Raw genomic sequence first — 285426 nt, 5'->3', positions numbered from 1 at the left:
ATCTCACCGCCCCAGCGAGGACAGGATTTCAGCATCAACACTTGCTGCGCTCCAGTGCTCTGAGGGGTCGAGGCATTTGTTTACTGGAGCATTAGGCTTGAAAAATGTAAGAGACAGAAAGAGCAAGACACCAACGCACAGTCCCCTTGCTGCCAGGCTTGCATGTGATAACTTCTTAATCTTTTATTTTCAACACGAATTTCAGGTGGTTTTAATCAGCGGCCAGCTAGAATTTCAAACTGGATGTGTACTAGAGCCTTTGAGGTGTTCCCACAGTTAAAGGGAGGGAACTCAAACTGAAACAAATCCGAACCGTTTCTCCCACTAAAAGCGGGCGAGGGCACATGCAGTCAGATTTAAGCCCAGAGCCTGCAGGTGTTTGGATGTGTCTCTCCAAGTTTCCCCCTGTAGCGCTCCAATAACCTAAAATCCAGCCCCCACAGAGGCTCTGGATTCCCTCTGGATTTTGTCTGGGTAACTAACTTTCATCTTGAGGTGGTGGGGCCTGTATTTCTCCTGTAGATGCTTGGTAGATGTTGTCAGTAGCAGCCCAGTGTACTTAACCCAAATTCTCTGCTCTCTAAGGAGATGTGAGACATCTGATTTGAGAACAGTGTGGCTGAAATCCATTATTTCCAGTCATCTTCCTCTTACTATTAAACTGATGCTCATTGTTACCATGATAGGGCTAAAACCAGAGGATTATTTCCTAGCCATGTCTTTGGAGATTACAGTTTAAACAATTCTCAACACATTTTACAGTCTTGCTATTATTCAGGCTATACCTTATCCTGTTAGCCAAGGAAGAAGTAGGCAGATGTGAATGCACAGTATGTGAAGTTCACCTGTGGGCTTTTCCTCATTGAATTTTTTAATTATTATTATTTCACTTGTGAATTAATTTAAAAGTAAAAAGAAAGAGGCAGCTGTTGGGGGGGGAAAAAAACAGCCAGCTCTACCATACGGTTCCTTCTCAGGGGATCTGTCTACAAAAGTAGATTTGCTAAGATAGGAAGGCTGTTTGATGGCTTTGCTCCGTTCCTCCAAGCACAGGGATGCAGCACACAACGTGATGCAGGGTCCTGGACCAGGGAAGGCTCCAGAGCGAATAAGCAAAGCAGCTGCAAGTCAGGTTTGAAGTGCGTTAATGGAAACCTTGCACAGCGTGTGAGCGGGCAGTCTCACATCGTAAGCTGTGCAGAGGTTTAAAAAAAGACAAATAATGGAAGACCTGTGAAAGAAAGGGCAGTGGTGATGTGGAGAGTGACGTGCAGAGGTCTTGCTGGTCGGAGATCTGGAGCCCTGGTCTTTCACAGTGGATTCAAGCTTGGTTTAGAGCAGGTTTTTGCATCTCTTTGCATTCATTTTCGGTCTTTAAATTAAGCAGAGCAATGATGCACTTGCTCGAGCTGGCAAATCACTTGTAATAAATCACTCAACATATTTCACTCCTCTTCCTGTTTGGCAAACAGTCTAAAGCAAATTGGGATTATTTTTTTTTGGAAGCCATTAGTTCTCCAAGAGGTTTTATTTGTTGAATGATTGAAAGCCAGTCCCAGAACAGAGCAATTGTAACCATTTATAGACTCAGAGCACAGTGCGAGCTATGGTTCTGCTGGGATCATTGCAGGAGAATGCTCCTCCTTGGACTGGAACAAGCTTCTCAGGATGAATATCTGAGTGTATTAATTTAACATCTCTGATTTTGAAATAGTTCCTTTGTATTTCCTTTGAATTTTTAAGTTTTTATGGGCATTCCTGAGCGAAACTAGCCCATGTGTGAACAACCAGGTTTCCTTATAATAATAATAATAAAAAAGTTAACTGTTCAAACAACACTCAGCATATTTGATTCTCATTCGTATTACTTAGCTTGTACCCCTTAAGCTCCACAACAACTGTAAGAAGTAATTACTGATATTCTTCTAGTAATTACAGATTGCTCAGTGGCACATGCTGATAAGCAGGGATAGCAGTAAGTGAGATGTTCTGCAGCGTGTCACTGTGTGTCAGCATGCTCAGCACAGCCAGGCACTGCACATCTCGCTTCGTGCCACCAAGACATAAGCTCTGTGTGGCCTCTGATACTTAATTCCTTACAACAGGACTATTTCCCAGCTTTGTTTATCACTATCCTTGCAGCTGCTGAAATCAACCTGCGAATCTGTTGTATCTTCATTGCCAAGCTTGCCTGTTACTGCTGTCAGTTAGGGATGTCTGGTTTGAATATAGAGGCATCAGCATGGGATCTGGTAGCAGGATTAACTCCATTATAGCCACATTGTTTAGGTCTAGTTGACACTTAAACTGGCAAACAGCCTCTAAAACACACTGCAGCCAGTTTTAGGATTTTTTTCCACATAAATTAAACACCTCTTAAAGCCATCCCCATAAAAGTGGATTTATATTTTTATGCCGCTTTGGAGGAGGTTTTAAAAGCTACTCCTTGTGGCAGCATCAGATAAGAGAGCTCCAAGGGAAGGCAGAATGTTTCCCCTCTTCACTTGTGAGTTGGTACCTGTGGGTTTGGCTACTTCACAGCCTTGCTGCTGGCTCTGGGGCCAGCTTCCCCCGAAACAGGAGCCCATGGAGTGTCCCATCCCACCGCCTGCAGCCCTGCATGCCGTTAGCATCATACACTCTCAACCTTGCTTTTCAAAAAGGTCTGAATTTAATTGTTATTTGCATGGCCAGATGGCTGCGCAAATCGATTTTTGTTCATTGCTTCCTACTGTCTTACCTTCATACCTTCCTTCTGGAGCGGTCCTTAGTGGACGTGGGGAAAGGGGGGAAGCTGAATGAAATACCTACAGTCCTGGTGCACCATCAGTCCCAGCACAGAGTCAGGCAACTCCTTTGAGCTAAAATCCCAGGATTTTAACTGAGCCTGGACCAGGCACACGTGCGAGGGGAGCCTGAGTGTGGGCAGCTCTCTGGCACCCCATAATTCATGGGAGAGAGAGAGAAATGTGTTTTCCCACTGGTATGACACAGTCTGTGCTTGGATGGCTCTGCTGAAAATGTCCCCTAAGTTATGGCAAGTGCCTGGGTAGATAGTGTCTGACACATGCTAATGTTTTATTTGCATGGACAGCTGGTGTGAACCCATTTATTAAAACACATGGCAGCAGGCCCTGCGCCTCCATAAACTATCACAGCTCCATCAGCTCCAAGTTGCTCATTTGGTAGGACAACTTCTTGGAAAGCACATTGGGAACTTCTCTGGACCTCCTCATGGATTTGGGTGGGCAGCTGCTGCAGCTCTGCTCTGCATCAGCCCACCCTCGCGTGGCAGCAGCTTGCCTCACCCTCCATCCCTCCCTTGTTTATTATGTTTTTGAAGCCTGCTCATAGTTCAGATGATTTGTAGAGTAAATAACCCTGCACATGAAACAACCGCTTGCCCAAAGAGGTCCTCTGCTTTATTTCTTCCTGCATTTCTTCTTGCGATGCCTTTGAAGGAATGTGCCGAGGAGCCTCAGGACTGAAGGGGATGGGAAGGAAGGACCAGGTGCTGGAGCTGGGAGGCACAAGGTGCAGCCTGGCCTCTCAGCATCCATTAACGCACTCTCTACACACTCTTCCAAGGACATCTACTCAATTCCCATTTGTCTGAGAGGCCCACGAAGTTATTAATTTCATGAATGATGTTGCAAATGCATTTTCCTCCAGCGAGGAGCACCTCGGCGGGGTGGAGTGATGAGCTCTCTGCCACAATGGCGCACGGTCAGTGAGGTGGGCAGCAGGGCTCTGCCTGCTGGCGGATCTGTGGTGCCATGTAAATAAGCATGACAAGCATTTCTCTGTAGTACGTGAAAACAGCAAGCCATAAAACCAAATGGCTGAATTCTGTCTGGGTTTGCTGGCAAATCATGTCCAGGATTAGGCAATGGCTTAAGCTAAGGAATCCTGCGCTGATACTGATGGTGACAAGAGGAATTGATGTTGGTTGCTTTTCCTTAGGTTGCAGCCAAATTCTTACTATGGCTTTTAATAACAGTACTGCTGTAAACCGCTCACAGCAGCTCCGTGCAGTGATAATCCCGCCCATTGGGCCTGGATGGCAAAACTGTTCTGGCTACACGTGCAGGATCTGTGCCCACCAGAGAAGCCCACACCTGGGTGCCGCCAACTCCTCTGGCGGCACAACAGATGGGCACCTTCGTAGCAGGACTGTGTCCCATCCCGTCACAGTGCCACCAGCCCATCAGGTAGAGAAAAAAAAAATGAAGATATTGCTGCTTAAATTTTTCTGGATCCATCACCACAGTGATGGAGAGAGACACCCGCCCCAGTGGGGATGCCCATCTGTGGTGGTGTGAACATCCCTAAAAAGCTGCCTTTTTTCCATGGACTACACAGGGAACACAGGGCTCTAATTCAGCATATGCACAACAGCCCAGCCTGCCTAATCCCAGCCTGTTTACACTGTGGTCCATCTTGCAGCTTGCTCTAAATTAAATAAGCTCTTGTGTTCATTGCTTTACATAACCACTTGGCCTGCTGTGTTTTGCCAGTTCTTACATAATTTCTTCTTTTTTTTCCCCCCAATTGATTTTAATTCACTTGATTTCTTTTTCCCTCCCCCTTTCTGAGATGTCAGCTGGAGGAATAATAAAAGAATGAGGAAATGTGGCCGATCAATTTAGCTCTTAGGTTTTCCTCTTAATAGCAGTATGAAAAAGCAGAAGAGATGAAGGTAATCTAGCAGTTCCTCTTCCCAGAGAAAAAAAGAAAAAAAAACCAACAAAACCTGCAGCTGCCTTTAATCTTCTTCCAGATCATTTAAAACAGCTATTTAATTGTCTTCTCCCTACTTCCTCCCTCCTTTCCCTTAAAGGCTTTTACTATCGTCTCTGTGCAGCATCTGCTTGAGACTCACAGATGGCACTTCTGCTTCCTGACGTTTCGAAACACTTCTGTGCCCTGCCTGCGGCACGCGTGACAGGCAGCATCCCACCACAGGGCACATGGGTGCCCGGGCAGGGGGCACAGCAGGCTGTGGGCTTCGGCAGTGTCACCATCGTCTTTTCTCTCCTGTGAAATTACCCTTTGCTGAGGGGCAGAGACAGCGGGTGAGCAAAGGCACCCGGAGAGGCTGAGCGGTGTGGTAGGGTCCAGGGGCTGCCAGGGTGGGAAAGTCTGAGCGTTGTGGCCATCTAGCACTAAAGCAGATATTACCAGATGCCAAAAACAGCAGTGCTGGTGCTGACATCACTCCTGTCCCTCACATTAAGCAGATGAAGCTGGTTTATTACATTCCCAATCTGCTCTCTGGTATAAGCCACTCGTGCCACGTGAAGCTGCAGATGCTTACAGGGCCCATCCTCCTCTTATCTCCATAGCCCACATCCCTCTCGCAGGTGTCAGCACCTTCAGTCTGCCATGGCAGAGAAAGGTGGACTGTAAATTCTGACTTTTCCCTACTTCTGTATGCACATGAGCACCCTGCAATCGCTTTTCTGGTGTGACACCTGAGACCAGTCCAGTCTCAGCTGCTGGCCCCCATCACCCTCTGTAAGGACACGTCTGAGCAGGGTATGGGGCCAAGCCAGTCTCCTGGTTTCATGAAGAGCTGCCTTTCTGCAAGTGATAATGTTTTGCTGCCTTTGTTCTGGAGTTTGAGTTGATGTTTTTAAAATTCCCTTACCAAATGGTAAGTGTCCTCACTAGTCCCAGACCTCTTTGAAATGCAAGCCAAGAGCAATTTGCATCGTAATTAATGTTGGTCTGGCATCACATGGCGGGTGGTCCGGCAGCTCCCCTCCCCACGGAGGGCAGAGGGAGCATGGAGCTCCTCGAGCACAGCTGGGCATCACTTCCACCTCCCTTCCCAGGGTGCAGATGGCACCCAGCACAGGGGCTGCTCCTCAGCGGCGCGTTAGGGATGAATCCTGCAGAGCTTCAGCCTGGAGGGTGGCAGGACATGCCTTGGGGGACAAGGGAGTGAACAACCACCCTTGCATGAGCCCTGCCATGGAAAGCGACCTGAGCAAGACACAGGCACAAGGCTGTGGGCTGCTCACCTGCCTGGCTGCAGGCACCCAGCACCCGTGCCATCCCTGCCCAGGCTGGGAGAATAGCTCCCTTCTGTAATTTTGTGTGAGGGTGGGATCTCTTGGAAAGATGTAGGGTTTTTTTTCCTTAAATGAAACTCTCAGGGAGAGGGCCAGCTAACTCATCATGCTCCAGTAACATCAGCCCCCATATTTTGCCTCCCATAGATGCCATTTCTTCTATCCAATTTCAAAGCATCTTAGGTGTGGGATTAAAAATAAAAAGCTGATGATAAATCAGTTGAGCTGATGAGTTATTCAGGAAACAAGTGCTTGGGGCTGGTTTAGTGAAGATGGTGATAAGGGAGTACTAACCCTGACTGGGTAGCAACAATTTCTGAGCTGCCGGTTCATTGCCAGTATTTTTCTGCATTCAAAGTATCAATCATTAAGTTTTCCATGGATGGGAGGGAAACAACAGTGAGACAGTTTTATATCCCTATACCCAAGTGCCTTCCTGGCACATCGGTGTGTGGAGGTCCATCCTCTTCCTCCCTCCCTGGTGTACCAGAAACCTGTCATCACCCCTGCTCCTGCCGGGGCAGAGGGTGCTGTGGGAGTGTTGCTTTTGGCCTTGGCATTTGGAGAAGATGTGTCCGGCAGGCTGGAGGAGCTGGTCACCCGCAGGTGGTTCAAGCATGTGAGATTCACTTCTCATCTCCTGCAGCTTCTTCACTTCAGTAATTCTCCACGCAGTGAATGCACTGCCGGGCACTGCTTCATGGGGGCTTTTTTTCTCCCATGGAAAAAAAAAATAGAATGAGAAATGTCTTTTTAGCTGAATTTTTTTTTGAGAGAGAGAATGTTCAGTGAGGTTTCTTTGAAGCTTTTCAGTTCTCAGGAACTAGAGACAATTGCCAGCTGAAGACAGAAATCAGAGAGAAGATTTTCCTAGTGGAAATGAGAAAAAAAAAAAAAAAGAAGAAAAAACATAAACTTTCAGTCTTCAGTATCCAAAAGGGGGAAAAAAGCGTCTCTCTATGCAGAGCGCTCATGAAAAAGGTGGGAGTACCTCTAAAACCACGCACAGTGAAAAGCATATTCAATATCAGCAAATTGGAGGTGTCAGTGACAGCTAAGCTGGGGACATACCCTGGGTTTGGTGGCATCGCTCATGGCCTTGTTGCTGGCTCCGGCGGAGCAGCCCCTGGCCGTGTACACCTCCCCTGGCGCTGAACCCTCTGCAGTACATCGCCCTTTATAAAACCTGCCAGGTGTCTCTGCCAGGCGAATTCCTCAATACATAAAAGAGTGTCACACAGCCTAGACAGGACTGGGTGTATGGCCTGATTTCAGCGTTTCCCCTTCTGTTTGAAGATGCCTTCTGGTACTTTCCTGCCAATTATTACCCCCTCTGGATAATAAAGAATAAATTTAGCACCTCCGCTGTTACAGCCAACTTGTACTCTTGCAGCAAATGGTTTACCTTGCTTCAAGAGATTTGTTCCTTCTCCAGAGGAAATGAAGGAGATTAGCAAACACTCCCTTAGCACATGGTATGGCCATCAAGAGCCTCCTGGGATCCTGGAAGGTGTCTGAGGACCTTCATGTCAGGGACTCAGGGTGGATCCAGTCCAATCTTTCCATGCTTTCCCACTTGCTGAATGACCCCAGGAGAGATCACACATCAGTGCAACAAGCCCTGCCTCCTGGCAACAGTTGGTGTTTGGAACTGTCATATGGTAAAATATCATAAGATGTCCAGGTACTTTTTTTTTTGGGGGGGGGGCAATGCAAACCTGCTGCCGCTTTGCCTGGAGCACTTGCCTGACTTTTGGAGCCTGCAGGATGGTTTCCATTATGAGCTATGGGCTAACACAAGGTTGTCTTCTCTGATAGACTCTGGCTTACAGAGACAATGCACAGACCGCTGTTTTCTGAGCAGGCAGTGGGACTCCAGGAGAAAGTTACAGTCAGTTTGCTCAGGTTTCTGCCATGCAATGGATGTGCTGGTTGTCCTCCTGAGCAACTCAGCCCAGCTGACAGGTCCTGTCTTGCCCTTGCTGGCTCAGCCTGATGGATGCTCATGCACTGCCCTGGCTCTGCTGCTCAAGGCTTTGCGTGGTGTCCAGCAGCAGGAGGAGCAATCTCATCCCTTAACTACCTCATTCTCTTCCTCCTTTAACCATGAAGAAAGGGGCCTACCCACCCATCACCTTCTGCCAGACCTGTGGAGCAAAGACATGCTGTGTATCAGCTATGAATGTTTTGAAGCAGGATGGCTCAGCAGACCCCTATTTTTGATCAGGACTCCAAGCAGAAAATTAATACAGTCACTGCAATACGACATCCTATTAATTGCAACATAATCAAGAACAATGCAGGTCTGCAGTGCTGAACCAAATAAATATGATCTCAGTACTTAGTAGGACTGTCATATCACCTTGCTCCCTTGGAAGACGTTTTTAATTATTTGAGTATGTTCAATACCATATTAATGTTCTTTTTCCTCCTATTCTATGATTTTTTTTCAAAACCGTCTTATAGAAATGCAACTCTCACAGCCCCTAGGAAAGTTTAGCTCATTGCTTGCATTACTATTGATTCCTCCTGCAAACACCTTATATTTTATCCTCACAGGGACAAATTACACATTTTAATATACTCGTTTCATTCAGAGGAGAGACTCACAGGACTGAGCTCTCCTTCCCAAAGCCCACGTTTCGTTTTTTATCACTGTCAGTCATGGATTTATGACCCTGTCATACTTAGTTGTTCCTTAACTCCGAGTGTGTGAAATGTGATAGTGCACTGTAGGAGGAAGAGGAAATATAGGTTCAGACTAATAAATAAATATTTGACCTCAAGTTACAATGATGGGGTGATGTATATGCCGCAAACTTCATAGGCTGCAGTCACTAAGCCGAGGGACAAACTCTACCCCACGCTTGGTTTCCTTCACTCCGCTTTGGCAGCTCGTGGGTGTTTCCTGGCCAGGAAAGCTGTGGGATGGAAAATCCCTTGAAAGGGAAAAAAAAATAGTATGCAGGAGTATGGTCAGAAAGCATATCACAGTGCAGCAGCCCAGCAGAGTGGGGCACGTGGCCAGCCTGGCAGACCTGGTCCAGCCTGGAGACCAAACCATTCCAGGAAACAAATCCTGTCATACCTGAGGCTCCAAGAGGCAGAGAGGAGCTGCGGCAGAGGAAAGACCCTGGGGAAAAGCAGCAATAAAGTAACCGAGAAGTTCACTGCCCCTTTGGGATATGCCTTTTTTTTCTCCCCTGAAAATCTAATTGAATTTTCTTTGCTCCCATCCTCAGCAGTACAGGAGGAGGTACAGGCACAGCCTCGTGCCTGCCCGGTTGTCCTGAAGAAAATCCCTAAGCAGAGTGTGGGGAGAGGCAGAGGAAAGCAAAGGACGGGGATCTGTGCTTTTATAGCAGGTTGCTTAAAAATGAGCTAGCAGGGTCTGAAAGCTGCTCAGGGGGTTAGACATGGATTAGTGGGCAGGAGAGCACAGGAGTGTGGTGTGCCGTTGCATCGATTGTGTGCCTTCCTCCAAGTGTTTGTGGTTTAATTTGTGTCCTGGCGTGGAAGGTCATTTCACAACCGTGCTGCCATGCTGCCCTCTGCCACAGGTACCACAACTGTTCCTGGCAGCTGTTACCGAGTCTGAAGCAAACCAGAACAACCCCAAACCCTTCTCTCATCTGTGCTGTGCTCGAGATGGTTGTTCCCACCTTGCCCTCCTCCAGCCCAGGGTCCAAATCAGGTGACATCCTCCTGCACCACGGAGCAAGGGGGCCAGCACAACTCCCATGTCTTAATAGTTTTCAAATTGTCTGACTCCAAAAATGACAGTGCTGGCAGCTGTGCTGCTGCAGCGAGGTTTGCAGGCAGCACGACATTTTGCAGGGCGATGGGTATGTGTTTCCCAGGACTGAAGCCCCAACTCCCATCACCCAGATCTCCTGAAATTGGGCTGCTGACTGCCGAGGGGTCAGGGGGAAAGCAGGTGTAGTTTGTGCTGCAGGAGCCAAGCCCCTGTCCCCATGCCACCAGCCGCACTGCCCTCGCTGCTCCTCGGAGCTCAGCTGCCCACAGCACGTACCGGGGAGAGCCCCAAAGTTCTTCCCCAAAGGGCTTCTGCTGCAGGAGTCACCGTGCTGCCGCTGGAACACTCCCGGTTTACTCCAGGGATTTGAATTTTCATCATCAAAAGCTTCAGCTCTTGGACGTTTATGCAGTTGAACCCAGCTCTCACTTCATATACTCTGAGGCCAGGAGCAGTTTTCTTCAGTTATTTGCCTAAAATATGTTATGAATTCATCTCAGTGCAATTTAGCACAAACGTTTTCTTTCCTTACAGCCAGAAGAGCAAGGCTGACTGTGTTGCTATAATTAAGATGTTTATGTATCAAATGAAAAGACCGATGCACTTGAGGTATTTTGCTGAACATCATCTCCAGCAAACCTATACTTTATTCTGCCCAAGCCACAGTGTCCACAATACAGCCAGCAATGCTAGAGTTTGGGCTGACACTATAAACCCTGCTAAGGGGGTTCATTGCCCCCCAAAATGAGCTTCTCAGGGCACCGGTGACAGAACTTGTTACTACCATTTCCTCCAGCAGCTCAGGCAGCCGACCAACTCTCTGTGGTCCAGTGTTCACAGCTCTCATGCCTGAGCCTGCAGTCAACAGCAGGACAGTGTTTGACTTAAATATGGCCTTTAATTTATTTATAGCTTCATATCCAGCACTCAGTATCATATTTAATGCAAATAACATTCAAGTGAAATCCCCACTGAGAGGCACGTTATGAAGATTAACAGCCTGGCTTTTCTATTACTCCAGTTTATATGGTGCTGATTTGTGCTTGGTGCTTTATAGGCAAGTGGTAAGGATGTTTGAATCAAGAGATCTGTATCTAAGACTGCCATTTCACAAAAGTCCGTGCCTGAAAGCTTGCTTGTGGTTCCATGGCCAAGGGAAAAGGCTGGAGGCATAAAAATGTCAGGGAAATGCTGATGTGCAGGTAGATGAGAACCTCAAAAGGTAATCTCTTCTGGTCATGCATTAAGCCATCTGTGAGGGTTTTATTTCTTTTAATTATATAGCCCACTTTCCTTCCAATCAAGCTTTCAGGAAAATTAATCTCACCAAGTTTAAGAGGGCATTGAACATATTCTCATGCCCTGCAATTATCTGGAGCTGGTTTATTCCTTTGTATCGCCATGTGACAAGTTTGTCAGGTGTGATGCTGTGGGCACAGCCCCTCCTTACGGGCTTTATTAACAAGTTTGTTTCTGATCATCTGTCTGGGTCCTTCTCTGTCCCTCCCTCCCTCTGGCAACTTGGATGCCCAGGTCACTGCCCAAGTTCACCTTTCACAGAGGAGAAATGTGACCCATTAGCTACCAGGACAGAAATCAGTTTTGGTTTTCTTTTCACCATGGATCAGGCTTCTACTCCAGCTCCGCAGGGAAGCTGCTTCAGGCTCCACCACACTGAATAATGCAAAAGGCCTTTTGCAGGACGTTGCCTCCATGACTTGTGTCGAGACTTGTCTTGGCATCTGCTCTGCAGGTTGCCATCAAGCTGCAGTTCTGAGATGCATAAAGGAAAGAGACAAAACTCAGGGTCTTACCTGCTCCTTGGCTACTGCAGCTGAACGGCTGGGTATATTTGGACCCCAGCTCTCTTACACTTGGTCTTGCACAAACAACATTAAAGGATGGTACATGGAGGTATTTAAAAGACATGTAGACGTGGTTCTCTTGTTGCAAAGGGGCAGGAAAACCTCTCCTCCCTTTTCTCTAAGGGGGAGTCATGCAGCAGTGAGACCCCCTAAGGGCATCTATTCATCAAGGGAAGCATTGAGATATCAGAAGGGAATAACCAGCCCAGCTTTAACTGGAGACAGGTCAGCACGATGGCAGCATGGCCAGAAACACTGCCTGTTCTGCTGGTTGTTTTCCAAGAGCGTCCTGGAGCCAGGCAAATATTATTCATTCTTTAGCGTCTACTGAGAAAGGAGTTTTGTTTGAAGATATAGCACTAGCAGCTACAATAGCTGTTTTTCTGAGGTCAAAGAAAATGGCAGAAGCCTACTAGACTGTCTAGCTCACTGCTAAACACAGTCTACTCAGGAGCAGCAAAAAGCTCGGAGGATTTCAAATAGCTCCATAGGGATGCATTTTCCCTCGGTTTGTCACCAAGCCAGAGTACGAGGGTCTCACTGACAACATGTCTCAGGGCAGCACTGCCAGTGAAAGCAGAACCGTTGTTAGCCAAAGAAACTGACTTTTAAAGGGGGACAGGGCAGAAAGGTGGCAATAGTAACGAGCACAAAGAGGCTGTGGCTCCCAGCACGCAGCTGTCCAAGCTCAGCTCCCAGCCGCACACCCACCCCATCTGCCTGCACCCTTCCCACTCCTCCCAAATCCCATCGGGTCCTGGCGGCGCTTCCCATGGTCTTGCCCTGTTTTACCACAGTTTCAGCTTGGTGCAATCCCTTAGCAAGCTGCTCGTTAAATTCCCCCTCCAGTGCTGCTCCCCACTGCACTGGGGGAGGGCTAGGGGCTCAGGGGTGCTGGAAGCAAGAGGAGTATTGCAGCTTACAGGCACGGGTCGGGCTCCAGGGCAGAGCAGCTGAGCTGTGTCGGAGGGAGCCACCCTGCTCCCGTGTAAGAAAGAACAGTCATCTAGTTCACTAGAGATATTAATGCTAGGGGTCCACAAGGAGAAGAGAAGGAAGATGAAGCATGGCAGGAGCTCTTTCCTTTGACACTGAGATGCCAGGTGCATTACTGCTTGCCAGCTCTGTCTCTTCCAGCAGATGAGGTCTCCCACCCCTGTCGCTCCCAGCCTAGCATGAGTTCCTGTAAAAAGGGTCACAGAGATGTGATCTGCAGGGAATGGCTGTATCACAGGGAGAAATACAGAAGGCCGCTTGCTTTCCTGAATGCTTTTTCCCCTTCCCCCCCCGCTTTTCTCAATGGAGATGGTTCAGGAAAGACTACCACATATATAAAGATGTTATTGCCAGAAATAAAGCTGGCTTGTGTCTTCATTACTTTGAAACAAGTGTGTTTGGGAAAGAGAAAATTGCAGGGCATACTCTAGAGGTTTTCCCATATTGTGTAGTGCTGTGCTAAATTTCATGCCTTAAATATTGCCCCAGAAAAAGTTGTTTTTAAGGGCCCTCAGGGGCTGCCCCCCTCATTGTGGGGTTATGTCTCCTTGCTCTTGCACAAAGCAAGTTCAAATAATGTTTCTGTTTTCTGCTCTGAAGGTCAATGCTTTCTCCCCCCAGAAATAACAGAAAAATTTGTTAAAGTCATCAACTATTTAGAGAAAAAGGTAATTTACTCAGTTTCAATTAAAAAAAGAAACCCTAAAGCAATAAAAAACCCACTGGCAGCCTCTAAAACCTCAAAGCAAAGAGAGAAGGGCAGAAACGGGGCAAGAAATGACAGTTTTGTATACCTCCTGCTGGATGCTGATAGAAGAGGTCTTTGTGCCTGTGAAACAAAAGCAGTTTTCTGTTAAAGCAACTATTGACTCGGATCCTACAACCGCAGCTGTAGCTGTAGCTTTGCACAGACCGACTGCCTCGCGTCTGCTCGCCCCCGTGCAGCCGCTGCCCCTGCCTCCCCACTGGGTTCAGCTCCAAGGGACCACTATCCCTTGGTGCCATAAATCATAGCTGTGCCTTCAAATTTGGAGGGGAAAAAAAAAAAAAACCAAAAAACCCGTTTCAGGTGATTTTTCAGTAGAAGTTGGTTTGGGTTATTTGCATGGCTGTTCGTGTTTCCCATGACAGTGGCGTGTGGCTTTTGCTCAGGCTGTGTCTGGCAGGGTGCAATCCCTGATTTTTCATGCGGATTTGCACTAGCGCCTTTCCTGAGCCACCCTCCTGACAACAGAGAGCAGCTTGTTTTTAAGGCCATATTGATCCAGCTGTAGAGATTTGACTTGTGGTCTGTGGGGACGGTTGAGAGAAAATTGAAGCGCAGCTGAAAATCTTCTGGGCATTAATTCCTTTTCAGCAACGGGACTCTTTGGGAGGCTGGTCTGCATCCCAGTGCCTCACACTAAAGGAAAACCATAATAGCAGATTCCCCTCTCTTTCTGCCCTGCAAATCTCACCCCAGCACTTTTGCAAAACCTGCTTGTGCGTGGAGCCGTTGCCTCAACCTTGTCAGACCCAGCATCCCCACAGGAGCGGTGCTGCTCTTCTGCTAAGAGCCAGCCCGTGTCTGGGGCCTTTCAGATCAGTGTCTCGGCAGCGGTGAAACCACTCAGGTGGAGAATGGGTCTTTCTGCCTGGCTGCCTCCACTTATGAACAGTCACCGGTCCCAAGCACAGGGTTGGTGGTGTGGTGGGGCAAAGCTGTTTTCCTTCCCTGCAGCTGGGTGAGCCCAATGCTTCCAGCATCAACCCTGTATCAGCTTGCCAAGCTGCTTTTATTGTGCACATTGTGCATATGTGTTACACCAACATACCTGTTGGCATAAATCATGGACAAGTGGGGAATCAAGGGAGAGATTCCTGGGAATTGCCCAGGAACGGGGTTGTCAATCAAAGACCTGTTCACCAGTAGTGATGGGCTGTGCTCAGTGTCCCAGGAGGCTGATGGGGAGAAAATACCCCAGCCCTTTCTGGGAATGAACCTGATGAAAATTATTACTAGCAAACATTAAGGAAGAAGCCATGAAAAGTGACTTTCCAGGCTGAGATAGTGGTTATTTTGTCAGAGTCTTTATATCTTCAATTTGATACTCCATTGAAGCTTTGCTGGAGATAAGCGACGTCATGGAAAACAGGGCTTTTGTGTCCAGTCACAAAGAATGGATTGCAAAGACTGCTGAGGAAAGCAGCGTTTATTATCCAGGGAGACAAGAAATTCAGCTGAAAATAAGCATGGCTTTTCCACTTATAATTCTAGCTGCAACTTGTCAGAAACCTGGCTCCAGCCAAGCTGATTGAGCTGGAAATGGGGCAAACCAGCAATGAGATGTGCACCGGTCACCCCTAAGCAACCAGCTTGTTCCAAGGCTTACAAAATGCTTCCAGCTTTTCCTTCTGCTCACAGCTTCGCATTCAACAAAAATGGGATGGTTTTTTAGGAGCACATGGCTATGGCAGTGCCGTGGGTATGGAGTGAGGCTGCTGCCCTGCCAGCTTCTCCCTGCTGGTGGGTAAAGTTTTGTGTTTAAATTGTTTTAAGGTGCATGAGACAAGCTTGCATGGAGCTCCAGCATCAATCCCAAAGCAAAACCGGACTGATTAAATAAACAGAGATTTCCCCATTTTTAGTGCTGTTTAGATAACTTTGAAATGCTTATTATTCAAAGCAAATGAATTACATAACCTTTCCCCCTATTTTTGGCTCAAGGAGTCAGTGAATTTCCTTTTTCAGAGCAGAACATTTGTGCTTTTGACCATGATTCAGGGAACAGTTCTGTACTTTAAAACCGGTGCGCGGCTGATTCACGGTGACACATTTTGTGATGGCAGCGGCCTCGTCTCAGGAGCCAGGATACACCGCGTGGTCCAGGCAGCACCTCTCCCAACGCGGGCGTGCAGCTGCCGTGCGCCTGGGCACCGCCGGGACGGGGCTGACCCCGGCACCGCTGGGGTGCAAGTCAGCATCAGAGCTGGCTGGGGCAGGCTTTTGTAGTTAAGAGTACATCCTTACATTTGTGAAAACTTTCATGGGTCAATTCCAGGTTTTCCTTCCTTCTTTTTATTTCTTTCTTTCTTTTTTTCTTTCTTTCTTCTTTCCTTTCTTTCTTCCTTCCTTCCTTCCTTCCTTTGTTTCTTTCTTTCTTTCTTCCTTTCTTTCTGTCTTCCTTTCTTCCTTCCTTTCTCTTTCTTTCTTTCTTCCTTCTTTCCTTTCTTTCTTTCCTTCTTTCTCTTTCCTTTGTTTTCTTTTCTTTTCTTTTCTTTTCTTTTTCTTTTCTTTTCTTTTTCCTTTCTTTTCTTTTCTTTTCTTTTCTTTTCTTTTCTTTTCTTTTCTTTTCTTTTCTTTTCTTTTCTTTTCTTTTCTTTTCTTTTCTTTTCTTTTCTTTTCTTTTCTTTTCTTTTCTTCTCTTCTCTTTTCTTCTCTTTCTCCTTTCCTTTCCTTTCCTTTCCTTTCCTTTCCTTTCCTTTCCTTTCCTTTCCTTTCCTTTCCTTTCCTTTCCTTTCCTTTCCTTTCCTTTCCTTTCCTTTCCTTTCCTTTCCTTTCCTTTCCTTTCCTCTTTCCTTTCATTTTCTCTTATTTTATTTTATTTAATTCTTTTTCTTTTTCTTTTCTTTTTCTTCTTTTTCCTGCTTCATACATGCAGTAACTTCATTGCTTTGCCCTGGGCAGTGATGGGGGTGACCATCTTTGAGCTGTGGCTGCCTGCTGTGGCTCTCTCTTCCTCCCCGTTCCCTAGCCAGGGACACGAGCCACACTGGTGGCAATATGACCCAGCTGTCATCCCCATGGCTCCTTGTCAGGTGTGTTCCTATACACCCAGATTTGCATCATGGTGTACATGGTCTCCCCCTTGGTTAACACTTTGTGGGCATCCTCCAGCTTGGAGCTGTGGGGCTTCCTTTTTCTTCTTCTCTAATGCAAGACAGGTGACATGGCAGGAGGGGTTGGCTTGTGGGCTGGCTCTGCTCCCCAGCAGCCTGCCCTTGCCGCACTGAAAGGAAAGTCATTTCCCACCCCAGCTGACCCTGGTTTCTGTCACTGTATGTGAGAAGAGACAGAGCGGTGCAAAAAGTGTTGTGGCAACTGTGCTGTTTAACTCTCCATTTAGTGTGTTATCTATCGAAGTAAGGGCATGTGGCTCGAGAACCTCAGACTGCTGCAGCAGTATCATTCCCCTGCAGCTCCTCTAATCAAAACATTATTGTTTTATCCATGTTAGTTTGCATTTTAAACAAGGAGATAGGGACAGAGCGGCTGATTGGTGACTTATTCTCTGCGTGGGTAAAGATTAGCATTAATCACCCTCTCATACTCCTGCTTTCTTTTTCCTTATGCACCTCAGACATCAAATTGTGAAAAAAGGGGGGAAGGAGCCTGGATCTCAGTGACACTTGATTTACTTCTTCCATTGGGTCTCATGGAGGGACAGTGCCATCCCCTTGCTGGCTGTTGTGGGGTGGTCGCTGGCTGCACATGAGCTGCATTTTGAGGAACAAGGAAACTTTCACCCCAAAACAAAACTGTGCTTTAATGTTTAATGGGCTTCCATCTCCTGTTGCCTTTAATTTTAATGTTATGTTTTATCGCTGCCACGTGCCTGCCTCTTTGGTGTGTCAAGGCAGGGGAGGGGGGAGAGCAAGACTGGGCGTGTATGCAAACATCCCCATTAGAAACATAGTCTGAATCTTCACCATAAATAATGTCGTGTGGCTCAGCAGCCCCTCAGAGCCACAATTTGCTCCTGAAACAGCCGGCATGCAGCAGGCACACATCCACACCACCCTTGGGAAGCTCCGCAGCCTCAGACTCCATCAGCTTTCCCCGTTCCTGGGACACAAGGCACATCAGCCACAGCAGAGGGTGGTCGGTGGAGATCTGGGCATGTTAACTGGGAGCAGGGGTGCAGTACTCAAGACAGCTGGGGTTTGAGGTGGGGAGCTGGAACCTGAGCATTTAAAATCTCCCCTGCTGCAAGTGTTTCTGTAGCCCTGGAGCACGTGTGCTTCTGTAGGGTATTTTTAGCAAACCTAAGTTTACCGAAGGTCACAGAGAAGTAGAGCATCAGCATCTGGAAGAGCTGTCATTCTGCTTCCAGTCTAGCAGGAGTAACACATTGACTTATTTATGAGAGCAGTCAGCTCCCTTCTCCCCGTGTGTAACAATCTGCTTTACCTCTCCCAGCACAGAGAAATAATTTTATTGTCAACAAATCTGTGTCCTTAATAAAACCTTAAAGCAAGTTAAGGAAGATTTGAGGGAAACGGAAATGTTCCTAGGTACTTTTTTTTTCTGTGCTTTCCAAAATATCCCACTCTTTCACTGTCTAAACCTGCAAACAGCTATCACTGCTCTGGCCAAAAGGAGGGGGAGGAATTATTTTTCAAAGCATGAAGACTACTGGGTAAACCCTTTGCCCCAGCAGTTCCCAGTGGCTGTGCAAGCCTCTGGGTGTTAATGCCATGCTCACGTTCGTTGATTTTCTCCTGTTTTGGATCTAGCTCCATTTTCCACCTTGGGAGAGGGACTGAAAGCATCTCACCAACACCAGAAATTGGCAGTTAACTTGCATTCCGTCTCTTCTGAGCCACACCAACAGCCCTTCCTTGCAGGCATAAAGGAGCTTGAGTGCACAGCAAACTTCAAGCAATTAATTAAATCTTGCAGGGCAACCTCCAAATACTTTGCGCCCAGTAGGAGAAGCTTAATCTGTTAGCTGGATGATGCCCGTGTTAAGAATGACTAATCTGAGCCCAGATGCTACCTGGGAAATGAATATATTTGATGTTCCCTGCAGAGAAAGATCCATCAAAGTGGCAGGAGCTGCTCAACAAGCATGAAGAGGGAGAGTGCAAGGCATGACAGCACTGTCTGGCTTATTGATGTCACTGTGTTATGTCATTGTGTGTTGATGCTATTGGGAGAGATCTAGAAGAGGACATGAGGAGAAGTGTCCCTGGCCAGGCTGCCCTGGGAGCATCACAGGCTCCCACCTGCATCCTCCAGCCCTGCGGGACCTTCCCTGGAGCTGTGATTGTAGCAGCTCCACATGTTTTATTCCAGGCCCAAAACAGAGCTTGTGAGGCCAAGGATGAAAAATCAGAAGCAATGGGCAGGGGGAGGCTGAAAAAGAAGCTAATGAGAGAAGAAATCAGGGCTGCCCATGCTGCGGCTCCCTGTCCCCTGCAGCCACTGGGGTGATTCCTGCCTGGTGCTGATCTCCGCCCTGAGCAGATCCTAAGTCTGAGCAGACCTCAGTGTGGCCTTGCATAGCCAGTGAATGAGGGTTCACCAGAACCTCTTGAGGTCCCACGCAGCCTCTTAATTTTTACCTTTTCTCCTGACCGTCCTTGATGAGTTTTGGCCATCAGAGGGTTTTTTTCCAAGGCAAAACCAATATCCTTCCAATATCCTTCAGACCGGTATCCTCACATCTTCAGCAGCCAGAAGGGTTGGTTCTTGCATGACACAAATCAGAGACTGTGCCATGGCTACTGTGAGCCTTGCCTTCCCTCAGAGGAGGGAGAGCCTGATCTGTGTGGGACAGCAAGGTCATAAAATGATAAGCATCAGAGATGCTAATGACCAAGCATTCGTAAACTTTTTCTAATAACCTTAATAATTTCCTAAGTCTTCTCTGATCCGGGTGGCAAGTGGCTGTGGCTGGAGAGATGCTAAGAAAGGAGGATTGCAGCAAAAGGTTGGGTCGATGCCTCTTCCCATCTTACAAGTGCGTTGAAATTGTAGGCACTGTGGTCTGGTCCTGGTCTTTTGCATGTGGCTGGTACAGTGTTTAGCATACTCAGCCAACATCAAGATGGATTATCGGCTTGAAAAAACCTGGTATTGCTGTGCTGAGATCAGTCCATGTGCCTGTGGTGCGGCACAGTCTGTACATGTTGGAGATCTATTCAAAATGCACCTCAGCTCAGAAATAATGAATCCTCCGTGCACGTATCACATCCTTCCCTGCCTTACAGACAAGGCAGCTGGTCCAGGGAGCTGGGAGGTGTTTGCTTGAGGCTGTGCCTTGCTCATGACAGAGCAAGCCCAGACCAGCCCGCTCTTCCATGTACCACGGGCTTGTGACTCCTGGCTGCCCTTGTGACTGCTTTCCTTACTCATCACCTCTGTTTTGAGGCTATTTCCTCAACTTTGGAAGCCAGGCAGTCATCTGCCAGAGGTAACTGGTGCTTTTCCAGCAGCTGGCTAGAAAGAAACCGTTTGCACACTAATCTTCCAATGGCCTTTACTTTTGGGGGGCTGCTGGTGAGTGTCAGTAACTCAGCAAAGAATAAAAATGCCTGAGTGAAGCTCCGTTGCTACTTCCTGGCATAAAGATGAGACATAATCTCCTCTGGTTTGATGAACTTGCTGTATCCTCACTTAAATAGGTCTCTGCTCTTTATTTCATGTTCTGATGTACCCACTTCACTTAGAAATTGGGGGTTCTCTGTGCTTTTATCATTCATGGTTTGGCAGTCTGCAAACTGCATGTTGCGCCATTAATTACGAATTACAAATACTTTGTGTTAGATGAAGGGACTAAGGGGAAAGGGCAGCGAGTGAGTATGTTCGGAGGTACAGGGACTGTCCATCCAGGTACAGCACAGACCAGTCCTGAAAGCTGCTGTGAACTGTTTGTGTGCAGGTATCCTACTCTCGCCTGCTCATTTCTCATCAGCACCAAATTAGATTAAATTCCCCAATAAATTATAATGTAGAAAATGTTTTGTAATGAGCTGTAAAATGTTAATAAATCATCAGGAAATGCTAAAGTAACATGTTATGAGATCTTTTAAAGTAGCATACAAATAATGTGTCAGCATAATGATCCTTAGTTTTATTGTGCATAAACTATGAGGCTACAGTCAAGGCTCTTTAGGGCCCCTCACCAAGACAAACTGTTTCCTCCTCCTTTGTTTCAGTCCAGATGAACTTTCTTCCTTCCAATACTAGATTTTTATTCTTTTTTTTGTGCGGTCAAAATATTCTGAAGGCACTGTTGGTTCACGTTTGAAAACAAGGTTGTCTTCTTGTCGCAGCCTCTGCACCCAAATGCTGAGCCTCACAAAAATACAGATGTTTTGGGAGAAATCTTGACCTTCTGTATGATGTCAGGAGCCTGGAGAGATGTGGGATAAGCAGGCTCCAGAATGAGATCAGAGCAAGTGGATGACCGTCAATAGCATGTTGCATGGAAAGAAGGCACGAAAAGCTGGAGTGGGGTGAATGTACAGGGCCATGAAGAGCTGTGACATTTGCCCGCAACATCCAGTGAAGTTCTGAACCCTGATGGTGGGGGTTCTGCCTGAGGTGGGCACTGTATTTGTGTTTATGGGGATGCCAGACCATCAGTGCCATCGATTATATTTTGATGGTCCATCAAACAATGCTTGCCATGAGTATGAGTGGTCCAGAGCTGGTTACTCAGGGTACAGTAGTCAGGGCTGTCAACCGTCGAGATGAGCTTGGCTGAAAAGCCAGAGACTCTAAGCTAAAATGTCCTTGTGCTTCACCAGTATAATTATTTTCATGAAAAATGCCAGTTCTTATTAAACAATTGCCTGTCATAATTGTCTCTAAAGCTGTCATTATCAAGGAGTCAGCTGTCACTTGCATAGATGTGCTTCTGGAGATGTTTCTGCCTAATTCTAAAGAAATTGCCCAGCAGAGCACTGCTACAGAGCCCTGGGGTGCAGGGCAGGGTCGAGACCTTTGCCCTGATGCACACACGGGTGCTGGTGTGGTCTCTCTGGGCTGCAGTGGCAGGAGAAGCTGATCTTCCCCACTGATCTTACTAATTCCTTAGTGCTTATCAGAGGAAAACTGGGGTGGAAGACTGTGGAGGTTCATCTGCCCATGGCAAGAGCTGCATTCCTGCTTCCAGTGCTCATGAGCTGGAGCCACTGCTTCTCCTTCATCCTCTCTTTCCGCCAGAGACGTTTCTCCTGCACTTGGGAGAACAAGGGAGTTTGTAGTTTCCTCATGAAATAATTAATTTCAAAAGGAAAAAATATGTTTGGGTCAAACCAAGAAGAATGAATTAAGAAATTTGTCAGAGATGAGATAAACAAAGCAATTCATTTGGGGCTGACCTACAGCACTTTGCAAATAAAACATCTAGTTTGAGCTGCGGTAAATCGCCTTGCTTCATTTTTGGCTTATAATCATCTTTTTCTTCTTTCTTTTTTAGCTTAGGACAATTCTGAAATAAAACAGAAGTTCAATATGTTTTTTTATTTAGTGTTTTGAAATAAAATGTGTTAGTGTTTCCAGAGAGAAAACACGTATTTATTTGAAAACACTGAAATAGTTCAAGATTTCCCCCCGCTTTACGTTTTGTCAATACTCTCTATTGAATTATAACACGAATCTTCAAGTAGCTTTTGGTTTCCTTCCAAAACTTCATTTCTCATCAAATTGACCATTCTCAGAAAATTAGTTATCTATCACCGCTGTGTACTTAGGCAAGGGCAGGATCCCAGACCTCCAGGCTTGTAACCCCCCGTCCCACGGTGTCAGCCTTCACCTGGGTGACTCATGCGAGTTGCTGAAGCCTGAACCAGGGACCTCCAGAAGTAAGAGCACAGCGTGTCACCACTTGCTTTAGAGGCTTCCTTCTGTAGGACGTGTCCTAAACAACACCGCTTTTGCAGCACAGGTGCCTATAGCAGCTACTCACAGGTGGCAACACAGGGATAACAGACTGCAAGGGGCACGAGATTTGCTCTTCACTCAGTCATGGCAATTAGTTAGGATTGCTCCAATTATTAGAAACTCCTTACAGGATGACAACATTTTTCAGTTGTTTTTATAACTTGTATTCTTCCTAGTACTCAGTCCCTGGACTTTTCATTACCTTATGACAGCGTGTCATATAACCTTAAATGCACAAAGCTTTGAAATTATCTGAACAGTTCTTCCCGGTTTTATTGCCCGTACAGCTTTCACTGTCTCACTGCAGTGACTCAAAGCCTGTCTGGTTTGGTTTCATCAAACCCTGAGCCAGGTTCCACTTCTTTTAAGAATTTTAATTAATGCATAATAAATAAGTAAACATATACATAAAGTGTCCTGTAAAAGTTAGGCATATTCTTGGCATTCTCTCTTGATTAATTTTGTTTAAAGTATCTGTCTTCCAGTGTGTCTTTTTTTTTAGTGTGCTTTTGCTCCTTCACTGCTAAAGATCAAATGTTTGTCCTTGTCTGTGCCAGGAATATGCTGGAGAGATCCTGGAGGAAGAGTTTTTAATAAGATCTGTAATAGTCTCTAAATACAATAATCCAAATAGCACTCAAATGGCTGGTGCCTCTCCCGCTTTATGTTTGCTTCAGGCTCTTTATTTTTTATTCTCAGGCTTAAGATGGACTGTATCATTAAAGATGAGACAAATTCCCTTTTTTTATCTATATGATCCCTGCTTTACCAACAGCTGTGCAGCAGAGCGGAACTTCTGAATGCCTTTTTGACAAGCCCCAGACAGGTCCTCTCACCTGTGAAACATTTTGATGCACTCAAATTAGGTTTGAACTCTGACTTTAGAATTAAAGCTGGTCCTGGGATCCCATCCATGCATTTATACAAAAAGCCATTTCTTCATGTAAAAAGAGGAAAGATCAGAGAAGACGGTTTCACAATTACCCTGAAAGAGCTTTTGCAAAGCCAACGGGCATGTCTGCTGGTAGCAGCTGCAGGGACCTGGATGTACCTGGCACCCCACGGGCTTGGGGTGAGCGAGTAGTGACCCACACTTCTCATCTCCCCCGTGTCAGCTGCAAACCCAATAAAGCGGTCAAAGTTGGCATAACCCTGTCGTTGTAACTATGCTTTTCCAAATTAAGCAGTGCAGGAAATAGAGGGTAAAACGAATAGGAGCGGTAAATAATGGAGAAAAGAGGTATTTCCAAAACCAGGCTGGGTACCCTCAGAGGGGGATTGCCATGCGATTGGGGCTGGGGATGGAAAGCTGCTGTATGAACAAATAAAAAAAGAGAGTATCAAATAGAACTGGATCTGATGAGAGAGAAATAAAGGTAACTGGCAGCAAACCTCATAAGATTCAGATGGTCAAGGAAGACAATGAGAGAAGGCAGGAGAAACGCATCTTGGCGTGGAGCTGTCTGGATCTGAGCGACCCAGCTGTGGCACCTTGGCTGTGTAAGCAAGGAGAAGCAGCACATCTAAAACATCCCCAAAGGAAAACATTGGCAGCAGTGATCAAGTGACGCACAGCAAATCCTCTGGGCTGGCTGAGATCTGGCTTTGGCGATTGTCTTCTTCTCAAGCGCTCACATGTTGATTGTAAACAACAGCCCAGCAGGGAGTTGAGCCTTGAGAATGTTTAATTTCTGTCTTAAAACAAAATCAAGTGATGCCTCCCTGAGCTGGTAATTCAATACAAGCTAAATGGAGGGAATGACTCACATCGGTGCTTCCCATTCCCACCAGCTTTACCTGCAGCGCTTTACCTTTACCAGCTCCATTTAACTGCATCAGACATGAAGGAAGCAACATTTGCATCCTTGCTTACACCTATTTTTGGAACCACTTAAAAGATAAGAGACAATCAGAAGGAAATGTGCTAGCACTTTTCTTGCTTTGCCCATGATGCTGCCCTTGCTGAGCCTCACATGCCCAAGACGTTATGACCCATTGCTTGATGAGAGACATCAGAGTCTGGTGTAAAACATGCACTTACTTTCGTTCTTGCACGCTGCTTTAATATTCCCCCTCCTCCTTCAGTGCTTTCAGTGCCAGTGGAATAATTGGGGACGTGGATATTTTCATTTCCATGACTTGGCCTCAGAGTTAGCAGCACATAGCAGTTAGAAGAGTCACTTCTCCAAGGTACCACAAATTCCTTTAAATCACCACAAACATTGCTAGCAGACCAGATTCTCTCTGCATTGGTGAAAAGGCATGCTTTTTTCCTGAAATCTAAATCTTGCATTATTCATTTGTAATATCTGTGTACTCAGTCTGCCAGCCTGGCATTTAATCTCCCCTGTGGATGTTTTTATTGCCTTTAGTCAAAGCAATATTACACAGGAGTTAGATGGAGGTATGGAAAGTCAGACTTCCCAGGGTCACTTGTAGGCTTCATTTAAAAATGTACCTTGCTAGAAAACAGAAAGTCATTGTGAGAACGCTTGCAAAGAAGATATTTAGATCAGATCTAGTTATTTTCTGCCTCCACTTATTTACCTGAAGAACAGGAATAATGAAATCTTTCTTGTACCCAGAAGGGAATGGACAGTTTTGCTTAATGAATCACTTAATGTCTTTGTCCATAAAATGCTGAATAAATTCAACATATTTCAGCATTTCAGCACTTTGTATGCTGTTCTGTCTCCATGAAAATTCAGTGCAGTACCTGAATACTGAGCACTAATGAGAATTCTCTGCACTTAAAGGACTGAAATTAAAATATCGCAATTGCTGATGTATCTTCCATTAGATGGAATTATCTATCAGAACTTGCCACTTAGAAGACTCTCATTTTTTACTGAATATGAAAACAAGAAGTTTCAGTCTGTTGGCATATTGGTTTTCTACCAGAGTGACACAGGAGCATCTCTTCCTACATTGCAATGTGTTATTTGGGAGAGCAGAGTCCAAGATTTCTTATGTGTCATCTCTAACCACTGAGGTTCAAGTGGAGTTTCTCAAAACAATTTAGAGCTGAAGAGCTGCATCTTCACCAGTTCTGATGCTCATCCTTCTTATGACTGGTCTTTCATGGAAAGTGAATCTAGAAGGACTTCAATTTATTGTCCTGGCATTTGATTTAGTCCTAGGTGTTGACCTTAAGGAACATCAGCCCACCAAATAATTACATTTTTCAGTATTTTTGGCAGATACAGACCTGGAGTTGGCATCCCAGATCTTTTATGCCCCTTCTCACATCTTCAAAACTTGGAGAGTTCATTTTCTAGGGCCACAGTCCCATCGCAGCTGAATAGGCCACCCCTCTAATACTTTGGGGCTTCAGTGCAAGCAGTCTCTTTTGCCTGGAAGAGGTAGATAATACTAGAAGTTCATCTGTCATCCATTGTGAGGCGTGCTGTTGTAGGCAGAGAAAATACCTTTTATTGAAATAGTGAACTGAACTGAAAAACAAGTAAGCAAACAAAAGATCTGGGTGAGTTCCTGGGCAAGCAGGTCCTCCTTTGATCTCACCTAGGTGCAGCCACCACAGTCACGCATCCAAAAATCGATCTGCATGTAACTTGCCTGTTAACAGGCTAGCAAGCGGGGGTCACCTTGGTCCCTGTGGTGCAAAGATGCTGACACAAGAAGGTAAAGACAGTAAGGATACTGACACCCATGGGTGCCTGGCGGCAGGAGAGGTGCATATAGTCCCTGGGTGGGGGTGAGCCGGGGGTGCCCTAGTGTGCCATAAAAGCAGTGTGCGGTGCATTGCGTCTCGTGTCAGTTAAAGCATCGGCAGTGGCTCGTCTCAGAAGTAGGTGCTTATGCTTAAAATACATTCCTTGGTTTAAGGGTAGGAGGGGGCACTGTGAATCTTGGGGGTTCATTAGCCTTTGCAAATAGAAATGTTTTATGAGAAATGAATAGTAATACTGCTGGTTCTCTGTCCCTGCCTTATTGTTGAAGGGAGAAAAAAGATTGGAGAAGTTAATTGCATTTGAAAGGTATCAGACATAAAAAAAATTGAAGTCGTCAGTCACTGAAGTGAGGAGGATGTTTCATTAGGAAGCCAAATTGCCCTTTATTGAGACTGACATCTGCAGGTACTTGCCTGGCAGTATCCATCAGCATTCAGCTGCGAGGCTCTGAGTAGAGCCAGCCCTCTCCTCGACGTATGGCCTGATCCTGTCCCTCTTCCCGTTCCACACCAACCCATTGTCTCACAAAATTCTGGAGACAAATGGAGTATCTTTAAATATTTGGAGACAGAAATCAGCCACCAGAGAGACCCTCACCAGCAAGGGCAGGGGTCGGAGCACCTCACCTCTGCTGATTCTCGCCTGGGTTTCTGCCAGCAGCCGAACCTCTGCACAGGGAAGATGAGTGGGGTTTGGCGCATCACCCCTGGGGGGCTGCCAGTCCCCCCGGGAAGGAAGGCAGCTTTCTCCTTGGTCACCGAAATGGTGCCAAAGAGACTGAATGAATGGGGTGGCTGGAGAAGAGCAGCAAGAACACACCGTGCCTGCCGGTACTGCCGGGGGGCACAGGGATGCTCCCTCAGCCGCAGCCTGCCGGGGTATCTGTGGGCAGTGTGCTCAGGCTGACACACACCCTGGGCAGGGAAGGGTCGGTACATACAAGTGATCTTGCAGGGTAAAAGCCAGGAAGCACCAAAAAAGCCCTTTTTCACGAATCCCTGGGCATCTCTTTTCAGCAGGCATCTCGCCCGTGCCAAGCTGGGGGTTGTGCTCACAGGGACAGCATTCAGGGCAAGTCAGGCATCTTCTATTTGTGTAACTGTGAAAGCCTAAATGCTCTGCCTGCCCGAGAGGAGAGCCCAGGCACAGCTATGCTGGATGCTGGCTATGGCACGTGGCAGCGGTCCGTGCCGGCAGCTGCCAACTGCCTGGAGACCTGCTTTTGTGGTTTGTACTGACCTCTCCTCGTTTCATGCAGTAGTGGACGTGGCACATGCTAAGACAATGGCAACACTGTCCAATAACTTCTATGTAAAAGTAGCTTTTGGCAAACAGGCTTCAGGAAAGCAAACGAAGGATGATTTCACCATCAAATTCTCTTCGACAGCATGCACCAAACAGAAACGTAATGTGTCAGTTCACTGTTGGGTAGCAAAGCCAGATGCTCCCTGTGCTCTGAATAAAAGGTGCTTCAATTTCTGTCTGCTTGTTCTGAAACCAGGTTTTAGTAGGGATTTAAAAATTTAAAAAAAAAAATAATTAAAGGCTAAATACTCGATTCTTGGCTATGAATATTTATGACAATATTGGACTTGCAAATCTAAGGTAATTTAAATGTCAAAACTGGTGTAAAGTCTTTCCTTTGCAGGATAAGTCAGAGAAAATTAATCTTGATTACAAATCATAACATTGGGAAATTAACATCTTAGGGCATCAATGATAAACACTTTTGTACATCCTCTTTTTAAGTCATGTATTTTACAAAGATGAGAATTAATTTTAATAAAAAAATAGCCCCTTAATTAACCAGTTAGGTAATTAACAGGGAAATCCTGGTTGCATTCATGACACTGTGATTATTTCATGTTGTTAAATCACCTGCTTTTCTGCAAGGACTCTTGCCTCTGTAACTCTTTGGAGAGGAACGGTTTCTGCCTGAGACTGAGTCTTGTGTCTGCAAAGCCTGCCTTAGGGATAAAAGCAATTTTCCAACTGAAATTCTTGCGCTTAAAAAGGAAATTTTAGTTAATCCCTAGCAAAGGCCAGTGTGCCAGCAACATCAGCTGCAAATGTCTCTGTGAGCAGAAGCTGATGTTGCCTTGAACAGGACCAGGAGTTACTGGGTACCTGCAGAGATTTAGCTCCTGACTCCTGCGTTGCAGAACTCAGGGTGTTGGAAGCTGATTTCTGCTCCGGCTTTTAGGTCAACACTTTCAGCCATTCATTCCTCCATGGACCCTTATGGTTTTGAGAAAGGTAAATCTGAAAAACAACTCTAGTGTTAACAGGCTGCAAATTTGAACTGCCACGGGGAAACAGCGGTTTTTCTAAACCTGCAATCAGAATCTTAATTTAAGGAACAGCAATTTATATCTTTGCAGGCAGCCGTGGTTCCATATAGAATCCAAGGAGTTAATTAACTCAGCACCTCAAGACTTGCCTCATCCATCAGACTTTTAGCCAATCTCAAATGCTGGCCAGATTCTTTGGGGTAAGGTCCAAAGGAAATTATAACAAAAGAAGCCCCACCACAGGCAAAACATCTTCCTCCTGCCAGTCATCTGGTGGCTGGATTATGCCTTACAGCAAAGTAGGTTACATAAAGACTGTATTCGGTAATGACTCCTCAGCAGCTACACCAGAAACAAATCTGACATTTGGCCTATTAGTCTCATTTTCAGTCTTATCCGATAGCATTAGTCCCGCATGTTCATTTTGCACTTTACCAAAAAAAAAAAAAAAAAAAAAAAAGAAAAGAAAATCAGTTAGTTTTGAGAAATGGAAATGCAATCAGGACTAGCCTTTGGCAGTAAAGCCCCATGACCTTGTATGTTTTGCCTTGGGATCATGCTCTGGCAGATAGTGCAGATTTGCAGTGAGGGTGGTCTTCTAGCCGCCCAGGTAGGCTTGGGACCTGCTGCTCAGTGGGACTTGAGCTGCTCAATGAATGCAGCAGCGCTTAATTAGCTGACAGAGACATTGTCACCATGGAAGGTGGGCTCTGATACCTGCTTCCCTCTCTACATCTACACTAGGATTTCTCTCTGCTATCAACTTTCCTAGCTCATCCCTTGAGCCAACGTGTACTTCCACACTGTCCCTGCTATATGTGTAACTCACCTGCTGATTTACCTTCATGGCTTTGTGAGGCAGCAGGTCAGCAGCCTGAAACCGGTAGATCCTCTGAGCTCCCTGGAGATGCCAGGTCTCTCTGCAGCCCCTCTGTTTGTCCATCTCCCTGGCAAAATAGCTTTTCTCCAAAAAGTGCCCACCCACACACACACACCCCTGCCACACACACCCCCCTCCTCAGGTTGACACCTGTAATTCTACAGTAAGAGCAGCAGAGTGCATAGTATTACTGTAAAAATATTGAATAGTCCTTTTTAAGTAGTCTGGAAGTCTGTGCATGAATAATCACCCTGGTTCCTCTTAGGGAGCTCATGGTTTCCCACACGGTAGTGTTTCAAGACCCAAGGTGATGTCTCCACAGCAGCCCTGAGTGCCCACTGCAGCACAGGTAGAGCCATCTCTGCCAGCTTTAATACCCCTGCTTCTGAAGGTGGTATTGGCTGTGGATGGAGATGTCCAAGACGACTGTGTCTACCTGGGAACCTCTTGCAGCAGCTACTGTTTTCTTTGGAAGCCCCACTAGCTCACCAATGGTCCCTCATGCCCTGCTGCAGCTCCAGTTCCCGGCTGGGCCAAGCCTGGTGTCCACCTTGCATGAAGAGAGTGACCTGTCTCAAAGCTGCAGGCGTGGAGATTGCTCACTCAAATGCAAATGCACAATTGCACCCAGTTCTCAAGCTCTTGAAAAAAATAGCTCCGAGCATCTCTAGTTATCATGCTTTCATTTTTGTCCCTTTCTGCGTTTATCTGAGCCATTTGTATTTCATCCTTACAACACAGAAAGGAAATACACACGTTGACTGATAATGAATGGGCTTTTTTTTCCACCCTCTGGAGAGATTTATTCCCTTTCCTCCTCCAGCTCTTCACATACTCAGCTTTCCACCTCTCCCTTGCTGTACACACCCTTAGCAATGGATTGAGTCAGCGAATGTACCGAGGAGCATGCAGTGCTGTGGAGAAACCAACAGCCACCCTCAGATCACATAGGCTGGGCTAAGAAAGCACCTAAAAATTATGGAGATTATTAAAGGTCCTTCCCGGAACGAGAGGCTGGTGAGGATGGAGGCTGTTCCACATGCAGCCAAGACTCCTTTGCAGCTGAGGATGCTGGGGATGCTGGGGCCAGGAGCAGGACCACACAGCAGCCACCATCCTGAGTAGGAGCCCTGAGAGGTCAAGGGGACACAGCTTCCTTCTGACCCCAGGAACGGTCCCTGGATTTGAGCACGGTGGCTGTGATGCACACAAATTCTCTGCTGGTCTATTTTTTTTCGATAATAGCCACTGAAGGTACCCTACAGGAAAATTATGTTATTCCAGCAGGAAGAGACCTGAAAAACCAGACTGTAATATAACAATGTAATGAGAGGTTTGGTGATTAAAGCTGCCCGACATGGGCAGACATACCGATGCACTCCCATTCATGCTGGGAACACGAGAGGACAAAGTTGTTCCCAGTTCACACTGTATTCCTACTTTTGTCCCGCTGGCATTCAGCTTGCAAACCAGGCGATGAAATGTGATTAATGGGGGCCCACAGCTCTTGTGGGAGGAAGGAAGGAAGACAAATCTGGGTTTGTGTTAGATTTATATCTTGCCCACAGCAAGAGTGAAAAAAGAACAGGATCTGGCCAGTGTAGAAGAGGTGCTTCATGAAATACAAATGTGCTTTCCTCCTTCAAAAATAGTAAACTGCAGGGAAGTGACTAAAATTTCTCAGGTTTAGTAAGATCATAAAGAACCTGAGACCTCCATGAATAGTCCCCTGATGATAAATCAGTAAAACAAGTCTATAAACAAAAATGTGCTGCTTGATTTGCCTTGGTCACGCTGCTGAAGCGCAGCAGAGGGAGATAATTTTAGTCTTCCTCATGACACTACCTAGTCAACGCTTCTCCTTGGTAGCTCATCCAATCATCCTGATTAAGAGATGTGCAGTTGGGTTTCTCAGAGTAGCAGGAGAGTGATTCAGAAGAGGTGAGCACACACTCGGCACTACTTGACCTTGCTTGTTTTTGAGAGGTCAGCTACATTTCCGAAGCAGAACATCTCGAAGGAGAGATGGAGATCTCTCCAGCCCACTTCAAAGCCTGATGAGAAGAGGGACAGGTACTACCTCCTGGGAAGGACTGCCTTGGAAATAGGGACTTCAAGAGGGTCTTACAACATTGACTTACTTGAGAGAAAGCTAAAACTTCACACGGCTAAACGTCACCGCTGTACCAAGGGGTTGATGTCCATCAGTTGTTAGACATAGGGTAGGTGCTGGGTGCTGCCCCTGGCTGTGGGGCATTGCTTTAGGCTGCAATTAATTTGTGTAAACTGGAAAAAAATAAAGACAAAAGATCTGCACTGCTACAGCTTGATAACGCGACTTGGGGAGGAACTGTAGTGTTTTCTCTGTAAGTTGAGGAATGTTCCAAACTTAAGCTTTAAAGTTCAGACCCCCAGAGAGATTGTTAGATTTTAATTGCTACCTTAATCAACACTTATTAGTGCTAACCAAATCTCCTCATGGAATTAAAATTCAACCCATTTGTCAACTATTAATTATTTTAAGCAGACAAGCTGTTATTTTACCAGCTATATTAATGTGACTTTTCAGCATATGTGAAATATTACAAATAACTTCAGAAAATTTGAAACATAATTCAACAGATAAATCATTCTTTGACGTGATCTCACCTGTCTCTCAGACACCTATAGCACCTCTTACCCACATCTGCCTCCACCTCATTTGGCAGAATGTGGAAAACAAGAATAGGGTCCAATGTTTTTTTATTCAATAAGAGAATAATTTGCTCTTTCCATATTTTATTTTTTTTAAATTAACTCTCCTTTGAATCCTTCTGTAGCGTGTGTGCCTCATGCATCAGGCTGAAGGCTCAGTTTATAGCAAAGTGTCTATCTTAAATCTTCAGTTTTATCCTGGGGGGATGGAGCTGATTTATTAATTACCCTGCACTCTCGCTCAAATGAGCATGTGCTTGCCTGCCACCCAGCTGCTGGTTGCATGCCCATTTTTTCCCCATGAAGAGCAGGAGAGGGGAGTCACTGCAGCTTTGCACACCCACGCTCTGGCCGCAGCCTGGGACTCCCCGTGCCTGGACCGAGCTCGGTTGCCAGCAGAAGACGGGAGCCCAGCACCCCTCTCCCGCTCAGCCCCCCTTGCCTGTGGTATTGCCACATGCCGAGTGTAAAACTGAATTTTGGTAGGCACCAGGTGAGCAGAGCAGACCCACATTTTTCTCTGTGGTGAGCCATCTACCAAGAGTGTAGGAAGCAAGCCGGCAAGCACCACTTGATTTAACTGTTTACTGCACTTTGCAGTTAGAAATCTTTGCTTGTTATACTCCCATGCTTGTGCTTCTGTTTTATTTTACTCCTGAAACATCGACTAGAAATCCCCACACTGGCCTGCTGCTTGTGACTTCATACCCATGCAGGCAGAACCCATCCATTTCAATTATCAAGGGTTAAATGACTCAGTATTACCAGAACAAGAAAAGCTGGGGGGTAACTGACTGTCACCGTGCTTTGATTCTTTTTTGATATCGTCTGCAAGAGAATATCCAAGTATAACAACCTCATTCATTACAACCACCATCCCAAACACGAACCAATGAAGTATGGAATAACAGGCAGATGTTAGAGAAGCAAGGATCCAGGGACTGGCTTGTAAAATCAGCTGCTGTGGTTTATTCGCATGATGACACAGCCCTAAGACACACGTGTAGCCTGCGCTGTCACCAAGGCTGCGGTGGCTGCTGCTCTTGCCCCCATCCCAGGCTGCAAAACCTGCACCGTGGGAGCAGCATCACGTGTGCCCAGCACTTGCAGCTGTGGCTAAGTGCACAGGGAAGAGGATGATTTTCTCAGTTTTGACAAGGACTTCATTAGCTACCCTTAACAGAGAGTGTCAGCGGCCATCAGGGGAAGCACCAAGCCATGGGGACACTTTCTCTGGATGAATGTCCACTGCCTGAGCCCCCACGGCTTGTGCAATGCCCATTGGAAAAGAAGAGAGGCAAAAGGATAGACACCAAAAAACTGCAAAATCTGGATTAGGATTACTCAGATGTCAGGAGCATTAGGCATTGTATGAACATTTATTAAATTATTTAGAGGACTGACAAGCAGCAGAACCGGGGAAAGCTAAATATATTGTGATAGGCGATGGGCAACATCCCTCTGGCGAAAACAAGTAGGAACCAAAATACCAGCAGATAGTGAGAACTGAAATCCAACTGCACTGGTAAATTATTTAAAGCATATTTCCAACCTGTCATTTGAAGCTGAAGTATTATTTCTTCTTCAGTAGAATATAGCTGCTGGGGAGGGCGAGGGGAAAATAGTAACAAAGACCTGCATGTTCAAAGGGAAAATCAGGAACATTATTCACTGAGTTTTTGTTCAACCAAAAATATTGCCCTAAATAGTGCTGTGGGTAACTAGATCTGAGGAGCAAAGCTGAGGCCAGTAAACTGACAGCATACAAATTGACTTCATCCTTGTTTGCAAGCAAAATTAGGTAAATTTAATCAATTTACCTTGTAGCTCAATGCACCCAATCGCAGGAAGCTAAGAAGGAGGATTTCCTGAAGGAGGAAGGGGGAAAGATTTGAAGCTTTCAGGTTAATGATGACGTGATGGAGGATCATCCCTGTCGCTCTGTCACTTCTTCCCTCTCCCTCAGCGGGTACGGGCAGGCAGCAATCCTCCCAGACCCAACCCCTTCCATTTCGGCTTCCACACATCCCTCTTGAATCAGTGGCAGGAGGCCCTGGATTAGCTGAAGTGAGATGTACAAGACTCCAAATCCATCATTTTCATCAAGTGCAATCCTAGTGAGGATATCGGGGGGAGGTGTGGTGGTGGAGGTGTGTGGGGGGGTGGGGGGGGCAGGGGTGGGGTTTTTTTGGCAGTTTATTTACTCTTCTGTTTTTCTAAATAAACATTCTTTTATCCTTCAGTTTTATCAAGTGATAAAGCTGAATATCCATGACATACAAGGAATTCTGCTACACACAGTGGTGAACCTTAAACCCTTCCCATTTGCCCATTCTCCAGTCCATTATTTCCAGGATTTCTTGCATTTCACAGCTTTTCTTTCCTTTTGGGAGCTGGAATCAGAAAAAGTATTTAGGTTAGAGACTGATGTCCAAAGATCAGGAAAAGAGGACATTTTATCTTGTGAATTGTTACAATGAAGAAGGTTCTCTGGCATTTAGCAAGGTAATGAGGAGGCTCTGAGGTCCCCGGGGAGTTTGATTCTTAGGTATTACCTTGTGTACAATTAGGAATTATAAGCTTTATATCAAATACTTATGGATGAATCATACCTTTTTGCTACTACTTACGATAAATCTGAAAATACTTCAGGCCACGGGATTGTAACTATGCATAGAAATGAGGTGAAATTATTTCTTCAGGTATCCAGTCAGGCTCAGAAATGCCACCATTATTCAGTGCCCTGACATCTTTGCCAATGCATCATGAGCAAGAGACCCATTTGAGGTGTTCTGCATCAGATGTTCTTTTTTATGAACAAATGTTTTCTCCATGGAGGGAGATTTATGAATGGCAAATTTGGTGGAATGTTTTTACCATAGAGATATGATGGATTTTTTTGTCAGTACGCAATTTATTTCCATCTGTTCTGTACATGATTAACTCCTGCAGAGATGTGATTAACTTAACTTCTTGAGATCATTAGCTGCTCTGCATTCCCATTATAGTTCATCAGTGTGGGACCACACACAGGCTTGAAAATGTTACACACTGGTTGCTCTTACTATCTTAATCTACACTGACCGGTCATTCTCTCATGATGGCCATGGATCTGAAAAGAGAAGGCATGTTACCAGGAAAACATAACTACTCTGGAGCAAATGCAAAATGCTAATGAAAACAGAGTTGAAGCAGATCCTCCTTCTGATCTCAACATTAGAGCTAAATTAAGCCTTTTGGAAGAGTTCATGCCTGGTGTTATCCAGCTGGACACAACATCAGACGCATCCAGCCAGCACAGAGAGGAGCACCGCTGGCCTGTGAGTGGGTCCTGTGCATTACCCTGTTGTACTGAACAAGTCCTGTTTTGCAGTAGGTTGCAGGTACTTGCACCTTGTAGATCTCGAAGTGCAGCACAGCCTGCAAACAGCGCATGCTGTCACCGTATGCGCTGTAGTAACATGAATTTTCTTCTGATATAAATATCTACCAACACAAACCCTGAAGCATCTTAATAGAAGTAAGCAGCCAGAGCTCATGCACAAGTCTTTTGCATTGTCCTCTGAGTTGTCTTTCCAGGGATTTTCCTTTAGCAAATAAGGCCAGTAAATGGATGTGTCGGTAAGAGATGCTCACATGCCCCTTGCCATATAATTAATTGAGTACCAGTCCCACTGACATCAATGGCTGCAGGGCAGTAGCATCATGGGGACAGGACCTAGTCTGGGCGCTTGGGACCAACCATCAGCTCCATCTGATAGCTTATATTTAGACTTGTCTGCTCTCTTTCTTCACCTAAGCAGCAGTACATGCTGTCCCCTATTCCCAGACCCCATCCAAAACAAGAAAACTGGGATTCCTGCAGAGGTCTGAGATACTCAGGTTTGACCAAGTGAAGCTCCTGTGGCTGATTCCAGCTGAGGTCAGCAAAACCTGCTGAGTTATTTTATCAGAGATGGGTTGGGCAGGCTGTGCTTGCATTTGAGGCTTTTCTTTGTTCTCTTTCCCCCCAAATGACATGCATTTGATGTCCTGCTCATCTCCGTGTTTAGATCAGGCTCGTACCCACATCACCGCCCCAACTCCCAGGGTTTCGCCAGCCCCATCCCCCCCCAGCTGTGTCCTGGCTTCAGGGTTCGCCTCCATAATTCATAGCTGATCGTAACATGTTGGCGTCAGATACGTGTGCCTGTGAGCAATATTTCACATCATTGTAACCTTTATTTGAAATATCTGGGTTTGATATTTAACACTTTTGAAAGGGCCTCGCTGGGGCAGAGTGAAGGGGCTCCTCAATCTCTTGGTCTGCACGTGGAGCTCCCAGAGCTGAGCAGGGGAGCTCTTTGGGGGGATCAGAGCAACTCACATGATCACACACTGTTACCTTGGATAAGATGTATGGAATCCATACTCACCTATAGGTGGGTAGAAGAGGTACAGGTGTGATAAAAACCAGAGGCTTTTGTGACTATTTCTCAGAATTTTATAAAGAGGAAAGTAGTTGGGTTTTGATAGCTTTGATTATCCGTTAAGCTAATGATGGGATGTAATCTCCCATCACCTGGATCTACATCAGATATTTACATACTGTTCATGGTTGCGAGGCAGGGGGAGGGTCACCCCTCTGAATGGGAAGGCAGTGTGGTTTGTGTCGTGCTGCCTGGTGGTGCAAGGGGACCCTGCAGGGATGCAGAATCCGACCGTACCCACATGCAGCCACCAAATGAGCCTGCACAGGGCACCCAGTGCTACCCACCCACGCCACCAGACAGCCTCCATCCAAGGGTGACAGCTGTGTCACACCCTGCCACACTTGTCATGGTAGCTTGAGGCAGCAGCCACCAGAAATAAAACGTGGCAGGCAAACCTGCGTGAGTGAAAACTGGCGATACATAAAGATCAAACTCCTGCTCAAGTGTGCTGTTAGACCTCCAGATCTACATACAGGCTTCAGCACTCGTCCCTATTCATATTCATCCAGGATTTGTGTTCCCACACCAGGATGCCCTTATCCAAGGTAAGGACGGGTACCTATATCCTGCAGTACAGGTTCCCACTAGTTTTGGGTACCCACTCACATGTTTCAGAACCCGTAGTTTATTCTCCCACTTCCATGCTCTTCTACACTTCGTCCTTGAATCTGCAGACTTAATTTAGATATCTATTAAATGAATGATCAGAGAAAGGAAAGATTGGAAAGAATTTCTACTAAAATCTAGTGTTAATACACTCTGAAATAAATAGAATTCCTCAAAAATTTCCTGAAGGACTGAGTTCCCTCCCTAGGTTGCAGTTTTTCAGCATCCACACTCTTCCCTGTACCAGGTACTGGCTACAAAAGCAGTTGTTATTTTCTTCCATGACTCACAAATGCAGACCTCTCTTGTCCTGCTGTATCTAAGGAATGGCATTTAGCTGATAACGGTGAGATACTTGGCATGGCAATCTGGAATGCAATGCAAAGACAGGGCTTAATTAGATGGTGATTTATTTACTAGGGGGAAAAAATACCCTTTGGATTTTTGATCAGATACATCCTGTGAGCATCAAACGTGGGTGCCATTGCCAAATGCTGCCCTTGGCATGCCAGCGCCGTGTGCCTTTCCCTTTCCTGCTTTGTCTTCCACAGATTGCTGTATCCAGGAGCGTGGCACTGTGCTTATTAAAGGCTGAAAATGATCCACCGAGTGGTTAAAAAAATGCTAATTCTGGACGCTGAATGAGATAACTGGTAATTTTGTAAAGTACATTTAGTCAAATAAGATTTTTTGGCAGCCGAATGTTGATGTAGCAGAATGTGTGCTTTTCTGATTGACATATGCTAACAATACTGCCTCCACAGTCAGGGGGAGGATAATTTACTTTTCATTTCCATTGGAAATGAGGTGAACCAGAATGTGGTAGATAGTTAAATCCCAGCTATGTGATTTAATTGATTTGCTTAAAACCACAAATCAAACGATGCCCTGCATCCTCAGTCCTCTCCATCATCAGTTCCAGGAAACCGGCAAAGACAAATCTCTGAAGGTAGTTTTTGGGTTTCTCAACCATTTCCCCAGGCACGTCCTCAAGGAGTGGCTGCACCAGAGGAGAATCTCTGCACTGGGAATCCTCCCCAGCAGAAAAGGGAAAGGCTGACAGCCATTTCGTAGCATTTCCTAGCCGGCAAGCAGGTGTGCTGGTGGGAAATGAAGTATGAGAGAAGCTTAGTCAGTCCAGGTGAGGTTTTACCAGCTCACCATCGTCCACACATCTGTTTCAATTGTCACATCCTTGAAGAAGAAGGAGGAAAAATTGCTGTGAGCATCCCAGCTCACTGCTGGAAGGCGCCATGTCTCCGGAGACATGGCGCTGAGGGAGACCAAGAAATCAGCTCTGCTGTCACCTCGTTTATCAGGCAACAGGGAACATCTCCAGTCTCTGCCACAAAATTGCTGTCATAACTCAGGGCTAAAATTATCCCAAAATCTTAGCTGCCCTCCATGTCTGCTCTGGGGGTCTTGCTCCTGCTGGCAGGGGATCCTGGCTGCTGCTTGGCGGGATGCACCCGTGGGTGCACCACATGCTGCTGCTGCTGTGACCGGCATTTCACACTTCATGGGCTTTGTGGGACTTTTATTTACTTATTCAGAAAAAATGCCTGAGGGAAAACACAAGATGCATGTTCAAAAATCATTTACTATCTCGGTAACGGAATTTTTTCTCATCAAAACTCTTTCAACAAAAATATTATGAGTAGTTCTGGTCTTGGCTTTTTTTTATTATAAATACTTCAGTGAAGATGTTTGACTTGCTACTGTATCTCCAGGAAGAGCCTTTAGCTTAATTTTTCACTTTTAACCACTTAAGTGCTCCAAGACCTCATAAAGCATCTACAAACACTCGTTAGCAGTTCTGTACCCCTTCAAAGCCATGTGCTGATGGACCATGAGGACAGCCAGCTGTAGGTGGCTCAGGTGACAGAGCTTTGCTGGGAGCCAAGGTGACCTGTAAACGCCTGTGACAGATGTAGCATTTCCCCTCCTCCTCTTCAGACACATACAAGACAAAAGTCTGGGCTTGTAGGAGGGATGGAAAAAACATCTTCTTCCAAAGTGGCCTTTGAATCTGTGTTCCTCCAGAGCACAAAAGAATAAACCTTTGTAAAACTTCTGATTTATAGGACTCATGTAAACACTCTGGGGAGTCCCTATGTGAAGTTACGTGCTCGTCTGCTCCATCCCCGTTGCAAGCAAGCTGATGTCTGCTTGCGGTGGGAACCCAGGGAACCCACGGGAGCCAAATAATTTGGGGGACAACTTGGGGTCAGCATGAAGCTCAACAGAGCCAGGGCAGCAGTTTTCCATGCAAAAGATGTAGGAAGAGTCACAAACCCAAGAACTGGCTTCTGCTTTTGTGTCACTTGATTTTTCTGGTCCCTTCCCCCGTGTCTCTCCCACGCTTCTGTTTGGAAGGAAGCAAACTCACAGCGTGCTGAATTCTCTAGTCTCGCGCAAAGTCTGATTTTTGTTGAGCTGACTGAGAGGCTGATAGCTGCATTTTTTTTCCCTTCCAGAAGTGTGATTTCATTTCCATAAATTTCCATTTGCTTTTTCAGGAGCTTATGAAGCCCCATCCCCAGGTTTGCTCTGTCTTCTGTGTCTTGCAAAACCCTGTGTAATTCTAATGCTTCATGTTTTGGCTGGAATTAAAGTCACCTTTGACAATAGAGGGCTAAGAAAATACTGGAATGAAAAATACATCATCGTTAGAGAGCCAGGGAGGCTCAGCGCCTGGACAAGGCAGGACCCCCCGACCACCAAGATGGGGCTGTGAAGGTCAGTGTCACCACCCTGGGGGCCGTGAAGGTGGTGTACCTCCGAGGACAGGGTGTCACGATGGGTGTCTCTGCATGTCTTTGCATCCACCAAGTGCCCAGATAACTCCAGCATGTCTTCATGGGCACAGGGTCTAGGCAGAGCCAGGAGCTCACCCTCAGGTGGCATCCAGGTCGTCACCATCCTGCGCAGTGCAGCTGGAGAAGGGCAATCTGTGTCTCTGAGTGCCACTGCTCAGGCGGTGCTGGAAGGGCAGGTTGTTGTTCTGTATGAGGCAAAACAGGATTTGGTCCTGAGGACTAATCCCATCCCACAGATGCTGCCAGCCTGGTGCTTGGATGGCGTTTAGGACTGCAGTGATTACAGGAGCAGCGAGCAGCACATGGAAGTGGGTTAGTGTTTCATTCTCTCGTACCAGTGACAAACATTGTAGTATTGGATTTTCCTTTTTTTTTTCATGAGGATTTAGCACACAGGCACAGGATTTGTGGTGTTGGGTTTTTTTTACACTAGAGAGCAGGCAGTGCTAAGCCTTTCCATGCACAGCTTTGTGGCCCTGCACCGTGCTCATTCTGCACGTCTTTGTCCACCGTGGTGCTGAGCAGAGACCTCGCATCTGGTGGGTTTACACTGATGCAAACACATCAGTTTTAAAGGAGAGGAGAATCAGACTGAACTGTGCTTGGTGACAGCAGAGCTGAGGCTAAACCACTCCGCTCATGCATCCAAACAACCCTGAATACAGAATTAGTTTAGATCTGCTGTCACACAAGCTGTCCTGTCCGTGGTGAGCCAACATAAAGCCTGAGGCTTTCAGGTCAGAAATGAACCTGGACACTGTCTAAATCCTCCTTCCCAGGGCCAGCATGATCTGTAAAGGTGTATAAGGACCTAAAGGCTCCCATAGATGTTCACTGACAGCCGGAGCCACTTTAGTCCCACTGCTATTAGGAGTTGCAGTGCTGTAAAAAAATCCCATTAAACACTTCTACAAGTCTTCCTGCTCCTGAAGACCTTTGAATATGTAGTCCTGGGATCCCTGGGATCCTGGGATCCCAGACCAGCTCCTCTTGAAGCTGGTGGGAAACTTTCCACCGGCTCTGAAGAGGTGTTTGAGGCATCAGCTCCAGCAGTGTGTAAAGTCACCTGGAAATGAAGTGTTACTGCCCTGAGGTGCAGTGTGCCGGGCTGCAGAGCCAGCAAGCAGCTTGCCAGGAGAAACACTGAGTACAGGGGGGCTTGCAGCAGGGGGGAATAGCTTTTCTAGCCTTTATGCTTCTTGAGAGTTTGTGTTTGCAAATAATTCTTGCCACAAATTAAAAGCTTCTGCTTCTGGGGAAAATATTGATTTTTATTTTTTTTTAAACTATATGAGAGTTTCAGTATAAATCAAGACATGGAAAAAAATCTTTAAATATAGCCTTTCACAGAAAGCATGCAATTTTTGCACTCTTACCATAACTATTTATAAAAAGGAAAATCAATGCTATTCTAGACAATTTCCAAAGCTCTTTAAAGACTTTACTATACAATTATGGAATGAATCAAGGCTTTAAAGAAAGCTCAGAAAATACTTTTTGAGTTCTGCGTCATTATATTAGGCAAGACTGATTTATAGCTAGGGCAAAGGTTTTGAATGAAAGCAAATAAACTCTGAAGCTCAGGTGACAGTGTGAAGCATTTCCAGAGTTAAGTGTTTCTGATGTTGTGCAAGCATCGTTCAGCAGTGGGAAAGCAGCGCAGTCAGCCCTAAAGCCACAGAAATGGGGGTGGGGGGTGGGTGAGGATCTACAGGGCTGGTTTCTTAATCTGACCTGGTAAATCTGAGCAAGTCATTTCACCCCTGTGTCTGTAGGTTCAGCCCAGCTGCATCGTGAGGTTAAATAAATGAAGTAGGTTCTTTACAAACACAGATTAGTCTCTCAGTGAAACTGTGTCATTTTGTACTAGCTGAGAATTTGGTCCCTGCTGCTTAATGATCTTTCTTAGCATCTGGAGGAAACTTCAAAAGATAACTCTTCTTTACGTGAAGGAGGCTGTGAGATCCTTTAGAAGCTTAGAAAACTGCTACGTATTTAACAAAATGGCTTGTAATGGCAGGATATATCTAGGAATTTCCTCAGTCCACGGAGGAGCTCTATTATTATTATTACCAGCATCAACCAGAGATGATGTTCTCACCATGTGGATTGCGAGAGACGAAACCCAGCTGGTACTTTAGCTAAACACATTGAGCTCTGAAGTGCAAAGCTGTATTGAGACTTGATCCATCTAAAGAAAACTTTGGCAACACCACCACTGCCTGTCTTCACCAAAAGAGGAGTTGTATCTTCCTCAATTTTATGAACAAAGAAACTTAAGTGCTTCTGATTGCCAGTGCACCTGCTCCCCATATGCTTATGGGCTTCTTATTTCTTTCTTTTATGGATCCCCTGTAGCATCTTGGGGGTGTGGGTGGATTCTTTCTCCGCCTTTCCATTCATCTCTGGCATTTCTGACCCCTCCCAGAGCAAAAAGAGCACACGTACTGGGTGTACAGCAAAGGCTTGGACACTGAGGCGATGGTCCTGCGTGGGGGGTGGGGGGAGAGGGGATGTCTCCATCCGAGCAGACGCAGCACCCATTTGTCAGCGAGGCTTCCCTGGTTTTGCAGCCTGCAGAGGGACGTGGGGTTGGCTTCTGTGTTTTAGAGCACTGAGGTGCAAGACATCTGGCTGTCTGGGGAAGAAGTTAGAAGTACACCACAGGGCAAAGTTCCCTACTGGGTTTAGTAATTTAATCTTTTCAGCATTTTATCGCTTTTAAAAAAACTGCTTCCGCAGTGATTTGCTGTGCACAGTTTAATCCTTGTTAATATTTTGAAATTTGAAAAACGTAAGGGGCTTTTGATTTGTCCCACGCTCATCAGAGTGATGTGCTGAGCCACCTCCTCAGCTGCAGAGCGGAGGGGACAAGCCCCACAGGCACCCAGCCCCTCCGTGCTAGCATGGCAGCTCACCATCCCACCTTTTTCTAGCAGCCTTGCTGCAGACATGCAGGAAAATCCCACACATGCCTCTATTTCCCTGGGCTGCTGTTAAGCTCAGCTCCGGCGGGGTTTCTAGACAGCCCATAAAGCTCTCACAAAGCCTTCCTGCATTTATTTGACACAAACAGTGACTTCCACTTGATTCAATCACTGCTTAATTTGATCCTCCATTTAATTTTATCAAAACTGTAGTAATCAAATAATTTGGACTAAAAACGTTACAACTTCCACTTGTTTATTCCGATCAATTTTAATCCTTTAAGGCACAGGGTTTATTGGATAATTTCGCTATGAGATAACAAAACGCTGTCATTAAATCTGCAAGGAAAGGACAGAATACAAAAAAGAAAGTTAAAAAGATCCCAAGGAGTGCTCATAGTAATGAAAGAAATACAATAACATACTGTTATTTAGAAGTTACGCTATGCACAACGAAAGCTAAGAAGCATCCTGCCGTTTGCGAGATGGAAAGATCAATGGCATGTTTCAGTCGAGACATTTCTGGCAATGAATTGCACTGAAAGGGGGAAGATAACATAACTGGATGTGTATTCATTTTCTGTTTTTGAGTGTTGACCACATGAAGGAATGTATGCCAGTGGTGGTTGAGTTTTCCCTCTGTGCAATAAGCCTTCAAAAGCCAAAGCCAGCAGAGTAAGAGGAGGGGAAAGCTTTCCACTGCAGGCTGTTTCTCTGTTGCTTTGAGAAATAAAACACAATCTCCTGCTCCACTGATTGTTCTCACCCCTTGACTGTGCCGCGTCTCTCCCCTGCAGGCCAACACTTTCATCTCCTTCGTGTTCCCCATGGTCGTCATTTCTGTGCTCAACACCATCATCGCCAACCAGCTGATGGTGATGTTCAAGCAAGCTGCCCAGGAAAACCAGGTCTGCACCATCGGCGGGCAGCAGACAATGCTCAGCATGTCCATGGAGCCCAGCCGCGTGCAAGCCTTGAAGCACGGCGTCAGGGTCCTACGTAAGTACTGACATACTTTGGCGTGGAACTGGCTAGAGGTGTCTAAGTAAATGTTATTTGAAGAGTAATAGGTTGAAACTGGTAAATATTTTCACCCAAAACATATTTTAAATGAAAATTAGGTCTTTTTACAAATCCAGATTGCCCCTAAACACTTTGATGTTTATCAAAAGTCCCCAGTTCTTGTCTCAAAGCCCCAGACTGCAGAAAATAAATGTGTTTGTTCTCTCAGTCTCTTTCATTCTTCATCTTTTTCTGGCTGAGTTATGAAGAGTTTTCTAGGGAATTCTATCCTCTATTTTCCACTATTTTCTTTTTCTCCCAGAGTCACTTTTCTGAGTCCTAACCTCCCCTTAAAGGATTTTTTGTAATAACCATATAGAGCAAGGAAGGTAGAATTATTATTTAATTAATTGTGCTCAATGAGGGAGAAGTTGAGAAAAAAAATAAAATTTAAATATATTTCATGTTCTGTGAAACAGAAACAACTTGATAACATCAAGCTTTCCTGTTTCTTCTGTTCCTGGCCAGCTCCAGCCTGAACACCTCTCTTTCAGCTGCGGTGGGATTTAGGCTTGATGTAGTTTTAAACCCAAACTTATCTGATGGGTTGAAGAGGTCAGCTAGAGTGAGCACAGAGCACAAGGTCTGCAGCCCCACTGGCGTTGCCCATGGTAAATCAGATGTGCAAATTCCTCTCAGATGTTAGAGACTTTGGAAACCATGGTGGTGCTTTCCTTCCCCTGCTCCCATGGCAGAAGCAGGAGCTGCTCTGAAGGTGCTCTCTGCTCCATCAGAGCTGTGTGGAAAATCAGTTTTCCTCTAAAGATACACATATAGGAGAAAAGTTTGTCACTATCAATCACAGCTTTAAGTCAGATTTCAATTTTCCTCCCTCTCTTAAAAAAAAAAAAAAGCAACAGCCGAATGACTCAGATGAAAAAAATACCTATTTCTTGTAAATTCAGACTCTTCCTAGTGTATCCTCAGCAAAACTGAGTTGATAGCAAACCCTTCCTCACGTAGTCCCATACACCCGATGCTCTATATCTCGCTGCACAGGTGAAAGGCTGAAGCGAAAGTTGCAGGGCGGCCGCCGTGCTGCCTGCAGGAACCAGTGCCCTCGGCTCTGGGCAAGGGGGCTCCAGTCTGTTGCCTTTCCTGGGGGCCAGGTACCTCACGATGAGCTCAGCATCGCTCCCAAGGACCGTGCATCCTTCCATGACTTGCACTTTACCTTGTCCCACCAGCTATTGCACCCCATGTTTTGCAGACTGTGACCCACCTAATCACAATATCCAAAGAGACGTTTGTCCCAAACCAAATAAGTATGCAGCAGAATTTTTTTTAAAAAATACGCTGCTTATTATATGATATTTAACCAAGTTCTGCAGCCCTTTGCAGGCTGGCTATCTAAACATATTTCAGATAAATTCCCAAGCCCTGTTCTGGAAAATACCATCATCTATATTTCACACATATTCGCTCATGCAGTGTCTCAAACAACTTTGATAGCTGGGAGCACAACTGGCCATTTATGAACTGCTCAGGATAAATATTTGTAACTTCATGGAAAAACTAGACAGAACTGTGATCTCCGTGGATGAAGACAGAGGCGCATTTTTTTATTATTCTTCCAAACAATCACAGTCAGAGTAATCACAAATAATCCTTTCCCTTTGCCTTAGCTTGTTGAGATGTAAAGCTAAAGAACAGACCTGCTCACACACAGAGACTCACTGAAAAAGCAAAACTAGCCCAGCATTTTAATGATTTAGTCAACAGCAAGTTAAGCCTTGCATATATTGTTTTATTCCTTTTCTTTTTCTGCAAAGCTTTAGTTCAGACAAAGGTTGAATAAAAGATCCTGCACCCAGGCATTGAGCTGTACTGCAAAATACTGGATGGCTTAATTAAATAAGCTGAGGAAAAGACCAAAGAATCTGGTAGCTTAAACTGACAGATGATAAAGCAAAAGGTCTTCAAAAATAGTACCCAGAATAATCTAACAAAGGCTGCTGGTGCTGATTTTAAACTGTGAGGGTCCTTGTGCACATTAGATGGTGAGAATTTGTTAGCAGAAAGCTTTCTGACCGGTGCTTTTCATGGCAAAGCTTAGCTGATGGCTGAAGGGCTTTGGCCAAGGCCACATTTTCAATAGGAACAGAAATCCCTAGAGAAGGCACCAAGAACCTCCGTGAGATTTTTCCAGCCGTTTTCCACGCGGGATACATCCCGGCAGCACGTTATGCCCACGCCATAGCCAAGCTGCCACGTGTACCCCAGCTTGGAACACCACGCTGGGAAATGCCTACTGAGGGAAAGGAGAGAAAAACCCAGAAGACATGAAATTCCCTGTAAGATCTTGTTGGGCCATGTCTGTGTGCTGTGCCTGCACCCCGAATAGCCATCACCCACAGGGGGGTGAGCGAGCGTTGCTCCCGTGCCGAGCCTGCGAGGACCTGTGCCAGTCACTCGGTTCCTTGCTGTCCTTCTGTTTCTTAACGCTTCTGCCTTCTGCCATGAAGTGAGAAGCGCCTTTTCTCACTTGTGCTACAACATCTCACACCTCTCTCTCTCCTTTTAGTATTAGATTCTCTTTTAACATCAAGAAGAAGGAACCCTCCTTGAATAATAAGAGACCTAAATTTCCACCTGCCATTCCACGGGCATTGCTTGGTGGTGGTGGGAGAGCACCCCTCACCCACAGGTCCATCTTTCTTCCCAGGCACTGAGAAGCAGCCCCTCTTCCTCTGAACAATAAGCTTAATTTTCTTCTTCTTCTCCAGCAAATTTTTGCTTTTGTTATGTACTGCAAAAGCTGAGAAAAAGTTAGCAAAAGTGAGGGCTTCAGTCTGGAGCCTGCAGTGGTGCAGGAGGGGATCAGACGTGGCGCCCCACAGGCAGCGATGCACAGATATTACAGCTCAGGCTGAAAGCACTGCTTGGCCAAAATATCTTCTCAAAAGGGGACGGTTTTGTGACATGGACTAGCCGTCCCCATCAATACACCAGCCTGCAGCCCGTTATTAGCGCACCTCTCCGGTGCCACCCCAGCAGCAGGACTGAGCTCCCTTCCCTGCTGGGAAGGCAATGAGAGAGCGGCCGCTTGCTCCTTTTCTGGACTGGGGAAGACCCAGCAAATAAGAAATCCACCATCAGTATTGGCTGTGATTCACCACATCATACAGAAAGGCTTTTTTTTTCTGGCAAGTGTGTGAAATCCTGCTTCTTTTCATTTTTTTCAGATGCACTTGATTACTGGAGGTGCTTGACTCGCATTTACTTTTGTCACCTGTTCCTCACAACTTTTTTTTTTTTAATAACCCAGGCCTCTGAGCTGTCTGGAAAGTAGTAAAAATACACAAGGATGCACATGATTTATCCTGGAATCCATGGCGGCCAAAACCATGTGCACAGTCTAGACTAGTTTATGGAGGAGGATGGGGAAAGAAAAATGATGCTTGTCCACGCTAATAAAACTGTTGGCACAAAATCCGAGCTTCATGGGGGTCAAAGTATTTTCCATTTCCAAAAATGAACTTCAGCCCGTGCAGAAGTGCAGAGAGCTTGATTTTTTTTTAAGGGTGAAATGTTTCAGAATTTGTAAAACTAGTGCTCAGAAAAAACATTTTTGCAGTTCACGGTGTGCAGAGCTGTTGGATGAGATCGGAGCAGCAGATACCTTCCTTCCTTCCTCCAGATCTGCTGAGATTACAGATTTGTTTACACTGAAATAGGAGCTAAAAGTGGTCAGGCTAACAGCTTCATTCAAAACATCCACAAGATCATTTACCTCCTCTTTAGTATCATATACGTGTTTTCCTGGCTCTCTCTGACTTTGGTCATGTACAGAATAATTAGGGAGATGAGGATCAAGGAACGTGTCAGCCCTGCTGCCCTGGAGACACCTTGTTAATTCATTAAGCATGTGATTGCTGATTGTAATTCCCTTTCTGCTGTCAGCGTTCACCAGGTGTGAGGATCCAAACTGAGAGAGCTCGAGCCGCTGGCAGCTTCCCAGCTCTTTTGTGAGGAAAATGTCTGCACCAGTGCTGCTGCTAAAAATACCTCCTGCCAAGAGGTTTTGTACCCTCTTTCATCCATCCAGTATTCCTCCCATTTCTCCAATTACGAACCACTTCCAGTTTTTGTTGTTACTCCTTGGCTGTGTTGTGCTGGGAAGCTGAGTCTTGAGTGCCATGTGATGCTTCACGGAAGGGTGAATATTCTCCAGTCGCATTGCCTGATACACCAAACATTTGATGGCATCCTAAGGAAGTCTGAGACACACACGTGCACACACACACCCTTCAGAATAAGCAGTTTTCAGCAGGTCAGACCTGCCAGACACTGCACAGACCACTGCGCACAGCATCCAGGCATGGAGCGGCTGTATAAATCCTCCCCATCTCAGTCTCACATTCCCAAAGAGCTGCTCAAAAATCGAGGTGTATTTGACCTTGGCTCAGGCTGAAAGCACTGTTTGGCCAAAATTTCTTCTCGAAAGGGGACGTTTTTGTGACATGGACTAATTGTCCCCATCAGTACACCAGCCTGCAGCCCGTTCTCCCCCCAGCAGCCCCCAACAGCTCCCGGCTGCCTGTCAGATCGGCTCCACCGTGGGTGGAAGGAAGGAGTTACTGAATGGCACAGCTGAGCTCTGGTAGCAATGGTGAGGCAAATTGATGGACATCAAGAGGAGGCTTTGCACGTCCCTGGGTGGACGTTGCCTAAGCCTATTAAAATGTAATCAGTTCCAGGTAGCATTTGCTCCATTACAGAAGCTGCTTAGTGAAAGCAATTATAAAGCACTTAGAGAGGTTTAACCAATTAAAAGAATATCCTTCGGTCTCCCACAGCTGGCTGGGTGATGCCTCGCTATGATGCTTTTTAGGAGATGAAGTCAAACCATATTTTTTAGTGAACATCTAAGAATTTGTAGATTATGATTTTGGGGTCTCTGCATTTCTTCAAGTGATACAAGACAAAGGCCAACTATTCATGAAGTATCCGTGTGGCGTGTATTTCATTGATTTGTGTATTAATAATTCCCCTTCTGAACAAATCTTTTGATGAGTTCATTCGTTTCTCCTCACCAGTGTTCCACATCTGAGCTTTCCTTTTCAGGAGGAGAATATTGCTGTGAGATTTAGTGTAACTGTCCCGCAAACAGGAATAACAAATAGCTAATACTTTGCAGCTGCAATACACAGAAAAGCACCAGCTTGAAAGTCTGCTCCTTAAACAGTTGTATTTCATAATTCCTCTGTTTTAAGGAAAACAGATTTGTCCATGTATCGTTTCTTTTGCAAGAAAGGAACTAAATTTATGGCAGATTGTATCCCTGATAAAAAATCTGAGCGACTCCAAGTGGACTTCACCGAAACCCCTATGACATTAAGCGTGAGTGGAAGCTGAGTTTAACAGCTGAAGTGTCACACTGCAATTCAGAAGGATAAATTAGCTATATAACAGTTGTATACATTTCCCAGAGATGTTTGTACATGGAGGTTTACTTTACAGCAGGCCAAGTGACATGAAGCGAGCGGTGTCGAAGCCCTCTGTAAACACCATCCGAGGAGCAGAGGGACAATGGCTGCACCTCTGGGGACAGGGAGGCTCTTTTTTCTCCTCTCCCAAGACATGTTCCTTTGCTGGCACTGCAGCTCAGGCTGGCGAGACGTTCCTACTGAGATTCAGGCTCTTGTGGCTGCATCTCCGAAGACAACTCTAGGGCTGCTCATGACCAGCAAGCAGATTTTCCAGGTGTTAAACCCTGTCAATATGAGTGTTTAAAAAGCTAACTGATCAGGTTTTAAACATAAAGTCTGGCCAGAGCCTTCGTCACGGCAGAAGTATGCAGTAAATACAGCCCCAGGGTCCCCTCGTGAGGAAAAGCTGTTCTGGGAGGAACAAAGAGCAAGTGAAACTCAAAAGTGGAGGGGAAAGAGGAAAGGGGCTGCAGAGGATGCCAGTTTGGGTTATACCTGACCTTGCCAAACAGAAAGAGCCTTGAACCTGGTGAAGAAAAGACAGGAGCCCTTATCTATCCTTCAAAAGGGCAGTTTTCTTTCTTTCTTCTTCTTCCTTCTCCTCCAAATACCCAGACATCCCTGGGCGGAATGGCAGAAATGAAGTTTAAATGGAGTCAAGCAACTACTTCTTTAATTAAAAAAAAAAAAAAATTACCTTAGAAGGAAACTGGGGAAGACACGCCAGTTTTCACTGGGTCAGCAGTGACGTGCTGCTTGTTGGAGCCTGTTCTCGGATTAGATTTAACCTTGGTTTTCTGCCTTGCTCCATATAGATGAAACTGGTGTCAGTGGACAATTTAATCACCAACATGAGCAGGGGCAGGAATTCACATCTATTTTCAAATCTGCTAGCTGAAGCCATTGAAAATCAGGACTGGAGAATACAGCCTGAGTAAAATATGTTGGTTTTGCATGCCAAAAGGCTTTTCTATTCTCTCTGCTGTCTTGCTGCTGCTAACAAAGAAGTATTTAGGGGAACATGGCTCCTTTCAAGCACAACAGCATCTTCTACCCCTTAATCCAAAAAAGAGACCATCCTCCTTGCAGTAGGGAAAAAAGAAGGAAAATTATACAGAAAGATAAAAAGCAGATCTCTGGACCTGCTGGGAATGGAAATTAAGGAGTCAAATCTAATGTTTACACTGCTCAGTAATATGTGCAAGAGCACAGGGGGATTGTATCCAGCAAATGCTGTGTGTTTTCAGTGGTGTCTAAAGCAGCTGAGTGCTCCCCAGACCCATTGTTATTCCCAGTTTCTTCTTTGCTCTCCAGAGTACTACTGGTGCATACTGGTGGCCCACAATCTCCCTTGGCTGTTACTGACTTTTATGGCAATCCTTTCTTCTGCAGCCTTGTGACCCAAATACCAGCATAAGCAGTTTTAACTTTACTAGGCTCATACCCACCCTTGCAGCTCCCGCAATCCCTAGTTTGGGGCCCGCTGGTATAAATATTGCCTATGACCTGTCAGGTAGTGAATCATGTTAATATAAACAGTGCCTGGAGGTTTAACTAGGCAGTGCCAGCTACATCTACGCTTGGCCCAGCTTTTACCATCTCTCATATCAAACGGCACGGTGACACTTGCTCCCCTTCGTGAGAGATTCTCTTGTAATGGCATCAACTAAAGAAGTGTATAAAACCTAGGAGCTCTGAATACATAAGGACTGCTTCTCCAGCCATCCCCATTAATATGAATCCCTGACATGAGCCCCACATCACTGTCAGATACATTATTAGTACAGCTGGAGCGTGCATTCCTTGGGCAGCGTTGGAGGCACACGGCCACCGATGAGCTGAAATGAGGCTTGGGGGTGTTGTTTGGTTGGCTCGGTACGTACCCGAACAGCTCCTGCCTTTGCTCAGAAATTACAACACGCTGTTCCCCAGCCATATGTGTTTCAGCTCCCCTTGAAATGCAGAGAAAAAGAAATAAATTGGCCAAAATAATCTGAACAAAACTATCAAGGAAGGATGGATCTGAGCTTGTCTGGAGGCCTTAGCAACAGCAGAGGTGGTTTAAAGAGGGAGCAGCGTTTCTCTTCTCCATCTCCTGGAAGGAAAGGAGAAGGAGACAGGGGGATACCCTCACCGAGGGCCACCCCAGAGCCACAGGGCTGTGACTCAGCATGACCCCGGAGGGGATGGAGGAGCTAAAGCAAGGAGGAAAACACCAGCCAAGTGCTTTGTGCTGCAGCAGATCCCTGGGGTCCCATGTGAGTCGGCAGCAGTGGCGTGTTTCCCATCACTGTGCCAGTGCTCTGAGTCACACCGAGCCTCAGGTGGTCCCAGAAGAGGGAAGAAGGGCTGAAAATCCCTCCTGAGCATGGCTCCTGTGCTCAGCCAAACCAGTCACCGCACACTCACCGTGGTCTTTTTACGTGTGATACATTGCTCCACACCCATCTAACTCAACGTGAGTTTTTCAAGACGTTGGCCCTGGGCAAAGGCTGTCTCCCAGACTCAGCCACAGGATACACACAAGGTAAAATAAAATACTCAGTGTGATCTAATATAATTTAACTTCCAGGATTGCTTCCACATCCAGTTTAGTCTGAAAATCAAGACTGGCACTGTTTAAATCTTCTTTTGCACAATGAAAAAGATGTCACTCAAAATTTATGTTTCCCTCCGCAGGATTTCCTGCGTGATAAACAAACAAGGGCTCATCCTCCGCCGCTCCTCCTTCCCTGGGATGAGGTTCAAATAGGCAGAGAATGGAGCCCTTGTGAGACAAAATAGAAAGCCACAGGATGCAATAATTCAGGTTTTAATACTCATTTAAATTGGTGGTTTGATTTAGAAGGGACATAAAGATGCAGCTTGGAGGAAGGATCATTCCCCAGCACCCTTGGCACCCCAGGGCCAGCTCGCTCCAGTCCCCTTTCCACTCCCCAGCCGTGGGCTGATCCACAGGTTGGCACCTCAAGTGATATGGGAAATATCAGAAGTTCACGAAGCAGCCTTGCTTCTATTAAAATTTCATTGAATGAATTAGAAATGAGGGATGGGTCTTGTTTATTTTTAGTTCAAAAAATAGAGGCCAGAAATCTCCAGCCTCACAAACACCATCCTGGACAGTCACCCCACCACACACGCTGGGTCATATCCTTCCACTGCTCAGCTCCAGCTGGCTGACCTGTTCCATCTTACTACTCCAAAGAAACCCGTGTGTCAAGCCTTTGATGGTGGAGAACATGTCCTAGGAGCTGATAACAATAAGAAAAAAACATTTTGGCAGCCACTTTGCCCAGCTTTTGTTTTGATAAGCATGTGCTCAGGGAGGCACAAGGCAGCAGCAAAAGGGACCAGGTATCTGGGAGAGAAGGATACTTCCATTTTGCATTAGACAAAAGTTAACGCATTCCCATGCTTCATATCCATCCCTGGGGAGGGGACCCAACAGGGCAGGATTGCCTCCCTAAATCTGCTTGATCCCTTGTATGATAAAATTGAAACCTATGGATTAAGGGTGATAAATACAGGTCACCATCTCCTAATCTGCGTGGCAGAGGCTGGTGGCACAGAACCGCACAGCATGCTACCCAGCTGGGATTTCCAAATCAGACCATAAGTGTCTCCAATGCACTTAGCTATGTGTTTAATAGAGTTTTAATTGCAGAGTGATTGCATGTGATATTACAGAATTACCACAGATTACTTAATTGACTATTTGTTTGCTGAGGTTAAGCAGATATTTTTCTCAATGTGTATTTTTGCTGCTATAGATCCCTGCCTTCATATTATTTGGCACAGCATTGTCTGAGCAACAGAAACAGAGATCCTTCATGAGGAGAAAACCACTTTCGTTTAACATGTTGGTAACAGGCAGATGCGTGAGACTCAAAATTGGCTGTAGAAACAGTCCAGGTCCTGCTGTTCTTAAAGAGCAGCGTGCAGGGGTAAGCAGCTGGGAAGTGCTGGCACATGGAGGTTTCTGCAAAAATTATGATGTGCGTGAACAAATTTGTGTTGGGAGCCATTTGGGAAGCTGCTTTCACAGCCTGAAAATCCAGGTAATCCTGCCCAGGCACTGGGAAAGCAGAAGGACTGGAGCTGTGATGTTGGCTTGTTCCCGCTGGCCTGAGGCTGATGGATAGAAGGGGAGAGGCTGGAGTACACTGCTTCTCCTGGGCAGTCACAGGTGGATTGCTCCATCCAGGGCAAACCAAAGGTCCATCCGACAGAGAAATTAATTTCTGAAGGTGGTCAAATGCAGGTGCTCAGAAATGTGAAAGAGCAAAGCAGGCAGCCAGCACTCCCTCTGAGCTTCCCAGTGGATGTCCCCACTTTTGTGCCACATGTCATCTAGGAGCTGTCCGCATCAAAGTCCCACCAAAGCTCCTCAGAGCAGGAGCAGATGCAGGTCAGGTTCATTCACCTGATGGCGTTTGAAGAGCTGCAGGCCATCTAGAGATGAATTACATCTGTGATCACAATGACCATATAGCAGCCAAAAATATTCAGATTGAAATAATGAATTCACTTAGACAAGAGAATAAAACCAGACCCTCCAGCCTTCTTTCCAAAATGTGTCCCTTCACATGCCTAAAACTTTACTGAATAAATGGCTTTTCCAGTATTCCTGGAAGATGCTCTCGTATGTACATGGCCAACGGCCAGCAGAACATGAGCCAGCAGAACATGAGCCCCCAGTGTGCCCAGGTGGCCAAGGCGGCCAGCAGCAGCCCGGCTCGTGTCCCAGACGGTGTGGCCAGCAGGGCCAGGGCGGCGACCGTCCCCCTGGGCTCGGCCCTGCTGAGGCCACTCGAACCCTGTGCCCAGCTCGGGCCCCTCCTGCAGGACAGACCCTGAGGGGCTGGAGCGTGTCCAGGGCCGGGAACGGGGCTGGGGAAGGGGCTGGGGCACAAGGCTGGTGGGGAGCGGCTGGGGGCACTGGGGGGCTCAGCCTGGGCAGCAGGAGGCTGAGCGGGGCTGAGGGCTCTCTCCAGCTGCCTGACAGCAGGGGGTGGGCAGGGGGGGTCGGTCTCTCCCCCAGGTAACAAGCGGCAGGACGAGAGCAAACGGCCTCCAGTTGCGCCAGGGGAGGTTTAGGTTGGATATTAGGGAAAATTCCTTCCCCAGAGGGTGGCCCAGCACTGGGACAGGCTGCCCAGGGAGGTGGTGGAGTCACCAGCCCTGGGGGGGTTAAAGGACACGTAGATGTGGCGCTCAGGGACGTGGGTTAGTGGTGGGCTTGGCAGCGTTGGGTAAATGGATGGGCTCGATGATCTTAAAGGTCTTTTCCCACCTAAAGGATTCTGTGATTCTAGGCTAGGATTCTGGGATTTAGCAGGCTGATGCTAAAAGCATGTGTTTAATAAGAGAGATAGTACATGGAGTTGAAGTAAGGCTGTGAGTATGGAGCTGGACACCAGGAATTATTTAATTTCTGTACAAATTAGGTAGTGACTCTGCTAGTGATGACACCCACAAAAATAGGGCACAGATGCTTCCCTCCCCATTCTGCTACTGAAGCCTCCCCTGTGCCTCTTGGCTGAGTAATGGTGATGGGGAGATGCAACCACAGCCAGACTTGCTCCTCCTGGACAGCATTTTTCAAGGGAAACACATCTGCATATCTCCTGTATGAGCTGTGGTAAAGTCCTTGTGAGGACAGCGTCTGGGTTTGGGACATATCCACATAAATATTTTCAATCCCAAAGCAGAAGGAACAGCAGCCTTTGCCTCCACGTGCCAAATCTGCATTGCACTGGTGGTGCACAGCTCTGTAAGAGAGCTTTGCTGCTTCCTAGCACTTTACATACAGGTCACATAAAGGACAAGAGTGATGTGGTCCTTATTCTCTGTAGAGCAAATTTGGGATAAAAAATTAACATAATTATTTTATTTAGCCTTGATTTTCTTCTTGTCTTTTATTGTGTTATGTTTTAACTGAGATTTCTTTATTTCCTGCTAGGATCCTGCCAGAATCCTGTCATTTCATACAGAGGTTGAAATGCACATTACAAAAGGAAACAAATCTTTCCCTTGCTTGCTTGATACATCTGCATTTTAATCTGGATTGACAAATGCACTCTAATCAACAGTACTTCTACCCTTCAGAGTTGTTGCATTTTATTTTCCATTTTTCTGATGTCCTTGGCTAGAATCTGGAAAGTAAAAAAAAAAAAAACATTATCTTTATCCGCTTACCCTTTAATTAGTCTTTTTTATTATGGCAATGTCCAGACCCAAATATCTTGTAATCACTGTCTCAGGTATTGCACAAACGTAGAACAAAAGGACGAGCCTTGCCACCAGAAAGGAGCTCCCGATGCTGTTTAATGATCCCCAGCACCGTGGGGACGGCGGCCAGTGGCTCCACGTAACAAACTAATGGGATTACAGTGTCCCTGGCTCCCTGTCTACCTGGATGAAAAACATACACTAACTGTCTCTGCATGTACTTTCTACAAAATACCCGGTGCCACAAGGGCATGAAACACAAGGACAGATGCAAATGCAGTTTCATTTAAGCCAATGTCTGAACTAGGCACCAGCAGTCGTTTATCTGTACCTTCCTTTGTTCATAACGGCACTGCCCCCGTGCTTACTGCTATTTTCTATTATTTCTGTTATGCTTGTTTTTGCAGACATTTACGGGCTGGCTGTCCCTCCGGGTTATTAATTCTTTGCACAACAGCACTAGAAGAACAAAGTGGGGCTTTAGGAAAACTGTTTGCAGTGATAAACAGCACAGAGGCAGGTCTCTTTTTCACCCACGATGAAGAACTGCTCACAAAAAGTAATGGGCTTTTTCCCTGCCTTGCAGGTGCTGTGGTGATTGCCTTTGTGGTCTGTTGGCTCCCGTATCACATACGGCGTCTCATGTTTTGCTATGTCCCCTCCAGTCACTGGACAGAGTGAGTCACAACACAGGGGACAAGCTCCCCCCATGCCAGGATGGGGTGTGGGGTCAGGGAGAACTGGGGCTCCTGGGGCACCAGTAGGCTTGGGGTGGAGGGGGGGGATCTGGGAGCAAAGGCATTTCTAAAGCAAGGGCTTTAATGCCTCAACCTCCTAGTTGGTTTGGGGTTTGTTTATTGGTTTTTTTTCTTTTGGATTTCTTACTAGGTTTGCCAGCCAAATTAAGAGTCATAGTTTAATTATCTCAGTCACCCAGATGTGGGTGAATGAAGCATTAGCTTGAGCTGAAATGCATTCTCAGCCCCTCCTTCTTCCATGGCTGCGACCACAGACGTGCCCCCATTAACAACGGCGATGGATGTTCACCTCTGACAGTCCTTGATGAAATGACATTTGGACGGGGGGGTTATATATTCGAAGTGGATTGCTGTCTCCATGGTGGAGATATCGATCACTGGCCTAAGATGGAGCAGCTCCTGTCAACACACAATTTAGCTTCAGAATGCCACATTTCCTTAGTGACAGGAAAGATTGCACAGGCGGGGAAACAACTGTGCTGCCGGCTGAGTCTGGAATGGGTTATTTACTGGGGTTTGCAGCGAGTGGATCAAAATTAAATACTAGCAGTTGCCACTGATTAGTAAATGCCCAGATTCTCAGAGAATTTAGGATGATTGCATGCCTGTGCTGCACTCGTGTGCACTGTTCGCAGGTGTGCAAGGGCATACAGGCAGCTTCGTGCAGCCTTTCTGCTGCGTCAGACCCGGTTCCTCAGCAAAGCACCCACAGAACTGATTATTCATTTTAAATATCCAATTAAGCGCTAATGCTGTCTGGGTTTACACTCCCAGGTAGCCTGAGAGATGCTATGAGATGCACTCAGTGAAACGTGTCTTTCCTCCCATTGGTGTTACACCTCTGTTCCCCCTGGGACCAGAAAAAAAAAAATCTAATACCAAAAAGCAGAGCAACTATGAGACATTAAAATTTCATAAACTCCAAACACAACAAAAAAAAGTAATTTATGATATAGCAGTCTACTGAATGGAATTGTACATCCATCCGTAGTAAAAACAAAAACCTATCTTCAATCATGAAAACAGCTTTAGGCACGCACTGGCACAAACTGTTGTTTCTTGTTTGCTTTCCTATATGAAAAGCACTTAAAGCAGCAATCAATTATGTAATGACTGCATTTTCTTTGAACAAGAGGGGTAGAGAAGTCTGTCTGCAGTTAGTGTGAATTTATGCAGTGTGGTTGCATTCCCTTTTTTTTTTTCCTTCTTCTTCTTTTAAAAGCCATGAGCGATTTTAGGAAAACATTGCATTTTACAGGCATATTATGAATGGCGAACTATCAGTCTGGAAGCTGATCAAAAGCTTGCAGCAGCTTGACATGTTCATTTATAAACGTATGTGCCCACCCCTGAGGAAGAGACATTTTTGCTATATATATTCTTCACAACTACATAGAGAAACTCTGCTTGTAAGAGCTGGATGGGCCACGCAGTACTTGGCAGTGCTGAGGGGGTGTGGAGGGACTGGTGATGTACTCCAGCACGCATCTATTCATCTTTTGTTAGACGGTGCTCAGACTAACAAAAAGGTCTGCAATTTTCACTGAGATAAATGATCCTGGGGAACATCTTCCTGAAAATGAGACCCGCGTTGTTTATAAATGCTTTACCAGCTCCAAGCTGCTGATCTTGGTTGTCCCAAGGAACAATATTTCCAAAAGAAAAAAAACACAAAAAACCCCAAGCTAAGCATTCTCAACAAACTCTAGTTGAAAACATTATATTGTGATGGTCAGGATATGTTTCAAAAGTGTGCTATCATCAACTTGCCCCAGAACAGAGGATGCTATCCCAGATTACAGCCCAGGGACCTGCTGAATGAGCTGTGGGGGGAGGACAGCGCTGCATCTGTTCCAGGATCTTGGCTCTTCTGCAGGTTCTGTAGACCAGAACTGCAGCCAGAAAAGTCAGCCTAATGTATATGTATGACAGAGGAACAAATTTCCATCTGGCTCCTCAGTTTCCAGAATATCTATTTTCAAAGACAAAATGAACACAAGGTAAATACCACATCCAAACCCAGGGCATAAATAAGTTTCTAACTGCTAGTAAGACCTTTGTAGAGGCGTTTGACCTACGTTTGGCCAGTACCAGTTGAAAATACATATGTTTTCCTGGTGGATCATGCACCATTGGTAAAGCTTCCATCTCCAACCAAGAAAGGTTAGATGAAAAATCAGCTCATGTGTTTCTCACTCTTGTGACTGAATTATTTCAGTTCTCCACACTCTACTTAGATTTTTATCTTTCATCTGTTCTTCCAGTTTCCTTTTCAACTTCTACCACTACTTCTACATGCTGACAAACGTCCTCTTCTACGTCAGTTCGGCAATCAACCCCATCCTCTACAACCTGGTGTCTGCGAACTTCCGACAGATCTTCCTCTCTACACTCACACTCGTGTGCCTGCCGTGGAGGAAGAAGAAGAAACGACTGGCCTTCACCAGGAAATCCAACAGCATCTCCAGCAACCACACATTTTCCAGCCAGGTCACAAGGGAAACTACATACTGAAGCCAAAGGAGGAAGGGAAATGCATTTCATCATGGAGTCAAAACTTGAGAGAGGCCTCTGTGAGTTTCGTGCATGGTCTCCAAATTCACGTAACACAAATGTGTTTAGAAAAGTAATTTTTCTTGGAAAAATAGGCTTCATCCTGCCAATAACTTTGAAGTTATTTTAAAGCATTGGCCTTGCCTCTTGTGAGTAATGTCTACACGTTTTGTAACTTCAGTCTGGCATAAATCCAGATGCGGTGTTAACTGGGAAGCCAAAATATGTTAAACTTAGGCAAATTGTTACTGCATTCCATCCTTTTCTCAATGCAGGGATGCCATGTTCACATCCAAGGGTTTGAGATCATGTCTCCTGGTGGCACCAAGCAGAGAGTCTGATGAGGAGAAAGCCATTTTGAACAGAAAGGGATGTTTTTGGAGAACGAACATGCTCATCTATGGGATGTTCAATGAACAACGAGTGAAAACTCAGGGAGCCAGGTGGTTATTTTAGAAATATATCTACATTATGACATAATACTATGACCTAGGTGCTCAAGGGACCTGTTCTGGCTCCTTGAAATCAAGTAACAACAGATGATGCCTTACCTAGGTTGGGGTGGCTGTGGCCAGGGGGAGTGGGGGCCATCTCTCGATTTAGGGCATATATAATGCCTGGCACAGTGAACCCCCTGGTATTGGTACTGCAACACCAATAAATAACAAAGTGTCTGGCAAAGTCAAGGATGCAGAAACTGTGCCCAGATGGAGCGCTGAAAATGAACAGAAATGGAAAACCTTACTTTTGCCATACAGCCAAATCCCATTTTTTACTAGGGAGAACAGTTAGCTGGCCTGCATTAAGAGGTGAGAAAACTCCAGGCTCATGAGGGCTCCAGGCTGCTGAGATAAGAGCAACCTGCCCCCATTCTGTGGGACCTTCAGATTTTTCCCATTCTTATTCCAGTTTTACTTGTTTCCTCACCATTTTCAGAAGGCTGGTGTTTCATAGGTTATATCAGTTGTAGGCAGCAGGGCCTCTTGTTCTACCTTTTATTTCTTTTTGCTGCCAGAGCTGTTGGCACACTGGTCTGCGCACATAAATCTTCAGGTAGTGCAAATGGAGAACATAAGAAGGTCTAAACTGGGGAGTCTTAGCTCTAAAAGAACTTTCTTTTAACAAGCCAGAGGAATGGAAACAGGACCTGAAAATTCCCTTTGAAATTTCTCAGCTGGTCAGGATAGGTGGCATGGGCTTTTCTCCCACATGGTTCCACCTCTAACAGCCCACTATGTGATACAGCAAATTGCTCCAGAGCCTTTAACACCAGAAATCACAGGGCTATGGGACAAGCTACAGAGCTTTCCCCAATGTCACACCTCCGGATGGTGACCTGCATGAGCCTGGAACCAACCAATCATCCTGGGCAACCCCTGCTGTGATTTTGCTGGTGGTGACCTTGTGTCCCTGTCCACACCACACTTCATTAGGAGAGAAGGGCTTGCCTCTTTACAATGACAAACTAGAAGAGTCACTTGGCTCAATTCTGCTTTCTGGGCTTTGTCCATGCCATGTCACTCCAACGAACAAGCACCTTTAGTACATAACAGAAGTCTCAGTGCTGGAGATGTCGATCTGGCCTCAGTGAACCATCACACAATGATGGAGACCAGTTACTGATCCACTGGGTACCAGTGACTTCTCCTGCTACAGATGTGGTATCACAGAACCGTAGAATATCTCAAGTTGGAAGGGACTCATAAAGATGATCAAGTGCAGCTCCCTGGACTTGTGGATTAGGACTCCGGACATAGAGAAAACACCCGTGGGGCATTTGCTGTGAGTTGTTAGTGACGACTATCTACTTCTGAGGCGTTCATAACCTGGTGGATGTACAGAGCTAGCTACCATGGTAGACCTGGCTACCATCAGCCAGGACTTCCAACCGCACCTACCAGGGATGGGAGAATATTTTAATGCCTGGCACAGAACCACTCAAAAAGAAAGGGCTCAAAATAGACATCAGTAGGGCTTTAGTTTCTTCTGATTCAGCCAAACCGCAAGCTCTGTTTTGTCATGCCTTCTTGTAATTTCTTGCCCTGGTTGTACCAAACAGAGGGCAGAGATTATACCTGACAAAGCACTTTTGTTGCTCATGCACAGTTGACTCCTCTTTGGTGAGAAAACCAGGTAATGGCACACACAGAAAAAGAAAGAAAAAAAAGGAGACTGGTCTCTTTAGAAGGAAATATGTGATAAAACAGCAAATGTTATCTCTGTGTGTGTTAGAAATACTTGGGCAGGTTGGAAGAAGAAGCTCTAGAAGACCTGTACATATGGCCTTGTGGGAAAGTCCAGGCACAATGAACAGAGGAAGAGGAGTCTTAATGTCACACACTTAACATTGGCCTTCGAGGCAAGGCACTTCCAATGTTTCTGGAGAGGACCCAAATTTTTTTAACGTCACCTCTAAATAGAGTCAACAGCTGGGAGATGGTTTCTGAAACCTCCCAGAGAAGCTGTAACTGTGTGTTGCTTTGACTTTCATTAGGATTTAACATCCTGCATGTCTCAGTTGCTTTTGAAATGTTAAACATTGTTAATATACTTATTCAACACCAACCTGCTGAAACGTGCTTGATTATCTTAGAAGACACTGTACAAGAATTGTTGTTTCACATAAAATGCTTGGCTTAGATTTTCACTACTGAGATACACTGGCAGCTTACAGAACATATGATCACAGCTTAGAGAAACCGGTAGGTTTATTTTTGGTTTGACGTAAAAATGAGAACAAGATGGAGTCAAAGTGAACTTACCATAAACCCTTTCCACAATGTTTGTTGGGCCACTCGAGTCCTGAAGAGCTCACTGTTTGGAGGGGTTTATCCAAGCAGTTTGCTGGCTTCCACAGCAATGTTCCTGCAGTTTAACACAGGAGCAGACCTGAGCCTATGGCCTTAATCAGAGATTGCAGCTCAAAGCTACCTCTTTCACTGGCCAAATCTGACAACCTTGAGCCAAGAAGTGTAAGTTACAGCTGATTTCATCCCCTCTCCCCTCCTCATCTGGTTTTGCTATAATCAACCTAGAGAATTACTTCACTTGAGCAAAAAGAAGTGAGGATAACTCACTACAAGACCACAAGGTTTTGTAAAGGGAAGCATGATACCGTGGAGAAGAAAAAGGTACAAACTGCCCAGAAAAATGGTTCTTTCCATGCCTTTTAACAATGGTTGAATTCCCAACCCAACAAGGTTTAGCTTTAAACCTAATCGAATATAAGTGGCTTTTGCCATTAGACAAAACATGTGCTCCCATCCTTTGTATTCCTGTCTTGTCGGAACTCTCTGCTGGGGCAGAGGTGAGCCTTGGTGCAGCATGCTGTTAATCTATGCAAATTCCCTCTAAGTGTTTTGAACTGTTTGTTTCGACTAAAATAAAAATCTGTTGAACCCACAGATGTGAAGTGCTGCCAGATGGATTCTGAGAAATTCCCATCTGAAGAGAGTCTATCAAGTGACCTCTTCAAATATTATTTTGAGGTTTTGTTTCTCTTCGCAGCGTTCTTGTCGGGGCCATCCATTTGGCAGAGTGTGAAATCAGATTTACAAAGTCATTACGCTGTTCAGAAATTTCCCCCAGACAGGACGTTCTCACCAAAGGCCCAGCACACATCACTGCCTGAGCGCTCTGCTGAGCCTGTTTTGTGATGTGCATGAGATCTTGCTTCAGGGGCTGCACCGGTACGGGAGAAAATTAAATGGGAAAGTCAGTGAGGAGGGTTAGCAGGACACGTGCTGTAAGCATGATGATAGCAGGACCTTTGCCCTTATAGCATCAAACGTTGAGTGAAATACAACCCCAGGTGTGTGGTTGGTGCAGGCAGCTCATGTGGCAGGATGGAACCTGTCACCTGCCACTGCTGCCTGCCCTGAGGCAGGGACAGACATCCACGGGCATGAGAGCGCTGGAGCTTTCCTGTGCAATGCCTTGAGTGTCACTCTGGTGTATTCCTGGTCGTGCTGTCTGGTAGCTGTTTAAACAAAGCTGTATCTGCTCGAGATCTGTCTGGTTCTTCACGTTGCAGCTCAAGTTCTTCTGTTCTCAGTCTGGATTCGTTTAGGACAAAACCAGAAATTGCTAAGCCAAAATTCCATCATGCTGTGTCCTGGCTTTGTGATCAAGTCCCTCTCCAGCCATGCCACCTGATAGTCCTGCACATACTGTATTTATGGCAAATATTTTTTAAAGTGCAACTTTTTTTTTTTTCCTGAAATACAAACTGTTGATGTGCTTTATTTTCTGTGGCCTGTAGAGCGATGGGAAAAAAAATGAATGTTAAAAGTGTGTCAGCGTCTCCCTTGTAATATTTTCTGTGACCAAGGGAAGGAAGAGGGTGTGAAATCCTTTTGTGTAGCAATGGGAAACACTCTTCCAGTGTAACATGTTGTTATTGATACTGTATTTACTGATCAAACTGTAATGGAATGGTTATTTCCTGATAAAGCCTTTGTACTGTATGGTATTTTATTTTATTTTGTCATTTATTGATCCTAAGAAATAAATATCCAGAGTTAAGGCTTGGGCTGGTTATGCTTGAAATGGCAGCTGTGCCTTTATCATACAGCCCACTTACCAGCACAGGCTATCTGGTTATGGTCTGGACTGGTGAAACCCCATCAACCTTGAACTGACCTTTGCACCTCTTGCAGAAGGGCCCCCGAGTGCTCTTCTCCCACAGCCTGCAAGCAGCGGCTGTTTGCCCCAAACACAGCATCTAAACATCAGCTGCTGCTTCTGGCTGCAAGTCAGCAAACAAATAGGGGAAAAGGCTAGCTGGGTTTGAAGGAGACCCCCATCAGTGAAATCTGCCCTGAGAAACCCCTCCCGAGACCTGGGAAAGCCAGAGAGGGTCTGTGCTGGTTTACAGTCCCGCTGTGCTGTTGGGAGCAGCCAGGAGAGCATCCAGCTGCCTTTGGCTGAACCCCTGGGCTTTGAGCCCGCACAAGCCTCAAGTATAGGAGTGGGGATCTGGGAGTCGGGGAAGACCTGTGCTGCACGGAGGGCAGCTGCTGTGCTGAGATCCAGGTGGCACTACGGGAGGCTGGCTGTTTCCCCAGCTCCTGCCTTGCCTGCCTGCTTTCCCCTGGTTGCAGGGCAAATGTTAAAGACGTTGCACCTTGGCCATGATTTCTGCAGCAGCTTTGCCCAGAAAATGGAGCGGGTCAGGGCTTTATTGCACTAGGATCTGTAGGTGCACAGTGGCAGAGGCAGCCCTCACCCCGGAGAATTTGTTGCTGAAAAACAGTGCAGGATTTTTGTGCCTTAACAGTAAGACTTCCCTTCCTACCTTCCCCTCTTTCGCATGACCCTCTTCCTCCTGGCATCCATTTTTCTAACACAGATGTAATTTTGTGGGAACAGAATACTTGGGTATCCCCCACTACATTGAAGTGTCCTTACACTTAATGAGCAAAAATCGGTCACCTCCATTCTCCCTGCAGCTCCCAGTTAACGTTCTGTTGTGAAACAGCTCATCTGAGCACCAGGAAAATCTGCAAAACCTTCATAGTTTTTGCCCACTCAAGCCTATTGTTTTGACTTCTGATCGAGGAAAAGGTTGCTTGGAAAGCAACAAAATAGAGTTTAAATATCTGGAATCATTCATGCCTGGAAATTCATCTTCTAAAACCTAGCTAAAAGGCACCACTCTCCAAAAGCATTTTGGTGCTGCTTCCAGATGAGAACAGCAGGAGCCTCTGTTGCCCCTACACCATAAATTATTAAAGAACCAAATCATTTATTTTGTGGATTCTTTTATTTTGTACTCAGCCCTGCTCTGCTAAAAGGTGTATTTTCAGCCCACTGCCTAAGGAGCTGCAGTTCATATCTTCAGCGGTGAAAATCCACAACACGCAGCAGCATCCTTGTTCTCTGGCTGCAGGAGATCTTTGCGCAGGGCACAGTGCTCCCAGCGGAGCCTTCATGGGTTACCCAGATAGCCAGACCACCTTCAAGCCAGAGTGAAAAATGTTGCCCTCTTGCTCCTCACTTTTCTGTAGCTCAGGTCTGGCTTCTTGGAAAAGCCAAACTCCTGGGAAGCAGAGCTCCAAGCTCCCCCCATGCCGCCCTCCCACCCAGTGTCACGCAATTCGGCATCACACCACAACTCACCGATGCCAAGGAAAGCAAAAGGCTGCGGAGAGTCAACAAATTTCTCTTTCCTTTTGGAAAGGGACAAGGACTGGGCCTGGAGCAATAAGGAATGCTTTTAATTTGGCCCCTATTTCTCATTTCAATTATAAAAGTAATTTCCATAGTTCACAAGAGAAAAATTTCAGGCATCTTTTGAAACAAATGTTACATTTTAGTAAATGACTTCATAAAACTTAATAAACATCCACCCAGAAGTTAATTTATTGAAAATGCCTTTAAAACCTCCTCTGCCTTATTGGATTTGTTTGAACTGCGGATCAGGTTGGGGTATATTCATGAGGGTGTCTAAGCAATAAGGCAGTGCGTCCTGGTTGTTGTTACAGCTCTCGGGTGGGCTGAGGTACGAAGCAGAGAATTGTACTGGGTGTGCAGGGCAGGGGGATGCTCGCAGAGGGCTGCGGCCCCATGGGGAGAGTGGGCCCTGGGCTGGGGGCGGGTTACGGGCAGGACTGGGGACGCAACGGGGACCCCCCTGGGGCCAGGGGTGCCTGAGGGATGGCACCTGTGGGAGGGACCCATGCTGGGGCAGTCCATGAAAAACTGCAGCCCCTGGGAAGGGCTGACACGGCAGCAGCTCCTGGAGGGTGGTCTCCAATGGGAGAGACCCCAGGCTGGGGCAGGGGAAGGGTGTGAGGTGGAAGGAGCGGCAGAGACAATGTGCGATGGACTGACCATAACCCCATTCCCCTGCACCATTCGAGGGGAGGAGGGAGAGAAAATGGAGAGTGAAGCTGAGCCTGGGAAGAAGGGACGGTTTGGGGGAGGTGTTTTAAGATTTGGTTTTATTTCTCATTATCCTGCTCTGATTTGATTGGTAATAAATTAAACTAATTTGACCAAGTTGAGTCTGGTTTGCCCATGATGGCAATTGCTGGGCGATCTCTCCCTGCCCATACCTTGACCCAGGAGCATTTTGTCCCATGTCCTCCCCCCTGCCCAGCTGGGCGGGCAGTGACAGAGCGGCTGGGTGGGCACGCAGCAGCCAGCCAGGGCCAGTCCACCACAAGCATGAAGCGACTTTGGGCACTCAGGTACCAAACCCCTCCAGAAGTACATGAGCAGAGACATGGCCCCAAGCGTTGCAAGTGGCCAAACCACAGGGCTGGGGTTGTTTCCACAGGGCTGGGGTTGTTTCCCCAGAGCAAAGCCGTGCAGGGCGAGCACGCAGCAGCCAGCCCAGCCTCCACCAGCCGCCAGCACAGCCCTGGGTTCCCTCAGCCAAACGCATGGGGAAAGGATGGCGGTAGGAAGGTTAGGACACACCAACTGAGCCCACCAGGGACTGTAGCTACCAAAGAGAAAGAAAACACAATTGTTTCATGCTTGAAGACAGGCTTACTGAAAGCAAAGTGGGAAGAGTCACAAAGACTTAAACGAAACTTCAACATCTCAGGGATGGCCCAAATATCGTCACAGGTGTGAATACAACAGCCACAGGCTCACGTGTACATATACTCACTATAAATTTTTGGTCTTCCCAGTGGGGACCTCTTCCTCTTTCTTGAAAGTACTGGCTGGCTCGGCTGGTTTGTATCACCAGTGACATGATATTTAATTACACTTGGCTGCTTCTCTGTGAAATCCTGAAGAAACGGGAAGCAAAATCCTTCACCCTTTTAATGCAAAAATGTAAAACCACCTTGTGAACCAGGAGCAGTCCACTCTGCTTTCACACTGCTGCTGCTTGCTGTTCACGACTGAGGTGTCTCGACTTTCTTGTAAACTGAAGTTACATAAAGGAATGATTATGAACACATAGCCGGGACGATCTCCTTCAGGACCTGCAAAGGTACAGAGGGAACAAAGAACTCCTCTCATGTGAGTAACGTCAGTATCTTGGATGGACCATTTCATCCTCCCTCGTCCTGATGATATGCAGCACGAAGATGAAAGGACAGACACACCGTATTTTGCCACTGCATTAGCTTCAGTTGCATTAAGGGCTGAACCAGACAGTCTGGGGATTTCTTTGTTCCTTCCTTCTGCTTCTCCTTTCTGTTACCTTTGGAAGCTGCTCAGTAGGTATGTCCAACACTTCTGCAATGCAGCTTTCAACCCCAGGCACTACTATTATGATTAATCAGGAAGTCTAACCAAACTGTAACTCATCAGTACTCCTTAGCTATGTAATCTCCAATGAAAACATTTCACACACCATTTTTTCTTCGTAAGTGTCTCAGGGCTGAGCAGGTATCAATGCTAGGGCACACAGGTCTGTGGTTTGTCTCCCTGCCAAAGACAAACACGCAAGGGAAGAGTCCTAGGGCCAGAGAGGTTTGTAAAACTCATGTTTTTCCAGAAACGGATGAAGGGAAAGCTGCATCACAGCCAAGCTGGTGTGAATGGTACTCTGAATAACTGGGGTACAGGTTGCACAACAGGATACTCACTCCTCTGAAATCACGTTCGCTGTGAAGTAGTGCACACACACACACACACACACACACCAGGGCTAAGCTGGAGATCAAATGCTCGGCCACCTCTGCCATCCCATACCTGCACACTGTACACAGGGACTCAGCAGCCCCCCAACATTTCATGAGCCTAATCGAGATGTAACAGCCATCGTTACCAAGATTTAGTAGTGTTAGCACACTGCTAACAACCCAGCACACTCTGTACCTTCACCACTGCAAGGGCACTCTTGTTTTATGGTACGGATTTCAGGCACAGAGAACTTAAGGGATCAACTCAAGGACTGTAACAAAATCTTCTTGTGGACCAGAGATTCAAACCCTGATGTTTCTAGCACGGTCAACTCTGATTCATCTTTCCCTTCATTCAGCATAAGCAGGTAATCCATGAGCTATTTCAAGCCTCCATTCCAAGACATATATTAGAAAAACATGCCAACATTCAGACACTTAAAAGCAGCTTCTTGCTGGTTGTCAGCAACAGCAACAACCTTGGCATAGCACTTGGCAGCTTTCAAAGTGTTCTTGACAGTGCTGTTATCCTTGGTGTCTGCTTCATACAGATGGCAGGAGAAGGTAAAGCATTGTGTACTGAATTTAAAAGATACTCAAACAGGAACAACCTCCATTAAATGGGAATGACCTTAGCGGTGCCATGGAGAACTGTAACGAAATCTGTGACACCTGACATTTTCAATGTTCTGCTTCTTCTGTCCACTTGAAAAGTAGCTACGACTATCAACAGCATTTTCAGTACGGCTCCCACACAGAGTATGCATCCTTACAAAGTCCCATATTGCTGCAATAAATCATTTTTTGTCTTCCTTCAGGCTGGCAATAGGGATAAGATTAGTTTCTCTTTACCATCATCACAAGCATGAAATTACATTTTTCATGACCATCCCAGAAAAATGCCTTATGTAGCCAATGGTGTTTCCTCACTCAGAACTCAAGACTTACCCCTCTCCTTCCTCTGGGCTTGATCTGGATTGGGGAAGCAAGAGGTGCGGGGATTTTAAAGCTGGTCACCAATGCCAGCACACCAAGGCAGCCTGAATGGTTAGTTTTCTTGCCCAGAGAAGAGAGCATCCTTCCTGAGGAGGCTGATCTAGCAAGACGTGTAAACACAAGCCTATAGGCTTTTGAAAGGAAAGGAAATACAAAATTGTGGAGCATTCGTGAGCCTAGATGGGGGTCTACACGCACAACTGATATAAATCGGTTTCCATCTGCAAAGAAACCCATTTAGCGTTTGTGAAGTGACCCAGTCTCATTTTGTTTGTTTCTCTTTTCTGAGGCTTTTTTTTAAAACATATCATTTAGCAGGGGAAAAATGAAGCAGTTCATTATGTTCACAGCTCCGCAGCCGATCTTAAATGCCAGAGGCGCTGATCAGATTAAAACAGAAATCACAGTTCGTTGGTTGTGTCTGGAAGGAACAAAGACTCTGGTCCTGATTTTGATTGAATACAGGATGATATCTCCTGCTTATTGTATATATTACAACAGCAAGGAGGGAGAGTGTTTATCACAGTATGCCTCGGTGCTTTTTAATATACTGTTTATCATATGGAGCTCACTGGCATTCGCAAAACACTCTTGCAGCTTGCACTTTGTATCTTAATAGGTTTTCATGGACTTTGGGAGACAGAAAAAAATACATGCCCGCATGCTGCCAGTCTCACTCCATTTATACACCATTAAAACCAGCTCCTCATCCAGAGCAACGTCCTTGGCTTAGTAACCCCTCTCCCCCTCACCCTAGGGTGAGATGATCTCTGTGAGATCAGCCACGTTGTTATAATCTGATTCCTGGGGAAGAAATGCTGTTTTCTGCCAGGCAAACATTCCATCAGGAAGCTTGAGGAATAACAGGTATAAGCGTGAGTGGCAGCTTTATACCTGTGGTGACCAGGAAAGCCAAAGCTACCTGTAGAAGAACATTAAAAGGGAAATTGTGGAGGGCCATCTCTGCTCCACTCCTCAGTCTGGAAGGCAAATGCAAAATTAATGAACCTCTCTACAGCCAGAGAGAGGCAGGAAAGGTTTCTGCACAGATCTCACCTTGTTTGGCCCCCCGTTGAAACGCATGCCAACCCCAAAGCTACTGACTTTTCAATACTCAGCTTTGAGGAATAGCGTGCTGTATCAGCTTAAGATGTAGGATAAAAGGTACAAAGAACTCCAAATGTCTTCAGAAAGCATGGGCAAAAAAAGTGCACAAAGCCAAAGTCTATCTGCTTTCTGTGTTTCTGTACACATCATGTCATCAAGAGGATTTGCAGGCTTCTTTCCAGAGAGAAGACAGTTGTTAGCAACATCAGCCTGTAACAAAAAACACTGGAAAATGGAAAAGGGAAAAAAAGAAAACTTTCTGCTCCTGTCTGATTTTCACGTCTTCACAAATCAGTCAAAAGACTTTCTCTTCCACCAAAAATCTGACTTCCACTTGTTTACGACAATTCATTCTCCTGTGCTATTTCATTTTCCTTGCAGATTGCCTCCAGGGTTCAGGATCTGCCTATTTTTTATATCCATCTCTCCAGGAGGCACCACAAGGTTTGAAGATTGGTTTTTTTAATCAACACAAAAGGGCTGTTTTATGTAAGAAGGGGCTGTGACTTGCAGGAAGACTTTGATGAGCCCAACAGACTTCCTTAGCAGTTGGCACCAGAGTACTAGGGAATTAGGAGCTATAGGACTGAAATGAAGTACTTAATTAGATGGCAGGGTGGGAAAGATGGGATGATAATTGATAAGGCTGAGAATATTGTGTATTTATTTGAAAGTGAGCCTGCTTCTTGCGAGACACAAAAAGGAGTTTCTTGGGAAGCTGTTTAATTGTGCACAGACAGAAATACAGAACATGGCCGTGATCAAGATGAACTTGAGGGGCAAGAGGGCTGGTCAGACAACGCACTCGATGCAGTGGGATGGAGGGGACACCTGGGTACAGCCCCACTAACCTGCTCAGTGAAACATCCCCTCACTGCGCATCAGAGCAAGGCAGTTAAAGCAAAGAGTTAAAGTTTGCTCACGCCTCCCAGCACATGCCTGCTCCCGCAATAGCTGTCTCTTTTTGGCCAGAGTTCTGTATTTTTCAACTGTTCTCAACTCTCTCTTACAGCAATTATTCCAAAGTGCAACTAAGGACATTTTCCCTTCTGCTCAGATGAAATTCACTTCTATTCAATTTAGCAGTGGCTCCTTGGACCACCTAAAAGCATCTCCTTTAGTTGCTCATCTGTACACACCCAGCCACAGGGAGAGCTGCTAAGACACTTGGAAAGTTGGTGGGAGTAGAGAGCAGAAGGGAAGAAAGAGGATCCCAGATGATGCTGCAGAGGCTGAGGAGTGAGACACTCACCTGGCTTACAGGAGACAGAAGTGGGCCAGCAAGGAAGGAGCTAAACATTCCCATTTGGGGATGTTTGCAGGATTATAGGCTGCCAAATACAGCTCCAGAGCATGTCAAGCTGCATCTTTACCAGCACTCCCCTTTCCGCATCCATCTTTTCAATCACAGATGCTTTCACAGTCATCCCTATTCTTCAAACGTGAAATCTGAAAAAAATGGTCAGCCCCAGACCCTTAATGTGAGTGTGTGTTTGGTCTGGTTCATTTCATCTCCACTTGCAAATATTCATGTCTTTCCAGCCAGCTCCTCTTATTTAGGACTAACAAGTAGAAATTTCACTTGAGCAGCTGTGGTTACACCCCATGAATGTTTAAACTGAGGATAATTTGTGTTTCTGCTCATATCGAAGTATCTGCTCTACAAAATGGCTTGAGTCAATTCTACATTTTTACTGTTTCTGAGCAGGAATACTTCTGGCTTATTGGTGCTGTGGACAGATTTATTCCTAGCTTTGTTTTCTTTAATAAGAATGTAACTTGAATAAGATTTAAATACTGAGACTTACAGCATACAGATTTCAGATAAATTTGTTCACTGGTCAAGGCACAGAAGAGTATACATTTCAATTAAATTGAATGTTAGCTTCTATCTACTATTCTACCAGCAATAATGAATCGCAATCTAAAATACAATTCAACTCTGACCATAAATATTCATAGCTAAAACTCCTTGTTTTCCCTTAAACTGTTCCACGCTACTAGAAAATCTAATGTTTCAAAAGTCAGATACCGAGACCTCATCATAACCAGATGTAGCCAGAAAAACTGTGATGCAGAAAAGTGGATTTCATCTCAAATAAATTATGAACTCTGGCAGAAGCAATGCTGTATACTGAGGGTTAAGGCATTAAATTTGCACAGATACATGGAAAGAAAATCCAAGACAGGCAAAACTGGGCTTGCACAACCAGGATTAGGTGAAGATACTGAGATATCACAGGCAGATTCTAGCCCCATTATGGGGGTCATGAGCAGTCACGTATGGATCTCACTTTCGCAGCTCACCTGAAGAACAGTGCTCCTGTAAGCAGAGATCAGCTTCTTTTTGAGCATTATTTTGAAAGAGGAGCTCACTTTTCCCATGAAATTTTGCCTTCTCTAACATCTCCAACAGCCTCTAATCCTGGCTTTCCATCCAAGAGCTGACTCTGGCAGACCCCACCTTAGTTTCCGAAGTGTCACAACCTCCTCCTCAAAAGCAGCTGTAATAGAGAGTATAATGGCACAGAAAGCAGGGGAAGATGCATCAGGGACTTCTGATAAGCAAAAGAGAATCTGGAAGTTAATTGTCACACACCTGTATGTGGGCAGCCCAGATGTTCCAGCACTGTCAAACAAAAACATTACGTTGACCACCAGCTTCTTTGCAGAAAAGGGGACTGAGCTGCAAACAGCCAGCTTTTTGGCCAGCGCACCCAAGGCTGAACCAGACCCACGCCACTGGAAACCTGGAGCTGTTAATGCCCGTGCCAAGCGCCGCAGCCAAGGGCAGCATGAGCTCCCAACCTGCCTGCTGCCATCCGACGGTGCGGAGGTGTGGTACCAACCCTGTCCCTGTGGAGCCCGAGCAATGGAAAAATAATTAGAAATGGCCAGGTCTAGCGTTGTATCTCAGTCCTGTCAAACTTCAAGAGGTAAGCTAGGATCCTGGTGCATTAATTTTGTATTTTCTCCTTTTTGCTCCCATCCCCTTGGCGGGCAGGTCACCGTCCCTTTCAAACCACTCCACAAGTTTGCAGTTTGACACCCCCAGGAGGCAGGTAGCTGGGGACCGAGACATCCCGAACCAATGCTCCCATCCTTAGGTGCAGAGGCAGAGGCACAAATTAGGCTGTTTGCTAAGAGTATTTGTGCGTGCAACCACACATGGAGGGGGGGAAGGGAGAACGGGTGTCTTACAAACCCCATGACAAACAGGAAGACAAAGGTAATTCAATTACTCTGCACGATGATGTTACCCAAAAAGGATAAAGAACTTAAGTAGATAATTGTTTATCCTTTGTTTTCATTGCTGATTCAAAACTAATACAATTATTTGTGCAGGTGATGTTTCAGTTCTGATTCACATGGGGGAACAGTACTTCTTGTGCCTTAGGAACTGTTAATTCAACGTGACCTGAGAAGGTCTGACCTGAGAACACTAATAATGTTGTCATCTCAGTTGTCTGTTGGCACAAAGCTGAACCGATACATTCTGTCTCACCAGTGCGGGCAATTTTGTGAATGTTGTGGAAGCAGAGATCTCTCAGGTGACAACTGTGTACACGAGGAACTTCCTTCCTTTTTCCATTTTTGGTTGTTTTCGGTTTGGTTTTGTTTTGTTGGTTTTTGTTTGGTTTGTTGTTTTTTTTTTTTTCACGAAATCACTTTCCCCCTAACTTAAACTTGTGGTCTTTTGCTTTGGTTCCACCACCTGCCTTTCCTATATTATACCTCCACTAAGGGAAGACATATGAGCAGGGAAGTTGTCTGCAGGGTGGACTTTAGAGTACAGTTAGGCAACGTGGCTGTGCCTGGGCTGTTCACTCCTCTGCCTCTGTCCTCCAGTGCATCCATCTCCATTTCCATTTGTGCCTTCCCATGAAAAGAGCCAGGGCTTGTGCCAGGGATCCTCCTCTTCAAGCGGTCCCAGTTTAAGTTTCCACTTACTCCCGCACAGCCCCTTCCAGGTGATTCCCTTGTACATAAGCAGCAGTCTGACCACAGCCACCCATGCTCCATGCTTTTGTGCTCCAGAAAGTACAAGAACTTTGCAGGAGCCTGAGCAAGCCTCCAAGCTTGCACAACCTTGAAAATATGATCCCTCAGGGAGAGGGAGGCTCAGCTCTTCCTTTTCTGTGTCCTCCCGTGGTTAGACTTCATTTTACCCTGCCACGAAAAGTTTCCCACTTGCCTGCTGTACCCTTCCACCAGAGAGAGACCTGCAGTGAAAAGAGACAGTTGCTAACATAGCTGCTGTGGGATGCGCTGCTGGGCTCGCTGAGGTTCACGTGGTGGCATCTTCAACCTCCTCCAGAAATGCAGCGTGGCTGTAGGGGCATACATTCAAACACATGGAGCTGTCAAGATGGGCCTCAGAGAAGGCTGGAGGTAACAAATGCTGGGTGTTACCAGCTGCTGGGTGTCTTCAGAAGGCAACTCCCTTGCCTTATTCATCTCTGTGGATCCATCTCAGTATCGCCTTTTTCTTCTTGGCCTGAATAGCTCCATCTAGCACTAGAAGCCTTTATTTAAATGCATATTCCTTTAAATGAAGGAAAACAGACAAGAAAAAGAGAATCCTTTTCACTTTCAGACCTCTGTCTTGAAACCCTTGCTTGGTAATCCTACTCACCAGTAGAGACGAGCGTACACTTGCTTCTGGAGTACTGAGAGACAAAAGCTCCATCTGCTACAGCTGTTGCCTCCCGTTCTTTGCTGCTGGGAACAACCTCAGTTACTACAGCGCATTTCCCGTGTCCCCCTGTTGCCCCTAGCTGAAGTCACTATTGTGTCATTGGGTGGAATGGATAAAAAGTAAAAGATATGCATACATGCAGTGGGTATCCACTATCAGGGTAAGCACCTTGGCTGGTCCTCTTTTCGAGCTGATGACTGTCCCTCACAGACCAGTGTTGTGGTGCCTGTGGCTTTCTGAAAATGGACAGATCATCCCCATCAGCTCACCCTACCTGTGCAGACCTGCAAAGCTGTTGTTTAAGCACTAGCGCATCTCAGAAGCTGCTTTAGCCTAAAGGCTAGGGCATCGCAACAGATTCTCAACAGCATTCCCAAACAGATCAGACACAAAATATCCACTAGGAACCAGAGCCGTGGGATGCCTCTTCTCACAAACTCCTCCACTCCTGCTGACAGCGGATGCCGAAATAAACTTGCTCAGATGTCACACCAGTGCCTGGAGACAGGCCAGTGGGAAGGGAGGAGGTGTGGGGGTGGGTGAGGGGGAAGGATTTTTTTCCCTTTGCAAACATCCAGTTTCACCACTGACAAGTCTGACAGGTGGAAACCAATTAAAAAAAAAAAAAATCCTACTCACAGGTTCCAGCTTCTTTGGAGAAGTTCCTCAGTTGTCCTCTCTGCTTTGTAGTAACTTGTGGGTGCTGACACAGGGCAAGTGCGCAGAAGCAGCCTTGCCTCTCTGGTGTCACAGCTCTCTTGCTTAAATAAGCATTGTGCTGAGGTCCTTGTCAGCTAATGGGATGATGTGGCCACAGTCCCTCTGTTTGCACACTTTGTGGGACCAGGCATCAACCACTCTACTGCCCACGCTGTTTGGAACAACGCTGCAGAACGGTTGATTGTAATCTTTTGCTCCCATTTTCCCATGAGATACTAATAAAGTGTCTGCTTAGCAAAGCAAGAACAAGCAAGAACAAGGACTAGCCTATTAAGATGGGTCATTTGGCTTCAAAATTTCATCTTCTATCACATATAAAAAGGATCTAAGTGAAAATATCTATGTCATAAAGGCAAGTCCTGCTGATTCATCATCAGACAGGCTTGACATAACAGCAGAAGATGGGTTCTTCCCTTCCTAGGGTCAAGTTTGAATTTAAACACATATATTCCTGGGAATCTGCGTCAAAGACCCTGAACAGCTCATAACAGAAAAAGCAAGGTGGGCAAACAGTGTTATTATTCAGCTACATTTACAAAATCCCTACGCAAAACAAATGTGCATTAAATTACTGCTGCAGCATCTATGAATCACAGACACCTTAATGTTTTAAATTCCCTGATGAGCTTTGCTCTGCAAGATACTAAACAAGTTCCCCCCTGTACCCTGAGGTCAGTAAGGGTGGAGAGCTGCCAACGCTTTGTAGGATAAAGCTTTTTCTGAGACAGGAAGGCTTTTCCAGAAAAGAAACTGGCTTTTTGTCATTTGTACTTTAAAAAACCCCATGAGATCTGCACACTGCAGACCCAGACAGAAGCAGCCTGGGTTTAATGTTCCACGTACAGATCAGACACCAAGATCATCAGCTCCTCTTCAGCTCTGCAGCTTTGGGAAGCACGTCACTACTGCCTGGCTGGTTCTGCTGCATTTCCAAGCTGCTCCCAAGACAGGCTGCACACTCAAATGTGACAACCGTTCACCCCATCCCCAGGCAGTCTTCTCACAAACAGCTTGGGAACGCCCAGCTGGGTACCACCAGCAAACATGGCCAACTGATCCCAGTGGTGCCAGAGGGTTTGGTTTCTCGGTACATAAAGTGATGGACTCAAATCCTTTGGTGTCAGCAGAAATCAAGTCACCATTTTGATTTCTCCTAACTTTAGGACACGAAGGACAATAGTACTTATGGGTGTGACAGCAACAACACTGTGAGCTGCTCCTCCTTAGGAAACCATCGATGCTACCTGTGGAGACCCTGCTAACAGCAACTGCAGAACAAAGCTTTCCGGGGCCCACAACAGACATGTCACATCAGCACAGCAGTATCAACCCAAGCAGTGGAGGCCTTTCTCTCCCTCCAATGGCCTTGTCTGCTCATTTTTTGCTTAGCATTTGTTCAGGGGTGCTCACTGCTGAGGATGCTGCCCACTCATCCTTTTCACGTGTGGATCCGTAAGAGATCTTATGCTCTGAAGCCTTTCAAAAGGCTTCCCCCTTAATAAGAGCCACTTCTTCTTGGCAAGGAGCCACTGTGATCCGGTGATCAAAGTCAACATCTGACATCAGACAGAGCTGCACTGTTGTTAGAACCCAGCCTGCTGCAGTGCAAAGCTCATTAATACAACTTGCATTCATCGCTGGTCATTACATGCAGGGTTGATATTTTGAAATGCTTGGCAAATCACACAGCAAGGTCCCCTAACCCCAGCTTACTCATTCCTTCCCTAAAAAAAGGACCTGCGGAGTAATGAATGACATAAGGTCTTATTCACCAATGTCTCTTAGTCTGCAGTTATGAATTTTCATCTTGATGCCTTCCTCATAGGACTTTCAGAAAGCCAAATCGATTTTATTGAAGGTGACAGGACATAACAGTACCTTATGATAACTCTGCTCTTTTTGCCATCATGAAAACCATATAATGTAGCAACCTCGAGCTCGCTGGTGGGCAAAGGGATACCTTCCTAAGTCACAGGCTGTAACATAGCCAAGCTAGAGCTCTGCTTACCGTCATTACATCCCACGTAAAGAGGATGACCCAGGAGGTTAGCACTGACGTCCAAAACATTTTATGATTCAATTAGTCCCCAAACAAAACAAAGAAGAAATTAGGATAGGGACAGAAACACACTAGAGTGTACCTCCCTTCTGAGGCACATCCTGCTAAGATGGGAATTAGCCAAACGGCTTGCTTTACCTTATTCTAATTTACTCCCGGAGACAGGCAGTTAACTACAGGATAATGCCAACAAGGGAATCTTCTCCCATGGCCAAGAAAAAGCCTGCCTTCATTTGCAAGGCTCGAAGGAATCCGTTGCTAAAAGTTATCCAAAGCCAAAGGGAATTATTCTAGCCAGACTCAGTTATTCTGCATCACCCTCTTTAAAGTCCTTTCCCCATTTAGCCCTGTCGCTAATTCTGTAGCTGGTTGGTTACTTAGGGCAGTGGAACTGAGGCAATTTGTACAGGGAAAAAAAAACATTCTGTGCTACAATATGCATTTTTAGTGGCAGTCACAGACTCTTTCTGCCTCCCCCTGTAGACACCAAACAGTTAAAATTATACCTGACTGCACTGTGTGAAGCAGGGCTGCAGCATAGATTAGATTTATGCAAATCCTACCTCATTGGCAGCATTTTAAAATCAGGATGAGCAAATGTCAATGGCCTTCTATCAAAGTGAAAGAGGTACATCAATCCACCTTTGGACAGAGAATATTTCTGATTAATTTTCAGCTAAACACCATAGACAGTGGAGCTGTGATAATGCGACTGTTTAGGCATTGTATCTTTGTTTGGATTAGCAGAAATTCCTATTCCTGTGCTGGAGTGATTACTATTCTCAATACTCATTTTTCAGCTGTAACACGGTGTCTTTCACCAAACAGAAAAACATCTTGGCACAAGCAGAAGCAGAAAGAGAAGAAGCAATAGCATTCATACAAATACACCACATCCACCAACTGATGCAGAAACTAGTGGCAGCAGAAGGACCAAGAGGAGGGATAATCCTCAGTGAACTGTCGAGGGGTTTGGATGAGCAAGCTCCAGGAACGTGGCTGCGATGATGTGTGCTATGCAGTCTGGCACAATAATAATTAACTTCCACCATCATGGGCAAATACTGGTCAGCAAGCATATCCCAGTGTCTATTATTATATGCCTAGAAGCAGCCCAACCTCCAGCCACCACCACTGGATGACAGTGACATTGAAGATGACAGTAACATACTGTCAAACGAACTGATGGCAAGAAAACGGCTGCAGCTTTTTTTCGCACCCACAGTGAAACAGAGGTCTGCTCCCCTCCCAGGTCTCACTCTTCTAAAAATCACCTTTGATGGGACCTTGCCTATTTCTCCCTTCCCTCAGTTTTGCTAGAATTTCTTTCAGATGTAGATACTGCCGTAACAACCAGCTGAAGTGACCCTCACTGAGCTCACGTGTAAAGCCAGGCTTCCAAAGTTAGAATTTATGCAGAAGGGGAACAGGTATTTTGAGTTACTTTTGCCAGAATCTTCACGTTGATGTGCACAAATACACAAGTGCATTTGTTGGTGAAGAAGTGAGCCAACGTAGCAGGACGTGAAATTGCATTAATGCTCTCTTTTCTTTGCCAATAAGAATTAAAGCTCAGGACAAAGGTCTATTCTTCACCTGATCTTATTATGTGGCCTGGATTTAATTGTCAGCATCCTTTATCAGCCCTGTTCATTCTCTTCATCAGACTCCAGATGCACATGTAAGAACCCACATTAGCCTTCCCCTGTTATTTCAGCTGCCTCTGAAATACCGAAGCACCAGTTTTCAGGGCAGCATCAGTGGCTCCTGGGATGCCAGAGGGCAGCTTAAATGAAGCTGAACAGAAACGTCTAGCCAGTTAAAAAACTGCCACGTTATAGCCACATTAAATAAAATTTGATGTGGCTGGAAGAAGAGCATGTCCTAACATCAGGATGTAATACAGTGAGGTTGTAGTACATGAGAAAAACACGGGGAAAGGATCTGTTACTGAAATGTCAGCCTGGGGAAAAAAGATCACCTATTTTGTTTACCTAGTTTCACCTACTGGTCTGCTTTTTCTTTGCTTTTTTTATCATTCAGCTCCATTTCATACTTCCTTAATCTTGCTGCCTATACACTATCCGATTGATTTGGGTTTTTCTCTCTCTGTGCCCATAACAGCGCACTCTCTGAAGTTCCCATCACAGGCTGGGACCAAATGATAGTGATAACGTGATTTTGTAACGCAGAATTTCATAATGAGCTCCTTTTCCTGCATCGTTCCAAGCATATTAATTCAGAAGTGGAAACCTCAAAATAGTACTACTGCCACGAGCTCGTACCAAAAACTGAGGCCAAATACACAAGGAGTCTTTATTTATGAGCTCCAGTAAGAGTCAGTAAGCACAGCCTAAACTTCAAATCCAGAGTGTAAGGAGAGCATTTGTAATAAATAAATATTCTTGGACAGTGACTGTGGTACGAATGTTACTGTAAGAGACCAGCTTGTAATTTTGGGTCGGAGCCAAATGAAGTCAAAGGATGATTTCCTATCATCTCTGAGAGGCTTTGGTATCGGGCCCAATTTGTTTTACATCAGGCATCTGGCGCTTTAAATAAACTAAAAGGTTTCTTAGTTTGTGGGTTTCCAGTCAGGCTATCAGCAATATGTTGTGCAAAGAGAAAGCTCTCATGTAATATTCCTTCCTGGCTATAGCTTTGTCCCAAGATGACAAATTGTTTCCAAATAGACTCACATGATATAATTCTGTTATAGATGTTCTGTGCATGTTTCGTGATGGGTCTTTCTACTTCTTTAAACTCCTTCAGGAAGCGTATTTTCTATTAAGCGTATTGATTTACATATATCAAAAGCTGTATGTTCAAAGGAAAAGGACAAAGTTCACTTTTGAAAAAAAAAAAAGAAAAAAGCAGCAGGAAATAACAGAAAATGGTCTAAGTTGTAGTATGTTAGAGTAATTATTTGCTGAAGGAAAAGATAAAGCCTGTTCCAAAGCAAGCTCAGGTAGATGGAAAAAGATCACCCCAGTGTGAAATTAGCCCCTGTTTTATTTCCTGTAAGAAATTCATTTGTTCGGTTGAAATCTGGTTTCTGCTCAACCCTTGGAAAACTGACCAAGCATTTGCACGACCTGACGGGCACAGATGATGTGTTCATCTTGGCCGTGCAAGAGAAGGTTGTCAGCAGTGCTGCAATATATGTGGTCTTGGCTGACTCGATCATCAGGCACTCCTACATGTTGAGAAGATCTTGACAAGACTCTCCTGACACTGCTCTTCCACCACTCTCTGCCAACTTCAGGGCTTGGCTATTTCAGTTCTTCTACCCATTGGACGTTCAAAGAGTTCCTCGGCTGCTGTTGTTTTATTGGGAAGAAAATGGCACAGCTTTGGTATAGGAGGGATCAAGCCTTCTCGTGCCCAGAGGCTCTCATCTTGGTTTTTGTATCACTGATCTGCACTTACCCTTTTTCATGCTGGGATGATCATGCATAGAGATAAATGTGTGCACAAAACCCCTGGCACTCAATACTCAGAGGAGCTGGTTTTGGCCCAAAATATTGTGCAAGGAATTTCATGTGTTAAAGTCTCTGGCTCCTAATTAGAAAAGGCAGTCCCTAATATTTACTCCGTTTCACGTGTATCTTTGCCTTTCACAGCCTCTTCATTCTCAATGACCCAAATAGCTTCTGTCACATCTTGTTGATAAAACCTCTCTTAGTGTTATGAAACTCTCATGCGGAACCATGTAAGAAGAGCCTCAGATTTACCAAAGCCTCTTTCAAGACCCTTTGAAAGCAGTTCTGCCATTGCACCTGTCCCATAGATCAGGCTTCAAATGTGAGAGCAAAATGTCAAGTTCATGTTCATACACACGGGGACTTACTGCAAATTACACACACTAATGTTAGGTATGTGATTAGCAGCTACTACTATGTCAAAGGCGCCCCATAACTACCTCAGCTTTAATTATATTGATTAAACAACACAGGTGCAAAGCAAAAGGAGTTAATTGAGGACAGTGGAAAGCTTTTCCTTCTTCTCAGGAAAATCCCTGAAAAGAAGCAGGTTGGCCCATAGTGCTCAGATGGCATTAGGGCAATGCTGCCCCTTGCAGCCTCTGTCACCTACCGGGCTTGTCTCCCTGTGTTCTTGCTGCTCCCAGATTTATAGTGACATCCACAGCAGGAGCTGCTGAACCCTTGAGCTTTCTGCCATTCACTTTCTGCTTCTGATGCGAATTGGACGCAGCAGGCAATCCTGGGGGAGGATGGAGGGCAGGGAAGCAATTAGCAATCGACCTGCTGCAAGGATGAAACCATTTAATCCCAAGCAGCTGTGTGGAGGCAGCTGGAAGGAAGGAGGGCTTTCCTGGGTGAGGATCCTTCTTACTGCTCCCTTTTGGAAGGAGGATTTTGGGGGTAAGGGTGAATTGGGGTATTTCTGGGGGGGGTGTCTGGTTGTCTTTTTGTCTCTTTAGCTTCTCTTTTTCAGCAATGACAGTATGTACGACAGCCACCAAGGGCAGAAATGTGTGATGTGATATAGTTGGGAAAAGAGCTCAAGCTGAGGTGTTCTTTGGAAGAAATGAAACCTCTCTGCATTGTTGTGTCTTTTCTCAGCATCTTTCTTTGCTTAAATTTTTTGGTTAAATGGCCAGGTCTCCCGGCACTTTCTCCTTCCTGACTCCTCAGTGGACGCTTTTTCTAGAACTGGGCTGTTTCCCAGGGCTTGTATTGGCTCTGTTTAGTGTCCAGCTGGTGTCTGCCTTGGAGGTGGGAGCACTCCTGGGGCCTTTCAAGAAACATGTGTGAGCCACGCATGTATGATGTCTCTACCTTGGCACACCCAGTTAATAGAAAAGCTGGAAATATGTTGATGCTGGCATCATAGATGTGGGCATCTACCTGCTGGTAGAAGCTATTCCTCACCAGTATTATTTAGCTTACTCCAGCACCTAGACATAACAGCAAAGCCAGAGCACCTCTGGGCTTGACGTTGCTCTAACTTGCACTGTCCCTTCCCTACACTTGGTTTTCATTGTCCTCAATATCTAAAGGTCCAGGATCATCAGATCAGAGGTTTCCTTTTGGTCTCATCTCACAGATGGATGAGTTTTCTCCTTCCATGATTTGAGAAGTCGATTTTTTTTTTTTTTCTCAAGTATCAGCATAACTTTTACTGAGTCTTCAAAATAAAGATTCTATTGTTTAGTCAGTGTTATTGTCTCTAGAAAAAGGAACGGTTGTCAGGGCTGATGTGGACTGGTATTTTCTCTGGATTTGAATTGAATGAAACAGCTAAATTAACAGTCTGCTATAAAAATGAAGAGATGGCAGCAGCTATCATAAATCTGTCTCTCTATGGAAAGAAAAAGTGAAGTTAGCTGCTGGTTTGCAGATGGCGGATCTGGGTCTCAGACCAGTACACAGCATGTTAAATGGATTTAGACTGAAGTTCAACCAATTAAACAGCTGTAACTGCATTGACAAGAGGATACAAATCCTCTATTACAATTGAAAAATAACCAGCCAAATTATTTCCACCTTGCTGTTTCTTCTGGCTCATTGTATGGCCTTATTCTTAGGAGAAATAACAGGATGAAAGATGACAATCTATATGACTCCAGGAGAACGCTTGGAACAATTTCCCAGACATAGTGCATCATTTTGCATTGGTTTCTCTCTCAGCAGATCCAAGGCAGATGGGGCCAATTCCCCTATGATAGAGGGATGTAATGGTGCCATAGCAGTAATGACTTGCAGGGACCTGCAAGACAGGGAGCAGAAAGTTGCCAAAACCTAGGGGTCTTCTACTGTGAGACCCTGGGGAGACGGGGCTAACACAGAGTCTGGCACAGAGATATGCTGCAGGGACTGAACGCTGATTAGCAATCCAGTTTCTGCAATTCTAAATTCAGTGGAGGATGTGGGGATGGAAGACAGAAGACAAAGACAGAGCACTCAGATTTCCAGAGTGTGTTGTCTCTCCACTTGAACTTTAGAGAAAAATGGAATACAGGATTGAAAGAGTTACTGACAGAGCCTGGGATCCAGAAGAGCCATGTGATGTGTCAAGTGTTTTTTACCATGACTGCAACATTAAAAGTTCATCTTCTCCTTGCCTGCAACACCAGTTTGTAGTTTCCTCTCCTCTAGGAGAGAAAAAAAAAAAAAAGAAAGACAGAAAGATAGAAATGCTGTTCTGCTGTTGTAGCCTGTCTGGTAAAACATCACATCTGATGTGATAGCTGGGAGTGAAAGTGGGTCACTCTGCTACAGCAAGTGCCTTTAATAAAACTTCTTGGCAGGATCTATGAAGGCACTGTGTTCACACCTCTATTTTAACCTTTTTTGGGTGGCTGCATACAGCCACAGGATCCCCCCTTCTCTCTATCCTCTGCAGGCATCCTCCATGCCTTCTAATCCCTTGAGCCAGCCAGCCCGTTCTCACGTAAAAGCTGTAAAGAATAAAGCTTATTGAGCTCTCTGGCCAGGGGCCGAGTTGGTGGCATTTTGAGGATTCCCCTTTGCCAGCCCTCCTTCCCTTGCTGCTCTTCTCACAGATGGACAAGAGAGGACAAGGGTGGCACAAGAAGCGAACAGACACCCACTTAATACCGGATTTGATTTTGGTGGAGAATGAGAGCTTTCAAGTGAGCTCTCTGCAAAATTTTGCAAGATAATGCATCCTGGTACAAAATACTGAGTTGTGTCACGGTGCCTCCTACATCACGTTGTATTAGATTAAACTCAGCAGCGGGACAGTGTATCACACAGCATCATGGTGTATTAACTTGAATTTGTACTCAGTGTATGTGCATCATATGATAATGGTTTGCTGTCAGCAAAGGTTGTTGGAAAAAGGAAGACTATTAATACAGACATAATGAAAACAGAGAGAGTGAGAATAATTACATTTCCTAGTTCTGGTTAGAGGTCTACTGGGGCTCAGGATGTAGCACGCACAGCCTGAACGTGGCAAGAAAGGAGCAATTAAGGGAATTCGGGGAGGGGGGTGGGGCAGGGGGAGTATTGCAAGTTGAAGCTTGGATGGACAATTTTTCTTCTTGTTAAATTAGGAAGGAGCCTACTTTTTCCTCAAACTATATGCCACCAAGAAAGTAACTATTCATGGAGATGCTCTTTGGAAATGGCCTCATTCAGAAGCTCTGTCCCTGATAACAGGCAAGTGTTTATTGGGTTTAGAGGAAGAAAAAGGTGTTTCTTGGGAAAGACGTAAAGTTGCAGCCGCCTTATTTCTGCCTTCTCATCAAAGGAATAAAACTTGATTTAGCACTGGATTGCTGTTATGAGTCACTGTAATTTAGCCATCAGTGATTTCGAGAGATATCAAGCATAAATGTGCATGGAGTAAAAGCCAATGTACAACCGAATTTTTTCTGTCAGAGATTTCTAATACTGAAAACAGGACACTGCTGATTTTAAAGTGATCTCACTCTTGGAGTATCAGTGAAAAACTTGTTAAACTGTATCTTCTGCAGATACATTTTCAACATGTATATATTCAGAAGACCCTGGAGGAAGAGCTTAAATAGAACGGATTTTTAAGATGCCACTTGACAAGTTATGCAGTCAAGATATTAGACTGTGAGTTAGAAGAATAGGCTTTAGTTCCTGGCTTTGCTGTGCTCCCTGTGACCTTTAACATCTCATTTATTCTCCTCCTGGCTCCAAAATAAATAAAATAAGAAAAATATTAATATTGTTGCCCAGCCTCCAAAGGGTACTACAGACATAAATGTATTCATGCCTCTAGGGCACCCAAGTAATGCCATGACTACAGCCTTATTAGAACCAAGACAGATGCTTCATGCTTTAGCCCATCACTCACCCATGGGTCACCAAGTCGATCCATACCCTATAAATGGAAGTGACAGCCACACAGCAAATTGCAGGGCTGTGGGAGAAATAGATCTGTCGTGCACCTCCGACTCTGCCACCTGCCCTCTGCCCACAAATGCATTTATTCCATCCTTCCCCATCTTTGCAAGCTCCAACCTGCCAGCATCTGACAGCTGAATCTCAGCCTTGATGAGCAATATTTAGGGAACTGCTTTGTGATAGCTGCAGGAGGAGCACCATTCTAATTCAACAGCACTCAGATATCAGTGTGGCAGGGTGGGCAGCATCTCGCAACTTCTCTTTAACTCTATCTAAATTATTGTTTTGCGTTTAAAGAATATTCAGATGAAAACCCTGCAGTCACCAACAACCAATTTCGTTTCCAGTGTCATGGAATAAGTTATCATACGTTATCAATAAATAGAGAGAGAACGTGAATTCTAGACAGAAATGTTGTTCAAAAGGAACTCAAGTGGACTCAGTTGGAATAATACAGCACAAAAAGATCACTGCGTCTACCTTCCTCACCAGCTATTTGTAGCAAACACAGCATCAGCCATGTTACCCTAAGGCAGTCCTGTCAGGATCAATGACATCCTTAATTAATCCAGCCAAGACACAAACGAAGGAAAGAAATCGCTGCATTTGGTATTTTCTTTGCACTTTGTATATCCTGCAAAAATGAGCTTTGGGGATGGCAGTGTAACAAGGTATTTTGGTACCCAGGCACCCATCAACACTCGCTGCTCTTCCCTTCCAACAGCAGCCCTTTTGCAGGTCCCAGACTTTTATATTCTAGTGTTTTTAAAAGCCTAATTAGTCACAAAGATTTCATCAGCCTTTTGGTAAGGCTGAACTCCATCACATTTGGGGTGTCATACCCTTCTTATGAGGATATTTGCTTATGTGCACTCAGTACCCAGTCTCTGCTTTGGTTTCTCTGAACCAATCTAATGAAATATATTAATCTCTCGGTCTCTAGTCCATAGGTTTGTTTTTTTAATTATCTCCTTTGCTTTGCACGTGGAAAGCTTGAGAATCAAAGCCACGGGGGGCCAAAATTTAATTTGGTTAGATCATGCACCTAAGCAGGCCTGATGAGCCAGAGTATTGGCAACGCTACCAGCCTGCAGACAACGCTGCAGATGGCTGCGTGACCTCAGGTAGACCAGATTGTTATTAAACATGACCTCAGCGCGGCTAATGCTCTAGAAACTACAAGTTTATTAGTCTCTATATTGACATTCCAATCTCCAGCAGTTGACAGAACAAGCACAAATTCATCTTCTGGCTGACTGGGCAACCCTCTGCTCCTCTCCTGTTGACAGATCTCAGCTGAAGCACATTTTCAGTTTTCTTGGCAGATAAGTCAAGGATTTTTGCCATCTGAGCTGTCTCAGGCCAAATTAATTCACTGCCACATACATGCATGCCCAGCTCAGGACACTGGGCACATTAGCTTGGTGCCAGGAAGCACATGCTAACTGACGGGTAAAAGAGGACATCTCAGACCCTGGGGGACCCTACTACACACCTCCAAAGTGCAAGCGTGGTCCCGGTCCTGTCCAATCATGGGCATTGAAAAATCAAAGAATTTTATTCGATTTTGTTTATGCACATACATACGTGCGTAAATTTGCACACGAAGGCACATGTGCGCACATGCAGGTGTTTGTTTGTGTGTGTGTTGGAGTGCATCCATCCAAAGAGCCTGAGCAGAAAACAGAGCACTACATTGAAGTCAATTGGATTATGGGGAAATACTGTACAGTACACATATTGGAAAGAAAAAAATGGAGTCATAGACAGCATTTTCCCAAATGATCCAACCTCCCCAAATGCCTTTCCCTTTACTCAAGGGAAGTTTTTATGCTATATTTGGAGTTGTTAATGATTTCTAATGATTTTCTGCCTGACCATGAAGGCTGTGGATGGATTCTGTACTCATGTACCATGAGCCTTCATGAATGGTGCAATTAAGCCCTCTCAGACAACTCACGGGGCTCCAGGTACCAAACCCATTACCTGGGGCACATGGCAATTCAGAGAGTCTGGAGGCTTAAGAGATTTATCTGCTTTTAAACACGATAGTGTTTTGCCAGAAGCAGCACCCTCTGCTTATTACAAAGTGCAGTTTAACAAACTGTATCTCAAAAAAACTCTTGCTGCTGCTGCTTCATGCCTTGTTTTTCATATTGTACAGGGCTCTCTCAGGCTCCTCAGGTTTCTGTGATTTCTCAAGAGCAGGCAGAAAGGCAGATCTCGTCGAGAAAGCACACACAAAGATTTTCTCGTCAAGGGAACTATCTGTTGTGTTTCTGTGATGTTCACTGGAAATTTGTGTATATTCTTCATCAATTAATGTCTAAGAAGATGCAAGTCAGACACCAACCACTTCTCATCCTAAGGGAAAGAACTCCAAAAAGCTGTGAATAATGGTTAATCATAGACGTGAAAAGGGCAGCAATTCAATTAGCCAACCCATTAATTATCAACACAATATTTGTTCCTTTACTTTTCTGGGGCAACAGCAAAACACTAAGATAAACATCAAAATGCATGAGAAAGGCAACCCCTATGTGTGTGTTTAGTGACACTCACTTTTTAATTTGCATGGAGCTGCCACTTAAAAGAAATGAAGTCCTTGCTTGAATCTTATGTCGAGAAACCCCAGGCAATGTGCAGAGGGATGCCCATCCTGCTGAAGGGGGGTGTCTGGCAGCCACTTATGCATTTCTAAAACACCTGTTGGTGGCTGCCACAGCTTCCTCGGCAGGATTCTTGGCTGGTTTTCATGACTTGTCATCCCTGTGAGATGAGGATGGTCCCATCCTGCCACCCCCATCTGTCTGAGACTCCAAGACTCAGCTGGCCATTCTTTTGCTTCTTACAGCACAAATCTGTGCAACTCATTCCGTTTGCACCGTTCCCGCCTTCCCCATATGAGTCCCACAGTAACAGTCACTGCACAAACCTGCCGAGAGGCAGGACCTGCTCAAAACGCATTGCAAGCTAAAGGCAGATGGTAGTTAGGAAGAGTCATTACCTTAATCTTGTGAGGGTCTCCAAGCTCGCCCAGGTTTAAGGATTAAGCTGAAGGCTCACCCCTTCCCTGAGTGCCAGCCCAAGGTCTTACCCAAAACCCAATTTCTGAGCTGTGGTTGTGAAGGGCTAATTGCAAAACTACCCTTCTGTTAACGTCATCCTTTTGGATCCCGTTTGGTTACCTTACCCCAGACAGGACATTTCGCTCTGTGATTCATCTCACTTAAACCTGGGAACTCTACGGAAAGAGCAAGTCACTAATCAGCTTCAGAGCAGACAGAATCTGGCCTTTAGAAGGGGATGGAATGAAAATGGGAAGGCAGAGGATCTCTAGAGAGTTTAAAGTGTCTGTCAAACACACACCAAAGCTCCAGTTAAGTGGGCTGTGGAAAGTTTAATCGGATGGCATTATCCCAAACTGAATTCATTTGCTACTGTATAATGTTAATGAACCTCAGCCGCCCTTGCTGAAAATAGAGTATGAATGTGCGTTATTTTGAGTGCATGCATTAGCCACCGCTAGTTCCTTAATTAGTTTTTCAAAGACTGTGTCTGAATGGAAAGGTTATGGAACAACAAGAGATAATGGACTCGTATTTTATTTGGTGCTCTTTTCTAATTTATGGGACATTAAAAGAATGGTAAAGAGAAATAATTACTTCTCATCAGCCTCGTCCACGTTGTGGGCAAAATGAAGCATGTATGTTTTCCACACGCAATCTGAAACTCTCAGATCCAGACAAGCTCAGCTTTGATGGATCTCCCTTTTCAAGCGACAATTTGCCTGCCAAAAAGGAGTATATTTTTCATGAAGCCTTTGGAACCTGCCAGCTCTGCCCTAATCCACTTGACCGATGTTCCAGTTCTCTTTAAGGAGCAGATCTGCATCTAAACTGCTTCAGACGCGAGGACAAAGGAAACAGTGAAATTCCGATAACTGAAAGCCATCAAGGCACTGGCAAAGGCATTGACATCCATGAAAAGAAATGGATCTGGAGCTACAGGGCAGGCTTTCATGGAGAAGGAGAGGTGATTGATGGAAACAAAGACACAGCCAGGGTCTTAAACAAAGGCAATGTCAGATTTCCTGTAGAAAACGGAACAGTTCCTGAAAGAGGGTCTTTTACTAGCAAAGACCTTTGCATTTTTTTAAACGAGATTATGTAGCAGCGCTCACACAGGCAGAGGCAATGATCTCCCTGGAACAGGAGACCCAAACTCTCGTACTGACGTGCGGAATTAAACTCTATAACTCGAAAGTTATAAAGTAGGTATGTTTATTGCGCGCAGATGCACGGGGGATCGCTCCTCCACAAGCGTGCATGCCCGAAGTGACGAACCATCTCACATTTATACAATAGAACAAATGAATATTCAATTAACGCCTATACATATTCGTTACCTAAACCCGCTTACTCTCCCTTCATATGTTAATTAGCTTATCAGTCCTGTGCCTGGAATGTGGTGGTCTTGCAGGTTTGTAGGTGATTCATGTTCTTGTGACCATCCGATCTTCTCCAGCAAGGAGACTTAGCACTCCCTCCCTCTAGATAGCATTGGAATATCTCTCATCCTTTTCTCATTCTTTTTTAAAATAGCCCCTTTGTTAGAGGAAGAAGGGCAGGCGTCTCCTCAAAACTGTAGGCGTCTCCTCAAGGCTGTGTGCCTATGTGACCAGACACCGCACCCATGACTAGTCACCATACCCACATTCCTTGAGCAGACATATACAATCACAATCGATGTCCATTGTCCCCATTTCACACTATTTCTCCATATCAGTACCACGGAGCAATCTCCTGACAGAGGGGCTGAGAGGTGCACCTCTTCTTTCCCATCTCCTACCAGGGAACCCCATCATGTCCTTTGCACCCACAGGCGAGGGAGAGGTCACCCTTCCCCTGGCATAAGTGAGCAGTGAATTCCCACCGCCATCTCTCTCTTGCCTCTTGCTCTGTGTTGCTTCAGGGTTTGCCAAGAAGGGAGCAAGGAGCACCAGGCAAGCGCTGCCTTCTCTGCCGAAGAGCCATCCATGCTCCGCAGCCAGGTTTGAGGGTGGAAGCCAAGAACATCTGACTGCAGGCTGTGGTGGTGGCCCAGAGCACAGGGACCATGCCTGCAGTGGGGCCCATCCATGCACAGAGGCAGAGCTAGACTGATCTCAGTTTCTTACCAAAATAGTTTCACTACAAGATGCTCCTATACTGTCTTCAATCTAGTTTGTAGTGGGTTTTGCTTTCCGCAGAAAATTAGACGTACAAACTACACCCACAGATGGGTTGTGTGGATGCCCCTGCCCTCCCCACTCGCCCCAAGCCGTGTCTGAGTCACAGGGTTAGTGGTGTAAACCCTTTGTGCAGCAGGCAGGCATCCCTCAGATCCCAGGCTCAGACCCCAGGCATTCCTCAGATCCCAGGCGCTCCTGAGATCCCAGGTGTTCCTCAGATCCCAGGCGTTCCTCAGATCCCAGGTGTTCCTCAGATCCCAGGGCTCTGCGGAGACCTAGCAGGAGGGCTGTGCTTCAGCCTGTGCCTGTGGCATGGAAGGATGAAAACCCTGCCAAGAAATCATCCATTCCCTGGGCTCCCTCTCTCAAGGATCTCACGGAGGCAGGTTGTCTCCATTGGCTATGGACTGGCCTGATGGAAAAGTTCAGATTGAATTTTTTGAAAATATTTGTTGATATTTAAAAAAAACAAAACCAAACATTCCCAGGCTGTGTCTCAGACTCATGCAAAGTTGGATGGTACCTTATCAAATAATATGATTATCACCTTCCATTGACGTGGCTTATGGCTTGATAATAAATGACTTAATAAAACAGTAGTAGCCATTTCGGTTTGTATGAACCTCTCTTCTGCATGAGAGACCCTTGAGGACATTCTCACGCTAGAAATACATTACATTCGGGCCCATCCCTCTGGTGTGTTACAGCTGTTCTGTTGACATCCATTTCCTTCACCCTCATCCACAACCACCTTCACCTTCACTCTTTTCGCTATCACTTCCTCATTGTGAACTCTCGACGACGAACTCTGATCTGTGTTTTGAATGAACACATACCAAAAAATACAAAATTCTATGTTTATTCCACACAGTTGTGCCTCAACATAATTGTGCAAGGGTTGACTTTGCTTGTAAGGGATCCATTTGCACACAAAGGCTCTCTATGCCTTAGCTATTTTCCTTTCCTTTATTGCTTAGAATAACATGTAAATACCACAGTCCCCGTGTGGTTGCGCATTTATGTCATTTCCACACCCCGGTTTGCTAGCAAATTACACTCTGATTTATAGCAAAAGAAAAATATGCAACTAATCTGTCAGCCCTGCCTTTGAAAAACTGATACATTATAATGTCTAGAGAATTGCACCTAATCAAACAATTAGTTAAATTGCAGTGTATTTAACTATAGGTAAACTTACCAGATGCTGTAGCACAGAGCAGTCAAAACCCCTTCAGGAATCGTTTTTCTTTGGAAAGTTGTTTCCTTGTGTCAGGATAATATTGGCCATGTCCAAACTTCTCACCCTGGATTAGCAGAGTCTTTAATGCAGACAAAGATTACTGTACTATTTGCAAACGTACACACCAAATGCTGATGCCATGATGAATAGAAGCGGTATTTTCCTGGAAGTCTGGGATATAAATTAAACCCTGAGGGAGGCTAATGTCACCCCAGACTGTTCTGAAGATCATGACGGGACAGTGAGGTTTACTTAGATGCTCTTTCATTTCAAACAGAAGTTTAATTTTACAGAACACCAGAACCAATCTCTGACAAAAGCTTTATACAAACTGTTTTTTCCTGCTCCTGTGAAGGACTCCTTTCCAAAGAACCTGCTTTTTCCACCAAAAAATATTTCTGATGAGCTCCTGCTCACAATCATGACCCAAACACATTTAAAGAAGGGAGGGGATGCACAGCACTGGCCATGAGAAAAAAGCATCTGCAGCTGCATCCATCAGCCAGATGTGCCCTGAAATGCCCTGGCTATTTGAGAGGTTAAAGATGAATCATGGCCACATCACCTGGAATCGGCAAAGAGGGGGAGTGAAGCTACTGGATATAAGCACGAAGAGCCCTGCCGCAGGCTTACAGGCTCGCTCTCGTGGTTAGAACAGAAGCCTTTTTATCAGCTGACAGGAGGCAGCCTTATCACTCCAGACAGAAGCTGATGAGCCTTTCCCTCCTAATCCAGGACTTGAATAGAAGAGGGGGAAAGAAAGGCTGGAAATAGGAGATAAAATGAAAATCCCTTCTTGAATTCAGGTGATTCATGGATAACATTATATTGAGCTTTTTCCTGCTTCCACTTGTCAAATAAAATGCCAGTGGGACGCATCAGATGCTTTTTCCCAGAGTGCAAGCACTGAAAACTGGGCGACACAGATTTAGTACTTGGTACTAGGGAATTACTGGCAGGGGAAGAGTAGAATTGCACAAACACCTCTTTGAGAGTGACCATGGTGGGCCATCTCTGCCACCTGATGCATACTTGGTTCTGGTTCCGCTGTCCCAGAGGCACAACAAGGCTTAGCACCTCAAAGTTGAAGCCAGACACTGCAGCAGAGTAAATAAGACCTTGTTACCTTCAGATCAATACTGGGCACCTTCCCTGCTGTGCATCAGTCAAACAAAAATAGGTCAAAAGCAAGGTAAATGTGTGACGTTTCATGTCTGTGATGTACCTGGAAGTAAAACTATAGGATCTGATGTCCCTTTTGGCTTTAAGCTCAAGAAGGTTGTACTGTAGTACTACGACTATAAAGTAGTCCTTGGTCAGAGCTTTTATCTTATTGCATGTAATGGAATGGTGGTGCCCAAAGGACAGGGGGAATTTGTCTTGACAGAGGACTTCGGTCCCTCAGGACCCTCCCTCTTAATCCCATCAGCAATATTGCTCTTCTGGAAAACAAATTTCATGTTCTATAAACGAGCTGCTGAGACGGAAGGAAAGGTCTGGAAATTTCATTTAACAAACTTAAGAAGTAAGACTGTTTTTTGGGGCTGCATGTTCTCTCTGGAACACCTCCAGCTCCTTACTCAAGTCTCTTTTTGTCTCCTCAAGGGAAACATTATAGCCGTACTGATGTCCTGATGGATTAGACAATTTCTTAATAATTAATGACCGTTTCCCTGTGCAGCTTGGTCAGCAACCCACTAAAGAGCATAAAACAAATGAAGTAACAACAAAAGAGTTAACCAGTAGGTAATGCAGGGTGAGAGCTCCGAGTCATCTTAAATTTTGCCATGCACCTTCCAGTTCCTAGCGTGGGAAGCCTGTTTAGGGTTGCATGTTTTTTAAACAGTTCATTAAAGAAAATAACAGTTCATTAAGGAAAATAAGCTCAAAATGTTGTTCTCGCTAATACCCCCTGATGGGGCAGGGCTGACTGCCCGTGAGGGAAGCACCAAGCCTTTCCAGAAGACAAGTAACCTAAGTTACTCCGTGGAAAACCCTCTCCATTTCTGTCCGCTGAGTATGTGGGGACTGAAGTTCAGCTTTCTAACCAAAGAGCTGTTCGCAGGTGCCTACAGTGAACGTATTCCCGCAGCCTGGAGGAGGCAAAGCGCAGCCATCCTGCCCATGGTGCTGTGCTCCAGCCACGTAGCCACAGCTTCTGGTCTCCTTCAGCAGCATCAGGGACTGACATGCAGATGAAGAGACATAATGTTGCATTAGAGAGGCACTGCCTTATTAAATTATTAATGTGCTGCTCTTTTCCCGAATGTCACTGAGAAATTATTATTTGAAGAAATAGAAAAGTATACTTCATACATATATATTTACACACACGTTGTACTTTATATCTATAAAAGGATGAAGTATTCGGAAAAATCTTCAGAAACATCATCATGTGTTGGTTCTCATGGACTCTGGTTATACATTTTTACTCTTGCATTTAATTATTTGAAAATATTATTCCATTCTTTGCCATGAAGAACACGAGCCATATGGGGTAACCAAGCACAGAGAAGTGTGGATCTGTTACTTACTGCAAAAGAAAAGCAAATGACAGATGAAATGGAAAAAGGTTGAAATATTTCATAGCTGCTTTGTTATACCTTCACCAAAAATAAACAAATGGAAGCCAGGTACATGATCTCCACTATTTTCACAGAGAGCAAGAAGTGCAGGCCACATACAGGGTAAATACTATGTGAGTAAAGTGGGTAATTGAGTTTGGCAGGACCTGCAGAAATCTCTCTTACAGTGTTTAAGGAAATGGCCAGATTTAAATATCTGACCATAGGTTATCTTACATTTTCCTATAATCTTTCCTGAGTATTTGCCAAATAATAGAAACAGAAGAAAATTAACAAGTATTGAAGTCATCACATCCATTTACCTACTGAGCCATGTAAGCACATTTAAAAAAAAATAATAGTTGGATTTGGAAATATTATTATTCTGTTGGAGTTTACAGCCTCATTCTCTACTTGTACATCAAGTCAGTACCAGGATCTCTTTCAGCAGAAATCAAAAGTCTTCTAAACCTGGGAACAAATTCTGTGCTAAGTGAAAATTTCTGTCACCCCAGAGAAGCATGTGGCTGGAAACCAGTGTGGATTTGAGGCAGAGCAGGGTGCATATAACTTCTTATGGTGTGAGCAAGTCCAGCCCCAGTTCAGGATTAAGGTTACAAAATGCTAGATTTAAGTAATCAGAAAAGACAGCCGTGGACAATTTGTTGAGTTGTTATGGAAAGGAGGCTGTCCCAGCTAAATCAGATGTGCTTTTGGTTTAAATATTCTCCACAGAGAACTAAAGGATCTCTGAAGGGGAGAGATGAGCAGCAAACAAAAATTGAAGCTGCTAGTAAAAAATAATCGGCTGAATCCTCAAGTATGGCTCAACAAACTGCTGCTCTGCACGGAGTAAAACAGCAGCAAAGGTAACTCATCTTCTGTGCGCGAGAACATCCACCAGGAGCCAGGGCAGGCTCCGCGACACCCAGTGCCAGCACAGCTGTACGGGCACGGGCAACGCAACCTCTGGAAACAGAGTCCAGCAGCATTAAGGCTTCCTACCCTTCTCCATCCTGGATCCCGTGCTGACAGTAGCTCAGCCAGACCAGCAGATCTCCCAACGAGTTTTTAGCATGTTTCACTGTCCATAAGGGTTGCAATTCTAGCTAGAAACTCTCTCACCTCACCACCTTTCTGTCCATCAGTAACCTACTAACAGATCACACTGGGTGACACACAGTCCCAGGCTTGGGCTACGCCGTGGGGGCTGCCAGGCCACCCACGTCTGCAGGAGGGTCCCACCAGCAGCACAGCCACTTCCCCTAACAGCCAACCTCGTCACCTAAGGGAGCGGGGCCCTTCCGAGCTGCTGGCACCCCAGGACTGCAAGCCAGGACTGGTGCTCTCCATTCTCGGAGCCATGCCATATCGGTCTCAAGGCTCTCAGCCCCTCGCACCTTTTGCTGTGTGACCACTGGAGCAGAAGGCTTGGTTACCCCTTACTAGTATCTCCACGGGTGGGGGATTTCCAATGAAGAGAACTGCCTTTTGTGCCTCTAAAAAGATCACTCAAATTCTCTCGTGTCACAGGTGCCTGCATTGCCATCTCATGAACAAGTAAATATGATCCCTGATTAGACACTAATAAGAGCATCATGCTATTACTGTTCTGGCAAAAACTAGTGCCACCAGCTTTCTGAGAGTGTTGGGATGTTGTAAGTTTGGTAGGAGTTTGATTAAACTGTTAAGTGGAAGTGCTGAGCACCACCACCAAGAATCTCCCTGCAGCTGTAGTCCCAACTGGCACTCAGTCACTTGCAGGTATTCTAATTGATCAGAATTACAGATTTTCTCAATCAGAATCAAAATTCCTTGTTCCCCAGGCAATACGCTGACTGGCAGTCTTCAAACACAGGAGACAGAGAAGAGGCAGATTGTTCTGTGGGTGGATGGATGGATGGTTAGATGGGTGGGTGAGTGGATGGGTGGAGCTGAGCAGTTGCACTTACCACTGAGGGTAGGTCCCATCTGTGGCTGTAAAGAGGTTTGAGCTGGCTTTAAACTACTCAAGTACCATGAGCACAGAACTCAATGGAGGCTGGGAAATCCCCTGTGGAAATTAAGTACACATTGCAGCTGTCAAGTAAATTATATATTGGGGCAATGCCTCCAATTACTCCTGATTTAACTAGTTAAAAATTAGTCTGTGTGACCTGACAATTTTCATAGTCTAAATATAATTAGGCATAATTAGGAAAAACTGCCAGCTGGTAGGTATGTTTTAAACACAGGTACCAGTTAATCCCACTCTGTGTAAGAAAAGGGCAGTTCATTTCAGTCGGTTCTTTAATCTCTCCTTCTCACTTGCTGTTTGCTCCCTGTTACAAATTCATCTCTCTAATGCACTGAAATTTCATACTCCGGTTCACGCAGCATTTACCTTTCAAGTCTTACCAGTTCTACTGTAGCTAACTAAATCCACGAGTTCTGGAGGCTGTGCTTAATATATTCCTGTTCTGGAGATGAACCCTGGCTGCTAGGCACTGTCTCAGGATAGGAAAGGAGATGAAGCACTGAAATAAATAGCATTGCCCCAACCTTTGCAACTTGTTGTAGCACTCCTGTAGTTGTCATGCATTGCCTTTGGGATTTGCCAGCACCACTTTCCGAGTGGCTTTGCCTTCATTGATGGTCCCTGTGCTCTGCTTCCTGGGGTAGGAGGTTCAGGGACATGTGCCCAGCACTAACCAAAGGAGCTAAAGCGGTTAATGTATATCATTTACCAGCCTTCCCCTTGGCTGACTTGGGAGTGATGCCACAGGTCTGTAACATGGCTTTGTTCAGCCATCCCAAGCCTGAAAGATGCCAGTTCTGGGAAAAGGCTGGAAACCAGGGCTGTGGATTACAACCCCGGGGGATGATCCCAGGGTACAGAGCCCTGTGGCAGGTCCTGGAGGAGCAGGGAGAAAAGGAGTTTCTTCTGCTGTTCATCAGGCAGAATAATCACAGCCAGAAAGATGCAGGTGACAAAGCTGTGCGGTGTTCCCATGTTCAGTAAAATACCTGCTTCATAAGTACAGATTTTCACAGCAAGCAATATTGCACGGTGGATTTTATAGCAGTCTATAAGGAAGCAGAAGGGCACTGTTTGCCTTCCAAGGTCAGCTGGGAAGCCTGTACTTAGAAAACTTGTGTAACTCTGCCTGCTTTCTGCTTCCACCATCTAACGTCTCTGCCCTGAGGAGCTCACCTGCAAAATCAAAGCACTTCCAGGACAAGGCACGGGTTAACAGCTGGGGAGAAGAGACCTGGATGCTCCCAGGATATTCACAAGCCTTGTCTGTGAGCAGTGAAGCCTGGTAGCCTACAAATTGGTGTTTCACGGCTGGATTCTCTAGTATTATTAAGGTGGTTTTTTTTTTGGTCTGAAGTCTTCTCCAAAGATTACAATATTCATAACGACTCCTTCTTGTGTGTCTTCCCTGATGTCTACTTAGGGCTGTGGTCATACTGCAGCCATTCCCCTGTAAGAACCCCATCAAAGTCCATGCCCCTCGCCAGGCTACCTTCTGCTAAGAGGTCTGCCAGATGTTATTTTCTTCAGGAACAATTTCTATTCTATGAAATCAAATAAAACCAAAACTGACCATTTGGGGGACAAACTCAGACCTTGCTTACAGAAAAGTCCCTAAAATGAGTTAGAAGCTGGAAGATGTGAAACATCTCTGATCCACTGATCCACTGAAAGTCAGCCTTTCTTTCTTTGGGATGCTTAAGGATTTCAAGTCTAATAGGGCAGCCGTGGCTTGCTATAATACCTGGCTTTATCTGCCCTTTTTCTTTCAGTAGTTATAGACCATAAGCACTTTTTTTTTTTTTTTAACAAAAACATAAGGATGTTTTTGTTAGGCCTATCTACAAATGCCTGATGGAAAGGGATTCTTACTAGATTTTCTGGCTAGTATCACAGCCATATGAAGAAGAAAAATACCTGGACCCCGAACAAAAATACATGTGTTTTCAGTCACAGGATAAGGCTAAAGATCATTTTAAGTGTAGCTGGGGCAAAACAGAATTAGTACTTTTGACATTTTCATTTTTCCAATTAATATACATTTTCTTTGCCACTTACCCTTCCCCCCCAAAAAAAAAACCCCAAACCCCAAACAAACAAAAAAACCACAAACCCCCACCCCCCAAAAAACAACAACAACAAAAAAAAACCCAAAAAACATAAACCAAAAAAAAAACACTGAAAGATTTTGGAAAGTTTCTCTTTGGTTGTTTGAGAATTGTTTGGTATTGTCTCAGGTTAACAGTGATCAGAACAGAGCAACTTTCCCCAGGACATCTCTCAATCCACCCTTTGTGGACCAGTGCTTTCAGCTTCCCTCTCTGTGCCTCCAATCAACAAGATTTATGTGGCTTTTACTTGTCTTGGACAGGGGAACCTCCTTTGATCCTCCATCACTGCTTTTCACCAAGTAACATGAGCAGCAGCAGTGTTTATCGTTTTGCTGTAAGAAATAATGCACTTTCTAGTCTTCCATGGTGTTAATTCACCAGCTAAACCCAAAGAATTCCCAGAGGGACTCAAGGGGACTCAATGGCAGCCTAGAGAAAGGGCTATGGTATGGAAAAGGACATTTCTTGTGTTGAATCCATGGCTGCGCTGTGTAGATAACATAAGTATCGCTTATTTAGCTGTCAAGAGGAATGAAGATTTTCTTTTCTGCAGGCCAATACCAGTAAGTGTTAGCGCATCACTGCAGCAGCTCTAGTTTGGGGTTTTTTTTTTCTAGTTTGGGCTTTTTATTTCTGGTTTGGCTTTTTTTTTTTTTTTTTTTTTTGAGGTTTGCTGTTTGCTTGGTTTGTTGGTTGGGTTTGAGGTTTTTTTCTTTCAGAAAAACCTAATGGGGTGGGCAGGTAGAATAAATACTGGCAAAAGCCAATACAGAATGGAGTTTAGGAGAAGCAAAGGGAAAGATAAAGGAAAATCCATCCTGAGGACACTCCTGCTATGGTTTTCATTGGTAACATAGCAATTTTGGGCTCAAAAGCACATGAAATAGACTCACAAACTACCCGTGCTGGTATTCAGTTTGCAGAAATTGTATAGTACTATGAGTTAACCTGGCCCCAGAACAGGCAAGATAAACATATTCAAATTTATCTAAGAACTACCATGTAATGAGATCAGTGCATCACTAATGCAGGAAGAAACATAAGAACTGTTTTGATTTCAGAAGAGTTGCTCTTGACATACACCACTGAAAGCCAGGTGTGCTGTTAGAACAGCCGAAGATGTGTTTTTAAGGCTTCTGGAGGAATCCCTTGTGTTTTGTAACACAAAAATTACACCTTACGTGAACTCCAGAAGTCCCTGACAGAACCAAAAGACCTTCTTCTCCTTTCATTTTTACCAAATTGCTCCCAGTTTATACAGATAAAAGAGAGGAGAATAAACAAACGCAGGTTCTGCACTAACACTCTCCAAAGACTCATTAAGCTAATTGTTCACAGGGGCCTGATGCCAGTCTCACCTCCCTGCCTCTCCACCAGCACAGCCAGAGTCAGGAGAGTTTGCTCTATGTGCCCAGAGCCAGCATTAAGGTAAGCCCTAAGGAAAGCCCAGCATCACTGAAATGCAGCACAGCAGTAGTTTCGATACCACCACAGTTCAGGGTGTTGTCATGGATATGCAAGAATTGTAATGTATGCTAAGCACTCAGCGGGCCCATATTTCCTCTGAAAATGTTGCTCACAGGAAGTGAAATCACATTTCTCTGTTCAACCTGGACTAGTTAAACTTGCATTTGCAAAATGAGTACCAATTTCTTGGTGATTTTTTGCTCTTCAAAGCAAGATTTCTTATGGTATGTCACATCTCCATCACATGCACAAATTCCCCACCCAGAACTGTGACCATTTAGTTACCACAACCTTGCGCACACCAGCCAGATACTCACCTGGAGCAATAGCATATACATTATAAACATTAAACACGCAAGCCTGGCATACAAATATCAATGTTAGTCTGAAATTCAGAATCTGTGTACCAGTAATTCTAATATAAATGAACAAAGGCGACCTACTTTAGTGCATCAGCTCTTCCCTGATACAGATGGTCCTTCCAAGAGTTTCTTTTTGTTCTAGGTTAGAGTTTAATCTTCATTACACAGGTATGACTATGGATCTGCTTAAGCGACTTCAGCAGCTATCGCATTGATCCCAATAAGATTTGGACTGTACTGACTTGCCCAATGTGTCATAGTGGATTTGTGACAGAGATGAAAAGAAAATCCATGAGTCCTGATGCACTCCCTGCTGTTCTCCTCCTTACACAACACTTCGTTACATAAAACTTTTTCTGGAAAAAAGGGAAGGGGGGGAGAGATGGAAAAAAATAACATCTTTTTGGTTGTAAGCCAGTTTTCTGTATCAACATGGCAGTAGCGTGTGAAGTGAAGCAAGATTTCCTTATAGCACCATGTGACAAGGCTAATCAAAATAAACACCCAAAAAATAAAGAAATTAAGGATGAGGTAGCAGACTGTGGGGAGAGCAGATGGTTATTTAAAATAACAGCAAATTTTCCATGCTGACTGCAACTATAGTTCTTGTCACAAAACATAGTTGTTAATGGCAAAAGAGAAAGCAGAAACATCAGAGTATTTTGTGGGGTTAGTGAAAGCAGAAGGATGAAAAATATATGGGGAAGAGGGTATTTTCAGCTGTCTACAAAATCTGCCCCAAATATCAATGGCACTAGAGCAGAGGCAGGGGAAACAGAAATGCAGTAGGTGGAAAGAACATCGTATTGATCACCTTTGTCACACAATATAAAAGTCTCTCACAAGCCCAGGGATCAGACACTGAGCTAAATGAGGCTCTCTTGTCTTCCCAGGAAAAGAAATCTACAAAATCTGTAGTTTATAGTAGTCTGAAACACAGAGAAGAGGCTCCAGCCCCTGAGAAAGGAGCTGGGAAAGGACTGCACTGACAGCTCAGCTCACGCCACAATTCAGCTCCAGCCACTAGCACAGTCCCCAGCCCCACGCACAAATCCATGGCCCCAGTTGGAAGTCATGGCTTTAGCCATTGAGTTTGCTGATCCTGGCACTTTACAGGCTCTTGCTATGAGAAAGGTTTGTTGCCAGGGGTCACCCCCCATACAGGCTGTTCAGCCTCTACTGTATCACATAGAGGTGTGCCAGGTTATTGTCTCTCAACCTGAGCTCTCATTTTACCTTAACCTGAGCTCTCAAAGGATGGGGCAGCAACCACACTTACCCTCCCAAGCACCTCAGTCCCCTCTCATGACCGCCACTCCAGCTGGGCAAGCATCAGCCACACATCAACACACACAGCTCAGCACTGCTCTGAGTTCTGCTGCACGTGGACTGTCCCCTGCCAGGGCACATAGCGCCGTGCTAGGACACATAGCAAAGTGAGGGGCAGATCATTCCTAGGCTGCAAATTGCATTAAATAATAGTTTAAAAAAAAAAAAAAAGGCAAAGACGGGTCTTTTCACAGATGGATAGGAGCATGAATCAGTTTGCAAAAAACTTTGTAGCCCTCAAATTTGTACCCAATAGTCAGATGGCTTGTAGGCTCTGATTAGAAACAAAACCCTCAAAACAGCTCCCAGTCATCTGAACATCCTCCATTCATTGTGCAGATGCCATTGCCTGGGCTGTCTCCCTGAAAATTACACTTGAAATATGCCTGGTTTAAAAAAAAAAAAAAAAAGTGCAAACAATCTCTTCCTGACTTGATAAATTGAACTGCAGGAACAAAATCTTCTCTCTGTACAAACTAGCCACTTGACAACTGTGTGGGAAGGTGGGTGGGAGCAGATGGGGAAGGTGGCTCAAAGCACCCAAAAGAATCCATCTTTCTGTACTCCAGCCTGCAGCAGCTGCTGCGGGAAGTGCTCTGGAATAGCAGCCTCCCTCTGCACACCCCAAACGATGCTACAGCACCAATCCAGCCACTCTTGGAGACCTGCTCTTCAAATGTTCTGCAGTCAATAAGAGTTCCAGGTCTGAATAACAAGGCAACAAAGAGTTTATCTACATGGTCATCTCTGACCAGACCACGGCTCACCCCAGACTGGGCAGGACGAGACACTTCACTGAAGACCATACCCAGAGTACCCACCCTCCCTGGACCCATGCTCCCTGCGCTTAAGCCTTCCACACTCATCTCCAAACCTTTCCCAGTGAATTGTAAAATAATGCACCTTTGTGGTTCCCCAGGAGGGACTCTGGGAAGAAAGGGGGGCAGGTGTTTCAACCTGCATCACCACAGCAGAACGGGCAGGCACCCATCTGAAAAAAGCTCCTCTGATTTAAACTCATCCTTGTCTCACACTGACACTCCCCCATGCCGGCAGCACCGTGCATACCGGCCACTTTCTAGGGCACTATACCCACCAGCATGTTCTTCACAAATTCAAATGTAAATGTGTTGCTGGAATCTCAGGTAAAAGCAGGGAGATGCTGCTTCCGAGAAGGAGAGGATGCTGCCCACCAGCCACCAAGCAGCATCTTGGGTGTCTCAGATTCAACAGAGGGGACCTGGGAGCCTCTGCCTGCAATTTCTCTCTGCCCTGTCATGTGCTGTTTGCAATTTGCCCACTGTTACCTCCACCAACTGTGAATTCATTACTGACCCTCCGGCAAGGAGTGCCAGCAGATTGCCATCGTACTGCCACCCTGTCCCCTGGGACCAGCCATCGAAGTGGGGTCAGCTGAGCAAGGATAACAACCCAACAAAAGACAGAGATGCTTTTATAAGTTCACAGAAAATACCTGTTTCTTCCTGAGCTGCTAAATCTAAACCACTTGTTAATGTGAACCTCGCTTTAAGGCTGAATAATAAAAATAATAATCAGAAATTGCAGACAAATTGCTTCCTCTCTGCAGTTCAAACTTTCAGAAGTGAGCTGTCAGCACGTTGAAAGAATGGGAAGCAGCCGGCTCCGCTTTGTGCTATTAAGTGTTTTTAGCACGCCAGACGCTTTAGGATCTTGGCACAGTGAGCAATAAATGCAGAAGAAGCAGCTTTTCTGTCTCCTGCAGAGGAAGGGGAAGCAGAGGGACATAGTCTAAAGCCTCAAAAGCTGGAGATGACAGTGACACAGAGGATGCAGCTGTACGCTTTTTCCAAAGATGACGGGTTTCCATGGAGCTTACTCCACCCATCATCCGCCGTTTTGTTGGTCATGTGTGGTACCCACCCCTGTCTGGCCTTCTGGATGCAGGAAACCCTGCCAAGTGTCCAGACATTTTAAAGACATAGATAGAGCAACACAACTCCTTTCCCTGACACCTGAGCACTGTAATTGCGTCTCTCAGAAAGGTGGAAATTGCCAGGTTGGATCACCCCCAAAGTCCATTTACTCCACTGGCCTTCTCCAACAGTGGCAGCGCTTGGATGCTTTGGAAGAAATTGGAAAAAGCCCTGAATACTGCAAGTAGGGCAATGCCTCGGGTCTGGGAGGCTTGAACCTCATCTGCCTTATTATCTGCATTTTCCTATCCTTCCAGCTGGGTTTCTGCCCTAATACAAATATTTGGTTTTACCATGGCTGTAAGACAGCTTTTCTAGGAGTTATTTCATTCCTTGGGCAAAAATATGGGGTTCCTGAGTTTTCTGTTGAATAGCAGCTTCAGTTCTGTGGCATGAGCTTCTCCTCACTCAGGTACATCTCAGTTCTGGTCTCACACAACTTCCTACTTACAAATACATTTAACAGCTATTTCAGCAGGACAAAAGACAAAGGCAAAGGCTTATTGCCTGCCGAGAAACACAGAATTTTTCATCTGTCTATCCTGATGAACTGCTGCAGCTGAACAGGAAACTAAAGCATTTTTCCAGTCCTCTTCCTCCTGGGTGATCATCCTTGCAAAAATTAACTGTGGATGCTCACAGTAGTAAAGATCATGATCTGCTCAAAGGTGTTTTCTGAAGAGAAAGGAAAGTTTTGCTGGGACTCTCAGTTCCTGGTGACTGGATTTTATACAAGATCCTTCTGCAGCATTATCTAGATAAACTGTGACTTGGTTTCCTCAGAAGTCATGCATCTTTGTACTGGCTTTGCACACCCTTTTTTTTAAACTCTCTGGTATTCTGCAACTGTTTTATATCACCCTATTTTATATTCACCATAGTATCCGAACACTTCCCACATAAAAACTGGGAGTGAATGTAAACTTCAGTTATTTCTTTGTATTTCTTGCACATTGGGGTAAAACCTCAGCTTTGATGGCTTTTTTAAAAAAAAATATTCCGATGTTACTATTTCTTTTTCATGTACTATTTCTGGATTAAAAGGCATTTATTGAATAGACATGTGGTTTCCTAAAGATGATTGCATTTGCAGGGACTCAGGGCAAGATGAATCTCATCACTAGCAGAGGGTATTTCCAGGGTTGTGATACAGGGGTGGGAAAAAGCTGCTGGTAACCCAGAGCAGAACCCCAGTAGGACCCAGTAAGGTACTCAAGCACTGTTAGGACAAGGACAAACAGCAATAACTGACAGGCAGCATTAAACCCGCCCAGGCAGCCCTGTGTCTGGTGCGTGAGGCAGACGTGGTGAGTCACCACGCTGCTGGGGGGGAAGCAGAGCTATAGATACTATATGTGTAGCCTAACACCCAATTTTCTAGTTCCTGCCAGAGCATTTGACTAGAGCTCTTTGGTCTGTTTCATTCAGTTCAGCAAATAATCCTACCTGAGTGGTCTAATGGCACAACAGACGACAGCTTTCTCCGGAGCTGAAGGCCTTGAAATGCAGCATGGCAACTTCATCACAGAATCAATTTATCAGATTACATTAGAGTCCTTCAGATTTCAAAAATGGACACCTGGTGAGCTTCTATATTACATTTCCAAAACTTCTTGCATGTAGCATTTTTCAGTAAGTTTCTTTGCAAATTAATTGGCAGTGTGATTAAATTCTTATTCAGGTACTCTATACAATGATTCAAGAGCCCATGTGAAGATGTAATGAAACATAAGATTAAACTCACTATAGAAACAGAACGGGGGCAGTGACTGGCAATTTTTGCCTGGATTTTTTCTTTTGAAATTAAAGTTCTTGCTGAGCTTTCATACCCCCAAAATTACACATCTATGCCTTTAATAACCTAATAAAGAGTTGCTGTGCAAAACTTCCCAACCTGAAGGATAAAAGACATAATGGAGGCTACTGCCATGTTTACAGACTTTGATTTTCTTTTGAAAAACAGAAAGTCTTCCCAACTATTATCTTCTTTCTCCAGGCACCTGGCCTGTTCAGTGAAGCACCAGCCAGGTAACTAACTCATAACCTTCAGTTTCTTTGCAAACCGTCTCGCCTCAAGGGAGCCGTGCATTTAAAATATCGACAAATCATGTCCGCAAAAGAAGGAAATGACCAAGAATTTAATTCCCCTGCCCACTGCCTAGCTTTGTTTGGGTTCCTCTTGCTCAGCGCCACATCTCCCACCCATCACAGGCACCATTAGGACCAGAACCAGCATGATTTTCTGAAGGGAAGCCCCCAAGTCATTCGGGGGACAGGAGAAGTCCATCCCTTTTGCTCAGGTGGGAGGCTCAAAGCTCAGATTCCCCCTCCCCCTTCACTCTGCCACCTAACAAGCCATGTGTCTCTGGCTGATAGCTTAGCAGGGATGCTCCATGCCTGCTTACAGAAAGGTAGGCAAAAATAGCTCATGCCCTCTGGCTGGAAGGAATCACCTAATCTGCAGACACCTTCCTTGCAAACAGCCTGACCAACAGCCCACAAACGGTGATGGAAAGTCTTCACCAATTAATTTGTGAAAGACTGGGGGGTTCTCATCTGTGACGCCTTTGAAGCGCCTCTATTAGTCTGCTACTATGAATTTTTAATTATTACAAATGATTTTAAAATCCTGTAAGGAGGCTTTGCTCTCTACAGCTTGTTTGTAGTAAAAACTGGAGAAGGTGCTTCAGAACAGGCTTCTACCAGCAACAGTCCAGCAGGACCAGGGATACAATCCATCACCGTGGGATAATTTGTAATGACACAGAATCCAGACCCAGCTCTGCCCAGCAGACCTGCTCCTAAAAGAAGTCCTAAAACCAAGCAGGTTTGTCACCTCTGATGGCCGTTCATTTGGAAAACCCTTGCAGCTCTCAGAAAAACCTTTTCCAAGAGGCTCCGATGCCCCTTTTCATCAGGTATGGCATAGCAAGGGTGGGAACACAGCACCTCCTGTCAATCACACATCACGCAGGGCACCAGTCACCTCCAAATTCACAAGTGTCCCACCTGTGTCCATCAGCCAGGGCAAGGTGTGAGGAGCAGGGAGCCCTAGGAATGGGACAGCCTGCTGCTACACAAGCCAAGGAACCTCTAAGGGCTGTTCCCAAATGATTGCCAATACAACAAAGGGGACTAAAAATAAGTGGTTTGCATGTAAAACAGCAATCACAGGCAGTTCCACTTAAATGCTGTGAAACCAAATGTTTTCTACTTACAATTACAGCCCATAACGGCATTTTCTAAAGGATCTTACTGTGCTGTTGACACAGACTAGAAGCTGAATAGGATAGTCCCAATGAAGCCTGATGTGCAATGGGTTGCTGGAAATTTTCTATGCTAAATGGTTCCCTGAACAGCCTGTTCTCCTGCAGAAACCAGGCAGGAGCCCACCTCCAGTGTGACTTGGCTACTGCTTTTCATCTTGCTGTGCCCTTCCACACTCAGCTCAGAGAAACATGAGTATTCAGACAAAAAGTTCTGAAAAACTTAGTCACAGCCTTAGATTTAAGGATGTGTGGGATTAATTACATTGGAAAAGTTACACATCAGGAGTTGGAGGCCTGGGGTATTATGGTGATATTTATTTATGGTGAGAAGAAAATCACAGAAAATCAGAAATCTTGTTTTCATGAGAGTGGGGAAGCGTAGCATGTAATCATAATTTTTACTGCACTTCACCAGCACCAGAAATGTTGACACTAGCACCTCTGCTGCAGCTTCTGCTCAAGATGTAACCCTGCACATATCACAGGGCTGATGGACAAGTTCACCCCTGTCACTTGAACTAACACAGCACCATTACTGCTGCTACTTCTAAACCTCCAACAAAATTGCTTCTTTTCTGCCAAAGGTGCTCTTTTGCTTTATGAGAAGTTTAAGAAAATCCTGTACAGAGAGTAATATCCCAGTCCAAGCTCCCTTTTGAAACTGTTTATTTCTATAGATCAGACATTTTAAACACATTGTTTGTTGCTTTAAACAGTTTTACTCCAAGCACTTCCCGCTATATAAGTGTTAACTCTCTGTCAGTATTTCTTCCAACAGGTAGATTTATGCATGAGGATTAGATGTTAGAGAAATTTGAGTCCAAACCCAGAATGCCTGACTAAAATCTATTCCAGCAGGAATACAACCCAGAGTACAATTCCAGATTATAAACCAGTAAACTAGGCATTTGGGTTTGTATCCCAGATTACCTACTGCATTTCAGTCTCATCCCTTAAAATCAGTGAACAATCCTGATTGCTGAATATAAGGTAGTCACGGTGGACAGAGACTGAAGATGTAACAGTGAATACTAAGAAAAATCTTCAGTCTGGATTAATTTAACAGTTCACGGTCCTTGGTGTGATGGAGTCGTAACCTGTGGAAAGGTTAGAGAACTAAAGCATTCAGGCTAGAAACCACCACTGCTCTGCTGTATTGTGCACAATAATATCACAGAAGGGACAAATACAAGTAAATTCAAAGATACCTAATTGGTCTTAGTAGCACGAAGTCCTCAACCACAAGATAAATGGTGTCGCGGGAGCAAAGGGAAGAAATGCTGTGAGAACTTTAACACGCACTGAATTTCAGGGGGTGTAATGCAGGTATCCACCCCCCCAGTATCATGAGCAGGGCTGCGCTTAACTGCTTGACCTTCTTAAAAGAAAACTGCTCTTGCAGTATGAACTCAGAGCTACATTTAAGTACTTGTAAAGCTACACTGAATTTTGAAAGGAAGAAACTGTCGGAGTGTACCAAGAAGACAAGTAATTAGGCTGCGTTAATCTTTGGTTGCCCCTGTTCCGTAGGATGACCTGAATTCACAAGTTATGTGATCTCTGAAGTCTACGTAACCACTGGGTCAAGCCACGAGGATTACACAGAGTTTCCATTCTGAGGCTGAATGCAAATGCACAAAAAACCTGATGATGGTTCTGATGAACATCCAGGTTTCCAGTTGTTGACACCAACAGAGCTTATAAAGCAGCAAAAAGACAGCTGCTTCCATCAAACATCATCAATTTGAGATCTGATGCTTGATCCCACTTATCTTAATTATAACCTTTCATTAACCATCTAAAGAGAAAAACAATTTTAATATAGTATCTCTTGGCAGAACACTCAATTGAACAGTAAATTGAGGGAAAAAAATCAGGTTCACAATGCAGTTAATGGTCATAATGAAAAGCTTTTTTCCTCAGCTGCCCTCTCATTATAATAGGTCAAAAAGTTTTAAAATTACATTATCTTCAATGATTGGCTATTTTTTTGCAATGTAAGTAGCAATTGTTGTTCCAAACTGGAAATTAAAACATAGGGTATGGTGACAGAAGAAATTTCTTATATTAGGACATATCACAGATATTCATATTAGCCCTTAACAGGGGTTTACAATTTTTTATTGTCTTGTCTTCTTAGATGTTTGAGAAATGCAGCACTTTAAACCTGCTGGGTGGCCCCTGCCCTTTGTGAATCCACTGAAATGAAACTGCTCCCAGTGCTGTTCACTCGGGAGGTTTCCATCTCACACACACACATAAGGATGTATTCCAGTCCTTTAGCTGGAGCTAGACTCAGACATGAAACTGCCCAAAAGAGCAAATATCTAAGTCTGAGGGTTTGAATTACATCTACGGGTTGTGAATAAATAGAGGATAAACCAAAAAAGCATTGTGTAAAACACATAGCTACATGGTAGGAATTGTGCTGCCACCCAGACACAGCATCTCCTGGCTGCACCACTGTCAGGCAGTAGTGCCAGCGACTGAACTGAGCAGGTTTAGTCCAGTGTCATAAAACAAGCAATCATCATCATCATCATGTTTAATTGCCTGTTGTTTAAAGTACTGCCTGTTCACTAGAGAGTAATGGCAGCAGCACACATTGTGTATTCACTGTCGAGTAAGTTTGTTATTTTCATTTTCTAGAAAAAAACCACTAGTCAACAAACTTCCTACTATGAACCTGAATATTACCTGTGTTAGAATCAGGAGCTTCAAACAGCCATTGTCAGAACTCATTTTAGAAATTGGTCTGGAAGACAAGCATAAAGACAGCTAATCAGCAATCCTATCTGATAAAACTGATTAGAAAAGCAAAGTTTTGCGTGAGCCCACCTTGATCATAGTGAGAGCAAATAGAAGCTGCTCTGAATTTGAGCAAACTAGAAAAAAATCCCATCAGGGCACAGAGATAAGGTAATTACAGATATGAATTGCAGCAATAGAAGATGAAAGTGGAAAATGAGATGGGATTCTTTTTCTCCACAATTTGACTAAGCTGATTCAAGAAGAATAACTTAAAAAAATCAAAGTGGTGAATGCAGCTTATAATGTTCTTGGGTTCCTCTTCCAGAGCAGACTGTAGGCATAGAGGAAAATGTATCAGCTCTCCTGAACTTCCCCACCTGCACTGCAGATAAATTACACTTCTGCATGTGCGCACGTGAACAGCTACACACCTTATAGATGAAGCTATTTTCCAAGGGTGGAAAGATTCCTGTTTCATCCCACCACCAATCATCGAAAATATTCTGATGGAATCAATCAGACTCCCCTTCAATGGAGAGAAATTAAATGAATGTAGTAGCAAGACTCACTAAAACAGCTTTAGAAACTGCTATACACAACATGGGGAGAAACTGCCGCTTTCCTTGCTGTGCCTGTGCACAAAAGCCACCACAGATCATCACTCAGAAAGGCAATGGCTGATTAAATGTTGTCCTGTGCAAGACTAGAACTTCTGAAATGAGAATACCATCAAAATCGCCTCTGAGGATGGAAGTTTGGTGGCTGTATAAGGACAGCAGTCATGTTAGACCCAGGGCTAATTTTAAATCTGTGTTTCTATCACTTTCATTGATGAAAATCCTTCCCATTAAAAAAAAAAAAGTAATTATGAGACTACTTTCAAAAGGATCATTTAACAAAGGCAGTGAATGACCCAGCATTTTAAATTTGCTGCAAACATTATTTTTTCCACCTCTCATTTTAGGTCTTTCTCCACTTGGGCTATTGAGCATTTGGTCTTCAGGCTAAGAAATAAAAGGGAGGGCAGCGGAACCAGATATAAGGGGGAAATGACAGCAGGAGAAAGGTCAGCATAAAAGGGAATTTCTGAGAAACTCAGCTGATAAGTAAATTTGGTAGAAGGTTCTTGCACTCAACAGAGCTGGATGATTTTGTCCTCTGACCAAGGTCAGGTGGTTCTTCTAAGGTCACACGACCCTTCCTTTAAAAGCATCAAACGAAACATTGGTAGATGCAAGTTCTTTTCTAAACTTACCACAATTGTAAATATTTTCTAGTGGAGACTTAGTCATTCAAATGAAAAACTGTGGTGATTACGTTTAACATCACCAAAAGTAGAGAGCACTTCAAGTAATAGCTTCCAGGGAGGGGAAATAAAACACTGGGAATAAAGCCATCCTCTAAATCTTGTAAATATTTATTATCATTGCATGAACAACTCAGAATTCTGGTCTGCATTGTTAATAGGACCCATTATAGTTCACCTGAGCCCCAAATTCCCTACTGTTAAGGCAAAACAGATTTTTTTCTTTAATTCTGATTATTTTCCTAAAGTACATTGTACTATATTGTATGGATGGATGTGTATGGATTCCAAATGAACTTTCATCCGCTTCTAACAGTCATTCAAAAAAGAAAAACTTTTGCAAGTCAGAAATATGTGATTGAACGATTATCTCAGGACTGCTTGTGAACATAGGGACTAAAAAATTAGTGTATCTGAAGTTGCTGCAAAAAGAATTTCCTAATTTTTTTAGGCTTTGATATCTCACAGCAGCAAAGAGAGCTGGGAGGAGAGCTGCGTTCTGAAGTACTTGGAGTTAGCTCTGAGGTATAGCCAGTGTGGCAAATGTAAATTACAGGCATCAAATTTTCCTTCACATATATACAGTCCCTAAAACTCAAAGTGCACAGATACCTGCTTTGAGGTCTGTGAGTTAACAAACCATCCCTTGGCCAGGATGACATTAGTCATTAACAAATGCACCAACACTGTGTGAACGGTCAGCTCTGCCTCTATCCCATCCAGCCAGACCGAGACATCTTGGCAGATCTGAAAACTAGTTAGTGAACAAGATTAGAAAAAAGGAGGAGGTTTATCCTCCCTAATTCTTTTGCCCATGCAGCAGATTCACAGATAGGTATGAAGTGGTTGGGGAATTACAGAGCTCTGACATTCCCTAGGATATTCTTCAATTACTTCTCCAACGCCAAAAGGACAATCTGTAGCCAGTGCTACTTCTCTACCCTCCTACTCTTAACAGCTTCCTAAGGGATGATCTAAAGTCTTCCAAAGCCAGGAGAAAGAGCTCCGCAGATATCGGTACATTCCATATCAGCATTTCCTTTGGACAGTGGAGGTTCTTTTCTAATGGGAATGTAAGAAAAATGTGAGTAATTCACATCAGCAGCAGAGATGGTTTTAAGAATGGGATAAGAGCAAGAGCTACTTGATTACTCTTACATGGACTGGAGGATGACTCAGTAACACCAGGATGTGTAGGTGGGATCCAAAGCCAGCCAAAGCATGACGTGCACCTGAGCATCAGTCTCATGCCTCACCTTCCTCTTTTAATCTATAAAGAAATAGTTAGCAAGCTTTTAAAAGTATGGCCCCAACACACATGATAAAATCAAACAGAAATTTTCTTTAAAACTTTCTCACGTAGTTAAAAGTTGACGTTACCTATTATGAAGGAAATTGAGAGCTTCCTACCATTCAGAAAATTGCTTAAATTTGATACTTTACCTGTGATAATTGTCTCAAGGAGCATAAAACCAGCATGAATGGCTGAGGCAATTGAGAAATTCTGAATAGGAGGAGAAACTCTGACTCTTTCCAAAAAGCTTACAGTCACAGCTTGCTGGGAAAAGCTGTGAAATGTGCTGAGGGGCTTTGTCACTAACATGATTATGCAAAGCAGATGACAGTAATAGCGCTGCCCTGCCATCACTTACAATGGCATCTGCTCTCTTTCAATTTTATGTAATTTTCATTGAATTTAGGTCCTTCAGGTTGCCCTGCCATAGGATTCATGTGAAAATGAAATCCTTACTCTAAGCAACTGATGCAGTTGAAGAAATGGGAAGTGTTAAGGCTGCTATCCATTATGCAAAGGGCGGAAGATTAGTCCAAAAATGCAGAGAGAAAATCTATTTAAATGTGCAAGTTTTCAGTTACTTCCATTCCAGAAAAAATTGAGGTTATCCTAAAGAGAGGTCTGTATATCACAGCTGGCTTCAGAATACTCTAACATATGTGTTCAGATGGGAATTCTGATATATATGTAAAATTGCTTACAGACCCAACCCAGCAAAAAATGCATTCCGGTAGGAATCTGAGGTGGAGTTTGGAGTGAATGCTCACTTCTGCTAGCTTGAAATAGCAGTTTTGGGATAGAGGCTACTGAGTGACATCAATAAGGGATAAAGCGGGACCAGTAATTTAAAGGTTGACGGTGGTGTTAGCGAAGTAGTAGAGCACACTGGCCAAGTCAACCTGTAGCAATCCACTATAAATTCCCCCAATGACAGAGTTTAATTATGTGGTGCTCCTAGGAGGAAACAGGGCAGAAGGTGGTAATGAGAATTTTGGAGTGCAGTAGAGAACTGCTGATCCAGCAGGCAGGTTTATGCAATTAAGTCTTTCATAAGGTAACATAATTTGCCAAAGTCCTTAAGCAATAGCTCATTGACATCACTGATTTTTATATCATCCCTGTACGGTTTATAAAATCACTGGGTTATGGTATACAAGCAGCAATGCACTGAAATGAACTTCTGCCTACTGAATCAGAAAACAAAAAAGTGGCTAAGTGTATCAGCCCATAACAAAAAAATGGCAGGTATTAACTTAGTCATATTGTTAGTTGTATCTGTTCATTTTTTACAGGAATAGATTTTTTAAAAATATATATATGTATTTATATTTTTATATAGCTATGTCAGTCGTGACAGTGTTGTCTGCAGCCTTTCTTTAAACCTGTTTATTTATTGGAGGGGTTTCTTTCCCTCCCGAGACACCCTAGGCATGCACATGGTGAAAACTGACATATCGTTGGCTATGAAGACAGAAACACTTCCATGCTTCAGATCTAATCCAAATACTGTAAATTACTGATATAATTACTTTGGTATTTTTGTGCTGTTTTAGAAGGAATAAGTGGCTTTGAAATATGTGCTGTAAATTACAACAAAAAAAGTAAGAGTTGTGGGCCTGAAATAGAGTAACCAGCTGTCTCCTGTCTCCTCTTACAGGTGTCTCCTGAAGTGCCACATAAACAGAAATAAGAATACACCCTTGTAGTTTAACCCCAGCCAGCAATTAAGTACCATGTAGCTGCTCGCTAACTCCCCCTCCCCACAGAGGGATGGAGAGGAGGATTGGGAAAAAAAGGTAGAACTCATGTGCTGAGAGAAGAACAATTTGATAATGGAAATAAAATTATGACAATAATAATTGATTATGATGATAATGAAAAGGAGAGGGAAGAGGACAGGAATAAAATCCAAAGAGAAGGGAAAAAAAACCCAAGCGATGCACAGTATAGCTGCTCACCATCCGCTGACTGATGCCCAGCCAGATCCTCCGCAGCGATCAGCCCGCCCCAGCCAACTCCCCCAGTTTATATACTGAGCATGACGTCCCATGGTATGGAATGTCCCTTTGGATAGTCCAAGTCAGCTGTTCTGGCTGTGCCCCCTCCCAATTTCTTGTGCCCTCCAGCTCTCTCGCTGGCAGGACCTGAAAAACTGAAAATTCCTTGACTTAGTACAAACATTACCCAGCAACAACTAAGAACATCCGTGTGTTATCGTTACTCTCACACCAAATACAAAGCACAGTGTTGTAGTAGCTACTGAAAAGAAAATTAACTCTATCCCAGTGAAACCAGGACAACTCTATATGCAATTCCAACTTCACTAAAATAAATTGATTTATTCTCCTTTAATTAACAATTAAGCATGACTACTATTCTTTTTTTTTCAGTCAGTTTGTTTTAGGATTATTAAAGATAGTGGTATATTGATTGAAAATGGTGAAGGACAAGACTCGGAGACTTTAGGCAACACCGGACGAAGTCACTCCTGGTCCAGGACAGCAGCATCTGTCTGGCTGAAGGCAAACTCTGACCCATCTTAAGAGCACCTCCTACCAATAGAGCCACTGCAAATATATTGATGATTTCGAGAATCCAGTTTCTTCTCCATGTGGTGGACTTCACACCCAGTGAAGGTGTGTGAAGTGTGTGAAAGTGATTAATTCAGCTCAACAGATAAAGCTCCATCAATAATGTTGCTTTATCAAGCATTCCTTACTGCAAGTAATTATGTTCTTTGCACGTGAGGATAAACCCAGAATTATACGGCTCTGGTTTGGTTCCGTAAATCAAATGCAGGCTTGACATTTTAGAATCAAAACAGAAGTGTTTGTAAAACAAAACAGGAGACAGGACAGGCCTGTTTTCCATGACTAATGAGGAAAAAAGACATTGTTACTAGCACTCTATGGACTCTCTTGTTTCAGAAACATGGTGAATCTAGAGACATATTTCTATAAATCAGACAAGTTCAGATGTTCTTTGACAAGTTACTTGGCTTAGGCCTGGATGATGCTACTGACTTATCATCCCTGCAAGCCAAACTCCAAACTACCCTGATGTTTCCACAGCTTTCTGTAACACCAGCAGTGCCTGGCCGACTGCAGCTGCAATTTGTTCCCAACACCCCAGTGTCTGCCAGCGCAGAGGGTCTGCCCAAGGAAGCAACTTAAACATCACCCAGGTGCTGTAGCCTAAAGTATGATAATGCTGCTGAAGGGTACTTGTGAGTACCCTAACACACTCAAAGCTGAAATGCAAGAAAAGGGCCCTAACAGAACCTCCCAAACAAACAGTTCTGTCAAGGTTTGTATGTGCTTGAAGGAGCACACGTGCTTTATGAAAATCTGCTGCCACCCTCCGCCACAGCGCCAGGCTGAGCAGGGTTGTCATTTTAATGTCAGCTCATCAGGTTTAGTGTTTGTCTTGCTTTCCTTCTGAAGATCCTTTCTCTTTATGCTGGCTCTTAGAAGTAGTATTTTTGTTCTGAAAAATGCATTTTAAAAAATGCCCCAGAGAAGAAAATGAGGACCTGAACAATCCTGATCACAACACTGAAACTGTTGGGGAAAGGAATCCCTTCTAGATTTACGCCCACTAGCTGGGCTTGCGTGGCTTTAGTTTAGCAGGCACTTTAGGCACTATCAATAAAAATAACCTTCAGTAAAACATGGTATTGTCTTCCCATGTTGGTTTGGCATAGCCAGGGATTCATGAACTGGTTCTTGTGCTCACCTTGAACTGGTTCATTCTAAATCCACCTGTTCTTCTTTACACTCCTCTGTAAGCCTGGGATACGTTGGATTTATTAAACTGAAAAATCAGTAAGATGGCTTTTCCTTCTCCAGTCCCCGCACTGCACTGGGATATTCTAAAGCATAACAGCAGCAGTAATGAATACCTCTGTGCGTGCTTAGAGATGATTATTTGCACTGTTTTCAATCATTTTTCTAAGGCTTGCCATCTGATGCCCATCTAGTATGTAGCCTCTCTCTGCTGGGAGAATGAGCACAACCAATCACAAGGGAAAAGTTCAGTTCAAGAACATATGTCTCAGCAAACAGAATGTATCCTCTATCTGACAGCTGCTTCCCTCTTCCTTGTTGCTTCACTCCCCCCCTCTTATTTTGAATTACATTTCATATTTTTACCCCTGTAAGAAACCAAGCAGGCCTGAGAGTGAACTCCCCACTCAATGTCCTTGTTTAAAATAATCAAACACACCTTTTTGCTAAGAATTGAGGTAACTGGAACAAAGCCGGGACGTATCTCCTTGCCCACCATTGGAAGAGTCAATGATGCTCTAAAGGGCTGTGTGATAAGACTCCAACAAATAGGTTTATCTTTTTGATTCTTCCTTGTTGACAGGTTTAATGGGGAGCAAAGCACATCTATTTCAAATTATCTTCATTGGTGTATTAAAAGATATGCAAAATGATCAAGCTCCAACTTTTGGACAATTCCCCATGCAGCTCTTAAAACAAAATTTCCCGCAGATTACACACTGAAAAAAACCCCCAAATTTTGAAAGTACAGCTAAAGCTTACAAATCAGATCAGAACTCCTCTTTTCAGGAGGTCTTCACCAGTCAGAAACGATACTATATTTGGAAATACTGAAATACGCCAAGGCACTGAGATTACTTATCTTGTCGGAGGATTTATGGACCTGAGAGTAATTTGGTGCAGGACTAGGCCCCAAAGGTACCGTACTCCTGCATGTAAAAACTACGTATGCCATGAAAATGGCATAATACTGTAGCTAATTACCCAGGTTGTCAAAAATTAAACCCAGCTATGGCTAGCAACACACATTCAGCATCAGGTAGCAGTGACTGCTGAGCCCACCCATCAGCTTTAGCAGGGATCTGGGTCTGTGGTCTCGAGCAAACGGCAGCACTTCTCTTTCTTAATTTCTGCAGAACAAAGCTGGTAATGCTCTCCAGGGATCTCAGGAGGTTTCATTCACCTATGTAAGAAAAATTCTGTTAGATTTTACATCAAAGATGTACTAAGCCCCACCACCACCACCACCTGCAAAGGTTAAGTGTCTGGTTTTAATGCAAAAGTATGCAGATGATATTCTTTTACAAACGTTCACATGGCGTACCAAAAATTATCCAGGATTCAGAATGAAGTTTCTGCTTTGTTATGGGCACTAAAACATGGTGTTCTAAAATAATGACAGAAATAACTGTAGCCATATTGCTTATCCCAGAAATCCACCACTTCTAGAGAGAATGCCAAATGCTAGGCATATTTCTCAGTTGTTGCAATCTCTTACAAAATATCAGATTGTCTCTCCAGGGGGACACGACCTGATCCAGCAAAGGGCTGGGCATCCTTACTTGATATAACAGGCAGCCAGGTTTCTAAGGCTGAAAGCAAGAAGAAAAAGAGAGGAATTAAATTGTGCATGTCTTACATGACTAGTATCTGCTTAAAACCAAAAGTAAGATTTAAACTTGAACGAGAGGAGGATATTTTTTTCAGACTCGGAAAAAGCTGTTCAGTGAGGGGAAAAAATAACCTCTAAAATGTAAAGAGAGAAAAACCTAACTCTGGTCTGAATCCAGGTAGAGGCTGCCTGCAGCATTATTACAGGCTCCTGGATGTTTCCTAGAGGCACTGAAAAAGACAAGGACATTTAGACATAGGGAAATGTAATTATTTGTGATTGAAACAAAGTAGCAGCCAGTTTATGCATATATTCTTCCTGTTGAATTAACATTATTCTACCAAATTAAATTATTTTCATAAGCTTTTGTACTTTCAGAGGTAGCCATATGTTTTTTCACATTCTGTTTCACGTGCTACTTTTTTTAGTCATCAGAACTTCACGACATAAAAATTGCTATCTGAGTTGACACGGTTATTCCCTCTTGATGATAGTCTTTAAGTAGAAGCATAATATGACAGATGAGAGTGCTGAAACTCAGTGTTACACACAGACTTAAAAATAATAATAAAAAAATTATTCCTGCAAAACTTTGAAAACTGTTCTACGGGGGAACAATTTTTATACTCTGTAATTTATTTGCTTTTCTTTCTTCCTTCATTTTTCTGTGCCTAGAAACATGTGTATGAAAACAGGAATTTAGCTGTTGAGGAACTGATCTACCCCCGCTGTGCAGTCATCACAGGAAACCATAACCCTCTCTTTGGGTAGCAGCTTAAGACTTGGGTAGCAGCATAGATCAAATAAATATTGGAAGATTAAACAGGTCTGTGATCCATATTGGATTTAGGGCTGGACTTAACTGGAAAAGCACGCAGACTTGCACCTGAGATCAGCAAAATCTTGTTGATAGATAATTTTGCCTCAAAATGAAGAAAATGGCATAAAGCCTGAGCTGTGTAAAGGCAGGTGCAGCACAACCGTGACAAAGGTACAGAGGTGACAGTAGCCAGAAGAAATATTCCTGGAGATTCCTGTAGTCTTGATGCAGAAAAGTCATTCCAGCACAACCTCTGTCACTGCAAGAAACAGTTATTGCTGGAAAAATTTCAACAGCCTCTAAACCAGACTGGAGCGAGAGACTCCTTCCCATTTTACAGAGGCTAGCCTGAACCCAGCTGGAAATGAGGATTTGTAGCCAGGATCCACACTACCAAACTTCCCAAGGCTTCACACGTGAGGTTTTGCCTTTAATTCCTCTCAGATGTTTACTTAATGCTACATTATTCTGTTTTGGGTGTAAGCATTACATCAGGCCTCAAAGAATGATACGGGTCAAGTTAATTCTTTGGACAACAAAGGTGCCAAAAGTTTACCATTTTTGAAAATTGCATCTTTCCCTTCCTGCTTTTTGTTATTTGGAGAATTTTCATTAAGGTAATCCCTCTTTGCTTGCAAGTGTTTGCTCCTACTGCATTATTATTCATCCAGAACAGTCATTCTTTGCATATGATTTTTATTTGCTATTGGAATAAGTTTAATGCTGCAGAAAGGATTAAAATTTCGAGTGAGGAGTGAGCAATAGGCAAACTTGATCACCTGAGCAACACAAGGCCCACTTCATGCCTGTGTATCTAATTATACCTCACAAGGTAAAAAAACCAAACCACCCTATCGATGAAGGGACAATACATTCTCTTCCTTGCCCAACAAAATGGGGTTTTTCACACCTGACATAATGGGGAAAGCTGGTGGGTCCCGCATCTCCCCAACACGCTGGGTGCCGTTATTGACAGGCATCGATGTCAGGGTGACAAACACGATGCCGTGGCCCCAGGGACAAGCGGTTCGGGGACCCTGCCGCGCTCGGGTCCCCCCCAGCGCCACGGGAGCTGCCCCAGCCAGGCCCGGCCCGGCCCCGAGCCCCGGGGCGCCCCCCTGGCCCCCGCAGCCCCCAAACGCGGAGCCGCAGCCCCGCGGAAGCCGCTGGGGACCCCAGCCTGGCACCGTCCCCCAGCCGCCGGGCCCGCGCCCCGAGCGCGGCTCCCGAGGTAAATCCGCCCTGCCCCGGCCGCCCCGCCCCGGCCGCCCCTCCCGCCGCGGCCCGGCCCGGCCAGGCCCGCGGCCCGCCACCCCCTCCTCCCCGCCGGCAGGAGCCGCTGCGGGCGGCGAGCGGGGCGGGGGGCGGCGGCGCGGCGATGGGCGAGGCGGAGGGCGGCTCGGCGGCCGCTGTGGAGAAGCCGCCGCTGCCCGCGGCCGGCCCGGGAGCCGCCGCGGCGGTAGCTGCGGCCGCCGCCGCCGTTGCAGCGGCGGCGGCAGCGGCGCCGGATCCCGGCGTGCCGGCGGAGGAGGCGGTGGTGGTGTGGAGCCCGGAGGTGGAGGTGTGCCTCTTCCACGCCATGCTGGGCCACAAGCCCGTAGGTGAGAGCAGGCCGCGGCCTGGAGTAGCGGCGCTGGCCGGGAAGGAGAAGCGGGCGCCGGGCCGCCCTGGCAGGCTCCGGCCGGGGCCCCCTCGGCGTGGCTGGCGGCCCGGCCGCGCCGCCGTGCTCCCCCTAGAGGGCCCTGGGTTCCGCTCCCGCGGCGGCCGGCCGAGGGCCCCGGGCTCCTCCCGGCGCGGCGGGGCCTGCGGTGCAGCAGGCGCCGGGCCCTCCCGGCCCCCCAACCGCCCCTCCCGGGGCCCGGGGCCGGCCCTCCTCGGCCCCATCGCCAGCGCCTTTCCGGCCTTGCTGCTGCCTTACGCTTGGTTTCGGTGGTTCTTCAGGCAGAGCCCTAAACCCTCCGGCTGCGGCCGCATGTCGGCATTACCGGGCGCACCCTCAGCCCCTGCCCAGAGCGGCCCTGTAACGCAGGGTGCCACACCAGCCAGGCCGGGTTGCCCACGCTGCTCTCCACTTCTCATATAGCGCATGATTTCCTTGTAACCATGGGATTATTTATTTTTTTAATTGTGTGCTGTAAATAAAACATTTCAGAGTGTTTAATTGCATTGAATTCTTCCCCCAGGTGTGAACCGCCATTTCCACATGATTTGTATCCGAGATAAATTCAGCCAGAATATTGGACGGCAGATTTCATCCAAAGTGATTTGGGACCATCTGAGCACCATGTATGACATGCAGGCGCTTGTGAGTATAAAGGGTTGATGCAGCCACAAGTCTTATTTCTTACAGCTCAGGAGTTTTGATAGGCCAGACTCACTGGGCCTGTCATACCTTTCATGTTACTAAGAATGATGTGTCTTTCCAGGGAGTAGATGGGACTTTCCTGTATAAAAGTACAGTAGGTGGGAGACAACAAAACCCACAGAGGTTTATGTGTTGGTTTTTTTTCCATACTGTGTTCTGACTTTTTTTACTAACCTTGCCTAAATACTGACCTAGCAAACGTGTACATAGGTACTTAAGTGTCAGATAAGGAGGTTATAGTGTCTTTACATAAGAATTTGCCATGTTTGGGTTGCAAAAATGATCTGGAACGATCATGAGTCATGATCTGAATTATCTTGACCTTAGTAAACAGTTCGACATCAGAAGCCTCCTGATTCTCTAATGCCTGAAGTGTCTTGTTAAGAATGATTTAGCTACTAATTGCATGTAGAATAGAATTTGAGATAGCACTTCTAAATCCAAATTAAAGTTTCAACCAAAGTTATTCATAGATATGTTTCTTTTCTTTCTAAGCACGAATCTGAGATCCTTCCATTCCCTAACATAGAGAAGAATTTTGCTCTTCCTGACGAAATGATTCAAGAAGTGAGAGAAGGTGAGATGCAATAGCAGTCTCTTATTCTTGGTGGCTCTAATCTCATCTCGGAATGGATAGTTTAACAAAACTCCCCCCAAAAAAGAATATAACGTGTCAGTCCAAGGCTGTTAGTTCAGACTGGTGTGCTAAATGTATTGGGAAAAGGAAGTGTTAAACAGGTACAAGTTTATCTCATTAATTCTTAATCAGCTGACTGAGGGAAACTATCAGGGAAAGGATTATGCTGCTTGTGCTGTTCATATTCTCATTATCAGCCTCTGTGATGGACCGCTGTAGGAGACAGGCCTAGCGGGGGAGTTAGACCTTTGGTCATATTCCACACAGTATTTCTCATATTCTTAAACGTAATGTAGATGGGATGCTAATATAGCACAATCAGGTTCTATTTATACCATTAGATTCAGCTTCTCCTTCTGGGTGTATGCAAAAGATCCGTGTGTTTCACTGATGGTAGTTTGCAGAGTGAAATGCAAAATGTGATTCTTTGCAAGGTGATTAGTAGTTTATTGTGGGGGTTTTGGACTTTGTTGAGACAGCTGTAATATTACATCAGACCATAATTTTTGCTAAAGTGGATGATCTGTACACTTTAATACAGTTAATTTTATAGCAAGATCAGTTTTTTAATGAGTAGGAGCTATAAAGCTGAAAAAAAACATTTTCTGCTTTTAATTTGTATGTGATAATCTTTCTGTGATAAAATCTTCTGTACCAGTGATGACATAAGGCAGTTATATAGCAGTTCAGCTAACATTAAAAAATGTATACCAGGAATAAACTTAGTGAATAGCTGCAGTTTCAGTAGCTGGAGAAACTTGCTTTTTGACTATGGACTTGTACCTTATGCTAGTATAACAGTCTCGTTTTTAGGCTATTACCATCTTTAATATGGTTCATATATCTTATTTTTAAAAGCATTACTGGTTTTTAATCTCTGGTGATAGATTTTGCATGAGGGTTTTTTTTTTCTGTAGTTGCATTAAAATTAATTGAAAACAAAACCAATACAAAACATTTAGAGGCGTTTGTATAGATTCACAGTGTTTTCAGAGTACTGTGACATCACCTCTGTGTTTTTACCTTCTTGGGATTTAGCTACCTCTTTCTTCCAGATCTCTTTCACTCATGATAAACCTATCTGTATTGTCTAATAGAAATATGTGGCAGTTTGACAGCAATCTTAGGCTGTGCGGGGAAAGCTGGATTTTCAAAGTTTAGTTGGACGTGTGTTACTTGGTACTGTTACTCAAGGTAGGTGCTAGGAAGTTCAAGCATCTGCCGAAGGAGTTCTTGGCATATGTTAGACTACAGTGGAATGCTTCTCAGTTACTAGGTACACTAAACTTTACTAAAAATTCAGCATAAAATTATAATACAGCTAAGATGATGTGATATGTTTTTCCTATTTAGCATTGTGCTTTCTTTCTGTTAATAATTTCAGTGGAACTTCTTGACATGGGACATCTTCATGTTCAGTGTTTTACATTATGCTTGTAGTGTGCTTGGACTCGTAGTGGTTTCTCTATCACAGTGTTGAGGAACCTTTCTAATTTACTGCTGAATGCTGCACTGTTTGTTAATGTTATGCACATATGATGAGGCTACTAATCCAGAAAAAATACGTACAGTTCTTTAAAACTATCTAACATTGCTAACAATCCTTTCTGTAGGAAAAGTAATGATAGAAGAGGAAGTGAAAGAGGAAATAAAAGAAGAGATGGAAACACATGCAGGTCCAGAAGAAGGTAAATTTGTAACTCTCTACTGTGTAATACGAGATTGAAAAACAACTGTAACTCTGAGAAATTAATGTTAAAATGTAAATGCCAAATATGGTGTACTTTGTGATTTGTATTCAGACTTAGTATATGCTCATGCCAAGAACTAGAATAATTTAAGAATGCACAGAGTAAGCAGCTGCTGGTATCTTGATACTTGAAAGGTTTCTCCTTTGCTCCTATGTGCAGAGTTGTATAGTTTTGGAGTTTTTTGGTTTTAATATGTACTTGACAAAACCCTGGGAGCCTGAAGTAATCTAAGGATCTCTGAAAGAAAGTCAAGTCCGGTCTTGGTGAACCTAAATACTCTGTGTTAGGATATTTGTAGTCTTGGGGAAAAATAGGGCCTATAAATCAAAGAAGATTGTAAAATTGTATGCTTAAATGGGAAGGCGGGCAGAGTGGGTTTTTTATTTTATTTGCATTATCTTGCTTCTTTTAAATATAAGGCCTGTTTTCCTAATGCTGCTGAGAACAAAGTCAAATGTGAACATTAGAGATTCTGCTATTTACCTTAACAGACTAAGTCAACTGTTAATTATAGAATTTCATAATATTTATATCACAGAATAAGTGGTGTTTTAAGCTTGAGTGTAATAAAAGATCTAAACGTGTATTTTAAAAATATATTAAATTTCACATTTTGGGTGTTCAGTTTTAAAATCTCTCTATAATACCAAATGTAACGACTGTTGCTGATCCTAAGTTTCATAGATTGGTCCTATGTTCTGTAAGTGTTCCTATTAAGTATCTTAATTTTAAGTGCTGTTTAATTCCAATTAATGAGTTTAATTTTTAGCCTGTCAAAATACATGCCTGTCTTTAAAGCAAATAATAAAAGCAAGATGTGCCTTTCTTAGAGAAGATTTTTCCTTTGAAAGTGAAAGTTATACTTAAATGGTGGTTAACTATGCTGAGAATTGACTGGTTTGAGAAGTTTTATGTATTATAAAGAAATTTGATATCACTTTGCCTGTGTGTATGACTCTGATCTGGAATCATTACTTTGATCCTATTTCAGTTTTTGCACCCTCTGGAAGTTTAGGAAAAACAACTGAAAAGCCAAGCAGCAAAGAGAAAGAGAAAACTTCATCAGATTCTGGGTCCAAAGAAGGATCTGATAAGAGGAAGCGCAACAGAGTCACTGAAAAGGTCTTAAATGCAAACAGTAATCCTTCCAGTCCGAGTGCTGCAAAACGACGCAGAACATAAAGCGAGCTGGGAAAGAAGTAATAATATGGAACGTGAGGAGGGAGCAGTAAAAACAAGTAGCAGGATAGTCGCTACATAAACTTTTTGAGAAAGGAAAAGATATCTGAGCTGGGTATTTGAAAAATCTGCACATTGGCTTTATCCATGCAAGACTTTGTCTGTCTTTCCTGATGTGTTGTCTAGTCAGCACCGAGTAGCTGAGCGCTGGCTACCTTCTCAGGGCATTGGGGGAGAAAGCTGGCAGCGTTAAGAGTTCATGCCTGTGTAACAGTTCCGGTGGCTGCATTTCAAACAAGTAACACACTCTGTCTCAGCCTAGTTCAGTGAAACGTGGAGCCTCCATTCATGAAGAGCATAGTTTTTTTCTGTAAATGTTGGGTCGTTTTTTTGCCATCGTTGCTGTCTGTGAATGTTACAGACTCTCTGTGGGTAACATTGTTTGGCCATTTTACTTACCGCAAAGGTAGCGTTTGTATCAGATGTCTGAATCTTGTTAGTTCAGTAAAACTAAAGTTCTTTTAAATACAGGTAACTACTGAGTTGAAGTATTCTTTTGCTCTGTTGGAGGAACCTTTACTTCTTTCACCCTCAGTGACATAACATTTTTCAGTCTTTAAAAGTTTATATACCATAAGTGAAGTGAAAATGATAATGCCCCTAGACAGAATAATTAATAAGTGTCCTAAATAAAATATCCAGTGATGTCACTGTAAGGTTTTGTAAGGGATCAGCTGAGCTGTGTGTGAACCTGGAGGTGTTGCTTCATCCATTTGTAATATAGTAATATATAACGGTGGGGTTTGTACTTCATTATTTATTTTTTTAAAGCAGTTTTCATAGATGTTAATGGAATTGCTATTCCAAAAATGTTAATTTTGTTCTACAACTTAAGAATCTTACTGACGTTGTAATGCTTATCTTTTATATGCTAGAATATTAAGATTTGATGAAGTTACTATTTTTGTGTTGTGAAGAGATGGACCGCAATCAACAAACACGTGTTAAATGGTGAAAAAAGTAGGCTGATATGTTACTGAGTTTGTTTGACCGTATAACTATCAGTTAATGAAAAGAAGAATTCCTTCTTAATCTGTCAGTTTTGCCTTCAAGGTGAGGAACTAGGATTCCACTAGTTTTTGCTTTTATTCTAGGTACGTAGCCAAGTTCTTGTCTGCCTTACGTGCTTCACTTGTTTTATACCAAGAATAAATTTGACTTGTTTTTATTTTACTAAGTGGTAATTGTTGTGTAACTGGATTAAAATTTGGCCCAGCTTATTTTGAAAGTTCTTTAGGTTCCTTGTGCGTTTAGTGAAATTGGTCAAAAGTGCCTACTGAGTTTTATCTTGGGGGGGGGGGGGGGTTGGGGTGTTTGTTGGGTTGGGTTTTTTTAAACTGACTTTTCCTGGATCTTATGAACTACTACCCTTTTATTTCTCTAAGACATTTGATAAGAAATCCTGGCCTTCTGAACTTGATAGACAGGTTGCTGTAAGCTTCTAAACTAGAGGCTTTTGTCTTTTCTAACTAGCATCGTGCAGACGTGAAGTACTGAGTTGAGAAGATGAAGTTTCTGTTCTAATTTCTTGGAAGCTCACCTCGTTACCCTCTGGTATGCACCGGTGAGCTCTAAAAGGGCAGAACTGCTGAGATGGCCACTGTAACCACTCTTGCAGCGTGGTGCTAGCTCACTGCTTTACAGTGTGAAATCGCATAAACAAATTCCACCCTGGAAGGTATGAAACGCCGTGAATGTAGTGCTGTGCTCCGATAAGCCTTGCAAAATATCTGGTGAGATACCTGCCAGCTGGAGAGCTCCGCGGAGCTCCAGCTTGTGGGAGAGGTGCTGCAGGTGTCTCGGAGGTTTTCTGGATGGGTAGAAATTGAACTTTTATAACCTTATGTGAGGAACCTCCTAGGTTTAATTTTGATGTTTAAGAAAAAAGCTCAGTTTACATGGTGGTATGATCAGGTTCCTAGGAGCTGTAATCCTGCATGACTTACAGATCTATTGTGGAAGTGAGTGCTGAAAGGTGAATTGCCTGTGTTAAGATTTGCTGTTTCCTTAAGAACTAAAGTGCTGGTTACTTCCTCATGATCTACATAGATCTTGGCCATAAAGTGCAGAGTTTGTAACTTTCAAGTCTCATGGCCTTGTAGGTAAATCCTTTTCATCTGGGCAATTCTGTTCAAAGTCTTTTTGCTATACTAATGAGATGGGGTTTAATAGCTTACAGTAGATGTGTCAACAGTGGTGTAATGAAATCGTTTTTAATAGCTTCAAGTAAAAATGTGTCAACTGTGGTGTAGCTTCCCAACACCATCCTTGAAGCAGGGGAAGTCCAACTTGGGATTTCACGGGCAATCCAGCAACACAGATTTTTTTTTTTTTTTTTTTTTTTTTGGAATTTGTTGGCTGTGAGGTTAGGTGCTTGGGAAGCGCGAGTGCTTTAGGCGACCCAAGCGCTGCAGCTCTCTTTTCCTCCCTTCCCTTTTACCAAATCCTGGCTTCTTGGGAAGATTGTTCTTTTATTCATCTTCCTGTAAGAGAAATATTACCTCATCCTATGGAAGGAGTATGTTTTTTGACATGTGGTGAAGTCATACGCAAATCTTGCTGAATTCTTCACCCTGAAGGACAGAGGAAGGCTCCCCTTACTCCGATATCTTGCTTCCAGCGGCAGTGGCTGTGTGTGGGCTGGGGGGTAGGCGCTCAGCGCTGCCCAGCGCCGCGGAGGCTGGCCCAGGGCAGGATGAGGCGCCCTTTCCCTTCGCCGCGGGGCAGGGTAGCTGCCGGGGCGGGCGCGCGCAGGGACCGCGCGGCGCCGCAGGAAGGGGGCGGGGCGTGCCCGCGCTTCCTGCCCCGCCCCCTCGCCCCGCGCCCGGGCATTGTGCCGCGCGGGCGGCCCCGCCGCCCCCTGGTTGCCCGGCCCGCCGCGCTCCATGGCGGCCTGGGTCGGCCTCAGGGCGGAGGAGGAGGAGGAGGCGGAGGACGAGGCGTGCTTCTGGCGGTACGACTCCACCTGGGAGGAAGACGAGGACGAAGAGGAGGATGGCGGCGAGGGCGAGCCGGAGGGAGCGCAGGCAGCCGCCGGGGAGGAGCGGCCGGACGCGGGGCAGCGGCCGGTGCCGGGCTGGGCGCGGGGCTCCCGGCAGGCCCAGGTGGGTGCCGGCGGGGCGGGGGGGGGGGGGGGGGGGCCGGCAGCCCGTTCACCCCAGGCCGCCCCGGGCCCAGCCGCCCTGGGTGCGCGGGGGTTACCGTGCCCCTCGCGATTATCGCGGGCACTTCGGCGGGGGACGCTGCAGGCCGCCCCCGGGCGCGGTGGCGGTGCCCGTGCCCCCGCGCCAGGCTCCCGGTTCACCCCGGGGAGCGGGGGCAGGCTGAGGCGCTGAGGAGGGGTCGGGGGGCCTGCCCGGGCAGCGGCCGCTGGCGTGTGGGCCTGCCCTCCTCCATGGAGCAAATCCCTCGGGAGGGGAGGGGAGGCGGCTGAGGCTGCCGCAGGAGCCCCGGGTGGCCGGGGCAGGGCTCTGCTGGCACTGAACAGCCCCTGAGTTCCATTAGACTGCCGGGAGCTGGTGTATGAGATATAGATAGATACATATATTTCCTCCACCATTCCCTGTGGTCTGGGTACTTTATCCCATACACACCATGGCTGTCCTCTGTGCCACCTGCCAGTTCCCCGCGTTCCGATGGCCGCTGGGTTTGGCATGAGGACACTGATGTTCTTCAGCAGCTCCTTGCTTTTAAGTTTTTTTCATGGTATCCTCATCTTTGTATGGTGGCCTTCCGTGTCTGCTCTTTCATCAGTAAAAAGTCACCACTTAACATCTGCTCGCTTTTAAAAATGAGCCGTAACTTTTTATTTCTTTCAGACGTGTTTTTTTTCCCTAGGGAGCATCTTTAGAGCTCCCTAGGAAATGTAGCATTATTTCAGAGCGACTCTGAAAACAAAAAAATACCCACTGGTATTTTAAAAGCTGCAGGTATGTGTGCAGTTGTAGGGAGTGAGGTGGCATTGCAAAATGCGAACACTTGTGTCTGGTACCTTCAAATAATGTTGATTTGAAAGAGAAGGAACTTTGTTAGTCTTATCTGAGGCTCCTGTCTTTAGCATCAGTGTTTTTGAGTTTGACACTGGGTGTCAGTAATTTCTTCTACAGCATTACTTGGGCAAAAGCGAAACTGTGTCTCTGGATTTCTCAGTATTTGCTGGCTTAGTGAAAATGCGTTACTGAGCTCCTCCCATTTCGGGGAAAGGGAAACTAACTGTTCGCTTGAGTTTCGTTTCAGCGACTCATCTGTATTCTTAGCTCTATGTAGGCAGATGAAGCTTTCCAATTAGTGCGCTTTTAAAGGAGTTTAATAATAAACTCCAATTTTTTATAAGCATTAAGATATTAAAACAGCCTCCCTCTTAAAAAAATTAATACATTCTGTGCAACATAGTAGTCCAAACGCTCATGACTTCCTACAAAAATACCCGCTCTGTACTTTGCAAACAAAATGGAAGTTGAAATACAGCAGAGGGACGCATCCATGTGCATCTCTGCATCTTCACGGAGTTAGACTGTATCTAGGCCTTGGCTGTGCACGTAGGTCTGTGAAAGGCCACAGGTATTCTAGGCAGAATAGCTGTAATACTTGAACGAGGGATTTCCTTGGAAGCATTTTGCTCTGTTTGAGAGCACGCTGTCAATTCTCTCTTGTACATGGCTGGAGTTCTGGTTATGTTCGCAAGTTTTAATGCCTCCAGAACATTCAGACTGTTCTTTTTGAATGTGTGTGTTCTTCAGGTATTTATTTTTTTTTTCTTAGAGGAACTTCTGGATTGTGACAACCCTCAAAACAAGGACCATTTTTTCACTCCAGTGAGTGGGCTTTTCAAACTTTGCCTTATAAAGGAGGATGTTGTCCCCGAGACTTACGGCCCCTGGAATATTGTTCTGCATCTTTAAAGAGAAGTTCTTCCTTCGGTGATGAGTGTGTAGTCACCTCGTGTCTGACAGTGCCTGAAAATTTTTTAAGGGCAGTGAGAATGAATACAAAAAGAGACAGTAAAGCTTCTGTTGTCTGTTCATGCCTTTACAACCTGCCAAAGGCACGAATCAGCTTGCAAAACTGATTCCAGCTTCCACTTGTATTACACTAATTCTCATTCTTCTCCCCTCAGTCTAGATGGTATACTTTATATCTGAAGCTGCTAATGTGTTTATTCAATACTGAGGTTAGAATTTGTTTTATTATTTTCACTATGCACTTTCAAAATTAAATTAAAAATCTCCTTTTACCTTTGCATTTCACTTGTGTCTCTGCACATAACTCCACATTCACGGTCTGAGGTTCCTGGGGTGTGTCTTTTCAGGTCTTTTGCATTTCGGCACTTTTAGCTTCTAAGAGCGAGCACTGAAAAACTTGGGGTTTGTGCCTATTTTAAAAAGGTTACCTCTTAGTCTGCTGTAATGCATGAGGGTTTGTGTTTGGCTGCTCAGAGCCGTATTTTAATAAACCCTGTAGTTCTGCCTTCTAACTCTCCATCAACAGAAGATTTTGATCACTGTTCTAGGATGCTGCTGTCTTTCTCATTCCTGTGTCGTGTTCACAGTCTACACGTTCTTTCATCCATTTCAGTTGCAGCTGGTTTCCAGTTTTTAGCCAAATATTGTGTTACCTTCTCCTGGCTTTGTTCCATGCTTTCCTCACGCTCTGCACAGCGATGCACATTCTGACTGATGCGTTCCAGGTTTGGAGGGAGAAACCCACTTAAATTGCCTGTCAGTGCTGTGAGAAGTAAGGGGGCTCGATTGGCGTGGGCAGGTTTCAGTCTTGCAATTTAGTTTGTCTTTCTAAGCTGGAAAAAGGAAGGTTGTGTTTGTGTGGCTTACATGGAAGTTTACAGAGATCTAGGAACACCACCTTCTTGGAGGGAGGGCTGAGTTTTGCTCTCTTTGCTTCCCTATCTTGTTCTTTTTAATGCTGTGCTCTCAGATGCCTTTTGCCGGGATCTAGCGTCTTTCTGGACAAGCCTTACAGCCTCTTGCACCATGGCATTGCACTCATCTCGGTATCTACATTTACTCTTCAGCAAACCAGTTCTTTTTCAAAATTGGAGCCAGTCTACTATTAGCCTATCCCGACTGTGTTAAAGGATGTTATTTTAGAAAGTTAAGTGTAAAGAATATCTGGAAATTTATTCTCCTGTAATAGGGAACAAGATTTTCATTAATTTGACATGTGTCAGAATTTCATGCTTGGAGTTGCAAAGTTATAGTCAAATGATGAATGTCATAGTGCTAAATCCCAGTCTCTGCTTACATCTCAGACAAAAGAATAATATTGATCTGTTCTTGCTGAACGTATTTCTTGGCCTTGTGCTTGCAGCCTCTTACTTTTTTTTCTGTCGGCTGTGTAGCAAAGCTTTTTATAATTGTGTGCATTTCTGCAGTCTGGGTAGATTCTGGGGATGGACAGTATTGGATTTCTAATCCCATATGGGCCATGTGGCTGTGGGAAGTTCTGCCACCTATTTTGGTCTGTGTTTGGTCATCTATAAAATGGAAATGCGTTGTAACGTAGACGGGTATTATTTTAGGTCATCACAAGTTACTACTCATAAAAAACAACTTGAGCTTAATTTAATCCCTGTCACAGAAGTACGGGAGTGTCATAGTGTGTAAATGTATTTTTAAAATATAGTTTTAAAAATTCTGCATTGATGACCTCCTGCTGTGGGTAAAGATTTGATCTCCAAATGCTGTGGGTGCTTCGTAAATAAAAGTATTAACAGTCAACAGGGCAGCCGAATGGATGACTTCATTACAACAAGGTGTTAGAAAATCCAGTTCCTGTCTTAATAATTAAGGAACTGATGATCCGTGTTCAGTAGAAATTGGTGGGGTTTTATTTTTCTCTGTGCAAATGAGGTTAAGAAGTACGAAATGAAGTTGAAAGAAACACCTTGGGAGAGCATTTGTTGCTTCTTTCTTCTGAGTTTCTTGAAATACTTACTTTGCAAGAGCCTGCACATCTTACCTGTTTCACAAAGACCCTGCTCTTGCTGTGAGCTGGTGTTGAATGCTCTAATCGCAGTGTGCTTCGATTTGGGGGAGTCCTTTTATGCATGAGCAGTCTAGTTCGTTTTGGTGGTTCTGCCTTGACAGAACACTTTTAAGCACTTTCATAGCTTGGGGCAAGATGGGTCAGCACTCAGCAAGATTAAACCTGTCTGTGTTGCTTGTGAAGTGTTACAAAATCTCTTAAGATTGAAGTAATCCACTGTAAAAAAAAAAAAAAACAACACAAAAAACAAACCAAATTTATTATTCAGCTAAAATGCATTTTATATTAAGTCTTACTTGCAACTTCCATTTCTCTGAACTTCATGGAAATAAAGGTGTTCTTTGTGATCTCTGTGTAAATGTGACAGTTGGAATGAACCTAGCACATCTGTGTAGCGAGGAGAACCTGTTACTTAATTGTCAGGTGGACGTGGCACCACAGGTTTTTCTCTATAGCAATTTGAATTACGAATAAAATCAAATTTATTCAGCTGTAACTAGTTAAACCTGTTATTTGGCAACTAATAGGGGTCACGTGAGTCACTGCTGTGGGTATTTCATATATATTTCTTGTATTTTATTAGTGAAGTTTGGTTTCAAAACACTTCAACTAAATGCCTTTTATTTGTAGGACCAAAGATCAAATTCATCACCGCTGTCTTGGAGAGGTTTTCAGGTAGGCTTGACGTAAAGTTTGGTTAGTTGGAAGTATGAGCGATAATTGTGATGATGGTTGGAATGGAAGTCCAATAAAAGAAATATCTAACGTAACAGTATGGCTCTTATTATTGTCCACTGTCCAGATCAGCATAATACTAAATCAGCAAGGCTGCTTTTGAGCGTAAAGCTAAGATTAAAAAAAACTTTATTTCAATAATGTTTAGAGGCAATGAGAATCTTGAATTTAAGGGATATTTCTGCATCTTAAATTCTACAGTTTCGAACTCTGATCTCTGTCTTGACTGTGGTATAGAGTGACTCAGAGAATGAGAGGTAGGGCTTGGTTTGTCTTGTTTTAAAACCTTTCAGTTAAGGAAGAAAATTACATTTTGCCATTTGGGATTTCCAGCTAGTTCTGACTATTTGTGTAGGAAAACTCAACAGGGATAAAAGATATGCATAAAACATAAAGAACTTGATTAACAAGACTAGAAAGAAAAAAAAATATTTTAGTTAAAGGACATGGTGTGAACTTCTCTTAGTCCAAAGTTGTCTTCAGGAGTGCAGAGAAACAATGCTGTAGCAAACTGGCTGGGTTTGGAGGTGCTGGGAGCGCAGCATGAGGAGCATAGGAGAGTGATAGGCAGGGATACGTGTGAGAGATGCTGAATTCAGTCAGTGGATTATTTTTTATTTTTTTTTAGAAGACAACTTTAATCTGGATCTCTGATCTGTCTCTCTTCTCTAGTTCTCAAGCGGGCGCAACTGGAATGCAGCAAGAGACTTGCAGAGATACAGACATCATTACCCGGTATGGACTAAATAATGACGCGTATACTCTTGGGCTGTTCTTCATTGCATGCTAAGTTTAGGAACAGTTTCTAGATTTGAAGGCACCCTTTTGTCTTTACATTGACAAGCTCAGAACCTTTAAAGCATTCATTTGCGAGGGGGAAGGGATGATGTGCGTGTGGGTGCATCAGAAACAAGCTGTTAATTCCCAAAACTCATGTCAAGGAATTAGCTCGAAATATTTAGGAAATGTGAGGGAAAGCAAGGAGAAGTGTTGAAGTGAATGCTGCCTTTTTAAAGATCACTGCTTGTTGATTTCTTGTTCTCATCTCCAGGGTTTGGTAGAATCAGAAAATGAGGAGGAAGAAGACATGTGGAACTTAAGCTTTTATAAAAATGAGATTTGTTTTTTGCCCCGGGGTGAGTACCTTGTGCAGTGACTGATGCAGTCTGCTGCAGCTGGTTGAATTGGTGAAAGAGTAGCTTGATCCATGTGGGACAATTACTAAAAAAACCCACAGCCAAACAAAGCACACCACCAAAACCAAAACAAACAAAAAAGCCACCAAGAATTTCCATTTTAAAATGTCTTGTTCCTGCTGTATGTGCCTTACTTTTCTGTTTAATGATAGGAAACTAAGATTTTTTTCTTTGAGTTTACCAGGTTGGTTATCTAGTTAGATAAGCTAGTGCCTGTATGCGAACACCTGGCTCTGGATAGTAAGCTACCTTGGGTGGCTGGCTAACTTTAATATTCATTTGGTGTCATTTCTTCTTGCCTAACTTTTTCCTTTTCTTCTCAGGTTTGCATATTGAAAATCTGCTTGAATCTTGGTGGGACAACTATGAAGTTCTGGAAGAAAACCATTCTTACATACAGTGGTAAACTGTCTGCTTGAACATAGTGACTCTCTTCAGTTGTGCCTCTTCTAAGAGTCCGCTGTATCTGTGTTCCTGAATTCGGTTTCCCCAAAGGTTCAGAATTGCTCCTGAGCGAAACCCATGTCCACTTTATTTTTATTAAGTTATATCCTTTTGGAAACAATGCAGTGGAAATCTGGAAAACCAGACAGTGCAGCTGTGGCAATAGATCTCAGTCATGGTTGGTCTTACAGGGTATTGCAGATCAGAGTATTAGAGCAACAGAGATGCAGATAAGCAAAGTATATTGTTGTCATTGGTGTGGACAGTGCTTTTATGGGAGGGGTGTATTTGTCATATAGTAAACTACTTCTGTGTCCATAAAGATGTGAGGACTCCAAGAGATGCCTCTGATACCACAATTTTTGAAATCTTTTGTTTGTTTTTTTAAAAAAAGGGTACCCTGGGCTGGATGTCGTCTTTGCTTATCTGGTCTGAAAATTTCTTTCCCTTCAGGCTGTTCCCTTTACGTGAACCGGGGATGAACTGGCGTGCCAGACCACTCACATGTCAAGAAATTCAGGTATTTAAAGCTTTTTTCTTTTTTGAGATCTGAAGGATGTTAGGATTTTCCCTAAATGCCTTACATTTGAAGTCTAGGTTTTCTTACGTTGCTTCCTTGGGGCCCTAGTGTGAACAGAGCTCACTCAAGCACTGTTAAGAATTTGTCTGTCTTGTGTCTGCCAGTGGCTACAGCAACAAATGAAATGCTCAGTGATAAAATCAAGCCTTGTTTGTCACTTAGGTGCCCCTTAAACTAACTGGTGCAGGTCATCAGGGGTTGCAGCTCGTACTCATTAGTCTGTCTTGTTTTCAGGCCTTTAAGAAGTCCAAGGAAGTTATGCAAAGGTTTATACGTGCTTATCAGCTCATGCTGAGATTTTATGGGATCATTTTGACCAATGAGGAAACTGGAGAACTTAAGAGAGCAGAGAATTGGGCTGAACGATTTCAAAACTTGAACCGGTGAGTCTGAGCCTGTGTTGATGCTGCTGGTCATTTACTACAGCCAGGTGCTTCTTTGAGAAGAAAAAAAAAAGTCAAAGTCAAGAAAATGCTCAGCCCTTGAGGAGCGGATGCTTTTTGTTGATAAAAATGTTAGCTAGCTGAAGTATATTTACCTTGGCTTAGCCTCTGACTGCAGGTCATCACACTCTGTGACTTTAGTAAATGACAGGCGTTATAGGTAAATGAGTTGAGATTGATTTTCTTTTGTATCCAGCACAGCTGTGAACAGTAGGCTTTGTTCAGGTTGCTCTCCTGAAGGATGAAATACAGACTTGGAGATGCTAATATTGGCTCTAGCAGAGCTTGTGTTTAAAACCATATTTTAAGCAGGAATCGCTGAAATGTTTTCACAGGTAGCCAAATTGCCTTTTAGTATTCTCGTAAACAAACTACAAAATAGGAGCATTTCCATATGCTTCCCTGATTGTTTATAAAACTGCCTTAATGTGTGTAAAATGCTTTAAATCCTTGGTTGAAAAGTGTTTTGCGAATTGATGGTTTTTCATACTACTTTTTATTTTTCTTACTTACACTTTTTATACCACTGCAGGTCATACCGTAGAGATAGTAGTGACCCTTCATATTCTGGTACCCCTAATGCTGTTAACAAGGGCTCTAAGAGGACTGGGCATACTCACACAAGAAAAAACCAACTTGAAGACTGTCAAGTATTTAAAAAAAAAAAAAAAAAAAAGTGTTGTGTCTGGCTTAAGTCCCTGAGTCACGGATTTCTGGCAACATCCTTACCTGCCTGTATCCTTACAGTTTTTTACGGGCTTACCCTGCAGGGTCACTGTTAGGGATAGGACACTGGGCTGCATGGACTTGTGTGTCTGTCAAGTGGTGGCTGGTATCTACTGGTGAGTGATGCAGAAAGCCAGAACCGTTCCAAGCAGTTGAGGTGATTAATCCTAGCAGCCCAAGGAGGACTAGGAAGGTGCTGCTGAAGGCAGACAGCAGCAGTCGGTGCTTGAAAAGTAAGCCCGCCTGTATTCCCATCTGCATTATCAAGTAGTCTTTAACAGACCGTGGCCAACAATGCACAAAAACATTTTGCAGATAGCCTGGAGGTTCATAGTGACAGGTAAGACTTTCACTTAACTTTGCTTATCTGTTTTGTTCAGGTTCAGCCACAACAATTTGCGGATTACTCGCATCCTGAAGTGCCTGGGAGAGATGGGTTATGAACACTATCAAGTGCACTTGGTAAAGTTTTTCCTAACAGAAACTCTTGTTAAGGAGACGTTACCAAATGTCAAGAGAAGTGCCTTGGATTACTTCCTGTTCACCATCAGAAGCAAACAGAAGAGAAGAGAACTAGTCCACTATGCTTGGCAACACTTCAAACCTCGGGGCAGCTTTGTGTGGGGGCCACATGATAAACTCTTGAAGTACAGACCCCGCTCTGCTAGGTCACAGCTGCACCAAAAGGCTGAAGATAAAGAGGAAACACCTGGTAAAAAATGTGATGATTCTGTGGAAAAGGATCAGAACCTGTCCATAGAGGGAGAACAGAAAGCTGGAGATGCTGCAAACTTGCAGCCTAAAGTGAATGATGAAGATGTAAAAGATAAGTTAAGTGAATATGTTTCGAAGGGAGATGGTGAAGAGGAGGAAGAGACTTCACTTACCCAGCAGGAGAAGAAGGATTTAAGCAGTGAGGCTGAAGAAGTGCAGGGTACAGCAGAGAATGATTGCACAAAGGAGAGCAAGAAGAGAAAACTGGATGCAAATACGGCAGATGCTAAAAAGAGTGGACTGTTGAAAAGCCCTACTGATATTGAAAACATTTCCCGTAATCTGGGAGAATGTGCAATTGATGGAGAAATCCCTTGCTCAGTTCCGCTTTTACAAGCAAAGGAGAACCAGGAAATACTGAAAGAAGATGATGCAAGCACCAAAGACTCAGCAGTGCCTGAGACTGCTGATGCAGTTGTGAAACGGAGGAAAGTTGATAAAAGAACATTGAGAGCCAGGGCATGCAACTTGGCCATAAACCTGAACATGAACCCGAATGTTGGGCCCTCTGCCTCCAGTGCCAAGTTAAAGCCACCTGTTGCAAACACTGAGGCTGAAGAAGAAAATGTCAGTGGGGAAAGCACAACTGTGGAAGTGACAAGTGAGAAGCGTGGTGGTGATGCACATGGTGGGGATGTGAGACCCTCAGTTGGGTCCAAGCTCCCCAAGACTGGCAGGACTTCTTCAGTAAGTGATGGCTTGGAGTTGAGTGGGGATCAAGTCAGAGCAAGGAGTGATCAGAACCACTGCAGCAGCACATTCCTGGGAAGCAAAAATGGGGTAGATGGGGTAGAACAGCATAAAAAGGCAGAAAATGCAAATGAAAAAGGGCAGGCAGAAGTCACAGGCAACAAACAAGTTCCAGAGAGTATTGAGCAGAGCAGCGTGGCATCCACGTGTCCTGAAGAAGACAGTACTGAGGTTGCAACAGAAAAACGTGAAAGCTCTGAGCATGCAGCAGAACCTGATGAAGAGCAGGTAGCGGCAGAGTTGAGACCGGCATGACAAGCACTCAAGCAGAGATGACACTGCCCTAACTGCTGGGAGCCAGCTTTGGTGATTTGGATAGCAGAAGTACCTGGAAAAATAAACTTCCTTTGGGCTGGTCCAGGGTAGCTCCTGTCTGGCTTTCACCCTTCCACACTTTTTTTAAAATCATCTGTAGTAACTTCACTGAGATCCAGCCCTTGGTTTACCCTAAAGAGGAAAACTCCGGTCATCTTCATGGACAGGCTGTGTCCTGTTGCTGGTTTTTTTATCTGATGTTCAGGACTGTCTTGGAGCAACAGGGGTTTTTGCACTTTGCTTTGATTCTGGTATGTCCCTTCTTAAAGAGAAGAGGAAAACTGATCTGTTTCCTTGTTTGAACTGGTCAAGTGTTTATTAAATACATCATTTTTAATGTAAGACAGCATGACCTAATTGGCCAGGCCTTTCTATTACCATGTAACTTCTATTTATTATTGAAAGGCTGTACCTTTCGTGGAGATTTATTCCTGGCAAAGGTGCTGTTTACCTAAAAGAGATGAGTATATACATTTCACATCATTTAAGAGTATAGTTGCCTCTCCTCCTATAAAGAAAATTAGACTTCAGACTGGGATACAATGCATAGTCAAAATGTATCTGTGACCAGTAGTGACTTGTTTGTACAGACACTGTTCGCTAGGGTGCTAAGTACTGAGCATTTATTCCCTTTATTCCCCCCAGAAGTTGCTTTGTAGGGCTTGTTAGTGTTTTTAAGAATATGGATCATCTACTGATTTTGAAGAGGAAAAACCTTCAGACTTTGCATAAAGCTGCCTAGAGCTGCTCTTCCCCAGGCTTTTCCACCACTTGCAGACCCTTGATAGTCTTCCACAGGTATTTGTGTCCGCTACTGGTTCAAAGGTCTGCCTTCCTCAGTTGCCAAAACAGAACAAATAGTTGTCATTGCATTTTTGGGGGCTCTGCTGTTAATTCGCAGTGGCCTGTGGGGGCTCTCTTTTCTGCAGGCCCATCGCATGAAGTTAGATGTGTCAGATTTAACCCACTTCCTAGTTAGAGCAGGATTGTTTTACCACTAACGATTAGCATGTCAGGCGGTGAGGGCATGTTAAAGTGCAGCATAGCTGGAAACCACTGGGCTTTGTGGGGCAGTTAATTGAAACTTTAATTGGAGGGGTATGCTTGTCTGGTTGATTTATTTACGGCCCTCAAGAATTTACTTTTAGACCTTGCCAGCTATTTGCCGGCCTCAGTGTTCCTGACCTCCCTGTTAGCTGCTCTGCCTGACTTACGCAGTATTCAACCAAGTCTGAAGGAGCGTTAAACAATTTAGCACTTCTGCTCCTAGAGATTTACAACAGAGGACCTGTTTCATGAAGCAGAGGAAACAGTTTCCACCAGCCAGAAGGTCTGGACTCGCTGTTTGCTCAGATTGTTTGGTTTACATTTGGGGATTTTAGGTGCTGTTTGTGTAGGAGATGGTTAGAGGCTTACCAGCTTTGCCAGAGAGCAGATGCAGTAGCCTGTGCGATGTTCATGTTTTTCCTCTCTCTGCTACAACTCTGAAGATCTTTCAAGGAATTTGATCCGTGACTCGCCAGCCCAGACTGTAGGTCCTGATCAGCATGCCACATACACGTGTGGGAATAAAAATCTGCAAGCTTAACACCTAATGGTCGTGGTCACACACGTGCTGGAAAAAGGCTTTAATGTTTTTAAAATAATTTTTTTCTTATGAACAAATGGAGTTAAATAGCCAATAAGAATACGCTTAACTACAGATATAAATACTTGAAGATGCTGAGTGAAAATTATTTCATAAAAGATTCATAAGAAATTGTTAATCATGGCTTTTGTACAGATTTATAGTAATTTTCTTATTTAATGAAATTTTCATTGTGAATATGTGCTCAGTTGGGGCATAGACCATGTATCTTGTTATGGTGATGTGTGGTTTGTTTTTGTGTTTAATGGGGTGTCCCTGTGAGCCCTAGTCCGGAGTGCTCAAACCAAACCATTCCCTATCATGATCCGGTTTAGAGTTCTGGCTGTAGGTGTACGCGTTGAGTTCACAGGATGTTTTCCAGTTCTCAGAGCTGTATCACAGAGTGTGTTACGTTGTCACCTATTAAAGCATGACTTTAATGCATACCAGTTTCCACTTACGGTTTTTTTCATCTTTGAGAGCAGGGCATGACCCATCATGTATCTGTCACACCCCCACACACACACCCCCCACACCCTGTAGCTGTTTGCTGGTGCTTGGGCACCTCCAGCGAGTGGGTGCGTGGGGCTGTCTGGCGTTCCCAAGCGGAGGACTGGTGGGCTCACCATGAGATAAACCTGCTGCTTGTTCCATGTGGAGATGATGCTCAGTCTTCCTCCAGCGCTGTAAAATGTGGCCAGTGAATGTTTGTGGGGAAAAAACACCCCCTCCCTTGCTTCTTGTTCAGTGATGTGCTTTGAAACGTTTCAGTATGCCCCGTCTTGGCTTTGTGCTGCCATTCTCTCAAGCATGTGTTGTGGTGCTCTGCAGAGCAAACAGGGACTTTCCTTTTGAGCAGCTTTTGGGGCTAGCAGGCAGGAGGGCAGCTGCCTGGCCTGCTTATAGGGCTTTATCTAGTGGGCCTTTTCCTTCAGGGCGTGAGCACCGGGGGTGTGGGGGTGTCTTTGTAGCAATGATTTCTGTAAGTCGCTGTGTTCCTTCAGCTGTGCTCCCTCTGCCTGGGGAGATGTGCAAGGAGAGGACAGCTGGTCCTCCTGTGCAGTGGGCTTGAAGGTGAATACTCCCAGGGCTCTTCCCTTGCGGGTCATGAGCTGGCTCTGCTTGCAGCAGCCCTGGAATCCCTGGCTTGTTAAAGCAGCGTGTGGCTGAGGAATTTGGCTCTGCTTGCAGCAGCCCTGGAATCCCTGGCTTGTTAGAGCAGCGTGTGGCTGAGGAATTTGGATCTGCTTTGCCTTCTCGGTTGCCATCGGCTGGCCTCGGTGTGAAGGAGGAGGTACAAGCTCTGTGCAAAGCAGTTCATGCGACTGCACTGCTCTCCCTCTGCGCGGTTTGTGGTGTCTAATAAAGCATTCCATTCAATGTGAGGCCATCTGAAGACACACACACGCTCCCTTTCTGTCCCCAGCTGCCTGGTCCACCAAATCTTCTAGGAACTTAGTAAATCTTTGAGCTCTTCATCTTTCTTTCAAGGTTGGTGGAATATGGGCTGCTGGGGAGCTGGACAGGCACACAGTGTGTGCTCGTACAAACCTCCCAGCGTAAGGATGCCAAACTGAAACCCGGTATTTCATTTTTTAAGCTTTGCTTTTCCACATCTGCTCTCCTTACTAACCAAATGAGCTGTGTCATTTCAGTCCTGATGAATCTTGCCACTGTTTCTCTCCGCTTCCAAGTCCTGCTTTGGATGAAATTGTCTTTAATCGATAAAGGGAAGCATGAAGCTATTTGTAGGAGGTGCATCTTTGTAAATATATTGCCTTTTGGGATCACCATGCTGGGAACTGTCATTCTGTTCCTTCCAAATATTTCAAAGGCAATTCTTCCTTTTTTGGGAGGGCTCTGAGAGTGTTTCTTCTTTTTTCTTCCTCCTTGTGATCTGCCTGTGATCATCTGTTCTCTGGTCAGGGTTCATCACTTTCTCAAGAAATCAGTTGGAGCTCTTCAGATTTCCCTGGAAAAAAACAAGCCAACCAGATGTGATTATACCTCCAGAGCTCATAAACCATCTCACTAAGCAGTAAGTGCGTTTTTCTGGAGTGCATCTTGCAGTTCTTGCAGGTATGTTAACTTCTTTAGTGAAGTTAGGTAGCCTCAGGCACTGCGTAGCGCGCTCGCTCGGTGGTGTTTTACCTGTCCAGCACTGAGGTGGTTGATGGGCTTTGAGGAATGGCCTGGGTGAGATCTAAGGAACATCTTTGTATCTCCAGCTGGAGCAGCCGAATTTTGCTTCTGTGGCATGTCTGCAAGTCTGGCCCTTCCGCAGGATCCCTGTTTGCTCGAGGCTGGGGCTGCCCAGCAAGGCATGAATGAGAGCTGCAATTCCTGACTGCTGCTCCCCCTCCTGCTCCCACCTCCCTCCCAAACCTCCTCTCTCCTGCAAGCTCGGCCCCTCTTGCTTGTTCCTGAGCTCTGCCCCTCCAGCTGGAGCCGCAGGTTTATCTGGAGGCGAGGAGTCTCTCCTTTGTAAGCTGAGACCCAGGGGGAGGAGGAGGGATCTGCTGGACCCTGGAGGAGAAGCCGTTTAGCTGCCCAGGGGGAACGGAGAGAGGCAGAGCCTGTGCGCCATGGCTGGGTTCTCCAGTCTGGGGCTTCTCTTCCTATGCCAGCTATTAGCCACATCGGCGCAGGTAAGAAGTCTCATTTATGTCTTATGCTTAAGAAAAAAGTCTGGAAGGGAAAAAGATGGTGACCTGTGTATGCTATACCCGCAGGATGAAATGTGGCAATAGGCAGGTTATTAGAGTCTAAAATTTATTACAAATGTGTGTGTTGCTTGTGCTGTTGTACAGGGAGTGCCTAGCAAGCACGTCTGGGTTTGTACCTGCATAGGTAACTATTTAAATCCTATCCTTACGTGTAGAAACTGCTGCCTTATACTTTCCACAAAAGTATTGCCTTCCCATTCAGGGCTGCAGTTATGAGAGAGAAAGCCTTGGGAAAGGGGAGACCGTTTGGTCTAAGAGAAACAGTTTTCTTCTACAATGAAGTAATAGGCTGCCAGTGAGACTGATCTCCTGATCTGACTCTTCATCTGAATCAGAGTTTCTTCCCTCAACGAATTTTCAAATGTTACACTTACTAAATAGCATATTTAAGCCTTGTTCGCTTCAGGTATGAAGTTATATTAAACTTCCCTGCGTCGTGTTAATGTTACTGCCTGGGGAAGTAACTCCTTGGTGAGGTTTTTCTATTGTGTTAGTGAGGAATTTTTGCAGCCTGGCTTGGGAATTCAAAGCTGCCCTCATCTGCTGCGAGCAGAGCTGCTCCTACAATGAAACCTTTGTTCACTGAAGCTACAGCAAGCTGCTCTCTGGAGCCCTCTCCATACAGAAGTCATTTATTGGACCTTTCTTTCCTTCCCCCCACCTCAGACCTCCTCCAAAACCCCAGATTTTCAAATGGCATCCTGCTCAAAGAGGAGACTTCCCCTTTCTCCTTCTGTCTTCACTGGTGTCTGCCTGGCTTTTCCGTCACCCCATCAGGCTGGGACTATAAATTAATTTTTAATGCCTAGCACTTGGCACCTATTTTCTGTGGGCTTTGCATTTCTTCCTCTGCCCAGAGTGAAACGTGCCTGTAGGCAGCGAGAACTGGTTCCTGTGCAGCAAACCCCGTTTGGTGCCCAGCCACCAGCTTTCCTTCCCAGTGTAAGCCACCAGCTAAATGAGCTGGGAGCCCTGAGGGTGTGCTCAGTCAAAAGGGTTTTCCAAAGAGCCTTGCACCAGTCCTGAGCTCCTCGGAGTCCACCCAGCTTGGCGGGAGGCCCTGGGGGATGGGGGGTTAGTGCAGCTTTAGGGGGTTGAGCTGTAGCACTTGGCCATTTGTGATTTAGCCTATGTGTTTCTTCGGATGCAAAGATGAACTCCTCTCTCTCTTTCCCCTGATCCTTTCAGAGAGTAGGACCACAAGGCCCTCCTGGACCACGAGGACCCCCTGGACCATCTGGCAAGGACGGCATAGATGTGAGTGATGTTTGGCAGAGGGCAGGCTCAGCCGAGGGAGGGCGAGGGGTGGAGCAGAGGCAGACCCAGCAGAGCAGGGAGGCTGCTCATTCCCCAGAGCCCCAGCCTTTGGGCCACCCTTCAGAGGTGGAAGGACATGGAGAACCAGTCTACTCACAAGAGACCTTGTTTTGCAAGAGTCAGAACAGCGAGTGGAGGTGCTGAGTGGCCTCAGGTTCTTTACAGGATCAATCCCCTGTTTTGAGAGAGTTCAGGACAAAGCTAGTGTATGCACAGGGACTCGTGACCCTCCTCGCAACGTAGAAAATTTCTCTTTTGGTGTCTAGGGAGGAAGGGGAACGTAATACATAAGGTCGAGTGCATGGGTACCATGTTTGCCAGAGTCATTGCATGTTCTGTAGTTCAGAGAGAGGTTTATGTGACACTTCAGGGCATCCACATTTCTAGAGAGGCTTCAAGAAACTCAAACATGCAGCGCTGGACACTGCTCTTATATTGGGTTTATTTTCACATTGTCAGTATGGCTATCCCTAACTTCCATTGGGATGTGAGAGGTCAGAAACTGGCTTGTGTGTTGCCAGACATGAGTTGCCTGTAGTGGCACAAAAGGCAAATGAAATGGGCAACCTTTATTTCAGCAGGCAGCTCCTTTTACGTACACCTCCTGCAGAGGCAGAAGGCTACGTACCACAGCACGTACTGGAGGAGAAAAACTTGTCCTGTTACTTTTAATTGAAGTTTCCATAGAAATGAAGAATTTTGCTTCTGTGCCTCTGTTGGATAAGGACTGAAGTTTGTCCAGTAGTTAGTTTATCCACTGATAAAAAGAGCATCAGATGGACCGTCAACAAGACCACATCAAATGCAAAAGGCTGGATCCCCACCTTGATGTTCAGTTTGAGTAGTGCTTGTCTTAGTCTCTAAGCTGCTTATGGAACAGGGCAGGGTTTTTTAAACCTCGTCTGAAGGAAGTTTATTGGTGTTGGGCCTTTAAGCAACCTTGAAAAAATCTATTCATTCCATGCAGGTCATTTTCTTTTGGATAAGAAGGTAAAAAAAGATATATGGGTTCCCTGGTGTATGGTGAACAAGGAGCTTTTTTGTCTGCAGTGGTGAGCTTTCATAGTGGCTCTGTGAGCAAGGCTGGTCTGAGGAGAGAACCGCCTTGATTTGCAGCTGGTCCCTCTAAAGTGTCCTTTCGACTAATGGAGACCATTTTACTGAAAAATCTCACTCTGAACTTTTCATGCTACGAAACCAGAGCTGGTACCTCGACAGTTTCTCTCTGCTGTCTTTCATGATGTGGTAAAAGGTTTAAGGGGACACCCTGGAAGAGGACGAAGGACATGTGTTCCCGTTGGCAGCAGTGAGCTGTGGAGTCACTGCAGCAGGACGCGAGCGTGGCCAGCGGGTTTCAGGGACGGGTGGCTGTGTTTCTGTACAGAGCGAAAAAGAAGCGTTTGGGAGGCACGAAGCCCTTCAGGCTTCATGTTGTAACCAATTTCTGCGTGTAGGCAATCAGAAAGAAACAAATCCCTGTAATTGTGTTGTTCAGTTCCTGCTTTCTATGGGATATTTGACACCCTAATTCTGGAACGGCATCAGCATCACTTCTGATTGCTCTTGGAAACAGGAGCCCGGGGAGATGCTGGTCACATGAACCTGCACCCCTTCATCCACTGCTTAAAGCTTTGGAAGGCTGCCTGCGGGACAGGACCAAACAACATCATCTAATTAATATGAAGAACTCAGTCCTGATAAACCAACCAGCTCAGTAAAGTATTTAAGGTGTTAAGTCTTACAGTCTCAGCTTGAGTCTGGAGTTTTGGCTACGCAGGAACAGGCTCTCATTTGAACAGACTTGATCTACATCCCTCCTATGGATATAGGTTGTCAGGTGCCTTGTTCATATGAGATGGTCCAGCTGTGCAGGGACAGGCTCCAGGATGGTTCCTGCTCTTCAACAGGATTGAGTCCTTCAAGGATGATGAAAAAGAAGATGATGAGAAAAGAAGAGATGCAGGGCTGGGGCTAGTGCTGGGCACAGTCATGCAGCCTCCCAGTTTCAGGGTTACGGTTCTTCTGGTAGTACCCTCTGAAAAACTATGGCACTGCTCTGCATTTTCATGGTACTGCATGGAGAGAAGTGGTGGTGTCAGATCTACCGCTGTGAAGAATGAAACCATCTTTTCTTTAGTGGTGAGCCTTTTATTTTTTAAAGCACAATTAGAACTTTTGTGGACTATACCTACGCAAGTTTCCTGAGGTCTGTAAGCCACTCCAGCTGGGTCATCTTCGCAGACGGCTCTGGATGAACGCCATGTGGGAAGAGCTGCTGAACAGCCTTTTTGCTGGATGAGTGCTGCTGCGGTGTTCAGCAGTCCCTTACTGTCGGCCGTGAGCAGTGAGCAGCGCATAACATACATCTGAATTATTCAGGATATCTCTGAACAAACCTTGGATGAACCCCATAAGCACAATTTCTAGAAGCTCCTGCTTTCATTCCTACCTTCCAGTGGGAGCTGCAACATTAAGTCCCTCTGAAATATTTTATAGTTATAGCCTTCAACATGCTTCACATTTCATACTCGGTAACAAGCAAAATCTCTCCCTCCCGAGAATAGAAACGGCATGTTATGATCGAAAGAATTAGTGACAAGTTCCTGTGAATTATTTCTGGGGATGTAATTCCCCAAATTGCTAATAAGCAATTGTCACTTTTCAAAAATCAAGCTCCCCCCCCACCACTTTCCGTCTCCTGGCTTGACATGCTAAGAAAGCATAAACTTCCTTCCCTCTCACATAGCACCAGGAGAGCATTTCCCTTTGCTGACAGCCTTTGCCTCTAATTCCCAGTGATTTGGCATTAGGGGTATAAACACTGATTAGGCTTTTGATTTAGCTGACTGCAGTTCTGGTGCCCCTGCAGGGTCCCGCAGGGGTCCACAATGGCAGGAGCAAGGTTTAAGATCGTCCCAAGCGGCCTTTGCTGATGCTGTGACCTTGCTGTATAGATTGCCATCGCACAGGCAAGAAAAAATGCAAGGGGCTGGCAACCTCAAGTGATGGAGGAAAGAGTAAACCACCTCTACTGCCATTTCTGTCCGCCTTTTCAAACCATTCATTGCAAAAGAACTGCTCCTTTCATTTCCTTGGCAGGGCTTTTCCCCACCTATGATAATGATAACTATTTATGGAAAACCTGTGAGCAAAGGACAGCAAAGGAGTTGCTTCAGCAAGGCAGAGCACAAAGATCCCTCTGTTCAGTGACCCTGTGGTCTGTGCATTGATCGGTCACCAGTGCAGCACGTAAATCCTCGCTGAAGTGAATTGAGGCAGCTGGTCTTGAGAGATTTGCCCACAGACTTCACAGCTGTCGACACAGTAAATAGAGAAACATGCTATAAATTCCACAACTTTGCTTACTGCCTTCCAACTCCTAATTATCAGGCCTACGATGGGGCTGGTGTTATTTCTAGCCTTGCTGTGTTAATAACCACCCCTTTTACATATAAATTTTCTTCTTACAGGGCATCAGCGTGCCCCTTCCCCTCTGCTTGCCCATGATAACTGAGCCTCTCCCGGTATTTAGTGTACTTACCCGAAAGCCGGGAGGGAAGGGTGCCATCCAGACATCTAGACCTGGGACACAAAGTGATTTTATGTGGGATGAGGTGGGAAACCAAGCTCCAGTCGAGCTCCTGCTATTCACAGATGGTTGCAGCTTTTGGGGGCTAACAATAAAACACAAATATCTTCTTGTCTGGGGTCCACACAAGCTCCTGAATGATGTTACAGCTGGTGAGCTAGAAGGGGTGATTCAAAGGCTGCTTAAATATTGTCTCCCAAACACCTTTAATGCTGTTCTTAAAAGTTGCTTTCCATTAGGCCAGGAAAAAATGAGCGCTTTTGGAATATTATATAAAATACGGGGTTAGTCCAGACTGTGGGGTTGGATTAGGTGGAAATCAGTTGGGGGCTTTGTTCATTTGCTTTTCCTGTCAAAGTTTAGTCATACATAGAAAATTACTGTAGACAGTTTGTTCATTCTTTACCTTCTGATAGTTCCCAACTCCTGGTAGTACCACAGTGTTATACTGGGTCCTGGATACCTGAATCTTATCCTCATATCCCTCTGTTTCATCAGGAAGATGTTTGAACGCCTTGATAGCCCTCTAGCTTCCTCACTGCCCAACTTGCAGACAAGCCCAAGTGCAAATAATTTTTAAGTATATCTGGGAAAAGGAGGTGCTGGGCACTGTTTGGAAGCACTGGTTTGCTGTGGGAGGCTGAGGATGTGGGGTTCACCACATCTGCTGTTGTGGGCGTGGAAAAAGTTCATCCTGCTTTAGGGGATAGCAGGATCTAGAGCATCAGCTTCGTAAGACTGAGCGTGGTAAATCCTGGAGTGGGCATTAAGGGAATGAGCGCTGTGACGGGTGGGAACACCGTTGTTGCAAAACATCACCAGAAGGAGGTTCAGCGCTAACACCGATGTCGTTTCTCTTTATCAGGGAGAGCCAGGCCCTCCTGGTTTGCCAGGCCCACCGGTAAGTATGTTCTGGCTGACACTGACTTGCTCATCCTTTTGAGAGGGAGACAGTGCAAGAGCTAAGGCTTGCTGGCTCCCCTTCCTCCTGGTCTGCAGCAGAATTTCTGTAAGGGGTCCACAGTGGAGATCCTCAGCAGTGGTCCGGGGGACAAATGCATTTATTTTCCTGTTTCATTGCTAGCGGAAGTTATCCATGAGATGAAGCTCACCCATCCCCAGTATAACAAAACTGGTACCGAGCCACGTGTGTGGTTATTTTTGGCATTGGTCTGAGTCTGCTTCTGCTCCTCAGTCTGCCAAGGGGTGCTCAAAATTGTACCAGGTGGCACAGCTCCTTGCTCTGGGCTGCTTACCCCATCCTTTTCTACCCCTTTCTACCCCTCTATTAGGAACAGCTTACAAGTATGTGGAATTGAGCCAAAGCGCTGAAATGAATTTAGAATTCATGGCAAGTTTCATCTCTCTGTAGGAATTCTTCTACATTGCATGGTATAAGATCAACACGTCAACAAATTAACTTCCGTCTTGTAGCCCGTATCAACACATGCCACGTTTCTCTTGTTATTATGTTAAAAATAATTGCCTGATTATCTGATTTAGGGGCCAAAAGGTGCACCAGGGAAACCTGGAGCAGCTGGTGAAGCTGGATTGCCTGGCCTTCCTGGAGTGGATGTGAGTATTTTGTCATCTTAGATCTTTTAAATATTTCATGTAGACATGGGTGCTTCTCTGAAGTGTCTCATCGGCTTCCTCTGTGCCTACTGTAGAAGCAAAGTGCGTCCTAGATCTACCTGTGTCTTGTACATCAGGAGAAAGTTTGAGAGTTGCAAGTATCTCTTGATTGAATTAAGGAACTTGAGAACAGTTTTGAGACGCGTAACTGACAGGACGGTGCTCTTACAGTGAAGCATCGCAGTTCTTCAGAGGTGCAGCGGGCAAGTCTGCAGAAGTACAGGCGTCTTTGAAAGTTGACATTTCTGGAGCAAACCCATTGAGCTCAGTCTAGAGATCCCATCCCACTTGCGAGCCGAGGTGTGCTGCTCACTGCCCTGGGATTTGCCCTGCAGCTCCAGACAGGTGACTGCACACAGTCAAGCTTTCCCCGTTTTCCCATCTTTCCCAGCTTCCCAACATGCTGGCATGGTAGCTGAGTCTGGGTAAGGTTTTAGCCAACACATTTTTTTCTGCATCAGGCAAGGAGCAGCGTTCAGTCAGCTTCCACAGCTAAGCTGCAACTCCAGAAACACCATTGATAAGACTACTTGGTGGTGTTCATCCACGCTCCCAATGCACAGGGAATGGTGCTGATCATTTGCTTCTGCTCTTTTCCTTTGTGATTAATTACAGAGAGAAATCAGATGGTTCGCCTCTCCTGAGAGCTTGGCATCCAGATGATTTGTGTTGGTGACAGGGACTTCTCATAGCTCTTTTTATTCTGTTTCTCTGTTTTCACGCTTGTTGGTTTGTTGGGATATTTTATTATTTAATTATTTATTTTTACAGGGTTTAACAGGAACTGATGGCCCACCTGGCCCAGATGGGCCTCCAGGAGACCGTGTGAGTACCCCATTAGATCCTAAGTCTCTTTAAATGAACATTGTCACTGATCGTATTGATTTCTCATTCCTTTGCAAATTGGTGACGTTCAAGTGTTAATTATGGTAACTTATTTATCCATAAACCCTTGAAGAATACTTGGACCCTTGAAATGAAACTCCAGATGGCTTTTCATTAGGCAGGGCACAAGATCCATCTTTTCTTTCACATGGTTTTGAATGGCCTTGGATAGCCTCAGTGGTGGGACTACCGTGCAGAACAGCTCTGGTGATATTTCAAGTATCCAAAAAGTTCCTTGAAGCAGTTGATAGACCTAATTATGAAGTTTATCACAAATGAAGCTATTTTGGCCTTTATTTGCCACCTGAGTACGCATCTCTGTTATGTTTATAATTACTGCTACTGTGTATTAACCGTTTAAACTTTCGCCTTTTGTTAATTCTGGGGCTGTCCATATGGTTGACATTATTAGTTGCCTTGGCATAGACTTCCCCAGCCAGCATAGCAAGAAATGTGTTTTTCTTGCTTCCTGCATATTGTAGCTCTGCTAAAGGGCACCACAGGGATAGAGAAATGACTGCCAGAGATGTTATAGCTGTCGTTCAGATCATCTACAACGGGGCTGGAAAGGCACTTGGGTCTCCTTGGGACATTAAGAATTAAACTTTATTGAGCCATTCAGCACAGATTTTTATCCAGCTTGGCTGTTTTCCTGTCTCCCAGTGTGGGGGGATCAAGCTTGTATCTACAGCTGGTTTACTGGTCTCTTGAAGTCAGGGCTGCAGGGATGGGCTGAATATACGTTACAGAGTGCAAAGGTTAAAAAAGGTGGATTTTTCCAGTGTGTTCACTGTAGTTTAGTAATCCATTTGTTGCCCTGAGGAACTACCCAAAGCTCCAAACTGTGAGTTGTTTTCTCATTTAGTTAAAGGGATGAGTGATAGAGCCGTGTGTCTTTGATGCACTGCTCTTCCTTTCCCCGTGTGCAAGGCAAAGTTTGCTTGGCCACTGGGAAGGCTGAGTGGCAGGACCGAAGCATCCTGGTCACAGCTGCAAGCCTCCGTCCATCAGCACTGCGCGAAACACCATCTCCTTTGCTTTTCCTCATGCCCACCTTTCTCCCCAGAGATCCAGGGCTGCAAAATCCCAACCGCTCTGACAGTCTGTGGCAAGAGTCCAGCACCTTCTGGGAACTGACTCCTGATTTTTAAAAAAGTTCAGGACCACACGCAGAAGACACAGTTTCATGGCCCTGTTGCATGTTTGGTGGTGTTTGCCCGTGCCCACTTCAGCACACAAGCTCCTAGTTGGTGGGGTAATTGAGCAGGGAATATCTGGGCACAAGAACTTCCTCCTCAGCTATTCAGTATCACACAAACAGTAACTACACATTTTAATTTGACGTGCTTTCCCATGTCTCGTAACTCAGTTTGTCAGCATGGGGCAAACCTGGGGCCTGCTGTCATTTATGGGAGCTTTTCAAGGTCAGTGGTCCATCTGGAAAATTGTTTTAATTGGTTTCATAAAAGCCTGGAAAAAGGAAAAAAAGCTCTAAAAGCTTTAGCACTCTGAAAGGACAACATTGTTATCCCAACTTTCTTTCTTCTCCCCAACTTTTACAACATCGTTTGGTCTCCCAGGAATCCCTGAAATCAGCAGGTGTCTGCTTGCTGTTGTGGGACTGGAGTCATGCTTAGCGCTGTGACTTCTTCTAAATAAACGTATTTTTCTGAATTGGAGTGCCCGAGACTGAAGGTGGATAGCATATGGAAGTGGGCTCATGGAAGGCAGTTTTTAGTAATACCTTATTGCTAAACATTTCTTTTCCTCTATATGCCATGCTTCATCAGTCCAACTGTGATTCATGTGTGACCAGGGCCAGTGTACTGTGAAGTCAGCACACCAAAATGTTTTTTATCTTACATATCTCCTGTTGCTATCAGCATCCATTGGCTTTTCTCATGGTTCTCCTTGCAGACTGATTAGATCCAGCCTATTTGTTTTTCCAATTAAGAAAATCCTTTATTTTTAGCCAGGAATGCTGGGTTCTGACCTTTGTGCTAGATACTGGTGTCCTTCACTGGCAAGTTTTCAAAGATAATTTTTAAGTTTGGTGCTTTACACTATAAGCAATGAGAAGAATGTAATTAGTCATATTTATTTATGACTGTCATGTTAATCAAGTATTTCCTGTGCTCCACAGTTGTATATTCATAAAGTTTATTACTTTAAAGTGAAAAAATTATGGTGAGATTGTTTTCTAATCAAAAGAGAAAGAACATTGTTACCAGGAGAATGAGTTGAGTCAGACAATGTTATTAAAATCGAGGTGTAAATTAGAGCCTCTCCTTTGAACTTAATGGAGTCACATCAGCTTGCTCAGGGACTCGATGATCGTGTCCCAGGAATGTTCATGGCTGCACGCTGCTCCGTACACCCTCAAGGATACCAAAATCCAGGACAGGGAAGTGCCAACGCTTGGCATGTGTGGGCTCTGCCACTCTTTTGGCACCTTGGCTGAAGCAGAAAGGGGCTGCGCAGCTGGTTTCAGTGGGGGCAGGATTAGTGTGTCAGTCAGTAGGTGCCAGGAATTCCGTCTTTTCGTTGCAGGAAATGATCCCAGCTTGTCCCTTACAACCTTCAGCAGGTGTAAGGACTTCAGCCTAAAGAAAAAAGTGACTGGAAAAGCAGAGTAACATGCAGCAAGAGAAATGGAGGAGCTGACACTTGCAGCAGAGTTGATTTTTATTGGATTACAGTCTGCTCCTCACAAGACTGCTCCTAATGAGGCTTTGGATCCTCTGTATCTTTTTCCTTAAGCTTAACAAGGGAAAATATTTCTAATCTCATTTGGTATGCAAAACAGTGGGAAAGGACTGGCCTCATCCTGGGGATCACACTAAGCAGCATCGTGTTGGGGTGTTTTCCACATCTGCCTATCTCCTGGTCCTAGGGGTAGGCACCATTTCATTGCAGCTCAGGACATCGTTCACAAGGTGTTTCTGTGCAGCATTTTGGGAATGTTTGGGAAACAGGTTTGGGCAATCCGGCTGGCAAGAGGCTGAGCAAGCCTCGTGCTGTCATTGCTCTTTGTCCCCTGTGCAAGGGCGTGAGGATTTTGCTGGCACTAGTTTAATGGAAATAACAACACAGTTTGTTCTGTGTTTAAGTCTGTCAACTTTGCCCTCACGATGTGACATTCTGCCTTTAGCAGAGAGCAGCAGCGGCTGAGAACTGTGCAAGTGCGAGGGACGAGCTGCCTGCGTGGGGCTGGGAGCAGCGTGGCTCTTCTGCCGCTCCCGAGCATCAACACAGTGCAGAGAAACTCCCCGTGACAGCTGCAGCCGTGCTGTCGAGCACACTATTATTTTATTTATCATTAACCTCAAATTACACAGGCGTTTCTGCACCTCCACCATGTCTTTTTTTTTTCTTTCCTTTTTTTTTTCTTTTTAAAAGAAAGTGATAAAATTGGTCTGCGCCGATGAGCTACCTGCCTCTGCTTTTCCCTTTCCCGTAGCAGCAACAGCTGTTTTCTAAGGAGGCTCTGAGACCTGAGAGCATCAGCCAGCAATGCACACCCAGTATCTTAGCTGTTGACCAAGGGCAACCCACCACACTGAGGGGTTTTGTTCATTTTTATATTTCCATTCACTTTCTGTTTCGGAATTACTACCTATAATTAAGTTTATAGTCTGTTGGCCAGTGTCAGTATCGTTGCAGTGCAACAAAGGGATTAAGACTTTCTGTTTTGCAATCTTTAGTTAAGCAGGAAAATAACAACTTCAAGAATGATTTAATTCTAGTCTAAGACATGAGATCACCAAGCTCTAGTCAAGCTTAAGAGTTAAGAATACAAATTGGGAAGAGGAGACTGGGGATTTGCCAAGGAAGCTAGTGAAGAGGCAGAAGCTGCCAAATCTTTGTCTTTGCTTGAAGGGAAAATTTATGAATTAATAAAATTCACCACAGTGAGTCCAAATCTTGTAAATAGTTTCAGATAATTTAGTCATTGGATCTACAATTTGAATGTTTTATGAATGACACTATTTCAAATGGATGAGATTCAATTTATGGAACGTTTAGATGTTCGTGGAGTCTAATCAGGGGCCAACTGTGACTTGCAGAGGTGTCTATTTAGTCCTTCAGAAGCAACTCATGTTTTAGTCTTTCCTCTTTCTTGACCTGCAAATGGTGAAGGAAGTCGCTGGGCCCGATTCTGAACATCCATCCCTACTATCTTAAAATGTTCTATAATCAAGTCATTAATCAGGAATGACAGAGTCATTACCGTAAGTTTCTGTCCTTACATTTGTGAACTCGGCTGAGCATTGCCGGGTGTGTGCTGCTTCTGTAAGACACTGCTGGACTTCTCAGGCAGGGACTGGTGTCAAGGAGGGCAGGCGTTGGTGTCTACCCGTACCCATATGGAGGTTTCTGGTTTATCCCTGCTAATTTGCACTGGTTTATTCCTGTAGGGTGCATTAGGACCTGCTGGGCCGCCTGGAACAGCTGTAAGTAACGTCTGGAATAGAGTGTGTAAGGATGGGGTGTAGTATTATGCCAAAACCATCACCAAGAGAGGCTGGGAAGCTCTGTATCCCAAACAAAGGGATCAAAGCCTCAGTGGGTGAAAATGTTGTTTGATGTGTTTAAATATGTATGTATGACCTGTTCTGTTAGTACAGGGTCTGGTTTTAGTCTCTGAGAATATAAAGCAAGCCAACTTGGGATAAAGACTAGCATATCAAATGCTATCAAAATTATTTGACATTAGATAACGTCTAATAAAAATGAAAATAAATAAAAAAGGAAATGCAGATAAACTAGAATGTTTACTTATAACTGTGTCCTCCCACTACCCTGTCACTGTATGTGGCTTTACTTGGAGGTGTCTCAGAGGTAACAGCGATGTAAAGGAAATACAGATTGTTAAAGGCAACAAAAGGATTCATCAAGACTCCAGCTCTGCTCTGATTGCAAATTACAATAATTGGGGACAGGGGAGTGCTAAGAAAACTTAAAAAGAAAAATTAAGCAGCATTTTCTGAGATTTGCTTTGCTTCCTGTATGTTCTGTTTCTAAATGATCTTTTGCTGTTTTAAACGTTCCCAGGGCAAAGGACTACCAGGACCTCCAGTAAGTAAAGAGGCTCTTTCAAAAAAGTTTTAAATTATATCCTAGCTTTATTGGATACTCTGAGCATTACACACACCCCCAGCCCCTGGCCTTGGGTCCCTCTCCTGTGCCAGGCAGAGGGATGTGGAGTCCTGTGGATCTGCAGCCTCGTAGGGTGTTTATGCTCACCCTGACCCCAGGGAGGCTGGCACTTCTGTGAATTCAAGGCACAGCAGCCTTCTAATCGGTGGAAGTGACCGGTTCTGGGGCACCTTTTGTTTGGTGGCTTCCTGGCGCACCTCCGAGCTGCCCTGTGTCAGAGGGGATGCAGCTGTTGGCAATGTGGTGGAAAGAGTGTGCTGCATGGGGAGGTGGGGCAAAAAGACAGATGTGGTAACCTGATGGTCTGGGTGCAGGATTGAGCTCCTGGGGGGGATTAGACAAATAAGTACAGCCAGACTGTTTGCCCCTGGGCTTTGGCAGCTGTGTGAAGTCACCGTGGGTAAGCACTCTTCTCTCTGTTCAACAGGGGCCTCCAGGACCCAGTGGGCTCCCAGGTGGAAATGGATTTCGGGGTCCTCCTGTGAGTTTCTCTTACCATTTGATCCGCATTTACTGAACATGCCACAACCGCAGAAGAATGAATGAGGTTCATTTCTGGTCTCTCAACCCATTCTGGAACCATGATGCACAAGATGCTACAAGCCCTACTAATGCGCAGGCAATGCTGTTCCTTCCATCAGCTTATGTGGGGTCACCCCAGTCAACCAGTGCCATGCCAACGATGTGCACCTGCTCGCAGCCGTATCTTGCTTTACCAACTATGAGTAAGGACAAAAGAGCAGCCAGTGTCACAAGAACATAGAGTAGTTACCAGCTGGCATGTACTTTCAGCATCCTCAAAAGAAGCGCTGCACAGAATGGGTCCGATCTGACGGAGCCCGTTCTGCAGAAGCATACCATCAGGTTTGGGTGCCCACAGCTCCACTGGAGAAGTACAGGGCCAGTGGAAACAGGGATGTGGGTGCAGGGATATGTTCTTCTATCCTACTCCCTACAGCATTTGCTCTTCTCTTTGCAGTCATAGAAGCCTCTGCAGAAAGAAAGGTGCGGTTTAGTCCCATTAGAGCTATCTTGCCCCACATTCACAAAAATGCAATGGTATTTGGTAGCCAGCCTTCCTCTCCCTTTGCATTTTTATTGAAATAGTTAAGAAGAGGGATTCTTACTAATTTTCACTCTGTTTAGGGACCTTTTGGTCTGCCGGGATTCCCAGGGCCTCCTGGACCACCTGGACCTCCGGTAAGTTGAGACTTGCAAATAAATGTTAGAAATTTCCCATGGGCAGTCCAGAATTTTCTTCTTGCTGCCGGAACGTGTACTTTTTTATTTGTTGTGGTTACCATGAGCATTCCCTTTCCGGGCTAAGTTTCAGCAGACCATAAACACCGTGCCCCAAGGAGGGCAGTGACTTCTCACTGCGGTGTGTTGTTTATCTGCTGTTTGTTATTTGTGCGCTGTGGGTGGAGGAACCCAGTGATGCCCAGGCTTTATGGCACAGACAGATCGTGGGGGGGGCTTTCTGTTCTCTCAGGTAAGGTTTATATGGTTGCTTTGACCATGATGTGTGGTTGTAGGGCCAGAAAGTGGGGCTTGAAACTGGTAGGGCTCTGTTTTGGGTTTGCTGCGGTCTCTCTGGAGGGGCTGAACAGTGGGATCGGGAGGTCTTTCCCAAGGAGCTTTCCCCAGACCAGGAGGAGACCAGGCACAGCTGCTCTTCTCAGATTGCTGCCTTTATTACCTAAGGCTCAAGGCTCTAGCTCAAGCTCAGTTGTACATCTCCAGAGGATGATTACACCCCTGGGTATGTCCGTTTTAAGCACTGGTGCAGCTTGGAACGCTCCATTTTATGCTATGGGGCTGTGTATCTGCCTGGTGCTGATCCAGCTGAGCTTGCTCTTGGTAAAGTGCATTTCCTAGAAATTGTATTTCCTCCTGGTGTTTGTCTTGATGTATTTAAAAAAGACCACATTTCATGAATTGCAGGGTCTTCCAGGCATCCTTCCTGATGGTGGTGGGGACCTTCAGGTAGGTTTTCCTTTATGTAGCGTGAAAATATTTTTCAGTTTACCCTTTGATGTGACTTTTCATTGGCGTAGTTGGGTGACATTTAATGTGTGCCGTTCAGACCTGCAGACATGGGTCTAAACTGCTTTATTGCAGAATGCGTAAGTGGGGTGGGGGGTGTGTTTACAAGACTTAAATGTGCTTTCAAGGAGGTAGATATGCTAGTGATGACTTTTTTCTTGATCTTTGCTTTCCAGTTCGCTTTTCAAAATGCAGGTTTTGCATACATTCTTCATTTACAAAACAACTTAAGCATTTGGTAAATGACAACAGCTTTTCATGCATCTGTTTCCAATCCTGTTTTGCAAGATAAAAGATTGTGCGTGTTGTGCTGTTTATTTCCATGGATGGTGGCACCAGGTTCCTATGGGTATATGCTTTGTTTAGGCTGACTTCCTTATGAGAAAGTCTGGATTCCTTTCTTTGAGGAGAATGAAAGGAGTCTTAAGTCCATGAACGATGGAAGTGACATTTCCAGATTTCACAGCTGTTGTTGTGACAGCCTCTTTGGTTTTCTAATTGGCATGCCCCAAAAAAGCTCAGAGTTGGTTTAGACTGCCTTATGGCAAGTCACGTGGAAGTTAATGGAAAATGATACTATTTCTGCAAGCTTAATTTAAGTTACCCTGTGGAATATACTAGAAAATTAAGTTTCTGCTACAGAGGTGTTGCCTGAGGTTTTATTAAATAAAGAAAAAAACCCACAAATAAATGAAAGAAAAGCTGCAGAAGAAAATCTCATTCCTTGTTTATGAAGTTTTTAAAGTATGGCCTTTTGAGCCCCTATTAAATTTCTGTGCATGTTCTGATTTGTTCCCCATCAAACTAGAGTTCCCACCAGGGCTCCCCCACCCCTAGACACCTGCAGATACCTGCTTGTAGGTATTTGGGTTACTTTGTTATAGGTCCCCTTCCAATAAACTCTAATGCTTGTCCTTATTTCAGTTAGGTGACTTGCCTAAAGGAAATCAATAGGGGTGACTTAACACATAGGATTAAATATGTTCCTAGTGATTTACAAGACACTGATCCAGCTTCACTGGGGAGCTGTGATTCTTCAACATTTTGGACTATGGACAACTGTCAACCGTCAGAATTTCTCACTGTCTGTGCTCAAAGCAAAGCAGGTCATTCATAAATCATTATTTTGTGGGTCACTGGGGGCCTGAGGACCTGTGTAGGACCCCTTGCCATAGGGAAATTCTGGACGATATGTGATGCTGTGAATGCATCAGAAGTAGTGGATTTAGAGCCCAAACCCACATAACCTTTTCACCTCTCCCTCGTAACGAAACCAGCCTCCCTGGATGCGCTGCGTGTACTTGATCAACCAGAGAGTGTTTCTGTTCCTTGCAGTGCCCAGCTCTGTGCCCACCGGGTCCGCCAGGTCCCCCAGGAATGCCAGGGTTCAAGGTAAGAAAAATACCCCCTGCACATACAAGGGTCTGTCTCCCAAAATAAACACCACGATGGACCCCCAGGACCGAGCTGTTTTATATACAGCACACGTCTCCTGCAGGCTCCGCACCTCTCCAAACCAGCCATGCAGTTGCCTGCGATTAAGCTGTCGAAAAGAAAATGCCTAAAGCAGCCAAATAGGAGACAAGAGGAGGATGAAGGACCTGATCCTGCCTTCTTATGTGTGCTGTTCCCGTACTCGTAGGAGTAGCTGCTCTGTCACTGAACTCGGTGCTGCAAAGTGTGAGCACTCTGCCTTCACCTTCAGCAAGAGGCTTTGCATCCTCCGAGCACCTGCTCGCACTTAGGGGCGCAGGGCTTGGCGGCTCCGTCCCCTGCAGGATTGCAGCCTTTGTTAGGTGGAACATTTACCTACGGCCATTTATTCCTGCAAATGAAATTTAACCCTTTGCATAGGGTGAGGGTTCCTCCCTCTGGAATGAGGTGCTGCCTTTGCAGGCTTCAGAGAGCTGTAAAAATCTTGCCAGTTCTTAAATTGCACTCGCAGACCCTGTGAACACAGAGAGACACATTTTACTGTAGCGAGACATAACTTACGTGATTAAATACCATTTAATTGTCATTTTGCAGCTGGCTTAGGACCAGGCAGCTTTATGTTGTTTGATTCTGGTGCGTAAATTCTAGGTTGCAACCCTTAGGAAACCTCACTCAGCAGTTAAACATCTTGTCCCCTCTATGATTCACATGAATTCTGTGCAGTAGGCTCACTCCAGCAGCAAGCTGAAGTAATAAGTTACTCGAGTTTTTTAGGAGGATTTAGCAGGATTTAGCAGAAGTTGGCAATGGGTAGAACATCTCCTGGGAAATGCTCTCAATTCCTCATGAACTGACCTTTTGCAAGTCTGTTTGGTCTCTGGGATGAGTCATAAATACTAGAAATACACAGTGTTTAGGGCATAACTATTCAAAGTTCATAGCTTGTGAAATGGAAAAACCTGTGAAGGTCTCCCATTATGATGCAAATGATGCACAGGATGTTTTGCGTGGTGAGGATTAACATCTGCCATGGCTGAAATTAGTCTGGGTCTCTCCCACAATAATAGGAAGGGAGCCAAGAAGCAAAACTGAATCTATATTTATGTAAAAGATTTCAGTGGGACGTGGGTTTTTTTGCAAGCTTGATGATGCAGAGTTAAAGATGACTTGAACAAAAAGGGAGGTTAAAGGTGCAGAATGGAGTTTTCAGAAGTGTCTTGGCCCCATTTTCAGAAGTGATGAGAACTGAGCTTTGGTCCCTGGCCAGGAATTGAGAATTGCATCCAGAGATCTGTAGCCTGGTCTCACCGCAGGTCACTCTTGAAAACTGAATCTGGACACTTCTTGAGACCAGATCAATTCTGACACGATGATGCCTAACACGGGAATGGTGCGTGACTAATGAACCCCAGAAGTTACTGCCCTTCACACAGCTGTAGCACCTGTACGGATTATTTTCCCAGCAAGTCATCTGTGTTGTGTGGGTTCAGGTCTTAGCGCTATCTCATAAGATTTAAATTCTGAAACAAGGCTGTACTGGAACGTGAATAATTGGAGCTCTTGTTTCTAGGGACACACTGGTCACAAAGGAGAACCTGGCGAAATAGGAAAAGACGGAGAGAAGGTAAACTTCCATTTAAAGGGGGTGGGGGAGGATTTCTTACTTTAAAAGCATCATAACAAATGATTTCTTGAAGAAGACAGGGAGAAATGAGGCAATTGGCTGAACAGCAAGAAGAAGTTACTGTGACTGAAGTGCACTAATACGTCAAGAAAATTCATCTTCCCAATAATCATAACGTTAAGATCAGTTTGATAAATTAACAGGAATTGTTTCACGTGCAGGGATGTCAGCTCAGGAAAAAGCCCTTCACTCGTCACTTGGGTAGATGCTTCACTGATGCTGTCCCTGCATGTAGAACAAATTGCCTGTAACACAGAAGCAAATTCTGAAGCAGGAACCTGGGTGGGAGGGAGCTCAGGGAGAAATAAAGTGGAGAGAAGGTCTCTGCCTTTGTGTTGGCAGGTTTATGCTGTATCACCTCTTGTTCGATTAATTTTTCTCCCCCAGGGTAACCCTGGCCCTCCTGGTCCTCCAGGCGTTCCTGGCAGCGTTGGCCTGCAGGTAACACCTACTCTTCAGAGCAGTTGCCATCACCTTTTCACTGTGAGACATAACGGTGCCATCAGTCCCCTTGCCTTACACACACAGCTCTTGGCTCCGTGGGGTAACAGATGTGAAAGTTGATGCTGGTGAAAAAAACCCAGATCATGGTAGTTTCACTGAGCTTTAATCCCAGGTCCTGCTTTTGGTACCTTCCCTTGGACGAGACATCCAAATGCTAGCGGCTCTGGTGGAGGCCTGGGCAGCTTTTGGGTGGGTCCGAGGCTGCGTGCTGGGCTGGTGAGCAGCTGGGGGGTGGGCTGGAGAGCTGGCACACGCAGGGGGTGTCAGCAGCATCACTCGCTCAGAGGTCATCACCAAAAGGGAAAGTGTCTTGTTGGTGCATCAGCAGGCTGAGCTTTCTGCTGCTCCTCGCTATTTCTTGACATTTTCTGTGTTGATGAGTTGCTCCCTGATGCTGCTCTGCCATTCTATGATTAACAGTGATAAGAGTTCAAACTGATTTGTTTTCTTAATTAGGGCCCAAGAGGACTAAGAGGCCTCCCTGGTCCAATGGGTCCAGCTGGCGACAGAGTAAGAAAAACTTTCTTCTGATTTATTTTCTCCCTCCACCACCAGTTTGTCTCGTGTGAGGTCCAGGTGGCATTTGTCCTTACTGAAGATGGCTGGGGACCTTGTGAAGATATGAAGTACAGGCTCTTTCCTGCACCTCCTGCCCCAGAGAGATGATCTTCCAAAGGCAGGAGGAGGCTACACACCTGAGGGATTAGCAGGATCAGGCCCAGCCTGATTTAAGCGTTCAGACCTGAAGGACAAAGTGCTATCCCTGAAAGACTGACAGTACTAAAGAACCTTGCAAAAACCTGAGAAACGTTTCATGAACGTTTCCCTTTGTGCTGTCGTTTTCCAAGAAAAAGGTGAAGAATCACTGATGGACAAAGATTATCAGGGTGTGAAAAGTGTCCTCAGTGAGAACAGGGCCAGTCCCTAGCTCGTCGTGGCTTTGGACTTTTGCCAAGGTCCCTTGACCATCAGCCTAGAGGCTGAATGGTTTTGAATTTGATAGTGTCATGCATTTATTTAGGCATGAGTGTGTCATCAAGATAGCAAGGCCATGAATGATATCGGTGTATCATACAGATAATGGTGGGGAGATCCAGAGCAAAAACCTGCTTGTTCAGAGGGGGATCTTTTGCAAGACTGGATTGCAAGCTAGCAAGAAATAGGGGAGTGTCTTTCCAGGGCTTTTGTGTTTCCTTAGATTGCAGTGTAAGCTGGGGATACTGGTACTTCACCCTCTGCCAGCCACAGCATTACAATGATGTGTTATTCTTTGCAGGGTGACATTGGTTTCAGAGGGTCGCCTGGAATCCCAGGACCTCCAGGGAAAGCTGTATGTATCTGTGTCTCAGCACCTCGATGGTCTTGCCTTCCACAACCAAAGCCTAAAGTTTATTCCTCCTGCACTAACCTCTGCTGCCCCTGAACAGGAGCGTGCTGACCGTCTCCATCAGATTATTCCCTTTGCCTTTTTTCCTCCAGTTAGAGCGATGTTATTTCGCCTGACCAAGATCTCACGATGTCTTTCCCTTGGCCGTGCCCCATGCCAGAATAAGTTCACCGTATTTCTCCTGCTCTCTGTTCCTCACCGCTTTTCCCTGAGCATCAGCAGCTGTGGGCGAGCACTTGAGGGGTGTCTGTGTTGTTCTTGGGAAGGAGAGTTTTGAGGAAGAGCCAGTAAGCGCTATCCTGAGCTTATGCCCTTGGAGCCTGATCTATTCCCAAGTGCCCACAGCTCACAAGGACTTTTGCTACAAGCAGAAATAGTTGTCTGGTAAAGATGCACGCCTCGTCCTTTTGCAGAGCTTGGGGGCAAAGCACAGAACACTGAACCTGCACCTGTGGCCAGACTCCTGTACCCTCCTTACTGTGCCTAAATACGAGAGCTGAGCTGCACCTGCAGCATTACAGCCTCTCCAACAGCATTTTCCACCGACCTGCCGCCCGGTCTCTCCTTAGTGTGGATAACGTGGCACCAGCTGCACCTTCCCCTGCCCAGAGCAGCCAGTACGCCACAGTCTGCACTGACCCTGCGGCAGCACCACCCTCTGGGGACCTCCCTGCTCTTTGCAATTGTAGGAGAAATTCATCCAGACTAAAATAAGATTAGGTGCTTACCGTCCACCAAAACATTTAATTACACCAAGCAGAATCTAGACAGTAAATACTGAAGTTTTTCTCCCACTCTGTTTCTGGGTAAAGAAAATCCTTCATTAAATGAAGGGGAAGATGGTCTCTGCCCTGGGGGATTGTTGGGAAGGTTCCTGCTGAAATTCGTCTGTCAGGAGTTATGGAGCGTAACTGAGAGCGTACAGCTGCGCTGGGGCAGTGTGGATGCTCCTACCTCTGCTAACACCTGCAAACAGCGTAAAAAGACATCATTTACACCCTCAAAACATCAGTCTTTGTCACTGCGCGATGAAAATGCTTAATGGCTTTTCCTCTTCTGTCACAGGGAGACCAAGGAAGCAAAGGACCTCAAGGCTTCAGAGGGCCCAAAGGCGACACTGTAAGTGCAGTGGAACACCAGTCTGCTCCAGGTTTGGACGTGACATGCAAAGGGGTCTGTTTCACAGGCTTATTGTGGCTTGTGCTGGGCAGAATGGACAAATAAACCCCTTGGTTTATTTGAAAGGGATGAAAGTATTCTCAAAAGTGGGATGTTTAAATCTTATTAAAGATGCTGAAGTAATAAGGTGCCTAAGTGCTGCTTACAGCCTGGAGCGCGGGGGTCAGATCTGACATCTCCATCCTTTGAAATGATCAAGACCTTGCCCAGGTGCTGCAGCCAGCGTTGGGCCATTTTTTTGGTGTTGTCCTAAAAGAACCACCATACCTACAGGAACAGGACAGGAGCCAGCACAAACTGACTGAAATGTCCCTACAGAGTCTGAGTATTATCTTTGTTGACTGATTGTTCTTAAGGGCTGTGTCCTGGATAACGCAGGATTTATTGTTGATTTCTAGGGTAGACCTGGACCCAAAGGAAACCCAGGGGCTCGTGGACTCATAGGAGAACCTGTAAGTCAATTAAATAGGATGCAAGTCTCACTGTTGTCTTGCTTGCAGATGGTGGGGTAAAACACGATAGGAAAAAACTTGCATCTTACAGTCTTTGCTGTCACACTTCTGCTCTTTGGGCCTCTGTAACCTTCAGTGTAATCCCAGTTGGATTAAACCCTCCTCGTACTGCTGTTAATGAAAAAATCTCCCCAGTACAACTGGAGCTGGACCTAATTGCCAAAAGGTTCTTTGATGTGAATGTATTTTGTAAGTCACAGAGTCTCCTGATAACCTTAACCTGTGTTGTGCACGGTTGCAGGGCATGCCTGGCAAGGATGGACGGGATGGAGCTCCTGGACTCGATGGTGAGAAGGTTTGTAAAGTCCTACTTAAACACCGCAGGGAAGATTTCTGTTACTGTCCCGTGTGTCTTGCAAAGCTACTGATAACTTGTCAAGAAAGAGCACGGCTGGAAAGCTTTTGCTTCTAAAAAGTTTTCCAACAGTGTAACTAGCGAAGAAAAGCGAAGTTGCTGCTATTAATTAATCCCAAGGAAATTCCCTAAAGAAAGAAGATGCACATATGATCTAAACTCAGCTGTGCCCCTACATTTAGTGGTTCCTGTCGGCTAACTCCAGGCCTTCGGAGATGCCTTTTCAGAGCTGCTGACAGAGACATCTGTTTATTTTAATTGCCTGTAGACAAAGTGCTCTCAGGTGCTTGTTGCCAGGTTTTTGAACGATGATCCCACAGGAGCGTGGACCATGTGCCACCACGGAAGGCTGGGAGCTGCAAGGGGAGGAGGGAGACCCCTGGGAGCTCTGGGCACCCCACATCTAGCGGGCACCCACCTGCTCTAGGCGCAACAGGCTCTTGGCTCTGCACATAAGGGGAGGGAGAAGATTACAAATGCCCGTTTGGGAACATGTCCCCTGCCTGTGCCAGACCATTTTCCAGTACTGGAGGGTCCCTCCTAATCTCTTGATATCCACAGGGTGATGCAGCTCGCATGGGTGCTCCGGGAGAGAAGGGGCCAAACGGTCTTCCTGTGAGTATAGCAGCAGGACCTGCCACCTTCGGTGCGTTACAGCGGCTTGGCCGGCGGACGGGGATCCTTCCTGGGGAGAGGGGACCTTCCTTTGGTCATGGTTGCACAAGGGGCCCCATTTAAGCCAAGAGGAAATGCACCTGTCCCACCGTACAGGCAGGGGAGCAGCGTACAAGGCAGAACAGAAAACATCTGAAGTACTGCCATATACTAACATAGCAATACCCTGGCCTTTGGCCTCTCTGGCTCCGTTTAAAATCTAAATTTGAGGGGGATTTTCTTTTTCACATCCCAGTGACGTGCATCCCTTATGCAGGGAGGTAAGATCTGGGATACCATATCCTGAGCTCTGTCCCTGGCTTACTAGTGTTCATTGGCAAAATATTTCATCTCTCCCATCTGCCAACTGTTTAAATAGAGGTGAAGTATTCCTTTCTTCCAGTCTTACAGACTATTTTGAACACTCCTGGAGAGAGGTTTCTGCTGTGCAAAATGTTGCTGCTGTTGCTCTATTCGCCTTTTCCTCCCCCTTGCTCTGTCAAGGGTTAGCATACGTAGAGCTCCTAGGGCAGCCAGCAAGAGAGACATTGAAGCTATAATTTTTATGGTGAAAGCTGCAGAAATGTAAATCCTCCATTGCTTCGAGCAAATGTTGCTCCTTGTATGTCAAATCAGACCAGAATAACAAATTTAATAACTCCTTCTGATATTGCTTTAATATTTTCTTTTCTTTTCAGGGACTGCCTGGAAGAGCAGGTATTAAAGGCTCAAAGGGTGAACCAGTAAGTGAATCTCCCTGATGATGAGTTCTGGTGGGGAAACTACTAAACTTGTCACAGCAAGGCTTGTCAGCTTTGGGGGGTTAGTGCCCACAAATAGACCCTGGGAAGACTTACCCCAAAGTGATGGTGGCGGCATTTCTGCTGGGGCTGAGCACCCCTGACAGGGGGGAGCAGCATTAGGTGAAACTGAGATGACCCTGATCTTGCTGAGGCAGCTTTTGCACCTGGTTCGGTGAAGACAGAGCAGATACGCAGAAGAGTCATCAGTGGTTTTGTAAAACTCAGAAGGAAGTGTTCACCCTTCTGTCAAAGTCCCAAGACAGGCTTCATCTTTGGGAATCAAAAGGCTGAGCATCTGCCAGCAGGAGTAGGGTGATCTCATCTTGCCTTTTGGAGACTTCCCCCCCACCTCAGGAGAAAAGCTTCTGCAGAGCTTTAGACTGGCATCTATCTGTGAGACAGAAGGAATTCTCAGACCAAAGCCACCCAGGGCAAAGCTGTTCTGGAAAGCAGCTTGTGTTCTGTCCTTCCCTTTCATTTCTGAATTTCCCCCTCTGCACCTGCATTGATATTCTTGCTAACCCTCATGCATGAGAACATGCTGCAGGAAGGTGTTTCTCCTGGCATGGAGGTGATGCAGGAACGAATGACATGGGGTGTCCTGAGCATGCCTCCAAGGAGCATCCCTGTCCCACTGGTCCAGTCTGAGAAGGGATGTGGTGGCACTGCCCTGTGGCTGGCAGCCCTCCCTTGTCACTGGTCCCAGGGCAGGATTTACAGCTCCCCTGTTCTTTAAATGTCCATTGTTGAGAGTTTTGTCATCTTGGTCTTAAAACTGTGAAAGTTTAAAACTGCTTTTATTTCCTGATCCAGGTTTTAACTCCTTCCTCCATTTGTTGCTCTAGGTAGGACAGAGATGACTCTGGAGTTGTGCCCTAACAGAGTGTTTGCTTTCTGATCTGCAGGGCGCTCCTGGAGAGATGGGAGAGGCAGGTCCCTCTGGAGAGCCAGGCATCCCTGTACGTATCCTCGTTATTTACACTTATCATGAGCTCTGCTGAGTGTGTTTTAAACCAAACTGCGAGGCTGGAGCTGGGGTGCCGCTGCCCAGCACAAACACAGCTTTCAGCAACGCGGTAGGTGGGTGCTGTGCTGCCTGCAACACGTGCGAGCCCAGCGTGAGGAGCGCTCCTGGGCAGCCCCCTGCCTGCGCGGAGCTTCCCAGCGAGCACGATGCAAGCCGGACGGGGTGGACACCTCCATGCACAGATATGACACTGCAGCAGAGGTCAAAGCCCACCAAGGCAGGCGGTGCGACCTAGCGGATGGGCCAATGGGGCAGGGATCGAAATAGCCCAGGATCCAGGAATGCGTTCTGGCTCTGCAGTGGGGCGGGAAGGATGGATGTGTGGCTCCTAAATGGCATCGCTGACTTTTGTGTTATTCGCAGGGTGATGTTGGTGTTCCTGGTGAGAGAGGTCTGCCAGGACCCAGAGGAGCAACTGTAAGTACAGCGCTGCTTGTAGATCAAGTAGATACCAAACCAGAGTTCAGTGCGTGGGAATTACTCTCCGGCTAAAGTAAAAGGCCACATTCTGTCTTGGTGTTATCTTGGGGGAGTTTTGGCCTCTGCTCTAAGTGTGTCAGCTCCTGCTTTCACTGACAGCTCCATGCGAGTGCAATGGGACTCTTCCTCCCGCTTTGGCCAAGCAAGCTGCTGCTGTCCAAGCGGCTCGTGGGGCTGCTGCCGTCGGACAGGAGAGACTGGGCAGTCAGCAGTTCCCTCATTAGACAGTAATAATAAGGTGCAGCTGCTGCTGAATGCGAGTCATTAATGAAGCAAAACTCCTTTTAAGCCATTGCTATGTGCACTTGCCCCCACCCACCCATGAAACCCTTCCCATTCCTGGATCGCTTTCCTTGGAGCAGTAGATGTTCATTGCCAAACCTGAAGCCGAACAAGCAACAAAACGGGAAGAGCCTGCGCGTTCTGCTGGTGAACGACAGGGGCTTGGAAAGCTGGTAGTCCTGTTGGGAATCTCTTGCCTTTCCGGCACGTAGCTGCGTGCTTTTTCCAGCTGCTCGAGAGTCCCGGCTGCCCTGAAGCTCACGACCGTGCGGTGCCACACCAGGCCAGTTGCCAGGTGGGGAATCGGTCAACACGTTTCCTTCTCCCACCCAGTGCTGCAGAGCATGATCTGGCTGGGAGCTTGTAGGTGTGAGCCCCCAGGACACCGAGCCCCAACAGGGTTTCGCTTTTTCTCTGTGAACTGATGACTTTTTGAAATTTCTGGGCTAGAAGCCGCTGAGGTCCTCAGTGGAGCATCTTGCTCCTGCTTTCCTTGAATTCCCTGCATCACCTTGGAGCCTGAGAAACAAACTGGTGTTGCAATGCAAACCTGAAGATAACTACATGGCTACCTGATGTGCCCTTGCTAAATAGCTAATAGATAATAATAGATAATAAATGATATCAGGATGATAAAACCCTGATTTTGTTCACACTACTAAAAATGCTAGGCTACCTTTTATTTTGTCACTCCCCAGCTAGTGCTGCCGTTGTGGCTGGGTATGACCTTCCAGTCGCTTTGTTGGGCTTTTTTTCTTTTCTTTTTTTTTCCCCTTTTAATCTCATTTGGAAATCCAGAAGCCTACAGCAAGTCTAACATGATTTCTGGTATGTGCCACTTGGAAGAAATTGAACTGTGTGATGATTTATTGTTTGTGAGCAGCTGCTCTTTAAACTTCCAAGGAGAGGGAAATCAGCCTTAGAAATAAACTAAATTAATAATATTTGCTTTTAAGTCTGCAATTTTTCATCAAAACAGCTGGCCTCACAAAAGGTATCGTATTATTACAGCCAAAAATCAAATGTGGTTGAGCTGATTGCATTGCTGCGGACTTCTGACGGGGGTGTAATAGCAGCTGAACCCACATTTCTTTCTAACCTGGGTTTCTAATTTCTGATTTGTGATATGTCTTAATTTATATGAAGTATAGTTAAGCCTAGGCTATTCTAAGAGAGCTGTGGGATTTGTCTAGTGTTGAGGCTGTTTGGCTCAGAACAATTCGGCTTTATTTAGCGTAGCCTAGCAAGGGCTTCTTCCCATCCAGAGGCTGTCTGGCTCTGTCAGGTCCCACCACTTTTAAAGGCAGCAGCACAGCAGCAGCACTTTTGATGAGTTTTAACTTCACTTTCCTAGAGTTCTTTACTTACGACTCTCAGAAGTTACTTACTGAATGACAAGCAGAGAACAGAAGTGGAAACAGTAGCCACAAAGACACCTGAGCAGTTAGTTCTCTAGCCCAAAGGATGCTGCTGGATCTCAGCAGATCAGCTCCTTCGTCTGGGCAGCCACTGGTTTCTGCACAGATACGGCCGTGCTGATCCTGAGAGCCAGGCAGGGATAAGGGCACATGGTTCAGATCGTACAGCGTCACCCATCATTCCTCTTCATGACAGCCCGAAAAAATCAGGAGAGACAGTGGATACTCAGATAACAGGGAGAATTTTGTAGGGCTAAACAATACTTAAGGAAAAAATACAGATGCCATTTTAACAGAGGGCACAGGGCAGTGTGATCCAGTGGGCAGCTGGTTCCTTGGGCAAGGTGGACAGTCCGTGCCGAGGGATCTGCTGAGGTTGCAGTTTGTTTGTGTCCCTTAACCTTGCGCCCAGCAGAGACAGCTGTGAAAGGAGGCAAAGCTGAAGTCCTGCCTTGTGACAGAAGTTTGCCTAAGGCATCTGTTTCAAGAAGACACTTCACAAAATGGGATTTAGATGCCTAAATTACTTAGGGTATTTTTTTTCACCTAAGATCTTTATCGCTTATGTGATTTTTCTCAGTAGGAAGCAATAGAGACTCCTAATGGTGATGTTCGTGTTCTGTCTAGCGAGCCAGGCTCTTAAACCCACCTGTGCTAGTAGTGTAGATACCTCTGCCTTCTACATTGCTGGTACCAAGCATGTCCAAGCAAGTGGATGCAGTTGCCATTTTTCATTTCCAAGTGTGGGCAGCACCCATTTTACAATATTTTCCTGCAGAACTGGATCAATTAAAAGCATAATAATGGGATAGCAGATCCCCTTTAATGTATAGTGTCTATGCTCTGTCATGCTACCACTTTTTGCTGTTGTTGATCTTTCCCACTCATGAGTATGGTATGTTCTCAGGCATTAATATATACAAATAAGCATTCCTGTTAATATTAACACAGCTCAGTAAACACCAAGCAGCGCTTTACAGTGGCTCATCGCGTTCATCAGCAATGCTGCTGGGCAAAGTGCGCTGCAGTACAGAACTGCATGAGCTCTTTCTGTTCAAGTGAACCGATTTAATGACACAAGTGACCTACCTGGCCCTGAATTTTCTCCTTTCCTAAACTCATCTTTCTTTTTTCAGGGGCCACTTGGTCTTCAAGGCCCGATGGGAGCCCCCGGTGTCAGAGGTTTCCAGGTTGGTGTGCTGACAAGGGTAATTCCACGTGCACTGTGTTTCGGCGGGCCACCGCCAAACTGCAAACCTCGGGCAAGGCAATAGCCTGATGGCAACAAGTGATGGGAAGAAACATCTTCCCGTTTGCCAGGACCGGTTTGATGCCTCTATTAAAACAGGGCAGTAGAAGGAGCACGAGGCCAGATAAGCTGCTTGCTGGAACCATTCATATTTAGTGTTTGTTTGCAAAAGAAAGATTGCAGTTTGACCTACATAAACACCTTAATTTCTCCTCCACCTGGGTGCTCCCAGCCTGTTTGTCTTCAGCGAGCTCCCTCCTCCCTTCTGCCACACTGGGGACTCGCATTCCTCCCCCCCCCATGGAGCATTCACAGCTGCTCCCCACTCCCCAGTGAAACTGGCTGCAAAAACTGGTGCTACCTTCTGGGAGCATCGCTCCATCGGGAGTCACAGGTGGGATTCCCAGCGCTTCGGCAGGGGCTGAGCTGGGCTGTGATGGGGGCAGGGACCAGAGCGAGCTGTGCCAGCCAGCGCCGGGGGTGCCAGCGAGTGGCCCCGAGGTCCTGGGGGAACAGCAGAGAGGAGACCGAAGGCAAATGACCTTTTAGAACATGTCACGGAGGTTGGTGAGCCTTGGGCACGTCAGGACACGCAGGCTTTCCTGGTGCTGCAAGCTGTAGCTTCTGGTTTTTGTTTTCCTAACAGGGTCCCAAAGGTGCCAGTGGCGAACCCGGCCTCCCTGGTCCGACTGGACTTCGTGGAGAGTTGGGTGACAGGGTAAGGAGACATCTGTAACTAATTCCTGCTTGGGAGATAGGAAATCAGGGCGTAGGGGGGCCCTGAGCACGGGGGAGCTGATGTCACCCCAGCAAACACGCACTGGGGTCCCAGTCCCTCCTCTGAGGCTGCTGGTGCCCAAGACGGACCCTAGGTGGGGAGCAGGATTTGTGCATCCCACCTCTTCTGTTCCTCTCCTTGTTTCTGCTTCCATGCAGGAACTTCCACTATTTCTAGACAGGGTGGATCGTTTAGAAGAGACTTTGGGAACCTGTCCTAGCCAGACCAGACAATCCTTTGGGGCTTTTTCCCTGCTCTCTATGCTGATTTCCCCCAAGCGTTCCCCCCATGAGCCCAGCAGAGCTGTGCCACACATTTTTGTTACTCAGACACTTGATTACGTTTTCTGGGGTTTTTTTAAATTGCAGTTTGCTCGGTGATTTTCTTTCTGAACAGCAGCAGACTCGGGCCCCACACCTCAGAATAAAGGTGACTTTTTATTTAAATGAATTCATTCTCATTTAAAGGAAGCCAGCAGGGCAAAGTGAAGGGCATTTGCAGGGGAACAGTAGCCGTGTGTTCGCTCCTGCCTCGGCTCCAGCTTTAAGGTGACGTTTCTGTGTAAGCAATCACAGTGGCACCGCGGGAGTCTCACAATGGCCCTTCTGTGTTGGCTCCAGGCAGGTCTAAAAAAGCCTCTTGGAGGGACTGTGAGCCTGGGAGTGTGGAACAGGAGGGTTATTGTGGAGCTGCAGGGTTCTGACTGTGTGTAGGGCTTCGCTGCGGTGAAAAATGTACGTGCAGAGGGGAGGAGGCCCCTGCACAGAGCAGCCTGGTCTCCAGAGAGCAGAGGGAGGGAAAATATGCTTAAAGAAAAAAAAAAAAAAAAAGGCACCTAGGTTTTATTTCTGGCTCTGAAGTTAAGTGTAGTTACTCTAAAGATGTAATTGTTTATTGTTTCTTAACACCCCAGCTCATTAACAGCTTTCCCCAGGACAGCATGCTGGCGGGTGTGGGTGATGCTGGAGACTTTCCACCTCCACGAATGCAACTGGTGCTCGGTGTAACCTCCCCTGCCCGCCCAGTGCCACTGGTGTCGGTGACAGCCACGTGTGCCCCCAGGCCACCTCTGTGCTGGGAGCAGCGAGGGCTGCACCAGCAACCAGCAAGGCCCATTTCCACGCTTATTGCCGGGCACAAGATTTGGGCTGGGAAGACCCTAAAACATCAGACCGTGTCTTTATAGCTTAAACAAACCAGCCTTTGCTGCTGGGGGTGGGCAAAGCGCAGCAGGCACTGCCCTGGGTTTGCTTTACTGCCAACCCAGCCTGCTGGTCCTGGTGTGTATAGAGAGATCTGCAAATACAGGGTGGATGGAATTACACAGCCGCAGCTAGCCCATCACACTCTCCTGAAATCAATTGTGGGGTTTTTTTTATTCTTTGAAAAAAAAAAAAAAGTAATTCCTGCAAGCCTGAGTTAGCAGGTACTGATAGGCTTTTTCACGGTCCTTGGACCGACTGTGGCCAGGAATATAAACCAGCATATCAGTGAGTGTTTTTGCTGGCATAAAAAATACAAAAGGTTTAGTGCATTTGATCATGAGATACAAAATAGCATTAAGATGCTATAAACCATCTTGTTGGAGTGGGATATTGGGGAGGGGAAGGATTTGACTGGTATTGCTGACTGAGGTAGCAACAGGCAAATATTTTTTCTAAGGATTTTTATTATGATCAAATTCCTGAGGATTCTGGATGCCAGCAGCCATCTGGGGCAACATCTCTCTCAGCTCCACACTGGCATCACTAGATGCTTGGCCAACAACGTTCGATGTGTTTAACTGATAGGGTGACACACATGTGAGTCACTGGTTCCTGCTGCTCAGAAATTAGTTTTGAACCAAACTCCTTTGGGCTAAGCTTTTGTTTAAGGGAATGTTCCTCGCAGAACATGGTCTTTGGTGACTAACCTGTGTTTTATTGCCATAAACTTTCATGGAGCCTTGGGATTTGGCAAAGTCAGAGGTATAAATCTAGATGATGGTATTCAGAAAAGAATATATCACCTTTGCCATTGGCAAACATCATATGGGAGTTATAAATAGCTGTGGCCATTTTTGCATTTCCACATTGTTGTCTGTTTTGCTGAGAATTATTTTCTCTTTAGTAGAAGTCCCCCCTCTTTTTTAACTTAGTGCTTGATCTGAGCAAAATGCTATGCCCTTGTTATGTGTTTGTCCTCCTTGAAGACTCTGTTCTGCTGAGCCATCTCTAGATCTAGTTATAAAAGATAAGATCAGTTTGCAGGCGCCAGATTGATGAATGTGCTGTAGAAATCCTGTTTGCAGGGTAGAATGGTTGAATTTTCCATGTAGATTTTGCAGTAGAGAAAAAGATCCTGGGTTCTCCTGAACTCCTCATTGGCTCTGTTATATGGACCCAGAGCCACAAAGAGGGCTGAAAATGTCTCATGTCCTCTCTGTGAATGCCCGGTAGATAAAATTGGAAGGATTTTTCAAGTTGCCTGAATTATTCCTAAGGTGATAATCAGCTCACCATCTAAATACATTCTGTTCCCTTGGCCGTGATGTTCTATGAATCTCCAAGTCAGGAGCACCTAACCCTAAATCTCCAGGAAAACTGACCATCTAATAAAGCCTTGAAAGAACATCCTGATTTTTGCCTTTACAGTACAAAAATATTCTCGTCCATTTTATACCATACGTAAATTCTGCCTCCTCCTCACATCTTCAGGTGTGAAGGGCAGAGATCAGTTGCCCACCGGCCTCACCCTGGACCTTGTGCTTTAATCTGTGAATTTGTAAAATTACTTTTTCGCTCACAGTAGTGAGATGACAGTAATGAAAAGCAGAGGGGCAGGAGCAAAACAAGAGTTTTTTGGATGGATGGGAAAGATTACTTTTGTGAAAAAGGTTGGAAAACCTAGGATTAAAAGCACAGAGTTCATTTTAGTTTCATTTAGGAAATTGAGGAGGACGGTAAGAGAAAGGCTGGTGTAGACAGCCTGTGCCAGGTGGGTGGAGAGTAGTGCATTGCCCAGCCAGGTCAACAAGTCCCTCTGGTCTGGTAGGATGAGGACATGGTGGGCAGAAGCCACCAGACCTGAGCTGGGGGGTCCTGCCTGGTCTGGCAGCTGCCCTGTGCTGTTGCTGGCTTGGTGAGGGGCCGGGGAACCGTCCTACAGCACAAACTGGGGACTGTAGGGAGTGCTGCAAAGCCAGCAAGGATGCTAAACATCTCTTCTTGTTTCCTAAGAAGCATAAATGAGATTTGGACCCTCCTACTTGGCAGCTGGGGGGCTAATTCCCAACCCCGTGCTGAGTGAGGGAACGTCTGACCGCACCAGGAATTCACAGGAAAATAACAGCTTGAGCTCATTTGCCTTCTTTCTTTTACTTATTTTCAGGGTCCTACTGGTGTTCCTGGTCCCAAAGGTAACCAGGTAAGTGGTAACTTCCACGCTGTAGCCAGCAGAGGCGTTTAAGCCTTACCTTAGGCACAGCCTTTGGCAGCACAAACTGCTTTTCCTCCCTCAAATGAAAATATTCCGGAGCAGGCACCAACAAAACCCTCTTCGGTCCGGTTTTTCCTGCATTGGCAGAAGAGATGTAGTCTGTTCTAATGGAGACATATGGAAATGCTGTGATAAAAGTGCTACGCTCTTGCTGTGCGTTTTGGAAGCACAAAGGCATGCTGTGTATGAGCTCCTCGCAGCATGTGCATCCCGAGTGAAGTGGCACAGCTTTTCATTGAACTTCATATGCCTGATGAAGAGGATTTGCCCCAGCCTCAAAGCTTGGCATACTAATAGACTAATTTAATCTTTTGCTTTTTGCTGCTTAACTTCTGTAATTGGCTTAACCTCAGCGATGAGCTTTGGAGCCAGTTTTTACCAAGTGTACGACTTGCATTAATGTGTGACTGTTTTTAGCGGCAGGCGAGTGCGCTTCCAGCAAGTGTTGCTTGTTACGTTTGCCAGTGCCTGTGTGGTTTCTGTTTTGTTGCTGAAGGAAAGACCAGCCTCATCTCCATTTGTCTTGAAATAACTTCCTCTGTAAAGCCACAAGTCACCACAAACAATGTTCATTACCTGCTGTAATTGCCATGTAATAAGCCAGCTCTGCTGCAGAGCATTTGGCGCGGGATGTGCTGCCCGTGCGGCCGGTGGTGGCGGGTTGCAGCGATTCGTGTCGCTCCCAGCGATGCTCAAATTGCAGGCACTGCGGTTGGCTTTGTGGAGGTGACCAGCAAATTGATGCTTCTTGTCATGGCTAGTAAAATTAATGTCACCAGAACTTCAGCCACTTATGTTACGGTCCCCAAAGTGGAGAGGAATGGTCCTTACCAAGTTGATGGATCACTTCTGTTTACGGGTGGGATGAAGCTGTTCTGGGGGTGACTCTTTCTGCTGAGGAAGCCTAGAGGACACAGTCACACTGGACATTTAGTTGTCATAGCAAACCATGTTTTCTGTGAGACCCAGAGCTGGGGAACCTGCAGTTTAGATTCCCTGTACGAGGAATGCCAGTGCCAGCCTGTGGATGTCTCTCATGGGCACCCCATCAGGGCTGTCATCTGTGTGAGTTCAGCTTTTCATCCAAGTACCAGCTTGTTGCAGAGGGCACCTAGTCCTTGGCAAGCTGCCCCACACCACGAGTGCCATTTATCAGCTACCGTAAATTCAGCTTCGGGAAGACAGAACTTCATTTTGCTGGACCAGCTGTATAAGCTGACAAGTGCCCCCATGTGCCTTAGGAGCTGAGGTTATCCAAGTCTCAGAGTGAGCCTTATTCTCAATAATTGTGCACTGTTAATTCTGGTATCTCACTTCCAGGGCATTGCTGGAGCAGATGGCCTCCCAGGTGACAAAGGAGAACTGGTAAGTGTCCTTGAATTCAGTAGAATTGACTCCTCAAGTAACAGATGGGTCTAGAGAACCGTGTATCAACAACTAATGTGGTCAGTCAGAATTAACCATCCAAGAGCTCCAACCTTGCTGGCTGCGAAAAGGAGAAAGCAGCCCAAACCTTTCTGCCACCGTATTCACGGTGTACATCGGCTCTTGACCCGAGGCAGCACTGGGTGGCCAGCATGGCCTTGGCAGAACTGAGGGTGTCAGCACTCGCTTGTCATTTTGCTCCTTGGAGCGGTTGACGCTGCTCTGCCCATGGCAGGTCAGTCCATCTCGAGAAGCAGCCAGGTTGGTGGGACCCATGTTCAGCGTTGGTACCTGGGGCAAGTCTTGACGCCAGAGTCCTCCCCGTGTGCCAGGGCTGAACCTGGTCCCCAGCATCCCATAGCCGTTCCTGGCCCCTTTGCTAGAAAAGCCCATTGGATGCCACGCACATGTCATTGTGGCTTCCTGGACCTTGGGAGGTTTGGCTTTACATGCACATTGCCTGCATGGATCATTATTTCTTTTTTTCCTTTTCTTCCTGACAGGGTCCCTTTGGTCCCCCTGGCCAAAAAGGAGAGGTATGTGTAAGACATTGCGGGCTCGTGCCCCAAAAGATTTGGGAGTAAACATGCCTGTTGCATCTTTTGATGATGTATCTCCATAAACTATGTTCTGGTGGTATTTCCTAGAAGCATATTTTCTTCATAGTCATGTTATAAAATCTATGACAATGACAATTTTTTGTGGCACTGAAAACACTCAGATGTGGTAATTTTGCTCCTATTATCGTAATCTATATACATAAACCCACCCATATGATGTCAGAAATGTACATGGTCAGCCAGAGCAGTTAGGGAAACCTGAAGAATCACAGAATGGTGGGGGTTGGAAGTGACCCCTGGAGCTCACCTAGCCCAACCCCCTGCTGAAGCAGGGTCACCTCCAGCAGGTTGCACAGGACTGTGTCCAGGCAGGTTTTGAATGTCTCCAGAGAAGATGCCACGGCCTCCCTGGGCAGCCTGTGCCAGGGCTCTGTCACCCTCACAGAAGTTTTTCTTCGTATTCAGATGGAGCTTCCCATGTTTGTTTGTGCCCGTTGCCCCTTGTCCTGTTGCTGGGCACCACTGAAAAGAGCCTGGCCCCGTCCTTTTGACACTCGCCCTTAAGATATTTGTATCTTAAGAAAGGCTTAACTAATTCCCATGAGAAAAGAATGGACCATGTCTTCTGTTTTAAGTGGTTTGGGGTTTTTTTCTTCTTCATTACAGCCAGGAAAAAGAGGAGAACTCGGTCCAAAAGGTGTCCAAGGCCCTAATGGGACAGCTGGAGTACCAGGGATCCCGGGACACCCAGGGCCCATGGGCCATCAGGGGGAGCAGGGCATTCCTGGCATCACGGGAAAACCTGGGCCTCCTGTAAGTATTATCTGCTGCTGGGGCACGGTCAGGGAGTCTTGGGGGAGAATCAATAGGTCATGGATTTTAGATGCCTATTCAAAAAATAAGGCCTTGCATTTGAGCAGGCAGAAGTAGGTAACTGTGCCTGCAAGCTCTCAGTCTTGTGTCCTGGATCCACCCGTGCACAGAGATGAAGAGTTTGCAGGTGTCAGGGCTGCAGTGCCCCCGAACGCGTGCCTCGGAGAACCCCTCTCTCACAGGGGTGGACAAATTATCTGTGCCCATGGGACCAGGCTGTAAGTCACCGTCCCCATTACAGAACAGGGTTAGAAACTGGTCATTTAAAACCACAGCTCCTGTTGAGCCCTTCAAATGCCAGCCCTCCGCCGTAGCGCAGGGCCCGCGGCTCATCATTCAGGAAAGGCCAAGGACGCCCCAGATTAAATACCCAACGTTAAGGTTGATCGCTGCCATGAGCACGACAGTTTCTGAATCGAAGCCGTCGTCTTTTGAAGGTGGGCAGGAACCCCACTGCTCTTCAGGCAGGATCCTGTGCTGCTTGCTGAGCTGCTGGAAATGTGTTTCGTGGCCTGAAGCCTCTGTGAGGGCTGGTTATCGTAACGTGGTGTGTGTAAGGACAGATTCTTCTCTTAATTGCAGGGCAAAGAGGCCAGTGAACAACATATAAGAGAACTCTGTGGGGAAATGATAAATGGTGAGTATTACGGAGAGAAAGCGGACTGTAGTTACCGTATTTAGCTGAAGATGAGTAGATCCTGAACATAAAATGACTCCTGAAATTTATTTTTCTGTCTTAATAAGAAAAAGCATGTTGACCTTTAACGTAAGGAGATTATTCAGGAGGTCATCTTGTTCTCTGGGATGTCTTTCATTTTTCTAAAATTAGTATTTTAAAATGATTCATCGTGGCAACATACAAAGTGTGCTGGAAAGCAGCTTTGACACACGTATCACGCCCCCTCACCCATGAGTACCTGCCCTGTGCGCCGGCGTGCTGAACCCCAGCTCCCAGCTCCCCTCCCCAGCACGGCCCATCCCTGAGGAGCAGTCCCCTGCCGTTGGAGTTACTGTTCGGCCATTGGGATGAAGTGCAACTCTGAAAGCTTGTTTCAGGAAACTGGTTTGGATTCATTATTTCAGTATCGTTTTCTAGCTTGAGCTCTTTTAAAGTGGTTTAGGAAACAGGAAAGATCAATGGGTTGCAGATTTCTGCCCAGTATCTCCCTCTGTGGAGATGTTAAAAGAAAAAAAAGAGGCCACAGGTGAGCCGAGAGGACAGATTCAGTGTTTCCCTCTGCCAGAAACAGCGAGCACATCGCAGTGGCCGGGAGCAGGAGCTGGCCGGGCATCCCGCTCTGCTTCACCAGCCGACAGCATTTTCAGCTGCTCCTTCGCTCGGTGGCAGACGACAAGCAGCCGAGCAAAGAGCGAACATGTCACACATGCAGTTTGTAATTGTTCTTTCCAGATCAAATCGCACAGTTAGCTGCTAACCTGAGAAAGCCCCTGTCTCCTGGAATGATGGGTCGCCCTGGCCCCGCTGGTCCCCCGGGTCCTCCTGGCGCTGTGGGAAGCGTTGGGCACCCTGGGCCTCGCGGTCCCCCTGGATACAGAGGGCCAACAGGAGAACTCGGCGATCCTGGTCCCAGAGGTGAGTAGGACTAAACCAACCTGCTTCTGGTTTATGCCCACAGAAATAAACTGCAAATTTGTAGTAATTTCAGCAGTGGAGGGGGAAAGGCCGCGCCCTGGGGAGCAACGGGAGTCCCAGAGGGCATCTTTAGGGGCACGGTGCAAGCAAAGATCCTAGTGCTGTCCTGAGGATTCTGAGCTTCTCTCGCTGTTTCCTGCCCCTGGATCCAGCTGCAGTAGCAACTCATTGTTGAAATTGTCTGTTTCTGATTAAAGGTGACACTGGTGAGAAGGGAGACAAAGGACCTGTTGGTCAAGGTATTGATGGGCCTGACGGCGATCAAGGACTTCAAGGTAAGGCTGTGCAAATAATGTAACAAACCACGACTAAAGTAAGGGCTTAAGAGGGACAGCTCTGCATGTTGTTGGCTGGATATTACAATCGCTTTGTCCCTGTAATCATTACAGTAGGGTGGTTTTCCTGTGGGTAACAGCAGGTGCAGACAGTTTGAACAGTGGAAGTTAATTAGTACATCCTCTCTAGTCCTAAATGTTTCTGAGAAAAGGCTGCTGGTTTCCTCCACTGATGGCCTGTGAAAGGTCAGAGCTTCTATAGATGGGGAGGTAGGGACCCTTCTTAACTACTCCCACGTGGCTGCCAGTGTCAGGTGGTTTTCCTTTTCAGTGGTACTTCATACGCAGTAACTAACTAGTTAATTAACAGGTAGTGTATCAGTTTATTTAAAGGTGCCTAACTCCAGATTATGGCAAGAGAACGATGCCTGCTGCCCGTCTCCTGACGGACAGGTGTCTCTTTGTTGCTCTGCTTAATGAATGCCTGCAGTGAAAGCTACAGCCTGGACCACCAGCTGCAGTTCTCCAAACCTCAGCTCATGTTTCTGGATCAAATGAGAAATCAGGGACGGTATTTCATTTCACCAGAAACCAATATAAATTCCTAGCGTAATAATTTTGAGAGATAGTGGTGTGATTGCTCTGTACCTGCCTATAATCCCAGTTCCTGAAGTCATGAATCTCTTCGCAAGAGATTGATTTATGCAAAGGAATGAATACCTATTAAAAAAAATGGAAAAATATTCTTTATTTTGCCCACCAATTAAAGCAGCTGTTCTAATTGTGGTGATGTCTGTACAGTGAATAAGCTACAGGCACCAAAAGCAGGCTCTGCATCTATATAATTTCATAAAACTAGATTATTTATACTCAGTTGTCTTATTCTTCCGTAAAATCACTGCATTACTCCATAGATGTTTTCTTTTCCAAAGCATGTAAAAAGAGGCTATGTTTCACATATCAGATATTGAGAGCATTTCTCCTACTTACGAAACTTAAGGAGATCAACAGTAGATGCAATTCATCACTTACATGAATAAAAAGAATCAGGCAGCATCTCTCTACCTAATTAAGACAGAAATGCTGTCCCTCAAGAAGACAGAATCATATTTTATAGTTTTTCGGAAGGCTTCAGTAGCTTGCTGTTACAGAAATTAGTGTTTTGTGAATTATTTTTAGCATCTGAAGGAAAAAAATAAAAATAATAGCTTGAGTCCACTCAAAGCAGAAATTATTTTTCCCAATAAAAAAACTATGTCTTTCATTGTGAGCAAATTTTTTAAATTAGACACAGGTATAAAGGAAGCTCCTCATCTGTAATGTCAGGGAGATGTTCTGTATTGTCATTCTCTCCACTCCCTTTACTCAGAATCTTAATTACAATTAGACTTAAGGAGGTGCAATGAATTGAAGGAGCTGAAGGCCACAGCCTCCCACTAAGGAGCACGCTGGGGGCCAGGAAGGAGGGATAGCTGTGAGCTCACACATCCAGGGCATCCCTTGGGCAAACTATTAAGGGATGTCATCAAATAAACCTGGGTACAAATTACTTGTTATTATTCATGGAGTCAGACACTAACTAAGGTAGTGTTGAGACGGCATCCAGTTCTACAGTGGTCGTCAAAAGTCGGAACAGACACGTGCGTAACGGAAGCGCAATACTGAACATCCATCTTCAGCTATACCGAGGTAATTCCAGCAAAGCCAAAGGCACTCTAAAAAATCCAACGCACATACTCCGGATTCAGGGTAAATTTATTGAACACCTTGTACTCAACAGGCCATAACAAGTCTCATGTACAGACAAAGTATTTTAAGAACACTAAAAGTAACACTTACATATAAATATATTTTAAAAAATAAAAGGAAGGAAATAACCTTTTTTTCCCCTTCTTGTTTAGGACCACCTGGTGTACCTGGAATTACTAAAAATGGTCGTGATGGTGCTCAGGGTGAACCCGGTCTTCCAGGGGATCCTGGTACTCCTGGTGCTATTGGGGCTCAGGGAACTCCAGGAATATGCGACACGTCAGCCTGCATGGGAGCTGTTGGAGCATCAACTTCCAAAAAATCATAAAACGACAGTACAAGAAATGGAGAAGTGACTGAATATTTAAATAAACAGTGCATTGTAAGAAAACAAGCAGAATCCTCCTAGTGATAAATGGACAGATGTTCCTTCTATTATATTAAGTGGAGACTTTGACACAGTTCTATGAAAGAGAAAGCATCAGATGAAAACTTTTAATTAAAAAGATGCTTTATGAGTATTTTCTCCTCCCCTCCTCCAATTATTTTCCAGAATTTTTATTGCTAAACACCCTCACCTTCCCTTTCTCCTTTTGTTCAAGAGACCTGCAAGAGGAGGCATTGTTCCTTTTTACCATCACCTCCCCCCGCTGCAGCTGTGTACTAAAGATCACAACTTTTCTGTATAAATGTTTGAGCCTTGTCAATTGAATTCCTTGGTGCTGCTCCCACTGACTTCAGTTACGCAGGTTTGTGCAGTAAGACAGATGTTGTTAAGGTATTCAGGCACCTAACTGCTACTTCCATCAGTGGAAATTAGGCATTTAAATACCCTGGACTTTAATATCTTAAGATTCTGGCCTAAGTAAAGGCTGTAGTTTACACGTATGCTGTCAGTTATCGATTTTCAGAATGCACCTCAAATATTTGCCGAGAGTAGTGAACAGTAATCCTCTTGCAATCAAATTCCGCAAAAAGTGTAATGTATATATTTTGATTTACAGGGGAGAATTTTTGTATATTTCCATATGATAATAAAGGAAATTAAGTAACAGCATTTTCACGACCTCTACCTAAGCTATTTGCACAGTAATTGTGAATGAAACCCTAAATAAGGAAGGATGCTCTTCTAAAGTCCAGCCAAAAACACCTGTATGAACTGTTGTAAAAATAAAAGGAGATTTTTTTTAACCTTTTTTTTGTGATGTTGTAAGTGTCATTATACACATCAAACTCAGCTGAGGTCCATTTTCCAGAAGTGGTTTTACTAGGATTGTTCAGAAATAAACTGCTGCAAAACTCTCCATATCCGTGATTTAAACCAGTACTTATATTGGGAGACCCTTTGGTACTTAAAACCTGCTAGTATCATCTGTTTTAAAAAAATAAATAAACCCTCTCCCGGCTCACGCACTACTCCATTTCTGCCCTATATGCTAAAGCCTATGAACAAAGGAATCTTATTTATCTTTAAATATGAAAATATGTTGTGCATTGAAATATTCTACCGTCTACGATATGCCACTTGGACTAAAATAACAACACAAGAACCTGTGGACAGTTGTGTGATAAGACTTTAAAAACAGTATTTAAAAAAGAAAAATGCTAACACCATTCTATTATTCTTTGGGGCCAAGTATGTTAGAATATGTATGGCAAATGTAAACTTCATAACATCAGCACAGTTTAGAAATTATGCACTTATTAACCAATAAAACCTTTAAATTTTTAATGGAAAAGATGGGCATTATAATATGGTGACTTGTAATTTCTTTTTACACTTGAAGAGTACATTTGCATCTAGACATTAAAATAACAGGACAGATTGATGTGCTACAACTATTCCTATCTGGACTGGATCATCTTTAAAAAAAAACAAACCAAAACAATAAAAAAGCCCCAAAGCAGAACAATAAACAGAAAAAGCACATTTTTTTTTATAACTAAAGGGGAAAAACACTTCGCTGTCATGACATTTGCTTGTACCTTCTGGTCCCAAAGCCCCTTTAACGGAGCACTGATTTTGACTGTCGGTAGTTAACTTTCATTTCCATTTTGAGTAAAGAATGTTTTCTTTAAAGCTCTATTTATCTATTTTTACAAGTTACATTTTATATTCATGTTCAGTATGTAAACAGAACAAATAAAATACAGCTTGTGCCACTTTTAGCCACGCTTGTCATGCAAGTCAAGGCAGCCAGTTCAGACTACTTGGTCTCCATGGCCATGCATGTTTTCCTGCACTGGACACGTTATAAATGAATCTGATCTTGCTGGTTTTAGTCTCCTGCCTGTTTTACCACAGAACACACTCTCAAATTCCTAAAAATCAAAATACAAAAAATAAGTAATGATTATGTTTAATACAGCTATTTACTTGAGATGTATGGTTTTGTTTTGCTAGTGTGTTGGAAAAAAACCACCCCAAACCTTTAATAGGAAGTGCAGAGGGGCCATACCAGCGTCTAGCCAAGCAGCTTTTCCTGACCACACTCCATCTACTCTCTTTTAAGATACTCAGCAGAGCCACAATTACTCTGGAGCTGCAACTACTGGAGTGGTAGCATGGGAGCTGCTTGTAGGGCACATAACCTATTGCTCTCACCCACCCTGAGACAGCAGGGACACATAGCTGCAAACCCCAACTGCTAGTTCATGAAAATTAAACAACTCTGTGAAACAGGTGGGATGTAACAGAGCAAACTGTGGGAGGAATGACTGAAGAGGACCTCAATTCTACATTGTTGTGCAGATAGTATAATGCTCAGGAACTGAGCTAACTAAAACATAATAATAATAAAAAAAATAATCTGATTTGAAAACCCTGACTGAAGGACAGCCTATGATTTCACACTACTGAACTGAACCAGCTAAAAAAAAATTAAAGGAAGGTTCAATGATACAGCAGTCCTTCACAAAGAGCACCAAGCAGAAGCATTCTGTATACTTTTCTCTATGTTGTGATAGCTTTAAAACATTTCACATTTTTATCAAGGGAAAGAATGAAATTAGATTTAAAACCTGTTTCAGGGAATCACCATGCCTCTCTTGAATGTACTTCAGAAACGCGGTTGTCCATTGTAGAGTCGTTGCCTTATCAGTATCAGTAGTACAGAACGGAACCAGAAGATTCAGCTCATCACAACAAATCCGGATTCTGCGCCTGCAGGGAAATAGAGAAGGTTGTCAACTGATGGGCGAGAAGGAAATAAAATATAAAAAAAGGAAGACTACAAGCCCTACATGCCATGGACTTTGGGGACTTCTTTTTGTTTGCTACAAGTTTTGTATTTGTATATTAGTCATGTTATAGCAAAGTTACCTGATCCTTACAGAACTGGTGAAATATCTCTTTTTGTTTGTTTATAGAGTAAAAAAAAAAACAAGGATGACCACAACAAACACCAAAACCTCAGCACCTGCACTGCTTTTTCTGGTTGGTAAAACAAAATATGTTTGAATTTACATTTTTCTGGATAATGACAGATTTATTACAGTATCAGTATTTTAGGCTTCAAAAACTTTGTATTGCCACTCCCCATAGAAACTACCTTCTGTCTCTCTCTATGCGGTTATGTCTTTCTCTTCGCTGCGTGATTCCGTTCTGTGGGCCACTTTGCAGCTGCATACTTGAATTTGACTGTGCTGACTGCCAAGGGCCATGGGCAGGTGCAGTGCTCTGGCTACTATCACACATATTCTGGATTTCACCAAGAGGTTTGCGATCTATGTTTGGATCCAGTGTGCTTATTTGGCTGCAACTTCTTCTGTTTATCGTTTGCTTGCATAAGGTGTCTTCTTGGAAAAATAAAAAGGAAAAGAACACGTTTGTAACCCTCCCGCTAGTTACTGAAAATACTAATTTTCTTTCTCTGAAAATACATTTTGTTTCTTTCTTTAGGTGGAATAATCTTTGAAGCTTTACTGCCAACCTAGATCACCTCTTGTCCAGCAATGCACGTCCTTCAGAAGCCCTAAGGCACTGCTTGCTGTTTCAAAATCCACCTAGATTCTACTTTCTCAGAGAACCTAACAAGACCATGCCTGCCTTTGACAAGCATTTGAGGCAGTCCTTTAAATGTTCTCCAGTTTGATCCTGCCTGGATCTGCTATATCAACTTTGGGGACCATAAGTGTAGAAAGAAATCAGTTGCTTACTCTAGGCCCAGATTTTGAAAGGTACTTTGCAAGCTCAGGTTTTCTCACTTCAAGCTGGAAGTGCTAAAAAATTTTGAAAATATAGCTAAACTCATAGGTGTCGAACTTTTGGAGAAATCTAGTCCCATACTGCCTATAGCACATCTCAGACAAAAACCACACCTCGTATGATTCACTAAAACCATATTCATTCTAGAAAACATGCAAATTCAGAAAAAAATGTGGTTTTGAAGGCAAGAGAAAGCTAAGTGAAAAGAGGGTAGGTGGTTTACCTCGAACTTTAATCCAAACTTCCTCAGGCAAAGCTTTATTCACAACACCAACTGTTTGTTTCGCAGATTCAGCTTCCTGACAGCAGAAAGAGAATGTCTTGGGTGTCCCAAGGTCTTCATGTTTAGCAGCTTCCAAAACAACGCAAGACGTTCCAGAGGTCTGTGAAAACAAAAAGGAAGTACTTTGGGGACTATATACATAAAAAAGAGACTATTTTGATATCTTGATGTTAAGTTTTATCTCTGTGATTCAATGCGTTGTATAAGAAGAAATCCCAATTACTTCTGCACACAACCATGGGATTTTGACAGACTGATGATCTTTTGGGGATGCCTCTGACATTTCCAAGTCCTACACTATCACTCTTGTTTCATAAGTTACTGTGAGCTGGGGGAGAAAAAAAAATATCTTTTTCATCAAAATTATAGAAAAAAAAAGAATCACAGAAAATGGTACTGTCTCCTTGTCTTGTGTAGATGAAGCTGATGACACACTGATAAACTCAAGAAAAAATATACCTTTCTAGTAAGAAATCTAATGATCTACTGATCATTGCCTGGATGCACATTATTAAAAAGGCTACACAAGTAATTTGAGTAAGTATGGTGTTAAAAATTAACATAAGAATAAATAAATTGCATTACAGATCATTGATTATCCTTATCCAAATCAAGTCACAACTTTAACAGAAAGCTTTAGAATTCTATTACACCTCTTGGGTAACATTATTAGCATTTGAAATTAGCAGAGTTCAATCAGTGGTGAACACACTACCTACCTGTGCTTGCAAAGGATTAGCACTTCCAGCAGCAGAACATGCATTCATGGTAAATAATGGGTATGTCATCTGTACAGAAGGCTTGGCAGCTGCAGTCTTACTTGTCCCTAATGCAGCACACTTGTTTTCTTGCTGACGCACAGGAACAGCTATCAGTTTTGATGGCTGTCGAATCAATGTTACTAAACTTAAAAAACAAAACAAAACAAATCAAAAAACACAACACAGTAAACAGACTGACTACATGAAAATGAGTGCAGAAAAATCTACAGCTACACATACTTCTACTAACTATCACCAAGAAACCACTTTCACTTACTGTAAACAGAAATCAGTTATTCCCATACTATCTACTTCAGGGACAAAACAAAACAAAAACCAGCTGAGAAAGTATTTCATTCTGTGCAGTAACAATTCAGCTTTATGCCTCAATAAAATGTTTTATTAGCACGCTAATACAGTTACAGAGCCAGGCTGTAACACAGTATTTTTCCTCAAAGTTTTCCCTGTAGTCAAGCCTCCACATTGTAATACTAATCAGTTGCTCTTAGTATTTTATTACAATCTTTACTTTGCTTTTAGCAAGTGGCAAGTTAAAACTAGTTCTCTCACCTTTCTTTACATTAAAGAAATTATTGTAATTAACTAACCTGGGGACTACACGCTGTAGTATTTATGCAACATACAGAGGGGCCTAATCTGACGTCAGTGGAGCTGCAGGCATGTTTGATTGGCAGTTTAAAAAGCCCAACCCATCATTCTTGTGTATTAAAAAAAGTATTGTTCTTAGGTTTCATTCAGAAAATGTTTTGAACTATACGATGATACATAGTTTAACAACATAAACTAAAATTAATTGCAACACACTTGTTAAGAGTTACTCCAGATTCTTGGGGTTCTTGGCATCTGGGGTTTTCTCTCTGGATGCTGTTGAATCTTTCTTCCAACCGAACTCTGACTGCAGTTTTAGACCTGGCCTCTGGTGCCAGTACCAAATTTTCAGCAAGTATGTTTTCTTTATGCAGCCCAACAGAATTTTCACCACATTTAACTTTTACTAAACTGTGCCCTGGGACTTCTACAGAGCTACCATTAGGCATTTGATCCGTTTCATTCGAAGGGAGGTTAGACTCACTCAGTAGCATCATCCTGAGCTCCTGGAAGTCAGCATAGCCCAAATGCGGGCTGGTGCTGAGCAAAGCGCTGTCAGAGGGTAACCCTGCCTGGCCGGGCACCGGGAACACCGGCTGGCTCCCGCAGTGGGCCGACGGACACCCCTCCTGCCCGGGGTTCACCTGGCACGGAGGGGGTTCAGCACAGCTACCAGGCAAGGAGAAAGCCCCCAGCCTGGCTTCCACATCACCTTCACCAGCTTGTGCCTCCGTGTAGGAGTAAAGTATGTGCTGCAGCTGGGTATACTCCATCTCCGTCATCTCCACCAGGCTGACCTCCGTGGTGGCCAAGCCGAGGCTGTGCTCACCGAAGGGAGGGTCACTGGAGCCGCCCGGGGCGGCAGCGAGTGGCCCGGGATGGGGATCGCCAGCCGGGCCTTGCGGGGTGGAGCGCTGCGGCTCCTCCGGGACCGAGCCCGACATGGCCACGGGAGACCTAAGCGGCTACCAGTGCCTCTCACGGTAAACCGTGACACCTGCCACAGTTATCAGTGCTGCCCATAACACAAATAAAAAAGGGGGCGGGGGGGTGTAAGAGTTGCCGCTAACACCGGCTCTGTCCCCCCGCCAGGTGACACGGCACGGCCCCAGCTCCGCAGAGCCGGCTGCCAGGCGGCCCGGCCGCCCCTCCCGCCGGGTGTCCCCCTCCCAGCCCAGGCAGCCCCCCCTCCCGCTCCAACACCGCCGCTCACGGTACCGGGTGTCCCCCGCCAAGACCGGCCCGGGGGGGCGGCTCCAGGCCCTCCGCTGCCCCAGGCTCCCTCAGCGCCGCCCCCATGGGCCGCCGGGCCCCAACGGCGGCCTCGGGTAGGGCCGGGGCCGGCCTCGCCGCCGCGCTCGGCCCGCGTTGAGCGGGAGTCGCCGGGGGTCGCGGGCGGCCCGGGGAAGCCGCCGGCCCGGGGAGGCCGCTGCGCCTCAGCCCGCCCCGCCTCAGCCCGCCGCAACGCCCGGGCCCGTCCCGCCGCCAACCGCCAACGGCCGCCCGCGCGGGCCGCCCGCGCCTGGGGCTCGGCCCGCACCCCGCCCGGGGGCCCTGCCGGGGGGCACAGCTGCGGGGCCCTGCCCGTGAGGAGCCGGCCCTGCCCGTGAGGAGCCGGCCCTGCCGAGGGCGGGGGGAGGCGGAGGGGACAGCGGAGCCCCCCTGGGTCCCGCCATGGCCGTTGCCAGGAACCGGGGCCGGTTGCAGACCAAGCCCACGGCGCTGCCTCCCCGCATAGACAGGCGCGGCGGGGCCGGTGGCCCCGTGTCCCGTTCCCCCCCCCCGCCGGCGGGGAGCGCAGGGCCGGGTCCGCCGCGGGGCGGCGCAAAGCGGGCGGGGGCTGCGGGCCCGGGCCCCCTGAGCGGGGCGGGGAGCGGCCGGCTGTGCGGGAAGGGGCCCTGCGCCGGCCCGCGGTGGGACGGGATGGCCCCGCAGGCCCCCTCCGAGCCCCGGTGGCCGTGCCCCGCGGCGCTGCCCCCCTGTCCCGAGGCGCCGGCCCCTCACCTGCCGCTGGGCCCGGCCGGGAAGTTGCGAGCGGGGGAAACGCGCCGCGGCTTGCGGCGAGCGCCCGTGCGGTGCTGGGCGGGTGCGGGACAACGGTCCCCGCCGCTCGGGGCTGGGCGCTCGGCACGCGGCGCTGCGCCCTGCGCCGGGGCAACCGCACCGCAGCACCGCGGCGCCCTGTGCTGCGCGACCCCCGCGCTGGGCAGGAGGGTCACCCAGAGCCCCTTAAAGCGCCGGCTGCCTGGGCTGGTGCCCTGGGACCGGGGCTCTGTGCAGCCTCCGGGGCCGACCCCCTGCTCAGACCCTGTTAATGTCTCTTTCAGCTTTAAACCCCCAGCCCGTCACAGAGGCATATTCTGCAAACGAGCCGGAGCGCAAAAGGCACAACACCGCTACTCCAGCTCATAAACAGACTAACAGACCTCCCCCCCCGCCCCCGCCCGCCGCTTCCTATGCTTTATGAAGGCTTTAACTTCCCTTGAGGTTAAAAAAAAAAATAGCTGTTTACTGCTTTCTTTAATGACAGACACGTTCAGTCAGGGTGGCATGCACAGACGTTCCCCCCCAGGAGGAGGAATGATACCAGGGGCAACTTTAGATAAGTGGTACAGCATTCACTATTCAGCCTGAACATTGCACCAGTGAGTTTTCCTCTAGAAACAAAAGCAGAATTTTTAAAAGTAGTTTTGTGCACACTGGACTTAATAAATCACTTTCCTCCTCTGATCCTTCTGCATGCTCTCCTCCAGAATGCATAAACTCAGACTATTACAGTCTTTTATAGATTCAATCATCTCTCTGCTTATATTGTTCTAGACATTCAGGGGCTTTTTCATAAAAATTTAGCAAAATACTCTTTGGGAAGTTAATTTAGCATAGTACAAACATAGTTAAAAGCTCAAAAAAGTAAGTTGTTTCACATTAATGGAAAGCTAGAGCAAAGCCAGTGAAATATTTTTCTTTCAACACATGGTAACAGCTCAGCACCATTTTTAGTTTCTGCAAATTGAGTGAAATTGTTGTTTTCCGTCCAGCTTTCAGCATCTGCTGCAGCGCAGAATACAGGACCCTTGCTGCAAAATCCAAGTCTGGTTCATTATAAACTATATAAAGCTGTGGTTAAAAAAAAATTCCATTTGCATTTGTCTGTATGCGGTTGATTTTTTTTTGCCACTACATCTGTGGGAGGAGGCATTTACTGTTCCTGAATCGTTAACAGATTCCCCAAACTGACCTGTGCCAAAAGCCACAGAGCTCTTGTGTAACAATGTAAAGCCAAGGAATTAATAAATGGTGTGAACTGAGTTTTTCTTAAGCTCAAAGCTGACCTGAATTAATTAATATTCTTTCTTCAGATTTTTTGGTGTAAAAATCTACACATTACAAACCTCCTAATTCAAATTAAAAAAAAACCCTTCAGAATAAATCAGGGGATGTTTTAGAACTGAGAGAAAAATCAGAAGCACAGAATTACATATGCTTTTTGGAATGCCTACACTTAAACACCAGCTGGTAGTGATGTCCTGCAAAACATCTTTTGTTAAACAATGAGGAAATGAAACCTGCGTGCCAAGTCTCTTGCCATTTGTCGAGAAGTAGCAATCTTTAGAAAATAATAAACACAGATTTAAGAAATGGACAACAGTTCTCTGTAGATGTTTATTCTACTTACAGTAACAAAAACCTGTGAAGTCCCATATTTTAATGTACAGTGATATATTTTGCCATATAAAATACAATTTACAGAAATTTCTATCAAGTAAACCTAAACAAACACACTTAACTTTTTGCATACTTTTATGTATGTCTTTAAATTAGAAACATCTCATTAAAAAAAAAATCTTACACCATAGTAGATGTTTGCATTTAATACCACCCCTCTGCATGTTAACATCTTGCCTACAGGTTCAGAATACAGATGATCTTTTCAGCCAGCAGATCCTCGATGTAGAAGGACTTCAAAGATGCACCAATATGAACTGTGAAATCCGTAGTGAGATACGTGGCGTACACGCTACTTGCAATGTAGTCTTCAAGATGCAATGTTTATAGGAATCTAATTTTACATTTCCAAAACTATTTTATAAAAATATCAAAATATTTACCCAACTGTTAATTTACACGGTCAAATAAATTACTGGGGGATTGTTTCATACTTTAGAATTATGAGCTTGGAAGAATATGTGAATAGTAGCGATGTGATGTACTTCACAGTGAAAAACTTCCCTCTTGAGTCACAACATGAAATACCACCACTCTTCTCTTCAAGCTTAACGCAGTTACACCTTTTTCGGTGGAGAGTTTTATATACACTACCAGCCTAAGTAGGGTCTAACAAAAAAACAGTGACACTTTTTTTTTTTTTCAGGAGCAAAAATACTTATAGAATGAAAAGTATAATAAAATGAGAACTTTTCTTCAGTCTGTGGCAAAATTCTGCAAGAACAGAAGAAAACCAGAAACATGCTCCACTAAATCAGTTCAATTGAAGTAACAGATTTAGTGGCGTATTTAACCAACTTACTCTTCTTTCCTTTGGTATACCAATTCATTTGTAGTCTTAGCCTTTTTCAAATAAACGTCTGATGTTTTTGTAAGTCTTGCTGGTTATAAAGGTGCTACTCTTGTATGTTTTTTAATTACAGATTTGTAAAAATGCAATATTAAAAAACCCTCAGCCTCATGAAAAAAACCTAAGTATGACTTGTTTCTTTGCTGTACGCCTAACAGATGGATTCCAAAACACAAAATAACTGTATAAAAAGAGGAAGATAGTGCACTTTAAGCTTATAACATTCCATTTTCAAATCCTCCATCAGTCACAAATAATTAACACTGTTCTTCTGCAGCCTTTTCCTAAATACACATGACCCTTCCGTTGTAAAATAAACAAGACAGCAACATTGGATTCCTTTTTTTGAAAGCGTGTGCTGCAGGAACAACTTTGACACCAAATATCACATAAATGAGATGTAAAAGTATGGCTCCTAAGGTCTGGATTAAATTCTCTTATAAAATTACAATTCAAGTTACTGGAAAACATAACTTTATAATCTTAAAAAGCAATATGCTCTTCTTAGACTTTTTCCATTTCTGTATTGTAAATGGAAATTTTAAGATAAAGATGCAAGTAGAAAAACAATATTTCAGTACAGATAACGCTGTGAATTTTTATAAGAAAAACATTATGCACAAAATGCAGCAAGTGAAAGTCCAGTATGTTCTTGCCTTTTACCTATTTGCTTATTTTCATTCACAGTTGTTCAAAAATTGCTAATTTGTCAGTACGTTTCATAAGGCTAGTTTTACAACAGCATTTTTTTGTAAAGGTGAGAATATACAGTATATACAGAAGATGCTGCATCAGTCCTTGCTGTGTTGTAAGTACACTGTTTATGGGAAATGGGGTATCAGTCATATTTCTATGACTGAGTAGTGGAAGATGAAGCCTCTGTTTCTGTTGGTTTCGGAGTTTCCTTCGGAGTTTCTGGCTTCATCTCTTTACCAGTTTCCCTACTCTTACTCCGGTCTTTGCGATCTTTTCCTCTTTCTCTCTCACGATCACGATCTCTCTCTCGATCTCTTTCTTTTTCCCTGCTGCGATCCCGGTCCCTGTCTTTCTCTCTCTCACGATCTCGGTCTCTGCTCCTTGATCGATCTCTGTCACGCCTTCTGTAGGATTCTCTGTCTCTGGTTCTTGCTCGCTCTCGGTCTCTGTTTCTTTCCCATTCTTTAGACCGCTCTGAATCCTTCTCTCTGTCTTTGTTTTGGTTTCTGTCTCTGTTTTTATCCCATTCCTTGTCTCTGTGTCTCTCCCAGTCCCTGTCTCTATTCCAGTTTCTGCCACGGTCTCTTTCCCAAGGTCTGCCATGTTCTCGATCCCTTCGTCTCTCCTCGAAGGGTCTGCTTTGTCGATTGTCTGCTTGCTGAGGCTCTGGCTGATCTAAAACCTTGTCTTTATTTCCTCCCTCATATCTCTCCCTCTGTCTCCCTTCAAATGCTTGGCCTCTAAATTCAGGATTTTTGCCTTCTCGGAAGTCAGATGCTGACCACTGTCCTTCTGACTCAGATCCTTGTCCAGAAATATTGGGAAGAGATGCAGATGGTCCAGCTTCCTCCCACATCTCTTTTCTGTGGGCTGGTGGATGGCTTGGAAGGTCCAGGAGGGGTCTTGGGGTTGGCTTCATACCTTGTGGAGGCTGACCTTGGAAATGAAATCTCGAAGCGGAAGGTTCATTTTCTTCGGGAAACACTGCAGGTGTAGCTCCTCTTGGCCCTCCAAACTGAAGGGGTGCTGGGCCTCTTTGGTTGGCAAATCTGGGTGGTGGACTCCCTCTCCGTTCTTCAAATGGCTGTGGCAAAAGTCCTCTCGGACCAGGTACGTGATTTGGAGCTGGACCTCTCTGCCCTTCAAACTGATTTGGGTGAGGCCCTCTTGGTCCCCCAAAATGACTCGGGGCTGGACCTCTTGGCCCTCCAAACTGAGGGCCTCCTCTCTGTCCTTTAAATTGAGCAGGCGGGGGTCGTCTTTGACCTCCAAAAGGAAAAGGCGAAGGTCCTCTGTTTCCCATAAACTGAGGTGGTTCTGGTCCTTCAAACTGTCCTGGAGGCCTAATCATTTCATTATATTGGGCATCTGAGAATTCCCTTTGTTCCATGTGAGGTTCCCTACGATCTTCAAACTGAGATGGTGACATTCCTCTTGGAACACCATGATAAGAAGGGGCAGGGCCCCTATTATCACCAAAAAGGGACGGTGGTCCATGCTGGGTAGAAAACAAGGAAGGAATGGGACCCTTTTGACCTCCAAATCTTCCAGATGAAGGTCCTCTTTGCCCATCATTATTTGGAAAGCCATGCTCTTCAGAGAACTGTGGTGCTGGTCCTCTAAAATTAGGTCCGTGAGGTCCTCCAGGTGCATTGAGCATCAGTGGTGGTGGAGGCGCTCCCTTCTGCCCAGACAGAGAAATTGGAGGTCCAGCTCGGTTTTCTTCAAAGTGCTGTTGGGAAGGTCCGCCCTCACTCGGAACTGATGGAGATTCAGTTTGTTCTACAAATTGATGAGACTGAGGATTTATTTGTTCGTCATATTGCACTGATGAAAGACCCCTCTCTGATTCAAAGTGACCAGCTGCCTTCTCCTGAGAAGTAAACATGGTATTTGCAAAAGAATCCCTTCCCATTACTTCTTTTGACTCATTTGACCATGACACTTGATGCATATCTTGCAAAGACTGACTGTCGTTTGATGTAGAGAAATTAGGCTGAAAAGATGTACTTGGAGGTGTTGGAAGCAAGACTTTACGTAAAGGTTTGGATGTAGAAGGTTCTCCAGAAGCTGTTTGAGTCATATTTTCCAAATTAACTTGAACAGTGTTTTCAAATTTGCTATTAGATGCCTCTATCTGGGACACCGCAGAAGCCTTTTCACTTGAAACCCAATTTTCACCACTAAAACCAGGCTGAGTAGCAGAAATTAAAGTCTTATCTTCCTTACCAAGAGAAGTCTGCAAAGCATTTGGAAAACTTGCTGGAGTCATTTCTCTTGTGGTTATCTCATTCTGTACCACCTGCGGTTTCTTTCGAGCATCAACATTGTCATTAGTCTCTGTTGCCATTCTTCTAGCTTGCCGAGGATCTCTATTCTGCCTTGGGTCACAGCCCTGGTTTAAAACTTGTGCTTGCTGATTTAAAGATGAAGGTAAGTCTACTTTCTGTGTAGCTTGCTGGTCCTGATGGAATAGTTCAGTCTTTAGTAGGGAAGATTTTGGTGGTGGTGACATTAAAGCATCAGACACTGAAAAATGAGCCATTGAAACGCCAACAGCTGCTCTTTGTTGTCTGAGGGCTTCTTCTTGTTCCTCTAGTTGTCTTTTCTGTTCTTCTATTTGTTTGTTTAATTCTTCCAACATTTTCTGCTGTTCTACCAAGGATGAGGATGCAGATAAATCAGGCACATATGAAGCAGGTGTTTCTGAAGAATTGTTTTTAGTGTCTGTATACATTTTGTTAGGTAAATCATCAACAGTAACTTTTGCTTCTTCCAAGATAGTTTCATCTTCTGGATCATAGGCCTCATCCTCTAGTTCTGCTGTATTAGATGGTCTTTCCACATTATAATGTTTTTCACTTTCACTGGTCTGCATTTCAAAAGCTTTCTCTGGACCATATTCTTCTTCAGGATCATACGGCCTGTCATCCTCCTCCTCTTCTATAGCTCTGTCTTTTGACATCTGTCCAAACTGCTGCACAATGGGATCTAGCAAAGGAACCGCTGACACTCCTCCATCAGCAGCAGCTTGACCTTCCTGATTTGAAGACTGGACAGTTTCAGAATCCTTAGCAAGAGGCTCAAAAGTTTTCTTTTTTCCAAAAAGCGTCTGCAGGATGTGTTCGAGAGGTGTGGCAGTTTTTGAGGATGAAGAATGCGTCACAGTAACACTTGCAGAAGCAGCAGTTGAAACTGGTGGTGGTACAGTAGTTGTAGTTCCACTTTTAATTGAGGACAGTATTTTTAATACTGAAGGTGTAACTGCTGAGGTGTCGGGAATGGGAAGCGGGGGTGGAGGTGGAGGAGATCCTGGTGGTGTTGTACTTACAGCTGAATCCCCTGAATAAAGAGTGTATTTTGGAGTTTTCTTCTCTTGCAAAGCAGCTAGTGGCCCTTTAGAGAACAGTGACGTTTCGGTTTCCTCATGTGCTTGAATTCTGCTTCGTTTTTCCTCAATCTTTTCTGTTTCAATTCCACTGGCAAGACGCTTCCCTTTCTGACAGATAACCAACCCAAGAATTAAATTTGGCCGAGATGACTCAAGACCTGAAAAAGAACACAAAGAACATACATGTAAAAACTAATTATTAATTATGCTTTCAGTAGAAACTTACTATTTTATATAGTGGCATCTACAAAAGTCATAAAGATGACAGTTTTTCTAAATTCCATTCAATCACCTGTTGGCAATTTTCATTAGTCCATAAGCACACAGATCCATATTTATTTACTTTTTATATAAATTTGTATATAAGGAAATCCATGTTTTAATTCCTTCCTTAATATTTTTAATAAAAGATTACAGCAACAGTGTCTCTAAATGTTCAAAACCAAAGAACGGTTTTATATTTTTTGTACTGTTACATCATTTTTGTTGTTGTTCAAACACACACCCCTACCTCTCCCCCTGAAAAAAAACCAACCATATGCTTACTTTTAAATAGTTTGCAAATATGCTGTATACAAAGAAATACTGAAAAGTGAGAAAAACTGGGCTAAACTTCATAACTGTATTTCTGTTATAATCAGCAATAAAAGACTACATTGGCATTTGCACCCATCTATAAATACTTCGTCTTAAGTTAAACAAATTCCAGTAATGCTAAAAAGATAACCTCAAACAAACTGTGTTTGGAAACAGTATTAAAGCTTGTAACCCACTCCCTGTTTGGTGTTTTTTTTCCTGCTAGATGTTATATTAAAATGGGATAGAGGCAGGGAAACTGCCAACATATATACAACCAAGCAAAGGAGAGCTTAAGCAGACACGAGTTTCGCGTGTGGGGTAAAGGGACGCCGGGTGTGTTTGCTTTCTCTGTAAGAAAAGTTGGTTGGGCAAGGTGCAAGGTGACTTTAAACCCTCTGTTGCAGGATTTATTTCAATGTTGTAGGGCCTTCCTAGAAGTCAAAACCATTGTGAGCAGGATTACTCCTCTGTAAAAGCTTCAGGCTTGAATCCTTGGCGAAGTATATCCGAAAAGGATGGCAAAGTTTCTGATAAAGAGGGAAGATGCAAAGGTCTGTAGGTCTGTTTCATGTTACTGTGTTTCTTCTTACATGCACTGTTAGCACTGGCACTTGTGGAAGATAAAAGTGTCCAGAATGACGGCCAGGGAATAAATCCTTTAACATACAGTTGGTGGCAACTGTAAAAGATCTGTACAATGAAAGGGGTTTTTAAACTTCTGGATTTAATGACTTTTAAAAGGTCCTCATTTGAGGCCCGCTGTCTTTCCCGCATGTGTGCCATTAGTTATTATTTGCAGCCAGCGGGGATGCAGCAATATGGAAACACAAGGCAGTCTGTAAAGTAACAGAAACTATTCACTGTGGTTAAACGGTAAGGCAAGGACTGCGACCTATGTTCTCCCTTCTATTAATGATCCTGTAAGTAAGGGGTTTATATACAGATATTTTCCTTGTTCTTATTAAACCAAACCAACTGCTCATTAAGGAACAATTTTAAAATATCTAATTATTACCACTGAAAACTTTGATACCAAACAACCCCAAACCCACAGCTGCAGGTATATTCCATTAGCAAACCACATTCCACATTCCCAGCTACACTACTTTGCTGAAACAATGTGAAGTGTTAAGGGGATTTTTAAATTTACCATTTAATGAGAAAATTACATCGGCTGTTTCCCAAATTTATGTTCACATTTAATAAATCTGACCTCTTCTCAAGTTCTTTGGTTGCTAACTTCACACTAAGAAATAAGTAAAAACAGTTTAGTGTATTTTTAGGTTAAATGTGAAGTTGTGTCAGTGAGAAGATACCTTCCCTCTCACCGCTTAAGCTCAACTCAATTAGAACCTACTTAAGTACAAGATAAAAATGGGATGGAATCGATGTCAAGGGAAAGCCCAAGCATTAGAGTCATGTCAGTCAAGATTTCTTGTTCAATATAAGCCTATACTGCAGGAATTATTTTCAGTTTGCTAAATAACACACAAAACCATAGCTGCTTTATGTTTTCAAATCACTATTTCTCTTCAATACTCGCTATATATTTCATTAAGCATTAAGTTTTGTTCACAGAATGTCCCTTTAAATGACTGACGCTTCCACTTCTTGCACTCAAATCTTATCACATAGAAACCTTATTTTCCACAAAATGAACTACAGATAATAAGACAAAGACGGTAATTTTTTCAAATTAAAAAAGTTAACTTCAAGGTTTTATGAAATCTCTATAGACAACTGAGGGAAAAACCACTCCTCTAAAACTCTGTGGCTTTCTGATCCAAACTGGTAATAGTACAGCGAAACTGTTTTAATCACATAATGAACAAACCAGCAAAGTCTGGTTACTCCCTAGCAATAGTCTTTTCAAAAGACCAGACAACATTTTAATGAAAATTTGAGGCCAATCTAAAATATTTGCTTGAGAGCCATTCCTGATATGAAATCTCTTTGTAATTATGTTGAGAAACAAGAATAATTAAATTTGAGTGAAAGTTTTTGCAAAACAATATTCTGTAGAACGCATTCTAGAGCCAAAATTTAGTTCAGTGCTCAAGTTCTACACAGTTCTGTGGTTGAAAAGGTGTTAGACATGCTGTTTTAATCAATCTTTTGTTTTTCATTTTGTACTACATATTATTTCCTGTTTGTACATCTACACTTCAGCGCCAAAAAGCTTTTTTTTTTTTTCTCTAGGTACAAGATTTTTGTAAGTGTTGTTCACCACTTTCTTTCGTATTTAGAAAAAACCCTAGAATATAAACACATCAAGAAAATTAACCATCTCTATTACCAGAATACCAGAACTAAGATTTACTAATAATTCAGCACACACACAAATATGCCCCTTAAGAGGGGCAGGGATGCCGAGCTGTACAACGAAAGCAGGCAGGACAGGAACTGAACAGCAGTGAATGGAAGGTTACTCAGAAAGGACCACATAAATACTTAACAAAATACTCATTTACACCCACAGCCTACAAGCAATCCTAACAGTTCGGCTCAGAATAATTTAGTACTTTAAATGAAATTATATTGATATATAAGACCAGGAAGACAACTTAACTGGGAAAAAAACACATTCACAACTTACAGTCAGCATAGACTCATTAGTTAGAAATGGTTCACTGTGTGTGAATTTGCTTTATATTTTTTCTTTATTGGTATATAACAACTCTATGTCTGGTCTGTGTTGACCAGTGCAGAGTATCTCACAAATTGGTGTTCATCCAAAAACTCCTCGTAGGCATTTGCTGTTCTGCTGTTAATGTTCTGGTTACAGACTTTTATGCAGAGATTGTGATTTATGCAGTTAGTCACAATGAATCTCAAACACTAAATAACTGAAATAAACAGGTTTCAAAAATCCATCAGACAGACTATCTAATAAACAGCAATTACTGAAAAATGAGTTTTGAATCCCTGCAAGAAACGGAGATCAAGTCACCAATTAAAACAGGGTAAAATTTTAATACACCTTTAAGACAATAAATGCCAGCACTAAGTTAATAACGTTAGTTATAATTTAATGTTTTTAGAATTTAGTCATCGTGAAGCCATTCAAATGTCACATTTTGATACTGCAATTTCACACAAATATTAGTTACGTTTAACCTGACTTCTACATTCACTCAGTTTAAGGTGATCAAATACTAAATGCTTCTTTTGCGTGGAAACATACAGCTAGAGAAGCATTTCAAAGGTCAGTCCCTTTCTATTTCAATAGCCATCAACAGGTTAAGTGCCTAATTTTAGGTAATAACAAAAATGTTGGCTGCGGTCTCCAACTGTTGTTCAATGAGTGTCTTTCACAAGCAAGCATTTAAAAAATGCTGCAAGCTGTGTCGACAGTGTTGTTAGCTTTCAGTGTTAAATTTTTTATAAAATTATTATCCTATTACATATTTGAAGTCCACATGTTGGTTTTATTGAGTTACATCCTGTAACTAAAGCCATTCTAACAGGATATACTAAACATTCGTATTGGATGAATACTTGTTTTTCTTACCCTTTAATACAGTAAAAGTGATTTAATGAAAAAAATGTATTTATAGATATAATGGCCATATCTTTCCCTATCATCATCAGCTGGCGAGAAGTTACCTGTACTGTTAAAAGTCTATGCCTAATTTCTGTATATCAATGATAAAACCACGGGAATGGATTAAGTGTACCCATGGTGAACATTTTTAAACCGCTGAAAACAATGCAAGATACTTTATCAGTATCATTTGTCCCAATTAATCGTGAGAGCAACTGACGCCCGTCATCAAATTTGTGCACCCTTAATTTAGGGATATAGATCACCTCCAGCATCGTGACACTGCTTCACACTAAGGTACGCTTGCAGAATGGAATTGGCTGGCATAGAAAATAAGGTTTTAGTGCCACGTTCTTCTATTACTGCCACTTTTCATAATGATTATCTGCCGAGATGAAAACATGTAACTCCATTCAGAGTACAGTTACAATTTGGTTCCATTTTTTGCAATTTTTAAAAGCATTCTAAACAGCATGAGAAGGTTTCATGCCTTCATACTTTAAAACCACACTTCCTACTGTAAACTACCAAAAGGCTGTATCAACATTTGTGGAATCCTTTGTTGATATATGGCTGTTTTATTCATTTAACTGTGCAAGATACTTGTTATGTTGCCAACGTTGCCACTGAATCCCTCAATAAATCACTTTCTATTGGTAATTAAGTCTGATTACACTATTTTTTACAAAGTGCTTTGAGATCTACAGATAGAAGTGCTAAATAACATTTGTGTATGTGAAACAGACAAGTAAATTCACATACAGTAAACCATCGCAAAAAGACAGTGCAGAAGAGCCCACTGATACACAAAATCTGGTAATAAATGTCTGATGAATTAAGTATAAATGTGGATAACCTTCCATTTTCCCCTGGTTTTAAATCACCCATGTCAAAGTTTTTGCAGATCTTCTAGGTACTAGTGCAGTTCAGAAGTCCTCAGTTGTGTTCCAAATCCAGTCCATCAGAGAACAGGAGAAATTCACAATCCGTACGAGCCTGATGGAACTGGCTGATACTCCTGGAATATCTTCTAACTACAGTTTCTGGAGTGGCAGGGTTTTATTGACTCTCCCTCCTCCCCCCTCCAGTCATACTTATCAAATCATCTTCAGCTACATAAAGCATAATGCTTTTTGAGTCCTTGCTAAACTCTACTTGAAGATACACGATTAAATTTAAGGAGACAATGACCACTTTCCATAAAATATTTTTATTGATTGTGAAAGAAAGAAAAAGCGGTAAATTCCATCAGATGTCATTAAAAAGTATGGATTACATTGTGCTGTGGTTTTAATACATACAAAAAAGCAGAAAAACCGCTTACCTGATTTTTTTGCTTGCCCCCCCCATACAGAATCGGGTTTTAGAATATGAACACAACTTTGCACAACCATGAGGTAAGGGCTGCTCCAGAAGTTTCCAAGAAGTGTGAATTGATGGCAAAAGTCTGTGTCTTCTATGAAACTGTTACACCATATTGCCTCTCTTCCTTTGAAACCTTGTTGCTATTGCTATCCTTTAATCCACTTTGCCTCCAATTACGTATTTCAATTTGAAAGCCTGACTCATAAAATTTGCCTCCATGACCACCACCTGCAGATGACACCTGTATTTATACTGAGCTGGTCCCTCCAGTTTTGAAAACCTTTTGCCCGTGATACTCGGCAAAACCAGACTGACATTTGACAATCTCCAATCTAAGGTAAGAGTTTAGTCTGAAAAAGGAAAGCTGGTATTTCCACAGGAATCCAAGTAGGCAACCATTAGGTAAGTGCCTCCCTTGTGCAGGTTATTTACTAGCCCAGCAAAAGACTGCAGACATTTACAGCTGACTCAATGGCTCATCCCATTCTTCTGTTAGTGTCCAGAAAGTAGGGAATTTCTTTTGTTCTGGCTGGAAAAACCAGTCCATGAGTTAAGACTCTCTGCCTACCATCCCTGTGCCAAAAGTGTTCTATGCTTAGCGTTCTCACTTCTTGGCTACAACATGGGAATGACAGTTTTTGCCTACCTTTCAAGAATTCAGTAAAGCTAAAAGACTATGAGGTGCTGTGATTCAACAATTATAGCTATATTGCTGTAATTTAGATAGCAATTATCCCGCCTTTTTAGCTGCAGCCTAAAACCAATGCCCTAGACTGTGCACTGTTCCAAGTGACAAGACAGCCTTGGTGTGTATGAGAAAAATCTTGCCTGAGGATGCAGAGCAAATGCCCTTTGCAATCTCATGGAGGAAGGGAGAAAGTGAGAGCATTTAACTAATGAGGTACTTTTTGACTTAACCAAATACCCATTTACAACAAATTTGTTGTTGTTGAAGCCATTAACACGTGAAAACCTGTTCCAGGCACTGTTGCTCCTGCATGTAAGCTCTGAGAATGCTTTATTGAGTTTAGTCCTAAACTTGTATTTGAATAGAGAACAGCCAGCTTCTCAGAAAGGTCAGCTCCTTGCGTGTCTGCTGTTTCATACCTACCGTGCAGTATTTCGCAAACCATTGCTATGATAATGAAGTATTACCTTCATTGCAACCTGCAGTTCTTCAGCTTCTCATTCTGTTATTTTATATAAAACCCTAGATAATTATTTGGCAACTAAGCATATGCACTTCCTCCATCCTCAGATGAGGATGACTTCAAATTTTGTAGCAGAAGGGTGTTCCATGGCTGAATTCATTCTCAGTTCTTCTGTCAGCACGTGCTATGCACAAACATGGAGCGAATTCAAGCCAAACATTCCTACTGGTAATTTTATCTAAAAATAGAAGATTAAAATTTAACCTGCCTATACCAACTACTGTCTGCCACCTACTCACCCTAAGGAATGTGGATCCCTTTCCCCCACAACAAGCCAATGTTCAGAAGTCAGCAACTTGGCTAGAGTTTGCTCCAGCTAGAACAAAACATTTCAAACACCTTGTGCACCATGTTGCACGTACAGCATGAGACAATGACAATGTAGTGAAACAACTATAAATATTACCTTTGTCTTCATAGATTTCTTGACTCCTCTGTGGGCTAAGTTTCCTGCTTGATTTAAGCGACAGTGAATGGCTTGCAAGGGCCTAGGTTTTGTGGATTTATGGGTTGCTGAAGATAAGGGGAGAGGCGGGGGTGTTGGTTTTGTTTGGGTTTTTGTTTGTTTTTCCAATATAGTGGCTGTTTCACATACTTGATTTTACAGGTAAACTCATCCTCCTAATAGCATACAAGCATCTTGTTGGAAAGGCTATGTAAATTTCAGACAATTTTATCTTGAACAGAGTTGGATTTCCAGTTTTTCCCAATTTACATACTTTAAAATTGTTCTTAGATTAAAAAAAATTTAATAATGCTCACATTAAACATTCAACAACAACTTGTGTCAGATTGATTTTTGTTTTCTGATTTTACCTAGCATTTAGCCTCCCCTGTTTTGTGCTTACCTGGTCCCTCAAAGGGCAAGAGTTTGGAAGGAATGGGGTCCTTAGTACTCAGGGGGATCAGGTAGAGATCCTTGACATGTCTGTTGTTATTAGCTACAACACCAAAACGACCACGACTGCTAAAATAGGAGTAGAGAGAGATATAGGCGACTTCTTCTTCTTCTGTTGCTGGATGGAAACGAATCAAACACAATTCCTGTAATACAAAAGCAAAGTGGAAAAATTCAACCTGCAACATACCAGCAAATAAAATGGTATAGGGCAAATTCCAGGGGTAAAAATAAATTGTATATTTATCACTCCAACTATGTTTTCAAGGCAATACTCTAGCTTTAAGGGAGTGCTGTTGTTGTAATACTGAAGTTGTAATACTAAAGCAGAATTAGGTTTGTCATTTTCAGAAATACAAATTACTTTTGTATCTTACATCAAACTAAACATCTTGAAGCGCCAATTAATATGAAAGAAATAGAAAATTCTTAGTTTCATAATTATAACTGTATACTGTGCATAATTTTTTCCACTTCTGGAGTGGTTTTGATACTAAAACATTACATATATTAAATGGCCAAGTTTCTTTTCTTTAAAATTTGAACTTAAATCTTCAACGGTGAATAAACAAGATTATTTATGTTCAATCATTAAAAACGAATAAATAGTATGAATATTTAACTACTGTGCAAGAGAGATCAAGAGGATCTGCAGCTCAATAAACATGTTTATTCAATAAATCAAAATTTTCAAAGGAGCAAGTGGTGTTGGTAGTTTTCCAGGTGTGATCTATGTCAAGATTTGCTGTTTACTAATTTATACTATAGAGGAAGTCGTCATTTTATATCGGTGTATTTTTCTTCTGGGTTTTGCAAAGGATTTTAAGTGAATACCTTAGAAAGCGAAGATTTGAGTTTGCCAACATAATCCCAGACTGTCTTCGGTGAGATCCTCCCACCAATATGAATTGTGTCTGGTAAATCCTAAACAAGAAGCATTACATGGTAGTGTGAGAAAAATCAAAATAGACTAATGGTTTTAGTCTAGACTAAGTAAGACTAAACTTTCATACATACTTTTCTAATTTCAGACAGCCTACTTGTGAATTTCAAGGTGTTTAATTATGGCATGCTACCAAAAGGCTAACAGTATACCTGACACACAAAAGGCACTCCTAGACCAGGAGAGCAAACAGATCCGTACGCCCATTACTGCCTTTGTTTTTATAGGGAAGCTGCTATTTGAAACACAGATTTTCCCCACGTTTTCAGTTTCTCAGGAAATACTGCATGCGTGACTATAAGTCACATGAGTTCTAGTGAGCTTCCTGTTGTGGAGGAGAGTGAAATTCATTTTAGCAAAAGCAGTATCAGAGAAAACCACCAACCCTACTAATAAAAGCCCTAAAACACTCATTTGTGTTTGAAACTTCCTAACAGTTACATAAAATGCATTTCAGAGAAAAAAGAAAATCCTACTTTTCTTAGTGCAAACTTTTATACTGTCTCATTATCTGAATGTACACCCTCCCATAATAATAACATCCAACTTTTTTTTTTTTTTTTTTAAATTAGTTAAAAGAATGCTATTTTTCAAAAATGACCAAAGAAAATTTTGGAATAGATCACATCAGTGACCCATCTAGTTTGAGAAAAGAACATCTATACTTTAAAATACTAGCTCTAAAACTTTTCAAACAATGAGGCTGAAATAAAGCTATTAGTCTATGTCAGATCCTAACGTATGTATAAACATGTTTAAAGACATGAAAATACTTCACAAATTTGTAAGGAATTTTTTAAAGTTTTTTTTTTTCTTGAGATACTTTTCCTATTACTAAAAGGATGCTGTTTACCACTGCTACATTTACACATACACATATAAATAGATATATAGATAGATATATAGTGACCCCAGCCTTCCTAGCAACAGGAATTGCAGTACAGATTTATTCCAAACACATAAACATGTCCGTGCTAACCTCACTAAGATAGTCAAAGCACCCAGAGACAGGATATGCTTTAGTGACAAATTTGGCCACACTTTGCATGTTAATAAATCCTTTCCAAATGGTGTTGAGGCGAGACAGAAAGAGGGAAGTATCGCTGTCTTGAGGCGAGCGTGGCTCTGCAACACTGCAAAACAAAGCCAAAACAGAAAGGTTACAGAATGCAAATGAGAATGGCCCCTTTTCTTTTCTTTCCTTCCCTCCTCAACCGATCAAATACTGTCTTTAAAAAAAATAAGAGAATTTTTACTAAATGCTTTGTTAATATTTTCCATTACCCTGGTGTTAGTGAAAAAAGCAAGGAAGGAGTAAGAGAAAATGAACTGATAGCTGCAGCCAGGCAAAAAGATGCCAGAAGATATGACTCCTATAAAATTAGCTTAGTACTGTGACTGTTGTGATCCTGACTCTTGTAACAAACTAACCTGATTCATGTATTTCTCATTGAGTCAACACTACACATCTGAAAGAGACTGTGAAGTAAAAGAATTTGCTATGAACAAAAATCTTTTTAACTGCAGTTGTATAAGGGCATACTCTGCAATATTTATTTTTACTGTTGCATACATCCAGAATATGCAGAATATGAAGAAAATCCACTTCCTTTCAAGCTGATCATTGGTTAATTTTAATTCAAAAATTCAGATGTAATCATTTTTTAATACAGGATGAAAAACTGGAAATGCCTTTAAACCATCTCTCACATATGATTGCTTTCTATATATTAACATACACGGCAGACTTCTAAGTCTGCGTAATGCCTTCAAGCTTTATTTATCTGCTGAAACACATTGTAGAATCTTTGCTGTCAACATGCACTTGATGCTCTGAAAACTGTATCAACTAGAGAAGGTAAATTAAAAATCTGAACCAGGCAACCTGAACTTTAAAGTTGAACATGCCTTTTAATGGGGAGGGGGGCAGGGGAACGGGATATGGGACTTTGAAGACAACCACATTGAAGACCTGGTAGCTTGGCTTACTATTAAGTATACGCACTTGATATTGGGTGAATGATGAACTGCTAAGTATCTTGGATCTGGTGAGGATGACGGTTTTGTTAGTATTGATTTGGGGACAGTCATAACTGGTTTTGAAGTCTGTTTTGTTTCCCCTGCGGAAACTTTGTCAGGCGCAGGGCCAGAACGCAGGGCTGGCATCGCAGTACCGGAGGAGCTGCTCATCGCTGTTCGAGGGTCTCTGCCAGAAACTGTTACGGTTGTGACAACTGCGCCAGCACAAGAGGCAGGAAAAGCAGAAGCCTCTTCAGATACAGAAGAATCTGTGTTGTTATGGCCCTGGGTTGTAGGAACATAAGTTCTTTCTACAGCTGATGGAGAAACCGTTTCTGCTACCGGTCCAGCTTCGGTTTCCATTGCATTTTCAGAGACAGCCTCTTTGGCAGGCTCTGCTGTTGGGGTTGGTGCAGAACTTTCATACTTTGGCTGAACTTCTGGTTTGGATTTTGACTCCACCTTTTTAACAGGAGTCGCTGACTTTATCTTCTTAGGTTGTGTTTCATCTTCGGATGCTGAAATCTGACCTATAAATTTATTTCAAAAGCTTTTGATTACTATTTAACAATGAAATAATTTGGAGAAAAACAAATAAACAAACAACACTCTTCACATAACCATTCTTTTACATTGCACGCAATCATCACTGTAGATACCTGTACAGATTTTGCAGTTCAGGTCAAAAAGATGGGCTCGATGTTGACTTGTTGTATCCTTCAACATACTGCTAAAAACATCTAGAGAAGGAGCACTGTTTACATTTGGTGCAGCTCGGGCTGCCTCTTGCTGCTCCTAAAAGTGAACAAACACAACAAATATTCCAGTTGATCATTAATTTAAACCATAAAAAAACCACACTTTGGAAACTATTAATTAACTTCAGTTCTTAAAAAAAAAAAAGATTAAAGGTTTTGGTTAAAGCATATGACGTCAGACAGTAATATTTGTCCTCATTTCATTCCATGATGTTCTGAAGTAGATAGCTAGTGTTCAGAAATAAAAGATTTCTCTGTAAATTGACATCAGGGGCTGAAAAATACACAGCATTTTAGAAGCGCATGGAAATATGCCTATCATTTGGCCGGGGCACTTCTTCAAACTAAAAGGAAAAAATGCTCATAGCATACCTGCTAGACAGTAATATCCTTACAGTTCATTGAAACAATCTGCACTGCTGATGAAAATTTGAGGCTTTGGTTACCCTTTTATCTTCCCCAATGTCTTTATGCTGAAGCAACAGCCAATACTTACATCAGAATCAGACACTGGCGGAGAATCTTCCATGTTTACAACTGGCACATGCTCCCGTTTTACAGTCGTTTTCTTGATTTCATGAGATTTGCTTCTTGACTCTATCATCTGAAAGAAACACAACCATTTTGGTCAAAAGTCCACATATTTATTTTATAATTTTAATCTGTAGTTTGTTATCATTTGGCTGGTGATAAAGTACATTGAAACTGAACATTACTAGTGTTTCATTAGGAAGAAAATGGTGTATTAACATAATATGGGTGGTAAGGGTTGGCAGACTTGCTCTTAATTTGTATCTAAAGACACAGGGGAAAATTATGTTACTTACTGTTTTAGCTGGTTTCTCCTTCCATACAGACAGTTCTTTAGATAAAAGCTCTTCTGGTTTCATTCTCACCAGTTTTGACAGTGAGATTTCCTCACGAAGAACACGATGAAAAAGTCCCTGAAAGCAGAACAGCTTTTGTTGCCATGTTGAAGAGAACCTACTTGGGTAACTAACAAGATTTTCAGTGCTTAACAGGTAAAACCTGTTCAACTTTCTTAATTCTGTATTAAAAAACCTGGCTCCTTATAAGCAAATTTGGAAAGGTGCAGAAACCAGAAAACAAAGATGAAACAGACACAAAGTATGAATTTTCCTCATTATCGTCAGTAACTGTCAATATTAACTGAACAGGAATGTCAGAAGCTGAAGTGCCTCTCTCCTGTTTCATATCTATTGTAGAATTTTTTTTTAAAAAAAGGACATTTCAAGCATTCTCTAGTGAATACTTTCACCTGTAACAGCAACTGTTTTTTTCTTTTAAAGCACAAATATGATCAAGTACATGGGCAGTATCCAACTTGTACTACAGAATGTAGAGGAGGAAAAATTATTAAAGTCTGTATTTTAGTTTTAAGAAAGCCATTCTGTAAATAAGTATTTCACATCAAATGCCCAAACTGAGTAAATACATATGACCAACTAGACTTTGAACTCCTACTTGGATTAAAACAAAATTATTAAGACTTGAATAGCTTTATAGTAATCTTTTATAGTACAATTCATGTCTCCATCTCAAAACTCTTAATGTTGAGGGTAGACTTTGACGTATCATTACAAACCAAAAGTATATTTCAGTCTATATTTACTGTTTAAGGAAATGTCAAACCTGGTTTTTGGGGTCCTTGAGATTGAACATGATGCTACGGTATTTACTCTTGTATCTGTTGTCTGTAACTTGGAACAAGTTAAACATCTCCTTTTCAATATTGAGTGCTACTTTCCCTACTTCACTCTCTGTCATGACCAGATCATCGCTATCATTGACTCTGTTAAAAACAAAAAAGGGTAAGCACATTTGTTAGGCATGCATCTTCAGGTAGCATTCATCAAAACTTAACTTCTCAGAGCTAACCAGGCTCCTCCTTGCTCAGTGAGGGCTCAAGACTCCTTTAAATGACACCTCAAAGGCAAAATCTATCTCAGGACCTTGAACTCGGGCAACCTCTCATTACTGTTCACAGGCTCTGGGAAATCAAGTCAGCCTTTACGACGACTCCTGCTCATGGCAGTGAAGCCAGGCGTTTCCCTGCCGTGAACAACACAGGGAGCCCAAGCGCTGGAGTTTCAGTCCTAGATTCTCCACTGTGAACAGCACTTCCATTTCAGAGGCAACGCCAGAGCACAGTGGTCTGTCAGTCTTGATGGCTGGCATTAACTTTAATAATCGTTGTGGGAAAATCTGCTTTTTATTTGTTTGGGTTTTTTTTCTCTCTTAAGTGATACAGCTGTCCGCTGAGCAGGGGGGTTTGCTGCTGCTGTTATGCTGGGAGGGGAGGGAATCTCTACTTCAAAAAACCTTTAACCTTTGCTGTGTCTTCCGTACTATGTTCCCTACAACCTCTACATCTCCAGCACTGCCATCACCTGATTTTAAAACTTCAGAGCACCTGCATTATAAAATCTTCTATGCTGTAATTTAATTCTTCAACCGTAATTGCCTCAGTATAATTTGAATAGTGAGGTTTCCTTTTTTTTTAAAGGCTTTTTCACATGCACATTTATTTTACATCAAGATCTTTTTTTTTTTATATAAACCTGAAATGCCAATTATATTTGTAGTATAAAGTCAATCTCTTGACATCCCTTATCAAGACATAAGCAACACTCTGCAGGCTAAACATTCACTTCTAGTTGTAGCTTCCTATATAAAATAAGTGCTTTGAATTCCCACCTCTTCCATAAAATTTCTTTTAGGGATCGTCGAATATTTTGCCGAATCTGAGAGTTGGCTTGTGACTGGGCAGTGCTAGCTGACGCTTTTGCTTGACTGCTTCCAGGTGCAGTAGAAACTGAAGACAGTGAAGGCTTTTTGAGTCCTCCACCCAAACTGGAAGATGCAGCTGGTTTTTTGGAAACTGATGAGCCATGAGAAAGAGATGAATGTTTTGAAGGAACACTGCCTGATGAAGGAGCACTGCCTGATGAAGGCCAAGGTTTCTTGGGAATTACACCTTTGAAACTTCCAGGTTTAAGTGGTTGTTTAGTTAGTGATGTGTTAGAGAATGACGGGGACTTCTTCGAAGGAAGAGTTTTAGCAAGAGAAGATGTCTGTTTCTCCACTATAGATGCAACAGCTTTCTTTGATGCCAGTGCAGACTCTGCTCTATCTTCACTCCTTTTCTCTTCCCTTTGAGCTGTTAGAACAACAACAACAAATATTAAAGGCTTAACTTTATAACTTCCTATTTATGAAGACAAGGTACCAATCTGTAAAGAGAAGTCTGAAAATGACATCTGCAAACAATAACTATCAAGTAGGCAATTTAAGCTATTTACTTTTAATAGCCTTTTAAAAAAATAATTTTAAAAACCACACAGAGGTTGACATAGCTTTTTGAAGAAATATTTCTTTGATCCTTCAGAGAGTACTTTGTCTCAGAGGCAGACTAAAGAGTATAAAAGAGTTCCACTTTGGCTCGAAAGGTTGAAAATCTTATTTACAATCTACGCAAGAAAACTAAGGGGGGGCGGGAAATGTGCATGTAGTAGAAGGCACCACCTTCAAAGATTCCCAAGTGAAATTTCATTGTTAAGCTTAAAAACACCCCACACTTTCCACACATTAAAAAAGCAAACAAACAAAACCCACAACCCACATTTTACATTTAAACAGAAAAATCCTCATAGCACCTTACAGAACCAGTTTATTAGAGGCTGACCTGATGACAGTCGATGAATTTAAAACCACATTAATATGATCTTAAGTTTAGTATTATTGAAGTTGAATAAACACTTTCACCCAGATTTTTTATTTTAAAGAGCAAAGACAAATTATAGAGCACAGAAGTTGTATAAAAATTTAAATGTATAATCTACTCTGTTGCTAGCATGAATATCATACTGATGATGTCGCCATATACTATTAGCTATTCCTATTCAGTTCCTAGCTAAATTCTAGACTGATATAATAATTAAACATTAATGTTGCTGCTCAGGCTGTGGGTACCTAATTCCTGCCATTCTCAAACTATTCCATTCACAATATTGAGCTTTTTCCACTTAAGGTTTTTCTTCTAATGTTTATAGAATAATTCATACACATCATATACAAAAAGATTTGCAAAGCATCAGTAAAGGCTCCAGTTTTCACACATGCTGAAGTGACACTTGCACAGGATTTTACAAGCAAGCATCTGTTTAAATTGCATTTCATCTGTCCACCTTTGGTACTGATGGAAATTATTCAAGTTAACAAAACAAAAAAATATCAAAACCATGCCATCGCTCCCAGCAAACAAAACATCATTTACAAGATATTAAAGTTCCAGCAGGCTAACACCAGCACATTTACCCTGACAGCTCGAACAATGGAGGGTTCAGAGGGAAACTACCAACAAACAACTCCTGAAATCCAATGTTTCAATTAGAAAAGCCAAGTTCCCCCAAAGAAGCCTTTTTTCCCCCCAAATCTAAGTTAATTTTCAATCTGATGTTTTTAGCTAATGAAGGTTTGTACATTAATTAGCCCAGAAGCCCTAGTGGTAAAATGCAGGAGTCTCCTTGGCAAAGATCCAGGAATTGCACTTTCAGTAACTTCACCAAGGACCAAACGGTCCCTTCTTCACCTTATCTGCTCTAACGAGAGCAGAAATTACTAGAAAGTGTCTGAAGTGTCCAACCTGTTTCAAAATGGACTTGGAAGGGACAAATCACTCCCGTGAAGTCAGGTTCAAGCTTCCAGAGGAAACATTCCTCAGATGGGGATGATCTAGACAACTCGGGGAACATCATGTGCTACTCCCTCGATCCGGGAGGGAATGGCCTCACAGCCTCTTTCCGTACCTGCGGCTCAGGTACCCCCCGAACACCAGCACACGCTTCCAGCAGAAAGGCATCCCCAACCCTGGTTCCTTTACACAGGTTCTTGCTGCTGGCAGCTCGACCACGCATACAGAACCGGTGGTTGGGATAACTACGGCACAATGCTGCACTTGAACTGTAAGGCTAAGGACGAGGGTGTGTACTGAACTTCTGCTGGAACACACAAAGAGGCAGCCAGAAGATCCAGAAACACTATTTATCCCAATTCTTTTTCCTAAAAGTATTTCACAAGTAGGTATCTTGAGGAATTTTTCTGAGTGAGATCTATTTGAAGTGTAAAATGAAAAAAGCTGCCATAATACATTATAACATTCCAAAGGATGTGAAGGCTTTGCTATAAAGTAGATTGAAGCTATTACTCTCACACTGTTGCCGTCGTTTCCCTTAGAGACCGGTTTCTGTTACTGTCAGAGGCCGAGCTAGGGAGACCTTCCGTGTGACCCACCACATCTCCCCTTATGTCCCCCCTCTCCCCTACCACCCCAACACCATTCCAGTTGTCATGAGGGCTTTGGCAATCCCAGGAGGGAGGAGGGGGACCAGGAACTGTTGCTGGTGGGATTTTGTTGGGTCAAATTTGGCACCCAGAACTTAAGTAGTAAAAAGCCAACCTATTTTGGGTTGAACAGAGAGAAGTGAATATCCGAAGCGTGCGCACTGGTAACACCGCAGGAATTGCCCCATTCTCCTTTTCTGGGTTTATTGTATCTTCCGCGCACAATTGTACCTTTTCAGGCAGGCAGGACAGAAGCACGTTTCTGTGACTCCTCACGGAAAGGCAGGACAGCACCGCTCAGGTTTCAAAATGATGACAGCAAAATTTCAGTCCTCAGTGCTAACACATTTAGTTTTTTTCAGTTTACAGCAGAAGTACAAAATGCGAAATTCTAAATCTGTATTTAATCCTCTGTATGCTGTCTTTTTAATGATTAGTTCAAATTAGTTAACGAGATCTACATTGATAGAACTAAAAATAGCACAACCAACATGTTTTGTGTCAATCAGGCGTCGTATGTATGAGAAGTATTTCCACACCACAAACCTTTCTATGTTACAAACAGGTGTATCATAGTAAGAATATGTACTTGTAAAATAAATAAAGGGCCTAGTACAAAGGCAGACTGAAGTACCCAGGGCTGAAAGGCAGCAGAATCAGTAATAATCCAAGAAGAAAGATGCAGAAGCATCCTTTATTCTGCAAGTTGACATTATGACTATTTAGAAAGGTTTCTAAAGGCAGGCATGAATTCTGTGCTTCTTTAGCCAAAAGAAAATGTGCTGGGATTTCATAAGCTTCATTAAAGTTTTAACAGTTTCAAACGACAGTACCACTTTATACCAATTCCAACTGTCTACACAGCACTACTTGTTGATTAAAGAAATTGATGGTACAGATTTTGTATGTACTAATTCTGTCACGTGTAGGTCATTTGGTGCTTCAGAACATCTACCAACTACTTTTTCAAATTTATAGCACACATCACTCTAGTTGAAGGACACTGTCAAATCATGAGCACATTTTGACAAAAAATCAAGACTACTTAAATCCTACACATGCAAATAACCTGTGATGGCTGTAGATGAACCTAGCCTAAAAAAACCCGAACCCTCATCCCATTCTGACTGAGAAACCAGAATTTTTGTCCTACCAAGTTTTGGGCTGTAGGGACAAGATTCATGTGCTGGCACATAGTTCAGCTGTACCAACTCACTGTGTCATTACATGGCTCTTGGATCCAACGCACAGCAGCGCCCAGCTGAGGGCAAGGAAGGAGCCAGACCGCCTCTTCGGGTGGCAGCTCGCTCTTCTGCTGACTCAGCCCCACATGTGCACACCCCAAGGCTTACACTGTCTTCTGATAGGTGTGAAACCACAGCAAGTGTATGTTTGGAGGAGTTAACAGAAATCGGTACTCTTTTCAGAGAGCAGGATGCCAGCCTATGTGGAATTTAACTTCTGAACAGATGACACAGTTGCTCAGCAAATTTATGGGGCATCAAATGGAAGAGATATTCTCTCAGATCACGAGTTTCAAATTCCTTGGCCTTCCAGTCCATGAACAACTCGAAGAGAAGACGCAGTCAATGCCTACTATACATACTGGCCACTATTTTCTACTGTGATGTTTCCAGTCCTTTTCATCAGTAGCTCCAGTGTACCTACAATAAATGCTCTTAAATGAATTAAGAATAAAAAGGATAGAGATGACTACTGAACATTAGCCTATCCAGCCTACCAATAAATACCAGGGAGTTTCACCACAGAGGATTAGCGCCAGAGTAAGGCATTTAGCGGCTCTTCTGTTTGGCACTTTTGAACACACGGGTGTACCTCTTTGGCTTAGATGTTAGAAATGCTATGTAAACCAAAATTTCCTATTTTCCCCATTTTGTCCTGTGAGCCACTTATTAGAACAGCAACAGGATCCTTATCGACTGAAGAGAGGCATGGGCTAAAAAGACTGTGAGGTTCCAACGGAGCTAATGAGTCGGCTCCTTTCCAGAGTGAAACCAAATGAATCCTCTCTGACAGAAAAAAACCGCATTCCTTGCAAGGCTTAAGAAATAGCCATTACTATGGTATGTTCCCCACAGACAACTACAATCTCTCCCACTAGATGTCAACAGACACAGCAGCCCTCCCCCAAGGAAATTCCCGGTGAAGTTAAGCCAAACATTACAACACGCAGCTAAGAAGGAAACTTCTGTAAGCAGTGGAGGACACAACTGCCATGTTATCTACTGTGTCACAGATGAGCCTGCTGGAAGCCCCATGGTGACATACACTTCGTTTTTGTACCTCTCAACATTGGTATTTCAGCATTATAAAGTGGTTGTTGCAGCCCAATTTAAGAACGTTTCCCAGAGTATAGTGCCGCTTAATTTTGCGTGAAGGATCTGTGGGATGCACACATATCCCAGGAGCTCACTTACACCAGGAGGTTGTTTTTTACACCACCAGCACAGAAACGATCTGAAGGAAACACTGCTCCTCCTCCGATCTCTGAAAAATATTTCTGTATCGTGTTCCAAGCCTATTCTGGTTCTTCACCCTTTCCCTCTCCACCCAGTCCTTCTTTGGAACAGTAGCTTTAGAAAGCCACTTCAAAAATACACCACCACCACCCCTAGTTTCTATTTATATTATCTCATTTGTGGTGGATTAGTTTGCTGGAGACACCGTCTAGTTTTTCCAATTTTTAACTACCTCAAGAAACATACTGTTACTTTTCTTTGTATAGTTTTTAAATTATTCAAACTACAGTTCTTTAAAAGAACTTTACATTTCTTGCTCTGGTTGATGCTAAGTTTTAAATGATGCGTAAACTGTAGGCAGTTATGCTTGAAGAATCTGTTTCACAAGAAGTCTGTAAGCCTCGGAATTTTCTTGTAAAAATCTTCTTTAAGCATCACAGCTACTACTGCACAACACTAAAAAGCCTTTTGTGAAAAATGCCTTGCAGCCATACAAGCTGATCGTTACAGTACTAATTATGGGAAGTTTCCTTACAGAATTAAAAATTTGGCATAAGGCTGTTCACACACCAGAACTATTGCCTCTGGTGTCTAATATTGTCTCGACATTTCCCTGTGTTCCCCTCCATCTACGCTAATCTACCTTTCCCCCCCCCAGGATAAAATTCCTCAAGACTGTGTGTGGGGAACACAGGCTGATGGCTGCGTCGTCTTGTCCGGCGTGCACAGAACTTTGCACAGACCTTTGCACAGCGGGAGCACTGGCCGAAGGGAGCAGGGCGTCAGCAACCCAACACTTCAGAAGACACTGCCTTGCACATCGCCAGCCTTCACAAGCCCACAGCACCCAGGCTGCTGAAGCATGTGTGGGATCTACTGCTATTTTCATGCTCCTCGGTCATTAAAATAAGGAGGGGGGGGGGGGGGACGGGACACAAAACAGAAAAACCCAACCCCACCACAACTAACTTTCAGACTTGCACACAGCATGTACGTTTGTGTGGCAGCAACAGTAAGACAGCTGGTAGTTAACATTTTCTGTTAAAAAAAAAATTATCTGTACAATTCCACAATATGAATGATAAAAGCTATAAAACAAGAGTACAGTTACTTCTGATCCACCTTTTAAAGTGGCTTGTTCACTACACTTAAAAAGGATTTTTAGGTGCTTAAAAAAACCAAACAATTTTTCAAATTAAAGGGGAGAAAATTTACACCAGTGCAGCTTTGCAGCAGTTAAAAAGCAAAAATGCCTGTTAGAAGGTATTCTCCCATGGATTGTGTAAAGACTGGCCAGAGCTGAGTAATTTGTGTTTTGAGAAGAGCTTATCTCTAAAGATAGGCAACAGCACTGGCCTTTACAATAGCTTAAACATCTGACAGGAATGCAGGTGTGAAAACCCCAGCCAGAAGCAATAATCTGGTTAGGAATTCGCATAAAACCCCAGCCAGCATTTCGAGTGTCACTCAAACTGGCCTGTGAAATTGCAGTGATGTTTCTGTACGGTCCCGCAGCTCCTTCTTGCTCAGATGCAGGTAGCTGCACTACCCCTGTCCCTACGCGGTTGTTCCAGCGTGTGCAGCTGTCCAGCCCGACCACCACGAGGCCAGGGCAGCCCGTTTTGGCACGTATCACAGTAGGACAGGACAGGCTCTTGACTCAGAGAAGATGAAGTATCTCCCCCCCTTTTGCTAATATCTCCATATTGAAGAACTGCATTTTTCCCTTTATAAAACTGTTGAAACAGAGGATGAGCAGGATTTCTCAAATTTAAAACTGGTGTTGTTCCAACAGCTTCTTCCCTTTGCCACTCAGCCTCACTGTCCTAAATGGACTTGTCTGGTGCAGCTGCGGGATGACCCCCTTCTGCATGACTTGTGATAGAAATAATCTTCACAGAGCAGCATTTAAACTAACCCTTCCACCCTAATGCAGTGGCAGATACTGAACTTTCGTCCACGGGTTCTTCCGAAGTGAAACCTTTCGATGCATTACCTAACTGAAACACCTGAACAGAACACACGGGTGAGCTGGTGCTTTAGATGTCAGTTATAAAGCACTCTACAACGGGACGTTACTTACCAGTCGGGAGGCCTTCCTCAAGAGCAGCCTTGGCAGCCCGCTGCTGGGATGCATGCCTGACCATCTGAGAGCATCAGGACCTCGCGGAGGAGCCAGTCCCGTTCGGTGCCCCTGAAGCCCCCTCTGGTGGCACTCAGCGCTCAGTGCCCAAGGCTGGCAAGGTGAGGCGAGGTGTGCTTTGTAACCGCTTCGCCTCCGGGGCCGTTCCTTTCCTGAAACCTGCTTTTGCTAGATTTTTCGGCATTTCCCTCAAAGATAGCTTAGCATTAGTTCTGAATAAGTCAAAAGTGTTGAACTATTCTTACATAGCTTTCAGTGTTAGTTTTCACTGATAACTGCCTACGGAACGACGTGTCTGCTCCCAAGACCAAAGCAACTTTATTTTCAGACACTAGTGTGGCAGAGGTGTGTCTCCTGCCGTTTTTCTTCAAAAGCCTCGATCAGTTCTAAACTGCACTGCAATGAGAAGCTCTTAATTAAGCCACCTGTGTGCCAAGCCTTTACACAGACACACAAAGAAAGTAAACCTGTCCTTAAATCAGTTTAGGAAACTCCGAGACAAGGGCCTTTTCTGTAGTGGTGGTTTGTTCCCATCCAAGCCAACCCCGTAGCTATGCTCACGCAAATCCGTATCTTACACACACAAAGCTTTGTTTTCATCTACATGAAATTATAGTGATTTATCTGGTCTACGTTAGACGACTGCATCTTCACAACTACACCACTCCTGAATGACAGAGAGGCACTATCTGCTGCACAAAAAAGGGCTCCTGATTTTCCAGAGCATTCACGGATTGGTACCATCGGTCCTTGCAGGGATAGGCCATCTTCAGGTTCCAAGTTCAGTACAGATCAGACACAGCGAGTCAGCAGCAGCAACACTTGACTCCAAAGTGCAAGCGATCACCTCGAAAAAACCCTTTTATTTGGGGACTAGCAGAGAAAGATCTTTTTCACTGGCTACACCGTCAAGTGAGCTAGTTCAAAGAACTACAGTAATATTAGTAAAAGAAAGCAAAACAGCAATAGAGGGTGGTGAGTTTTTTTAATCAAACTTTCATCACTTTCAGCGTTGATGACAAGAGATAAACCACCCTAATATTCATAGTGTGTCCATAAGTTGTACCAGTTTCCTGCCCCCCCAAATCTTCCCCTCAGCAATGGTTCCTTAAACTGAAGCCAAGCACCCATTACGGCAAGAGTGCTGGCTTTCTGTTGTCCAAGCGCCTTGAGGGTTCTAGGTGCTTGAAAGGCAAAATAGGAAACATGCCAGCAGCAGGGACCAGCCTTCCTAACTTAAGAGACATGGCAAAAATCTTCATGTGGCTGAGAGCCACAGGAGAGATGTAACATACCTTGTAGAGCAGAGAAGGGGAGCTCCAGTAGTTCACAGGCAGGAGGTGATAACTGCTCCCCAAGGATCCCACTGCTGCTTTTAATGGCTGGGTCCCAGAGGATGTTGGCTTCAGCAGCCACTACTGGTCTGCCTCGCTCCACAGCCAGGGTTCAGATCCTGTGCCAGCCCCTGTGCCAGCACAGCCCCTGCCATCCTCATGATGCAAGTTCAGCACCAGAACTGTGTTACACCAGCCGCTCCTGTACTACAACCTTTCCAAACCCAGAAGATTCCACCATGAATTTCTCAGTTCTGGCAGACTCATCCTAAGTATTCTGATCATTATTTGGTCTGTCAGCAGCCTTTCTTTCTGAAAATTCCTCTAGTTACAAAGGGTTACGGCTAGACCTACATACACAGCAGCCACGTGTCCCATATGGCCAGTAACATAAAATAATTCCTTTTATTCCCCTGGTGCTACTCAATATTTACTACCTCTTAGTATGACTCTATGTTGCAGAATTAGCATTAAGCAAAGACACCTTAGCTTGCAAGGAGTTAATTCAGATGCCAGAAGTAGTTTAGCTACAATAGTACAGAACTTTGGCACAGGCTACTTTTTCCTGTGGGGAAGCACTCACACCAAATCAAAGCCATCAATTTTAACTACAGTCAGTCCTTGCAGACAACATACGACTTTAGAACAGCTCCTCAATTTAAGTAAAATATTTTTTGATAGTTAAGCTAAACCAACAGCAGTATATCCACATACACTGCACTACACTGGTACAATCTTGCCCAAAGAGAAGCATTAAACTGGTACCAATTTGTGTGCAGACAAGGCTTTACTTTTTTTTTCCTGCAACGGTACTTAGAGCTTCTTACATCACTTTTACCTCCTGAGTCATAAAACTCCTCTGTCTTTGAGTGTACTACGTTTTCCCCCTGCTCTCTTTATAGTGGTGTATTTTCTCTTTCCTGCCTTCATACTGTTACTATGGAAAGAAAAATGACACAAGAAAAAAACCATAAATTATGTATGCTATAATCCTAGCATTTTGGTATGCCTATCACGTTTTCTGATTATGAGCTCCCAGTATCACTGTATTCCCTTTACAAAGTCTCCATATTTATTTAGAGGTGTACAGGAACAACGCAGTCCAAGTGCCCTTTGTACCTGAGATCTTTAACTGTATAAGCAAACACCATTCACTCCAAAGTTCAGCTGCAGAAGAAACGAAGAAAGCTGAAAAGGGCTAATACAAGGAAATTGCATCACCAGAGCCAGGGCTCCTCAAACCTGGTCTCCCGCTTCCAGGAGGTGGCAGCCTTGTCCTCCTGTAATTCATTAACGACTTTATGAGAGACTATTACCAAATACGGTATTACAATAGATGTGCTATTTATCTGTCTGCAGTTAATTAAACGAAAGTTTAGCAACTTAGTGTGACAGAGAAGTGCTTTTTACTCAGGAAGTTCCACCATAAGAACAATAATAAGAAACACATTTAATGTTTATTTTTTTAATCTAATAAACCCTTCACTCTCCTGTGCACTTAGTTACTTTTATCAATAAATGCAGTTAAAGCTACTTAAAACATCTTAGCACGTGAGTAACTTATCTTTTTAGGCTTAAAAGAAATACATGAACAGATAAGTCAGCTGAATTTCAAAACAAAGATCTGAGGCACTGGTAAGTACTTAGCACACTTATGACTGAGCAGTTTAAAGTTTGGGGTTCTACAAATGCCTATTTTTCTTCCCCTCCTTTTGGATTAATTTTCTATTTTAAAAGTGCCAGTACATTTTCTGCTGATTTCTATTTGGCAATTAACAACAAATATATAGAAAAAAATCTCTTCCAAGTGCTGCTCTATCAAACAGAAAACCTGAGTTCAGGGTGCTTCAGACAAACACCGATACTGCTGATAAACATCTGCATCAGCAAACGTCATGTTTGAAGTGTTCCTTTACCCCCTTCTTACAGGGCAGTGCTGAATATAAGGAGACAAATGCAATACATGGTATTAATTAATGTAAAACTAAGTAGAAAAGCTCTCAGCAGAGTCAAATAAGCAGTGGACGCAAACTGCTTTTGTGGCTCCTTCTTGAAAAAAACATGTTTACATTATGTTGTTTAAAGTTTGTCCTTCTCCAGTATAACTAAAAATAATGCTTCCCATTACTAAATGTATGGTAGTCTGCTCACAGAACTGAAACATTTCAGAAATCGTTTTGGGTGGTGCTTCCCCCACAAACCTTAAGATCATCTTACTAAATAAACGAGAGTCTGTTTTGCTTTTGTTATTAGTTTTACACCTCCTTTGATATGACCTAAATATTGATAATTAACACTAGCTCACCTGATAAATTCAGGATTTCTATCACAACTTGAATCTCTAAACAACAATGTTGCTAAATCTCAACAGTCCATACACTTGCACCAATTTGGAAGCTAGGATGACTTTTCATATTCAATGTAAAAGCTGAACACTGCTTATGAAATTATTACCTATTTTCCTAACGAAATTAAAAGCAACACTTCTGAAAGGGAATATGACGCATATCTATTTCCTCGTACATGTGCAGTTCAAATACTGCCTGCAACTTTAAAAGTACTTGTACTTCACATTCACTTAAAGCAAGTTCAAGGTATTTCCCACTCTAGTTATTAAACTAATAAATAATATTATTTTCACTGGGAACATCAAGATGTTAGATGGTGTTATTAACCAGGCACCAGATTTTGGTGTACAGTCACTTCCAAGTACACCACTAACTCATCCAAAAAAAAAAGCTACAGAAAAATTGGAACTGGAGAGACCAAAACTAATGGGAAAACAGGAAAAGAAATCACTGCTCTCTGTTTAACTACATACTACTAGCCCCAAATACCCTTTTAAAAAAAAACCTAGCAGAACATGTTGGGAGGAGAAAAGAGGGCTTGGTGGCAGGGTTTAGATGCAAATATACTATATGCCTCTATCACTCAGTACATCTGTAAAAGCGGCTTGATATTCTTCTTGCTACTACTTGATAAAACTACTGTCATATGTAATGACAACAAAATTCTGTATCTGACAAGTAGAGAGTCAAAACGCATAAAGTAAATACACATCTGAAATATGGTGGTAAACTGACTGATGGAAGAAGTATTACAGAGAGTAATTCTGCTAATCACATTAAGTTTCCTTAATTCCTAATGAGCGTCCTCGGGCACTGAAGTCAAATACAAAGTTTTGCAGAACACAGCTTGAAGCTCTGGGAGAATACAGGCCGTATTTTGAAATACTGTATAGGGAAGAATCCCACCTTTAGCCTCCTCTAGGTGACCTTAAGAGTCCCAATGTTAGACACCTGGATGTCTAAACTAATCAGCTTAAACTTCTTTCATAATCATTGTTCAGAAATACACATTTCTAAACAGTGAGTCACTTTGTTCTAGAGACTAGCGTCTAAAACACGTTGTATGTTTTGTCCACTGAAGGTGTTTTCTTGACAAGACTAGCTCAGACTTCAAGAGTTCTAGCTTTTAGATTAGGCTGAAGTGAGATGACTCGTGAATTTCCATAATGCTGTCACTTCTGTTTTGAACAGCGTATAAAAAGATTTGTTAAATCAATAAAAACTTGTAGAATACTTTTAGAAGATGATGCAACAGCAGCTTCTCAGGAAGATTACAGATCAAACCATCCATCAAAAAAGCAGGACAAACTTTTTCACAAATACACAATTTACCTGGGCATTTAGTAACAGCAGAGTCCCCACATACTAGTACAACTTACCTGAGTAACAGCAATCTGAAGTTCTTCCTTGCATTTGATATGAGACTTCTTCATCACATGAACTAGGCTGTTTTCTATACGTTACTGAAGTCTGGTATATACACATAATTTTAAACCAATGTAACAGTTTAGCTGCTACAGGAATTCAATTTTCTACTGAACTGGTTAAATCTGTATAACCTACAGTGTGGTAAAACTTAAAAAGCAACCACTCTCAAAAAACCCCAAACTTGCTGCCTCAAAACCTGCATTCCTGTCTCCTAGAAAAAAAACCTATAGCAATAAGGACATTTTAAGTGATATGGTTATATGGACACTCGCAATTATATTGAGACACAAAGTGTCATGAAATTTGAGATGTAAAATAAGCCCTTACAGTTTCATTTACATCTTTCTCATTTAATTTTAGTCATGTTTAAAACATTACTGTTTCTGTACTATTTCTGACAAAAAAAGCTAGTTTCTTTAAAGCGAGCTTTAAAAAATGCAAGCAGATCAAAATATGTATCTTAGAAGAGTTCACTATAAAAAAGGCACAGTGCCCAAGTAACAAAATATGCAACGAAAATATCCATGAAAAATTTGTAACCATTTAAACATCTGATGTGGCTAAAAACAATTAAAACACATCTAGTAAGTCTACTATGTGCTGTAATAATAAACAGCAATTTAGGGTAGTTGGTGGTCCCTCTGTTTAAAAATTACATCAAAAAAATATCTCATCTTAAAGATAATTTATAAACTTACAGTTACTTTACGTATAATGTGTTTAATAACTAGGTTTATTTCTGAAAATAAGATGTAAATTGGCTAAAGTGTCATTAAGAAAGCTGTGAGAACTGAATTTCTGAATTCATTAATCTTCAAGTGAGCAAACATTAGACACCAGGTCATGTGTTTTGTAAGCGTGAGTTGAAAGATTTCATCTGAAGTTCCACCGCTGCATTATAAAAATACTTAGTTGGAGTCAATCAAAAAAACATCATTAACAGAAAGACTTGTTCAGGCTACAAAGCAGTATTTACTTACCTTTATATGAGTTACAGGGATGCTATTCAAAACCTGCAAAAATATGCAAGGCAATATCTCTGCCTAATATCCACTTAAGACGTGTTCTTGTGTGTGTGGAAAATGTGTGAAGTATGAACATAGAAATAGAAAGGAGGGAAAAAAAATGCTGCCTCCCCCCAAACTTAAGAATGGTCCTTAAATTATTTCATGTAAGGAAGAAAAGCAGCAGGAATAACTTGGATATACTTGACAGTTAAAAGCTGTTTGCAGAGGTGTAAAGTATCGTTGGATACCACGTTGAAGGTTTCATTCTCGGCACTAGCACTGAAAATGCAAGACCTGAGAGACAGGTGCCAAATCTAAATTACAAAAATACAATTCAAATTAGTACAGTCAATTTCTGCTTCACAGTGCACCCTTTGCAACCTTTTTGTAAAATTTAACAAGTCTATCAATACTTACCTTTTCTAGATTAGAAATAGTTATTGTCTTTATGGGAAAAACTTAAAGCTTAATCATGTAGTTTTCATCCTGAAATCAGCTGGGTAGATTGATAGGCTCTTATACAACTGCCATATGATACAAATGAAACTTCTAATAGCATCTCCCACGTGTGTATCTCTGTGTGTGAATCTTTGAAGGTGGAGAAAAGTAGTTTGGTGCCGTATTAAGAAAAAACACCCCCAAATCCTAAGCCCCCTAGTCTTGCAGAGCCAAGAATGGATGGGTATTCAAAGAAAATGTAAATGATTATTCAGGAATATCCCTATGCGATACATACATTTGAACAACAGTGAAGATGAAATGGCAGCAGTCCTTTCAGGCTTTACAGCATTGTAATTATGATCGCTTGCCCAGGATGGTGTGCTGTTTTCTGCTGCTGGCTCTTTAGCAATAGGTTGAGTGTTTGCCTCAGTCTTGGCAGTTGTCAGAACAGTCTTCTTCATATTCACCTCTCTTTTCTCAGGAAATTGTCTCTTTTGGTTTGAAAGAGGTTTAATACCTGCCTGTATGATTAAAAGATGCTTAATTACTAATAATCATCAAGTATATTTTACAATCAGAGATATAGTTACATACATGTACATAAATTTTATAGATAACTCCTGTAAATACACTTGAAGTGACATAATTTCACATTCAGGTTTATAAAGCAAAGGCAATATACACTGTAACTTCAGGAAAAGAGAATGGTAAAGAAACCACATCAGAATTATCGGTATTTATCATCAAGTTCTGGGTTTTGGCTTTTTCCTGTTTGAAAAACTACTGCCTGTTTTATAGTGGTTTCAAAAGGGAAAGGAGAGGCTCTGATTTAATCTTTTTGCTTCTAAAGCGCACATACAATGCGGTCACATTAGTTCACAATCCACAGTAATTCCAAATTACTGCCCAAACCCCAGTAATTTGGAGTTTTAAAAGCTAAAATTAATATGGAATTAAATCAAAACGAAAGAGATGTACTGGTTATGCTTTTTTAAAAAGTAAATTGATTTGGAATTAATTAAAATTTTTTTTTTAATAAAGCGCACTGCCATCTAGAAGCCACTTGCAAGAAACTATCTAGAGACAATTAGGATTTTTTAGAAGTGACAGAAAAACATTTGTTGTCAGAAGAATTAAACAATATGTCTACTACAGAAAAAGGCAAGAGAACACAAAAAATATGTAATAGAAATCTCCTCTTTGATGCAGGACTTGGCAACTTCATGTGACTCAAAGGACAGCACAGAAATAAGAGACGCTGCACTTCCTAACTGTTTTGAATCAGGAACATAAGCTTACCTGCAGCTGAGATTTTGGCATGCCAGGTTTTTCCGATTTTGGTTTGATCTTCTCTTTAGGTTTTGGTTTTGCATCTTTGCCAGCACTTAAAAACTTCATAGTGGCTGCAGCATGTTTGAGAATACAGTCATTGCTGCAATACACAGAATCAGGCTGAGCCAAACTAAAACAGCCAGGACCAATGCACTTTGACGCACCAGGCGCTTCAATTACCTATAGATTGAAATACAGTGAGTTCAAAGAGGAAACCACAGAAAAATATTTTTATAACATGAAGAAATGCTTACATATTGTATGTGCAGACTGCAGCTATGACTGACTTTCATGCATAACAGAAACAATCCATACAAACATAAGAATTTCACTCTTTAACACTATTTTCAGAATGCGTTGTATTTTCAAGTGGCTGGTCTGCTAGCAGTGAACCAAGGGAGGCTGGTTTCCTGAATTTTCATATCCCATAAGCACACAAATGCTTTTTTCTGATCCTCTACATCATGTGAGAAATCTCCTTAATAATGCGGAAGTAGTTTCTCAAGAGAAAGGTTTAAAACACATTTTACTTTTATATCAGCATCAGTTCTGTCCTCAACCATGCACACTTGCAAAAGGAAGCACTCGGCTATTCAGGTGTACAGATAATTCTTGCTCTACTGGTTTACCAGGTTTAATTTGAGAAGTCTCCAACTTACATAAACACAACCATTCTCCCAGATAATTCTGCCATAGCCTAATACTTCTTACACAATGAGAAGTTTGCATGTGCAATCTGTATTTTCCTCTACTTCACAATTACTCTAAGTGTTATATACTAAGCCCTTCCTCTTCAAATGTTAAGGTTTAAAAAACAGCATGTTTCTTGAAAACAGAGCATGGTACCACCTGGCAAACACAAGTAGAGCAGTTCCATTCCATTTCCAACTGCCGAAAGAACACCTACAATATAAGCAGTTCTCCCATAAGAGGCAATGAGTTAATGCTAGTTATGTTTTTTCTTTCATTGAAGGAGAGATGCCCAACACATAATTTTTAGCAAGCTAATATCAAAGAATAATTGGTGATACTCAGAAGCAACCTAAAATTAATACTAACACTGTCAGCAGACCAATGTCCATAGAATTGGACTCTCAAGAACATTTTTGTGTACAAAGTACAAATGCATTTGAAATTGTATCTGAAAACAGTTTTGAGAAAAATACTCTTTTCTGCACATTTATCTTAAGATAGTAAATATTAAGTTCATACTGTTCTGATCTACACATTTAGCTCACTATGCTGATATGGATACACTCTGTTATTTAAATTGACTAGTAGTGGGAGGGTGTTCCATAAACATTTTGTAGAAAATTTACTACAACAGAAAGATTCCTCCAGAGAGACTCTTGAAACTTGTAATACTTATTTTAGGGATGATTTCAAAGTTTAAAGATTAGGTGTGAAAGAACAAATTCATACAGAAAAAATATAAATAGCTGTAGCATTCTAACAGCAAATACACTACACATGCTCTTCAAGGCATATTAAGAAGAAAAGGAAAACGTTCCAAGATGTTGGCATTACTACAGTAGCTTGGGCAGAACAACCAACCACTGCAGCATGAAGTTAGCAAGATTTTAAACTGGTGGAAAATTAAACATTGAGCTGAAGAAGCTTCTTTGCCTATATTGCAAACTGGGCATTGAACTTGCTATTACAAAATTTAGATTTATTTTATATTTTATGCCAGGATTTGCAGCAATTCCAAATACACATTTTTATGTTAAAAAAGGCTATATAAAACAATTCTCTATGTATTAATAACTTGAAGAAGCATCAAGACAAAAATAACGATTTCAAAAACGGAGTACAGAGGAAGCGTACAGCTGGAATTAACTCCAACAAATTAACTCCTTCTAACTCCCAATTAACTCCTTGCCAATGTTAAGAAAATGATTTCACTATCACTGAAAATGTCCAAAATTGTTTGAGATTATTACAAAGCTATATAAAGCAGTGCAGAATTTTAATACTTTTAATAAAAAAACACCTTACTATGACTTCCAAAACAGTATCTAGAAAGGACAGAATAGCACAAAGCATTCCCTTATGCCTACATAAAACTTTTAAAGCCCCTCACTTCAGAATAACACTTCCTTAGTTTTAGTTCCTGTACCGGTAAAACTATAGATAAACTTCTGCTGAACAGTTATATTTAGTGTGTTGTTCAGCTTCCTATTTAGCTCAAAAAAACCAAGTCAGATTTACAGCCATACAAGTAAGTCATTGTTTCAATGTACTCACCACAACACAAAAAACATAAGAAACAATTAAAATACTTACAGGTTGAAATATCTTTAGTTTTTTCTTCCCACTTGGATTCGCAGCTTTTTCAATCCTACCCTTGATTCCTTGGTCCTCAACAGATTTTTGTTCAATTGTTCCTATGCTTGTGAATTCTGTGCCATCCACATTCACTTGCCCCGCTTTAGCTTCCTGCTGGTCTATTTCTGAAACAGGCTCATCCTGTCCCTGTAGAATGGTGCAGTTTGGACAGATATAGTCCTCACCATTCCTTTCTAACAATCGTCCTCGAGCCTCAGAAATACCCACGCAGTCACCGTGAAACCATTCCTCACATCTATCGCAACAAATCATAAACCTGAAAAAAAACCAAACCCGAGGAACAGTAAAACACTGTGAAATGAAACAACAATTAATGCTCAACAGATATTTCAAGCAGCAGATCTTAAGTAGCCCACTAAAGTACCACTATACTGTTCTGCTTCACTGTTTGTTTCCATGTTCTTTTAAGTATTTGTTATAAATCTTCCCCCCAAACTTCAAACAAACCAAACAGCACATTTACGTAGACTTAAAAAGTGTTAGCATTTGGTTTCAGTTTTCATCACAGAAAAGTTCCAGCTACTTGCACTGCACTTTTCATTTAAACCTTTGCCTACCTGTTGTTATGAGGCTGACGACAAATACAATACAGTGCGTTTGGGTCATAGATCTCAGACTCAGGTTTGCTTTTGGGCAGTTCTTTGAGTTCTTCATCTGTGACCGCTTTTGCACCAAGGGTAGGCTTTACTTCCTTCTGAACCTGAAGATCTTCAGTGTCTTCCTCAGACACAACCACCTGACTCGCAATCTCAGTGCTGTCTGCTGTCTCAGGTTCTTGTTTGACAGGCAACTCAGACTCAACCTGTTTTTCAGACTGGGCATCACCTGTTTCTATAGGATCTTGTTCTGAATTTCTTTTCCTCAGGCGGTTCTGTATATCCTTCAATGTCAACTCCACAGATTTCTGTTCAACGCGCTTCTTTCTTAGTCGATTCTGCAGTTCCTTTAGGGTTAACCCATCACTATCACTGTCGGAAGTATCATCATCATCCTCCTCCTCTTCCTCCTCTTCCTCCTCCTCTTCTTCTTCTTCCTCTTTTGTGCGTCTCCTTTTAGAGCTTTTCTGATCCTTACTACTCCTTGTGCTAATCCTCCGAGTTGCACGTTTTATATCTGGAGTGCTCTCAACACTGTCTTCTGAAGCGGTTTCAGCATCTGTAGCTGGACAGGATGCTGGTTCACTCGAATCCTCCAGAGCAGTAGGGGCACTCCTCCTTCCTCTGCGTCTTACTGTTGTAAGAAATTCTTCCACTCTTTCAGTTCGCTTTGGTTGCCGTCCACTACGCCTGAGGTTTAAGCTTTGTTGCTGCTGTTGTGGCTGTTGTTCACTAGAGTCCACATCAATATCTCCTGCACCTTCTCGTTTAGCAATTGTAGTCCTTCGAAACCCCCAGGTTTTCCTGAACTCTTTACTTGTAGGCTTGATAGTTTTTTGTTCCTCCTCATTGCTTTGCTCACCCTTCTCATCCAAAACTGATGCTAAAACCAAGGGAACAGTTATTAAATGGGTGGTGAAGGAGGATGTTTTTTCTTAAAAGTTTTTTCAACATAGTATTATTTATTTGTGATAATATATTTTTATCTCCACCTCATTTTATGACCCCTAAACCAGATAAAATGTGTTATTGTGCATGTAATACAACAGCAGTAGCAATTATGTACATCACTGAACACTGTGTCAACATAATCCAGCTGTTACAAAGTTATTATTTAAAAACACATATATATACACATAGATACACACACACACACCCCCCAGACAAATAAGCGTATTTTCTGCTCAATTTAAAAGGGGAAAAAAAAAATCTTACCAGGAGAGCTGTTTTCCATGTTGTCGGTATTAGATTCAGATTCTAATGGCACTGGCTGTGAAGTTACAGCTTGTTCCATAGTACGGACACCACTGTCCCCACCCCGCAACACTGAAGAGAAATGGAAGGTTCAAAATTCAGATCCAGCAGTATTTACAGCCTAAGTAATTATTAAACATTCTCACGTAATCTCATGTTATTGTAACAAAATGCTTAATTTAAGTTTTGAGCCACTAATAGTCACTGAGTATCAACAAGAAGTTGTCTGAATTCCTTCAAAGTACTAAGTTAAATACACGGGTTTGGATGCTATGCTGACACATCGTATTAAACAGCCTCAGGATTTCCCATATCCTCTGTATTTCTCAAAAAAATCTTTCATGGTATGAACCTATTCTCTAGGGTTTGTCTGGGGCAAAACCTGTAACAGTTCCACTCCCTATGTGGACACAGGAACCATACATGCACCAGTGTGAAAGACCATGGACCAGAACAAGGAGCCATCCAAACAGACAGTACAGACAGTTACTGTTTGAAGGTGAGGATGGCATCTATTATCAGTAACATTTTCTGGTAGAAACGACTCCTGATTACCTGCAGCAGGTAAGAAACAAGGTAGAAACAGCCAGTTTAAAGAAAGTCAAAGATAGTGCTGTTTAGATAATACAGGGCTAGTCAAATAATAATGAGGTTTTGGATTTTAAACAAAATCTAAAACCAAAAAAATACCCTAGTCTTCCTTGTTAAAATAAACTAGGTCTATCTCTTGTCTATTAAATAGTATAGCTGCCATTTTAAAAGTTGTTTCAGAATCACTGGTGGTTATTCAGGATACAGCAATGCATTTTCCCTTCATTATTTCTCCAACAATGTTTATTTGATAGAAGAAATTATATAGAAAGGAACAAAAAAATTCTTCTCAAACACCTCTGGAAAAAAATATCTGCGTTGAATGAGACTTGAGAAAGACTGCTCCTTGACATGGTTATTTACGGAGAGATTTTCAGCCTATATGATCTACCAGAACAACCAAATTAAAAAAAGATTCAGCAAAGAACTGGCAACTATCACAGATGGAGCCATAAGGGGGAAAAAAAAAAAAAAAAAAAAAAAAAAAAGTGTATTTTGTGCTGACAACCAGGATCGCCCCTTTTTTTCTCAGAAGTCTTTTCCAGCATACTAAGAGACTTTCTTATTTGAGAAGACAGAAGCAAAGAAGAAATAAATGTAAGACCTGAGATTGCATTTTGGGTACTTCAGGAATAACCTGGTTTGAACAAGCATTAAAGTTGGGGTTACATCCTTTTAAATGAGTTGCATGCCACGCATATGGTCTCCTAAACAAATGCAGAAACCACGTTTTGCATTCACTGCAATTACATTGCTCATGTGAAACTATAACATGCTGCAGTAAGTATACCTCAATGAATCGGGTAAACAGAAACAGTACTTTAAAAACAAAAACAAGTGACGTTCCCCAGCTGTCCCCCAAGAATGTTTTTGGGGTATTTATATGCATATTCCTGGCTCAAGAATTGCACAAGCCAAAAGGGAACATTAACAGAATTCTCAAGTAACAGTACGTGCTGAAAGAATCAAGGATACTTCTAACAGGTGTACATAGTACAACTGCAAGTTTTCAGAGGCATCCTTTAGTGAGATTTTTCCTAATCTTGCAGTGTACACTGGTGATAAATGCCTCATTTCATTGCTTTAGTCACATTCCTGTTCTCTCTACTGACACGATCTCTGTATAGTTCAGCTCCTCCACTTTCTAGTATTATATTTAACAAGGCTACAACAGCAATATTAACTGTCAGTGCTGTGGAAACAAACATCCATGCAGGTACGTTAAATTAATACTGAAGTTGTAACCTAAAAGTACTTTCATTGAGACACTACAAATGTTGCTATCAAAGCAGTGGACTCCAGAACATCAATTTAAATAGTAGCTGATTACTTTTAACATTATCACTGGAATAAAAAGTTAATTTTAAGCCTGTAATACACAGGTAAAAAGCTGAAGCCGCTTCAATTCACTATGAAATTCCATTCCACTGTTCCCCTGTAACAGATCACTAACTATAATTTTCTTAATTTTTTTTTAAAAAACACCACTAAAATTATATTCCCACCAGAACAAGGCTGCAACAGAAGTAAAGAAAGAAGTAAAAATAGTTAAAAGTTCACATCTTTGTTTACCTTGGAAGATGAAGAAATGTTAAATAAAAGCTACAAGCAGAGGTAATCCAAATTCTGAGAGTTAAATTCCAGATAAAATGTAAAGAAATAAGTCTCTTCAACGTCCTCTGTATGCTTTACCTGACACAGCATTAGAGGTTCGAATGGTTTCTCCCTGCAGAGCCGAACGAAAACGAGTGCCAGAGGAGGGCAGCAAAGGATCAGAGTCATTCAGCATAATCCTTCCAGCACATGCTGAATTTCCGAATTCGGAAGTGCCAGACTGAGTCTCGGAGCTGTCAACAGGACCAAATACTATTAATCCTCCTTTTCCTGCTGGCTCCTAGGAGGGGGAAAGGAAAAAAAAATAAAATAAAAGAAACAAAATAAGGCACCGATATATTTATGAACTTATCTTACTATTGTCTGCATAAACTTGTAATTGTTTTCTATTGTTTCTATTATACTATAAAGCAAATTGTGTTATTTTGCCTTCTTGACAGTTTTCTGCTTTCAGAAAGACCCTGAAACTAGAAGGAAAAGTCAAAGCAAAGCAATATCACCTCCACTGGTTACCAGCAGTTGAGACCTTTGAAAAAAAAAACCAAAACAAAATATGACTGTACTCTCATCAATTCGTTTAGAATCCATTAAGTTTTCCAGAACAGTAACAAACGTTAATCAACAAGTCTATTCCATTTACAGCATCTGACGGCATTCTGAAAGTTCAATTTAGCAAGCGTAATGAAAATACAGAAATGCTTTTAAACTCCAACATGCCCAAGGTTACAGTAGAGAAGATTCAGCAATTTGTACTGAACCTCATCACAGAAGACATCTGCAGGTTTGAGGATTTAAATCCAAGTAGCTACTCAGTGGTTTTGCAAGGTGGGATAATAAAAACGTACAGTTGAGCTTCAGAATAATGGAATATTCCTCATCACTGTCCCTTTCACTAGTAAGGTTTGCAATACAGAAAAAATCAGAAGCTTTATTTCAAGGACAGCAGATTGTATCAATAGCAACATGTTTTCCCAAAAATTAACCCTTGGAAAGTATTTCAAAATCACAACACATTCATTTAAAGCATCCAGATAGGATAACTGTTTAGTCCAGGGGTCCCTAGTCACATGTAGAACGACAATGGCAATAGAACATCAACACTGCCTGCTTGCTTCTAAACATGTGGGCTTGAAAGCCAGTAGGAAATGCCTGCATTTAACCCAACATAGCCTACATAACTACAAAAAAAGATTTGTTAGGGAAAGGAGGACCAGATGGACAGTATAGAAAGTCACTTCTGAACTGACCTGTAACATAAATTAGCAAAGACAAAAGAACAATACTGGACACAGACTCTGCTGTCAGCATTCTCAAGTTAAAGATGCAGCAGAACTGCCACAGTAGGTATACGAAATCACTAAATTATTAATAATTCTTTCAAAGGAGTAAAACCAGATTGTTAACACTCCAGGCGGGGAGACATACAAATTTAAGAAGAGAGTAGATAATCCTTCACAGATGTGCCAATACACAGTCTGACTTTTCTTTTTTAAAATGTATCTTTTTTTTTTCTTCAAATCTCTGAAGACCCTAACTCTTACCTCTCAAACACTTTTTTACTTCCTAAGCAACAATCATCTCTAGGTATTCTCCAATGCCATGTCACTGTCCCAAAAATAAGGAGAGGGAAAAGACAAACCCCTCTTCAAATCTAATTCCATCAGTGGATCACTTTAGTATGTCATGAACAACAGATCTCAAGATCTGCATGACTGCAGCAAAGCAGAATTAGGAAAAAATTACAGTACAGCTAGATCCACATCAGTATTTCCTTCCCCTGTACCTCCTCCATAGGGATTACATATTTACATTATTTCCCTCAGTCAACTATTCCCACTCCAAAAAGATGAGGGAAAAATTAAAGAACAAAAAAGAGAATAGAATAAACTAATTGTAAAGACCCTAGTGCTCTATCTCACGGCATTGAATACCTGCTCTAGTATGTATTTTGCTCCATTGTTTGAACCAGTTATTATATCCAGGGAGTCAGTCACTGATGGCTGAAGACAATCTGAGTTTAAAGTGCCTTCTTCCACGGTGGTGTTCTGTAATAACCTTTCAATCTCCCTGTTCAGAATCTCCAACTGATCACACATCATGCAACTTAAGTGATATGCCTAAAGGAAGAGGGAAAGTTAAGCTAATCACTTCTTGTTCAACTCCAGTATTAAACTATGAAATAAACTATGCCTCTACAACATACAAAAAGTGCATCTTATTTAAATAATTTATCCAATAACATACTAAAGAAAGCCTTGTCTAAAGACATACAGTGCACAACTGTGTATCTGTGCATTCAAGGCCCTGCGTGCAACATGCTGTTCACAATCACGTTTGAGCCACAGAGCCAGTATCACTAAAAGATTCCACAAACAGGACTGGCATCCTCTCTTCTAAGGAGACATTCTTGCTTGTTGAACGTGAAAGATTTTACAGTGTTAGTCATACCCCACCCGGTGGCAAGGCTGCACAGTGCACAGTCTACAGCTCTTGATTTAACACCAAAGAGCATTTTAACATTAAGACATTCTGTACAAGAATCATGCTTCTTTTTGAATTAATAGATGTTAACTCATTATTACCTGCATTATTACCTCTATTATCGACAGAAAAAACTTGTACAGAACTGCAATTTTAAGATAAATTCAGATTTGAGTGCTGTAAGACGTCAGTACATGTAAACCACTACAACTGCAGACCATCCCCTACCCCCCACATTCGCTGTAAAATGCTTGGTTGTTTCTTCTTATAATTTATTATTTCCATTTTTTTCCCTCTCCCAATTTGGTCCAAATTATTTTTAATGAAAATACTGGGGGGGGGGGGGGGGGGGGGGCAGGGGGGAAGAGTGAGTTTCAAATTTATTTTACATTTTGCAGAACTGCATCTCAATACAGGTTAAACTTAAATGCCTACAAGAAGTTGAAAAAACGAGTATTATCAAAACATAAAAAGCACAAAGCCTTAACTCACAATTACACATTTAAACCTAGCAAGCCTGCTGGCACGTCTAAGCAAACACTCTTAACTGCCTGCAAAAATATTTACTACAACAGAAGGCAACTTTGGAAATCTTCAAATACTTCTTTCTCCTCCAAATTCAGTATGATTTTTTGTTCATTTTGTCCTGCTTGTTCTCCAGTTAACTATTCAATTGCAAAGATACTGACAGAAATGTAAGCTGAAGCAGCAAACTGGTTATCTTGCTTTAAAGGAACTGAACATCCAGGATCAACTTAATCATATTCCTCTTAATATACTACATCAATCACCTTTCTGAAACTGGAAGTTCTAGCTGGAAACCAAAAATTATTGCAGTTCCCCTAACAGACAATTCCCATCAGCATCATCCTGCCACATCTCCTTTAGAAAGGATATTCCTTTAAAAAGGGTATTATGTACCTCTGAAAAATATGATGCAAGTATCTCTACAAATGATGGGACAAAGATAAAATAACGTTCATAATAAACATATATACTGTTGCTTATTCAAAAAGTCCTCTGGTTTTGCTTAGGTTAAGAACTTCTGTGATAAGCCATTCCCACTGTGAAAATGCATAAGGTTTTAAGACCAACTATAGATAAAGTTCAAAACACGAAGAGTTTCTTGAAGGAAAAATCTCCCTTCTCAGATGAGGTAAGCTTTGCCAATACAAACTCTAGGTTAGTTTAAATGGTTACATAACATACATATCAGATCCTCATTAAACAAAGGATTCACAGTGCATATTAAATCCGTGTTTATGGACTACAAAGAACAAAGTACAACTCTAACACAACTACTTGGGCTGGTACTGTCCTGCTCCCTTCTCCCGTGCTCGGTTACATGGTCTATGCCACATTCACCCACATACTTCTGCCCCAGTAGTAGTCACTCAACTCGGTAAACACACAGTTTATGAATTCAGCAAAAAAAGAACCTGCCAAAGAGTGATCTAAAAGGCCCCAAAACCACAAATATCAGAACCAGTGTAAAGATGTGCAAGAACAGGGATGGAGAACAAGATCCCCTTGAGCAGGCTGAGCTGCTGTAGCACTTTGCTGCTATCTCATTCAACACGTGCACCATCATGCATGCTGCAAGTACTCCAATCTTAGCCAGCAGGATTTTCATTCACTGCCACCACAGTCAAGACTCTCTTTAAGCTTGCAAACTGTAATAATATGAGCATTCCAGTGGAACAGAACAGTCACTTATCTAGAAGTGGAGCATGAAGCTGATGCACAGTATTTGAGAAAGATTATTCAGCCAAAACCCACGTATTTAGGGGTTTTATTCCCAATTATGTTGTAGGTAAAATGTTCCAGTTTTCCCAAAACAAGTTAGGCACTTGAATTCATTCTGGACCTAAATTCCAGAAGCAATCAAAGCACAAAAGTATCCTGCTCTAGAAAAATCACAAAACTGCCATGAGCTTTTAGTTTCAATTTGGTCAACTATTCTCACACAGTGATGAACCTGAAAACGCAGGGCTGCCCAATCTGTAAGACTACGGAGGCCATCCCTCATGTTCAGCATCCCTGTGGATTTTCTAACTAATGTTAAGCCTGAGAAGTTTTCATATACATGGCTTCAAGAAATTCCACAGCAGTATGAGCAGCCAATTGAACAAGAGATAGAAAATAATTCCACAATTCCAAATCCTGCTACTACAATACTTGTTCACAAACACGCAATACATATTAAAAATCCATCCTCCAACAGGCCTTCATTAAGCAAAAAAAGAGAAAGCTTGTAATCTCACTCCATTTTTCTGTAAATTACCCCTCTCACATTCCAACAAAACCTCAAGAAAAGCATACCGCTATCTACTGCCATCTTTGTAACCCAACAGTTTACATATTTCGGGCAAAAAAGAAGAGATTATCTATGCCGGTAACTGAGCTGGAAGACATTAACTGCAGAACTGGAAGCTTGAGGACACCTGCATCTGCTGATGCTGACTTCACTAAACCCTTTTTAAGATGCCTCAATATAACATCTTAATCTGACAATGACAGAGCAAAGCTACTGCAAGAACAGTTTCCCCATCTTTTTGTGTCTGCATTTTTAGACAAAGGCCAATCCAACAAATTACCAACAAATACACATTCATATCAGTACATCCACTTTTATTTTTTCCTCCCATTTCCCTAAGAGGTAATGAAACATTCAACGGGTCCACTGACTGCATAAAGATTTTGTCCTTTCTAAAACTTACCGTTTTAACTGCATTAAGAACTCCCTGCCTCAGTTACCTAGGAAGACTTCACTCTAAAAAAAGTCTTGAAAGACAGCTTAATAAAACTTCAACATGAACTGAAACCAACCAAAAGGAGTCATTTTTCCTCTACCCGAGGACTTGGGTAACAAAGAAAAAAAAGAGTATGTCAGAATTCAGGGTAAACTCTTCAGTTTCAGCTTACTAACTATTTTGTGTAGTTTTTTGACGAATCTGTATGAAAAACTAGTGATCTTTATCCTCTTGTTAATGGTAATTCTCCTTGTCAACAGTATCACTTTATTCCATGTTCTCGGATGTCAGCACTCTCCAATACTCAACCAATCTGCTGTAATCTGCACAAATTCCACTATCTCATTATTCAGATGTTATACAACCACCTTGCATTAATAATCCAGTCCAACTGATTAATATTTGGCACCTATTAGTCCTCTTATTCCCTACTCACCCCAAGAACTCTACAGAAGGATGTCTTTGATTCTGAAGGATCACAGGCATACTCACCCCCCTACACAAGCATCCAAGAGGCAAGGTTCACCTCATATTTAAGAGCTGTGATAGACACTAGTACCTGCAGGAGCTGTTTCAGTGTGGCCTGTTACCTAAGAAACATTTACTTCTACTGTGACAGAGAAACAAAGGCTTTTTTTTTTTTTCCCCAGAAGTCTTCATATTGAAGCTCCAGTTAATGTTCCAGATATGTTAAGGAAATTCAATGGCCAGGGCCCAAGGACAGGACAGAAGTCACAACCACCCACAACGGCCAACGTAAGGTTCTGAACACTAGGGTTAGTGAGGAGACAGAAGACTGTTTACATCTGCAAAAACATTCAAAGCATAAGAGTCCTGCCTTTCCTAGCTTTTAAAAACAGGTATCATTCAGCAGTGACCAGTTTCATCTCCACATCCTGACAAATATCCAGCCTATCCCAGTATTTAAGATACTGGCTTTAATCAGAATGATGTGTAAGTGGCCTTTAGTTTTATTTTTATGCAAGTTTCTTCAGAATTAGAAGACCTGACACATAAGATACTTGGCTAGAACCACCATATCCAGGATAGATTTCTTAAATATCAAAGAAACTGCAGGATGTCATGAACAGGACAGAAAACATCCTTTCCAGAATGATGAAACAGTGACTCCAACCACAGTTGACACTGTTTGCTGATTTCACTCCCTGTAAAAGAGGCAGTGGACTTGACCTATGCCCCCTTTTAAATGTTAAAAAATTCCTAATAAGCAAATATATTAATATCATGTGAGGAAAAAAAAAAAAATACTGTCTGAGAACTCACATACGGACATAACTTCTGATGCAAATAAAAGAAATGTTGGTATGGTCTAGTTGATGCCACTTCCACTCAGAAGACTGGTCCCGTTGAAAATTACTTTGCATCCCTATTTGTTAAAGACGACATCTGGGAAGCCTTGCACTTTCTACTAAGCAGCAGCAAAATTAATCCCTTCCATCAACAAGCATTATAAAAGCAGCCCAAAGAAGTCAGTAGGGCAAAACCTACTGTGTACTTAAGTTCTGTCCAGACCACGGACTAAAGGTACAATCCTTTGACCCCCAGAACTGCAGGAAATGGCTCCTGCACTAGCACTGGGGAAAGCCATGCACGCACAGGGCTTCCTTCCATCTGCTCATCCATGAAAGATGCAAAAGCAGACTACTTACATGAGAAACAGTAACAACAAAAAATCAGATGACCAAGAACAACTAGTATATGGTCTTTTATTTTCAGGAAAAACGTATTCACTGCTTACTGAAGTATTTTCCTTCTGAAAGAAGGAGCATACCTTTCAAAAAGTTGTAAAATGAGAATGTGACAGAAGAGAAGCAATGAGAGCTGAAGGGCAAGAAAGGAAGTAGTTGTAAGGCTCAACTCTGGATATGAAGATTACTGCTGTGATCCAGAACTCTCCTCTCCCACACTCCAAGTAATTTACCACCTCACTACTTGACTGTTATAAAAAAGCTACAGTTCAAAGTCAAAATCTAGACATCTCTGGTAAATATGAAGATTTTTATGCCAGAAGTTTACATTTGAAAGATCACATTAATAAAATTTGCATAAAATCAAAGTATTTCAGTGCTTACAGTTAGACCTAGAAGAATATCATCAAAGAGAAATCACGCTACAAAACCTGTAACGCTTATCTGTAAATGCTTTGCTGGCTATCATTATATACATTCATTCCAAGATTATAAACAAACCTACTACCTCATATACCTGCAATACTAAAAATCTAAGTGGCAGGTAATTCCTTCCTATTCTATTCAATACATTATTCCCACTTAAAAAATTAACACATTAACACGGTTTTAAATTTGCACTATGCAGGTTCAGTAATACAGCCATGTTCCTCAGAAATAACCCATCCTAACTGAAGAAATGCATACTCTTAAATACTGCATGAAGCAGTAAGAATTCCAGGCTAATATGAACAGTGCTATACAACCAAATTCAGACAAAATACCACCAAGACCCAGTTTTAAGGTAGTTTTTAATATCAGAACAGTATTTCAACCCCAGATGCACATAACACAACATGATATTAATTAATTTGTCAGGGATGGCACCACTGACACCTACAGTACAATCACACATCACACCCTTCCACTCCAACCTGCTGGGTCTCCCTCATTTCCCCATCTCCCCTTACAAAGACAGATTCCAGTACTTTTGAAGCCTCATTTTCCAGTGTTGGGAAGCATCCCATCTTAGCTCCTACCAAAAGTAATGGAAAAGAACTGGCTTAATTAGCACGGGAGATCAGGCTGCCCCAGGACAGAAACAGTTGCACCAGAGAATAGAGAATTTCACCCTTCAAAACTGGTGGAAAGGAAGTGTGTGACCGTACCCATACCACAGTAGGCTCTGATGAGAGTGTAAAGCTCCAAGGGACCCTCTAAGCACACCTATGTGATCAGATCTCCCCAGGAAGATTAATTCAAAGGCTTATGCACCTCTGTTGAAACCCCTTCCTCAATCTCACTGACATTTTATCAAGAAATCTTTGAAGGTACTCTAAGACCTTGTGGTGTCATATATGATATCATGAGTAATTCATTAGTGTCCATCACTACCATCTTTTTACTGTCAGACACCCCTGGAAACACCCCTGGAAACTCAGATAGACGATTTCATTGAAGATTTGTGGTTTGCTGACTTTCTGGCATCAAATGCAGCTTTTATTTGGTTGGTGTTGAAAAGTTATTTCAAATGTTCAGGGTATGGTGCAAAACACTTGTCCTGCCTTGGCACTTTAGCACAGATTTACATGATACCAAGTACTATCAATATGCAGTGCTGAGGCCAATCAACTAACAAGATTTAAAATGTAAACATTAACTACCTTTTTTCATTTCCAAAGATGCAGAAGCAAGTATTCAACCTTCTTCCAGATTTTTCTCTCATGAAAAATGACTCTATACATTTACGAATATTTCACAAGATCATTTTTCCACTTGAGAAAGGTATCAAAGAAATATTCTAAATTAACAATAAACTTTACAGCAAGCCAACTTAAAAGCTGGAATTTTAAAAACAATTAAGTGGATTAATTCCAAGAAGTTAAAAGAAATAGCTTCACTTAAAAACAATACATACATTCACTTGGTCTCTGTACTTGTGGTAATAAAGAAATTAACCTTTCCAAATTAAAATGGTTTTAGTCACCCATTATTATAGTAATTCCCCTCTACTAATGTCTGAAACTAACACATACACCATCATCCTTTCCATGATTTCTGTCAGGCTACTCACTTACCTTATGTAAGCCTCATAAGAGGGCCACTGCCTCACATGATGGGAATCTGCACGCATACAGGACAGCAATCCTGCGCATTTGCAGTGAATGTGGGACCTCCTGGAGTGCTGAATTTAATGTGCATGCACTGAATCAGATTACCACACACACACATAGCAGACTAGTGTACAGCAGCAGTTAGACAGAAAAGACAATGAGTGACTCCACAGTGTATACTCCATATAATATATACTCCACATAATTACTCCAAGCAAAAATGCATAAAGTAGCTCCCTGGTTTATGCAAAACAAAATACACACACATTGAAGTTTATTTTTGTCTTTTAGGCTAGAAAATCATCTTCCCAAGCAAAACATTTAAAAAAGATTCTTGTTTCAGATTGCATAATACAGGATCAGAACAGTCAAAAAAAAATAAAAGAAGGGATGGACCACTCAGTAGGTAGTGCAGCACCAAGTATTACAAGCATATTTTATTCTGGGTAAGTAGCAAAAGTACTTCTTTGAACCAGAGTGAAGTTCCCACAGCAAAATTCAGCTAAACAGTGATTTATCTTAGAAATATTCCAGGTACTTCAGCAGCAGGCTCACCAGAAAACTGGCAAACATGAAAATGTTATTTAATAACAGACAAAACTGTGATGACCATACATACTGCAGATGTTCACTGCCACCACTGCACAAGCCAGTAATGTTAAAGGGTACAATCCCTCATCAACATAGCCATGCTGGCATAAGCGCCTCATATTGGTATAATTACACCTGCAAAACTGTACTTTTACCTTTATGAGTCGTTCTGTTTGCAGGGTGGGGTATCAGGTGTGCAATCGGGTGCAGCGAAGTTTTATCAGTGTGGCTGCACACATCACAAAACAAAGCTCTATTAACACACTAGTACAGGCCTTTCCAAGTAGGGAAGCAGTTTGTATAAGGAGGAAGCAAGATTTTCAAGGTTCACTCAAATTCCTTGAATGAAAAAAGTTAAATCAGCAAACAGATTCGTATATATTTGTTATAAACTGAAGCTTTCGCCAGCACAGCTCTGTCTGTTAGTAGCTGGGGAAAGAACCGTAACTGACAACTGCACTGACTGAACTTTAGTAAAGGTCAAACCTTAACAGATGACACTTACACTATGCACATCCTCCAACCTGTAGACCCATAATTGTGTTTGATAAACAAAATTCATATTCAGTTTAGTGTTTTCTGCATTTGAGGAAACACTAATTTTAAGAGGAAAGAAGAATATTATATACATGCCGTTGGTATTTTCTAGTCCAGAGGTTCCTGGGTGCTTAGAAGATTAGGCAGATACACTCTACTGGCTTAATAACAGGCTGACATTTGGATTTTTACTACTGCTGTAATACCTTCTGAAGCCTTTATTCACATTCTTCCAAATAAGCTAATCCAGTATCTGCCCTAATAATGAAAGTTTACCCAAAGACAACAAAATAAAACAGAATTTTTTGGTCAAGTTTACTTCTGCTCTCAGGGTCTGAACAGAATGAGTAAAAATGAGATATCAAATAGATTTAAGAAAAGTTTAAATAGATTTAAGAAAAGTTTCAGAGCAGAATCACACCAGTGTATGTAAATAACTCTGCTTTCTTCTTTTTCCTTTTCATACAGATTAAGAAAAAAAGGCTGCAGCTTTCAGTGGTCAAAAACTTACGATTAGCCATCTCTGTACAAGAAACCTTCTAAAGGCCCCAGTACAAGCCAATTTTACAAGGCATACTACTAAGTGTATACAACAGAAATATCAATTGTTATTGGGTATTACTCAATATACAGTATCTTTATGATTCCTTTTCCATCACCTTGAATAAAAGTATTTTACAAATATATACTACCTATTTGCCTAACGTTCAATTTCTGCTACTGAACTTGACCTCTTCAGCAGCACTGAAAACGCATTTTCAGCAACTGCACTGGAAACACTAGGCTTTGGAAAGGTGATTCACACAATCTGGCATTCTTCTGCTGAAGTACCAAAGAAATTAGCTCTTTCTCATGGCTGTTAACTGAACTGAACAGCGGGCTGTTCTAGGGCTAAGCCTGAGAACCTTACAGTTTAACTCCTCAACATCCCACAGCTTGTTTATTTTTAAACATACAAGATTACAATTCTACAACTGTCAAATTTCAGCTTGGATACTTACACTGTACTTAAAAACCCCTCTTCTCAAACAGTTTTACCCAAACTAGCGTACAGGCTTTTTGTCAAGTTGGCATTACAACAGTACATAAACTAGTTACACATCCTATATAATTATATGTAAAAAATGTTAGGTTTACATTATAATAAAACTGTATGTATCCTGTGGCATGTCTAGCTATTGTTGTTGGTCAAACTGTGTATTCAGAAATAGACTCAGAACAACTGCAGGATTGTAACTTCTAACCCTACCTGCAAAGCTGTTGTAAAAAACAAAAAAAAACACAACCAAAAAAACCACCAAAAAAGCAACCACTGTGTTTTTACACTTCCCCCCCTCCTTTCATTTTAAAAACTGAGGTAAAATATAACACCTGAAACCAGCTATCATTCTCATTCCATCAAAAAAACTTCATTAAATGAAGTAAAACAAATTAATTTCTCCTTCAGAATCTAGTGAAACACAGTAATTACAGCATACTGATCATGTTATTAAAAATGCAGGAAACACAGTTCAGTTCTCAATTTTGATTAGGGTTTACTGTGAGAACACACATAATACACATTTAATCTTTGTGTCTCAGCTCCCTAACTGGAAATTTAAAATTCTTCTTAGCCTCAAAGTCTATAAATGTTCTTGAGACTACCACCATTAATAACTGTGGAGTATTCACTTATTTCAGAAGCTGTATTAGATAAAAACTTAACAGTATAACCCTCTAAGTGTTAACTGACATCTGACTTTCAGTTAACCATCACTAAAGATTCTTCTGCTGAGAAGATGCTTGACAACACACAAAAAAGCAACCAGTTCTTGCGTAAACTAGATAAATCTCCTACCATTGTTCCACTACTTGCGGCACTATAAGAGACACTAGGCAGAAAAAGTGCACCACAGAATAAAATTAATGCAGACAGACACTACCACTTCTGTCAGCTAAAAACCCATCTAATCTTCCTCTTGCTGAGCACAGTCCCTTCTTCCATTTTTATCAGATAAATTTTATAAACTCTCAACCTAACCCCTATAATGCTTGAACTTCCTCTCCCCACTTAGTATCTATCTGAAGTTTCAGGCTGTACAGAATTAAAATCCCACAGCTGTCAATTACAACTATAAAGACAATCACTGTCTTAAACCAGAAACAAATAACATAACCTACTGCCTTATAGTGAAGCAGGATTAAATAGAACAAACACTGCCTTTTGGTGAGTCCACTAGACACGGAAAAATATTTATTCAATTTTATTTACTATTCCGGACTCATACAATTCTATTAGCATTGCCTCGGGGGGTTCGGGTGGTGTTTTTTTTAAGAAAAACTCAAAAAGGCATCTCTTAGTTATATGAAAAGCACCCACTAAAGCACTGTGTGAATTATATGTATTCATATATTAATATTTTAAAACCTATAGGTATTTCAGTGTACATACACTTGCAGCAGAGCAAAAACTTCATTTGCATACCAACAGAAATCAACTAAAATATCCCTTAAAAAACCCCACAAACTTTGTAAAAAAAATTATTTAAATGCTCGTCTTGAAATCAACAATTATTCAATTTGCAAATCACTGGAGTCATGTGGTCTCAAAGTAGGCTGAAGGCTAACACTAGCCTTTATTCTTCCCCCAAAGTGCACTGAAAACCTGTATGTGCAATGTTTCTGGAACCACCATGGGAAAAAAAAAATTAAGGCCTAACCGAGCAGCTATTTTGAGCTTACTTCTATATTTGTTCCTATAGAAAGTTCCAAATGTCAAGGAACGGTAACAAGCAGCTGGCATACATAAAAGTGGAGCACAACCTGAAATATCTATTACAATTAACACAGTACATGCTACACTTGTACAGTAACTACACATCATCATTTTTCATTGACCAGCAATATAATTGCTTAAATAGCTAGCAAATTTTGTTTGTAGAAGTAGCAACAAGACAGTTGAAGCTAACCTAATTCAAATTACCACTTACAAGAAAGGTGTAAAATAGACAAAAAGAAAAGCAAAGAGCGAGCAACTTCTCATAAAATAAACCAAAATATAGTTGAATATCAGCTGTCATTTACCTAAACGAGGCTGTGACGATTAAGTACTCAAAAGAGCTATTTCTGCAAAAAACTCAGATTATCCAGAGGAGGAAAAAAAAAAATAAAACCAGCGGAATTAAGAATGCTATATAGATCCTTCTGAGTTAAATAAAAGGAATTGGTTTGGGTTTTTTTTTTTGTCTCCCTGAAGTTCCTAGGAGGGAAACATGAAAGCCCATGTAAAGAAAAACAGCATGTTACACTGTCTTGGATTACTGAATATACAAACAGCAGGGAGAGTGTAACACAGGTACATTCTGTAACAGGTTAAAGAGATTGTAACGTCCTTTCCAAGTTAAAAATAACAAGCTAAACCCATAAGATTTTCTTAACCCACCACTAAAATGCAGCTATCACTTGGAGGTATAAACTGAAAACTGCTTAACTGTATGAAACAAAATTTGGTCACCATCAAAGAATGGCTTCTGCAAGCCAAATGAACAGCTCCAAACTACCATCACCTCCAAGAGACAGTATTTAAGTACATTAGTGCAAGAGATAGGGAATGAATTATTGACAGGGAATTCACTGAATATTTAAAGCCAGCCAACAATTACTACAGCCTAAAAATTCAACCCCTCCTCCGTTTCCCTCAAAGAAAGTCACCAGAAGAGTATAAAGTTCAACTTTCCTTGTTTCATTCACGCATAAGGAGACCACCTTTACCGCCCAGGGAACATAAGGTCCCCCCAAGGCAGGGAAGGGTCGGCCCCCGCTCGGCAGAGGCCCCAGCCCCGCCGTGAGCTGGCGGGGGGTGCTGCAGCGCCCGGCGCTATCCCCGCCCCGGGGAGGGCCGCGGCCAGACCCCTCGGCCCGTACGAGGGCAACGGTGAAACTGAACGAGAAAGGCGGTTAAAGTCGGTCGTGACGTCACGGAGAAGCTTGCCGGCGTCAGCTGGGTAATGACGTCGATCGCCTCAGAGCACAACCGTCCTCTCCTTTTCCCCCCCAACATGGAGGAGCCCGCCTTCTAGCCCGCTCCGCCCGGGGGGGGCGTCCTCTCCGCTCCGGCCCAACCACGTTATGTGCTTATGGGGCGGCGGCTTTTAGCTTCCTCCGGGGCCCCCGCACGGAGTCGCCGACCTCCTCTGGAACCGGGCCAGGCCTCCGGCGTGCCCGCGCCCTGCAGCCGCACCGACGGTCCTCTGAAACCAGGCCGCGCCGCGCCCTCCCCCTCCCCGCGCTCCCTCCGCCCGCCCTGACCCGCACCGCCCGCCCGCCTCCATTTTCTAGTCGAGCCCAAAGGCGGCCAGGCCGGAGGAGGCGGCCGCCCCTTTTTCGCGAGCCCTCCGCCGCAGCGGCGGCCCGACTCCCTTTCTCCTCCCGTCCCGGTGTTTCTCCGGCTGCCTCCCTCACTCACCGCGGGGAGGGGGTGTGGGGATCTCGCCGCCGCCGCCGAGGGTCTCAGCCGAGCCGAGCCGCCATTTCCTCCTCGCAACCGCGCCAGAGAGCTGGGCGGGGACGCTCCGCCCCCGCTACCATAGAGACCGATATGGCGGCCAACGGCAGCCTAGAACGCTGCGCTCTGCGCACGGCTCGCGGAGGACTTGGGCGGCCGTTGGCTCCGCCTCCCGGCCGGGCGCGCGGCCACTCACGGCGGCGCGGGAGAGCCCCGGCCCGGCCGCCGCCGCCCCCCCCCCCCCCCCCCCCCCGCCCGCGGGGAGGCCGAGCAGCCCCCGGCCCGCCGCCGCCCCCGGCTCGGACGGAGGCAGGGCCGCCCCCCACCCAGCCGCAGCGGCGCGGCTGCCCGCCGAGGCCCCGTCCTTTCGGCTCTAGGCCGCCGCACGCTGCCATCTTGCGGCCGCTGAGGAAGGGGAAAGGCGGGCCGCCCCAGTCACCTCGGGGCTTCCTCTGCAGACGGGCTCGGTGGGATCGGCCGCGTCTGCTCCCAGTTTTCTTACCGAAATGCGGGGTGATCTTACCTCACAGGAGCTGCAGTTTTATCATTATTCGAGAGGTTGCAAGTGCCAAGGCAAAACCGCACAGCAGCAGTGTTAAATGGGCTTACAGTGACTTCTCTCACAGAAGTGCGGCTTTGTCACAGGATTAACATGGCCGAGGAGCTGCCTGCTGCTTGCAGACCCGACTTCTGACATCAGCTGTGCTCCCCACCTGTCCTTATTCCCTGGGGGTTTGGTTTTGGTTTTCTTACTCTACTCCATCTGTTTTAGAAAATCAAATAGCAATTGCTGCAGTAATGCTTTCCTCTGGGCCCAAGCCATGGAGTGCCATGGAAAGGAAGCATTCGCTGAATCAGCTTGTCCACTGCATAGAGGCTTCCCAGTAAGCACCCTTTAAAAACAGTTAGGCTACTAAAAAAACCCAACCAAATCCAGCATCCAAGCTGCTATAAATATTTACAGAGTTAACTGCCATTTAAATGTTTTCTTCCTGCTGTCGGTACTTCTGATACTAGCAACCTGAAACACAGGCCTCGCAGCCTCTGAGGGGTCCCAAGGTTTACAGGAGGACCCACTCCTGACCCATCCATCTGAAGAGCCTTTTTGGCAGTTGGAGGTGTGAGATTTGGCTCTTTTTTTTTTTTCCTCGTGGGTTGATAACACTGATTTCAGTTGGATTCCAGACAGGTGCAGTGTTTACTATGATGAATTAAGGAATACAAACATGAGGAAACATAACATACTTAGCACTAATTCTATAGAATTACAGGATCCTATTAAGCAATTTGATTATAACTTTTAGAAGTCTACATTCTATACACAAGATTTCTGGTGGTAAAAGCTCAGGATAATGTTGGAAAAGCTGCTGTTACTTTTTTACCTAATAGCATAGTCAGCCTTTCTCCACCTGTAAAACCAGGCAGTACTAATACTTACTTAGCACAGGAACACCAAGAGGTAAAAAAACCCCAACAGATCCCTGTGCAAAAGTACAAGACACCATGATTAAAGGCAAGCAGAATTTCAATTTTTGTTCTGCAGCTACAGAGCTACAATAAATTAAAAGTACGTGGAGAAGAAATACCTTATGATTTGGTAGATCAAGCTGCACTGATTTATGCCCTGGGAAAAAGCTAATAACATGTTGTTAACAGACAAATTCAGCATCTAGGAAGTGCTCAAACCCAGGAATTACACACCGAGGGAAAGGGAACATGCAAACCAAGGAACTTGTTGGTGTGCAAGCACCAGTGAAGAGGGGATGACTGCAATAGGGGATACAGCAGTGAAACAGGTTTTAAATTCCTCTTACACACATTTGGCAAGAGGCTTACACCATCTTAAATATAACACTGATTCACTTTGCACACCCAGTGAATACTAGCACATGCCACGTTCAACCCACAACTTTGTGTTAAAGCCCAAGTCAAGACTACCTACCTTTGCTGACTGAACACTTGTGTCACCTTCACTGAAATGGTACCATCAGCACCTCAGTTCTTTCCCTGCCTCATTCCCTTCTTAATTCTTTCCCTGTTAAAGCCTAATTTATTTTCATTTGGGAAATTTGCTGCTGGGTTACTGGTCTGAATCCACATTGTCCTGGTTTTTAGTGATCTGTATAATGCAAGTTTTGTTTCAGTTTAGGCCTCATATAAGATGATGATAGTTTCTAACTGATTTGAACAGAAAACACTGCTTCTAAAACAGTCTAATAAGCACCTCGTCTATCTCTCCTTAAACACCAGAAAAGCTTACGCTGAGCCAGATATAAATCTCTCAGCGCTAAGGCTCCTTAGAACTTTTTTCCACTGCTTTACAAAACCTTTTCTGCTATTAGGCAGTCAGTGCACTGAGATTTTCCTCTGCAGCTGACACATCTTTGTTTATCCCTTGGGCTTCGCTAATTAGTGTTTTTTTAAAATTCAGGCATGTACAAATTGGCCGTACTTACATTTGCAGTGTCTCACACAAGGGCCTTTACATGTGACCCATACAACTACTGTTTGCCATGGGCACCAAGGCATCATCCTCGTATTGCACAGAGATGGTCTCCCCAGACTTGGGATGTCACTTCTGCTCTCTCACCCACCTTTCCCTTCACCGAGATAGTAACCTTTTCCAGTGTTTGAAGATGCAAAGCCCTGAAATGTAATACTCACTTTATGTGCACCCCTTCTCGCAGTTGTTCTTCACTAAACGTTCTGGTGAGCCAACTTCAGCAGCCAGGGAAAAACTAGAGACAGAGTTAGCCCATGAAAAGAGTAGGGATAAAAGCAAATGAGCAAGTTTATTCCCTCCATGTCTAGTGTTTTTGCTTTTATTTAACAGATAATTGATCATTTGAAGTCTGAAGAGACTGATTTCTGTTGGTGGTGCTCCAGCTCTACCTTTTTTTTGGTGGAGAGAGGCCTCTGTCTTCAGAGTTAAGCACATCACTCAAAGTAGATGCATCAGATGTCAAGGTACTGTATCCTCTGTGTCCTTGATTCTCCAAGGCTCTGGATACTTCAATTTTCATAAAGACTAGATGAACTCAGAAAAATACTTTACTGAGGGTTAATCATATTCACATGCAGCCCCCCCCCCCCCCCGCCTTTTTTTGCAGGGATTTTTCTGACTTCTCCAGGGATAGTGATTTTGGTATGGGACGCACTCCACTCAACTCTAAACACCAGTCATCAAAATACTTCTTGACATTAGGAAGTATCAAATCCTAATATCTGTAAAAATTCCACAAACTGCACTGAATTACAGTTATTAGATGTTTGTTTTCAGCTCAGTTTTGTAGTCTTGCCCAAAAGTCCAACTTCCTATGCTATTACTTCCCTCATTACTGTAAGACTCTTGTAGGACTGCAACATACTGAACCCACAGGATAGTTTCCTGAGAGCAAAGTATTTTGTTTCCATGCATTTTAATCCAACTTTGGAGTCACAGTAGTATCCTGCAAGGTTTTCCCTGAGTAATAAACTAAAGATTTGGTTCCAACTTTGGGGAGAACGTGAGAGTTTTTTAACAGAAGTTAGGCTTTAGTGCTAGGAAAAGAACAAATGATGTAAGAAGCTTTTGCCCTGAATTGCTGCACAGCTTTGTATCTTCCTACTCCCTTCTTAATTTTGTGACATTTAACCAAGAAAGTCCATCCAAGCTTGGTATTTCCAAATCCTTGAGTATTCCAGGCTATGAAGCACAGGGAACACAAGCATTCCTCTTCACTAAAGGCAGCTGCAGGTATTATACATGGGACGATTAAACATTTATTCAGTGAGCCAGAAGTTAGAGGGGAATACAGAAAGTGATGAGGCAGCTTTCTATCAGAAAAGCTAGTATAAAATGTCTCATTTATCACTCAAGATACTGCTCAATCCTCCAAACACGCAGTTTTCATTGCATGTGGAACAGTAATAGGGGAAAAAAAGGGCCTGTATCAAGATAAAGGAATAATAGTTTTATAAGGTTGTTGGTTTTTTTTTAATGTACTTAGGGTTTTATCACACTGGGCTAATACTGCCATGAAAGGTGTCATAACAAGTAGTACTATTTAACTAAATAAAAACAATTCATGCATTAGAAAGTCACTTTCTTTCCAGACTCATTAAGAAAATACTTAAATAGTAATATTCAAAGCGTGTTTGTTGCAACTCTAGTGGTTATAACACCTCTCCTCTCAAATGAAAGCAGAGTTTCTAAGATACGACGTTACCAGAAACATCAAAAAGCTAGGGAAAGCACATGAAAGGAAAAAAAACCACCAAGAACAAAAAGAGAAGAATGCAGCTGGCCACGATATTCTGGACAACAACACTATAAGCTTTTTGTTAACATTATAGTCAGAAGAAATGCCAACTCCTAAAAATATTAAAAAAAAAAAATCCAAAACCAACCAAGCTTTTTTCATGACAAGCAAAACCACAACTTGGGAGCTGCTTTTAGCCCATTTTTACTTCTCTTTAGCTTAGGGACAATAAAAGGATAAAGGGAAACTTGTGCTGCAGTTGAGCAAACATACCCAACCTCTGAAAAAACAGGTGTCAGCACCACACAATCAAGCATGCTGCCAAACAGCAGCTCACACGTTAGCTTACTTATTCAATATATTAGTTTACTTACTAGAAAACAGCTACACCTATTCTTTACCTGTAAGCAGCAACTGTGATGTGAGTTACACTCGGTTGCCTCCTCTCTGCTTGGGATATGTTTCCCTCTCTCGAAAAGACAGGAAAACCCCTCCCAGAGAGGAGTATCTTCCTCCTCTCCCTGTCTTTATGGAATTCTCCTGAGAAACTCCACCTTTTGGGGAGGAGCTGACAAGAACCAGACAGGACATCTAAGCCAGCGAGAGATTTACAAGCCTACCGGTTCAAAACTAAAGAGTGTGAACGTTTATGTTTCCCAATGAGTAAAATTCATTGAGATTAGTTTTTATATTAAAACCTGAAGACCGCTCTCCAATCAATAGGAATACTTGCTACACTGCAGCTTTTTGTCATATGGCTAACAACTAATGGCACTTATTACTAAATATTTGAAATTCTTTGTCCCAAATTCTGCATTGTTTATAAGCTTGGAGCTTGCTTTGGGGAAATATGTTAATAAATTATTGATTACATTGTAGATTTGTGCAGTTTTGATGTAAGGACAGTTGTAATGGAAGTGAGCTTTGGAGGTGGCACTTTACTGCATGGTTACAAACACAAGAGTGAAAAATGAGCAATTGTATCCATATTCCCAGTCTAAGTGAAATGACATTTTCCTGAGGACTATCATTCGTAGCATTTCACACTTAGTGGTATGTCTTGAGCCTGCTCTTCATTTAAATATAGAAATTGAGGTGTGTTCTTGGCTTTTCAGCAGAGTGCTTTAATTCACAAACCCTGCTGGCTCTAGCACAGTGAGTTTGTTAACTTTCCTCAGCAGCCAATACAAATATTGGCAGAGATGACAGAGCAGAGCCCTCGGCCGGGTAGGCGCACGGCCTGGTGCACCGTGGGCAGTGGGAGCTGGCGGAGCGGCACACTCCTGTCCCGGGCTGTGACCCACCTCCCTCGCCACTGCTCTGGCACATCGGCAGGGCCAGGCAGCCCCAGCCGGAATGGCCAACCCTTGCCAAGCTCGAGGTCTGCGCTGACCCCGCCATGTCCGTGGACCAATCGCTCAGACTCTGCCTCGGCCGTCAATGCCAGGCCGGTGCCCCGCTCGCAGGCAGGCCCGCACTGCCACCGGACACGTTATGGAAGCGTGGGGGGGACATGGAGCACACAGCAACTGCGGTACCTCCCGGGCCCGCCGGCGAGGCAGCATGGCGGAGCCGCGCCGAGCCCTGCGCTGCCGCCCGCCCCGCGGCCGTGAGCCGAAGAGGGGCTGGGGGCTCCGGGGCCCCTCAGCCCTGGCCGCCACAGCGGCCACGCCGCCTCCAGTGACCCCCACCCCGCCGGCTGGCCCCGCGCCCCGGCCGCCCCCCGCCGCACGGCCGCCGTGGGCCCGGCTGCCCGCTGGAGGGGTGCGCCCCCACGGCAGGCCGACACTCTGTCCCGCGCGCCGACTCTATGGTTGTGTTTTCTCGCCCCTCTCCGGGCGCTGATTGGCCGAGAGGGCGGTTCTCGCGAGATCCGCGCGCCAGCGGCCTGGCGGAGGTGGCGGAGGGGCTCGCGTTCGTGCGTTGGAGCCGGCACCGCGGCGCGCTCGGTAAGATGGCGGCGGTGGGTCCGCTCCTTCCCTTAGCGGCCGGGGGCCGGCGGGGGCCTGCCCTTGGCCCGGTGGGTCGGCCTGGCGCTGTCCGCTGCGGGTGGTGGGGGCGCGCTGGGCCTGTGGCGAGCTGGGCCGAGCGCTTCGGTGGCCCGGGCCCCGGGGAGGGCCAGGTCGGGGGCAGCGGCTCGGCGGGCCGGTGACGGGCGGCGGTTGCGGGGCGGGGGAAGTCCCCCCGCGGGCGGGCGCCGTGCGGAGCTTGGGGCGGCGCGGCCCGTTGCGGCGGGAGCCCAGTTCCCCCGCCGCGTGGTTGGGAGCGGCGTGAAAGCGGGGCTGGGGCCCGATCGGTCCCGGAGGCGGCCCCGGGCGGCTCCTGGCTCTGGCTGTCCGACTTCCCGGGGCGCGGTGTGGCCTTGGTGGTAGTTCAGGGAAGGGAAAACCTGTTGGAAGTGGACTGGCGGTGGGAAGGCGCTGTCGCTCCTGCCTGGCTGAGAGGGGTGGTGGTGCCTGTTGCTGTTGTTGTTGCCGCCTCTCCTCCCCCTTTCGCTGCCGCTGTGGTCGTGACTTGAAGGTAGAAATGAATGAATGCCGGCTTTAGCAAATCGATTTGCTTGCCAATCTGAAAAAAAAATCTGCCGTCAAGAAAAATGCTAGGAGCTAATATTTTAGTAACGTTGACAGGAGTACTTTTGGGGATAGTGAAGCTAATGGTGTCAGTCTTTTAGTTGTGCACTGGATAACACATGTATCATTACAGTTTTGTAGCTGTACAATATATGGAGCCGTCCTGTCTAAGTTGTGGTGAAAACTTTAAAGCCAATATTGTTTACGTAGGCTTTGCTTTAAACATTTGTTACAAGTTTTCTGGCTGTCAATCTCTGATTCACTTGTCTCACACTGTGATGCTGTGTGTTCTGTGGAAATCCTAAACAAATTTTTTTTGGAGTGAGTTTAATAGTAAGTACAAGAAGACAGTATTTGAATTTTTTATTCTGATAACTGATGAAAGCAGCTTTAGAGACTGGCTAGTAAATGTGAAACGGTGCAGTAACAGGGAGGAGAAAAATGCAGAATTGTGGTTTGAGATAAAAGGGTCTCTTTCAGATTATTAATTTAAAAGATCTCATTAAAAAAAGATGTAAAGATGGTAGTAACACAGTGCTTACATACATTACACTTCTTGAATCATGTTAAATGAGTTGCTTTTCTTTTCTTGTAGTAAGAATTCAGGATGAGTTATGCAGAAAAACCTGATGAAATCACGAAAGATGAATGGATGGAAAAACTTAATAACTTGCATATCCAGAGAGCAGACATGAACCGCCTTATCATGAACTACCTTGTTACAGGTAAAAATGAGTGGTAGCGCTAGGAGGCTTTTAAGTGCACGCCACTTATGTTATCAAGACAGACATTTTTGGCTAGAACCTGCTACTTGATGGAATGAAATCAAGGGCTTTGAGGACTTAGTGATTGCTGTTGGCTTTTCTTAGCAACATACAGCTGCTCTTGTGTTCCTTCTCCTAAGTGGAAACTGACTAAGAATCAGACACAGAGCAGTTACCATGCAATAGAAGTGACATTTATTAACCTTAACTCTTCTGTTAAAGGATGTAGAAAGTGTTTTCTGGAGCGCTGTGAACAAACATGACCCATTTCTGTATGATGATGTGCCTTTTTATGCTGTTAAAACAGAGTTCAAGATATGTTGCAGTTGTTAAATAGCACTCTGAAAGCTGCACAAAACAACTATCAGAAGCAAGTTTTAACTGGCTAGAAGAATAAACTCTAAAAGGGCACTGTTGTCAAAATAGTTTGAGACCAAAAATACTAAACCCTTCAGCATATAGCCTGACTATATACTTAGAACAATCAAAAACCTTTAGAAATTGTCCCTAGCAATTATGATGCATACCATCACAGTAAGCTATACTAGGGTGGAGGCGTTTGTATCCAATCTACACCCCTGTTTACATTGCTGTGTAGGTGAGGCCTCTGGGATGAAGGAAGAGCATCTTAGTGGATGGCATAAATGATTTTTGTGTATATGAAAGCATGACTTAGGATTTAAAATAGCTGTTACGACTTTAAAAAAATATGTTGGTATGAGAAAGCAAATTTCATTCTGTTTCTTCTCAGTAAAAGTGGTAGGTCTGTGTAAAAAGACTTGGGGGCTGTGGGGCAAAGCAAAACCACCCAACTTTTGAAAACAGGATTTTGAAAATTACATTTCAGAGTAAGTACAGCGCTCTGTTTAATAAAGTATAAAACAAGCTTTCAGGTTAAGAGGTATCAGACTACAAGTTGCGTGCATCCTTAGCAAATGAGGGCATGTAAGTTAAGACTGAATTCAGCATGCACTGTTTGACGCCTGTTGGATAATTGACTATTTAAATAGAGAAGAATTTTTCAGAGGTTCAGATTTAAGTCTTTAAACTTGCAAAATGCACAAGCAATACTAAAATATTTTCATTGAAGCTGATTTCATGAAACACTTTTTTAAAAAAATGTATTTTATAGGTAAAATGTTTCTGTTTCAGAGGGCTTTAAAGAAGCAGCGGAGAAATTTCGAATGGAGTCTGGGATTGAACCCAGTGTTGATTTAGAAACTCTCGATGAAAGAATAAAAATTCGAGAAATGATACTGAAAGGACAGATTCAAGAAGCCATTGCATTAATAAACAGCCTCCATCCAGAATTGCTAGATACTAACAGATACCTTTACTTTCATTTGCAGGTAAGGACAGGTGGCAAACCTTATCTTTGTTTCAGAGGTTGCTGAGAGACTGGAAAAAGTATTGCAGATGTTATGAGTATGTTGGGAAGTTTGTGGCGAAGCATGATGCAATTTCATGTGTTTGTTCTTTGTATCGTTTTGTAGCAGCAGGAAACTTTGTGGTGTAGTGCAGGAACTGTCATACGTATACACTTACTAATGTGAAAACTTATAACAGCATCAGTGGTCTGTGACTTACCGACTTCCAATTACTGTTGGTCTGTATTTCTAGTAGTTCCTTTAGTAACACATCTTTTCAAAACTCAAAAGCGTCAGGTTACCTTTTCCAGTAGATTTTGTAGCCAGGTCTGCCACTTCTTGTCTTACAGACTGAGGAGAATTGACCTCAAACTGTCAAATTATGGATTAGTATTTGTCTCAAATTACACACTAATGTCTGAAGATTGCAGTCTTGAAATACTGAAGATTTGTTAATTTGTTTAGCTAATATTCCCATGTTTTTTGTATGTAGCAGCAGCATTTGATTGAACTGATTCGGCAGCGTGAGACAGAAGCAGCTCTGGAATTTGCTCAGACCCAATTAGCAGAACAAGGCGAGGAAAGCAGGGAATGCCTGACAGAAATGGAGCGTACACTGGCTTTGCTTGCCTTTGATAATCCCGAAGAATCACCATTTGGAGACTTGCTTAACATGATGCAGCGACAGAAGGTAGTCCTTTCTCAAGAGGAAATTGATGTCTTTTATTCATATGTGGTGAAAATAACATCCAAATATTTTTGAAATGTTCAGAAAAAATGTTTAAAGAGGTGTGCAAAAGAACAGAAGTATTTCTTAAGCAAGATTTAAAAAACTGGAGTTAATGTATTCAAGTATTTGGCTGTCTTCCTTGTCTCCAGGCTCATAGTCTGTGGAGCTTTGTCCTGACCATGTTCTGAGGAATTAGCACACTAGGTGTGATCTTTCCAGTGTCAGTGTGACATTAGTAGTGTTAATCATATAACAACTATTTCTTTTCCAGGTTTGGAGTGAGGTTAATCAAGCGGTTCTAGACTATGAAAATCGTGAATCAACACCCAAGTTGGCAAAATTACTGAAACTACTACTGTGGGCTCAGAATGAGCTGGACCAGAAGAAAGTGAAATATCCCAAAATGACAGACCTCAGCAAGGGGACGATCGAAGAACCCAAGTAAATCGTGTGCAGATGGACATCAAACAATCTTAGTACTGCACAGTATACATTTATATCAGTCTGTGACTGAAATATTTTTACTACAATACAGCACTCAATTCAGATTTTTCAATGAACATCTAATTTGAAGGGAGAAAAGTCCCTTTTAAATGCTGCAAAAACTGCATTGAAAGGCGCTGTATCTCTTTGAAAGTCTGACTTAGGCTATGCACTATGATACATTTTTAAAAAACAATTAAGACAGGAAAAATAGCATTTTTAAAAGTACAGAACTCAAGCTTTCTAATTGGCTACTGATGCCTAGTTTAGTGGCCAGTGCGTTAATACGGAGTTATATTGGCAACTATTCAGTTAAGTTTAACTGTCTCCTGTTTGAAATGTGTATATAGAACAGTGAATATTTTCTACCTTTAAGTTATAGCCAGATATACATTCCCCTTAAAAGTAACTGGTCAAGTTTTCATCTATAAACTTTGCAGTAAGGTCAACCTTTTGCTTAGGAAATAGTGTACAAACTTGTAAATCATAATTTAAGGACTTTTTTTTTTTTTTTCCTTGTTTCTGACTTTTTGGTGCTTTATATGGTGAGAGCTATGTTCATAATGGATCAGTGACCCAATTTTCAGGAGGAGTGTTGTTGGAAGTAAGTTTTTTCTTAATTTTCATGAATGACCAAAATGGCCCCAAGGCATTTGAGGGTTTTTAACAGGGGCCTTTCCCCCTATATTAAATTTGCAGCTGTAGACACTGCAGTGATTCTAGCAGGCTACTAAAGCTTTGAAGGCCACTTGATATTTGTAAGCTGAAAGACATGCTTGTGTTAGGAAATTAAGTGGAGGGGAGAGATACTCGTTGAAGCCTCTGGTGTATCATCTTGTGCAGGATATGCCTTTATGCTTGCTGAATAAGAATCGTTTTAGAGCTGCTTGGGCTGTTTTAATGCCTTTTGCTGAGCAGAGCAGGGCTGTCTAAAAACAGATTATTTCCATTTTCTCAATTCTTCCATACCTTTCTGAAGAGATGCAGTTCATCTTCACCTGTATTTGTTTACTGACTGTCCTCACTCCAGTTAGGATTATAGTTTTAATGTTTTACACGTGAAGTCCAGACTTTAAGTCAACAAATTGTAATCTTCTGGGTATGGGATGTTTTGGTCGACTCAGTTTTGCAGCACTGGACGTTGGTGTATATCCAGTGGTAGTAAGCACTAATCTTGCCAAACCGATCTCTAGATTTTTAGGTCTGTATATCAAGTTATTGCAGATTTGCTGAACAAAGACCAAGCTGATGGGTGAAATAGCTTAACATCATGAAACACTGGCAGTTGTCACACCAGTCCCATACTGTACATAATCTAGTCTTGTATGGTAGATATTACCCTGTAGAATGAAACTTAGTTTTCACTTAATTTTACTGGAATACTTACGCATTAAACTGTATAAAGCTTTGCAGATACACCTGACTTATGGAAACTAACAAAACCTGTTACTGATTGCATTACTGTGAACACTGTTTACTTGTGTAGCTATTTTTTGTGGGGGGAAGCCATTGTTTGTTAAGCAGCTATTAGAGATGCAGAGCACCAAGACTAAGCTAGATGGTGGATGTGACAAAATTATTTGTTCCCATTTATTACTGATTGTTCTGTTCTCCACTTTGAGGCATTTGTGGTATGGAGGTCTTAAAGTTTGTACATAACAAACGAGCTGTCAGTAGCCCCCCAACTACTACAGCAGTCTGGCTTTCCTTCACCCAGGCTGGTTATTCTAACACCACATTTTTAACAGTTGCGGGTGTTTGGTTTGGTTATTTTTTTTTTAATTCTTTTTTTTTTTTTCCCTCTTCTTTTTCCAGTCGGTTGATGTCTGAAAACCATGTATAACTTTCAGTTTGTGAGAAACTGTATGGTTAATGTAACTTTGTTTAATAACAAACTGCAGAAACAAAACTGGAATAGCTCTAGTTTCTTCATATATGAACTGATCAGCTTTTCCTCTGTTCTGACACTTCCGTTGTTAAATCTCATCTAAAGCTTCTCCCAGATGAAATGGAAAGTGGTGTGGTTTTGTGGCATAACTAGCATTTTTCTCCATGAGAAATGCAGTATTAAGTCCTGGTTGAGAAGTTCACTGTACTTCTAGAACGCTACGTTAATTTCATATAGTATCTGGGCAGAGATTGAGCATAGATTACTTGAATTGTCACTAGCTTGTTTTTGGGTTTTTTTTTTCCCATTAAAAAATAAACATGTTTTTTAAGGGGTTTAATATAAAATTAGTATAGAACTATCTCACTTTGTTTTTATGAACATGCCACATTGATAAGCAGCTTTAATCTGTAAAGTTTTTGGTAACTGCAAGAAAATATTCGAAAGCTATGCATTTTAGAGAAAGCATAAAGGTAGTGATATTGGTACTTCTAAGGATCTTTATATTAGTGTATATAAAATAGTTTGCATATACAAATATAATATATAATCTGTTTGAAATATTCTTGAATGGTAGGGGCTGTGAAACATAATTTATGGAAATATTGTACACAGTAAACAGATGTCTCAGTACACGAATGAACTTTTGTCATATGCATGAGAAGTGTCTTATTTGGTGACTACTAATTAATGGGATTTTGTTAACCCATTTTTGTTAGATAACCACTTTAACAAATATTATTAAATGCCACTTTGATCAGTTTGCTTTAGTGTAAAAATACATATTTTGTTCCACTTAATCTAGAACAATATGAAAATAACTTTTGTTAGAAGATTTGTTCCAAACTCAGCGGTGGCAAACAAATCTGGTAATTAAACGTGGTACACTACACTCATTCCTCCCCCAGCCTTCCCTTTGTTGAAAGCAAATGAGGTCTTTTTCATCAGTGCTATGGACATGGAAGAACTTGGGTTGTAAAATACCCTGTCTTACATGCCTTTGCAGAAAGGCTGTATATCAAGTGTGTTTTGATTAGGCTACAGCTCTCTTCCTCTTTTCCAAAACCTGTCACCTCCCTAGTAATGTGTCATCTTCGCTATTACCACATCTCTGTTCTGCCTGTCAAATCCAAGCTAAATTGCGGTGGCTCCTGTTGTGCCATGGAGTCATTTGTTGAAGGGTGGGGGATAACAGGTTTCCATGAAGACGAAGTGCCAGTGGTACTTTCTGAGAAATCCTTACTGAACTCTTTTAATTCGATACAGCTGGAAAAACAGGCTGCTGCACAGAAACGAACAGCAGAATTTTAAGTAAAGCATTTACTCTCAAGACTTGTGAAGAGGCAAACATATGTGCTTGAAACCAGGTGAAGTACCTCTCTCTCTTTAGGATGATTTCATTGAAACACTTTCAGCTCCTTCCACCCACATTAAAAGAAAAATTGCAATGAATGTGGAGAGCACTTATGTAGCATTTAAGATGTATGAAATTACCTGGAAAGAATGTTGTCTCCTTTCCACTCCTTGTATATATAGGGGAAGCCATTACATTATTCTAGGATGATTTTTATTGTTTTTAATTTGTAAAATTTATGCTTTGTATGCTTGAGTATAAGCTTAAAAGCATTGCTAAAAACCATCCTTGAGTCGTAGATGACTGTTGCTTGACTTCAAAACACTTTCTGTCCGAGTTTGTTACAAAGCTTATTAAATTGAGTTGGAGCGTGATCCCTGTGTGTCTTATCTTCACGGGTGATGGGACCTTCTGCGGGCAAGAGCACCAGGAAGCATCCTTGAGATACTTCCCTCAATAGAAAAGGGTATAGAGTAATATTTTGTCCTAAATCTGCCTTTAGGCTACAACAGGTTGAAACAGGTTCTGATCTGCACTGCAGATCTCTCTTCCATCCTGAAGCAATGTCACCGCTCAGTGTTTTTTGGTGCTATGATGTTCTTAACGAAAGGGGATGAGTAGGGTTTGTGAGCAAGTGTCTCCAGCCCTGCTTGTCAGCTGGTTTGGTTTACGGGCTCAGCTGTGCAGACCCAAATCTTAGCAACCTCGAAGCAACCAACCAAAGCACCCTCAAAAGGATTTGTACTTACCAATGGGCACACTGAGGTGCTAGAAACTCTCAGTTGCTTTCCTCCCTCCTCCTGCCTTCGTATGATTACATGAAGGATGATGTTGGCCAAACTGTCAGTGGGCTGCACGTTGATGCATTCAGGCACCTCAGAACCAGAAAGCCCCATGCGCTCTCTGATGTTAAATGGGGATTCCAACAATGTTCTGCTGTCTTGAACCCACCTGCGTGGATATCTGCGTGGGGGTTGCTGTTCATTCAAAAGCAATCTCAACTTGCCAGCTTCCTTGATGGCGTGCTTATTTTTGAGCACGTTGTTTGCAGCAGTTTTGCAAAGCCGTGTTACTCAGCACTGGAAACCACGTGTGTGTTCTTCCGACTGAGGGCTGGACACGCTGTGTGGAACCTGCGTGTTGGTTGGCAGGGAGCTCTCAAGCTGCAGCTGGGCCGTCCTTCCAGGAGACAATGAGCGTCCTTTATGGAACATGCGAGCCTATTTCCCCTTTCACACCCCTTCAGGATTTGGCCTTGATCTGTGCTTAACTTCATAAAGTCTTGAAATAATACAACCGTCGTGTGGATAAACTTCAGTGATAGTAAATGCTGGCTCAAATCCTAACCCAATAATCTTTTGTTTGGTTTAATCTTTTGACAGGTTAAACTGAACAAAGGAAAAACTAGAGGAGATTGTGTTCTTGCATAAGATTACTTTCTTTAGTCAGCACCTGTCTTCTGAGCTGATTCCATTTGCCATTTAATCAGCTCGGTGGGAGGTTTGCTTCCAGAAAATTATGCAGCAGTAAAGGAATGATGTGGTTTTACTTTTTAAACTTAGTTATGTACATGTGATGGCTGTTACGCTCAAACACCTTTTTTTATTTTTTTTTTGACTGCAGCTATTTTTGACAGTGAAACTAGCTTCTTAAGTGAGAAGCAAATTAGTCATAGAAGCTATTAATTGAAGAGGTGATACTGAGCAGTGCAAGGAGAGGAACCGAAGAGTGCAAAAAATAAAGAAAACTTTGTGCGATGTGCTCGATTTCCAAATTGAATCAGAATTTTAGTAAGTTGGTAGCCACTGTTGGAGGTGCTTGTATGCCACAGCAGCGAAGCTCATACCCAGGTTTGAGTTAGTAAGTTTTGTGTATCTGTGATTCGTGTACCATGCCCAAGACCTCCTCAGTTCTTTTCTGAGCTTACTACATCCATTTCACCTCTGTAGTTACATCAGCACTCATCTCCCCTCCTGCCTCGAATTAACATAACTCCAAACATACGCTCTTTAAAAACCCCAAACGTATTGGACGATGGTTTTGATTTTTGGCTGCACTTCACCATGACTTGGCTCCCTCTTCTGGAAACGGGCACAGTAGCAGAGTGAGTAAAAATACTTCATAGTTTCCCATTTCCTGCCCAAATAAAGGGAGGAAAGCCTACAACTGGGTGAAGACAAACTCTGTGGTTACTACACGTGGTTCCCCTCAGGTTCTGCTTGCAGCAAAATTTGTTGCGTTTGTTTCCCTCTGTCGGCAGCGGGTCTATGGGACCGTGTGACTGCGCCACAGCCCTTCTGGGTAGATCTCTCCTCTGAGGAAAGAATGCTGCAGTAAAGGACAAAGTACAGTTTTATGGTTTTAGCTTTTGTCAGCGCTGGTGACCTTCTGGAGTTTTCTCCATGGTGTGTGAGGAACCTTTTTGCTATCTCACTCTCTCAGGTTCAGTTTGGTAATGCTGCTACCCCTCTTAAGTAGCTAACTGCTCTTCAGGGACCTGCAAAATATTTGTTAGAAGAATGAGGGAGTGAACTTGTTAGTCTGCTAAAGGCTTCATTTTTAACCAGCGTTTGCAGGCTGCTGGCTGCAGGAGCAGCAGCTGGAGACGCCGGTCCCACACGTGCACCTGGTGCCTTTTGGTGCCGCCCAGAAGCTCTGGTACCTTCTCCCAGGGCCATGGACGACCTTGGTCAGGCTCTGCCGGAGCTCCTCCAGCTCGTGCTGACCTGAAGCTTTGCCATGGCTGCATCGGAGTTGCCATTGGCCACAGAATTACCCGAACAGTGTCTTCACAAGGCTCCTCCGCCTGCTCATCCTATCTCTGAAGTGAGTCACAAGTCCTCTTGTTCTGGACTGAGATAACCATCACTAATTACCTGTTTCCATAAAGGAGCCTGATTATCTCTTTCAGATGCTTACAGCAAGGCAACAGCTCTAGCCAACAGTTAAACCAAGCTGTAACAATACTTATTCCGATTTATTTTTTCCTTTAATTCTTTGGATGGGAATATCATATTCTGTTCTAATCCTTAAAGGGGGCTATAAGAAAGATGTGGACAGATGTCTTAGCAGGGCCTGTAGCGACAGGACAAGGGGGAACAGCTTTAGACTAAAAGGGTAGGTTTGGATGAGATATAAGGAAGAAATTCCTCCCTGTGAGGGCGGTGAGGCACTGGCACAGGCTGCCCAGAGCAGCTGGGGGTGCCCCGTCCCTGGCAGGGTTCAGGGCCGGGCTGGACGGGGCTGGGGGCAACCTGGGCTGGTGGGAGGGGTCCCTGCCCGGGGCAGAGGCATTGGAACTAGATGGTCTTTAAGGTGCCTTCCAACCCAAACCTCACTATGATTAAAAAGCAGAGACGCTTTGCCACCTGCACACCTACAGAAGCTGGAAATTCACCAAGAGCACAAGAAGTGTTGCACTTCCCGGGTGCCAGAGGGAGAGGAGGGACCCTGGTGGGGGTCAGTCCCACTGGATTTTGCCGGGGAGCTGGAAGTACTCACGGGGGAAAAGAAAAAAAAAAGGGAAAAGGGAAAAACCCCCACACGCGTGTGGGAGATGGATGGAAGGAAGGCTCCCGCGGCGGCCGGGCACCTTCCCCCCCGCGCCCTCCGGGGTCGCTGGTTCGAGGCTGCCCCAGGTCGGCTCCCGGCCCCGGTGCGCCGCGGGCGGCGGGACTTCCCGGAACGGCGCGGCGGGCGGCGGCGGGCGGCGCTGACACGTGGCCGCGGCGCGGCGGGGGGAGGGAGCCGGCGGCCGCCGCGATGTGAGCCGGCGGAGGCGGAAGGGCTGCCCGCATGGCCGCGGGGGGCGGCGGCAGGAATGTGCCGCTGTGCAGCGCCCAGCACGGCCCCCGCGCCGCGCCGCTCGACGGCATGAGGAGGGATGGCGGCGGGGACCCGTACTGGTCCAGGTAAGGCTGGACCCGCTCCCGGGAAAGCTGCTCCCGTGAAAGCTGCTCCCCTACTCGCAGCGCTCGCTCGGGACCCCCCCAGCCGGGCATCCCCCGGCCGGTCCCCTCCGGCCCCGGTCCCCGCCGCAGCTCGGGCAGGGTCAGCCGGCGTCCCCCTCTGATGCTGCTCCTGGAAAAGATGCGGCGTGGGGCTGGAGGGGGCCGGGCTGTCCCAACCGCTACCCGGAGCCGCCGGGCAGCGGCCGCCGCTCCCGGCGCTCCGCTCCGCCGGTGCGGGGGGCCGGGGGACGCGGTGGCAGCGTCCGGGGCCGTCCCCGCCGCCTCACTGCGACGGGGCGGGGGGAGGTTGCGGGGTTACCGTGGAACACGGCGGGGAAAAGTCCCCCGAGCTTCTTGCTGGCCTGAGGTCAGTTATTTAAACGTGGTACCGCCGCTACGGGGTTCTTATCGAAATGTGCCAGCAGGGATGTTTGTACTGCTCACTGTAATTCATTAGGATAAAGTCTGGAATAGTAGCTGGGCAGCGGCTGAACAGCACAAACTGTTCCTGAAGTAATTAAAATACTGTTAAGCACAAACTGACGGCTTTTAGCAGCCGGGGTGTAAGCAGAGGCGGGGTGCGCAGTGCGTGGAGCAGAGGGTCCGAGCCAGGGTCCGCGCTGGGACACCAGGGACAGTGCTGCCCCTCGGCCACCGAGAGTCACCCGGCACCTCCAGCTCGGGGTCTGCCACTTCTCCCACCTGAGCTGGGGTGACTCGCTGGTTGCAAACTGGAAGTGATGGTCAGAGGCTTTTCCAACCTGGGAGCCCCTGGACTCCACTGTGTTGCCCCCACGCTGTTGGAATCTGGTTCGGTGTAACCAGCCTGCCCCGGGGGTCCCGCTCCCCTTTGCCTTCAGGCCGGTGTGACCTGCGGTGAGCTCGCCCGGGCTCAGGAGGGTGGAGGTGACATCGGTGCCAACGCACAGGAGTGTGCGGCCGAAGGGAGGAATTGCCCCTTCCTGCAGCAGTTAGCCACTGGATGAGCTGGGATTTATCACCAGTCGCTTGCTGCAGTGGCGGCCGGCCGAGAGCCGGCCTCAGTCTGCCATCCCGAGAGGACTTTTCCCGCAGTCAGAGACACGGAGCTCTAATCGAACCCACCCTCAGCTCAGGAGTAAGGGGGTAGGTCTCAAAAGCAGACCGCTGGCACTAGGGTCGCTTAAAACTTGAAGATTCTTTCCCTCAAAAGCACTTGGGAAAATCCCTTCTCTCTGTCTCCCCTTTTCTAGCTTTTCCCTGAGTCTTTGTGAAATGGGAGCGCTGGGAGAGAAAGAACCCCATGCCAGATTTTCACAAAGCAAAGTTTCCATTTAGGTCTTTTTCCCCTAGAAAAAAAGATTTAATACATTTGGCCAGAGTGAACACTCCAGTTTCCAAAATCTCTTCGAAAAATGCAAACCATCGATAACACTTTCCAAAACAAAAGCGACTGCTGATGAGGACAGTCTGTTGATGAAGACAGACGTATTCTGAAGCAATTCTGACCGTCTTCAGTGCTGCTAGTAATTGAAAGAATCCAGTAAATGCGAAAGAGCAGCAGGATAACCATAAGTGCCATCAGATCATTGTCTATATTGCTGTAATTCACAGAGCTGAGATCGTGTCCCGGTTGTTTGGTGCAGATGCACATGCGTGGTCCCAGCCCTTGTCTGGGGAGGCTTCATGGTCCAAAGCAAACTGGACTGGCGGTGGCTGGGAGCCACCAGGGGGGAGCAACTGGCCAGATCATGCAATCAAGTTGGTCGGGTTAGATACAATACCTGGTTGGGTGGTTGAAAGCCAATTTGGCAGACAGTTTTCGAACAGTATATGCAACTAAATAGCTCTCACCATTTCCAAGTAATGAGCTATTGCCACGGAGGCAACGGTTTGGAAGTGGGGGAAGTGGCATGGGCTCTCCAATGGTGCTGCAACAACTGACAGGCCAGGCAGCCTTCCAAGACCTGTCTGTGCCATCGGTGCAAGGAGAGATAAACAGTTATCTTGGCAGGTTTATTTTTCCGTCTTTGTTCATATTGCTTCTTCTTTTGTCCTCCCTTTTCTCAGCTGGCTTTTCCTTCCTCTTCCACTGTTCTTGCCCTAAGTTTTATCCTGCCTCTCCGGCTGCCTTTCCTGAATTTTTCTGCAGGTCTCCAATGGCTCCATTATTACACATCTCCTCTTCCTCTTCCAAGAGCAACACTTGGGTATTTCTGTTTGGGGCTTCCGTTTATGTGGTGTGCCTGGACATTTAGATAGCACTTTTTAATGGAGATCTTAACTTGCCAGAGCAGGACCACTTGGGCAATAGATGTCTTTAAGCATCTCTGGTTTAACTGGGGGAAGACCCAGCGAGAAGAGAAACCAGTTGCTGAAGGCTGCTCACAAAGCCACTGGCAGATCCAGCAGAAGGCATGGGGCTCACGTTTTGGACGATGCCTCCAGGAGAGAAATACAACATGGAAAATTCAGTGTGTCCTGGGAAGCGAATGACTCCTGAAACCACTGCATCTCCCTGCCTCTGGCTACACCTGAAGTCAGGGGTTCATTACAGCAGTTTCTTTAAGCCCTAGAGATAAAAGGAGCTGTACCACCAGCCACCAGCTGGTCTCGGTCACCTGGCCGTGCTCTTTGCCTGGAGCCAGTGGTCACGTTGTTTTTCTGCGTTCCATGCCCTGATCTTCTGTCAACACCACGTTACAGCTTTTGTTCCCTTTTTAAAATTTTTTTTTGGCAGTTGGGTTTTTTATTGTACAAGTTCCACACCCTGGTTTTAATTGTGACCTTGCTGAGAACTTTTCTCATGTAGAAAATACAAACAAGACAGACGTTTCACTCCTGGCTGATCCACGTATGCCCTTAGATCAGCGTGCAAAGCACGTGTGCACTTCATTATTGTGTTTTCCCACCGCCTCCACCTGGACTTAATAACTATTTCCAGCTCATATGAGCTGCTGAAATCTAATTTCATCTTTGCTTTTGCTGAAAGCAAGAAATGAAGAGAGGGAATAAACCCAGAGCCGTGTTTGCTGAACACCACTCTGTTGCCATCTGCGGCTCTGCGGAGGGAGCTTGTGCACCGGAGGCGGGCAGGAAACCAGCAGCTTTCCCAGCAAAAAAAGCCCTGTGTCCTCTGTGCAGCCCTTGTTGGCTGTTAGCTGGTGGGTTGAAAAAAACCAACCACCACCCTTCTCTAAACCCCAAAGCTACTTTCGACAGCGACAAATCATTAGCTTGGAGCCGGTCTGCAGCACGACAAAATCAACTGGAATAAGGGGGAAAAAAACAAACCTCTGTCTTGACAAGCGTGTTAGATTTTCAGGGAAAGGAGAAACTGTTGAGAAAAACATGGAGAGAGAAGTGAGAGGACTGTCAAACCAGGTTAAAAATAACTTCCTGGGTATTATCTCCTTGCACAGGAGTGTCTGCACGACTGCTGTGGTTACGCCATGTTAGTTGTGCTGTGGTTGTGTTGGAGAGTACTGTGAATTAAAGCCATAGGCAGGTAAGCTGGGCAAGAGGTTTGCAAAGGGGGATGCTGCCGTGAGGCTGGGAATGGTGGGGAGGAGGGAAGGGTCCCCAGGCTGTGGTGCGGCCGGCAGCCAGGCACAGGGGTGACCACAGGCACCAGCTGTCCATGCTGGGGACGTTCCCCTGGGAGATGGCCCCATGCTTGGGCTCTTGGGTGCCCTTGGGTTGGAGCTGGTGGCCCTCCAGCATGGCTGGGAGCTTGGTACCACCATGGGGGCTTGTCCCCATCCTGCTCTGGGGTTCTGCAGGAGCGGACGAGTGTATGCTGCTGGTGGCTGGGATGAGCGAGAGGGCTGGAGGTGCTGGAGGTGGCTCCAGCTGATGCACCCGCTGTGCATCTCACACAGAGCTGGTTTTAGTCTCCTTTTAGAGGAGGCAACTGAGGTGGAGATGCCCTGGGAGTGGGCGGTATGCCCCACTGCCACTACCTGTGCCCACCTTGGCCAGGGCGCAGCTCCAGAGCCCATCAGGAGCTGCAGCTCCCAGTTCTCCCACTTCCAGTTCCAGTTGTGGGAAGCACCCACAACCCCTGCAGATGGCTTCTGGCCAAGAGCTGTTGCTGGAACAGACCGTTTGTAGCCTTGCAGCTCAGCACAGCTCTGTTACTGCCTGATGGTCCAGCCTGGTGCCTTGAAGGGGGTGCTGAGCTGTGACCTGACAGCCTGAACTCCAGCAAGTCCATTTTAACAGTGACCTGCAGTGTCTGCAAACAGACAGACCTGCAGGCTGGGAAGAAGGAGGGAGGCAAGTCAAGAGAAATAAAGTTGGATAAATATTTGCTCTGTGGCATCTACCGGAGAAATTCCTCCAGCAGGAAAACACACTGCAAATAAAGATACCCTGTGCTGATGGCTTGCCTGCCACCGCGGGGCAGCCGGGCTTGGTTTTGCCCCTTTGGGGCTCTCAGACATCCTTGAAAATGAATCTTAACCACTGTGCCCTGGGCAGGGGACCCGTTTGGCTGGTGGGAGCCTGGTCCCAGGGGAATGACTGGATGCTTGGAAGCAAAACTGTGACCACCCAGTGCCCGGGGCCCCATTTGGAAGAGGAAAACCAAGGGACATCAGGCAGGGCTGCTCAAATCTAGGGCTGCTGCCATACAAAAAGCCGCCCAGGAAGAGTCATTAGGGCTTGAGCTAATTATAGTCTGTCTGGGTGGTGGTTGGAGGGTTGCAAAATAGGAAGTATTTTGTAGCTGCATGGCTGCTTTGCTCAGTAAAGGGGGTCTTGGTGATGTGCAGAAGGGGATGCACCTGCGGTGCCCGTTTCTTGTAAGCAGGGAGGCATGGCGGGTCGGAGAGCGGGTGGGTGGCGAGGAGCTGCCACCAGCATGCGCCACCCAATTAAGTCAATTAGGTGGCTCGAGACAAGCCTCCGGTGATACACCTGCTGATGGTTTGGAGGTGGCTGCCCCCTCTCTGCCCCACGGAGCCAGGGCTCAGCTGGGATCAACATGGCGCTGTGGGGAGATGCTCAGCCTGTCCCCGTGGTGGGTGAGACGGGCACGGTGGCACTGATGACACCAGCGGCTGTGACTTCCTCAGGTTTAGATGTGCTTTACTCTGACTCACTTTGGTTATCTCCAGCAGAGATTATCTGTACCTCCCTCATCAGGGAAGCTATTAGATTTAATTTGTTTATGATGGTAAAGCTCTGCTTCTCGGATGGCTGGTGTTACCTACAAAAAATACTGTTTGATTTCTCATTAGTCCTTCGTTTTTGAAGGAGAGCTGTAGTTCTTCCCCTTTGTGCTGGTCGAGGTTTCTCCTGTAACCTTGGCTGTTGTTGTTTTGCACTGAGCAGAACATTGACTCATCCGCAGCCGCCGTGATAACTGTAATTAGGAGCAAATGCATTTACAAAGCTTTTTCCTCTGATGCAAGCACATCATTGTCCTTGCAGAGAAATAATTCTTGCCATGCTTTTAGGTGGGTGTGGGCAGCTAGTGATTACATTTGACGCTTACATTATTTGAGTGGATTTTCCTTGCTGGATATACTACCTACAGAGCAAGTGGTAGTCTGAAGCCACCTTCACACTCCCACTTGTTTAGAGCATAAGTCCCTACCGATGCATTTAGATATATAGGAAAAGAATATAAATGTATAGAATGGAGTAGTAATCAAAAAGAGCATTGAGACTGTGTCATATACCCAGAGACTTATTTAGTGCTTTTGAAAAAGAATAAGAAAAAAATATTCAGAGGAGTTTTGTCAAAACATCAGCTGGGGAGGGGGCTTGTTGGGAGCACGTCTGTGTTTGGCAAACCCTTCCCTGCTGTGTCTGAGCTGGGCTTTGGACAGTGCCTTGCTTTTGCAGAGCCACGTGGCGCTGTGCACCCCGCTCCCCGCAGGTCAGGCTTGGTTTCTGGATAGCCCCGCACTGCTGGCACGGCAGCCTCCCCCTGCCACCCCCAAATCTCCTTGTGTACCCCCAGCACAGAGGCTGGGGGCACTCTGCTTGCCTCATCGGGGTGAGAAAAAGGGCTGGGAGCCCACAGCATCCCCTGCTGCCCCTCCGCCCTGCAGCCAGAGCGGCTCTGCAGCCTGCTCATTGCTTTTTGGGGTTCAGTCCGTACCACCAAACTGCGCTCCCCCCCGCACCTTCCTTGGGCACCGGCATTGCTGCATGTGCATTTTGCTTTTCCTAGTTGCAAACACCCACAGGAGGGAACAAACTTTGGCAATATTATAAAGATAAACAGAATAAAGCCCAGTTCATTGAGCTGCACTGGTCTTTTTCTCTCTGTCTTCCACCTTGCACAGCCATGCAGGATTTAGGGCCAAGGAAGAACTGTCAATCTAATAATATCCCGTGAAAATGCTGCTAAACTCATCAGAATAACTGCTGGGAGAGAAGGCAGAGCTCAGCCCCGCTCCAGAGAGTGAGAAAGTTCGTAAAGGTCTCCCTTTGCTTCAGGGTGAAAAGCACAATTCAGAAAACTGTCTTCGTGGCTAAATAATGGGAAAACCCTATGCATGACACAGGCTGCTGCATTTTACTTGGTCACCTCTATTGTTGCAGGTCCAGTAGCTCAAATTAATCAGTGCCATGCTGCTGTAGGTAATAGGAGAGATTATGGCCCTGGGCTGGCAACAGCCCATTGCTGTGGGTGCAGAAGCACTGGTTAGGCAGGCGTGGGTCGGTCGCTTATAGCTGCAAGCGTCTGATCTTGGGTTGTCTTGAGGCATCCCTCTGATGCGGGTTCTCCGTGACGTTTTCCATCGACAGTTATCCGCCACCTGCTCTCTGCCTCTGATGAGGGGTTTATACCCAAAACCTCCTGCCTGTGTCATCCTGCTGGGTTGGTCTGACCCCAACATGCAGCATTCAGAAGCCTTTGGTTTCGCTGCGCTTTGCCGTGGCAAACTGAAGGCAGTGGAGCTGCTGCTCCCGGAGCTGGATGGGGCAAGAGATTAGAAAACAGATCACAAATTTGCAGCAAATGAAAATCTGATTGCTGCACATCTTCCTCTCGGTGTAAGAGCAGGAGGGTGTCTGAAAGTGTTTATCAGCCAGTTCAAAAGGCTGAGGCAGGTCAACCCTTGGTTACTTACTCCTCCAGCAAAAATACATGAGGTTTGCTAGTTCCTGTGTTATTTCGTACGTTTGTACATGTGCTCAGTGATGGTGGTTCCAAGCTTCAAAGCACCAGCTGAAACGCTGCCAGCTCCTCCTGCCAGAGGTTGGCACTGAGCTGCTTATCTGCCTCATCAGGAAACAACAATAAATTCCCCTCCGATGTGTACAACTGCTCGGCGTGTTCCGTTTCCCATTGTGCCTTTGCCTCCCTCCATGACAGGCCATTTGACACGTTTACAGACGGGTTTGTGCTGTGTGGGATTAACCTACATTTATCACATTCCAGCACGGAGAAATAAATGCTCGGTTTGGTATCAAAAGTGACCCCGGTTGTTTCCCGTGTGGAAGGTGGGTGTGTGATGGTGGGATGCACAGAGGTGGGAACACAGAGGTGCTCTGGCCTCTGGGTGTAAAAATAACCAAATAGAAATCACACAAATACTGGGTGTTCTTACTAAGCTTTTAACTCCATAATTCACAGATAAAGGGGGACCCAGACTGACGTTAGTGGGGGTTCACCTACACCTGGGGCTGCAGCCTGCAGCAGGGGGGGGTCTGTGCTCCAGAAGCCCTGCTGGCTGGGAGCAGGGGCAGATTGCCTTCCCACTGATTGCCAGCCTGTGTCTTCTGCAGGAGTGCTTTGCCTGGGGGCTGAGTACTCATGCATGGAAAAAATACATGCTGTTAACATGTTATTACTGATATTATCTTAAAGTTCTTATCAGACCAGGCTGGGTTACTTTTCCCATCTCTCTGGGCTATTCAGCCCTATCATGTCTTGTCTCTCACTAAAGAATTCCTCCTCTCCCTCCCATTTAGGAAGGGTAACCCACCCACCACTGTGCGGAATGGATAGGAATGCCAAATAACAAATGTTTGCTACCAAGACGGTGTGTCTCATGCAAATGCTTCCAGCTTCATGCATTGACCTTTCCTTTGTTATCCTTAACTTTTAAAGAACAGTTTCTAAAGCTTTTGTTTGGGGAAAAAAGCAAACATACCACGCTTCCCCCCACCTTTCCCTCCATCCGCAGTCAGTGATGCCCAAGCAGCCCATCCCACCCTGCAGCCCATGGACAGATGTTATTTTGTTGCTGGGCTCAGTTAGTGCTCGGGATGAAAGTTAGCATCCTCCATAGAAGTCACCAGATGTGATACGCTCTGTGTCAGAACCATGGGCCACAGGGGGATTGCGCTGACCTTTATTTTATCGAGATACACCCAGCTTGCAAGCAAACTAGTCTCACCGTGCATGGATCTCCCATGCAGACCATTCCATCTGCCCTTCCCCATCTTCCTGTCCATCCTTGCAGGCCCGAGTCCCGTGTCTGGACAGTGTTGTTGCTGCTGGGGACATGCCTGCTGTACTGCACCCGCGTCACCGTGCCCATCTGCGCCGTCGCCCTGAGCACCTACTTCGACTGGGACAAGAAGCAGTCCGGCGTAGTGCTCAGCAGCTTCTTCTGGGGCTACTGCTTGACACAGATTATCGGAGGACATATCAGTGACCAGTACTGGAAATTATTTTCATGTTTTCCTCTGCTCAGGCTTTTTAAATGACACTTCGCTTGGTTTTGACCTCTCAGGTCCAGCCTTGACCGTGGCTGTGCCAGGTTTCACCCTGGGACAGAATGGGTGGAAGGGTGGAGCGTGGTGGTGGGGAGAAGCTCCATGGGGCACTGCAGGCTGCTCTGAAAGCAGCTGAGGTCTCTCCATCAGCCTCACTAAGGTCTGTAGCTGATTCAGATAGGATGTGCCTAGTTGTGACTGTCCGATTAGATTCCTGGCTCTTGAAATTGCTGCTGTGCTTATAGGGCAGCACGCTCTGAAGGATTTTGCAGAGGCAGAATCCCCAGCATCATCATTACAGCCTCGGCAGTTCCTGCAGACTGGCTGCCAGGAGAGATCTGCAGTCATGTGAACCGACACTTAGACCGACACAGGGTTTTTTCACCTGGAAACAGCAAAGAGCACTTTTATACCTGCATAATCTTTCCGATGGAGGTTGTTTTTAGGGTGGGTTCAGTAACTGGAATAATAAAAGCAAACCCACAAGCTTACATATTAAGCTGGTGAAAGAAATAGTGGGTGTAAAACAGACCTTATTTTAGAGAAGTGATAACTGCTGATGCTCTTTGCATAGTTCATAGCTGCTGCTCACCAGGAGCGTCATTTGTCCATTAACAGTTTAATCCCAGCAGTGCTGGACAGCCATTTGGGAGGGTTTATAACTGCCACAAGAAGAAATTATTTCCTTTTTGCAAAGAATACAGCTTTTTTCAATCCGATCTGCACAGTCTATCTCTGTTTTCCATTCAGCACCTCCCGTTTTTCCACCCTATATTCTCATGCAATCTTTTCACAAGCAAGCCCCCATCAGGGTTTCCTTCATGTCTGGGAAAACTAAGTGTCTCCATTTTATCATATCAATTAAAAAGCAACTTCCCCAGCTAGCAGTAAGAAAAGATCTGAGTAATTACCTGCTCGAATTCCTTTCCCCAGCCACCCTATTCTTAGTGAGGAGGGCTTTCCTATGAAATCCTTGGTGAGGAACACATGCCTGGAAGGAGTACATTATCCGTGCAGTGCACTGTGCTGTTTCATTATGTTCCTTAATAGTTTCCAAGCAAATGTCTGCAAAAACCCAAATGTTAACAGGCAGAGCTGGTGCAAAAAAGCAGATGGAAGGGTAAACACCAGCACTGGTTAAGAAAAGCAGAACAGTGACGGCAGCTTGGGCTTCCCCGCTGTCGGAGACCTGAGCGCATCGGTGTGGTGGTGTCCTGGGGGATAGGGTGGGATAGGTGCTGGTGGCCAGTGTCCCGGTGAGAGTGATGCCTGTGGGATGCTGCTCCAGGGCAGCAGCAGGTGGGAAGGGAGGAGGTCAGAGTACAGCCCAGGGAGCTAGAGGCGTTTGTGAGAGAGGAACAAGTGTGACTGAAGGGTTGCTCTTAAAAACAGGCTAAACTGGGAAGACCACTTGAGTCTTGACTGGCGGGCTTTGCCCTTTCACCCTCCCCTTGTTTTTTGATAACATGTTTTCTGTCTTCCAGAATAGGTGGTGAGAAGGTCCTCCTCCTCTCGGCATCAGCCTGGGGGTTCCTCACGGTCCTCACTCCGCTGCTCACCCATGTCACTTCTGCACACCTCGTTTTTATGACCTGCTCCAGGTTCCTCATGGGGCTGCTGCAAGGTGAGACCCCTGTCCTGAGCACGTCTCTGTGCCTGCCCACCCAGGGCCTTCCCAGCACAGGGGCTCCTGTGCACTAAACTCGGCTGCAGCTCACGGGCTGCGCAGTGCGTGAGCCCATCTCCTGCATGTTCGAGCACCCCGCTGCCTCAAAACTGCCCCTGCAGCCAGAGCTTCTGCGGGGAAAAAGAGTGACACATCTAGAGAAAGTCGCTGACAAATCGTTCCCCTGTAGGAATCTCTACCAGACAAGGGCTGCTGGCTTCTGAAATCATCACTGTTGCTGTTTGATTTTCCACATTTTAAAACTCCCTCAAAGCACTTGGGGAAAATTGGTCCTTGCCAAAACTTTTGGATAATCTGGGGTGATTTTCCTTCCCTCTTGCTGAGCTGGGGAACCACTGGGATAAGTGCATTGGCACTGATGGACTTAGAGTAGCAGCAGTGGCGATGGAACAGGATTATGGAGAAGGCACAAACACACCTTTCATGGTGATGGATTCACTCATTTTATTTTATAACCCTGTTTTGAATTCACCAAAGGTATTGTTGCTTTGTCTCGGTGTTTAGCTCCTGTTGGATCTTTTAAATTAGCTTTTGCTTCACTCCTGAGGGTGCAGGAGCCTGACTGCTCCCTGTCTGCTCCCGTTGCTTACAGGGGTGTATTTCCCATCCCTGGCCAGCCTGCTGTCCCAGAAGGTCCGGGAGAGCGAGCGAGCCTTCACCTACAGCACGGTGGGGACCGGCTCACAGTTTGGGTAAGTTTAAAAAGAGCAGCAAGCGGCAGTCTCTGGACATCACACGTGATGAAATGCCATTAAACAGTTGGAGGCAAAACTCACAGCCCAAAGTACACATGGATCCCTGGGTCCTTGAGGATCCTGGCTGCAGCTGAAGAAGCCTCAGGCAGTTGCTGTCATGCATGTCAAGGTTTTGCGTAGTTTTGTTTTCTTTCTTTTCAAGCCAGACTTTGAAGAGTGTTTGCAACATTTAATTGCTGTGGGAAACAGCCTGATTCAGTAGGAAGAGCAAGGGTCAGCCTGAGCCCGGTCATCTCTCCTCTCTGATAGATGGGGATAATATAACTTCCCCATCTCCGCTATTCTGGATGAGAATTTCCTTTCTCAATGCAAGGGTGGCTTAAAAGCCAAAGAGAAGTATTACTGTCTTTAATCACTTAGCTTTCCAGAGTACTCATTTCTTTTGCTGATTTATACATTCTCTGAGTTACTTTCTGCACACCAGCAACCCCATTTTCTTTCCCGGCTGAACATGTTTCGGTGCAGGGCAGGTGAGCGTGGGGTCCCTTCGCTGGTCCCTCTGTCCAGCTGAAGATCTGGCACGAGATGCCCTGCAGGGAACAGGGCAGGTTGCAGAGTTGGGGGGTGAGTGGGCAGGTGGGCAGTGCCTGCACACACAGCGACTGGTGGCTCTTTGAGGTGCATTTAGTGACAGGCAGCATCCACCGCAGGAGCATCTCATCTCCCACTGATGCCTGCAGCCCGACCGCTCTTAGCCAGACCTATAAATCCGAGCGTGGTTTCCCCCCCAGGACGCTGGTGATCGGCGGTGTAGGATCTCTCCTCCTGGACTGGTACGGCTGGGAGAGTGTTTTCTACTTCTCTGGTTTTCTCACTCTGCTCTGGGTTTACTGCACCTGCAAGTACCTCCTGAGCGAGAAAGGTAAGTCCAGCTGCCTTCATCCCTCGGGCTGCCAGCGCTCCAGGGCTGCAGGGCACGAGTGGTGCCTCTCCGTTACCTTCTGCAGATCCCCCGGATTTTCAGGAGCATGCCCCATTTTACAGGAACACCTTTTGTTCAGATGTCTTCTATAATACACGCTGTCTCCCTGCGAAGATGCTGTACAGGGTTTTGAGCTCTTGCATTGCTGATTTCCGATTTCAAGTCCCAAGCTGCATTGCATTGCTGACAAGAGCCTGATCTGGCTCCTCAGTATTCTTAAGCACCAGTGAAAACACCAAACAGAGCATGATCTTCAAAGTGGATTAAGCTAAAGCAGGACAAGATACTTATTCCAAACTAAGAGCATCTACACAGAGAGCTTTTAAAAACCAGTTAATCCAGAATATCTCTTCCCAAATAACTGTCTGGGAGTAATTCCCCACATGGGCAAACCATTACACCTGACTGCAGCATTATGAGTGTGAGCGTGGTATGTTGGAGCTTGGCTCGTCATGAGCCTGGTACCTGGTACTGCACAACGTGCAAACCCGGTCCCTGCCCAAGGGATTTTTGTGTAATTATAACGGGAGATGCAACATACGGGCAAAGGTGGATGGATGGAGAAGTCAGTGGGTACAGTGGAAATATTTTGGCCAATGTAATAAGGTGTTTTCCTGAGCATTCAGTGGTGGTATAGCCAAAACACAAGGGTTAGAAGGAGATTAGAGGTAGCTGTATAGCGGTCCCCCAGGACTGTACAGCAAGTTACGGATCCAAGCTTTCCTTTGTCTGTTTTCTTCCCTGCAGACCTCATCATCCCTGTAGACTATTTAATGAAAGGCCTCTCGATATCCAAGCAGACCAAGGTTCCCTGGAAGCAGCTGTTTAAGAAGGCACCTATATGGTAGGCAGCGGCGGTGGCCCCGAGCACCGGCAGGGCTGGGGAGCACCCTCCATCCAGGGGCTTTTTCTCCTCTCTGTGCTTATTTCTTCTGCTTGTGTGTATCTTGTCCATTTATTTATGTGTTTGGGAAATGTGATCAGGTTTTCTAATCCCTTCTGTGTACAATATGTATATATATAAAAAATACAATAATATACATATATACACATAATATATGTATTATATATATACACACACAATAATAATATATATTTTTTATATATATATATATGTAAGAACTAAAAAGATAAGCTTGACAAAAGGTGGTTTATGTTTTGTCTGGAGGAATGTCAGGCTTAAATGTTACTGGCGAGTCTCTTGCCCTCACAGGCTATTCCCTGGGTGAGTCGTGCGCTCCTCCGGCATGATATTCTCCACTGGTCTTGTTAGAAATGCTGCTTCTAATGAGCTCCTAAGAAGTGCTGCTCAGGGGCACTGGCTGGCACAGGCTGTGTTCTCATTGCTGGCAAAACAGCTTTTTAATAGCTGGGTTTTCTTTGGGATGCTGCATGAGGTACTGAAGCTCATCCAAGCATGTTCCCAAGTGCCGCTTTAAGACGGGGAGGAGGGCAGTGGGGCTGCAGGGCAGCAAGCCCGTTCCTGCCTTGAATAACCACGGAGCATCTGCTGATAACAAATCCCTAGAAAACCCTAATCAAGACCTCCTGGAGCAGGACAGCCCTTGCAGCGCTGGATGGGACTGGTGGGAATTGCACTTGCACAACTGTGGCTGCAGTTAACCTCGCCTGAACCATCGGGCACCTGCTCAGGCGCTGTGCAATGAGGGCAGCCAACGAGTGATGCTGCAAGTGGCGAGCCAAAAGGAGTAGTTACCCGTGAAAAAAATCTCAGGAAGTAGTTCTAGCGCTGTGAGAGATTTCTTTAGAGACCAGGAACTGAAATATTGGGTTGCTGGAGTGCCCGTGTCCCACCCAGTGTGACATGTCGTTCCTGATTGTTTCCTCTCTGCTGTGTATTTTCAGGGCTGTCATCGTCGCTCAGCTTTCTACGGCCAGCACGTTTTTCACCCTCCTCTCCTGGCTGCCAACTTTTTTTAAGGAAACTTTCCCCGAGTCAAAGGTAAGTTGGCTCTGAGACACAGGCATTGCCGGTCACCATGCTGGGTACCTGCCAAGGGGTCGGTTAGGGAGGAAGGTGATGGCAGGGGGATTTGGGGAGAGCAGGTTGGGGGGCAGGGGGAGCTGGGAGGTTTCCTTGTGGCGTTAGGAGCTGTTACCCCCCTGCGCATACATCTGGAGATGTGAGCATCCTCTCTCCAGGTGTCTAGTTGCTTGTTTAGGGATGCTGAAGTGAGGCAGAGCTAAGGCACCTCCCAGGCAGGGAAGAGAGGGTCGCCTTTGGTTTTTACCTCTTGTTTTCTGAAGAAAGGGTGGGTTTTGAGTGGCACAGAGCTCATGACATTACGCTGTTGTAAACAACCGCCATTCACTCCTGGGTTTTCATGGGGTTTTTAGCTGTACTGACATTATATAGCTCAGACCTGCCTGTGAAAATTATAATTGCCATTAATAACGTGCAATTCAAGAATACTATAAAAGCTTCCCTCTCCTCAGCACAAATATGTTCCCATTTTTCAGAAACCTAGGCAATAATACTCTTCTGGGCTGAGATTTGGTATTTTGATCTTGTTCTCAGAAACTCAGACAATCTTTTCCACAATGGCTGTTAGGTTTTTGTAATTTCCAGAGCTGCTAACAAATGTTTTTTCACATTACATGTATAAGATGCTTTATGGCATACTTGATATTTATATTAAAATCATGTATTAAACCGGCAAACATATTGTTGTGACAAGATCTGTGCACCTCGAGTAATGTGCTTGTGCAGCAGTAATTTACCATCTGTTAAGCATTTTATCACGGTGCCCTTATGTAAGATGCTCTATGTAGCGTTCCTGCATCTGATAATCGCTTCATACGTTTTAATAAAATGAGGCTTGAGGATGCTTGATTTTAAAGGATGGATGATAGTTCTTAGTGTGGGAAACCTATGTCACCTACTGGTCAGAGTTCCTTTTTGAAGTTGAGCTGCCTTCACCACTGCCCGAGCAGCTGCCTGCAGCCCGCCTGGACGGGGTGGTGGAGGTCTTTGGGGATGGGGGTGATGGAGGGCTTTAGAGATGGGGGTGATGGAGGGGTTTGGCTCATGCTCCTCAGGGTGGTGGGCTGTGGGGATGAGACAGGGGCAGTTCGTGTGTTGGGATTGACATGCTGAGCAACCCCAGCTGGTGTTAACAGACACCAGAGACACTACCCCACAAACCCTATGGGGTACCATTTCCAAAGGTGGCCAAGACCCAGCATTTCAAGGCACTGAAAGATGCAGATGGACCCTAGTATGATTTCCAGGAGCAGCTGAAACAGGATTATTGAAACCCAAGATTATCCAGCCCTCCCACGCATCCTGAAGCCAGGCGAGGGAGGGATGCCTCCGTGGAGTGATGGGCTCTGGGCGAAGGGGGGAGGTGCGGGGGACGATGGATGGATGAGTAGGTTCAACCAGCTGAGATGAAGCCCAGCTCAACCCACACTGATTTCAGCTCCTTGTGGGATCTGGGCAACAAAATGCCTCTGAGCAGCTGTAATCCAGATGACCGGTAATCATCTGTGATTACAACTGTAGCGTAGCTCGCTTATTGGAAATAGGCCAAAGTATGCTGCTACCCGTAATGTTACCTAATCCTGGCATTAGAAAATCCTGCTATGTTCCCTCCGCTTCACAGTAACGCTGCTAATGAGGCTGAAGCTGATGTTGGAAATTTCGCCGGCAGCTTTATTGATGACCCACAGGGCAGAGTAAAATCTACAGCTCACTTTCCAGGGCTCTGTGGCTCTCTGCCACATCACCTTGCTGGACAGTAAACTTTGCCATGTTTAATCCCTCTTTCCAGAGCAGAGAGAGCTTTCTGCCTCTCCCCTGGATGCAGGGTCACCAGGGCATAAGCAAAGACAGCAATCCTACGAATGCTACAGCCCTGTGATGCACCTGCCACCCTACTGACTGGAGTGGTGCAGGGTGTAGCTGAGAGCTTGCATTGCAAAGTGGGTGGAGATCCTGCAAAATAGTCCTGATCATTTTTTTTTCTTTCTACAGATATGACAGACTATCAGATAAAATACTTGCAAACAAACTGAGTTCTGACAGCAAACCTCTCTTGATTTTTGCTCCCTTTCAGGGCTGGGTGTTTAATGTAGTCCCCTGGCTGGTTGCAATTCCAACAAGCTTGTTCAGTGGATTTCTGTCCGATCATTTAATCAACCAGGGTAAGAGCTCTCTTGGCTTTTCCTCAGCTCTTATTTTATGTGATGTGGAAAGAGGACCTGGGTGGGAGGAGGTGGGCTTGTTGGTAGGGAGAAGACCCAGCAAATAGACAATGTGAGGTTCTGATAGGAAAGCAGAACAAATACTCTAGGGTCCAAATCCATCCGTGTGTTTGGGGCTGCCTTTGATCTCAGTCACAATATCCACCTGCAGATGAAACCTGGCCATCTGAAATCCAGCCATCTGAAATCCACTTACCCTGTGGTCTCCTGGCTGGAGAACAAGGAGACCTTGTGAGCAATGCTTAACTCCAGCTCTCCCTTTCTCTTCCAGGGTACAAAACCATCACCATTCGTAAGTTCATGCAGGTGAGAGAGCTGAAGCCACAGGAGAGGCACCCAGTTACCTGCTGAGCTCTGCTTACACGGCAGATGAGACCTCTCGGGGAGCTGGGCTGGTGGTTACGGGTGGAGAGGACAGGTTTTCTAGCTTTGCAGATCGATCGGTGGTCAGTGTGTATGGGAAATGAAATCCCGGGGAAAACCCCATCTGAGGAACAGAGCGTGGACCAATGGTAACATGGAGCACAGAGGTCTGTGAGTGCTCTGAAGAGGTTTTCTGGTTGGCAAGGGCCAGCCATGCGCTGTCACTCCAAGTGACCCCTTAGATACTGAGGAATTAGCCGTGCAAGGTTGACCAGAAATAGAAATGCTGGGTGAGAGCACAGCGTATCCTCTCCGCTCCGCAGCATCACACCCCTCCAGACAGACCTCTGACACAGAAGGGCAGGACACCAGGGAAAAAGGCTTGAGAAGCACCTGGTGCACCTGAGCTCTTGCCATTGTCAGAGGGAACAGTCTGTCCGTGAAAGGAGTTGCTTTCTCCCTTACAGAAAATGTGCTATGCTATTTAATTTTCCCTTTCTTCCAGGTCATTGGCTCCGGCGTCTCGAGCATTTTTGCTTTGTGCCTGGGCCAGACCTCCAGCTTCTGCAAAGCGATAGTGTTCGCCTCCGCCTCTGTGGGGCTTCAGACCTTTAACCACAGGTAACGGGAATGGCAGCGGCACGAGCTGTGCCCTCAGCCCTCAGCCCACGCTTGGCGCTCGGGGGTCTCGGGGGCGGCTGCCTCCGTCTTGACTGTGCGAGAAAGAACTGGCACTCGTCTGAGCATCGTGTGGTGGTCCCTGTGGGGCCGGTGGAGTTTGGTGCCCACTGGGTTGGAAATGATCCAGCAAACCTCTAGCAGGGGGAGGGGCTTGCTCCGGCAGGTAGTAGGGAGCTGGAAGTTGGATTTTGGTCCCTCTGAACGCTTTGAGTTGAATCTGTTTTCCTCCTGGTACTCTCCTGTGCTGCTTCACTCTCAGTCTCTTCCCTCCTTCCTCCTGCCAGTGCCATTTCTGGTCTAGGACCCCTTCCTTCTGTTGGACAAACTAAACGCTGTGTAAATGATGTGAAAGCAGTCACGCTCCATTGAAACAGCCCTTTTGCCCTCTCTTGTTTCCCACTAGCGGCATTTCAGTAAACGTGCAGGACCTGGCCCCCTCGTGTGCTGGCTTACTGTTCGGTAAGGGTCCTGGGGGGGTTGAGTTGTGCTGGTGTGTTGGGGGGGATGCAGTTGTCGGTGAGGTCTGAGCAGGAGCAGCTCCGTGGCATGCCTGCTCTGTCTGTGTGGCGATCCCTGTGGGCAGCGCCTGTGCCAGCGTGCCTGCCGGGCGGTGGGATGCTTCCCTGTGCCGGGCAGTGGGATGCTTCCCTGTGCCGGGCGGTGGGATGCTTCCCTGTGCCGGGCAGTGGGATGCTTCCCTGTGCCGGGCGGTGAGATGCTTCCCTGTGCTGGGCGGTGGGATGCTTCCCTGTGCCGGGCGGTGGGATGCTTCCCTGTGCCGGGCGGTGAGATGCTTCCCTGTGCTGGGTGGTGGGATGCTTCCCTGTGCCGGGTGGTGGAATGGGGCTGTGTCACTTCTCCCTGCCATCAGCAAGGCGTTTGGCTCGGATGAAGCTGCTTGCACCTTTTTTTTTGGAATATGCAATTTCTTTTCTTTACAGGTGTTGGGAATACAGGTGGAGCCCTCCTAGGTAAGGTGCCTTCCTGCAGCTCATCCTTCCCTGGGGAGCCCTCTCCTCGCAGGCGGGCAGGATCCGACCCCAGAGCCTTTGCATTTCTCTTCTCTCCTGTCCCAGGTGTCATTTGCGTGTACTTGGCTGGCTACCTGATTGAAACAACTGGCTCCTGGATTGCTGTTTTCAACCTGGTGGCTGCTGTTAACAGCATTGGCCTCTGTGCGTTCCTTGTGTTCGGAGAGGCCCAGAGGGTGGACACAGACTCTGCATACATGGATCTCTAGAGATGACTCCAGCAAGCAGCTGAAGGACAGGCGAGCGTCACATCTATGTGTCATTGTTGCACAAGTGCCAAAGAACATTTCTTTTTTTTTTTTTTTTTAGGTGTTTAACAGGAAAAAAATATACTGAGACCAAGTCTATAATGGGTCTGGATGAAACCCATGGGAGAAAAGAAATAGAGAGTTCATTTTTTGCTCAGGGCATAGCTGATGGCCTGCCAGAGCCATCCAGCTCGACATCTCCACTGAGGATACGGCCCGTGTGCCCCAGTCCATGTCTAGTGGACAGACCCATGTGGCCAAAGCAGCGTACCCGGCTTGTCTCTGCAGGCTGCCGCGGTTTGTGTGCTCTGCCCTGGAGCGGTTCCTTGCTGTGCCAGCGGCAGGTCCCTCCATGCTCTGCTGTCCTGGACCACAGGGAGGGTCCTGGCTCTCGAGCTGCCCCGCCACACGTGTCCTCTGAACTACACAAAAGGAATAATCCAAACGAACGTACCTCTGACCTTAACCCTCCCGTGCGTGCCTTCATTTTGCAGTCTGCTTGGCCGGTACATGCCAGGCGTACAAGTTGTGAGATGGATTCGGGGCAGGTCCTCTGGCTGGGCGCCCGCTGTGAACCCAGGGCCGCGAGGTTGTGTCAGTCCTGCCTGCACCGTGCTTGAGCTGAGCCCCGAACCCTGCGGCCATCCCGGCGGGAGGGCAGCGCTCCAGGGCTCCCTCCTCTCCTGGGGCATCTGCTCCAGCCCTGAGTGGGATGGGGGTCACCTCCAGTGAGGGCAGAGGGACGCCGCAGGCACCCGTGGCCAGGCTTTGCTGGGCTGACCTTGCGGTGTAGGTGCAGCTGAGGAATCCCCCGGGAGCTGTTTTGCCATATGCTGTGAATGTATAGAAAGAAGCGGTCATATTCTGTGCTGTGGACCTGACTCCCAGATGCTTTCTGCTCGGTGAGACATGTCCTCCACATGCTGTCAGAGCGGCGCAGGAGATGTTCCAAAGAGGCTGCAAGGGGCAGGTCTTGTTCCTACGTTAAGTATAAAGCAAATTTGTACATTGAGGATCCATAGTCCTGGGTGTGGATCCCTGCAGTTCCCTGTGTCAGAGGGAAATACTCAGCTGTACACGCCTCTGAGCCTGATTGTCTTAAGTTATTTATAAATATTTTTAAATTTAAGTACCAAATTCTATATTTTATGGACCTGAGACCTGATTCTGCATGCTTATTTTGGGTGGTACTCCCACCAAAACCCACAATATTTCTAGAAGGGAAGGATTTACCAGCCTCCAGTTTCTGGTTTTGTAGGATCTATTTTAAATGTGACATTTCATATTGAAGCAAGTCATTGCTTTTCCTCCCACCCCTTGCTTGCAGCCTGGCAGGATCTCTTTGATTCCTCTAGCCCTTACCAGAAAACTTCAGATGAGCCTTGGGAGCAGATTTCCCAAGGGACCTCGCTGTGCAGCGAAGCTATAGGTTCGGATTCATCGTCCTTGAAAAAAATAATTGTCCCCTGCTCCTCCTTTTGTTTTGGCTAAATTTCTTCTTGGAAGATATGCTGGAGCCGCGTTAAGTTTCTGAATAGCTGGGTTTGTAGTGAAAATACTGACAGGCTTTTAATTGCAGAGACACTAACGTGTGCCGCTAAGCTTAAGCTGAGTTACTCCTCAGTATTAAAGAGATAAGGATGCAACTGCCTGATGTCTTTGGGAAAGAATATAGCATCAGTGTGGCCCGACTGGGGGCCAGAGAGATAAAGTATTTTTTTCTCTTGTGCTTTTTTCTCTAAAAGGCTGGTTGCTGCCATAGGTGCCTGTGTCTGGGGTGCTGCAGAACCAGGACACACAGATGCTGCTGGGAAGCCTCCTAAAATGAGTGGGTGAAATGGGGAGGGCAGGCTGAGCAAATGCAGCCCAGGCTTGCCAAAGGGGCCCGAGGCTGTGCAGGCATCTCTGCCAGCCCTGTCCCTTGCCCAGTCTGAGCAGGTTATTTGAACGGCCTTTTCTATAGCGACATAGGTTAAAAAAGGTGGTGGGGGGGTTGTTTTTGAGTTTGGGATTTTTTTACATCTTCCCTGGCCGTTCAGTGTTGCAGGTCAGGAGCACCAGGGGTGGATGCTGGTCTTCTTTGCTGGTTGCACGGTTTCTTGTGGAAGAGTTGATGAGTGTAGATCACTCATGTTCTAACCAGGCAGCTTGGCCACCCCTTGGCTCTGCAGGCTGGGAACTTGGGAACTAAGAGCTTCAAAGGAAAGTTGGCATTGCTGGCTGTGCCTTCGTTGTAAGCCCAGCTAACACTTTGCTGGGCTGTCCAGATTCTCTCTCTCTGTAAACTAGCTAATAAATTAAATATTTGAAGTACATTTGAGGCTTAGGTTACATTAGGTTTGCACCTCTTTGGGAAAGTACTGAAACCATTTTACGCAGCTGCACTATGTCTTCTTTAAGCGACCTTGCCAAAGCTTCTGGCTGAGTTTTTGTTATGGAAGGACCTAAAAAAATAAAGGCAGCAAATCATTTGCACACTGTCTGATTTTCCTTTGCATGCAGAGATGCTGTTTTGTGTGATCAGTAAGGGACAGACAGAGCTCAAGTATATTTAATGTGATTAACCCCCTGGGGCTGGTGCGAGAGGACGGGGAGGCTGTGCTGGGAGAGTATCGGGGCTGCCAGGTTTTCATGGCATCCCTGTGTGTACTTGTGCATCGGACCTTGGAGGACATCTAGCAACATCTTCTCACTTACTTTGCAAAAATGACTGAAAAGTTGTCTTGAGCAGAGCTGCGGTCAGTACAGCACCAGGAGGCATGGTGCAATACCAAAGTACTAACAGAGATGAAGCAAGTCTTCGGTGGGGTGGGATACAGCCCTGCAGACAGGTCACCTTCCATCTGGAGACGGTGCTGAAAAAAATTAAATACGTGGCCAACTTTTCTGCATCCTCCCTGATCCGTTCGAACTGATGCCAACAGAGGGAGCTGTTAGATTTGGGATGTGGCAGCTCCTGGCTGGCTGAGAGCTGCTGAGCCTGGCACAGCTGGCACGGCGGGCACAGCTGGCACTGAAGGTTTGGCTGGCACAGCTGGGCACAGCTGGCACGGATAGCATGGTTGGTATGGGTGGCATGGATGCTTTGGCTGGCACGGCAGGCACAGCTGGCACAGATAGTGTGGCTGGTATGGCTGGCACGGATGGTTTGGCTGGAACAGCTGGGCACAGCTGGGATAGATAGCATGGCTGGTATGAGTGGCGTGGATGCCTTGGTTGGTATGGCAGGCACAGCTGTCATGGATAGCGCGGCTGGTATGGGTGGTGTGGATGGTTTGGCTGGCACAGCTGGCACGGCAGGCATAGCTGGCATGGATAGTGTGGCTGGTATGGCTGGCACGGATGGTTTGGCTGGAACAGCTGGGCACAGCTGGCATGGTTAGCATGGCTGGTATGGGTGGCATGGATGTCTTGGCTGGCAGAGCTGACACAGCAGGCACAGCTGGCACGCATAGCGTGGCTGGTATGAGTAGTGTGGATGGTTTGGCTGGCACAGCTGGCATGGTGGGCACAGCTGGCACAGCTGGGCAGCAAGCAGAGCCTGGCTGCGCCAAGGAGCAGCCCTGGCTGGTGGCTCTCGCTGCTGGAGCCTGCCCTGGGGGCTCCCAGGACTTGCTGTCCCAGCATTTGCTTTCCCTCTTCATTTGGCAATTGTACAATTTAGTGTGGGGCTGGGAGGAGCAAAAGTTTGGGATTACATTTGAAAAGGAGAAATAGCCACTAAAGGAATTTTAAAACCTCATCTGTCATGCAATCAAGAAAATATCTTCAAGGACTGCAGAGCCCACTAATCTTCTCAATGTGCTCTGAAAAAAACAACATGAAACTCAGTGGTATGAAAATGATGCTGAAGATAATTTAGCAGAATGCAAGTTACCCTCAACTTTTCCTGTCCTTTTGTGCCTCATAAAGGTATAGACAGCCCCTGACATACACACACGAGTTGTTTTGACCTGAAAAGCTCTTAAGAAGCCACAGATCCACTTAAACCCTGCCCTGTTCTCCTTCATGGTATCCTGCCACTGTGTAAAGCCTGAGAGAACAGAAGAGCCCTGCCACGTTCCTTAGGCTGTCTGAGTCCCTGGGCTACCCTGTTTGCCCCACTGGATCCCAGCTTGCCAGCCTGCCCGCAGCAAGCAGGGTCAGGAATGGTGCGAAAGGGACTGAGAATCTGGGACTGGGCTTAAAGGCTGATTAATGACAGGTACATCGTGTTGTTGCTGTGGTTTGGAATTGATGGGTCGGTTTGTATTTTTTGGGGGCATATTCGATAGCTGGCTCTAGAGCGTCGGAAGGATACTGCTTTGTTACAGTTTGTATAACACTAAATCAATAAATGCATTCAAGCAGATGGGAAGCAAAACACGGGAGAAAAATAGCATTATTTGGAGGAGAAAAGTGATAGCAGAGAGCACTTCTCAGTGATGCTCTCGCCCCGAAAACACAAGCAGATGCTCTCACAGCAGAGACCTGATCTAACATCCACCTGCCAGCTCCCCAGGGCTGGGACATGCCCCAAAGACACCGCCGTTCTGCAAAGGGCACCCAGCGCCGTAACAAGCAAAATATCAGCCTTTATTGCAGCCGTGACCTACTGCATGGCACGTAATGAGGAATTTTCCATTTCAAACTTTAATGCAATAATTAAGATGTCCATTAAGGTCTTTACAGTTTGACTGCTTGTAATTAAAAACGGGAGTGGCGGGGGGGGCAATGGCAGGGAGTTGCAATCCAGGGCATCAAGGTCCTGCCGGCAGCTGTAAGTACTCTCCCCTTTTTTTTTCCGTTTTGTTTCTTTGTTCAAAATAATTTTCCTGGGTTTGTTCGTAACTGTCCCCGGGGCAGGTGGCCTGAAAATGACGTGAAGAACAGCCTTAGTTCTGACAAGTACAACTTGGTTTTAAAAAAGGGGTTTTCCTCTCTACAAAAAGGCCTCCAAGCCCTCACTGCCCCTGCGCTGCGCTTTTTGGGGTGTCTCTGAGCGGGGAGATCTTCAGGGCTCTGCCAGCGTCACCTTGGGCCAGGCTGCCCCATCTAACAGCCCCACAGCAGTGCTGGGATCCTGGTGTGAGCTGGGGCAGCCCAGCTCCATCCACAGAAATCCCAGGAA

At 44.4% G+C, this 285426-nt stretch overlaps 8 protein-coding genes and 2 long non-coding RNA genes across 13 annotated transcripts in view; 6 read left to right on the top strand and 4 right to left on the bottom strand.

The window, feature by feature from the left end:
* NTSR1 (neurotensin receptor 1) overlaps window positions 1-63281 on the top strand; it is a 64829-nt gene extending 1548 nt beyond the window's left edge. Inside the window, exons 2-4 of the mRNA XM_005243799.3 lie at window positions 43529-43730; window positions 56043-56133; window positions 58479-63281. Of these exons, the coding sequence (XP_005243856.2) occupies window positions 43529-43730; window positions 56043-56133; window positions 58479-58728 (543 nt within the window). The 3' untranslated portion in view covers window positions 58729-63281. The remainder of the gene's footprint in view (window positions 1-43528; window positions 43731-56042; window positions 56134-58478) is intronic.
* Window positions 63282-110671: 47390 nt separating this feature from the next.
* On the bottom strand, window positions 110672-113811 carry LOC129785133 (uncharacterized). Its single transcript, XR_008748742.1, has 3 exons — window positions 113661-113811; window positions 111567-111678; window positions 110672-111470 (listed from the first exon to the last, which is right to left on the bottom strand). It is a non-coding gene; the product is annotated as an uncharacterized LOC129785133 (long non-coding RNA).
* Window positions 113812-119232: 5421 nt separating this feature from the next.
* MRGBP (MRG domain binding protein) lies at window positions 119233-125084 on the top strand. Its single transcript, XM_055813849.1, has 5 exons — window positions 119233-119520; window positions 120103-120224; window positions 120780-120861; window positions 122535-122609; window positions 123664-125084. Exons 1-5 carry the CDS (start codon window positions 119298-119300, stop codon window positions 123852-123854), a joined length of 693 nt encoding a protein of 230 aa, XP_055669824.1. The 5' UTR covers window positions 119233-119297; the 3' UTR covers window positions 123855-125084.
* Window positions 125085-126725: 1641 nt separating this feature from the next.
* Window positions 126726-138947, top strand: OGFR (opioid growth factor receptor). Of its 3 annotated transcripts, XM_055813845.1 has the most exons (9): window positions 126726-127015; window positions 129028-129081; window positions 131544-131588; window positions 132321-132383; window positions 132700-132784; window positions 133168-133246; window positions 133742-133808; window positions 134103-134251; window positions 135418-138947. In XM_055813845.1, exons 1-9 carry the CDS (start codon window positions 126797-126799, stop codon window positions 136814-136816), a joined length of 2160 nt encoding a protein of 719 aa, XP_055669820.1. In that variant the 5' UTR covers window positions 126726-126796; the 3' UTR covers window positions 136817-138947. The 3 variants fall into 3 exon arrangements, with proteins under 3 accessions (XP_055669820.1, XP_055669822.1, XP_055669821.1); XM_055813846.1 differs by lacking the exon at window positions 129028-129081 and having other exon boundaries at window positions 126727-127015; XM_055813847.1 differs by lacking the exons at window positions 129028-129081; window positions 131544-131588.
* A 738-nt stretch (window positions 138948-139685) lies between these two features.
* Window positions 139686-180811, top strand: COL9A3 (collagen type IX alpha 3 chain). The gene is made up of 34 exons (XM_055813848.1): window positions 139686-139797; window positions 139930-140541; window positions 140732-141151; window positions 142418-142486; window positions 147001-147036; window positions 147639-147710; window positions 148542-148595; window positions 153074-153109; window positions 153711-153734; window positions 154243-154296; window positions 154962-155015; window positions 155760-155801; window positions 157197-157253; window positions 158866-158919; window positions 159367-159420; window positions 159940-159993; window positions 160760-160813; window positions 161936-161989; window positions 162448-162501; window positions 162803-162856; window positions 163478-163531; window positions 164269-164313; window positions 165279-165332; window positions 165764-165817; window positions 168717-168770; window positions 169476-169547; window positions 172977-173012; window positions 174405-174449; window positions 175013-175045; window positions 175736-175882; window positions 176525-176579; window positions 177354-177536; window positions 177794-177871; window positions 179773-180811. The coding sequence occupies exons 3-34, from the start codon at window positions 141089-141091 to the stop codon at window positions 179946-179948; spliced, it is 2025 nt and encodes a 674-aa protein (XP_055669823.1). The 5' UTR covers window positions 139686-139797; window positions 139930-140541; window positions 140732-141088; the 3' UTR covers window positions 179949-180811.
* A 151-nt stretch (window positions 180812-180962) lies between these two features.
* Window positions 180963-186640, bottom strand: TCFL5 (transcription factor like 5). 2 transcript variants are annotated; one of them, XM_027795896.2, is made up of 6 exons: window positions 185697-186640; window positions 184830-185016; window positions 184051-184210; window positions 183172-183418; window positions 182642-182783; window positions 180963-181942 (listed from the first exon to the last, which is right to left on the bottom strand). In XM_027795896.2, the coding sequence occupies exons 1-6, from the start codon at window positions 186422-186424 to the stop codon at window positions 181823-181825; spliced, it is 1584 nt and encodes a 527-aa protein (XP_027651697.2). In that variant the 5' UTR covers window positions 186425-186640; the 3' UTR covers window positions 180963-181822. The 2 variants fall into 2 exon arrangements, with proteins under 2 accessions (XP_027651697.2, XP_005243884.2); XM_005243827.3 differs by having other exon boundaries at window positions 183172-183415.
* Window positions 186641-189124: 2484 nt separating this feature from the next.
* On the bottom strand, window positions 189125-244499 carry DIDO1 (death inducer-obliterator 1). Its single transcript, XM_055813844.1, has 17 exons — window positions 244350-244499; window positions 229820-230021; window positions 227498-227608; window positions 226244-227165; window positions 225624-225942; window positions 223305-223517; window positions 222301-222526; window positions 208179-208641; window positions 207114-207273; window positions 206288-206404; window positions 205957-206064; window positions 205362-205497; window positions 204689-205232; window positions 203663-203816; window positions 202575-202664; window positions 201691-201886; window positions 189125-194301 (listed from the first exon to the last, which is right to left on the bottom strand). The coding sequence occupies exons 2-17, from the start codon at window positions 229914-229916 to the stop codon at window positions 190907-190909; spliced, it is 7251 nt and encodes a 2416-aa protein (XP_055669819.1). The 5' UTR covers window positions 229917-230021; window positions 244350-244499; the 3' UTR covers window positions 189125-190906.
* Window positions 244500-247161: 2662 nt separating this feature from the next.
* On the bottom strand, window positions 247162-249142 carry LOC129785173 (uncharacterized). The gene is made up of 2 exons (XR_008748810.1): window positions 249031-249142; window positions 247162-247437 (listed from the first exon to the last, which is right to left on the bottom strand). It is a non-coding gene; the product is annotated as an uncharacterized LOC129785173 (long non-coding RNA).
* Window positions 249143-250450: 1308 nt separating this feature from the next.
* Window positions 250451-258162, top strand: GID8 (GID complex subunit 8 homolog). The gene is made up of 5 exons (XM_005239859.4): window positions 250451-250578; window positions 251798-251927; window positions 253119-253315; window positions 253827-254024; window positions 254335-258162. The coding sequence occupies exons 2-5, from the start codon at window positions 251810-251812 to the stop codon at window positions 254506-254508; spliced, it is 687 nt and encodes a 228-aa protein (XP_005239916.1). The 5' UTR covers window positions 250451-250578; window positions 251798-251809; the 3' UTR covers window positions 254509-258162.
* Window positions 258163-261498: 3336 nt separating this feature from the next.
* SLC17A9 (solute carrier family 17 member 9) lies at window positions 261499-282791 on the top strand. Its single transcript, XM_055814473.1, has 13 exons — window positions 261499-261699; window positions 270147-270344; window positions 271887-272026; window positions 272682-272781; window positions 273576-273706; window positions 274514-274610; window positions 275633-275729; window positions 277846-277933; window positions 278265-278299; window positions 278862-278977; window positions 279441-279496; window positions 279979-280008; window positions 280114-282791. Exons 1-13 carry the CDS (start codon window positions 261584-261586, stop codon window positions 280275-280277), a joined length of 1368 nt encoding a protein of 455 aa, XP_055670448.1. The 5' UTR covers window positions 261499-261583; the 3' UTR covers window positions 280278-282791.
* The last annotated feature ends 2635 nt before the right edge of the window (window positions 282792-285426 follow it).

This window comes from Falco peregrinus, chromosome 9, assembly GCF_023634155.1.
Source record: "Falco peregrinus isolate bFalPer1 chromosome 9, bFalPer1.pri, whole genome shotgun sequence".
Classification (NCBI taxonomy): domain Eukaryota; kingdom Metazoa; phylum Chordata; class Aves; order Falconiformes; family Falconidae; genus Falco; species Falco peregrinus.
This window is presented reverse-complemented; position numbering and strand designations above follow the sequence as displayed.

Bases quoted from the DNA above. Each gene is read 5' to 3' on its own strand.
- OGFR (XM_055813845.1), top strand. From the start codon at position 126,797: ATGGCGGCCTGGGTCGGCCTCAGGGCGGAGGAGGAGGAGGAGGCGGAG. The intron at 131,589-132,320 runs GTAGGCTTGACG...TCTCTTCTCTAG, and splicing joins TGTCTTGGAGAGGTTTTCAG to TTCTCAAGCGGGCGCAACTG. The intron at 133,809-134,102 runs GTATTTAAAGCT...TCTTGTTTTCAG, and splicing joins TCACATGTCAAGAAATTCAG to GCCTTTAAGAAGTCCAAGGA.
- MRGBP (XM_055813849.1), top strand. From the start codon at position 119,298: ATGGGCGAGGCGGAGGGCGGCTCGGCGGCCGCTGTGGAGAAGCCGCCG. The intron at 120,862-122,534 runs GTGAGATGCAAT...TCCTTTCTGTAG, and splicing joins GATTCAAGAAGTGAGAGAAG to GAAAAGTAATGATAGAAGAG. The intron at 122,610-123,663 runs GTAAATTTGTAA...ATCCTATTTCAG, and splicing joins ACATGCAGGTCCAGAAGAAG to TTTTTGCACCCTCTGGAAGT.
- DIDO1 (XM_055813844.1), bottom strand. From the start codon at position 229,916: ATGCTGAATGACTCTGATCCTTTGCTGCCCTCCTCTGGCACTCGTTTT. The intron at 222,527-223,304 runs GTAAGCTTATGT...TTAATCATACAG, and splicing joins TGCCAAAATCTCAGCTGCAG to GCAGGTATTAAACCTCTTTC. The intron at 207,274-208,178 runs GTGGGAATTCAA...TGTTTTTAACAG, and splicing joins AAAGAAATTTTATGGAAGAG to AGTCAATGATAGCGATGATC.
- COL9A3 (XM_055813848.1), top strand. From the start codon at position 141,089: ATGGCTGGGTTCTCCAGTCTGGGGCTTCTCTTCCTATGCCAGCTATTA. The intron at 141,152-142,417 runs GTAAGAAGTCTC...TGATCCTTTCAG, and splicing joins TATTAGCCACATCGGCGCAG to AGAGTAGGACCACAAGGCCC. The intron at 168,771-169,475 runs GTTGGTGTGCTG...TTTTCCTAACAG, and splicing joins CCGGTGTCAGAGGTTTCCAG to GGTCCCAAAGGTGCCAGTGG.
- SLC17A9 (XM_055814473.1), top strand. From the start codon at position 261,584: ATGGCCGCGGGGGGCGGCGGCAGGAATGTGCCGCTGTGCAGCGCCCAG. The intron at 272,027-272,681 runs GTGAGACCCCTG...CGTTGCTTACAG, and splicing joins CCTCATGGGGCTGCTGCAAG to GGGTGTATTTCCCATCCCTG. The intron at 274,611-275,632 runs GTAGGCAGCGGC...GTGTATTTTCAG, and splicing joins TTTAAGAAGGCACCTATATG to GGCTGTCATCGTCGCTCAGC.
- TCFL5 (XM_027795896.2), bottom strand. From the start codon at position 186,424: ATGTCGGGCTCGGTCCCGGAGGAGCCGCAGCGCTCCACCCCGCAAGGC. The intron at 185,017-185,696 runs GTGTGTTGCAAT...TTGTTTTTTAAG, and splicing joins TCTGGAGTAACTCTTAACAA to TTTAGTAACATTGATTCGAC. The intron at 184,211-184,829 runs GTAGGTAGTGTG...TTGTTTTCACAG, and splicing joins CTAATCCTTTGCAAGCACAG to ACCTCTGGAACGTCTTGCGT.
- GID8 (XM_005239859.4), top strand. From the start codon at position 251,810: ATGAGTTATGCAGAAAAACCTGATGAAATCACGAAAGATGAATGGATG. The intron at 251,928-253,118 runs GTAAAAATGAGT...TTTCTGTTTCAG, and splicing joins CATGAACTACCTTGTTACAG to AGGGCTTTAAAGAAGCAGCG. The intron at 254,025-254,334 runs GTAGTCCTTTCT...TTTCTTTTCCAG, and splicing joins ACATGATGCAGCGACAGAAG to GTTTGGAGTGAGGTTAATCA.